Below are 263,301 nucleotides of genomic sequence, written 5' to 3' on the forward strand. Positions count from 1 at the left end.
CGGTGGATAGAGCGTCGGCCTGAGGACTGATGAATCCTGGGTTCAATTCCGGGCAAGGGCACATGTCTGGGTTGCAGGCTCCATCCCCAGTAGGGGGCGTGCAGGAGGCAGCCCATCAATGAATCTCTCTCATTATGGATATTTCTATCTCTCTCTCCCTCTCCCTTCTCTGAAATCAATAAAAATATATTGTAAAAAATTAAAAATAAAAATTGCAGAGAAGTATAAAGAAAAAAACCACCTGTAATGCCATTCCAAGAGATATTCATAAATATTTCGTGTCATTTAACATTTTTCTAAAACATGATTTTTAATGCCCACGAAAATAGTCCACCTTTCATCTATACTATAATTTGCCTGTAGTTGGACATTTTGAATATCTGTGTCGTGTCCCTCTTTGTGTGGTGCCCTTGTTGGTCGCTGCTCAGATGGGTATCCTTGCGTTTACCTCTGGGTATGTTCACTGGCTTCACTCGCAGAAATGGAACCCGGGACAGGAGGGAAGCCAGCGTCCCGCTCTGTCGGATGGGGACTAACAGTGCCCTCCCTGAGCTGCTGGGAAATGGTTGGGAAAATGAAATCAAATGACAGCCCTGCTTCTCAGGCTGCCCTGAGCCCCAGTGAAGCCTCGGCCAGGTTGGGTGTTAGCAGCAGTAGCAGGGGTGGTGGTCTGTTCAGGAACTCCGGGGGCCGCCTGCTCCCACCTGCTGGGAGTCCGGGTCCAGGCTGTGCCCCTGGTCTGGCGGGGGTGGCTCAGGGGTTGAGCATCCCCCTGTGAACCAGGAGGCCACGGCTCGATTCCGGTCAGGGCACACGCCCGGGTTTCGGGCTCCGTCCCCAGTGTGGGGCGTGCAGGAGGCAGCCCATCAGTGATTCTCATCATTGATGTTTCTTTCTCTCCCCCCTCTCCCTTCCTCTCTGAAATCAATACAAATATATTAAACCCCCAGAGACGTGGGTCCCTGACTGTGTCGCTGATCCCAGGGTCGGGGTGGGGGTGGGGGCAGGACAGACAGGGGGGCCCTGGGCTGTGTGGCCCTGGGGGCGCCCGGGGGAGGGGCCGACTGAGCAGCTGGCAGCAGAGGGAGGCGCTGGAGAGGGTCCCGGTCTCCCCTGGGTGGGCCCCTAACAGCGACCCCGTCCTCTCTCCGGATCTGCAGGGCGACGGGAGGCGGGGGCGGGGGGTCCCCGCTGCTCCCTCGAGGCCTTATCAGCGCCGGATCCGGCGGCGGCGCTAATGGAGCGGCGGCCGCGGGCGCCCTGTTTGCGGAGAGAGCGCCCGCCGCTCGGTACACAGACGGCACTTCGCTGCGCAAACACCGCCCGCCGCTCGCCGCGCCCCCGGCCCCTGGGGGGGGTTGGGGGGGGCGACAGTGACGGTCGCCGGCCAGAGCGGAGCGTGCGGGCTGAGGGGTGGGGGGTGTGGCGTGGGCGCGGGGGGCAACGAGCCCGTGGGTGTGGTCAGGTCGGGGGTGCGGGGTGTGGAGTGGGCGCAGTGGGCTCGGGGGGCAACGAGCCCGTGGGTGTGGTCAGGTCGGGGGTGCGGGGTGTGGAGTGGGCGCGGGGGGCGCGGGGGTGAACGAGCCCGTGGGTGTGGTCAGGTCGGGGGTGCGGGGTGTGGAGTGGGCGCGGGGGGCGCGGGGGTGAACGAGCCCGTGGGTGTGGTCAGGTCGGGGGTGCGGGGTGTGGAGTGGGGCGCGGGGGGCGCGGGGGGCCCGCGGGTGTGGTCAGGCCGGGAGCTGTGGCCATGCCCGCGCGGGGGTCAGAGGGGTCACGGGCAGCCTCTAGGTGCCTGGGGGTGAGAGTTCGGTGCCCGGGCTGTGGAGGGAGGGGGGCAGCGGGGGCACGAGTGGGGCCCGAGGGACCGTCCCTGTGGGGTGGCCCCTGGCACAGCCCTCCCAGTGCCCCCGCGGTGCCCCCTGCAGCCAGGCCCTGCTCCTCACAGGGCCCTCCCCGCTGCTCCCTAACAGACCGCACCCTGGTCCCCGGCAGGCAGCGAGGCCTCTGGTCCGGGGGAGGGGTCAGCGGACAGGAGCAGGCCCCAGAGGGGGGGCTCCCTCAGGCGGGGGCCCTGTCGGGAGAGCCGGGAAGGGAACCCCCTCACGGCCTCCTTCATCCAGGGCTGTCAGTTCTGCCCCCAAACTCCTCGTTGGCCCCCCCTGTTTTGCTGCCAGGTGCCTGCAGGCCTGCACCATGCTGCTGGAGGCGACGAACTTGGGGTCACCATCCTCATCAGAACAGGCTTCAGGCCCGGGTCCTCCAGTTGGGGGCACCCCACTATGTGCTGTAAGAGGTGAAAAGTCCTGGTGCGAGGGGTGTCAGGTGAGGCCCCAAGACCCCAGTTTCTGTGCATCTGGCCAGGGCCTTGGTCTCCCCGGGAGGCACCAGGAGGGTAGGAGTTGGGGTGTTTTTTGATGTCTCCTCTCTCCGCAGTCACCCTCACCCCCTCGTGATGGATGACACAGACTGTCACTACTAATGGCTTCTGTGGCGTCCTCAGAACTAATGAAGCTGCTGACAATTCAGTAAATGAGTCGGCACCACTTTATCCCTCTCCCCACCCCCAGCCCCTCCACCAGGGGCAGGGAGCAGGCCACAGGCTGCGGGGTGGCTCACCGGCTCTGGGGACATGCAATGGGGCGGCGGATGGAGCCTGTCACTGGAGCTGGGCAAGGGAGTGGGGGGAGAGACGGGGGAGGCACAGGGTGAAGGAGGAGAGGAAAATATGTAGAGAGGGAGTTGGTGAGAAAGGTGGAGAAAGGCGGGCAGAGATTGGGAGCGAGGGGAAGGGATACCTGGGGGTAGGGGGCGAAGTTAGGGCCCCCCTCTGCACCAGACCCTGGGTAGGAAGCCCCAGGCTGAGGAGACTACAGTTTGGATGGAGAGGGAGACAGATCTATCCATTATTTTCATTGTCAAAAGCAGCCTATGACACAAGCTTTATTGTTCCCCTTTTACAGTCAGGCTCAGAGAGGTCAGGCAACTTTCCCAAGGTCACACAGCTGAGAAAGGCACGTGAAATGCAAACCCAGAGCAGCGTGACTCCGGAATCCAGGCTCTTTCCCACTATCCCTGGTCCACGAATATGTGGAAAGGGAAGAACAGGTTACTCTGGGTTTATCTGATTTGCCCTGTTCATGGAATTACTTGGTTGGGGGTGGAGGTGCCACAGCCTCCTTGTGTCTGGACGATGGACTTCAAGAAGGCCTCTGGCAAAACCTCTCCTGATGTCCTGTGGACACAAGGTGATGTGTAGGGAAATGGCTCAATGGCTGGAAGGATTCCTAATTAGATGGGGCAGATTCTAATGATGGTCGATGGCAGAACCGAGCGAGCCTGCCAGTGCGAGGCAGTGACGGTGGACTGTGGGGCTGTCTTTGGTTCTGTTCTGTTAACATTTTTTTAATTACCCAAGTCACATATGTCTGCTGTAGAAATATACAAACTATAGGTCAGCAAAAAGGAAGAAAAGAACAGCCTAAATCTCACAAACAACACTCACTGAACCGTCTTTTCCACTTGCTGTAACTTTGAAATTTTCATAATAAAATGTTGGGGATAGATATCCCACCACAAAAGGTAAATCCACTGTTCACATTTACCTGCCCATCTCTTTAAAACATTTTTATTGAGGTGACATTGGTCAATAAAATTATATACTAGTAGGTCTCAAGTGTGCAATTCTATCTGCCAATCTCTTTATTGCAAATAATATCAATGAAAGGTAGCATTTTATTGGGCACTTACAATGAGCTGAGCACTTACAATGAGCTGGCAATGGTGCTGAGCATCTTACAGGCGTCATATCATTAAATCCTCATAACCCTTTGCAAGGACTTTTATGATCTACTTTTCACATGACACAGCTGAGGCTCAGAGATGAAGTAACTGGCTCCGGCCACAGACGCTGGGTGAGCGGCTAACGCCGAGTTTGAACCAGGATTTGTCTGACTCCAGAGCTGAACTCTGAGCAGCTATGGGATCCTGTGCTCCCTAAAGTGAGCCTAGACCTCCCCCCCGCCCCCCGAATCAGCCCCACCCACTCCACCCCTCCAGGGATGACCAGAACTTAAAGAGATGGGCAGGTAAATGTGAACAGTGGATTTACCTTTTGTGGTGGGATATCTATCCCCAACATTTTATTATGAAAATTTCAAAGTTACAGCAAGTGGAAAAGACGGTTCAGTGAGTGTTGTTTGTGAGATTTAGGCTGTTTTTTTCTTCCTTTCTTCACGCTGCTTCCCTGCTGCTTGGCTCACACCCTCTGGGGTCATGTCCCAGGATGTGACCTAGCAGAAGACATAGGTCCCAGTAAAGTTTGAGATTCTCTGTGGGAATCAATGCGAAAAAGTATCCTCAGGTGAGGATTAAATGAAAGAAGAAAAAGAAAAAAGAAAGCCGAACCACAGTATATACAGTATATCCCATTTTATGTTATTTTTAAAAAATATATGTTTATTGATTTTAAAGAGAAAGGGAGAGGGAGAGAGAGACAGAAACATCAGTGATGAGAGAGAATCATTGATTGGCTGCCTCCTGCACACCCCCTACTGTGGACCGAGCTTGCAACCCGGGCATGTGCCCTTGGCCAGAATTAAACCTGGGACCTTTCATGTCTCTCACAGGCCGACACTCTATCCACTGAGCCAAACTGGCTAGGGATGTACACTTGTCTGTATCCGGTGACCCCAGGGGTCTTGGGTGTTCCTTTCCTAGTCTCCGCCCTCACTCCATCCTCAACACTGCCCAATGGCCATCACCCTGTCCTGAAGGTGGGCAGGGGAGAGGGGCCACTGTCACTTTCATTTAGCCCACCTGCAGGTAAGCACTTGGTGCCTCCCGAAGCAGGGCTCCAGGACAAGTCCTAGGAACGTATGAAGATGAGGGAGAACCAACCATCACTGTTCCGGACATGGCCATACTGTTTAGAAATCACATCCGATTGTCACAACGTCCGGAGAGGACCCAGAAGATGAAATCTGTTGTTTGCAAAGGAGAGAGATGAAAGCTATAGGTTCAGTTGACATTGCGAAGTGCCTGTCATCTCTTAGGCAGTGACAAAGCTGTTTACAAAACTATAAATGGCCTCAGCACTTGAGTCAATCCCCAGATCCACCATCTGTCTGTGGGGGCTGGGGCCTGACCAGGACAGTGGCCAGAACAGGTCCCACCCGGCTATAGTCCTGTGGGAGCTCAGACCCTTCCAACTGCGGTTGGAGCCTAGCGCCCCCTGCTGGTACGCTGCCGCCTCTGCTGAACCCAGGACCAGAGAAAGGCAGGAGCTGGCGGAGACAGAACCATCTCCATATTTGCTTTGTGGAAAGTAAGTGGTCAGGTGAAGCACATTGTTCTTGTTGCCGGAAATCAGAATCGAGAGGAACAAGCAGAACCGATGGTTCCTGGCTACCTTGAGGAAAATCAAAGCTCAGTTCCTGTGGCATCACCTCCACTCCTCACTCCTCCTACCCCAAACTCCTCTCCTAACGCACACTTTCCATGTCTTGATCTGGGACAGCAGACATTCAGGGTGAGAGGTCCTTTGCTTCCTTCTCAGGCTCTGTCTGCCATTCAGGCAGGGCCAGCTGCTGCTCCTTGGCCTGGGGTGGGGAAGGGACACAGAGCAGGGGAGACTTGCAGGCCCCTGGGGCTGGGAATCTAGGCTGGACCTTGAGTTCTAGACAGCTGTGTGGTCTTGGACAAGTGTCTTCACCTCTGTGAGCCTCATGGTTCTCAGCCCAAAAGTGGGCAATTATAGCAAAACGTTGACAGCCCCACTTAGAAAAAGAGAGTCCGGGTTTTGGAGTTAGACTTTACTTCAAACCCTGAATCTACCACTGACCAGTTATGTCAGACGTAATGGCTCTGAGCGTTAGTTTCTGAATCTGTAAAATGGGTTGTTGTAGGGACTCAGTGAGCTGATTGAATTAGGAGCACTCTGGAAAATGCAAGGCTTTACAAATGATGCTGCTTTTTATCACTCAGCCCTCTGGAATGCAGCTCTGTGGTGGCTCCAGAAACTGACACCCCCAGTTCTCCTGAACCCAGGCACATCAGTTCTAATTTACATCCTACTCTCCAGCCAGAGAGTGGGTTTCTCCATACCCGGGCCCCCACTCCTTTTCATATTTCCTAGTTACCTGAGGCACCTCCCCCATTCCCACCTTGTTCTAAGAACAGACTGGGAAGGGAGTCCTGAGTCTCATCCTTTCCCCTGGTCTCAGAACCACAGCCTCAATCTTCTGCCCTGAAAGAATTCTTTTGATGCTTTGGGCTAATCCTTGGGAAGGGGTGCTGCCACCAGGACCTCATTCACCCTGAGGTCCCAGAACCCCGTCCTCCTTGGACCAAGCCTGCTCTTGGTGTCCAATGGCAGATGGGGGCCCACAGGAGACTCACTGTAGTTCCCTTCTACCCGTTACACTGCTAAGGCTGGCCCTCACAGCACTGCCCTGTCCCGCCCTGTCCCTGGCCCCAGTGAGCTGGCTGGCATTGCAGGTACCAGGGTGACCACGGGGAGGAGGGTGTGAGGGCTGGGGAGGGAAAGGGGTTGACAGAAGGCGGGGACTCTGGGGGCTGAGGACTATAAAGGGGCCAGGAGGAGAGCAGGGGACGCATCCAGCCGGAGGCAGGCACCTGCTTGGTCCAGGACTCGCTTGCTCAGGACTCAGCGTAAGTGGGCTCAGCCTGCCCCAAGGTCTGGGGGACTCCCTGGGTCTAGGGACTGGGATGGGGGCGAGAATTGATGGTTTGCAGGATGGGGGGCATCTGGAGGCCTGAGGTCCTGTGTGGGTCTGGCTCTGCATCTGGACAAACCTCGCACCCTGGAAGAGCAGTCCGTGACTGGATGCAAATGTGTGTGGGGAGTGGTTGGTGATGGCTGTGAACACAAATGTGTGAGTGCCTTTGAGCTTGTGAGTGATTGGGATCCGTGTGTGTGTGTGTGTGTGTGTGTGTGTGTGTGTGTTATGACCGTGACCTTCTGTATCTGCATGTCTCTCCCTGGTGGATGGGTAGTGGGGGTTCGGGAGGTAGTGAACCGCAGGAGCACACTCCTCCCAACCCCTTCCCTCCACCCCCAACCCCACATCTGCCTACTCAGAGCCCATCAGGCCCTGGACTTCATGCGTCCTGTGCCTCCTGCCCCCTGTCCCACCTTCTCTGCTCCCTTTTTCTACTTTGCTGAGGTCCTGGCTGAGCTCTGGCTGCTGCACTGCTACGGGAGGAGCTGTCTACACTTGCTGAGGCAGTGCCCTAGGCAGTGGGGTGTCAGGTCCCAGCGGCTCTTTGCTTCACCCTCTTGTCCCCAGGCTTGGAGAAGTAGGTGATGGGCGAGGGGCTGGGTGGGTTCTGCCTCCAATGCCCTCCACTCCTTGCTCCTCAGATGGCTGCTGCACACCGCTGCCTCTCCCTGCTGTTCCTGTCCACGTGTGTGGCTCTGTTGCTGCAGCCACCGCTGGGTGCCTCAGGGGACCCGCTGGAGCCAGTGTACCCAGGGGACAATGCCACACCAGAGCAGTTGGCCCAGTATGTGGCCGAGCTCCGCAGATACATCAACAGGGTGACCAGGCCCAGGTGTGTACAGAGGGAGGGGGAGTGGTCCCGGCTCCTGCCCCTTCCACGTTCTTGGGAAAGCAGAACCACTCTACTGGCCAGGCCTCGGCCCGTGTGCCCCTGGAGGATGGTACCCAAGGAAGGGCAGGAGGCAGGTGGGCTGGCACCTGGGCACAGTGCTGGCTAGCCCCAGCTGCCTCTCCCCTCCCAGATACGGGAAAAGAGATCAAGAAGAAACGCCGTGGAACTTCTTGGAGTGGGGAGCCCCCAACAAAGTTGCCCCCAGGTAGGTTTGGTTCCCCGCCCTGTGTGCCAGCTCCCTGGGGCTGAAATGGGGGTGGAGGTGAGTTGGGGGTTTGGGGGGAGAACAGGGGCCCAGGGCTTGCCTGAGGCCGCCTGAGGTCTGAGGACTGCCCACTCCCCCTGCCATGTGCGGGCCTCTCCCCACAGGGAGCGCAGCCAGATGGACGTGTAAGCCACCCCCGCCTCCTCCGCCTCCAAGGGCAGTGCCGGCCCAGGTCTCTCCTCCACACCCGTGGCTCTGGCCAAAGCTTGCTCCCCACTCCCACAGGCAAAATAAAGCAAATCAAAGACATTGCCTCTCTCGTGTGTCTCTGTGGACCCTGGTGCATCAGGAGTAGCCAAAGGCAGGAGAGAAAGGGGGCGGGGACGGAGGGGAAGGGAAAGAAGGGTGTTCGGAATGGACAGACCATCTATGGGGCCATCAGAGCCATTGAGCTCAGCTCCACTTCACGGAGGGGCAAGTGTGGCCCAGAGGGAGGCAGCGACTCCCCCAGGGTCACTCAGCGAGTCAGGGAAGTGGCGCTGGAGCCTGAATCTTCCATTTCAGCACCTATAGACTCTCCTGGTCATTGGCCCAATAACAGCCCAGTGCCCAAATGGACCCCCTCCCATTCTTCCCTATAGTTTAGTGTCCTTGGCATGGGGGCAGCGAGACAGCCCAGCCCAGAGGAATGACTGGAGCAAAGACAGCCACTGGCTGCAGGATGGCACCAGAGCTGCCCTCCTGTGGCCGGTCACTGTGCATGGTCCGCTGGAGCACGTAAGGGGTAGGAGGCTCAGCAGCAGCCTGGCCCACGAGGGGGACTGTGAAGGGGAGGGGTCTGGAGATGGTGTCAGGTGCAGATCGTGGGGAAAAGGAGCCTACTGTGTGCCAGGGCTACTGAACCTCACAGCACGTCTGCGAGGATGATCACTGTTATCCTCACCCTACAGAGGGGAAAGCAAGGCCGAGAGAAGTGCCGCAGTTTGTCCGAGGTCCTGCCCCAGATGGCATTCTAATAGAGGGTCTAGCTGACTCTAGCATCAGCGTTAGAGTCAGATGAGCCCGTGTTCAAACAGGAAATCTGCCACTTGCTGTCTGTGTGCTTTTGGGCAGGGATATAACCTCTCTGAGCCTCAGATTCTGCATCTGTAAAATGGACAGAATGACAGGGTTGTAGTGAGCATGACATGAAATGATGCAGGTGAAACATTAGCTGGGCCCTTGATCCGGGCCGGGAGGATGGACTGTGAGGCACACCCTGAGCTGGACAAACACACACACACACAGACACACACTCAGGAGGGTGGCACAGAGCCCTTGGTCAGCGCCCTAACCTCACTGACCTCTCCCATAGCTCCTTGCTCACCCTACTTCAGCCTCTCTTGGCAGTTCCTTTAAAATGCCAGTTCCTTTAAACCAGGGGTCCTCAAACTACGGCCCGCGGCCCACACGCAAATACACATTGGATGCTGGGAGACGGTAGACAAGCAGAACTGATGTTTCCTGGCTACCTTGAGGAAAATCAAAGCTTAGTTCCTGTGGCATCACCTCCACTCCTCACTCCTCCTACCCCAAACTCCTCTCCTAATGCACACTTTCCATGTCTTGATCTGGGACAGCAGACATTCAGGGGTGAGAGGTCCTTTGCTTCTTCTCAGGCTCTGCCTGCCATTCAGGCAGGGTCAGCTGCTGCTCCTTGGCCTGGGGTGGGGAAGGGACACAGAGCAGGGGAGACTTGCAGGCCCTGGGGTGGAGAATCTAGGCTGGAACTTGAGTCCTAGACAGCTGTGTGATTTTGGGCAAGTGTCTTCACCTCTGTGAGCCACATGGTTCTCAGCCCCCCAAAATGGGCAATTATTGCAAAACTAGTGGCCTGGTGCATGAAATTCATGCACATTGAAAAGGAATTAATTAGCAGAAATATTTTAATATTGCTATTTGCCCTTTCTCTATTATAAAAGTGTGAGAGATAAAAGGAAATGAGTACAATGTATATGAAAATAAAACATAATTTTATTAATAAAGAAGCAATAAAATGATATAACCACAACAAACTCATGATATAAAAACAACACTGATACAAATAATGACTGATAAAGTGATTAAACTTATTCTAATATCTCCCTGTATATCACATTCAGAGTAAAAACACTTTCAGAGTGCTTGACTAATTTCCCTTGGGACAAAGTATTTATAACTTTAACTTTAACATCACAGGCTCTTCGAACTTGAGAGAAAGCAACATATAATTGACCATGTGCGAAAACGGGTTCAGGTAGGAATATTCCTACTCTGTCTAGAGTTTGTCCTTGTGATTTATTAATAGTCATCGCAAATGCTGGCATCACAGGAAACTGTCGTCGAATTAATTTAAATGGGAGACCAGTGTCAGATGCGGACGAATCAGTTCTTGGAATCAGAACAACCTCTCCCTCTGCAGATCCAGTTAATACTTCAGCTTCGATAATGTTAGGTAGTAATCTTTTGATAATAAATCTGGTACCATTACAAAGACCCCATTTACTATTGAGATTTCTCAATAGCATGATGATTGCACCCACTTTCAATTTTAATTCATGACACAGCATTCCCAAAGGAGTAATACTATTAAGAAATTCGATGGGAAAATGTTCCTTTTCAGCATTATCTGTTGAGTCAATGGAATCATCACACAAATATGTGTGAAACTCTCCATCAAGTATATCCAAAATTTCTTCATTTAAGTTTTGAACATGCTCATTTTTTGGACAAAGAATTGCACGTTTAGATTTTTTTTTCAATATTATCTATAGATATACTATTTCCAAAGGTGGCTTCAATAATAGATCCGTTACAAATCATTTCATGGGAGATTTCAATAATATCCGTTCCTAAATGAAAACTGCTATCAAGTTTGCCATCCCCAAGTTTTACTAACCATTTACTATAAGCAGAATCCTCTGATCTCATATTTGTGTAAGAGACAACTTTCTGAAACATCCCCAAACCCTGCAGTACTTTAAACTCGTTTGTACTATGGCCGATCGCATAGCATGCGGTACAATACTGAGACGTTGTCGAAAATCCCCTCTGAGAAGGAGAACTTTCCCACCAAATGCAACATTCAAATTCATAATTTCTCTTAGTAATCTATCTATGGCGTTTATAGCATGACTGGATGCCATGGTGCTTTCATCAATAATAAGAAGTTGGGCCTTTTTAATGATTTTAGCAACTTTGCCCTTTATATCGAGTCTAGAAATTGAAGTTTCATTTAATGGAATTGGTAATTTATATTGGGAATGAAAGGTTCTTCCACCAAGAAGTAAATTTGCAGCAATTCCTAGACGCTGTGGGTAAAACAGTACCACCACGACCTCTAATATAATGTGTTAAAACTTTATACAGATATGTTTTTCCACTACCACCTGGACCATCCAAGAAAAAGCATTTGGGGTGTACAGTTTGATCTTCGATGGCTGAAGTTATAGTCTGAAATGCTGCCGACTGTTCATCATTCAGAGAATTTATCAAAACCTCTGCCCTTTGTTGCTCATACAATTGATCACATGTATTTGCATTCGTTAATAAAGGATAGTCCGGAAGTTTGAAATGTGAACATTTCATTCCATGCAATGTGAATACCTCCTGAATTTCGTGAAGGGCATGCGTTTCACAGTTTACACAGGCACCTTCTCTTCGGTGTAATTTCCAACAGAAATCTTCAATAAAATGAGATTTATTCTCATCCCATAATTTGTCTGCAGCAGAAGGATATCCAAACACACATATATATGCAAAAAGTTGCCATAGTTGTTTGGGCATATTAAGGATGATTGCATTGTCAATCGTATCTTTCCTGATAGTGTCATCAAGTAATAATCCCTGGTGTTTAGCAGTTTCACGAAATGTGTCATAAGTTAAACCTCCTACAGTTCGCAGAACCTCAAAACTTACCGCACCTTTTACATGCAGAAGCAAAAGTCTAAGGTAATATCGTTCTGGTTCTCTAAAGCTCACAGTGAACAGTCTACCTAATACTTTATTCCCACCCTTTCGGCGTTTTGTCCACAAAGAATTATTAAACACATAATGCTGTGGAATCTCCCAATAATAATAATTACATGCATCAGAGTCTTCTCTATTCAATAAGAACCAAGCCATCAAAGTTGAGTTATGCCTTTTAGCCCTATCTAAAACTTCAGCAAAATCATCTGCATGAAAATATAAATTCTGATCATTTGGCAAATGAATAGCTAATCTTGTGGTTGCATGAGATTGGTCATGCATTTGCATTCCAAAAAGTCTCCAAACAGCCTCAGGAGCGCTCACATACCTGGAGTCAATGAAGTCCTGTACTTCGTCATGATTGATAATATTTTTTTCAGAAATTTGAATATTTGCACAGCCGTGCCCTTATAGATGTATTTAAATAGATATTTGACACTTCCAATTGATGCACAGACTGCAACATTTATATGACAGTTATACTTGATGCACAAATACGGGTTATAAGGGACAATCCAAGTATTATCGACAATTTTATTTCCAATGGAAATGGTGCTACCAGATCTTCGTTTGTATTTGGGATGTCCATCAATATTTCCAATGGTCGCACTTTGAAATTCTTTTGGATATCCCTTTGAACATTTTCCATTTTCCATACATGGACTACTTGGATTTTGCATTCCACATGGTCCATGTACCATATTTGATTTTACAATTTGAAAAAGTCGAGGACACTGGTTGTCATCTGGAATTTCTGCCTTACCTATATGGTCAATGTCATCTTCTGAACGTAATTTGTTCTCCTTATCTAATATCAATAATATGTGAGCGTGAGGCAGTCTGCGTTTCTGAAATTCAATGACATGAATCTTAGCTATTACTTTGCCAAATAAATGGAATTTACATATATCATTTAAAAGAGCGTTCAGCTTAATATTAAAAACTCTGGCTACCAAGTCAGGTCTGTTTTCAACTTTTTTCTTTTTAAACATATTTTATTGATTTTTTTACAGAGAGGAAGGGAGAGGGATAGAGTTAGAAACATCGATGAAAGAGAAATATCTACCTGCTGCCTCCTGCACACCCCCTACTGGGGATGTGCCCGCAATCAAGGTACATGCCCTTGACCGGAATCCAACCTGGGACCCTTGAGTCTGCAGGCTGACGCTCTATCCACTGAGCCAAGCTGGTTAGGACTGTTTTCAACTTTTTGCCAGCGTTGTAAATTGTTTGTAATATCTGCCCATTTGGGGTTGCATGTCATGGTTATGAATAAATCGGGCTTGCCATACTTTGTTACAATTGCCATAGCATCCTGATATCGCTGCTGCATATTTCTGGGACTACCCTCAAAAGATGATGGAAGTATTATCATTTTACCAATCGGCACATTGTCATTTTCAGATCTAGATTTGAGATAATCCATCAAACCACTATCTTTTTCAACTTCAACTTAGATTGGTTTGCTTTAATGAAATTTATCCGATTGGCCTCCATTTTTGAATACGAATCCACAATAAACTGTTGAGTTATTTTTCCTGCATTTAAAATAGGATTGAACGTGTCCCTCACAGAGAGTTGAAATCCATAATACTGCATTTGGGTGACTCGTGTCCTTACATTTTATCTAGTATTATTGTTGACTACACTGTTGTCTCTGAGTCTTGATGCAATATCTGTTCCCCAGCCTTTTCACCATGTGGGAAAAGAATAGGACATGTCATTGCATCTAATGTAGGAAATAGGATATTGACTTGTTTCATTTTAGTAGCGTTTGGATTGTTAGGATCTGGTTTACAATGAATGAGCAAGTCCCTTTCAAAAGGAGGTTCTCCATCTTCGTTTCTGAATATGACAGCAACGTCGGTTACACGGGAAGAATTATATCTACCCGGATCACTGTTCCGATCGTATTTAATTGCCATTGTTACCTCTGTGGGAGCAATACCTTTTGCTGCTGCTTCAGATTGTGCTTCCTTTTCTACCTCATGTAGCATCTTGTTCGATTTTGTTAATTCATTGATTTCATGCATGAGGTTGTTGATGTTGATCATGAGTCTTTCTGAGCAGCCCTGGTTTTCTGGCATTGCTAATCTTTTACTTGTAGCTTCGGCTGTATCCAAAATATAGAGTTGAGCAAACTTCCGAGAAACACCATCTGAAGGGTGGAAAGTTGCATTACGGTGATAAACTTGTCCGTGTATTCTAAAACAGTATGGCCCATATCCTGATGGCCAGGCAATATTAGCACCCATGGAAGCAAAAGCAAAAGAACTATTTATGGATCGAATATTTTCCATAAAATTTTTGCTGTCAGAATCTTCGTTTGTCATTAATCTTTTTAAATATATGGGTAATCTGGAAAATGTATATCATTTGGACAGACTTTCCCTTTGCTACAACATCCAGTAAATTTCCCATCGAATTTTCATCCGAGATATTTAGGGATAGGCAAAATTCACATCTCACAGTCATTCCACCACAACTATGTTCGAGAATTGCATCCTCATGTACTCCATTTTCGCTGAGAAGGCAGTTCCTACAGGTATTGGTAGTACTTGTTTTGGTGACTTTTATTTTTTTTATTTTTTATTTTTATTTTTTTAATATATTTTTATTGATTAAGATATTACATATGTGTCCTTGTCCCCACGTTACCCTCTACCTCCCCCCCCCCCCCGCTCATGCCCTCACCCCCCCACCCCTGTTGTCCGTGTCCATTGGTTAGGCCTATATGCCTGCATGTAAGTCCTTTGGTTGATCTTTCCCCCTTACCCCCACTCTCCCCTACCCTCCCTCCAAAGCCCGACAGTCCAATCAATGCCTCTCCGTCTCTGGATCAGTCCTTGTTCATCAGTTTATGTTGTTCATTATATTCCACAAATGAGTGAGATCATGTGGTATTTATCCGCTCTCCAGTTCCATCCATGCTGTGGCAAATGGTAAGAGTTCCTTTTTCTTCTTCCTCTTCTTAAAGAATACCTTTCAGCATTTCATATAATGCTGGTTTGGTGGTGATGAACTCCTTTAGCTTTTTCTTATCCGTGAAGGTCTTTCTCTGACCTTCTATTCTGAATGATAGCTTTGCTGGATAAAGTAATCTTGGTTGCAGGTTCATGCTTTTCATCACTTTGAATATTTCTTGCCACTCCCTTCTGGCCTGCATGGTTTCTGTTGAGAAATCAGCTGACAATCGTATGGGTACTCCCTTGTAGGTAACTGACTGTCTTTCTCTTGCTGCTTTTAAGATTCTCTTTGTCTTTTGCTCTTGGCATTTTAATTATGATGTGTCTTGGTGTGGTCCTCTTTGGATTCCTCCTGTTTGGGGTTCTCTGCGCTTCCTGGACTTGGAAGTCTATTTCTTTCACCAGGTGGGGGAAGTTTTCTGTCATTATTTCTTCAAACAGGTTTTCAATATCTTGCCCTCTCTCTTCTTCTGGTACCCCTATAATTCTGATGTTGGTACGCTTGAAGTTGTCCCAGAGGCTCCTTACACTATCTTCATATTTTTGGAATCTCTTTTCTTTTTTCTTTTTCAGTTGGGTATTTTTTGTTTCTTTGTATTTCAAATCTTTGACTTGATTTTTGGGATCCTCTTGTCTGCTGTTGGATCTCCGTAGATTATTCTTTATTTCAGTCAGTGTATGCTTAATTTCTAGTTGGTCCTTTTTCATGTCCTCCATGGTCTCACTATACTTATTGAGGGACTCATTAAATTTATCGGCGGTTTCCATAAAATTCTTGAAAAACCTTATAAACGTGGCCTTGAACTCTATATCCAGTCGTTTGCTTTCCTCCATTTCTGCCATTTGTGACCTGTTTCTTTGTCTCCGCATTTTGGCTGCTTCCCTGTGTTGATAGAGTGGCTTTGTGTGCTAGGTGTCCTGTAGGGCCCAGTGGCTCAGCCTCCCCAGTTACCTGAGGTGGACACTCTTGGTGCACCCCCTCGTGGGCTTTGTGCACAGTCTTGTTGTAGCTATGCCTTGGTTGTTGTAGGATCACTGGGAGGAATTGACCTCCAGGGCAACTGGCAGCGAGAATCAGCTGCCCTGATGATGCTCAGCTGTGTAGCAATGCAAGCCGCTGTGGGGCCTTGGGCCTTCTCTTGGAAGCTCTGGGTCTATCCGGCCGGCTTCAGTTAGGTAATTACAGGTTGCAAATGGCCGGGGCATTCATATGCAAAAGCCTCTGCCGCAGCCTGGGCAGGGCGGGGTCTCAAGAAATCAAAGGGCGGAGAAAGCAGTGATGGCGGAGCCTCAGCCCCGCCCTAAGGAGTCTCGAGTCCCAGTGTCCCGGCAATGGCTGCAAGCACCTCTGAGGGAAAGCCGCTCTCAAGCTCGCCCGCTGCCAGACAGTCCAGTATCTCCCCGTATGAGTCCTGGGTCCCCAGAGACTTCCCGGAACCGGATTTCAGAGCCCTCGGGAGCTTGTGTCTCCCTCCGGATTCAAAAAGACAGCCGCGTCCTCAGGTGCCAGACCCTTTCCGCGCGCGAGCCCCCGTACCTCTGCACTCCACCTCCGCAGCTCCTCCCGCTCGCAGTGTGCTTTTCTTTCCTTCTAGTTGTAGAATTTACACTCAGCCAGCCCTCCTGTAGTTCTGGATGATGTCCACCTTGTGTTCTTGATGCATTTATCGATTGTTGTGGGAAGCAGCAATTTCCCGGTGTTTATCTATGCCGCCATCTTAGTTTCTGGTAGTACTTGTTGACTGTTCTCTAGACATAGTCTGTCATCGCCACCGCCTTCTTTCAACTTCAAACTTCTTTGTCTTTAGACATTTTCTGTCGAAGACGCCTCTGTTTTTCAGCTTCAGAGCGACGTTTTTCCAGTAGCTGCACTTCAGATACATTCTGTTGCAGACGCCGCCTTCTTTCAAGATCTGCACGTTGCTCTGCAGACATTTTCGGTCGATAACACCGGCACCTTTCGGCTGCAGAGCTACCTTGTATCAACCGTTTTTCTTTGGACATAGTCCTACCTGTCTACTGAAACGGTCTGAGATGCAGGTGAATGAGAGTCCTGCCTGTCAGGCCACTGAGAGCTGTGTGACAAACGGCTGATTCTGGATGATTCTGTGGGGGTGGGACTTCCTCCTCCCTGCTGTCAGTTTCCAAAACTGTCATGAGGAAGCTGGGATGACAGAGGAGCCACACTGTCCCATCCACCTGGGTCAAAGGCGGGAGGGCCGGTTGGAGGCGTGGCCGGTGGCCGATCGCTGAGGTTGTGCCCACCAGCCCCAGATTTCCCCGGAAGGGTGGTTGGGGCCCTGGCTGGTGGCGGATCGCCACGGTCCCGCCTGCCAGCCCTGGGTCGGGTCCCATACCGGACACCTGTCTCCCGGGTCACAGATAGCAGGCCCGAATTGTGGCAGGGCAGGTGTGATGGCGCTGTCCTGCCCTGCCTGCAGTATGCGAATCAGCCAGCATCTTTGTTGGCGGTTAACCGCCATCTTAGTTGGCAGTTAATTTGCATATCGCCCTGTTTAGCCAATGGGAAGCGTAGTGGAGGTACGGTTAATTTCAATCTTTGTCTTTTATTAGACAGGACGTTGACAGCCCCACTTAGAAAAAGAGAGTCCAGGTGTTGGAGTTAGACTTTACTTCAAACCCTGAATCTACCACTGACCAGTTATGTCAGACTTAATGGCTCTGAGCCTTAGTTTCTGAATCTGTAAAATGGGTTGTTGTAGGTGTTATAATGTACCCCACGAATCCCACAAAGGACACCCCAAGTCAAGAATTTGCATTAAGGAGTCATTTATTCAAATGACGGCCAATCTCGATGGCCCGAGTGACTACTGTACCGAGCTTATAAAGGTAAAAACCACATCCTGCTAGACGTTGGAATGTGGAGCTAACTTGCGAAAGCAGTTTGGACGGAAGCAGAATTGAGCAAAGTTAATAATCTCTAAAGGTCATCTACAATCTCAGTTCCTGGAGCCACTGAACCAATGGGAAGCAATCTTTGGTGGTTCTGGTCCTCAGGCACGGAAGATAACCTTTGTGATTTGGGCTGGCAACATAATGGGGTGATTTATGTGAGTTTCTAGGTCTCAGTCTGGAAACTGAGGTAACTACCCTATTGTTAAGGCAAGCAGGTATGTACAGAAGCCAAGATAGCAGGGTTAAACTTAAACAGCAGTTTTATACCAAAAAGATGGAGGTTACTGTTTCATAAGGACTCAGTGAGGTGATTAAACTGGGAGCACTCTGGAAAATGCAAGGCTTTACAAATGATGCTGCTTTTTATCACTCAGCCCTCTGGAATGCAGCTCTGTGGTGGCTCCAGAAACTGACACCCCCAGTTCTCCTGAACCCAGGCACATCAGTTCTAATTTGCATCCTACTCTCCAGCCAGAGAGTGGGTTTCTCCATACCCGGGCCCCCACTCCTTTTCATATTTCCTAGTTACCTGAGGCACCTCCCCCATTCCCACCTTGTTCTAAGAACAGACTGGGAAGAAAGTCCCGAGTCTCACCCCTCACCCCTAGTCTCAGAGCCCCAGCCTCAATCTTCTGCCCTGAAAGAATTCTTTTGATGCTTGGGGCTAATCCTTGGGAAGGGGTGCTGCCAACAGGACCTTTCATTCCTCCTGAGATCCCAGAACCCCGTCCTCCTTGGACCAAGCCTGCTCTTGGTGTCCAATGGCAGATGGGAGCCCACAGGAGACTCACTGTAGTTCCCTTCTACCCGTTACACTGCTAAGGCTGGCCCTCACAGCACTGCCCTGTCCCGCCCTGTCCCTGGCCCCAGTGAGCTGGCTGGCATTGCAGGTACCAGGGTGACCACGGGGAGGAGGGTGTGAGGGCTGGGGAGGGAGAGGGGTTGACAGAAGGCGGGGACTCTGGGGGCTGAGGACTATAAAGGGGCCAAGAGGAGAGCAGGGGACGCATCCAGCAGGAGGCAGGCACCTGCTTGGTCTAGGGCTTGCTTGCTCAGGACTCAGGGTAAGTGGGCTCAGTCTGCCCCAAGGTCTGGGGGACTCCCTGGGTCTAGGGCCTGGGATGGGGGGAAGAATTGATGGTTTGCAGGACGGGGGCGCCTCAGGAGGCCTGAGGTCCTGTGTGGATCTGCCTCTACATATGGACGAACCTCGCACCCTCGAAGAGCAATCTGTGACTGGATTGCAAATGTGTGTGGGGAGTGGTTGGTGGTGGCTGTGGACACAAATGTGTGAGTGCCTTTGAGCTTGTGAGTGATTGGGATCCGTGTGTGTGTGTGTGTGTGTGTGTGTGTGTGTGTGTGTGTTATGACCGTGATCTTCTGTATCTGCATGTCTCTCCCTGGTGGATGGGTAGTGGGGGTTCGGGAGGTAGTGAACCGCAGGAGCACACGTCCCCCCAACCCCTTCCCTCCAGCCCCAACCCCACATCTGCCTACTCAGAGCCCATCAGGCCTGGACTTCATGCGTCCTGTGCCTCCTGCCCCCTGTCCCACCTTCTCTGCTCCCTTTTTCTACTTTGCTGAGGTCCTGGCTGAGCTCTGGCTGCTGCACTGCTACGGAAGGAGCTGTCTACACTTGCTGAGGCAGTGCCCTAGGCGGTGGGGTGTCAGGTCCCAGCGGCTCTTTGCTTCGCCCTCTTGTCCCCAGGCTTGGAGAAGTAAGTGATGGGCGAGGGGTTGGGTGGGTTCTGCCTCCAATGCCCTCCACTCCTTGCTCCTCAGATGGCTGCTGCACGCCGCTGCCTCTCCCTGCTGTTCCTGTCCACGTGTGTGGCTCTGTTGCTGCAGCCGCCGCTGGGTGCCTCGGGGGACATACTAGAGCCAGACTACCCAGGGGACGACGCCACACCGGAGCAGTTGGCCCAGTATGCGGCCGAGCTCCGCAGATACATCAACAGGGTGACCAGGCTCAGGTGTGTACAGAGGGAGGGGGAGTGGTCCCGGCTCCTGCCCCTTCCACGTTCTTGGGAAAGCAGAACCACTCTACTGGCCAGGCCTCGGCCCGTGTGCCCCTGGAGGATGGTACCCAAGGAAGGGCAGGAGGCAGGTGGGCTGGCACCTGGGCACAGTGCTGGCTAGCCCCAGCTGCCTCTCCCCTCCCAGATACGGGAAAAGAGATCAAGAAGAAACGCCGTGGAACTTCTTGGAGTGGGGAGCCCCCAACAAAGTTGCCCCCAGGTAGGTTTGGTTCCCCGCCCTGTGTGCCAGCTCCCTGGGGCTGAAATGGGGGTGGAGGTGAGTTGGGGGTTTGGGGGGAGAACAGGGGCCCAGGGCTTGCCTGAGGCCGCCTGAGGTCTGAGGACTGCCCACTCCCCCTGCCATGTGCGGGCCTCTCCCCACAGGGAGCGCAGCCAGATGGACGTGTAAGCCACCCCCGCCTCCTCCGCCTCCAAGGGCAGTGCCGGCCCAGGTCTCTCCTCCACACCCGTGGCTCTGGCCAAAGCTTGCTCCCCACTCCCACAGGCAAAATAAAGCAAATCAAAGACATTGCCTCTCTCGTGTGTCTCTGTGGACCCTGGTGCATCAGGAGTAGCCAAAGGCAGGAGAGAAAGGGGGAGGGGACGGAGGGGAAGGGAAAGAAGGGTGTTCGGAATGGACAGACCATCTATGGGGCCATCAGAGCCATTGAGCTCAGCTCCACTTCACGGAGGGGCAAGTGTGGCCCAGAGGGAGGCAGCGACTCCCCCAGGGTCACTCAGCGAGTCAGGGAAGTGGCGCTGGAGCCTGAATCTTCCATTTCAGCACCTATAGGCTCTCCTGATCATTGGCCCAATAACAGCCCAGTGCCCAAATGGACCCCCTCCCATTCTTCCCTATAGTTTAGTGTCCTTGGCATGGGGGCAGCGAGACAGCCCAGCCCAGAGGAATGACTGGAGCAAAGACAGCCACTGGCTGCAGGATGGCACCAGAGCTGCCCTCCTGTGGCCGGTCACTGTGCATGGTCCGCTGGAGCACGTAAGGGGTAGGAGGCTCAGCAGCAGCCTGGCCCACGAGGGGGACTGTGAAGGGGAGGGGTCTGGAGATGGTGTCAGGTGCAGGTTGTGGGGAAAAGGAGCCTACTGTGTGCCAGGGCTACTGAACCTCACAGCACGTCTGCGAGGATGATCACTGTTATCCTCACCCTACAGAGGGGAAAGCAAGGCCGAGAGAAGTGCCGCAGTTTGTCCGAGGTCCTGCCCCAGATGGCATTCTAATAGAGGGTCTAGCTGACTCTAGCATCAGCGTTAGAGTCAAATGAGCTTGTGTTCAAACAGGAAATCTGCCACTTGCTGTCTGTGTGCTTTTGGGCAGGGATATAACCTCTCTGAGCCTCAGATTCTGCATCTGTAAAATGGACAGAATGACAGGGTTGTAGTGAGCATGACATGAAATGATGCAGGTGAAACATTAGCTGGGCCTTTGACCCAGGTAAACCGGAGCTTGCAAGGGGCAGACTTGCAATGTAGCCACTGGCCAACCGGCTGTTTCCATGAATAAGTGGAGATAACAAGCTCTTCATACGTGGAAAGAGTGGGGAGAGGCCCATGGGAGGGGCTCTGGAAGGCAGGCTTTGGGGGACTATAGGAAATATCCTTGAAGAACCAGAAATTTGGAAAGAACTTGTCCTGAGAGGTTGTGAACTCCTGGGTGCAGGAGCCATTCAGGAGGGGGGGAGGGGACGGGAGGGGAGGGAATGGGAGGAGGGCCATGGGGAATTCAGGTTCCATGGAGTGGGCTAACCTGTGGATTCCACACTGCAGGTCTGGGAGGGCCCAGAAGGAATCCTGCACCTGTTGTGTGTGTGTGTGTGTGTGTGTGTGTGTGTGTATGTGTGTGTGTGACTGGGCTTGTCTCTCCCCCTTTCCTGGGCTAGGAGCACCTGTGGATAAGGGAGAGTCATGGGGGTAGGGGTGGGAGGGAGAAGCGAGAGAATTAGAACTTTCCTGGTTCCTGGAATGGCTTCTCCTGCCCCCCTCACATTCTCAGCCTGCAGGGATGGGGGCCTGTGGGCTTGGTGGATGAGGGGACGCACCTTCCTGGGCTCAGCTCCTCACACTGACCCACAGCCATGACACCACATCATGTTTCCCCTCCAGTCTGGCTGTGTCTGGTGCGTGCAAAGGACCTGAAAGTGGAACCAGGCCCCAAGAGGCAAAGGGCTGGAGAGGAAGCAGCTGCCAGGCAAATGCATGTCTCAAGCTGATTCTTAACTTCAAGGGTGTGTCTGGGAGGAGGGCTGGTCCCAGCAGATCAGAATTTGGATTTGGATGATGGAGCCTGAAGACCTGACCCCAGAATGTTCTTTGCAGCTGAGAGGATGGGTTCTGAGTAGGGAGAGGTGTAGACACTTCCCAGCATCAAGAATTAGGCCCCTGCCCAGGACACACCTGTGAGTTGGATCTGCCCCTGCCCAGGCCTCTCTGATGGCCACCAGCTTCTGGAGGAGAGCCCCACTCTCTCACCAGCTTCCCAGGAACAGGCCTGGCTGGGCTCCCAGCCCTTCCCCTGCTCTGCTTGCTGCCAGCAGGCCTGGCAGGGTTCAGGAGGCAAAGGCAGGACCTTATGCTCTACACTAGTGGTTCTCAACATGTGGGTCGCGACCCCTTTGGGGGTCAAATGACCCTTTCACAGGGGTTGCCTAAGACCATCAGAAAACACATATATAATTACATATTGTTTTTGTGATTAATCACTTTGCTTTAATTATGTTCAATTTGTAACAATGAAATTGGGGGGCACCACAACATGAGGAACTGTATTAAAGGGTCGCGGCATTAGGAGGGTTGAGAACCACTGCTGGACACACTAAGGGGCTGCTGCTTGTCCGTGTACCATCACTGAGGTCCCGGGCCCGTCATGGAGATGGCGCCGCCCTGCTGTGTAGAAACTTGGGGTGGGGGCCTGGCTGAAGCCCCCCCTTTGAGCTTGCTGGAATGGGCCTCAGTCGCTCTGCTCTGCCTCTCCTGGCCGTGGGGTGTGTGTGAGGTGGATGGGCTGCAGGAGCCGGCAGGGAAGCCCCTAAAGCCAGGCCTTTTCCCAGCAGGAGCTCCAGGGTCCTCTCCCCCTTGCAGGACAGGAGGGTGCCTTCCTGTCCAGGGCTCACATTGGTCACCGAAGCAACAAACATTCCATTTCTCTTTATTGTTGTCACTGGGGGTGGGGTGGGAGGAGTTAGGGCCCCTTCATAAAAAATGTGAAGGAGATCGGTGGACCCGCGAGGAGACTTGAGTCGGGCATCTGGAGGGGAAAGCCCAGCCTGGAGAAGGAAGTCCCTGTGGCCCCGGTACCCCTGCTCCCCAGGTCTTCCTCTCGCTCCCGCCCAACCTGCCCCCAGTTCCGAGGCTCCTGACTGGTTGGTGCCGGCTGTGCCCGGCTCTCCTACCTGGGACCCTGGGAGCAGCTCGGTGGTCAGGGTTTCGTGGCGCCGCGCGGTGCGGGGTTAGTGGGATTCCGCGGGTTGGCGGGGTTCGCTGGAGGGAGGCTGGTGGCGTTTGCTGGTGGGGGTTTCCTGGCGTTCACTGGGGGGGCTTTTGTGCTGTTGTCGTCTTTCTTGGGGTGTTTAACATCCTTAGATTTCACGCTGGAAAACACGTCTTTGCAGAAGTCGTGGGGCTGCGACGCGCGGGGTGGGAGGGGTGGGGGCAGGTGGCGTCCGGCCCCTCCCCTCTCCCTCCCTCCCTCGGGCTCTCAGCCCGCTCACCTGCTGTTGAAGAGCTTCTCTATGTACTTGCCCACTTGGCCGAAGGTGCTCAGCCAATAGGCCGCCCGGGGCCCGCGGGGCGGCTGCGGCTGCGGCTGCGGCTGCGGCTCCTCCCCCAGCGCGCCCTCCGGCGGCTGCAGCAGCACCGCCAGGCACAGCAGGGCCAGGGCGCACGCGCAGCGCAGAGCCGGCGTCTGGAGGGGGCGGGGCAGACAGAGCCGCGGCGGTCACGTGAGCCCACCCCTCCGACACCGCGCGTTGGGGTGAGCTGGGCGCTCAGGTCCAGGGACGGGTCTGCGTGGGGTAAGGGGGATGGTGGGGGGAGGGTACACACGTTCACGAGCGCCCTTAGGGACATCCAGGTGCCCAGGCCCAATGGTGCCCCTAGACTTGCACAGTGACGCGCACAAAGTACCAGGGGAACCGGAGCCGGGAGGATGGACTGCGAGGCACGCCCTGAGATGGACACACAGACACACACACACACACACAGGGGCGCGCGCACCCCCCCCCCCACACACACACACACACGAGGGTGGCACAGAGCCGTTGGTCAGCGCCCTAACCTCACTGACCTCTCCCATAGCTCCTTGCTCACCCTACTTCAGCCTCTCCTGCCTTCTGGCAGTTCCTTTAAAATGCCAGTTCCTTTAAACTCTCCAGATTTCCTCATGGCCAATTGCCTTGCCTCCTTCGGGCATCAGCTCAAAATTCAGCTTCCAGAGGGTCCTACTCTGACACCCTTATTTTTAAAAAAATATATTTTATTGATTTTTTTACAGAGAGGAAGAGAGAGGGATAGAGAAATTAGAAACATTGATGAGAGAGAAACATCGATCAGCTGCCTCCTGCACACTCCCCACTGGGGATGTGCCTGCAACCAAGGTACATGCCCTTGACCAGCATCCATCCTGGGACCCTTCAGTCCTCAGGGCTACACTCCATCCGCTGAGCCAAACTGGTTAGGGCTGATACCTTTATTTTTTTTAAGTTTTTTTTTTTTTTTAATTTTATTTAGAGAGAGCGAGGAGGGGAGAGGGATATATAGAGAGAAACATTGATGAGAGAGGAACATCATCCATGGGCTGCCTACTGCTCACCCCCTACTGGGGATGGAGCCTGCAACCCTGGCATGTGCCCTGACTGGGAATCAGCGACCTCTTGGTTCCTGGGTCGATGCTCAACCACTGAGCCACATCAGCCGGGTAAGCCTGAACCCCTATTTTAAAAATTGCAACCTACTCATTCATCTTGCTCTACTTTCCCCTACCCCGCTCCGTTCACCTTCTAACTTACTATATTCTGTGCTTTACATTCTCTTTGTCCCTCCTAAATGCCCCCTAACCCCAACGCATGTAAGCACCATTATAGCTGGGCTCTTTGCTTGTTTTATTCACTGACGTATTACAAGAACCTAGAACAGTGCCAGACAGTAGTGCTAAATCATACACGTTAAATGAATAATTAATACAGTTACATATACCTCCATGCACACCCCCAGCCAAGCACAGAAAAGTTTGTGCCGGCACACACAGCAACTCACATATCATGATGCCCATAAACATGATACAACCTCCCCACCCCCTCCCTGGAGCCCCTGGGACAATTCTCTCTTGACCAGAAAATCCCCTCATCCCCACCACCCAGAGCAGGGACAGAAAACCTGGCAGCTGTCCTGGCCATGGGACTGGCAGAGGAGGCTGCCCTGGTCTCATTCCTTCATGCCCTGGGGAGGGGCATTTGGTGCCAGTGTCCATCCCCACAATTATGGAGAAGACAGCTGACAGGGCCCACCAGACATTACCATGGTGCTGAGCAGGTGCAGAGCAGCACAGCAAAGGGTCTCTGGCCAGGACGTCCGAGGCCCTTTATATTCCTTCAGGTCTATGTCCCTTTCCCTGTAAGGTCCCACCCCCAGCTTGACCTCCTTATCCTGCCCCTATGTTATAACCTGGGAGTTGGGAACAGGGAGACGGTGGGGGTGGAAGCACATGGACTGCTAGCTGTCCTGACCTGCACAGTCCCTGCCAGGGGCCCAGAGGTGTGGGTGGCAGAGGTGGAGGCACTGGAGAGTAGGGTAACTTTTGGCTTCAAGTCTACGGATACTAAGGAGGAACTGACACAGGTTAAGAGGGGGCTGTGCTTCTCCCAGGGGCCTTCTCTCAGCATTGGGAGGGCGGCTATGCTGAGAGACCAGACCTTCCCATCTAGCTTGATCCAGGGTGCCTCCTTTCCCTGTTGAGCTGCTGTGAGGCCTCAGCACCCTCATTCCTGGCCTCTAGGCCCGCTAGTATGGGGAGGGGGGGTGAAGATTTTCTTGGCCTGCCTCACACTTTCAGAGCCCCTGATGGTTGACCTGCAGAGCCTTCTAAAGGGTGGGGGGTCTTGCTGCTTTTCTGGGACAAGGTTATGAAATGGGGACTGCTACTTTTTCTTGCCCATCCCACCTGCAGAAGGGGCACAGTAGGAAGAGTAGGGTCTTCTGGGAAGGAATCCTGACTTCACCATTTTCTGACTGTGTGACCTTGACTAAGGGCCATTATATCCCTGAGCCTCTGTGTACTCATCTGTGAAATGGAGCCGATTGCGCCTGTAGCACGCGCTGTTGTGAGGACTGAGTCGATGATGTAGCTGAAGCCCTTGGGCAGCTCCTGGCGCCTCCTAGGTGATTAACGTGTGTGAGCTTCTCCACTATTGGGTGCACTCTTTCCCCCCATCTCTAGGGAAAGGAGTGAGAAACTCAACGTCAATGCCATTGAAGTTAATGGGATGGCTCCGTAGCCAAGTGGGACCATTACTGCATTTCCATGGAGCCAAGAATCTCCAGAAAAAGAAATGAGATTCCTATGATAAAATTCCACAGTATAAGGTGGAAGGAGAGATCTAGGGGCCAGTGTACCCCAAATCCCAACAAACAGGCTGAAATTTATTCCAGTTAGGCACGAGTCCAAGGCTGATGCCTGCGTTCCCGGAAGAGTTCAAATGATGTGCTCCTCTTGCAGCGCTGGCCGTGAGAACCCAAACTTCGGAGCTTGACATTTAAAGTCCTTAACAATTTGTCCTCAGCCACGGAAAACCACCCCAGAAACCTCTTAAGTCAACTTCATAGAAGTATAATTTACACACGATGAAAGCTGCCAATTTTAAGTATACAGTTGGATAAGTTTGACAAATAAGTACCCACCCCACAGTCAAGGTACGGAACAGCTCGCCCCAGCAAGTTCCCTCCTGCCCTTTTCCAGTTCAGCTGGCCCCAGGCAACTGCTGCTCTGATCTCTGTGGATCCCTTTAGAACTTCATATAAATAGCATCAAACAGTATGTTCTTTTTCTGCCTGACTTCTTTCACTCAGCACAATGCCTCTGACAGTTCTCTGTGTTCTTAGGCGTATCGGCCACTTGTGCCCTTTCGTTGCTGAGTTGTAGCGTTCCTTCGTGGGGACAGACACAATTTGTCACACCCCGGTTCTCCAGGTTTGTTCCCACCCATTCTCTTTAGCTGCATCTCCTGCTGTTGTTCCTCCCTCACTGGACCTGTCCGAGCCTCCACCTGTTTCACTCTGGTCTCCTGAGTAGCCCTGCACTTTCACAACCCCCAGCCTTTGCTCCTGCTGCCGCTTCTGTGTCGGATGGGCTGCTTCTGCGCCTCTGCCCGGCAAAATCCCACGGTTCTGGAAATTCCCCTTCTGTGAAGCCTCCCTGGTTCCCTCCCTGCCTGGCCCTGGGTTCCTGCGCCTCTTGTCAACTGCACCATATTTGATAACCAAGTTTCGGACAATGGAACCATCACCCGCAATGCTTCCTAGAGCCCATGCACTTGTGGCTTGCTCACTGATGTGAGCGTGGGGAGATGCCAAGAGAGAAAGGAATGCTGGGAAAGCACCTCCATCTACTACAGCTTTGGTCTGTTCTCTTGCCCCAGAAGCAATGTTAGTGAGGGCCCAAGCAGATTCAAACTGGGTGGGACTGCAACCAATTCTGTCCATGAAGGACACGACTTTTGTAGTCAACCCAGCCCAGGTTATGCTGCCTGTGGGTGGCTGTTTTCCCCTAGAAAGCAGTTTCCTGGTGGTTTGAGTAGTTCGGAGCTGGCTTTCCAAACGGTTGCTGTGGATGCCTTTGACAGTGTCCTCGGCAGACCAATTTCCCGTGCCCCGCGTGTTGTGGTTTGTCTGCAAGGGAGAGGTAGCATCGTCAGGAAAGGAGCTCACATTTTTCCTTTTCAGCATCTGGTCATCCTTCTTAGCTTTCCCAGCTCCACATTAACCTCTACGCGGTGCTACCTCCTTCTGTGCTCTTTCTCCGGGTTCTTGAGTCTGTTCAGGCGGGCATCTGGTGAATGAGCATTGTCATTGGTGGACATGGTTATGAGACTCAGGGAGAAAGCTACACAGCCGGCTCCGGCATCCCCAGGGGACAGTGCAGGGCACACCGGCTGTAGTTAGGCTGCTCTGAAGACGTCCACCGTGGATTACCCTGAAGATGGTGTTAAGGCCACCCTCCATTTAAAAAAAATATATATTTTATTGGTTTTTTACAGAGGAAAGGAGAGGGATAGAGAGTTAGAAACATCGATGAGAGAGAAACATTGATCAGCTGCCTCCTGCACACCCCCTTCTGGGGATGTGCCCGCAACCAAGGTACATGCCCTTGACCAGAATCGAACCTGGGACCCTTGAGTCTGCAGGCCGACGCTCTATCCACTAAGCCAAACCGGTTAGGGTGAGACCACCCTCAATTTTGACATAAATTGCAAGTTCGGGGGTTCCATAAGATTACCATTTGAGTTGATAATTTGCTAGAAGGACTCACAGAACACACTGCAAGCTGTTATGCTCATGATTATTGTTTGTTACAGCTAAACGATACGGCTTCAAGTCAGCCAGAGGGACGGGCACAGGTGGCAGAATCTGGGAAAGTTTCTAACATGAAGCTTCCAGTTGTCCTCTGCCATGGATTATGGATAGCACTGCTTTCCCAGCAACGATATGTAACAATATGCATGGTATTGCCACCCAGGGAAGCCCACCTGAACACTGGTGTTCGGAGTGTTTATGGGCTCCTCACGTGGGCATGGTTGACTGCCCGTATGGCTAATTTGTCTCCATCCAGCTCCTCCAGAGGTTGAGGTGATACCATGTGACCCCCCCAGTCCACATCACACTGTTAGACTACCTGGGGTGACCCAAGGTCCCCTAGCAAACAGAAACACTCCTGGTAGGTATGACATTCCACAGGCTTAGCGATCCTCAGAAGACAAGGGACATCTCTCTGGACAAGGTTAAGTTCTTTACGCCACACATTCCTTTATAGCTGAATATTCCAGTGTCTGGATATACCACATTTTATTTATTCATTCTTTAGTTGTTAGATGTTTGCATTGTTTCCACTTTTTGGCTATTATGAATACTGCTGTGGTCATTTGTGTACACGTTTTTGTGTGGACATAGGTTTTCATTTCTCTAGGAGTGGGATTTCTTGGGTCATATGATAGCTCTCTGTTTAACCTTCTGAGGACCTGCCGAACTGTTTCCCACAGGGGCTACTCCGTCTGCTCCCTGCACTCTTACGGAGCGAGGCCTCTCCTCAGCCGGACCAGAGCGAGAACCAGTTTTCTGACCCTCACTTTCTCTGGACAACAAAATGCCAATAATTTCCAGACCATCATTTCTTTCCCCATCCTCAACTGAAGATGATATTTTTTGCATTCTTATTTTTTAAAAAATACGTATTTATTGATTTCAGAGAGGAAGGGAGAGGGAGAGAGAGATAGAAACATCAATGTTGAGAGAGAATCATTGATTGGCTACCTCTTGCACATGCACACCCCCTACTGGGGATCAAGCCCACAACCCTGACTGGGAATCGAACCGTGATCTCCTAGTTCACAGGTGGACACTCAACCACTGAGCCACACCGGCCGGGCGGGGCCACCATTCTTGTAGGCCTCCTCTTTTCCCTTGTTCTGAGGGGCACATTCATCTCCCTCTGCTCTGGGTTCCCTCAGCTCTACCTGCTTCCCTGAGTGCCTTCCACGTCTACAGCTCCCTCGGGGTCCTCTCAGCAGTCCTCACCTGTGCAGCACACCTGCCCAGTCTAATACCTGAGGGCCACGGGCCACATCTCCTGCTGGTGACCCCTTACACACACCTTTTCCCAGCCCTGACTGTACATCGGCATCACTGGGAGCTTCCCAAACTACTGTCATGTGGCCCCGCCCCCAGAGTCTGCACCACGTGTTAACTGAGCACCCACTCGATGGCAGGCAGGCGCTGTGCCGGGTGCTGGAGTGACAGTGGTAGTGAGATACAGCCACTGTCCTCAACCTCACAGTAGTGGGAATGGGTATTTATTGAGTGGGATAATCAATATTTTAAGAAATGCCTACCAAGAGGCCACCTCTTGTAAATTCCTGTTGGGAAGAAGAGCTTTTTATCTCCTATATGAGCAGAGCAGGAAGTTGTTACCTTGATCGAGTTGGAAGGGAATTTAGTAACTGAGTCCCAATGCCCCAACCCCCCATTTTACGGATGAGAAAACCAAGGACAAATGACTAAGTTTTCTGTGCTGGAGGAGGAAGGTGGTGTCTGAGAGCCAGAGGCTCTTGTATTAGGGTATCCCTGCCAGCTGCTCTTGGGATGGCGGGAGAGGGCAAGGAGGGTGCTTTTGGGAGAGTTTTTTCATCTTTATCCTCTAGATTAGCAGTCTGATGTGGTACAAGGCAGGCTGGTGTGTGACTGGCTGGTGGTGATGATGGTGGTGGTGGTGGTGGTAGAGGGGGTGGAGGGGTTTCAGGCTGTCAGTAGGTTGTGAAAAGAACAAGAGGCCAGGACACTTGATTCTCCAGGGAGGGTTTGATTTGGTCCTGGAGGGGAGGCACAGCTACCTGTTGAGGCTGGGATTAAGGGGGGGAGGTGCATTTTTTCCTTTAGAAAAGTGGTTTCCAAAGTGGGATGCACCCAGAAAATCCTTTGGAGTGTAGAAGGAAAATATTGGAACTTCTATTTATAGTTTTAAATAATCAATTTAAAATTCTTTTTTGGTGTGTGAATTTTTAAAATACACATATTAGTTCAACAGCACAGATATAATACTAGAGGCCCAGTGCATGAAATTAGTGCACTCTGGGAGTAGGGGGGGGGGTGGTCCCACAGCCCAGCCTACACCCTCTATCGCAGTCTGGGAGCCTTCGGGGGATGTCCAACTGATGGCTTAGGCCCGCTTCCTGTGGGAAACGGGCCTAAGCTGGCAGACATCCTTAGCGCTGCCATGGAGGTGGGAGAGGCTCCCACCACCTCCGCTGAGCTCACCAGCCGTGTACAGGGCTTCTGGCTGAGCGGTGCTCCCTGTGAGAGTGCACTGATCACCAGGGGAGAGCTCCTGCATTGAGCATCTTTCCCCTGGTGGTCAGTGTGTGTCATAGCAACCAGTTGTTCCACTGTTGGGTTGATTTGCATGTAAGCCTTTTATTATATAGGACATAAACATAAAAACATATATGCATTGAGGGTTTCAAACTTCAAAAAAAAATTTTAATTTTTTACTGAGAAGTGCAGCCAATATAAAAGGTTACCAGAACAAGACTGCAGGGGTGGGGGAGAGGAGTCTGAGGGGGTGGGTGTAGAAAAGATAGACTCAGGATAGCTGTTGGCGGCCCCTGCTGGCCGTTACCAAAAGTGCAACATTACTCAGTACAGCTCCCGATCTACTGAAATTCAGAATACCCACCCTGAGTTTTATTCTTCTCTGTGCCCTGACTCCCAAAGCTCTGGGGAAGCAGAGACACTGCCTTCATCCTTGTAACCTCTGGGACGAGGCAGGGAGGAAGGCAGAGCTAATTACAGACCCCAGAGGGGGAGGACTCATCCCTCCACTTCCTTATCCCTACTCCACCCCACCCCCACCGGAGTGGCAGCCCCTAACTGCCATGCATTGTGGACCCCTCAAACCGGCTTTACTTCCCAGATACTCTATCCCCCACCAGTCGCACCCTCATTCCTTTGGGCCCAGCTTAGAACATTTACTGCACCTCTGTTATATCACTCAGTGATACCACCAGAAAGTGTTGGGTGTCTGACACCCTCCTCCGGTGGTGGTGGTGAGCTCTACCCAGACTGTGAGCTCCAAGAAACCAGGAGTCACTGAAACGGGCACTGAAGCTGCTATCTGACTCAGTATCCCTGAACAGGCACTTTGTCTGGAACAGAATAGGAGCATCTGCATCCAGAAATGCCGCCCCCTCCCCCCCCCCCGCCCCGCAACCTCACAGGGCTCCAAAAGTGCAACATGACTCAATACAGCTTTGATTCCGTGAGAATCAAACAACTTATAAGGTCCAGAACAGATGGGAGGGGCCAGCCTTTTACGCGAAGTCCTTAACAGAGAGATACTGTTGACTGGCTAATGGGGGAAGCGGCTAGTAAGAATAATGAGTTGGGCTCCCCCTTCCTAGGGGGCCAGAATCTGGACTCTCACTTGGACTTAGGGACCCTGAATGGAATTGAAGCTGGGGGTTGCTGTGTAGCAACAGTTACTTGATTGAGAAGTAATTAGTGTTTTGGAGGGATTCGGGACCCTTCCACTTCCCAACCAAATGCAAATGGCAGAGCGACTCCTTGCCCAGAGATTGTCAGGTGAGAGTGGAGGGTAGCCTTCGTAACGGGAAGGGAACTTCTTGAGTTGAATTAGGAGGATCTTCTGGCTTGAAGATAGGGGGAGAGTTAGAAGCAGTGTCTCCAGGGAGCCTCTTTGGTTTGAAACAGAAGCCTGCAGTCACTGGCTCTTTTCTCCTCCCTCAGTGAAGGCAGAGAGGGCTTTGGGTAGAGTGTGGTCTGGTGCTACGGCTTTTGCCTGTACACCTATACACTTGTGCCCTCTGAGTTTCCAGGGACCCAGGGACCAGTCAGTCTTCTGCTTCTGGGATGAATTCCCAAGTCAAACCCATTTCTGAGATTTCTAAGCAAGTTTTCAGGATAAGTTCCTTAGCAGCGCAGTAAGTATGTAAGAAGGATAACTCCTGCATATTCCAGAGGGCAAGTGGAGGGGATGGGGAGACACCCAGGCCAGGCCAGTGCCGAGGCTGGTCCCAAAGGCTCGATGCACTGAGCAAAGGGTGGGCAATGGGAGCTCCTAGCATTCCTAGGCCTTACAGTGTCTTCCACTAGAAGGTCTGGGGTGGAGCCAGAGGCTGGCGAAGGCGGGCAAGTAGGTTTAACCCTTTATTTACTTCTTGAGATGGGCCTCTGAGGAAGGGTAGCGAGTTACTAATTTCTGTATTCCGTAGACAGGGGTATGGACCAGGTCTCTGATCCAGGCTTAATATAGGATCCTGAATCCCTTCTCGAAGACCCCCCCCCCCCGCTTCTTTTTTGCAAATTGTTCCAGAGAGTGGGGCATCCAGGTATCCATCATTCGAGTCTTTAAAAACTGCCCCTGAGCCCGAGGCCCTGGTGGTGGGGGGTGGATCTCCTGCTCTTTGACGGCCTCCCTAAACTCCCCCTGTTCCCTTTCCCGATTGGAAAGGAGGATCACGAGGAAAAGCGAGGCGCGCTCGGAACTCGAACACGGATCTAAACTGCGGGAAACGGGCGGAGTGGTCGTTCATTCATCATCGCCCTTTTAAGGGATCTCTCGGCGACGGGGACCCTGGTGGCGCAGATCCCAGCTCGTGCTCCCCTGAGTGGGCAGGATGCGGGGCGTCGTGGGCTGTGCGACGTCTCTCCTACCGCCACCTCCCGGCCTGCCCACTAGCTGCTCGGAAAGACCGCTTTCCCCGGGGCTGCCCCGCGCCCCCTCCTTCCCCCTCCCGGCCCCGCCCCCTCCCGCAGAGGAGGCCCTGCCGCTTTAAGAGCCGGGGTAGCGACTGACAGCAATAAGCGCGCAGCGCCGGGCTGCGCTGGAGCCGCCGAGCTAGGGGCTCCCCCGCGCGCAGGTAGGCGACCCCCGACCCCGGGCCAGCACCCACCTCTGTGTCCTCCACATCCAGGCGCGGCACTTGGGGTCCTCTTCTCCGGGTGCAGTCTCCCCGGGCCCCGTCCCCCAGGCTCGCCTCCTCCCTCGCCACCTCCCGTCCCCCCTTCCTTCTCGGGTGCCCCCCAGAGACCAAACCCCACTGCCCATTGTCACTGGTCCCGGCCCCTGCGGCAAAGGCTCCAACGTGACCTCGGGCACAGAGCTGGCGAGCTGTGCGGGGGCCGGGGGCTGTGCGGGTTCGGGGGACCTCGGAGCCTGGCATTACGTAAGAACTGCGCTGCTAGCGCTTCCGGGGGTGCGGACGCGAGACAGAGGTTGCGGGGGTTTCCGCGTCTCCCCGGCCCCCCTTGGGAGGCTCACACCTCAATCTTCCCTGGGAGTAGGGTCTAGGGAAGGGGCGCGTTCCTGCTTCCTCCTCCCAGGTTGTGGGGGGCTTGGGTCGGGTCGGGGGCCAGGGTTAGAGCCTGGAGATTGGGGAGGCGATCGGTGTTCGGAACCAGGAGCCAGGGTCGGAGAGTTTGGTCACCTAAGGGGGGCGGAATGAGGACGGGGCTGGGGACAGCCATTCAATGACCTCATCCCTAGGTCTCCCGCGGGCGCGCGAGCAAAGAGCCTTCTTTGATGGCTCGAAACACGCCCCCCTGCCCCCAGGTCCTAGCGCCCCGCGGGTTAGGGCCGGCCCGGGGGGGGGGGGGGCGCTCCGGCTGTGGCTGCGCGCAGTCCGCCGGCCTCCAGCACCCCATCCCTCAGGCTGTCCACCCCCACCCCCCGCGACCTGTGGATATTCAAAGCGCCTTTGTCAGACCTTCTCCCCCACGCCTCTTTGTACGTGTGTCGATGGAGGGGTGGGTGTGAGGTTGGAGAAAACCTCCCCTTTCACCGCGGGCCCGCACCCCCAGCCCACTCCGGGTCAGGTGGGTAGCCTGGAGGTGGGGGTGAGAGGGCACCCGGGCCCTGGCTTTTGGAAGCCGCGGTGCGAGTTCCCAGATGCCCGGGCCCCGGGCCTTGGCCCCGAGCCAGCCCGGCTCGCCTGGCACTGCCGTTCTCCGTGGGCACGGCCGGACCCCGCCCTCTCGGGGACCGGGGTGGGGGTGGGCAAGGCGAGCCGCTGCCGTGGGAACCGACTCCTCGGGGAGAAAACGCAGGCAGCCGGGCCAGGCTTCTGGAGCCAGAATCCCCCTGCCTCTTCCCACCCTCCCGCCTCTACCCAAGGCGGACCACCGGAGTCCTCCGTCCGCACCCCTGTCCGGAGAGCAGCGCCAGCCGCCAGAAGGTGCCAGGCTCCCGGTCGTTCGGAAGAGAGCCCTTCCCGCTGCGCTCTAGGAACAGGGACAGCGGGGCCTGGCGCTGGGGGCGCCGGCCGGCACCGTGGATCCTGAGCATTTCTCCCAGTCTGATGCCAGCCTGACAGGAGGTGCCCTTCCTCTCCCCGAAAGCTGCCTTCTTCCACATCTTCAGGGGCAGATCCGGGAGGAAGGGGAGTCGTCCTGCCATCTTTGTAATTTCTGTTATCTGCGCCCAGGCTTGGGAGGGGAAGGGGAGAGGATATTATTAAAATCAGGGCGTGGTCTCTCTGGGAAGAATCCTTTCTTTGGGAGGGAGGTGAAGTTGTGGCTCCCCTACTCCCCGGGCCCAGCACACATTCAGGCCTAAAGTGGGCACTGCCAGGAACTTCCTCCACGCCCCACCCCTGCTGTGAGCCACTGCCTTTTTGTTGTCATGGCAACTGGGAATTAGCGTTTTCTTCAGCAGCACAGACCCAGGAAGGCAAAGGGAGGGAGGGTGATGGGTTGCCCCGCCTCAATCTCTTCCACCCCTTTCCCTGAAAAATGGGAGACCCAACGCCACCTTGGGGAGGTTCTGGAATGGGAACTAGGGCTGTAAACTCTACACCTGGTTCTGCCCAATGCCCCCTGCTCTCCTAGTCCCAACTCTGGGCTAGGAAGGGGAGAAGGGGGGAAGGGGAACCCAGAGAGGCCTTAGGGAGGTATGACATCATTTCTATCAGACAGACTGACAACATCTGTGGAGCATCTATCTACACTGGGCTAGGCCTAAGATCCAGAGGCAAAATAAAACAGATGTGGTTTTTGACTTCATGGAGCTTACTGTCTGGGGACACCCATCTTTCCTGCATTTGACTCAAATTCTGTATTCTTACCCAACCCCTCTAAAAAAAATAAATAAATAAAGACATCCAGGACAGCCTCCTGACTTGTGTGGCTTCAGTTGGTTGGAGCATGGTCCTGTATACCTAAAGGTTGCAGGTTCAATTCCCAGTCAGGGCACATACTAGGTTTTGGGTTCAGGGCTCTCTCTCTCTCCCTCCCCCTCTCTCTCCCCCTCTCTCTAAAATCAATAAACATGTCCTTGGGTGAGGATTTAAAAAAATAGAAAGGACAGATGGTGGGCATAAACGCTTAATTTTTTTGTTGAGTCATAAAGCCTGGATTTTCATTGTAGCTCTCTTTATTAGCTTTGTGACCTTGGGCAAATCAATTGATCTCTCTGATCCTCTGTCACCTCCTCCTCGAAGAACTGGGCACGAAATATCTGCTCTTCCTGCCTCCCAGGACTCTGGGACCATTCCGTTTACCTTGTTGGCTAATTGTGAGTGGGAGTTCCTTCCGGATTCCTTTCTCATCCTCCTTTTTCCCTCCTCTAGGAGAGGCATTTCGGAACCTTTGCCGACCTCACCATGCCGGTTGCCGCCACCAACTCTGAGACTGGTAAGAAAGGGAGAGGAAGTCAGTTAATATTAATGGTTCAGAGGGTGCCAGGCAGGGTGGGGAGCAGCTACCAGGCACTCCCACAGGTCCCTGTAGGAACACCACTATCTACCCAGCCATCCATTCAGGCAACTCCGTGGCCCTCCCACACCTGCCCCAGGGTAGCGCTGGAGACAGAGCTTAACACAGTTCCTTGGAGAGCAGGGGTATGAATGCTCCAAAGATAACGCACACTCACTATTGCTGGAGGACTATGGCATGGGACCTGGCTGGTGAGAAAGTGACCCCCTAGGAGCTGGGCCTTGGAGGATGGCTGAGGTAGAGGGACAACAGCAGCCCAGCCTGGGGATGAGAAGTCCATGATGCGGTGCCCACCAGATAGGTGGAGTAGACCAGCTAGAGATGTGTGTGTGTGTGTGTGTGTGTGTGTGTGTGTGTGTGTGTGTGCAGGGGCGTAGGAGGCTATGCAGGGAGGATGCCGGGTCAGGAAGCCTCAACTTGGTTCTGTAGGAGCTTTAAAGGGCAAGGGAATGGGCCACCCAGACAAGGTAGGAAGCCTCAGGAGCAAGCTGCTGCTTAGCCTCCCAGAGCCTGTTTTCTGTTCCGTAAAGAGGTTGATGGGATCCTCCAAGGCTATGTCAGAGAATGAGAGTTACCGTTAGGAACAGTCACTCACGATGCTATGCTCCAAATTATTACCTCATTAACCTGTAACCTTGAGTCATCCCTCCCTTTTGGGACCTAGGTTTCCCCATCTGTAAGATGAGGTGATGGGACAAGGTCATGGATCCTTTTGAGAACCTGATGACAGCCATGGGCTTCATTATAGACAAACTAGAGGCCCAGTGCACGAATTCATGCATGGGTGGGGTCTGACGGGCCACCCTAGTGGGGGCCCATCGGGCCAGGCCGGTGGGGGGAGGGGCTGCAGGCAGTTGGTGGCCAGCTCTGCCCCCATCAGCCCCCATCGGGGTGTTAGGGGCCGATAAGGGTGGGCTGGGAGGTCGGGGGGAGGCAATCAGGGCCTGAATCAAGCTGGTTGGCTGCCCAGTGGGTTTCATAGCCACTGGTTGTTCTGGTTGTTCTGGTTGTTCCGCTGTTCCAGTTGCTGGGCTTTAGGGCAGAAGCTACTCCTGGGCACGGAGGGCTGCCTGCAGGAAGGGCTAAGAGGCCTCTAAGTCCCGCATCACCTCTTCACAGAAGATGAAACAGGCTTCGGGAGGTGCAGCAGAGATCTTCTCTTCACAAAATCTGTATTCCACTCTGGGGTTCATGGCCGCTTTAGGGACCACCAGGCGAAGTTCCCTGTGCTAGAGGCTAAAGGCCCTGCAACTCTAACCTGCTCTGAGTTGTCTGTCTTTCTCGTGGCCTAGGTGCCTCCCTCCCAAGTAGCCCTTGCTGGAGGCCCTGCAGCTGCCTCTGCAAGATGTCCCAGGCTCCTAATGGTGTTAAAATGACTGTTGCTCTCCTCTGAGAAACTGAACCAGGAAAGTGAAGACTGTTGTGAGGGGCCAGAACCTAAACTGTGGCACCATTGTCCCCCAGGAAAGGCCTCTTCTTCCTGCCGTGGGGGGACTGCACCAATGTCCCCAGCTTCTGCAGCCTTGGAAGGCTCAGTGCCTCTACTTCCTGTCCAGCCTGCTGGGTCCCCTGGCCCCGCCCCTCCTACTCTGGCATGCTTGGGCCCCACTGTAAGCTGCTTATGGGTTAATTAAGCCCATCCCTGAGCCTGTGATTAAAGGCCTCTCAATCTGGGGCTGCCCAGTAAACCCATTAATAGTGCCTGGCAGGGGTGTAGAGGGAGGAGAAGGTTCACCAATTTAGCTCCCTTGCTGCAGGCCAGGTGATGGGGGCATCAGTGGGGTGAGGGGGGGTCAGGGCAGGGAGGGGAGCCCAGGGGTGTGGCTATAGGGCTTATTTCCTCTGAGGACTCCTGGGGCCCCTGCTTCCCTGGGCTGCTCCTGCCTTCCCAAACCGAAAGGACAGGAGTCAGCTGCTGCACCTCCCGAAGCCTGTTTCATCTTCTGTGAAGAGGTGATTCGGGACTTAGAGGCCTCTTAGCCCTTCCTGCAGGCAGCCCTCCATGCCCAGGAGTAGCTTCTGCCCTAAAAAATCTAACGGTGGGTTCTGCCCCTCCTCACTTGGTGGCCATTACACTTCCTCCAGGCCTGAGAGACAACTGTGCCCCAGCCTCTGAGGTCAGGTTTACCCTCCCACTTGCCTCTTCCTTTCGGGAGAGATCCCAGCCTTGGGCTCTGCAGAGAGTGAAGCTGGCAAGGTCCTTCTCCCACCCTTCCCCTTGGTCAAGATGGTCATTGTTATTTTGGAGGGGGCGTGGGATGGGTGTATTCCTCTCGCAGAGAGACCCCCAGCTCTACCTCTAGGAAGGTGGAGTGGCCCTTTCCCTGAGGGTTAGGGGAGGGCTGAGAGATATGTAGGTGATAGCATGGGCTGAGAGTGGAGAGAACTTGCCCCTGGAGTCTCCAGACTGGCAGCCTGGGCCTGTCTTTTCCTTTTACCTGATTCCTTTCTTTCTTTGACTCCAGAGGGGATGTAGGCTCAATTCAGATGGAGCTGTCCCTTTAAATCTTTCTTGCATCCCAGGGTTAACGTCCTGGTGTGTAAGCCCTCCTGTTGCCATGGCAACCAGGGGTGCAATGCAAGCTGGTGCCACTCCTCCGGGAATGGAGAGCTGGTGGCAGGAGCAGCACCTGGTGGCCTCATGGGTACAGGGTTTGAGAGTAATGGAGGCGCTGGGCTGGGGTAAATGCCAACTCTCTCCCTTCTACCGCCCTTGTCCCTGCTGCAAGAATGCTCCCTCACTTCTCCCTTCCACAATTCCAAGATGCCCGACTTGCCCACCAGGTAGTCACCTCTTATCCAAGGGGAGGAATTAATGGGAGATGGGGGACCCGGAGAAGCTACAGCTGAGATGTGGGGTCAGAAGGGCTTAAGGTACCCTTCCCAGGCACAGTGGTGCCACCTCTCATTCCCCTCCTTTTTCTCCCTGCCACCCCTCACCCCCAATGGCTGAGTTAGGCGGGGGCCTGAGTCGCTCTGGGGGGGGTGGGGGTGGGAGAGGCGCTTCCTTTGATTCGAAGGGGTTATTGTAAAGGAAACTGGGCCTGGAGAGGGGACACAGAGTAGAGGTCGGAGGGCACGGGGAGGAGGCGGCGTGGGTGTGTATTAGAGGACAGACCTTCAGAAGCGAGGGCGGGAACAAGGTGGGGCCAAGTCCCCACCCGCCTTGAGTGTCCTGCAGCCGGGCAGTGAGGGGAAGGTCTCTGAGCGCCGCCCCAGATCTGAAGGGGCAGCACCCCCGGCCCCTCTCTCAGCCCCCTCCTCCCCCCTCCCACGGGCTGGTACTGAACCGAGGGGGCTCCAGCCAGCCGGACTGGGACTCCCTTTCCCACCGCCCCCGCCTTTGACCAATCAGCAAGGCGGTCAGGGCGGCTGGACCTTTCTATTGGCTGATCCTGCAGAAGGCGCTCCCGGAGTCCCGCCTCCTCCAGCGCTGCCAGCCCCTGGCGGGGAAGGCGGCCCGAAGCCCGAGTGCAGGCTGCTCCTGGCGTCCGGGGCCGGGTGGGGGGCCGCTACGGCGGGCAGCCCAGGCAGCGGGGCCTCCTCGGGGGTTACATCCCGGGGATCCTCTGAGGAAGCCGACCTCCTAAGGAAAGGTAGGAAGGAGGGTGCGGAGGCCGCGGGGAAAGCTGGCTCCACAGGGTCTGTAGGCACCTGGAGAGGGTGTCCCAGGTACGGGCTTCCGGGAGGTTGAGGGTCCGGTGGCACAGCCCCTCCGGAGAGCGGGCCTAGGCAGAGGGCGCCAGCTCCCCTGGCTCCGTCCTTCCTCGGGGTTGGCAGGCTGGGCAGTCTGTGTGTGAGGACAGCTAAGGCGGGTGGACCCCGAGGTACCCTGCAGAGTGGGAAGGGTCCATGGCATCTTTCTGAGCCCCCGAGGGGTCTTACAGGTCTCTGACCAATGGCAAGCCCAGGCCTGGGCAGGAGGGGTCTGAAGGACAGACTAGGATGTTGTTTCTGGAAAAGGTGGGGTGAAGAGGGTGGGAGTCCAGGAGCCCCTGAACCATGTCTGCCAGCTCCAGTTTCAGTGCCTCCTCCTCCCCATTCCCATTCCTTCCTGGAGGAGGAGGCATTGGCAAGAGCAGTAAGGGGTGCCAGGGGCGGTCTCCACCCTTCCTCCTCCATGGCTTGGGGGCTGTTATGCAGATGTAGGTGTGGGTGGCAGGGTGGCAGGTTAATGATACCCCCTGCCCATCTCTGGCCCCCAGCTGGGCACACTCTGCTTCTCCTTTCCTCCCCCAGAACCTGCCACAGCTGGCAGCTCCCTCCTCTCCTGGGGTTGATGGCAACACCTGCCTCAGGTCTCAGCGATACCGCTGGGGCCCAGCATCAGGGGCCTCATGTCCTTGGTTATGTCCCTTCCCCGGCTGAGGGCTTGCGGATCCCGGGGACGACTTAGTCTGACTTCTGGCCTTGGGCGCCCACAGCCATTCCAGGCCTGTTTTCCCAGCTCCTGCCAATGTCCTGGGCCTCAGCTTTGGCTTCCTAGGATCTATATTAATTTCTGGATGATTATAGATCATTATCAAAGCTGAGGGGCTTATAGACACCATCTAATCCAACCCACCCGTTATATAGGAGGGAAAGATGGAGACCAGTGAGAAACAGTGAGTTATGCAAAATCACACTGAATTCGTGGCACGGCTTGCACTAGCTAACGTGTGGGCCCTGGCTTCCTGCATGGCTGCCTGTTGTCAGGAACATGACCCAGCACTGTCTCTCTCTCTCATTCCTGAGCCCTTCAGGGGCAGGTGGCTGAGTCCGGGGGCTCCAGCCCATTCAGAGTTGGAGTGAGGAGCCTGTGATTCCCTGGTGCAGGGCAGAACCTGGAACCTGACGCCTGCTGCCCTCTCCCCTCTCCTCCCACATCAGAGTCTACTTCCTCCTGCCTGGGGCCTCCCACCTGCCCAGGCTGGCATTACCTAGGGCCTGCAGAACAGGCCACGGCCACTCCCCGCGAGGGCCCTACCCCAGGCATTCCCGTGCCTGGCAGAGAGGGAGGTGCTGCTGGGGCGGGGCTGCCTTCTGTGGGGTGTGAGGTGGGGTGGTTGTGGTGTGTTTTGGTCTCTGGTGCCTAGCTGGCACCTGTGTGTCTCACCGCCTACCCCTTCCCCGCAGCCATGCAGCAAGTCCTGGACAACTTGGGATCCCTCCCCAATGCCACGGGGGCTGCAGAACTGGACCTGATCTTCCTGCGAGGCATTATGGAGAGTCCCATAGTAAGATCCCTGGCCAAGGTATAGTGCTCCAGGAGGCAGGTAGCAGGGCACTGTGTCTGGGGAGGCACAGCGGGGGATGGGGTGTTGGACATACAGGGCCCTGGGAATGGGGCATGTGGCACAAGAGACCCCTGGAGGGGGGTATACATGACCATCCATGCCCAAATGGTAGCTGGGGGACTGTAGGTCGGGGAGCGGTGCCAGGCCTGGCTGCTGAGTGCGGGGCACGCCCATGTGGAAGCTTGTGTGGTGTCTGCCGGCTTGTGGACTGTGATGGGAGGGGGAGAGCATGCCTGTGTGGGATCTCCAGAGTTCATCCTGCCTGTCCCTCTGTCATTGGGCATTTTGTGCAGACATTTTTACAAGGTCGCCTGCCATGCATCAGGCGGGTAAAAGACTCACTAAACGGGGGAGTTATTAAACAGTTGGTAACAGCAGTGATGGGGCAGATGCAGTTGGCATTTGGGAGCATAAAGGACAGTTGCCTAACTCAGGGGAGGCCTCCTGGAGGAAGGGCCACTTGAGCTGAGTCTTGATGAATGAGGAGGGAGGGGAGGGCATCCTGGGCCATGGGAAGAGCTGAAGCTGAAGCAAAGGTGAGAAGAGTCGGGAGTGAGTGTGCAGGGGACTGGCGTGAGGCTGGAGTTTCAGGTGTGAGATAGGGTGGGAGCTTCGGAGATGCTGGCAGGTGGTGGAGGGCACTGGGGGCTGGGCCCGGGTGCTTGGACATTGTCCTGTGATGTCCTGTGAGTCACATGGATGGAGTCTTCCATGGGCTTTAAGCAGGAGGGTGATGATGGAATATGGCCATTTTAGGAGCATCCCTCTGGCAGCCACATGGAGCTGGAGAGACTGAGGCGGGGGGTGGCTCTGAACCACACCTCTGGTAACAACAGGGCTTGAGGGACAGGAGGGTGAAGAAATATTTAGGAAGAAAATTGGCAGTACTTGGTGTTGGGGATGGAAGGTGAGGGGGGGAGGGTAGCAGGGCACCCTGGATTCTGCAGAGGAAAAGTGTGGGGCTGGTGCTGCCTTCAGCTGAGAGAAGCAGCGGGGATGAGGGGAGGGGCAGGTGAAGAAGGAGCCCCTCTTCCGAGGAGGAGGAGGAGGAGGAGGAGGAGGAGGTGGAGGAGGAGGAGGAGGAGGAGGAGGAGGAGGAGGAGGAGGAGGGAAGGCGAGAAAGGTGCCAATGCTGTGCTGGAGGCAAACTGGGCGTTGCATGGAATCATGTGTAATTGCTCAGATTTTCCAGTGGAGGTGGGGCAGTCATCTGCTGGGAATTCGGGATCGGGAGTTGAGCAGGAAAATAGGAGGAATTGGAAGTAAAGGTTCAACTAATCACTAAAGGGGAGGAGAGCGGGAACTCAGCAAAGCCAGGGAGCAGGATTGACTTGAGGTTGATGATGTCATAATCCTGAATTGCATAGCTTGCCTATATATGTATTTAGATGTAAATGCCCCTTTATATGTGTTTTTATTTTATTTTTTAACGTTTTTGTGTGCTTTTTTTCTTAATCCTCACTCAAGGATATTTTTTTCTATTGCTTTTTAAAGAGAGTGGAAGGCAGGGAGAGAAGGGTAGGGGAAGAGAGAGAGTGAGAGAGAGAGAGACATCAATGTGAGAGAGACTCATCAAATGGTTGCCTCCTGCATGTGCCCTGACCAGTGTATTTATTCATTGGTTTCCACACTGAAGGGCAGGGACGTTGTGGCCTATTTGCCTCTATTGAGGACAGTGCTGCATGAGGATGTGCATGTCCTCACACCCCTCTGCTTCTGCCTGTGAGAGTTCCTCTAGGGCGGGCCCTTGGCAATGGAATTGCTGATATGCACATTGTGAACCTTCCAAAGCTGATTTCAGATTTGGACTTATTAGACCACATCAGCTCTGGGTCATGTTAGCTATGGCTTTGACAGTGAGACTGCCAGTGACATAAGGAAAGTCACTCGGATTGACAGAAGCTCAGGGTTAGAAGGTCCTCTAGCCAGTCCCCTCCAAAGCATGACCCCCCCCCCCCCCCAGTCGCCTTCTTCTCTGGGGCTTTGTCTAACCTATTTGATGGGCTCTCCAATGATGGGCTTGCTGGCTGGCTGGCCCTGTCATCCACTTAATCAGTCAGTCACTCCATCATCCATCATCTACTCAACAAATACTATTGTGTGCTCACCATGTACCAGGGCTATGGCAATGAACTGTCAGCTTGTTCTTCTCCGGATGGAGCCCGAGTCTGTCATCTCCTCCTGGGACCTCACAGTGCAGCCTGACAGAGAGGTTGCCAACGGACTGTGTCAGGCTGTAAATAAACGCCCTTCTCCTGCAGGAGCTCAGGAAAATCCTTCCCATTTCTTCCGGTGTGACCCTTTGCGATGTAACTTTCCCACTTCTCGCATCAAAGAGCTGTCTCTACTCTCCAATCTGGGCTTGACCATGTGACTTGCTTTGGATAACGGGACCTACTTCTGACTCCTTGTTACCGATTTTAATGATTATGTATGTAGCAGTACATTTCTAATCTAATAGACAAAGTGCTTTTATCAAAGATCCAGCTGTAAAGGCTTGGTTCTCCCGACAAAGTGGCCCAGAAACCCATAGGAATGGAGTCGAGTGGAATTGCGTGCGGTAGCTATTAACCTTTTTATCTTACCCTTATGGAGCTGGGCTTGCCTCCTCTCTCTGGGGATGCAGACAGTGTGGGAGAGGCCAGGCTGGTTAGATCTGGGACCAGGGAGGGGCAAGGCCTGAGGGACAAACCCAGAGAAGTAAAGGCGCTGGAGGGAAGTCAAATCTGGCAGGAAGGTGATAAATCTAGGGGTCTGGCTGCAGACAGCAGGTGGCTGGCAGGTGGTTGGCATCTGGGAGGGCTGACATGGGTCCAGCAGCAGGTGTTTCAATGGCGGCCAAGGCTAAGGTGAAGAGTCCAATGTAGGCGACGCTCAGAAGTCCAGGCAAACGGTTACCAGTAGGGGCATCTGCCAGCTGGGAGGCCGCCACATGAGGTGCAGGAAAAAGAACACAGAGTTTGGAGTCGGAAGATTCACTGGTCGGCTGTGGCTTTAGGACACCTGACAGCCTCTCTGAGCTTCAGTTACTTGTTCTGAGAAGTGAGGATAATGATGCTGATCTGTCAGAGGCATGATGGGGTTAGATAGGGAGAGGTCATGGATGTGGAGATGCCTTTTTAAAAATATATATATTTTATTGATTTTTTACAGAGAGGAAGGGAGAGAGATAGGAGTTAGAAACATCGATGAGAGAGAAATATCGATCAGCTGCCTCCTGCACACTCCCCACTGGGTATGTGCCCGCAGCCAAGGTACATGTCCTTGACTGGAATCGAACCTGGGACCCTTAAGTCCCCAGGCCGACGTTCTATCCACTGAGCCAAACTGGTTAGGGCATGGAGGTGCTTTTTAAATCATAAAGAGTGTTACAATGTAGTCTTAGCCAGAGTTCACAGGAAGGACCCTACTCCTGTGGTCAGGCCAGGGTGAGAGAGATGGCAAAGCAAGACACAGCCCCAGAAGAATGAGGGTCCACAGGGGTCACTGACCAGCAGACATGACAAGCAGAGGCTACAGTGGTGAGGAGCCTAGTGTATCAGTTAACCTCTGCTGTGTAACAAACAATCCCAATGCATAGTGCCCTAAAACGATCGTGATTTATTTCTCATGGTTTTGTGGGTCAGTGGGGTGGCTTTTCTGGTATGGGCTTGCTGAATTGGGGCTGGGTGCTCTGGGATGGCCTCACATGCCTGCTGAGTCAGCTGGAAGGCTGTGGCATCTGGGATGGCAAGGTCTCTCATCCTCTGGGAGGTGGCGCCGGGTTCTTCATATGGTAGTCTCAGCCGCAAACGGGGACAAGCTCCAAATCCCAAGCACTTTCCAAGCTTCTGCTTGTATCACACTTGCTAATGTCCCATTGGCCAAAGCCAATCACATGGTCACATCCAGATTGAAGAGCGAGTGATGTTTCTGTCTGGCACACCAGTCTCTGGGACTTTCAGTTTTTGAACTACTTAATTATGACCCTAGGCGTCTTTTGGCAACATCAGAGAGGTTGGAGTGGGACCTCGGACGGAATAACTTTCAAAGAACTGGCAGTGTGGCATTCGCAGTTGGCTTATGGTTCTGGAGCAGGAGCTGGCACATCTGGGTTCAAGCACAGGCTCTATCATTAGTACTTGGTGGTAATGCTTTGGAAAGTCTCTCATCCAGTGTCAGTGGGAGGGCAGAGCAGCCCAAGCCCCATAAAGGGGAGTTGTCAGACCACATGTGTATTTACTGCTTGACCCAGCAGGCTTCTAGGTGTTTACATGGAAGAGCTTCTCCACAGCGTTAGAACAGCTATGCCAGCGTTATTCACTGCAGCTTTTTTTTGTTACTAGAGGCCTGGTGCATGACATTCATGCACACGGATGGGGAGTTCCCTTGGCCTGGCCTGTGCCCTCTCACAGTCCAGGACCCCTTGGAGGATGTCTGACTGCTGGCTTAGGCCTGCTCCCCCTGTGGGAGCGCCACTCAGCCAGAAGCCAGGCTCACTGCTCCTTAGTGCTGCCTCAGAGGCGGGAGAGGCTCCCACCAACACCGCGGTCCTTGCCAGCCGTGAGTTCAACTTCTGGCTGAGCGGTGCTCCCCCTGTGGGAGAGTGTCTGCCCCCGGTGGTCAGTGCGTGTCATAGCAACTGGTCATTCCATTCGGTCGATTTGCATATTAGCCTTTTATTATGTAGCAGTGATTGCCAACCTTTTGGACCTCACAGACCACCAGTGGTCCGTGGACCACCGGTTGGCGACCACTGTTATATAGAATAGTAAAACATTGGAACAACCTAAATACCCGGGGAGACTGATTGAATAAATTATGATACTCCAAACATACAATGAGTCAAGTGCAGTAATTAAATTAGTAATAATAATAATAATAATAATAATAATAATAAAGGAAAATCTCCATATTGTAGCATAGAGTGATTTCCAGGGCATATTAAGTTAAAAACCAAAACACAAACCAAACCTACTAAACAAACAAAAAACCCAAGAGGTCAAAGAGTGTATATAGTGTTCTCCCTTTTATGTAAGGGTCTAAAATCAGGATTTGGGGATGGGGAGATACCTGAGGGAAAATGGGGGGCACTGTTTGGTACCAGGGCTCTTGGGGAAGCATCAGGTCTCACCTGTTCCACCTTCACCCCCAGGCCCATGAGAGGCTGGAGGAGACGAAGCTGGAGGCTGTTCGGGACAACAACCTGGAGCTGGTGCAGGAGATCCTACGGGACCTGGCGCAGCTGGCCGAACAGAGCAGCACAGCCGCTGAGCTGGCCCGCATCCTTCAGGAGCCTCACTTTCAGGTTTCCTCCAGGCTGGGGTGCAACTGGGGCAGGCCATTGGGGGAGGGGCCGGCAGGAAGTTGGAGGTGGAATGGAAAGGGACTGCAGGGCACTGGCCCATGGTCCCTTCTCTTCCCACCACCTCCCCAGTCCCTCCTGGAGACGCACGACTCTGTTGCCTCAAAGACCTATGAGACACCACCCCCCAGTCCCGGCCTGGATCCCACGTTCAGCAACCAGCCGGTGCCTCCTGACGCTGTGCGCATGGTGGGCATCCGCAAGACCGCTGGAGAACATCTGGTGAGGGTGCTGGGCAGGGCCAGATGTGCAGTCCGGATGGGGGGATTGAGAGTAACTAGTAGTTAGGATCAGCTCTGCCCAGGGATCTGCCCATGCAGACCCAGGGGCTCGAAGACTGCGCATATGAGCTGCATACATACACGTGCCAGAACCCTCTTCGTTCTGCCCACTTTCCCGCCTTTAGTGTTCCCGTAAGTGAAGAATTTGGGCAGAGGATGGAAGAGGGGAAGTCTGTGAGGGCTATGTGGGGGGGTGGGATGGGAACAGGGGGTCCTGGAGATCCAAATGGGGGTACTGGAATCTTCCAATCTCCATTAGAGGATTCTGACGTGGAGCAGTGGGGCTCATCTTACCCTCTCTCCATCGCCCAGGGCGTGACATTCCGCGTGGAGGGTGGCGAGTTGGTGATCGCACGCATCCTGCACGGGGGGATGGTGGCTCAGCAAGGCCTGTTGCATGTGGGTGACATCATCAAAGAGGTGAATGGGCAGCCTGTGGGCAGCGATCCCCGTGCGCTGCAGGAGCTCCTGCGCAGCGCCAGCGGCAGCGTCATCCTCAAGATCCTGCCCAGCTACCAGGAGCCCCATCTGCCCCGCCAGGTGAATCCCTCCACCCAGGTCCCCATCCAGCACCAGGCCCGAGGGGTAGCTGAATCTCCCTATCAGGGTCACAGGCCTGGGGTGGTAGCAACTCTTCAACCAGCGTTGAAAAGCAAGCTAGCGGGCAGGATCTGCGGCTGGGGAGGCAAGTGGCCAGGACACCTGCAGGCATCTGCGTGTCGTGCACACACTCGCATTTGCCCTCGTCTTGGGCACCGTGTGCATGTGCAAGGGACATGTGTGCATTCAAGGCCTGTGGTACCCAAGTGTACCAGCGCGTGCCTGGTGTGCGGCTGCATGCGTGCCTGTGTGTCTGTGTGGGTGCGCAGCGTCGGATTGCCAGGTGTCCTGTACAGCGGCCTCTCTATTGGTGGATTGTGGAGGTCTGGCTGCTTTGCCCACTTCTATTGGCTCTCTAGCGTCTGCCAGAGCCCCTTCCTCCAAGGGGAGGAGGTGAGTGAATGGAGGGATCCTGCATTAGGTGATAGAGTCTCTATCCTTTACCAGGTGACCCTGCCTCCTCAGTAGGTGGGGCCAGGGCCCCAGGCCTGAGCACATTTCCCATCCTTCTGATTGAGTCCTTTTGTTCTAGATGCAAAGGGAGGCTGGTACCAGGGAGGCGGGCCAGGCAGGCCTGGGGGCATCATGCCTTTATTAAAGGGGCAGTACCAGGGCCTCTCTCATCTTTGTGAGGGAAGGGAGGAAGAGGGTGGACTGTATGACACCCCCCCTCTCCACGAGGGGTTGGGGATGGTGGGGTGGGAGATGGGAGAGGGCCCATCCCCTCAGCCTCCCCTGTTTCTTCCCTTGACCCTTCCCTGATCCCTGGTCCAGGTATTTGTGAAATGCCACTTTGACTATGACCCGGCCCGAGACAGCCTCATCCCCTGCAAGGAAGCAGGCCTGCGCTTCAACGCCGGGGACTTACTCCAGATTGTAAACCAGGATGATGCTAACTGGTGGCAGGTGAGCCTTGGGTGCCCCTGTTGTCTCTCTGGGTATGGTGTGGGGTCGGTCAGGGCTCAGGAGGTGTCCCCTCACTCAGAGCTTTGCCCATGTCTATTCTAGGCATGCCACGTGGAGGGAGGCAGTGCTGGGCTCATCCCCAGCCAGCTGCTGGAGGAGAAGCGCAAAGCCTTCGTTAAACGGGATCTGGAGCTGACGCCCAACTCAGGTATCGCCCCTGGTCCTCCTCTGGGATCTGACTGCACCCCAGCCTGGCCTCACTCACCCATCTCTCTATGGCCAGGGACCCTGTGCGGCAGCCTCTCGGGGAAAAAAAAGAAACGAATGATGTATTTGACCACCAAGAATGCAGGTGGGTGTTGTAGGCGCCTTCCCTCTGTCCTCCTTTGACATGGCACATCCCCTCTCTGCCCCCACCACTGACTTGTGCATATGCTCCCCTGGTTCTGATGCTGCCAGGCTTGTCCCTCGACCCTACCCAGCTTCTTCCTGCTGCCCCTGGCCCCTGAGAACCCTGCCCCACCCCTTTTCACCTGATGAACAGCCTGCTGAGCAGCGCCATCTCCCTGTGTCCAGAATTTGACCGCCATGAGCTGCTCATCTATGAGGAGGTGGCCCGCATGCCTCCTTTCCGCCGGAAAACCCTGGTGCTGATCGGGGCTCAGGGTGTGGGTCGGCGCAGCCTGAAGAACAAGCTCATCATGTGGGATCCAGACCGCTATGGCACCACGGTGCCCTGTGAGTGGGAGCTGGGCCTGCTGGGTGGGGGTCAGGAAGTGGGAATGCCCTGGAGGCCAGCACTGGGTCCACTGAATGGGCATATGCATGGGCACCACGTTAAGTAGCACTTTGGGTGTGAGGTGTGGGGCGAGCGCCCTCTATGGGCTGGTGGGGGAACTGCAGGCTGGGATTTTTGGGGAGCTGTCCCTTGAGCCTGTGGCCAGACGGGCTGACCTGTCCTTGCCTTTCCTTTTCTCACGTTTCACTTGCTAAAAGCCCAGCTGGGCACTGATGTGAGGCAGGGATCTGGCTGTGTGTGGCCTTACGAAAGACAGGGCTTCTTGGTGACAGAACCCGTTGGGGTGAAAGCTCCTGCTTCGTGGGGGCAAGAACCAGGTCAGCTTGGCCTTGCTTTATGGCTCCACATTGCCCTCTCTGGGCCGCAGCTCCCCCTCTGTGAGCACTGGGCCGGTTTCTCTCCATATGGATGTCTAAAGCCTGTGTGTGCCAATGGAGAGGGTGAGGGCACGGAGTGTGGGAAGGCAGCAGAACTGAGCATGTGAGGGCAGCATGCCCCCCCAGGGCTGTGGGATGCAAGTAGAACATGTGCATGTGTGTCTGCAGCAGTGCCCATTCGGCCCCTCCTTCCTTGTAGACACATCCAGGCGGCCCAAAGACTCAGAGCGGGAAGGCCAGGGTTACAGCTTTGTGTCCCGAGCGGAGATGGAGGCTGACATCCGTGCTGGGCGCTACCTGGAACATGGCGAATACGAGGGCAACCTGTATGGCACACGTATCGACTCCATCCGGGGTGTGGTCGCTGCCGGCAAGGTGTGCGTGCTGGATGTCAACCCCCAGGTACTGCTGGCCTGCTTTTCCCAGTCTGCCCAGTATCCCCACTGGGTCCTCTGATTCCCCCAGTGCTCCTCCCTATATTTCCAGGCACTTATCTCCCAAGCGCCCTCTCAGCTACTGCTAGGGACCAAGCCCCCTTAGACCCTCTCTCTCAGCCTCCAAGATCCCCAGCTCCTCTAGTCTCCTCCAGTTACCCCATTCCCAGCTACTTGCCAGCTGTTCACCTAGCATCCACCTCCAGGACGGATGTCCCATTCATTCCCATCTTCACCCCCATCACCCCACATGTACCTTTCTCTCCTGCAGGCGGTGAAGGTGCTGAGAACAGCGGAGTTTGTCCCTTACGTGGTGTTCATCGAGGCCCCTGATTATGACACCCTTCGGGCCATGAACCGGGCTGCACTGGAAAGTGGGGTGTCTACTAAGCAGCTCACGGTGAGGGGCTCTGAGGTGCGGTGGGAGGGGGCAGATCAGCGTTGATGAGGAGAAGGGGTGTTGAGGGAGGGGAGAGGCACCCACCCCAGGTATCAGTGAAGGAGGACTCGAAGTTCCCACCTATAGGTGTGGAAACAGAAGCCTGAGCAAGGAGGTGAAGTGCCTAGATTCCCGTAGCGTCAGGGACACAGCCAGCCAGGGGGCAGGAGCTTCTGCCAGGCTCACTGCTCGATCCACTCTGTGGGGACAGTGCTGACCACTGGGAGCCCAGAGGGCCAGTGGGGTATCTGTGGGCAGAGGCAGGGGGACTCTGGGCTATTTACAACTTGGGAAAGGCTGAAGGGAGGGAGGAAAACAGAGGCTGGAGGGATGCCTAGAGGGATGAGTTAGCCTTAGGGAGGTGGCAGTGCTGGGAGGAGAGGGTTCAAATCAGGTATTGCAGGACTCCAGGGCACCCCCCTCTTGGAGCAGCCTGTTCCTAGAGGTATAGGGTTTGCAGAGCTCCGTGCACAGGTGTCCCTCTGCTGGCCATACCTGGTACTGCCGCTCTCAGGGCCCTCGTGGCAGCATTGCCAAGGCCTTGGAGAGGCTGCTGGGGCGGGGCTGCCCTCTGCTGCATGCCACCCTGGCCACAAACACCGAGGACTGGTGCTGCTGGGACATGCTGGGCCAGCCCAGCGCTCCCATCTCCGCTTATTTAAGTCAGCGTTCAAGTCCCTTCTCACCCCTGCCTGACCAGCTTGGACTGGGTCTGGGGTAGGGGTTGCCCCTGGCGGGCACTGATGGGTTGCACCAGTACCAGGTCTGACACGTGCCTCTCGGGCTGCCTGATCAGACTGGAGGGAGCACTGTCTTTGGAGTCAGGCAGGCTCTGTGTAGCCCTGGCTGACGGTGTGAACTCATTGTACTTCAGTTCTCTCTGTTGTAAATGGGGAATAATGAGTCCTGCTTTGCAGAGCCGTAGTGAAAATTTGGTGAGTTGTTAAGATGTTAGTGCCAAATTTGGCTCTTACTAAGGGCTATTTCCTTCCTTCCTTTTACCTGTGTGTCTGTCCATGGTTGCAGGAGAGCGCCTTGGGACATGTAGGGAGGGGCTCCAAGCCAGGCAGTCTGTGCCCACCATGGTTGGCCTTGGGGGAGGGGACTAGGCGGGGCAGGCTGTAGATCCCTCTGATGATGGGGGTGAGTGGGGGACACTGACCGGCGGGAGGTCCCCTTGTGTTGGCAGGAGGCGGACCTGAGACGGACGGTGGAGGAGAGCAGCCGCATCCAGAGGGGCTACGGGCACTACTTTGACCTCAGCCTGGTCAACTGCAACCTGGAGAGGACCTTCCGCGAGCTCCAGGCCGCCATGGAGAAGCTGCGGACGGAGCCCCAGTGGGTGCCTGTCAGCTGGGTGTACTGAGCCTGCTTGACTGGACCTTGTCCCCTCTGGGTTGTGACCCAGAGACCTGAATCCATCCCTTTCCCAACCATGACCCTCAACCACAGTCCTGAGCTCCAGTCCCTGGGGCTCTGGCTCCCTGGGAAGCAGCTCCTCGCAGGTCCCGAGACTGGCTTCGGTGCAGAGGCACGCACTGCCAGGGAGGTGGGTGTTCGTGGGGTACCTCTGTGCCCAGGTGCTGCCCCCTCCTGATGCCCATTAGCCACCAGATGTTCCTCTTGAGGGCCACGCTGTGCCCAGGAGTGTGTCAGAGTCACCGCCCAAAGGCTCAGACCAGAGAAGAGAAGATGCTTTGAACCATGTGGTCAGTAGGTACACTGCCCCTGCCACCCCTCTCCAGTCACCTTCTCTCCTCTGGACTGGCCACCCCACCCTGTTCCCGAGCTCCTCCCACCTCTCACCCCTCTGTCCTAGGAGCAGGCCTTAGGCTTTTTCTATGTGGCCAGGGGAGTGCAAGGCCCCCTGGCAGCCAGGCAGGCCTGGCAGTGGGGCCAACCTGGTGCCATCCGGAAGGCTGCAGGAGCCAAAGCATGAGCCAGTTGTCACAGCCGGGAGCAGTGCAGCTCTCTGCTCCCGGGAACGAGGCAGAGTCCCGTGAATGGACCCTGCCCGGTATCTCCCTCACCCACAGCTTTTCACTGCCGAAGTCTCTCCACGGACTTCTCCAATGTGCCCGCAGGTCAGCTCTGCACCCTGCAGGGCCAGGCCGGCAGGGGGCAGCAGGCACAGCCCAGGCGAGGGGGGGGTTAGAGGCTGAGCCCTGTCCCCAGGAGCCTGCTACTACTGACCGAAGAGCTCCAAGCTCTCCATGGCCCATGGGGAGGACACGCCTGGGCTCCCTGTTCACAACCATTGTCCATGTGGTCTTTGCTCTGGCCAGGTCCACGTGGTCCACTAGTGTCAGGACTGATGGGGGGTGGGGGGGCTCAGGAAGGATGCGGAGGGAAGCTGTGAGCACTGTGCTCTGATAGGCTCCTCATTGCCCAGCGCCAGGGGGTGCCATCCATACTGTTTCTGTGCAGGTTACGTCCACATGCGACCCCCCTGGTCTGGGTTCTGCCACTGGCATGTGTGTGTCGGGCTTGGTTTTTGGAGAAGAGACACTTTGGAGGTCACTCTTTGGGTCCCCTTTTCAGGGTTTCCCAGCAGCTCCCCTGTCTTATGAGGCACTTATCCCAGATTCTAGAGCCTTGACCCGCCCAGATGTCTTCCTCCAGCTTTTATTGTCCCCTGACCCTAAATGCCACTCTCCTGTCCTTGGTGAGGGCAATTGTGTAAAATAGGAGACTCCCTTTTTTTTTTTTTTTTTTTTTTTTAGAGAAAGTGAGAGAGAGAGAGAGAGAGAGAGAGAGACATTGATTGGTTGTCTTCCCATGTGCCCCAACTGGTGAGTGAACCTGGAACCTGGGTGTGTGCCCTGACCGGGAATCGAACCCACAACCTTTTGGTGTACGGGTCGATGCTGCAGCCACCTGAGTCATACTAGCCAGGGTGAGAATCCCTTTTGAGAAAAGAATGCTGTCCTCAACTTCCCCAGGCATCTCATCCCTCATCCTTCTCTGTGATCCTTCCTGGGGTGAGCCTGTCCTTGCTAGGGGATCCCCTAGCCCAGTGATGGCGAACCTATGACACCCATGTCAGAGGTGACACGTGAACTCATTTTTTTGGTTGATTTTTCTTTGTTAAATGGCATTTAAATATATAAAATAAATATCAAAAATATAAGCCTTTGTTTTACTATGGTTGCAAATATCAAAAAATTTCTGTATGTGACATGGCACCAGAGTTAAGTTAGGGTTTTTCAAAATGCTGACACGCCAAGCTCAAAAGGTTCGCCATCACTGCCTCAGCCCCTGTGCCCCCCAGTCCTTCTGAATGTCAGTCATGTTCGCTGCAGCGTCAGCCCAAGCTGGCCCTGAACCACTGTGTGCCCATTTCCTAGGGAAGGGGAGGGAGAAGAAACAGAATATTTATTACAAAGTTAGAAATATATTTATTATATTAGGGATCTCATTGCATTTGCATAAGATATGCAAATGAGATGTCAGGGTCAAGTCTGCTCCCATCTCATTTGCATAGCTCCGCATCCACTATGCAGTCATCTTTATACTCCTCTTTTCCCTTTATTCAGCCTTCTTTTTATCCTTAATTCAACTCTTACATCACCCTCACCCTCAGCCCAAGGGGACTGGGAGTGGGAGGAAAATGGAGTGTCCTTTGCCAGGTCCCACCTCACCTGGTTAACCTCTGACCAAAAGATGGGGTCGGGTGGGGGGAGCTGGGCACATTGCTGGAGGGTTGGCAGGTGGCCCTTTAGGGTGAATCTCCAGTGTTGATGCTCTCTGGCACCTTCACCTCTAGTGATCCCCAGGGGGCAGGGCTGGGCCCCTCTCCTGTCCCCATCCCTCTCTGAACAGCGTGCTACCTCCCCTGCATAAGCCCCACTCCATGGAACAGGTGTGTGCACCCACGAGTTAGCTCTGACTCTGTCCTCCCTCCTCCCACTGTGGACGCTTGTATTTGAGGGGCCTCAAGATAATGAGGCCCCTGCCCCCCACAGTCTGAACCCATTTCCCCTTTCCCCTCCCCTCCCTCAGCCATCCAGTTCCTGAGCTTTCTGTCTGACTGGTTTTCTTTCTTTTCCGTTGATTAAATGTGAAAGCAAAGGCATCTGGGCTGTTTGTCTTTTTTTAATTTTTTTATTTAATTTTTTAATTGATTTCAGAGAGGGAGAGAGAGATAGAAACATCAATGATGAGAGAGAATCATGGATCGGCTGCCTCCTGCACCCCCCACACTGGGGATCGAGCCTGCAACCCGGGCATGTGCCCTTGGCCAGGATAGAACCTGAGACCCTTCAGTCTACAGGCCGATATTCTACCCACTGAGCCAAACCGGCTAGGGCAGCGGTTCTCAACCTGTGGGTCACACCCCTTTGGGGGTCGAACGACCCTTTCACAGGGGTCGCCTAAGACCATCGGAAAACACATATATAACTACATATTGTTTTTGTGATTAATCACTATGCTCTAATTATGTTCAATTTGTAACAATGAAATTGGGGGTCACCACAACATGTGGAACTATATTAAAGGGTCGTGGCATTAGGAAGGTTGAGAACCACTGGGCTAGGGCATGGGCTGTTTGTCTTTGGTTGGGGTCGGCAGATGGCTTCTGGAGAGGGCGAAAGCAGGGACCACGGCACAGATGGTTCTGGAACGGATTCTGAGTGACATGTCTTGTGTTCTGTGCTGTCTTCTGAAATTTCCAGTCCCGCCATTCCACACTCCCCCTCCCCCAAGATGCTCTTTCTACCACCTCCCCCTCCCCCAAGATGCTCTTTCTAAATGATTGCATCCAGTAGCCTGGGAGCGTTCTCAGGGCCAGGGAACTGGTACTCCATGGCTAATCCACTCAACATCACCTAGAACTGGCTCTGTGGTCTTCAGCAGGTCCCTCTACTTCTTTGGGCGTCAGCAAGCTTTTTTGGGGGAAGGGAGCAGGGTATAGATTGGTAAACCCATGTGGTCCCATCAAGATGGGCAGATCTGCTGCTTTTGCACCAGGCTTATGGGCCCCACTCAGGTCACTGTGGCACCCCTCCCAGCGGCCAAAGCTGGGTGCCTGCCATATTTTCAAAGTTTTGTTGGTGAAGAGCACCTCACTCTTACTTCACAGGTGCCCCAAAGCACCTCTGAGGGTATAAGGAGGGTACAATGCGGAAGTTCATGAGGAGGCCCCTACAGGGTCCTGCCAGCTGCTTCAGCTGGTTCACCCCCTGGTCCTTCAGAACATCCTGGGCCTGGTCCTGACCAGCAGTCCTGGCTGTTAGATAGACATGCGCAGAGCAAGGACGATAGGCCAGGTACAGAAACTCAGGGCAGAAAGCTCTGGAGGCCTGGCAAGGGGCAAAACGGACAAACAAAAACCTTGTCCCCAGGGTATCCTCTCCTCCCCTAGCATATCGCTGTCTATGGTTTAGACTCCTGACCGTTTTTTCCCGAAAGATAACGTCTAGGCCTCAGTTATAGTTCAGCTCCAGGCCCAGAAAAGCAGCAAAACTAGACAAGTGACACCGTGGCTGCCTCAGGACCAGCTGCCCTGACACCGGCTAATGACTTCCTGCCCTGACACCGACCAATCAGTGGAGACCATGACCTTGAAGGAGCACAGCTGGCAAGCTGATGAATATTCTTTGGAGACCCTCCCCAGGGAACTGGGACTCCATGACCTCCCTAAGATGGTTTCCAGGAGAGAGAGAGAGAGAGAGAGAGAGAGAGAGAGAAGGAAATACGCTCAGGACAAAGGACAGGGACATATCTCCTAACCTCTAAGGCAGCAGTCACCAACCTTTCGGACCTCACAGACCACCAGAGGTCTGCGGACCACCGGTTGGCGACCCCTGCTGTAAGGGACCGCATGACACTTACAACCGGGAGAGCAATGGGCAGCGGCAGCTCCTCCCAGGCTCACCCCCTGAGCCTGTCTCCAAGGCCCCCTTTTCGCTGACTTCTCAGTGAGCCAGAGCAGCCCTGCCTAGGCTCTCCTGTGGCTTCTTCTATGCCCTTCCTGGTTTCACTGTCCTATGTGTATTTTTGCTGCCATCATGGACCCAGTACCCTTTGGCTCAGTGCTGTGTAGCCCTTCCCTTTGGATATCTCCATCACCCCCACCCCCGTCCTCTTTTCCTTAAATTCATTTTTTCTTTATCCTCCATCTGAGAGGGCTTACTTAGCCTGCCCGGGCCTCACCAACTTTAACCTTTCACTGGCAATCATCAGCAGTTTTAGCTGAATACGTCTTGGTCTTTTTGTGAAACTTTTAGCAAATGACAAGCTACACATTACACAAACCTTATAAATTCCAGGGCTAGATCAAGGCAAAGTTATAAACGACATAAAAGATTACTCTAGGCTAGACTACGTCCTGGGCTCCATATGCCAGCTAGGTTAGGGGCAGCTCCTTTGGCCACACCCACAGGGACGGGGTTGGGGGGGGTGCGGGGGGAGGGGGCGGGGGGCAGAGGCTGTGAGAAATGCTGATGGTGAGGCCCTGTGGGAGCGAAGTTGGTGCTGCCATTTCAGGAAGCTGTGTTAAACAGCCACAAAGAAAACCTAACTTCCGTGGCTGAATGCCTTTTTTTTTTTTTTTTTCCTGAACAGGTTTTATCACACGGGGATGGGGCTCAGTCCTTCTTGGCTGCTGTCTTCCTCGTGGCTGCGAGGACAGCTCCTCTCTCTTCCTCTTGGCGTGGATGTGTGTCCCCAGCCTTTTCTTGACAAATTGCAGGGCCCCCTTGTGCATAGAGACCTGGAGCCGCTCTACGGCGCACTGCTCACGGGGTGTGGGGGGCAGAGCCGCACCCTCTGAGATCGTGTCCTGCAGGAATGGGGTGTGCGTGGTGAGGCGCGTGGTGGGGTGCTTGGTGAGGCGCCCGCGGTGGCCGCTCACGTTTTTGGTCACCTTGTGGCCCTTGTGGAGACCCACGACCACGGGGGAGCGAGAGCCATGACAGAGGCCCTGGGGTCAACGGTGGTGGATCCCCGCGGCCCCCCCCCCGGCCCAACTAACCTGCTGAACGCCTTTTTGAAAAGAAAGGGGGTATTGGGCCATATTGCAGCCAGAGAAGGGCCAGGCCCTGGGCATGAGGCCTGAGCCGCCAACAGCATGATTCGGGCGGGAAGGCAACCTGTCCCCCATCCTGGAGCCCACGAGTGTTTTTCTATATTTTGTTTTGGGGAAGAAAGATGCAGTTTGTTTGGACAGAATTTGCATTGGCTACAGAAGGGGGCTGAGATAAGGTGAAGCAGGGACAGTTCTGATAGGAGCACCTTCCGGGGAAGGAAGAAATCTTCGCTTCTTTTGATTGGTTTTGGGCAGCAGTTCAGAACGTTCGTTCGTTCATATGCAGGATGCCGGGATGCCCGGGGTCAGCTGGTCGGTGCCCGGAGGTTGACCCAAAGCTCCAAAAACATTCAGGAATGTCAGCAGTCTTTTGTCAGTCGGCCCGCAGCTATTAACTGGTTAATTAATTCACCACTACTAGTATAATAATTCGCTGGTTAACTATTCCTGTCTCTCTTGCTCACTCTCCTGCCGGCTGTAATTTAATTTGGAACATCTCAGCTTTGTTCTTTTGTCAGCTGTTTATCGATAGGTATTAGCAACTTCAAAAATATTTATGCCCTATGACCCGGCACTTTCACATACGCAAATCCTTCTTAAGGAAATCTCCAAGTGCAGATAAAGCCTTGCGCAAAGCACAGTGGAAAATGGTTATCTAGTGGAAGAGAACAATGAAATTAAAGTGCACTGACATGGCGAAATATGACACAGCTGATAAACACTTTATTTATGGAGAAATGCTTATCTGCAATAATAGCGAAGTGGGAAAAGCAGGATATGAAGTTGTATAGGCAACATGATTTGTAAAAGAACACCAGCAAATGATGCGGAGAAGAAAGACTGAAAGGAAACACCACGAAATGCAGTGATGAGGGTCTCTGGGCAGCAGTGAGAAGATGAATGACTTTTCTTCTTTTTCCCTCCAAGTTCTGTATACGGGGCAAGACTTCCCCTCTCCACCCCCTAGCCCCTGCCCCCAATTTCACTGTAAAAAAAAGAAGAAAGAAAAATAATAGTAGCTCAGGGGCCAGACTCAGGGTCACCTTGAGGTTCCCTGTAGGTTCCTGCCCTAAACCCTTCCTCTTCCCTTTTAGAGACCCACCTGACCAGTGGCTTCCTGCCCCTCACCCCAGCCCCTCACCAGCACCCACAGGCAATTAACTCTTTCTCGACCAGGAAGGAGCCATGCTTGTCTCCATCCTTCCTCCAAAGCCTGGAATGAATGCCTGGCTGGGTGGGGAGATCAGAGAGGCAACTCCCTGCCGCCCAGTGTGTACCTGCCCTGGGCTGACTCAGGCAGGAAAGCCTCCCGCTGGGTCATGGTTCGTGAGCAGAGCATCCCTATGGGGTGGGTGGAAGACCCCACATCCCAAACGTAAGTACTGAGCGTTCAGGGGGCCCAGGGTTCTCCACCTGAGATCACCAGGTACTTGTTAGAAATCCCAGGTCCTGGGCCCAGCCCCAGGGCCGGCTTGGAAGGATGGGATGGAGCCCAGGAATCACCTCTTTCAGCAGCTTCCTGAGGCCTGGGATGCCGTGGTTCACAGCTGCACGTGGAGAAATCAGAACTGGTCTAACGGGCAACAGGCCCGCTCCTCCCTCCAGCTTATGCAGGAGCGAGTGGTGCTGAGTCCAAGGATGGAGGGAAGGGAGGAGCCGGTGGGGTCTGCAGGGGGCGGAGGGAAGCCTGCTGCTGGGTCCAGGCCCAGGGGATTGCCTGCTCCAGGTACACACAGACCAGGTCTTCTGAGCCCTGCCTGGCCCTGGCGAGGGCCCGGGGATGTGACCGTGCTGGGGAGGTCCCATCCCCGCTGCAACTGCGGGGCCCCGCGGCAGGCTGGCACAGGCATCCAGGCCCGGCTGGGCAGGCAGGAGAGCCCGGGAGGCTGCAGAGGCCACGGCCCAAAGCTTATTGCAATTCGTGTAAATCCAGCCACTCCAGGTCATGGTTCGCGGCAGGCCTGGCCCGGAGGGCGTCCAGTGGCTAGACTGGGATGAACACGGAGGGTCTGAGCTCCTCCTCGGACATGTGAAGGGGAGGCCCTGGGTTCGCCTCACCCGCCGGGTCCTGGAAGGAGGCCTCCTCTTTCTTCAAAGTCTGCAAAGACAGCGGTGGGGTTGGAAGCAGAGCGCAGTTAGGGCTGGGGGTGGGGGGGGTGGGGTGGGGGAGGGATGGATCTGCGCCGCTTCTGGTCCACCCCAGAGCCTCTCCCACAGCTCCAGGCCTCTGTCCATCTGCGGGGTCACAGGAACTAGCAACCTCTCCCCAGAATCTCCAGGCTTTGACTCAGCCCTCCCAGCCCTCCCTCCCCAGCCCTCCCTCCACCCCCTGAGGGAGCCCAGGCCAGGCTCTGGCTTTAGATGCTGGAATCCTGCCAGCCCCCAGCTCTTTAAGCCAGTGGTCGCCAACCGGTGGTCCGTGAGGTCCGAAAGGTTGGGGGCCGCTCGTTTACGCTGTGATTCCCAACAAGCGAGTCAAGAATGTTCCGGATGGGAAAAGGAAATAAGGTCAAGAGCTCTGGCTCCGAGTGGAACGGCCGAGGCCTGTGGTTATGGGGGGTAGGTGGGTGCATGGGGGCGGGGGGCAGGGTTTGGGGAGCAATGCTAAGGAAAGAGCCTCTCCCCACCTGCCCGCACTGTCCGAGCGGGGCCAGGCCGGGCGGCTTTAGACCCCGAGGGCCGTGTCCACACCTGGCTTTGGCGCCGGATCTCCGGGATCTCCGTGTAGGGGCTGGCAGAGGGCTTGGGGCCGGCTCGAGGCCCAGGGGGTGCTGCGAGGCTGACCACAGCGTACTCCGGGGCCTGGCGATTCTGAAACAGAGACTTGGTCAGAACAGCCCGTTCTTGGCAGTAGGGGTGGTCTGTGGAGGCAAAGGCGGGAGGGGTGGGCAAGGGGAGAGCATGGGCTGTGAAGTCACAGTCCCTGCGTCCCGTTTCCTCTGTCGCAGTGGGACCTTGGGCAAGACACCTAACCTTCCCAAGACTCAGTTTCCCAAGCTGTAAAATGGGGATAAGAATTTTTCCCTCAGGGTCATAATGACTCTTCATGATAATGTTTTATCACTCAGCAATGGGGGACTCCTGCAACGATGAATTTGTTTTCATGATTGTTATTTCTAGCTTTGGCTGCAGGTTCTTTGTAATAGGCTCAGAGAGAGCAGACTCGGACATCTCAAAGATTCACCCAGTAACAAACAGCACGAGAAGAATTCTCCAGAGTTTGTAAGTCTGAGCAGCCCCTCCTGGATCAGATGAGGAAACCGAGGCCCGGGGAAGAGAGGTGGGCGGTCCAGAGGAGACGGGGACTCCCCAACACGTTCACATGGAGAGATGGGCAACTCACATAACCTCGCTAAGCCCCAGCCTTCCCCTCTGACAGGGCTGGAGTTGGGAAAGTGTGAGATGAGACCATCCAGAAAGCCGGAGCTCCTCTCTTTGGCTTCAGGGCCCATCAGGCCATGAGACTCCTGGCCAGGCACCTCAGGACAGCTGTGCCCCGGAGAGACTTGGCCAGGGGCCTCGGCCCACTCCAGCCTGTGCTCTGCCCAGCGGCTAGGACCCGGGAGCAGGAAGTGGAGGGGCCTGGCATCCCAACCTGAGGACCCAAGGATATTGTTTCCATCGATTCTCAGAGAGAGAGAGAGTGGAACAGAGGGGGAGAGACAGAGAACGAGAGAAACAGCAATGTGAGAGACACGTTGATTGCAAAACTGAGACCTTCAGTCCTCGGGCTGATGCTCTGAGCACTGAGGAGGAAAACCGCCAGGGCAAACCTCCAACCCGTCAACTCCACCTCCAGACTCCGCTCAAAACGACAGAAGCCAGAGAAAAGCAGAAGTTTTCGGCTGGTCCCATTCACAGGATCTGGCCTCCGACCCTCTTGGGAGACCTGTTCCATCCTCCTAACAAAGCCCCCCACCCCAGCTCCTCTGCTCATGGCCCAGTGCCCCTCCCACAGGTGCAGGGGCGGGGGCAGAGCGGGCAGCCTTCCCAGTGTGGGCTGGACAGCAGCAGAGCAGGGACGGGCCTGGGGCAGGCTCTCCCCACAGCAGGGGGGTCCTCTCTCCTCCCCAGCTCCTCTCAGGCATTGGGTGGGAGTGAGCCCCAGGAGGAATAGCCTGGAGGCCGGGCTCCGAAAGCGGCCAGTGGCAGCCCCTGTCCATCTCCTTGACCTTTCCCTCACTCCTGTCCACCACCTTTAGCCTTGTAGAGTTTCCTGAGACAACAACAGCTGCTTCCTAAGCCACGCCCAGTACCCCATTCCCGCCTCCGCCCCGGCCCCTCCCAAGAGGGATCAGGCCTGAGGCTTTTGTCTTTGCTGGCGCCAGGAAAGAAGGCGGAGTAGCCCCTTTCCTGCCCCCAAGTTTAGGGAATCAGAGTGGAGGCATCTCAGTAAACAGCCGAGGGAGGAGGGGGTGGGTGAGGCAGGTGGGGCTTCGGTTTCCTGAACCCGTGATTCCGCAGCCCTCTCCTTCCGTGGAAAGGGACGTTCTCTTTGCAGGGGTCAGGGAAGGGCCAGGGCAGGTTCCCCTCTCCAGGAAGATGGGCAAGTTACCCCCATTCCTTCTTCCCCTTGGCTCCCAGAGCACCACCTTCAGGCTGTGTCTCAGAGCCAAGAAAATGCTCAGAGAGAACAGTAGGGTGTTCTGAAAAGAGGAGAGATGGGAGACGAGAAATCTGGGTCCAGTTCTCTGTTTGGGCCGCCACTTGCTGTGTGACCTCGGGCAAGATGTTGCCCCTCTCTGGGCCTCAGTTTCCTCTCCTGCAAACGCAGACTGGAGCCTGCAGTTGTCATACTCTGGTGTGCCGTCAGAATCCACAGGGCCCCACCCCTCGAGGTTGCAGGTGGGAGAGGATATTTTTCTGACACCACCTGCCCACCAACCCCAGGAGTTCTGAAAGGGGGTGTGCACCCAACTTAGAGGAAGGCTGGACTAGATGATCTCGAAGGCCCGCTCTGGATCCAGTTCTGATCTTCTCTGATTAGAAAAGGGGGAGGAGAAGAGGGTGCTGGGCTTGGGGAAGAGCCCTGCCTGGCCCCGGGGGAGGAAGGAGGCTGTCAGCTCACAGCCTGAAGGGCTCGTCTTGGGGCTCAGAGATTCCCTGGAGGTGGGAAGTCATCCCTGCCTCGAGGTCAGCCATGGAGGACCAGGTAGATGTGGAGTCGGAGCCCTGCAGAGTCTGAGGGTCCGAGCTTGGCCTCTGTCTGCCTCCTGACTTACCAAGTGTGAGAGGTGGACCTTCTCATTCTGTGTCTCCGTGTCCAGTTGAACTGAAAGAGATCAGAAGGAGCACCTTGAGGCCAGGAGTAGCCAGGAGTAGCCTGCAGCTGCTCCCACAGAGGTGGACTGGCCTCCCTGCATCTTCGGGCAGGGGCTTCCTAGAGGGAGTTGGCAGGCAGGTTGGGCAGAAATGCCCCTTCTAGCTCAGCCCCTTGGCAATGAGTGGGCCTTTGGAGATCAGTACATGGACGTCTCCTCATGTGGGCCAGAGCCAGGCTGGGGAAGGGAAATTCTGTCTGCTAAAGCCATTGCTTCTTTTTTGAATCCTCACCCAAAGAGTGAGAATACTTTTTCCATTGATATTTAGAGAGAGTGGGAAGGATGGGGGAGGGGAAGAGAGAGACACATCAATGTGTTAGAGACCTCCTGCCCACACCACAACCGGGGGTGGGGCTTGAACTTGCAACCAAGGTATGTGCCCTTGACCAGGAATCGAATCAGAGACCCTTCGGTTCATGGGCCGACACTCGAACCACTGAGCAAACCAGCCAGGGCTAAAATCATTGCTTCTTAAACCTCAGCGTGCCTACAGGGCCCCAGGAAATGTTATCAAATGCAGATTCTAATTCAATAGACTGGCCTTGGGGCCTAAGAGTCTGCACTGCTACCAGGCGACCAGGAGAGGTCACGGCTGCTGGCTGGGGACCACGATTGGAGAGGCAAAATGCTAAGAGGTTCTGAGGTTGTGACCAGGAATGCTCCCACCTGTATGCTCCTCCCCGACTCCTCTGTGGGGATTTGGGGACATGGGCAGAGCTGACATTTCTTCCTGGGGCCGCACAGGGAGGAGCTGGGAGGCAAGCCCAGGATGTCCCCTTGGCCCGTGGCCATCTGCACAGAGACAACACTGCCAATTTGCAAAGTGCTTTCCCAAACACCTTCCTGTCTCCACGGCTTCCTAGCTATGCAAGCACAGGGCCTCAGCCTCTTTCCCTGTATAATGGGAGTACTTGCAATAAGCAGTTCCTAACTCCACAGTATTGAGGAGATTAAAGGAGATAAAAGCAACATAAGCTACACACCCATGCCTGGCACCTGGCAGCTTCTATTACTGCTGTTTCAGTTATTATCTGTGCTGTCCAACCCAGGAGCCACGGGCCACACATGGCCCCTGAGCGCTGGAAATGCGACTCCGAATTACACCGGGTTTCAAAGACTCAGTATGAAAAAATGAATGTAGAATATGTATCATTAACATTTTTATCTTGTTTCCATGCTGAAATGATCGTATTTTGGTTATAGCGTGTTAAATAAAGTATATGATTAAAATTAACTTCACTAGTTTATTGTTTTCATGTGACTATTAGAAGAATTGCACATTAGATATGTGGCTTGTGTAATATTTCTTCTGGACATGTACCTGTGACCTGAAGAAGCCGAGGCTCAGGAAAGTTAGATGAGTCCCCCCAGGTCTCACAGCTAAAAAGATGGAAGACCTGGGGTTTGAAGCCACGCCTCCACAGCAGCTGGGCACTCCAGACCCAGCGGGCCACAATGAATGTCACGCTCAAGTTCAAGTGCTGGGTCCAGCCTTCCCCCCTATAGTCAGTCCTCACACAGGAGCTGGACCGGCAGACACTGAACATGGATTCTCTGGGAAGACATGTTTGGCACCAGGGACCAAACATCTAGTCAGTCCCAAAGGACCCCAATCTCCACTGCCAGCCCCAGGAGACACATTCAGCTGGGTCTGTACTTGCCAGCAGTTACCCGGATGTCAGTAACTGTGTGTAATTACGTACAAACCCCCAAGAACAATAGGGAGGGAAGCGACTGATGACCTCGGATGGACGTGAGCAAGCCGAGAGCCCCGCTCTCACTCTCACTCCCCCATTTGAATTACCTTTTTCCGAATGCCGGTGGCCCTGTGGCAGCCTCAGAAAGGACTCGTGATGCCCGTATCTCAGACAGACACACTGCACCACAGGGCTTCTCTGGGGTGATGGTGGGAACGGCTGGTCTCAGTGAGGTCCCCGGCTGAAAGCCTCCCACCCACTCCCGTCTACCTGTGCTCACCTTCCTTCCTGCACCGGAGCACGCACCTGCCGATGACAGCCAGGCCTGCGGCCAGTAGGAGGGTCAGCAGCACTAGGACCGGCACCAGGATGTGGGTCTTTGAGTGGGACGCCCTGCAGAAGGCACCCAGGGGCTGTCACCAGCCAGCAGCACGCGGTGCACCCGACATTCCTATTCTGAGTCCCAGCCATGTCCCTTGTCTTTCCCAAGGAGATCAGAGGGCACCAGGGACCAAACACTAGTCAGTCCCAAAGGACCCCAGTCTCCACGGTCCACCCCAGGTGACACTTCAGCTGGGTCTGCACTTGCCAGCAGTTACCCGATGTCAGTAACTGCGTGCAACGACGCATGAACCCCCAAGAACAATCCTTCAGGCTTGGACTCCAGTTGGGTGGGAAAGATGTTTTTGTTCCCTATTTTCATGCTTGGCACTGGGCCCAATGCAAAGCGTACAGGCAAAAGCTACTGCACTGGTGTGGCTTCCCTGAGGCTGGGGCTGGGAGAGGGGTGGGCCCTTCACCTGGGGTGGGACTGCGAGTCCAGGGCAACAGGGCTGCTGGCCCCTGTAGGGCAGGTGGCTCACTGCTCAAGGGCCCTGCTGAGGGGGGGAGTGAGGGCTGAATCTGCCCTCACTGCCTCCAGCTGTGGCCGTGGCCAGAGGCTGTCTTCACCTGGAGGAAGGAATGTTAGGTTCTCCTTTGCTCACAGGCTCCTTCCGGGTTGGGGATGGCCTGCAAGGTGACCTTGGTCCCCTGGAGCTCACCTGGACTTGGGGTCTTCCGTAGAGGTGGAGTCCAGGTACGTGGAAGGCCGAGAGGTGCCTGCATGAGGAGAGGTGGCTCTGTGAAGGGGGGGCTCTTCGTTCGGAGAGGTCCCTGCGTACGGAGAGGTTCCTGTGTATAGAGAGGTTCCTGCGGGCTCGGGCGGGGACGTCCCTGCGAATGGAGAGGCCTCGGCCTCTGTCTTCCCCTGCTTGGTGACTGTCGGGTGGACACCAGGAGAAGCTACAAGTCCAAAAGCAATGCCTCAGCACCTTCCCTGGCCCCTGCATCCCATCCCCAGACCGCTGAGCCTTGACCCCTGACCCCTCCCGTCTCCTCCCCTCCCCGGGACCAGTTTCTCAGAACACCCCCAGGTAAAGGGCACCCCAGGAAGCAAACAGAGGCCTAGCTAAAGCCGTGCTGAGCAAGCCCCACACCTGTGCGCAGTCTCCAGCCTTTTTGTGCCCGCGGCCTGTTCTCTGTGGGGAGGCGCACACTCCACCCCCACCTCCAAGACCCAGTCTAGTGACCGCTCGGTAGATGCCTTCCTGCCCTCCCGCTACAGTCCTGGCCAATTGTCACCTCTGCTCTCACCTGAAAGTCCTCATGTCACCATCACTTGCCCACCCCCACCACCCAGGTCTCAATCGTCCTTGATCTCCTGCAGGGTGGCAGGGACAGGCCCAGAGGTCAGGCAAAAGGCCCAGCCTCTCCTGCTCACCCCTCAGACACCCTAGAACACAGGGAAGCTCTGGCCACAGGCTGTATCTGCTTCCTGGCTCTGCTGCTTCCTGTGTGACCTTGAGCCAATGGCCTAACCCTGCGGAGCCTCCCATTGCTCAGCTGACAATCCAGCTCCCAGGATGTGGGGCCGCATAGCACAGTGTCCGACACCAGGCCGGCACCACTGGTTGTTTCTCTACAAAGGGGCCGAAGAGGGGCAGAAACCCATGCACTCACTCGATGCTGGGGGCTGAGTTTGCCAAGCTTTGGCCTTGGGCTGGAGGCTTGTAGCAAGAGGCTGGAAGGAGGGGGTGGGGGAGGGAGGACAGCAGGGACCTAGAGGAGAGGAAAGGCTGGTCTCAGGGAGGCAGGGATCACTGCTCTGAGCCAGATTTCCTGCCTTGGGAGCAGCCGGCAGCTCCCCCCCCCGCTCCCCCCGCCCCCATCTCCACTCAGCCCATCGCCACCTTTCCCCCTCAGCCACTCAGGAGCCATGGATGGCCGATTCCAGCAGACTGCTGGCCTTCCGCTCCTGCAGGCCCTTGGCCTCCCACTTAGCGCAGACCTTGAGCTTCCCTTGTCCTCCACTGCCCACCGGCCTTTTCCAGGCTGCCCTTCACACCGATGCCAGCTTTGTCTCTAAAATATCTATGGGACCCCATCACTTTCTACTTTAGAGCAGTCAGGGACTCCCCATGGCCCATAAGCTGAAATTCAAACGTTTTCTCATGCCTTTCAAGGCCTTTTAAACTCAGGCTTCAACCCACTGTGCCAACTTCACCTCTTCCCCATCCCGTGGGCCAACCAGACAGTTACCCTCTAGTCCAACGGTTCTCAACCTGTGGGTTGCGACCCCTTTGGCAGTCGAACGACCCTTTCACAGGGGTCGCCTAAGACCATCCTGCATATCAGATATGTACATGACGATGCATAACAGTAGCAACATTGCAGTTATGAAGTAGCAACGAAAATAATTTTATGGTTGGGTCACAACATGAGGAACTGTATTTAAAGGGCCAGAAGGTTGAGAACCACTGCTCTAGTCCCATCTAAGCTAGCCGCCTGCCTGCTTCCATACCTTGGACTTGCTATCCTGTGTGCCCTGCCTTTCCTTCCCATCTCTACCTAACTCACCAAGCACAGGCTCAAAAGTCGGTGGGAGGAGCCAATCCTTTATTCTTCGTGTACCCACAGCACCCTGTGCATGGCGCCAGTGGAACTAATACTCCATTTGTGGCAATAACTCATTTATGGGGTCTCCCCATTAGCCTGGGCTCCCCAGTGGGCTGGGACTTCCCCAGGGCAAAATGCCCAGCACAGTAGGCAGAAACCTACCGGGGCCAAGCTCCCAGCAGCCACTGAGCTCCCTGCCTCCCCCCCGTCCATCAGGCGCCTCCTTTCTGACTTGTATGCCATCCTGGACTCTTCATTTCCCACCATTTTCTATTGTAATCTAAGGCAGTTTTTCTCCACATTTTCTGAGTAAATGATCAAATCTGCAGATAAAGAATATTTTTCTTTCCCTTCCCACTATGTGTCCTTCTCAGTCGTGTCCCATTTCATTGCCTGGGGCCTCCAGGTAATGATGAATAGTAGTGATGGTAGTGGGCATCTTGCCTTGCTCTGACCTTCCTAGAAATTCTTCTGACGCTCTGCCATACTCTGTGGTGTGCAGACACGCACGCTGGCTCGTGAGAGCTAAAACGTAGCTTTACGGGAATTTTGTGAGCTGGTTGTTAAACTGCTGGTGGCTGGAAATTGGCATCGCAGGGGCGTTTACACCACAGAAATGGGCAAGCACTACAAGCCGGAGTTTCCCCCGCCATTCGTTATGTACCTTCACCAGCCCACCACTGCCATTAGCTTTCCTTATTTTCAATACCCCAACCGCTGTCAGAGAGAGGCCTGCAGGGTCTGATACAGGAGGGTAGTACAATGAAAACAGTAGAGCTCAAACGTAGGATTAGAATAAAGACCCATGGATGAGGGGGCTTTGGCAGTGGGGATGGGCCTGGGTGGGATGGGTCCCAGCTCTGGGGCCAGGAGAGGGAAAGAGCAGATTCCAAAGCCAGAAATGACCTGCTTTTGACTCCTGGCTCCACCGCTTCCTGCCAGGAGACCCCGGGCAAATCGTTTGATCTCTCGGAGCCTCCGTCCCCTTATGTGACATGCGACATGCGATACAAAGACCTACCTCCCCCTACTGACCTGCAGCCTGGGCTGCCCACTCCCCTGGGCCCCCTCTGGCTGCTTCTCCTCCTCGGCTCAGCAGGTCCAGGTGGGGTTCCGGGCACTCAGAGAGGTGCTCATCCCCAGCCAGACCCCCATGGCTCCCGCCCCAGCCCCCTAATGTTTCTGAGCCCAACAAGCCCCTCTGAGGCTGGTTGCCAGGCAGCACACCTGTCCGTGGGGCTGCACGGTCTGGGAAGAGGAGGCGAGAAGGAAGAGCCGAGGGAGCTACACGAGCTGCGGCCCCTGTGGCCATGGCTTAGGTCAGCGGTTCTCAACCTGTGGGTCGCGGCCCCTTTGGCGGTCGAACGACCCTTTCACAGGGGTCGCCTAAGACCATCCTGCACATCAGATATTTACATGACGATTCACAACAGCAGCAACATGACAGTTATGAAGTAGCAACGAAAATAATTTTATGGTTGGGTCACAACATGAGGAACTGTATTAAAGGGCCAGAAGGTTGAGAACCACTGGCTTAGGTGATGTGTGGGGAGGGCCCAGGAGGCCGTGAAGATGGATCCGGCCTGAGGAATCCTCTGGACGCTCTCTGACTCCAGGGAGGGAGGGAGGCAATCTTTTTTATTGTTCCAGCCGTGGCAATCTCTCCCACATCTGGGCAGAGAGGAAGGGCACTGAGCCTGGCGTTGGACAGACCTGGGTTCGATGCTGCTCTGCCACCTTCTAGTGGCGTGACCTTGGGCAGCAAGAGTGAGAGGACATCTGAGGCTCAGGCGGCAACCTCTGTGCCCCAAACGCTGATGCGCTTTTGACCTGTGTGGTTTCACCGAGTCCCTGAGACACACTCCCATGAGGCATTGCACCCTCTGTGCTGGGGAACTGGGTCCACTACCGGCCCACCCTCCCCTTGCCCTCGGCATCTCCGGTCCTCCCGCCAGGGAAGGAGAGACGTTACTTACCTGGCAGGACGAGCAGAGAGACCAGGAAAGCCTCGTCAATGCCCAGGATGGTGATGCCGCACCAGTAGTCCCCCGAGTCCTGCTTCGTGAGATCCCTCAGGGTCACGTTGAGCGTGAGCTTCTGGGGGTTGTCTTGGATGGACACCCTGCCCTCTGTCCTCTCCTGGCCATCTTCTCGCGCGTAGATGATGCCCGAGCAGCGGGAGACGATGAGCCCGCCCTTCTTGCACCAGTATTTCTTGTGCTGCCGCAGCTTCTCCTCGTAGGTGCACTGCAGGGACACAGTGTCGCCTTCGAATCCTCTGACCGTCTTCGGCCCCATCAGAGCTTCATAACCTGAAACCACAGCAGGGACAGAGGTCAGAATTCCCCGCATTCAAGCACCAGGGTCAAGACCAGAGGTTGTTCTCAATCACCCCCTTCTGGGGGCAGCCCTGTTGGAGCTGGTACTCCCCACCCACCAGGGGACCTTGGGACTGGGCTGTTGAAATATAGATATTGCTATATAATTGTTTCCCTAAACCTGACACATTAAAGGGTTATGGGGAAGGGGAGCTCTACCCTCAGACAGGCTGGAGTTTGCATCCCAGCACTGCCACTTAGTAGCTGTGTGACCTTGGGGAAGTTGCTTGACCTCTCTGGGCCTCTGAGTTTTCTCATCGATAGGTAATGACAATATCTTTTTGTTGTTGACGTTGAAAAGAATTACTTTTATGGATAGACATAATAACCCAAGGGCAAACATTTATCTACAAAATCCCCTGTTTGTCGAGGTCCGTGCAAAAGCAGCCTCCTGGCCTGTCACCATGACCTGCTGCAGGTGGAGTCTGGAGAGGTGTGATCGCGGCCGAAACCCAGGGAATTCTGCAGCCTCTGGAGAGTCCCCCACAGCACAGGGCAGTGCCAAGTGAGGACTTGGTCATGGGGGTCCCTGACCTCCTGCTCAAATAGGATAAGGTATTTGGGTGGCTCCTCTCTTCATATGGACTTTTGGAGTCTGCCTGGGTGTCTAACAAGTGGTCATGTTAATAACTGGAGACTCAGATTTAAAGGCGGGTCTAAAACTAATAATCAATGAAAAGGCAGAATACAAAAGCATACATCCTGAATTATCTGTTTGTTTGTTTTTAAAGAAAAAATACTTTTAATACTCACACAGGCAGCCAATTAACATTGGTTAGCTCAGTCGGTGACATTTTCTTCTCCACAATGTGCACTATGTAATTTGTTCTTTTAAAATATTATTATTTTCTTTTCTTTCCTTTTTAAAAATATCTTTTATTGCCAGAACTGGTTTGGCTCGGTGGATAGAGCGTCGGCCTGAGGACTCAAGGGTCCCGGAATTGATTCCGGTCAAGGGCATGTACCTTGGTTGCGGACACATCCCCAGTGGGGGGCGTGCAGGAGGCAGCTGATCAATGTTTCTCTCTCATTGATGTTTCTGGCTCTCTATCCCTCTCCCTTCCTCTCTGTAAAAAATCAATAAAATATATTTTTAAAAAATCTTTTATTGATTTTTTTACAGAGAGGAAGGGAGAGGGATAGAGAGTTAGAAACATTGATCAGCTGCTTCCTGCACACCCTCTACTGGGGACGTGCCCGCAACCAAGGTACATGCCCCTGACCGGAATCGAACCTGGGACCCTTTAGTCTGCAGGCCGACGCTCTCTCCACTGAGCCAAACCGGTTACGGCTTATTTTATTTTTCTGCTGCAGTTTACATTCCATATTATTTTTATTAGCTTCATGTGTACAGCATGGTGGTGGGACAGCCATATACTTTACAAAGTGCTCCCCCTGCTAGTTTCAGTGCGCACCTGGCCCCAAGCATAGTTATTACGATATTATTGACTGTATTCCCTGTGCTGTCCTTACATCCCAGTGACTGTTTTGTAGCTGCCAATCTGTACGTCTGAATCCCTCCACCCTTTTCACCCAGTCTTCCCTCCCTCCTTCCTCTGGCAACCATCAGTCTGTTCTCTGCATCTATGAGTCTGTTTCAATTTTGTTTCTTTGTTTATTTTGTTCTTTAGATCCCACATATAAGTGAAATCAGACGGTGTTTGTCTTCCTCTGACTGACTGACTTCACTTAGCATAAGACCCTCTAGGCCCATCCATGCTGCCCCAGATGGTAAGACTTCGTTCTCGTTTAACGTAAGATGTAATCACATGTAAGACACACTACCATTTTACGTGCTACTAAGAAAAACATTGTCATTCGAACAACTGGCCTCACTTACAAAATGCATCCTGATTGTTGATGTTAGAAGGTTAAAAATAAAGCAGGTCTGTGAGTTGATGAAACGTGAAAGTTGCCTCTCAGGGTTGTTGTGAGTTTAGCAGCAGTTCAAGAAATATTTGCTGAGTTTAAGGTGGCAACGGTATGGGGGATGTCTGATCTGCCTCCAGGCTTGGCTCCGAGTGGGAGAGTGATGAGAGAGGCAAAGCTTCTCACAGCCACACAGACACGGAGAAGCTGGAGCCCCAAGCTGGGGACAGCACCCGGCTCTGGGTTCCAGAACCAGCAAGTGACGCCCTTTGAGGGCTGAGGAGGCTGAGGAGGACGGGGGTGGGGTGAAGCCTGGAAGGATCCGGCAGGGCTGGTCACAGCCACGCGCACAGAGGGAAAGGAAATGCCGGTTGGGGGGGGTCCTCTCTCTGCAGACTCACAGCCTCAGCCCCACATCCCTCCACTACGCCCTCTGCCCCATCTCACCTGGGAGCAGGAGGCAGCCCCACAGCAGGACCAGGGGCCCCATGGTGGGCACAGGACACGCAGGAGCACACGCGGGTGAACTGGGAGCGCCTCTTGGGAGCACATGAGCTTTAACTTCCTCCAGATGAGTGGGATCCAAACGAGGAAGGGAGGGGAGGGGCCGTGTGGGTCACCCCTGGGCACCCAGCCCAGGGATCCGCCTTCGCCATTCAATCTAATTACCTCCCTCCCCCCCGTTAGGCCCCCCCCTAAAATATTCCAGGACAGCACTTCTCCCAAACCCCTGTCCCTTCCGAGGAGTCTTAACCACACCCACAGCCATACACCTAAGGGGGTCTGTGTGTAAAATTCAGGGAGTCCATGAATTGGGATGAGAAAAAAAATTACATATTGACCTTCAAGTGATCTCTTTCCCTTCTGAGTGTTAGCAGGACCGGCGACTTTGCCACCAAGACAAGTCACAGACACTAGCACAGCACGTTGTCACCGATGACTCAAAATATCGTGGATGCTCCTCATGGCACGGAAAATCTTCAGTAATTAGGTTTGCCACTAGAGCTGGCTCTTGACAGCACTCATAGAGACAGATGCACATTTCCTCCTGTGTTACCCACATACACATTTTGATAACCACTTCAGTGTTGTTGGTTTTCTGCTAAGCATGTGTATTTTATATTTTTAAAAGACCATTATTCTGCTCGACAGTGTGGCTAAATGGTTGAGCATCGACCTATGAACCAGGAGGTCACGGTTCAATTCCCAGTAAGGGCACATGCCCTGGTTGCGGGCTGGATCCCCAGTCTGGGGCGTGCAGGAGGCAGCCCTATCAGTGATTCTCTCTCATCACTGGTGTTTCTATCTCTCTCTCCCTCTCCTTTCCTCTCTGAAAAAAAAAAGACCATTATTCTGAGAGGGGGCCAGAGAATAGGTCAATGGGAGAGGTTAGAGGACGCAGTACGGCTCTTGGCCACCAGGCGGCGGTGCAGGCAGGGGTCAGCGTCTGCAGGGCTGGGCTGAGAGGGTGCCATCTGCAGGCCGTGCTGCAAGGCTGGTCTTCCCATGCGCGCGCGCACGCAGAGCCGTCTTGGCATCCAAAAAGGTGAATTAGCGGTTTCCCACCGTAGATTTGAATCCTTCTGGAAAGGAACAAAATGCACACGGACACTAGAGGGAGCCCTGACACATCGTTTTCCAAAATCGGCCTGTCGGTGTGTTTTTTTGGATTGCAAAGTTCATGCAGCTTGTAAGCAAAATTTTACACAACACAGAAATGCTATAAAAAAAACAACAGAACAATGGGAATGTTTCCTGTAATTCCCCTTCTCTGTCAGAAAACCGCTGTTTACATTTGGGCATGTGTACATCCATACAGACAGCCAGAATTTTATCCACTTGTTGGGCTAATATTTGAAGTAATAATTCACTGATTCTGGGAGGGGTGTGTGTGTGTGTGTGTGTGTGTGTGTGTGTGCGCGATATTCTGGTGATGTGGGAGACAGGTTTTAATTTCTCTGTGATTGTGGGCACTGCTGGGCAGGACAGAGGTTCACATCAACGAAAACCCTGTAAGGATGAGCCCAGCCCAGGACCCCACTCCCATTACATGTATAGGCTGCAAAAGGTAACCGGTTTCTGCAGTTTTAAAAACACAGACGAAAATAATATTTATTCTAGCGTTTGATAGTATATCTCTGTTCTTTCACTGTTGTCTGTCCTATACAGAATAGTTTCTGACCTTCCTGCTTATCTCAAATCCTAACTATTTGTTATAGGCAGGGACGAGCATCTGACACTGTCACGTTTTCCAGCGTCTCAGGGCCTGTGCGTTGACACTTTGAAATGTTTTATTTGGTGACAAGTTGTTTTCCTTTTATTTGTTCCCTCTGTTACAGCTCAGGCATTGTATTGTGATTTTTTTTTAAAGTAAGTGTGAGAAGACATATTATTTATGATTGCATTTCCGGAGAGTAAAAGAAGTGTTACCAAAATGTGAATTTTCATGTAGAGGGGGTTGGGTCTAATGTGCATCATCCTTGCTCCCTTCATGTGTATGGCGAGGTCCTTCCCTCCGCAGCCCCACACCTAACCAGGAGCCAGGTTTGCGGACTCCGTTAGAAACAGATCCTCCAGGCCTAAAAGTATTGCAAGAGCCGGGGAGAAGGGCCTAGTGAGGGGTTAGTATGGGCCCTGCACCGGGTCCTACCCCGTGGGATGGATGGAGGGAGAGCAATGGGGTGGGCAAGATGTGTCCCCTGGTGGGTTTGGGGATCTGAGAGGAGAGAACACATGTGTCCTGCTTCTTACCCAGAATACTGGGAGGATATTAGTGGAAAAACTAGTCAAATACTAATAAAGTCTGGAGTTTAGTTACTAGTAATGTACCAAAGTGAATTTCTTGGTTGTGACAAATGTATCACGGTTACATAAGATGTTAACGTTAGGCGGAGCAGACAGAATGAAGGACCTTCGGGGGGGGGGGGCGTTCTGTACGTATAAAATTATTCCACAATGTAAAGTTTATTTTATTTATTTATTTATTTATTTATTTATTTATTTATTTATATATTATTGATTTTTCACAGAGAGGAAGGGAGAGGGACAGAGAGTTAGAAACATCGATGAGAGAGAAACACCGACCAGCTGCCTCCTGCACATCTCCCGTTGGGGATGTGCCTGCAACCAAGGTACATGCCCTCGACCAGAATCGAACCTGGGACCCCCCAGTCCGCAGGCCGACGCTCTATCCACTGAGCCAAACCGATTTGGCATTATTTATTTTTAAACATATATTTTTATTGATTTCAGAGAGGAAGGGAGAGGGAGAGAGAGAGAAGCATCAATGATGAGAGAATCATTGATCACCTGCCTCCTGCACGCCCCCTACTGGGGACCAAGCCCGCAACCCGGGCATTTGCCCTTGATCAGAATTGAACCTGGGGGACCCTTGAGTCCTCAGGCAGGCCAACGCTCTATCCACTGGCCAAACTGGCTAGGGTGTAAAGTTTTTGTTGTTGTTGTTGTTTTTCTAAAAAGCAGTGAACAGCCAACAAAAACATGAGTGATTGCCTGGCTGAGGCCTGCAAATAGGAACCCAGAAGGATGAGCTGAGCACGCAAGGTGCTTTGGGCCTGGGGAGCACCTGCTGGTTCAGGAGGAGCCACTGAGGGGATGTCGGAGTCTAGGGCTATCCTTACACACATTTAATCACCTTAGACCAGGACGCCAAAGGGCTGCACTTTGGGAGAAGGGTGAACTGCAAGTACCCAGGCCACCGTGGGTGCCTGCTCAGCTAGGTCATTAGGTGTCCCAGGAAACTTCAAGCTTTGAACTTGAATTAAAAAAATTGGTCCTGGTCTGGTAATACCCTCTCCCCCCCTGCCATCCCCAGGTACCTTAAAGATACCAGTGAAAATCCTTTCTGGAAGAAGATAGCATCAGCCTAAGCCTCAAATATTTGAAAACCTTTTTTCCCTCCAAATACAACCCAATCCTATGTATTAAAGGGCAAAATGCAAATCAACCAAACAGCAGAATGACTGGTTGCTATGATGTGCACTGACCACCAGGAGGCAGATGCTCAATGCAGGAGCTGCCCCCTGGTGGTCAGTGCGTTACCACAGGAGGAGCACCGCTCAGCCAGAAGCCGGGCTCATGGCTGGCGAGCGCAGCGGCGGTGGTGGGAGCCTCTCCCCCCTCCACGGCAGTGCTAAGGATGTCCAGGGAGTGGGCCTAAGCCATCAGTCGGACATCCCCTGCAGGCTCCCGGATTGCGAGAGGGTGCAGGCTGGGCTGAGGGACCCCACCGAGTGCACGAATTTCATGCACTGGGCCTCTAGTATACAATGAAAGAGAACCAGATATAGTCTGAGGAGACAAGACTCTTAAGCGAGAATGTACAAGAGAAGCAGACCTGTGGAGACTACAGAGATTGAAAGCAGCAGGCGTTGCCTTAACACAACCATTCTCACTGTGTTTAAGGAGGTAAAAGTCAAGCTTGAAATTGTTGACAGGGAATTGGAAAGTATAAAAAAATGAGCCAGCAGTTTTTAAAAAGAACAACATAAAATTCTAGGACTGAAAAATACAATCATTAGAATTAATAATTCAATAAATGAGTTTCAGGTGAGACACAGTTGAAATGATAATAGTGAACCAAAGAAATCATCCAGAATGAAGCAGAGAGAAATAAATGGAAGGAAAATAAAGAAGAGAGGGTAAGAGAAATGGGGAATAACATAAGAATGCCCAACATACATTTTATTGGAGACGAAAATGAAAGAAGATAGAGGATGTGGCACGAGCAGTAATCAAAGAAATAATTGCGAGAATGTTCCAAATGTGAAGAAATGCACCATGGGCCCTGGCCGGGTTGCGAGGTTGATTAGAGTGTTGTCGGATATGCCAAGGTTGCAGGTTTGATCTCTGGTCAGGGCATATACAAGAAGCACCCAATGAATGCATAAGTAAGTGGAACAACAAATCGATGTCTCTCTCTCTCTCTCTCTCTCTCATCAATTTTTTTTAAAAAGAAGCACACCATGTGTTTTTAATATGCACATGACTATAATATTTGGGGTGCTAAAGCCTGTGCCCAGGGCATGGGCCTCTCTTGCCTAGGTACAGTGTGGACACTTGATCTGTGACAAAGGTGGCACAGTAGAGTGGGGCGGGGAGAGGATGGGCTTTTCAGTAAGTATGTTAGAACACATGGAAAAAATGCGGGATGTGACCCCTGCCTCCCATTACCCACAAAAATCAATTCGAAGTGGATTCCAGAACTAAAGGAAAAAGGCAAAATGATAAAGCTTTCTGAAGATAATGTAGCATATGTTCATGGTCTCTGGGGTGGGGAAAGAGTTCTTAAACAAGACACCAAAAGCACAGACCACAGAGGCAAAGACTGATAAATTAGACTGTGTTAAAATTAAAAACAGTTCATCAAAAGATGCCATGAAGAGTGAAAAGACATACCCACAGAGTGGGAGGAAATATCAGTCACACAAATCACAGACAACATGAATCGATCATAAAAAAAAAAGATAATATTGAGTGAAAGAAGCCATGTGTACAAAAGACATCTTGTAAGATTCCATTTAGATGTCTGAAAGCAAACCAAAGGAAACAACGAAATGGTTTTGGATTGTGACATGTAGATGGCAAAACCAGAAAGCAGAAGTGATTACTAGGAGAGTCGGGGTAGTGGTTATCTCTGTGGGAGATGTGATCTGTGAGGGGCTTCTGGGGCTGGCAGAGTTTATCCTATATAATAAAAGGCTAATATGCAAACAACGGATCAACTGGTCACTATGACGCACACTGACCACCAGGGGGCAGATGCTCTACACAGGAGCTGCCCCCTGGTGGTCAGTGTGCTCCCACAGAGGGAGTGCTGCTCAGCCAGAAGCCGGGCTCATGGCTGGCGAGTGCAGCAGTGGTGGCGGGAGCCTCTCTCACCTCTGTGGCAGCGCTAAGGATGTCCACAGAGGCTCCCAAGGGAAGCGGGCCTAAGCCGTCAGTCAGACATCCCCCAAGGGCTCCCAGACTGAGAGAGGGTGCAGGCTGGGCTGAGGGACCCCCCCGCCCCCCGAGTGCACGAATTTCATGCACCGGGCCTCTAGTTTCTTCATAGGCATGGTGGCTACACGGGTGTTCATTAATTTGTGAAGTTGTCTTGTTGGTGCACTCTCCTGTGTGTCTAGTATTCTAGTTCATAAAGCTAAATGTTGGTTTTTGAGATAGAATAACAAAAACAACAAATAGGAAAAGTTACCAGAAATCCCTTCCCCCCCTCCCGCCCCCCAACCCAGTTACAGCCTCCCTGATTCTCACTGAGATGTAAATGGACTGAGCTGCCCTTTTTCCAGACCCTCCTGACTCACCCTCTTGAGGTGTGTCTGGGAGTGAGTCCATTTCTCACCTTGGAATTATTCCCTGCTCCCTCAGTGTCTGGGCTGAATGCCAAACCTGCAGATGCAGACCTGTAGCCTGAAGCAGATTCTTTCTGTCACCTCTTGGAGGATCATCGACTTCCTATCTTTTCCAGAGCGTGCCTCCTACACTCTCCTCTCCCTGTAGAGATGGACTCCAAGTCATTCATTCGTCGGGTGTTGAGTTCATCTTCCTGTTCCATCTGTGGCTGCCCTGGCCTGGCTGGGTGAGGGGACCCCTGCCTAGGCTTCTAGCCATCTTGGCCAGCTATGTCCTGAGCCACTTTCTCTGCCTTGGAGTGAAGCTTTCTCCCCAGCACTCCAGTTCTAAACCCTCATTCACCCAAACCTCTCTCTCTCTCTCTCTCTCTCTCTCTCTCTCTCTCTCTCTCCCTCTCTCTCTCTCTCTCTCTCTCTCCTTACTTTTCATTCTAACCTCCCTGCCCAAATGTTCCCTAGGCTAATGGACACGTACACATGAACCTTTTAGTGAATAATGATAAATCATCTTCCAGCAAATTTAATACCAATTATCACTCTTTCCAACCGTGTAAACATGTTTATTGCCTTACATCCTTGATAGCACTCATCATTTCTATTTTTAGTCAATACTTTTGAGTTGCTAGGTATACCATGTATCACCTGAGCCGCCTTCTTCTAGTATTTACGCTTGTTATTTCATTTTCTTGTCTGTTCATATTGGCCAACACACCCAGAGCCATGTTAAAGGACTCTGGTGATGGTAGGCACCTGGAGGTTTAATTATTGTATTCATAGCATTTAGGCTTGAAATGTCTTCTTGATCAACTGATCCTTTATCACTGTGGAATAGCCCCCCTTATCCCTGGAAATATTTCTTGCGGGGTTCCCCCCCAATTTCTTTAATAGATACATGACCATTCAGGTTATCTATTTCTTCTTGAATAACTTTGATAATTCTTGTTTTGTGGATCTGACACAAAAAAAGTATAATTTTGATTCATTCACACTGGACGGCTATCGTTGTGTTGGCTGCTGTGATTTTTTAAAATTTGATAATCTAAGGGAAAAGTGGTCAGTGCCCCTGATTAAATAATCAGGTATTGTATGTTGTAAAAATTCCGGTGGCACACCGGTGTGCCGTGGCACACTGGTTGAAAATCACTGTTCTAGAAGAGTTAAAGATACCTGTTCTTTAAATGTTTGGTAGAACTCTCCTGGGAGCAATTCTTTGACAATCTATTGAAATTGGCCTGTTACTATTTCTGTCCCTTCTTGGGTCCTTTTGCTAGTTTGTGTAAGAATAATAAGCTGGGTCCCTGGACCAGCCAAGTCAAGGTCTGTGAGTGCAGTGGCAGCATCAAGGTCACAACCCCCCAGGAACCTGACAGTGCGTATTTTTCATGTCTGCCTTCTATCGTGCAGTATAACACACCTGTCATTCGACCGTGTTGTAACATGGTAGAAATAATATTCAAATAGTAGTTTGGGTTTTTCCCCCCCCACTGATGAGTGAATATACATGCCAGTACAGATATACTACAATTTATTTATCCATTCACTTGTTGATGGACATCTGAATTGTTTTCTGGTTTTGGCTATCCTATATAATAAAAGGCTAACATGCAAATTATCCCCTCAGGGGTTCACCTGACTGGGAGTTAGACCGCTCGCTATGATGTTCGCTGACCACCAGGGGGCAGCGTTGAACAAAGGAAAGCTCTGGCCGGCAGCTAGAAGGCCCCAATCGGCCCTGATCGCTGGCCAGGCCTAGGGACTCTACCCATGCACGAGTTTCATGCACCAGGTCTCTAGTTATGAATAAAAATGCATTGATATTCTTGTGTAGGTATTGTGGACAGATGGTTTTATTTCTCTTAGATAACTACCTAGGAGTGGAATTGCTGGATTATAGGGTGGATGTATGGTGATACCTGCTCATGGTTTTAATGTGCATTTTCCTAATGACAAATTATATTGGGTAAGCATTTTCTCATATGCTTATTGGCTATTTATACATCATCTTTTGTGAGGTGTGTTCACATCTTTTGCCCATTATTTTGGTTATTATTATTATTGAGTTACAGAAGTTCTTTATCGAGTTACAAAGTCCTTTGTCAGGTATATCCGTTATGAATATTTCCTCTCAGTCTTTGGCTCACTTATTTATTTTCTTGATAGTGTTTTTTGATAAACAACAGTTTAAAATTTTGATGAAGTTCATTTATCAACTTTTTTAGGGTCTATGCTTTTTATGTCCTTTCTAAGAAATCTCTGACTACTGAAAAATTGAGAAAACAATCATCTGTATTTTTCTGGAAGGTTTATCAATTTAGTTTACGTTTAGTCCTTCTTAAATTGAATTTTGCATATGGTATGAAGCAGGGTTCCCACCCCCAACACCAGACACACCTGCATGTCTAGCTGTCCCAGCATCCTTTGCTGGTGCCCTTGTCAACACCCATTTGACCCTCTATCAGATGGCTCTTGATATGTATGTAACACTAAGCACCACAGGTAAACTGTCTCCTAGCATGTTTCTTTACTCAAAGTGAAGTCCTAAGACAGGGAGCATCACATCCCCTGGGAGCTTGTTAGAAATCCAGACTCCGGCCCTACACAACCCCTGGGCAACTTCCATCCGGGAAACCCTGGTGTAATGTTTGAGGGAGGAGGGAAAATGTCATGACCCACCTGCTCTGCCACTGACAACACTGACCACCGTCCCGTGCACTGCAGGCCCCTGGTGGGTGGGGGTGGGGGTGGGGAAAGTGGACCCATTTCCTCTCCTTCTCTGTCTTTGCTGCTGGGGGAGAGGCGAGGGTACGCACCCACTCCTTACCCTCTAATACCCCAACCACCTGCTCACTCACCGGGCAGCTCCTGCCCCCTCCTCGGTGCACAGCCGTCCGCCCTGAGCCTGTTTCCTCAGTTACGGAGCTGAGATAATGATGCTCTCTGCCTCAGGGGTCAGTGTGATGCGAGGGGATCTGAGGAGTGCGGGGGGCAGAGGGACAGCACAATAGAAGTCAGTGATCGTCATGCCATTCCCGAGCCTGTCCCCACAAAAGCGCCTGCACACAAGCCTCCCCCTCCGCCTGCACCGGAGCGGAGCTGAGCCTTGCGGTCTCCCAGCCCAACTTGTCCCCCCATGACTTCCCCGCGCCCCGGGCCGCGCCCCGACACGGCTTTCCCAGCGCCTTGCATTGTTACAGAGTTGTCCTCGCGTCTGACCCGCCCCCGCCCCCGCCTGGGAGCCCCTCAAGTCCGGGATCTGTCTCTGTCGTCTCCGGACCCCAGCCCCTGCACAGCGCCGGGCCCTTGGACGGGGCTCCACCGGTGTTTGCAGAATCCCAGGATACGCTAAGCCAGCGCCCACCGCAGTACGCCGGGTGTGTGTGGGCGGCGGGGGCAGAGGGACGCTGGCTGTGTGCCCGGGTTGTGGGGGGACACAGGCGGGGGGAGGGGGGGCCTCGGCAGAGGGCTCCTCGGGGCTCGGGTGGGAGGACCGTGGGGCGGGGGTAGGACGCAGGAGGCGAAGCCTGGGCCAGCAGAGGGCTGGCAGCGCCAGACGCGGCGGGCAGCCTCGCTCCTCCCCCTGCTCCTCCGGCGCCCTCTTCTCCTTCCTCCCCCTCCTCCCCCTCCTCCCCCTCCTCCCCCTCCTCCCCCTCCCCGCGCCTCGCCGCCCCCGCCTCGCCGGTCCTGGCAGGGAGGGGCCGGGAGGCGGAGCCAGCGGCGGCCCAGGCTCCCGGCCCGCGTGGCTCCGGGGCTGGAGCGGAGACTTTGGCGGCGCCCAGGTAGGAACCCGCCGGGAACACACGGGGGACCGGGCCGCGGGGAGGGCCCGGGCGGGGCGCGGAGGATGGGCCGAGACCGCCTCTGTGCCCACCGCAGCCTCGCGGCCCACAGAGCCCCCCGCTGGGGGCAGGGGGAGCGCAGTCCCCGCCCCACGGCTCCGGTCCCCCCTCCCGCACCCCCCACTCCCCTGGCGCCCCGCTCCTTCCCAGCCGCCGGGCATCCTGCGAGACCGCCCCCAGCGCCCCCCAGGTTCCGCTCTCCTCCGCTCAGCCTCGCTCCTTGTTTGTCCCACAGGTTCCTTCTGAAGGCGAGCTGGAGCCTGTGCCTGCCGCCGGGGGGAGAGGCGGGGTGCTGGGCTAGAAGGAGCCAGAGGGCAAGTCCGGCTTGGGGGGGCGGGGGGGGGCGGTGGCTGGAGGGCCGGGCACCATCCTTATGCATCTTAGTGTCCCCCGTGCAGTCGCGGAGGGGCTGGCCCGTGTTTCCGGAATGAATGAATCATTCCTCTCCTCGTCCCCTCCTGAAGGAGGACTTTTTGCGGTCCACGTGCTGCAGAGCAGTTGGGGGGCCTTCTGAGGCAGGGCCCCCCTGCGCTCTCATTGCTCCTCCTCTGTATGCTCTGTTCTCGGGGGAGGCTTCCTTCCGGTTGGGGCTGGGGGGATGGAGGGAAAGGAGGGAGCTTGTAGGCCCAGCCAGATAACTTGTTGAAGGTGTGACAGGCAAGGGACTTGGTTGAGCCTCACAGACGGTCACGGGAGAAGGGGGTGTTGTAGAGGAGAGCGCCCACGGTCAGCCAGGGGCCACGCGTTACTGAATTCCTCTACGCCTCTGTTTCTCCATCAGCAGAGTAATAGTATTAGTATTCGTTCCTCGGGGCCTTGTGCAGATTAAGACAAATGTCAGATGCGATCACCCAGCACCGCGCTGGGCACACTGCAGGGGCTCAGCAAACCGCAGTGTGCTCCCCGCTCTGCAAAAAGTGAGCAGGGTTGTTCGTTCCCGCCCCCTCTGTCCCCACATTGGCCACAGACAGACACAGTAGATGTGTCATCACTGTTTGTTGAATGAATATGCTTGATGGAGCTTCCCCCTCCTCCCCCTCTTCCTCCAGGATCCAGGCAGGCAGGGAGCTGACCAGCACAGACATGCCGGTGCTGTCCGAGGACTCCGGTGAGTGCCCGGCCCAGGCTTGGTCTCCACACCCCGAAGATAAGAAGGAGGGAAAGCAGGCTGCTGTCAGCTGGCTCTCAGGAATGTGAGCCTGGGAGGGCATGTTCACAGGACAGGCTGATGTGTGGTTTGAGGGCCCACTGGGGGTCTCCCTGGGGGTCTCCCTGGGGGTTTCCCTGGGGGTCTCCCTGGGGGTCTCCGTGGACACTTGTGTTTGCTGTACTCTGTTTTCCTTCACTCTGGCAGGCTTGCATGAAACCCTGGCGCTGCTGACCTCTCAACTCAGACCTGACTCCAACCACAAGGAAGAGATGGGCTTCCTGAAGGATGTGTTCAGTGAAAAGAGCCTCAGTTACTTAATGAAGGTAAAGCCCCCTTTCATCCCGTCTTGTGAGGGTTTCTGGAGGTCACCCTGGCCACCCCGCTGCCCCAGGGAGGCCCTCAGGAGCCCTGATGCAGGGCCTTCTCTTAGCTGCCCTGTGGGTGACCCAGTTTGCAGCCCGACAGCCGGGCGGCCGGTGGTGTCCAGGGTAAAGCTAGGCAGCTGGCTTGGGAGGCCCCAGCTGGAAATCGCTGTCTTCGCAGATTCACGAGAAGCTTCGCTATTACGAGAGGCAAAGTCCAACCCCTGTTCTGCACGGCGCCGTGGCCCTCGCCGAAGATGTAAGCCCCAAGTTTCCCCTTCTGGTGTCAGCCTCTCCCCACCCGTAGTGCTCTGTGTTCTTGCCTCATCACCATTGCTTAGCCAGGCGCCTGGGGAGCCCCAAGGTGAAGTGTCTCCTTCCCCCCTCCTTGTCCTCCTCCTCCCTCTCCTCCTCCTCCCTCTCCTCCTCCTTGTCCTCCCCCTCCCCCCTCCTTGTCCTCCTCCTCCCTCTCCTCCTCCTCCTCCCCCTCCCCTCCCCCCCTCCCCCTCCTCCTCCTCCTCCTCCTCTACCCTGGGCCTCCTAACAGGCGGGGAGGAACTCGTGAGCCTTGGACTGGGCTTGGGAACATGGTGACATGATGACGCCCACTTATTGTGTGTTCCCGAGAAAGTCTGCTTCCCCAGCTGTGAAATGAGAGCATTTGGATCAGATCGGCAGCTCCAAGCTGTTGAGGACGGGCAGTAGGAACAGGTCAAACAAGACTGGTGTCTGGAGAGGCCCAATGTGAAGGCCTGGGGGCAGGGACTCACCGTCAGTCCCCGCTTCCTGGCTCAGGCTTCTCGTTGTTTAAAGGAAGGCGTCCTAATTTCCTGTGGGCCTGTCCTCTGTGTTGCATGATTTGGGAAAGCTGTCCCTGTTGCTGACTAAGTTATCCAGCTCCTGGATAAACTCACGTAACCCCCGGAGATGGCCTGCTGGGGGGAGGCCGCAGCCTGTGGGCGCACCTCCCTCTCCTTTCTCCTCCGTGGGATGTGGTGGTGAGCAACATGGCAGGTTGCTAGGCTCCCAGGCACAGCCCTGCCTTCCCTACTAGCTCTGCAACCTTAACCAAGTCACTCAACCTCTCTGAGCCCCAATTTCCTCAATTATAAAAGAATGTAGTGATGAGGGCACAGATAATGGAGCCAGGTAAGCCCAGGTTCAAGTCCTGGCTGTGCCACTTCCGAGCTTTCTGACCTTGGGCAAGATATTTAATCCTTCATTTAATTCTCATCTGTAAAATGGCAAAACAATAGTGCCTGCAACATCTAGTTCATCGTGAGCACTGAGTGAGAAGGCCCACGTAGAGCAACTGACACCCGGGAAGGGCTTCATAAGTTAGTGCCCGTTAGGTTTACCCTGCGAAGCTGCTCAAGCTCTTCTGATCCCTGGTGTGAGTTCCCTGGGAGCATCAGTCCTGGGTGGCTGAGGGTCCCATGTGCCCCTGGGTGCTGTAGCAGCGGCTGGAGGGCTCTTGGGTCTGGGTCCAGGGAGCAGGGTTTTCCCTGGGGACTCCCAGCAGGCGTGAAGCACCCACAGCCACTGTCTCATTGCCCTACAGGTGATGGAGGAGCTGCAGGCCACCTCCGTGCACAGCGACGAGAGGGAGCTGCTCCAGCTGCTGTCCACTCCCCACCTCAGGGTAGTCATGTTGCCGTCCCTGTGTCTCCTGAGCATTCAGTCGTGAAACTGAGGAAAGGGGGCTCCTCAGTGAGGGATCCTAAGTACCAGTGTCGGGGGTGGTTGTCTGGCATGAAATCCGAGACACCCCCCCCCTCTGGGCCAGCCTTTCATTTCTCATGCTTTCCTGACAGGCCATGCTCATGGTGCATGATACGGTTGCTCAGAAGAATTTCGACCCTGTTCTCCCCCCTCTGCCTGACAATATTGATGAGGACTTTGATGAAGAATCAGTGAAGATTGTCCGCCTGGTAAAGAACAAGGAACCCCTGGTATGTGGCACCCCAGCCCCGCCCACTTTCCCTGTTCCACCCAGAAAACTGGGAAGGGACCCTCTTGAAGTCTTTGTAGTGAGTGACAGCAGCGTTGTCCAGGCCGTCACTAGTCCCTGCAACGCTTCTGTGCGCAGGGAACCCCTTTCTTTGGGTGGATACAGCCTCCTTCCACTGTGGCCAAGCTCCTTTGTGCAGTAAATAACCTGCACGACTGTACGGGGCAGCTCTGATCATCGTGCTCTGAACTGGCAAACCACGGTCCAAGGGCCAAAGCCAGATTTTGTCAATAAAGTTTTATTGGCACACAGCCATCCTGTTCCTTTCCGTATTGTCTACCGCTGCCTTTACATTGCAACGGCAGAGTTAAGTAGCTGCACAGGAGGCTATGCGGCCCCCGTGGCCTAAAACACTTACATTTGGCTCTTTACAAACCGGTTGCCAGGCCCTGCTCTGAATCCCGAGGAAGCCCAGGCAGCAGCTATTCTTCTCCCCAACTGACAGACGGTTATCATGCTGGTCCTGGTTCAGCACTGATTACTGGGCAAAGGGACAGGGTTGTTTATTAGAAGGAGGGAAGTAGGGAAGTCCAGAGAATTGAGTGCTTGCCCGGAAGAACACCGCTGCCGGCACTCTCTATAGCCAACTTTCACCAGGTGACCTCAGATGACCCCCTGCTGCAAACAGAGCGAGGTCTCTCCTCTGCCTCTGTTTCCCCTCTTTCCAAACGGAGCAGTCACCCACCAACTGGGCAGACACCTCGTGCACCCTTCTGTGTGCCAGGCACCCTGTTGGGTGCAGGCAGTTCAGAGATGATTAAGACCTGGGAGTTCACAGGAGGTGGTGACTGGGGGCTTCCTGGAAGGGGTGATGCCTGTGCTGAATTCCAACAAAAGTGAGCAGGAATTTTCTAGGAGGAAAAGGGAGAGGGCATTCCACAAAGTAGACTGCACGAGCAAAGCCACGGGAAGGTAAATGGCCTGGAATATTCAGGCCATCGGAGCTGCCTGGTGTGGACATAGAATGCCAACTTTGAGGTACGGAGCGACAGGGGTGAGGCCAGATCAGTGGCAGATCATAAAAGAACCTGCTTGTCCATGCAGAGTTACTTAGCTTGACCTTGAAGGTGGGGGGAGCCACGGAAAGGTTTTAAGGAAGAAATAGCATGGCCGGATGTGCAGTGCAGAAAGATCACACTGGCTACCCAGTGGAAAGCAATCTGGAGAGTGAGGCCCGAAGCAGAAAACCAATTTGAAGGTGGGGGCCAGACCCATGAGGTTCAGAAATGGGGCTTGACCTAGACCCGTGGGAATAGGGAAGAGAAATCCAAGAAATAGTTCAGAAACAAAATGGTTGTCACGTTGTGCCTGCCACTGTTTGGGCAGGAGTCTGGGGAGGCACCTGGGATAATGCCCAGGTGTCCTGCTTGGACGACTGTGTGGTGTTGGGGCCGTAATTCTGGGGAGGAAATAAGAAGGAGCTTAGGCCCCACTGAATTCAAGAGGCCTGTGCGACTGGAACGGGGGTGTCCAGGAGGTGGAAGGATTATGTGTCCAGAGATAACAGACTTGGCAGCCCCCAGCCTGCAGGAGGGGTTAAAATCACACCTGAGAAGTCAACACCTCCTGGGTGAAGAGTTTACAAAGTGAGACATGAAGAGGGCTGGGGCCAGGTCCCAACCCTGTGGTCAGCATTTCAAAGGCAGATAGAGGAGGGCTCAGCAAAGGAGATGACTTGTACTTGAGAAGAACTGGGAGAGAGGTGTCGCCAGGGCCCAGGCTGAGACCGAATTCCAGAGGGAGGGTGAGCGCCAGAGTCAGGCAGGAGGCTGATCGGAGGAGAGCAGGCTGAGGGCTGCAGCTGGCGGGCCATCAGGTGCTTTTGCTGTTGCATCTGAGCTTGCAGGGCTGAGTGACTCTGAGGGCAGGAAGCAGAGAGAGCAGATACACCCTGTTTCTTTAAGAAGCTTGTTCCAAAGGAATGGAGACTGGCTCCTGCTGGATGGGGCTGCAGGCTTTTTATGATGGGAGAGACGTGATAATATTTTCAGGTCCAGGAGAGAAGGGGCATTGAGGATGTAGGAGAGGGAGGGAGGGCAGAGGGACCAGCCTAGACAGGAGGAGCCCCTCCGCTAAGACAGGGAAGGAGGGAGGGGTGGACACATGCTGGGAAGCATGAAGGTCTAGGGGGCAAGAAGCCACAGGGTTCTCAGCTAATGGCCTCTCTTTCCAGCAGCATTTATCTTATGTACTTCAAATAGATGACACAAACAAAGTTAATAAGTGCACCAAAGTGTCTGCAGTTTCAGCCAGTGATAAATGGCTAGCATTTATTGAGCACTTACTGTGTGCTAAGTGCCCTGGATGTTTTACCTAATGTAATCCTTGCACAACCCCGTGAGTTAAATGTTCCCCCGCACCCCAGAGGAAATAGAATCAGAGAGGATAAGGGGCTTCCTTGCTAAGGCCGCATGCTTTTAGTAAATGCCAGCGTGGATTCAAACCCAGGGCTGTCCAACTCCGGAGCTCAGCTCTTGGCCTGACTGCCACCCTGCCCTGCCGCTCACTGTCCAGCCTGTGTGACGCAGGAAATTGAGGGCTTGTTAGACTTTTCTCATCCTAGATCACCTCTCTTCTGTGCTTCATGGACCAAGTCCTGGTCCCGAAGCCCTGGTTGGGGCATAATTGATTCCCTTCGGCAACAGAAGGCCCTGTGATTGGTTAGACGAGGCAGGATGAGAATTTGCTGGCACATACTCTCCTCATTATTAAATGTCTTTGCAAGAGGCAGTGGCTGTGATACGATAGAGAAAGCTCTGGATTCAGCATCACAAAAAGCTTTCCTCCGTCTCGGCTGGGTGACCTTGCGGATGCTTCCCTTCCCTGAGCCCCAGTTCCTCGTGTCTGTGTTACGGTGCTTTGTTTAAACTGTGAAGTGCTGTGCTACACCAATGGGAGATGTCAGTTTTATTGCATCCTCAGCATCGGAAAGGTCCCTTCTGACCTGCCTTCTGAGATGACAGAGGGAGGGATGGGGAGGCTCTGGGGGGTCCAGAGTGTTGGAATCGGAGGTTTGTGGGTGCTTCTGAAGAGCCTGCCTGCTCTGTCTCCCGTGCAGGGCGCCACCATCCGACGGGATGAGCACTCAGGGGCTGTCGTGGTGGCCAGGATCATGCGAGGGGGCGCAGCAGACCGGAGTGGTGAGTGGCATCAATGCCTACCTGGCCAAGGCGATGGCCTTCATCCCCCGGCCTTCCCCCTTTGGCCACGGGTCTCATCTTCCCCTCCTCTGTGGTCACCTGTTTGGGAGGTACTGGGAGTGGGGGAGTGGGGCTGGAATTCTCTTTCACCAGCCTGGTAGAAATTTGAATTGTTTGAAAAATCTCTCAGACATGGAGAGATGAGGGGATCAGGACTCATGCATGCAGCATGGGCTTGGTGGGTAATTTCTAACTGGGGGGCAGGGACACCCTTCCCCCCACCGAGTTGCACTATTGCGGAAGGGAGGGTGCTCATGTCCCAGATTTGTTTGGGTGGGAAAGAAGTTGCAAATCACGGTGTGGGGAAGAACTCCTGAGCCGGAGGCAAACCTCCTGGTGTGGGGAGCATTATCCCCACATCTGGGGATCATGGTGTGGAGGCTCCGAGACCAGAGCTTCTCAAACGTGAGCAAGCACACGACCCCCCTCTCCCCCTGGCCCCAGCATCTTGTTAAAAGGCGATTCTGATTCAGCAGGTCTTAGGTGGGCCCCAGATTCTGCACCCCGCCCGCCTCCTGGGTGCTGCTAACACTGCTGGGCCAGCGTCCGCTTTCAGTAGCAAATAGGGCCCAGTACCCGGAGAGGCTTGTCATGACAGCGGAGGCCAGGATGGTAAAGAGTTAATGCCATTTTTAAAGAAGCAGAGGTTACAGCAGAAAGAACACTGTCTTTCTACATCAAAATGACTGTGTTTGAACACTGGCTCCATTGCTGAGCAGTGTGGCCTGAGGCAAGCTGCATACTTTTTCTGGATCTCAGCTGCCAACTTGTAAACTGGAGGTTTCACCGGGTGGTCGTGAGGCTGTGATGCCGAGTGAGGCAGCCAGCACGCAGTCGGGACTCCGTTCGTCCCGGTCCCAGCGGTGTCCAGAGCTTCGGGCCCCTTTCCTGTGCTAACGGCCGCCCCTGTGTCTCCTAGGCCTGGTCCACGTTGGGGACGAGCTCCGGGAAGTGAACGGGATCACAGTCCTGCACAAGCGGCCCGACGAGATCAGCCAGATTCTGGTCCGTGCTGCACGTGTGCTGGGGGTTTGGTGTTGCTTTGGGGACCAAAGCCGGGGTGGATCTGGCTCAGTCTCCCTGTTTTCGTGGGAGGGCCGCAGGCAAAGTGGCCTTACAGTGCTCCTGGGTGCGGGTGGGGGACAGGAGGAGTTGAGCTTCCAGTCCAGCGGTTCTCAACCTGTGGGTCGCGACCCTTTGGGGGTCAAACAACCCTTTCACAGGGGTCGCCTAAGACCATCGGAAAACACATATATAATTGCATATTGTTTTTGTGATTAATCACTATGTTTTAATTATGTTCAATTTGCAACAATGAAAATACATCCTGCATGTCAGATATTTACATTACGATTCATAGCAGTAGAATTACAGTTATGAAGTAGCAACAAAAATAATTTTATGGTTGGGGGTCACCACAACATGAGGAACTGTACTAAAGGGTCACGGCATTAGGAAGGTTGAGAACCACTGCTCTAGTCCATCTGCCTCTTGAAGACCCTCTCTTCAGTCATTCCCCTGACCTCTAGCTCCCTTTCCTGAGGACCCTTCTGGGAGACCCCCTTCAAAAGGGTCCCCTCTTCTAAAGGACCAAGGAATATGGACTAAGAGGTTGAAGCACAGGGAGGACCCAAGCAAGGGATTTGGGATCAGACAGTCCTGGGTTTGAATCCTGCCTCCGCCACTTCCTAGTGGTGCAACCTTGGGCAAGTCACCCAGTCATTCTGAGTTTTGATTTCCTCTCCTGGAAAGCAAGGACAGGGATGGTTTCTCATCCCATGTGTGGTGATCATTCGGATGTAAACATCTGGAAAAGGATACAGCATTTCACATCTGTGCTGGGATGTAAACAGCCTCCAGAGTCCATTCTGGGAGTTCAGGTCAAAACTGAAATTGTAAAGAGCCCCAGTCATAGTTCTGTCCTCTGTATCCTCAGCATCCTCCCCCGCATGACACTTCTTGCTAACTTTTAAAAAAATAATTGATGTTTTTTTAAAATGTATTTTTATTGATTTCAGAGAGGCAGGGAGAGGGAAAGAGAGATAGAAACATCAATGATGAGAGAGAAGCATTGATCGGCTGCCTCCTGCCCACCCCACACTGGAGATTGAGCCTGCAACCCAGGCATGTGGCCTGACTGGGAATTGAACCCTGACCTCCTGGTTCATAGGTTGACGCTCAACCACTGTGTCACCCTGAGTGGGCAGCTAACTTCTTATGGTTTGGGGGCAGAAGCAGGCTGAGATGTGAAGGAAGAGAGAAGGCTGGCTCTTTAAGGCTGCAGGCAGCCCCTTCAGTCTTCCTGTCTTACAGCCCTTTCCCTGGTTCTGGGCACCGATCTGCTTGTGTTCCAGGGCGATGCAGGGCCAGGGAGACCAGTGAGAGGTTCTCTCATGGGCTGACAGCTTCTTCCTCCTGGGCCCCCCACGTGGGGGTGCAAGGTCTCTGTCAGGCAGAGGGAAGAGGAACCCCTGGGAAGACAGGAGTGGCCTGGGATTGGAGACCCCACTGGGGAAGATGGAAACGAAGAGGAAAGTACTGATTGGGAACCAGCCCCAAATGAGGCAGGAAAGAGGAAAAGGAAACTGGCCCAGGTTATTAAAAATAACCCAAGAGGAAGGAGAGAGGGCAGCCCTGGGGGGCACGAGAGGTCAGGAGGGATGCAGAGCTGGATTCAGTGTATGCATTGTCCTCGGGGTCTCATTTAAAATCTTATGCCCCTTTGTCTGAAATGCAGGTATTGGCTTTTGAGTTTTGCTTTGTTAGTTCAACCAGTGCCACCATAGAAGGGTGGGTCCCAGGGGAGGCAGTGAGTCTGACTTGCCTCTGAACGTGAGTTTTCAGACCTGGGAAGTGAGATGTGAACTCATGAAGGGCTAGACCTGGGTGATGATGAGCCTGTGCTCTCTCTCCTTTCAGGCTCAGTCCCAGGGATCCATCACCCTGAAAATCATCCCAGCCACCCAGGAGGAGGACCGCTTAAAGGAGAGCAAGGTATGGGGGGAGCTGGAGGGCCGGGGAGGGCTCCAGCCCAGCCTTTGAGACGGGCATTTGGGAAGAGATTGTACATCTGGTCCTTGGAACACGTGCTCAGTAGATTGCCATCCTGTCACAAAGTGATTCATTTATTTGTGCCCTGCCTGTCGGTAGACCAGATTCAACCTAGCTTACTAATACATTTTAATTGAAATAGAAAATTGGGGCCATAAAGAGGAGGAGAAGGTACCCAATGTGCTGGCTTTGGGACCAATTAAGTAACTGCCATTTATTTCGCCGTGTAGCCTACCTTTGTGGGGCACCTCCGCTGTGCCAGGTGCTCTGCCAGATGCTGGCGACAGGGTTGATTAGGAGCTTTGAGGCTTCCTAGTTCAGGGGGAGGCCAGGGAGCAAGCCTTTTATTGCCACGTGACAAATGCTATGGAAAGATTCTCTACGGGGTTACAGGTGCCGTGGAAGGTGTTGCACGGGAGGCACGAGAGAGTGAGGCTTGAAGAGGGTGAGATGAGTGGGTCCCTGGTGAAGAAGAGGTGGAAGGAAGTTCAGGCAGAGGGGTCTGCATAGACAGAAGCTCAAAGTAATGGAGAGGAGTATGTACTGGGGTGGGGTCTGGGAGTGAAGTGGGGGAGGTGGGTTAGGGCTGTCTAATGAATTACCTTAAGGCTTGTGTTTTTGTTTTGTGGTTTTTAAAAAATATTTTTATTGATTTCAGAGAGGAAGGGAAAGGGAGAGAGATAGAAACATCAATGTTGAGAGAGAATCATTGATCAGCTACCTCCTGCACACACCCTACTGGGGATCGAGCCCGCAACCCAGGCATGTGCCCTGACCCGGAATTGAACCGCGAACTCCTGGTTCATAGGTTGGCGCTCAACCGTCTGAACCATACCGGCCGGGCTGTGTGTTTTGTGTGTGTGTGTGTGTGTGTGTTTTAAGGGGAGTGATGCAACCATGTTTGTGTTTTAGAAAGCTCCCCAAGGTAGGCACATGGAGGAGGGTGGAGCAGGTGGAGACTGGAGGCAGGGAGACCTGGTTGCAGGCTGTTGTCAAAGCCCAGTGGAGAGGGGGCTGAGACCTGAGCTTAGGGTGGTGGTAGAGAGGACAGATGAGGGCATTCATTAATTTCAAAAACATTTGGATCTGAACTACCCTCGCAGCCAAGGCAGAAATAACATAATGAATTGCATGCTTTTCTTTTAAATATATTTTTATTGATATCAGATAGGATGGGAGAGGGAAAGAGAGAAATATCAATGAGAGAGAATCATTGATTGGCTACCTCCTGCACACCCCCTACTGGAGATCGAGCCCACAACCCAGGCATGTGCCCTTGACCGGAATCGAACCTGGGACCCTTCAGTCCGCAGGCCGACGCTCTATCCACTGAGCCACACCAGCTAGGGCAATTGCATGCTTTTCATCGGTGGAAGGAAGGGAGCATGCCAATGTTTCAAGAAAGCTGATTCCCAGCCCCACCTCCCAGTACTAAGTGCAAGAAAGAGGGTCATTCCAGCACCTGGCACAGAATAGATGTCAATAAATATCTTGATGAATAGGATTAACAATGGACATTGTGTTTGATGTCAGTTTTTTTTTGTTGTTTTTTAACAAATGAAGAAATAAGGTGTTTGTGGCTAGTTTCTTATTTGCACTCTTCCATTGCATCCCAGGGCAGCCATATATGGGCTCTCACCTGATGCAAGGTGGTTCTTTCTGGAATGAGTTAATGTGGTCTCCAGATGCAGCTGCTGAAGGTTTTCACTTGATACAGGGAGAGAACCTGGTTTTCCAGTCCCTTAGCTCATCCTTCCTAAGTATTTCTTCTTGAGCCAGAAGCTTGATCTGGGTTGTCCATTGAGGATTATACTCTTCTGAGTGTTTGGGACCCTGGTGACACCGGTGGCTTGATGAGGGTATCTGTCCTCGCAGTACCTGGCCAGAAGGTTCTTACTGTGGGCTACTAGCCGAATCCTTTCTGGAGGGCATAAAAGAATATGATTTGAATCTGTCTAAGGCAGTGATTTTCAACCAGTGTGCTGCCAGAATTTATTTATTTATTTCATTTTTTGCTGACAGAATTTTTACAACATGCAATACCTGACTATTTAGTCAGGGGCACTGACCTCTTCTCCCTTAGATTGTCAAATAAAAATATGACAACAGCCAACACAACAATAGCCATCCAGTGTGAATGAATCAAAATTATACCTATTTTGTTTTTCAGATTGGCCAAAAATAAAATATTTTTTGTGTGTGCCACAGAATTTTAGTACTTAGTTTATGTGTGCCCTGAGATGAAAAAGGTTGAGAATCACTGCCCTAAGGAAGCCCTCTGGCCTTTTTTTGGGGGGGGGGTCTATTTGCTGTTAAGTAATTGGGCCCAAATAGAAATAAATAAACCCATGCCACTGAATTATAGAAGAGAACCAGGAAGTGTGACAAAATGCTGTGTCTCCCCACCATCTTCTCTGGAGGGGGTGACTTCAAGGTAAAGGGGAGAGTTGGGGGTTAGCCAAACGTGTGACAGATGAGTCAGGATTGAACTGTAAAAAATGTGGGCGTCAAGTACCCACTGAGAAATGATGGTGAGGAGTCAGTAGCAGTAGTTTTATTGGGATTTGTGTTCTTACCAAACATCTAGATCACTTATTTAACAGATGGCTGCTGCCTTCATTAGGGGCAGTTAGCATATCAGAAATCACATTTGAATGACGGATTGTGCTTGCCTTTACTTTTTGTCCCCAGGACTAATTGTTCATTGTGTATGCTGAGCACAGCAGATCAGGTAATTAAGGAAACGTTTAGGTTGGAGAAAGATATTCAGACATGGGGCCCATCTGTTAATTTTCTGATTCTTGAGGGATTTCCTGACTCTAATATCCAAAATGGTTGAAGAACAATAAGAAAATATGTGCAGTATGTTTCTGATTAGCTAGCTATTCTCAAGGCTGCTTATGCCTTCTAACGGTGAACGGTAGTTGTCATTTGACTTTCAATGTGGCATAGACATGTCCATGTCTCCACGATGAAGGGTCGCCTCACCCAGCCCGTCCCGTGCAGGTGTTCATGCGGGCCCTCTTCCACTACAACCCGCGGGAGGACCGGGCCATTCCCTGCCAGGAGGCAGGCCTGCCCTTCCAGCGCAGGCAGGTCCTGGAGGTGGTGAGCCAGGATGACCCTACGTGGTGGCAGGCCAAGCGAGTGGGGGACACCAACCTTCGAGCCGGCCTTATTCCCTCCAAGCAGTTCCAGGAAAGGTGGGTCTGGGGGTGATGCAAGGGGGTGGTTCTGGAGTGGCAGAGGAATGGGTACATGGCAAACCCACGAATCTCTGCACCACAGCCAGAGGGACACACTGTGTGTTGTTCCCTGAGGTAAGTACCAATTGTACTTGTGTTTGTCCTTCTTGACCCATAACCAGTGGCGATGACTGTTTGAGATTTAAAGAAATGCAGTAGGTCCTCGGGTTACGTTGGAGATATGTTCCTATGGTGCGACATAACGCGATTTTCGCCGTAAGTCAGAACCCACCTACATAAGCACCTACGTCACTCACAGGGAGCACATACACAGCAGTAATGAAGTGAAACAGCAAAAAAAAAAAAAAATTTGAAAGAAAGATAACAATTCCTGACCTTTACTTGTGGTAAATAAATAATAAAAAACATAAAGCACTCATGTACATACGTCGAAATGACGGAACTTTTTTTTTTATAAATAAATGGAGATGGCGACGTAACCACGGAATGACATGACGTCGAATCCAACGTAACCCAAGGACTGTCTGTATATGGAAATCTCTGTTATTAATGTATATTGCATAATACATTCTTAGAGAAAGTTGACAAATAAACTATAAAAATATGGAAGAAGAGGACAAGGAAAAGAAAACTACCCAAAGTCTCACCACCATCTAAACTACATAATTATTTCCTTTTGTGCTTTTTACATGAGTGTTTTGAGATCTTGCTTTTTTTTTTTTTTTAACTATACATTTTGACGCCAGCATTTTCCACATATTGCCTATTAGTTATTGTGTGAGTGTAGTGGCTACGTACTAGTTCATCAGGAGCGACACCATTCATTCATAGGCAGCATGAATGGATTTGTTGTGAATGGAGCTGGCCTGTGCTGGGCATCCTGTGGGCTGCTGTGAACCCCTGTTTTCTGCCCTGGAGGAGCTTACAGTTTAGCTGGAAAGCTACCCCTTCTCCACCTTTCAATCTTCTCCTGTGTTTCACAGCTACAAGCCTGCAATTGTTATCTTGCACATAGACTATCCCTCACATTTCAAATTATTTTCCTAGGATAGATTTCCAGAAGTGTGAGTTCTGGGTCAGAGGGGCTGGCAGTTAAGACGGCATCGGCCTCGCCTGAGGTTTGAAGTCCTATAGACTTCGCTCATGCGTTTCAGTGGTCCCCAGCCAGGACGGCGGCGTCCCCTGAGAACCTGTGGGAAGTGCAGGTTCCTGGGCCCAGCCCCAGACCTGCTGGGTCGGAAGGTCCGAGGTGGGCTCTGCGCTCTTTGTTCTCACCGAGGTTCCAGGCGATTCTGAGGTGCTGCAGCTTGAGAACCAGCTCTCTTTCCTCAGGGGAGCCTCACACCCATCTGCATCTTTGGCTTCACAGGTCTTGGGGGCGGGGGGGGGGGGGGGGGAGGCTCTTTAGCTGCATTCAGATGTGGAAATCGAAACACCTCTGAGAGCCCTGGCGTTTTCTCAGTCGGAGGTGAGACCTTGGCAGCTGCCTCTCCACTGACAACCCGGCTGGATGATGTGTCTGGCTGAGGTCTCCGTTGGGAGAAGGGCGTTAAGTCAGGGTCACGTTCACCCTCAGCCTCTCCTGAGAGTCCTGCTATTTTCCAGCTTCCTCGGAATGGAGGCCAGGAGAGAGGAGAGGGGGCCTCCCTTTCTTGAGAATCGGCCGTAGGACAGTAACAACCAACTGCTGACCCGGGCACTGGGCTGGATCCCTGTGTGACCTTTAGGGCTGGGCAGGCGTCTTCCAGAGCAGGAGACTCCGTGTCTTTCCTGTGAACCAGTGCGTGTCCCTCTTCCCTGGAACTCGGTGCGATGCCGGAGGCCCTCAGGCTGCCAGGCTGTGCCCACCTGTAGGATCCAGCATCAGTTTCTCCAAGTTTTCTGTAAGACCCCCCTGACTGGTTCCGTGGCCAAGCTCATGGGCCTGTCCATCTCCTTGTCCATAGGCGCCTAAGCTACCGGAGAGCCACAGGCACCCTGCCGAGCCCCCAGAGCCTCAAGAAGCCCCCCTGTGAGTAGATTGGCAGGGATGGTACTTAAGGGAGGGGCCGGGGTTAGAACTTGGGGGCTTTGTGCCAAGAAGAAGCAGGCGCTGGGCAGGAGGCAGCACCAAGGGCCTTCTCTGACCTCCCAGCCTCCAGAGGAAGGAGGGAGTGGGGAGAGGGGTGAGGAGAGGAAATGGGGGTTAAGTTGGGGGGAGCTATTCCCTGGAGAGGAGCTCATGGATGACATTAGGGGGCAAATTATCACCTCTCCCAAAATTGTGTGCAAATGTGTGTGTGTGGTATGTCTGTGTGTGTGTCTGACTGTTGGTCTGTGTCTGGGAGAAGGTCCACAGCTTTCATTAGATGCCCAAGGGGCACACTGGCCCTGTCCATTTAGGAACCTCGGATTTGGGGAGACAGCTCTGGAGATCCTGTGCTTCTGTGTTAGGGATCAGATTTGGCAAATAAAAACCAAGATGTTCAATTAATTTTGAATTTCATATAAACAACAAGTCATTTCTTTGCATAAATACACGTGTCCCAAATACTGCATGGGCTATACGTCTACTAAATGCCGACTCCTTGTTTTTGTGAAATTCAAACTTAGCCCATTTAGCCCAGTGTTTTGTATTTTTTCTGCCAACTCCACTCCGCGTAGCACTTTACCTTTTAGAAAACACATCCACTGACCTTCTTCCTTGTAATCGTCACAACAGCCTGTGAAGCAGGGGGCTCAGAGCACCTCCTTTTCCAAGATGGAAAACAGAGGCCCCTGAGGCCAAGGGAGTGGGACGAGGGGGGCCTGTGATCAGGGGCCCAGGGAGGGCCTGGAGAGGAAGACGCTTGCCCGCTGCGGGCTCCTAGAGCAAGCTGCTCCCCTGGCTTGGCGGCTGCTGCCCACGCCCACTCCTCTACACCCTCTACACCCTCTACATGTGCTCTCCATCAAAGGGCTGCTGAATAAATTGGCCTTGAGGCTGCTTACGCCAGCGATGAGCTGGCTTTCTTTGAGCTGCTAATGAGACACACACAGGAAGACTAATTAGAGCAAGTCCTGGTTTAATAACGCAGCCCAGCTCGGATCACAGGTTTGCCGGAGGAGAGAGAGGGGGGACAGATGGAGGGCTCCTCAGGCACATGAGGCCATGGCTGTCTCGCGGCCGCAGGGCCTCCTGTTCCCCTCCGCTAACGCTGTTCCATCTGTCTTTTGTGCAAACCGCAGATGATCAGCCTTGTGACAAAGGTAGGCCTGGCATTTGTCCCCTGTGTGCATGGACAAGGCCCCTTTTCTGTGGAATGTTTCGGGCCGGAGGGGCTTGTTTCCCCCCCACCCCCAACTCTGGGGTGGCTGTGCCCTCCTGCTCTTTGCCCACCTCTCCCTGCTCTGCCAGCTGGTCCAGCCTGCTCCTTGAGGCTGCAGAGCTGGTGGGGACAGGGCTCCGCCTTCCTAGGACTCTGGCTGGGCTGATTGTAACTGGCTGGGTAGGAGGCACGAGACAGGAGCGGGGCAGGGCTAGTGAACCTTCCCTCCTTATTCACAGGGATCCTGACTCAGGGACTGGGATGGGGTCTGCTGGCCCAGAACCTGCTAGGGCCTGGAAAAGTTACTTGAGGAATTAGCATGGAGAACTGAGCTAAACAGAAGAACTTGTTTTTTTTTGGGGGGGGGGGGGCAGGACATGGGATTTCTCCTGAGCCCCCCGAAACATGATCCCAGAGGGCTCTTCCTGACCATCCAGGGGCCGGCACCTCTGGGCTTGGGTCTGTGCCCAGAATGGCTCACTGGACTCCTTCTCTGTTTGATTCGCAGAGACCTGTGACTGTGAGGGGTACCTCAAAGGGCATTATGTGGGTAAGTAGCAGAGAGATCCTGGGACAAATGTCTTCCCCCAACATCCTCTTCTGCGCCATGCACAGCCCACCACAGGCTCCCGGGGCAGGGAGAGGCAGAAGCAAAGCCATCTGAGTGCCCAGCTGGGGCCTGTGGGACCCACATTCCCCTCCATCTGTCAGCAGAGGAGGGACTGGCCTGCCCAGGCCTTGCCTGCCACCTCAACGTTCACCAGCTGCTGACAGCCGAGCCCTGACATGGACCCTCCATTAATACTGATTGTACTAGTCTTGTGATCTCAACTGCAGTTTATTCAGTGGTTACGCCACCACCGTACCATAAAGGAGCCTCTTACTAGTTTCCCAAGCACCTTCGCTTCTTGCATTTTGGTCAGTCTTTTGAGAGACCTGAGAGGCAGGCAAAGAGTTTTTTTAACTTTTGATTGGGAAGTAATTTCAAACTTACTGACAGGTTGTAAGAATTGTATAAAGAACTTCTGCACCCAGATTCACCAGCTGGTTTCTGCCACGTTTGCTGTATCATTTCCGTTTTCTACATATATGCATCTTGTCCTGAGTCGTGGGAGAGTTCGCCACAGACAGCTTGTCCCTTCACCCTTAAATACCTCGGCATGTGGTCCCTAAGGACAAGGACATTCTCTTATATAACCCAGGGCAATCATCACACTCTGGGAGTTTAACATGCACACAATTCTATTATATGCGTGTTTATATATAATACCGTTTATATTAAAATGTTGCTGACTGTCCCAACAACATCCTTTGCAGCGGTTCTCAACCTGTGGGTCGCGACCCCTTTGGCGGTCACACTACCCTTTCACAGGGGTCGCCTAAGACCATCCTGCATATCAGATATTTACATGACGATTCATAACAGTAGCAACATGACAGTTATGAAGTAGCAACGAAAATAACTTTATGGTTGGGTCACAACATGAGGAACTGTATTTAAAGGGCCAGAAGGTTGAGAGCCACTGCTTTAGAGCCTTTTCCCCTGACCCGGGACCCAATCCACACATTGCATTTGTAGATTTATATTTCCGTTTCACAAATAAGGAAAGTGAGGCTCGGAGAGGTGATGACCTACTCAAGGTCAGTCACATGCCAAGTAAAACAGGGACCTGGGACCCTACTTTTGGATGCCGGGTGGTCACCCTTTCACCATGTTACTGTGTGTCTTGATCAACCCCCTTCTGTATCAGGAGGAGGTTGGGAGAGGCCAGTGGGCCTCAGACCCACCTCCAGGTTAGGCCAGGTGGGAAGAGTCTTAAGTGGGAGGTGCTGGGACAAATGTCAGGTGTCCCCTGCCCTTCCCCGAAAGCTGGTCTTCGAAGGAGCTTCCGGCTGGGCCGCAGGGAGAGACTGGGAAGCCCGCAGGAAGGAAAGACGTCTGCAGGAACAGAGCCTCTGGAGCTGCTGACCTATGAGGAGGTGGCCAGGTACCAGCACCAACCCAGTAAGCGGCCCCGCCTGGTGGTTCTGATCGGTAGGTGATGCTGCCTCCCCAGGGTGTGGGCTGGTCTCCTCCCCGGAGGAGCGGGGAGGGAGCTCCGCAGGGTCTCTGGTCAGCCTTCCCTTCATTTCCCAGGGTCTCTGGGAGCCCGGCTGCACGAGCTGAAGCAGAAGGTGGTGGCAGAGAGCCCACAGCACTTCGGTGTTGCTGTTCCACGTAAGAGGGCTGGTGGGGGAGAGGGCGAGGAGAGGGCCCTACACGTGAATATTTCATGGGGCCTGACTCCCTGTATCCATCCTCATCCTTATTTGGGGTCTGAGGGACTGCCAAGCACCACCTGCTATGAGCAGATCATGGGACCTGGGCATGATGGGAATGGCCCACTCTGAGTGGTCCACTAGGACCCGCTGAGGCAGAAGCTGGAGGACAATAGAATTGTATGCATGTTAAACTCCCAGAACTGAATTGGCTTGGTTCCTGCCTGGGATGGGAGGTAAGTCTAGAGCACATTGCAGGCAAAGTAGCAACCTCAAGCGAACACCAAGGGGGCTCCCGCCTCCTTTTCCAAATGGCTCTGACTGCTGTGGCCCCTGCTGTCTGCTGGGTAAGAGAGCAGGGCGGGGAAGCCAGAGAGCCAGCGAGCAGCATTGCCTGGGCTCTCTCTTGTAGCTGGATTTGGCCCATCAGGGTGGCTCCTGAGTCTAGAGGCAGACAGGGATGCTGAAATCCAATAGGCAGATTGGATGTGATGAGAAAGAGGAGAATGAAGAGTGCCAGGACCTACACCAGGAGCTCTTCTGTGACTAACTTGGTCAGCCTTCCTAGTGCCCCTGAGACGAGGGATTATTATCATCCCATACTACAGAGGAAGACGCTGAGGCTCAGAGGGGTTAAGTAACTTGCCCAACATCACACTGTTGGTAAATAGTGGAGCCAAGATTCAAACCCAGGCAGCCTGCTCCAGTTGCATTTTTTTTTTAAAATACATTTTATTGATTTTTTACAGAGAGGAGGGGAAAGGGATAGAGAGTTAGAAACATCGATGAGAGAGAAACATCGATCAGCTGCCTCCTGCACACTTCCCACTGGGGATGTGCCCGCAACTAAGGTACATGCTCTTGACCGGAGTCGAACCTGGGATCTTTCAGTCTGCAGGCCGATGCTCTATCCACTGAGCCAAACCGGCCAGGGCTCCAGTCGCATTCTTAACCAGGCCGCATGACAGCCTGCCTCTCCCTGCCCTTTCCGTCCTGTGGGACTCTGTCCATCCCTTGGTCTCTGCAGGATACAGTGTTGGCACCTGGTGGCCGCCAAGGGGGGATGCTGTGGTGGTGGTGATGGGACTTTTTCAGAATGTTCTGAGGAAGGGCCGCTACAAAGCCCCTGGGCCTTGGGGCCCATAGCCCCGTCTGTGGGTTGTCAGAATTGTCTCACAGAGCCCAACCTGAAATGGCAGGGGTGGGGATGGGGATGGGGTGTGGGGTTGGGAGGCCATTCTGGCAACACATCGGTAATGGACCTGGTAGGTTTCAGGGAGCCACGGTCTTCCAGACTGATAGGATGGACCGAAACAGGACATGTGGAACTTGCTCACACATCGGTCCTTTGAAACCCTCAGACCCACCCCTTGGGGGAAGGGTACCTGGATGGTCAGGCCTACCTGCTTCCAGGTACCACACAGAAAGGTGACTCTCCCCCTGGCGTTTAGGAGCTGGGGAGTTAGTGAAGGCTTCCTAGAGGCAGTGACCTTTATGCTGGGTTTTGAAGAGTAAATAGGAGTTTTCCAGGCAGAGAAGAAAGGAAGAATTCTCTCTGCAGAGGGAACACGTGCAAGGGGTGAAGGTGTGACAGGCGGAGCCGTGTCGGGGGCTGGGGAAGCTGGTGTGGAGGATGTCGGGGAGATGAAGCTGAGTCGGAGGCTGGGCGGATCACGAGGGTCCCCTATGCTCATCTAAGGTCTTTAGACGTAATCAGTGGGTGAATAAACATTTAGAGCAAGGGAATGACATGGTCAGGAAAGCGACCCCAGCGGCTCTGCCAGAGGTTGGCCAAAGGCACCACATCTAGAATGCAGAGCATCTCCCTGGTGCCTCCCCCCTTTTCTCTTGGGATGCGCAGGAAACGCTGTGTGTTGCCTCATGTGTGCTCTTGTGCTGGGGCGGACCCGTTTCCCCCCAGGAGTGTGCATCTCAATTCTGTTAGGGAAATCCAGCAGAAACTCTATGTGCTATGAAATTGTGTGAGAAGCGACATCTCCTCCATAAAGGGACGGTCTGCGTGTCTCCTTTCTCTCAAAATGAGAAATACTTGAATCAAGGATTGAAAGCAGACAGTAAGGTTACCTATATTGGTGCCTCCTCTGCTCTCAAAAGCAATTAGGACGAGGGGCTCATGAAAGGTTAGGCCTGGGGATCTTCCCCGTGGTTCCTTGGAAGCCACAGCATCAAGGAGGCAGTTTGGCCGTGTGCTCAGGGCCCACACTTGGCAGGAGACAGAGTTCAGACCTTGGCTCTGCTACCTGCCGCCTCTGGGCCGGTGACATGGTGCTTCACCTCTCTGCATGTCTCTGTGTCCTTTCCTGCAAGATGGGAGGCCTCTTGCCTCCATCAGAGAGTGGGTGAACCAGCGGTCCGCCTGGAAAGGGCCCTGTGCCTGACACGGAGACGCTGGCTGGATGGAAGACGTTGCTTTATGTACAAAGCATCAGTGAACTCCGAATGAGGGCACAGGCTCCCTGCTGTTCGCACTCACTGTCATGTGACATCTCCTTGCGTAGCTTGCCTTGTTCTTTCTTTAAAAGATACCACCAGACCCCGGAAGAGCCATGAGAAGGAGGGGGTGGAGTATCACTTTGTCTCTAAGCAAGCATTCGAGGCCGGCATACATCACAACAGGTACGTCTGCTGGGTGGGCCAGCTGGCCCTCGGTGCGGGTGCGGGTCTTTGCATCTGCCTCATGTTCCACTTGACCCCCAGGAGGGCTTCCAGGGAAGGCGGAGGAGGGGAGAGAATCGTGGTGGAAGTCCGTTCATGTTTCTGTGCCAATTTGGGCGAGCTCGGGAACTGCGGGCCTTTTCCCCTTTGGTGTTTTAGGTTCCTGGAGCATGGGGAATATAAGGAAAATCTCTACGGGACCAGCCTGGATGCCATTCACGCTGTGATGGCCAAAAACAAAGTTTGTTTGGTGGACGTAGAGCCGGACGTGAGTTCCTGGGCCAGTTGGGCATGTTTTATTCATGGAATTTATAAACTAGAGGGTTGTACATTTTACAGCATATCTGACCTCAGTTTAAGGGAGTTTTATTAGTCTAGAGCAGGGGTCCTCAAACTACGGCCTGCGGGCCACATGCAAATACAAATATTGTATTTGTTCCCGTTTTGTTTTTTTACTTCAAAATAAGATATGTGCAGTGTGCATAGGAATTTGTTCATAGTTTTTTTTTAAACTATAGTCCGGCCCTCCAACGGTCTGAGGGACAGTGAACTGGCCCCCTGTTTAAAAAGTTTGAGGACCCCTGGCCTAGAGCACTGGATATTAAAATTTCTTGGGGTCACCCTTTGAGAAGCTAATGAAAGCTTTGCATCCCAAAATATGCACCTCTATACACCAAAACTGCATTAACATTGTAGGGAGTCATGGACCCCTTGGCAGCCAGAGACCCGGGATAGGACTCTGCATGGAGTAAGTCATGCAGTCGAGGGCGGCGCCGACTGGCCCGTTGCGATGGGACAGGAAATTAGATGTCAGTGCCCAGCTGGAGGCTGGGACTCAGCTCTTCGCACAGCAAACCTCTTCCTTGAACAGGACAAGTGAAGTCAGTGGCGTGGGAACCACCGAGGGAGGTGGTCGGGAGAACAGTTTGAAAGGGAAAAGGGGGAGACACGTCTCTGTGAAGCACTTCAAAAACCCTTTCAGTCTTGCACACCCTGCCTGCTGTGTACTCGACAGGGGCTGACCCATCTTTTTCACCTTGTCTTTGAGAAACACTTCTAAGCTTTGACCTCAACCTGGAGATTTTTTATTCCTCTATAGAAATAGCACTCTGGTTTGGATATAAGCTATAGGCTTTATTTTATAGAAGTTTGCTTGAAACAAATTCCAAAAAGCACATTATATATAAGGAAAACCCTCCCTCATTTGGAGTTACTGGGAGTTGGCAGTCAAAATTTCAGGATTTTATTTGGAAAGTGATTTTTATTGTTTTGGCTGCAAATTGTGCATATAGCAGTTTAATGCCAGTGTTTCCAGACAGAGGCCCTTAAGATACAATGCACTAATAGGACGTTTGTATATTGAAAACCTCCTAGAGTCTTCACAATTTGTTTCGAGTTCTTAGTCTCTTCATTTGCTTAGCAGACCTTTTCTTTGACTATCAGTAGGCGGTTTGGGCGATAGCACACATTCCGAATTGGCGTAGTCCAAGTTGATGACTAAATAGATACACAGTGAGTCCTGCTGGCTCACCCGTCAGGCCTGGGCAGGCAGAGAAGGGCATAAGGAGGTTAGTTCGAGCTCGTGGGGTCAGCGCCAAGAGAGATGACAACTCTGGGAGCAGAGGCTTCGGAACCTCCCATCTCAGCAAGTGGGCCTCCAGGCCGCCAGTTGAGCCCACAGTCAACGTGGAGAGTGAGGAAATGAGCAGAAGAGGAGAATGCCCAGCTGCAGTTCATTGTCATATGGCCATATAGTCGGAACCTTTACCATTGAGGTCCTGTGGTGAAGCACACCATTATGGAGCATTTGAAAATTATGTTTCACAGTAAAATATTTTCAAAGTATATAATACTCCTGAACTTGTCTTCACAGGCACTGAGACAACTGAGGACCTCAGAGTTCAAGCCCTATATTATATTTGTAAAGCCTGCAATTCAGGAAAAAAGGAAGATGCCACCCATGTCCCCAGCTTGTGAGGACATAGCAGCCCCTCTTGTAAGTTTAAAATTGGTCATTTCTTTCATGCTTTTTAAAAAATATGTTTTTATTGATTTTAGAGAAGAAGGGGGAGAGAGAGAGCTAAAACATCAATGATGAGAGAATCATTGATTGGCTGCCTCCTGCACGGCCCCTACTTGGGACCCATGCATGTGCCCTTGACCATAATCAAACCCGGGACCCTTCAGTCCACAGGCCAACACTCTATCCACTGAGCCAAACCATAGAAGGCTAAAATTGGTCATTTCTTTTCTAAAGGCCCAACAGGGCCTGTTACCTTATATATAAGGGTGCTTGTACCTCCTGCCAAAGGCCATCTTTCCATTTTGCCTATTGGTCAGAGTTCCTTGATCAGTGACCAGACGGCCCAGGTGGGGCAGCCGGAGCTGCCTCCCGGTTTAGATAGGGGCGGCTTTGTCTGGGTTCCACACCTGCCCTCCCTGAGAATAGGTACCTGAATGTCACAAACCACACAAATCTGTTGAACTAAGCCAGACCCAAGTAGTTTTAATTGACACTTTCATTAAAACCCAGTCCAGACCCAGTAAGCTAATCCAACATGGGGCAACAGGCAGCATGAGGGGAGCCTTGCCCACCTGCTGGCTGTTCAGGTCTGTGACTCTTGCTGAAGCTGCAGGTGGTTGGACGGTCCACCTTTGCAGGCCAGGAAAAGGATGCAGGGGATTTGTGGCTGCAAAACAAATATCACACATTTCACTCCATTAGAGATTTGAGTTCTTTCAAGATGCGAATATTCCTTAGGAAGATGGAGGTACTTATGGCAAAAATGTTCCTTCTGCCATTTCTCAAGTAGCTAAATGCTTCCAGGGTGAGCAGCGAGGGGCCTGGAGGAGGGGAAACTCCGGCAGCAACAGACTGACAGGCTACAGGATGTGTGTATAGAGGGAGGGAGAGGTGGGGTTGAAGATCCAGGGGCGGCACTGGGTTACTGTGGTGCGCCTTTGAGTACCAGAGGGGCCCTGCAAGATCCAGTATAGGACTGGGAAGCTTCTCCAAATTTCATCTAGCTTTTTCCCTCCTGGGGGAAGGAGGAGGAGGAATGATCTGAGTCTTCTCTTAGGTCTCAGCCGTCTTAGCAGGTAAGAACTGTTCCCTCGCCCTGTAGAACATAACTTCCGAAACTGCAGGCGCCCTCCCTGAAGCAGGAATCAGGTTTTGAATGGTGACAGAGAGAAGAGGAGGAGGGACTTTTTTGGAAGGCGGGTCTCTTTGGGGGAGGACAGCTCACCCCGCTCTATGGCAGCATCCAAACACTGAGCCCCTAAAAGCAGAGGAGAGAAGGCAACCCGGGACTGGAAAGAGATAGGAGGTGGGCGAATGCCGAAGAGAAATTTTGTTTTGCAATTTGACTTAGAGTGGATCTGCCCCTTTCTTCCCCAACCCAAACTCAAGGTAGTCAACTCTCTGCTTTAAATTCTATTTGTTAGAGGTTTCTTGAATGCAGAAGCAAACATTGTGTGAGTTTGGTAAGGCGGGATCATTGGCTATCTATACCTTAGTGTGAGGTGTCAGGAAAATAATCTGATTAAAGGAGGCAGGTACCCTAAGGAAATGGGGAATTTGGCCAGTGTTGTCCCAGCACTTTCTTAACTCTACTTTGTGTCTTGTGTTTGGCCCTGGTATAAGGAAATGAAAAGAAAAAATGAGTTCTACAGCATGAACTTAGGAGTCTTCAGAGGGCATTAGAGTTCCTTATTCGACTTCGTTCCCCTCCCTCCCCCACTGGTTTCAGAATTGCTTTTAAATATATATATATATACTTCAAAGAGGGAGGGAGAGAGAGATGGAAACATCAACGATGAGAGGGAATCGTTGATCGGCTGCCTCCTGCACACCCCACACTGGGGATCGAGCCCCCAACCCCAAGCATATGCCCTGACTGGGAATCAAACCACAAGCCCCTGGTTCATAGGTTGATGCTCAACCACGGAGCCATGCCGGCAGGGCCAGAAATGCTTCTTTATTGTTATTATTTATAGGTCTTTCCTGTAATTATTTAACCAAATTGCCATGCAACACAATAGTAGCACTTCTTTGGAAATACCATTGGACAGGAAATGTGATATTGACACAGATACAGAATCAGCATCCGCCCCCCCTGGCCCCCGCCAAGAACTTCATATCATGGCTTGCAGTTAACAGGTCCTGAGTAGATATTTTGTGAATGACTGATTGAACAGTGAATGATTTTGTCAACTGCCCATTCACTTTCTTGGAGGTTTGCTAGGATATTTTCATTCCACTCTGTTCTTTGTGTACACCGTTGGTTATTCATGGACCATCGTCATCAGTCATCACTTCACTCGGGACATTGCACCAAGACACAAGGTGTAGGTTTCCTGTTTGAGGGGAGAACCACCCTGTTGCTCCATAACTGCCCCTTTCCTTTGCAGGATGAGGAGCAGCGAGAGATGTCCGCCTCCGCCGCCTTCATAGACCAGCATTACGGGCACCTGGTGGACGCTGTGCTGGTGCGGGAGGATCTCCAGAGCGCGTACAGCCAGCTCAGAGCTCTCTTAGAGAGCCTGAGCAAGGACACTCACTGGGTCCCCATTAGTTGGGTCAGGTAACTATATCCTAGAACAGCCCCATTGGAGGGGACCTGGAAGACCACCTAGTCCAGCCATGTTACCATCAAGGAATCCCAGGTGTGGAGAGGGGCAGAATTTTCCATCAACCAGAAGAGCATATGTGGGCAGTCCCGTTCATTGGGTTTTATCTGTTGTTTTCCACTATAACTCCCTGGAGCAGAAACTGTGAGTTGAAAGGGGGCATAGCACACAAGAACACATTTCCTTCATTAAAGTGTCACAGGCAAGTTGACCCTGATTCTTTGTACCAGAGTTAAGTAGCCCCTGTCTCTTGGGGATGGGGGTGGCGGGTTTATACAGTGCCGATCTGCAGGGATGTAGGCTTTAGAAGTCGGGTGACGCCTCATGGATCCCGCTCTGTTGGAAGTTGAGTTGCTTTACCCAAGGGGATTTTTCCATGGAACTGAAGTCCCCCTGTCTCCAAGCATCACAATGTGAATTTTCACCTTGTTGAAGGCAAGTGCTTGCCGGGCACTGGAGAACTTGCTCCTCTGCCTTCTTAAGCAGTGGGCATACATGCACTTCTACGGAAGACGGAGGCACTGTGCTGACACAGGGAGGTGTTTTCAGGGACTACTGAGGAAGGCAAGGCTGCTTGTCCCCTTTCTAAATAGCCCAAGACTCCTACAACGGAGCCCTTGCTTTGTCTGATTGGTTCTGATCCATCCCTTGTCCCTCTCATTACTGACAGCGGTGCTGGTTCTTGCCTGTCCCTACCTTCAGATGCTAGGGCTTCCTGTCGGGCGAGATCATGGGAAACCAGATGATCCCTCTTGTCGAAACTGTGTCTGAGTCAGGATACATCAGTCCTGACTGTGAACATCAGATTATATAGACTCTGAGTGAGTGGCTAATGGTCTCTCTCTTGAGCAAAACTGCCATACAGGATTTGTGACATATCTTAGCTGCTCGGAGAATTTTATTTCTTATTAATAGCCAACGTATGTCTTTATTCTGTGCTGGGAGCTATGCTGTGGCCTTTAAGTACATTACTTTGACAAATACTCTAAGCCTATAACATAAGATTCTATCATCGCTGTCAAACAATAAGAATAATAAGGCTTAGGAAGTTTAAATAACACGTTCAAGCTCACACAGCTTTAAATAAATGGCAGCGCTGTAGTATTTGAGCCCAAGTCTCCCTAATACCAGAGATGGCCATTTGTCACTATGCTATACTTTCATTGTTTTTGTGGATCCATAATTGAGGCTACCTGTTAAATAATTGGCTTATAAGTGAGGAATGTGTTCACAGCTAGGATTTACAGTAACATGCAGTGTGGCTGTAGCTTCTCCTACTAAAAAGAGGCTCTTACACTTGTACATTTTCAAGCTCTTTTCCTCATGAGAAGAAAAGGCGGCCAGGTTAAGGGCGAAGCGCCATGGAGAAGGTTTGGAAATTTCCATTTTGCCTTGTTACCCAAGGACACATTTGCAACTTTCTATCTAGCTCACTAACCTGGTGGGTTCACCTGACAGGATCACATTCTTTATTTTATTTTTTTAAATATATTTTTATTGATTTCAGAGAGGAAAGGAGAGGGAGAGAGAGATAGAAACATCAATGATGAGAGAATCATTGGTCGGCTGCCTCTTGCACGCCCCACGCTGGGGATCGAGCCTGCATGTGCCCTGACCGGGAATCGAACCATGATCTCCTGGTGACTAGGTCGACACTCAACCACTGAGGCACGCCAGCCGGGCAGGATCACGTTCTTTAGACCTTTCTAGCAAAAGGATGAGGACCGCTTTGCACTTACAGAATATTGGATTCTTATCAAGTGAAATTAGTCTGGAGCTGTCTCACATAGAACCAGGGCAGGAGGCGCAGCTGCCCCATGGTGAGAATGACACATGCAAGGTTGTGTGTATTTCACAGGAGAGCCGTGATCTAAAGTCAGCTCCCAGGCAGAAAACAGGTCAAAATTACTCTGGAAAAGTCCCCTTGGGAGGCACGTTGGTGGAGATCCTCACCATCTCTTAGTAGGTGCCACCCAGATGCTTTTCCTCTGGAGGAGGAACACGGGGGTTGAGCACCGGGTGACTTTTTGTTGTTGTAATTTCATACTATTCCGCAGCCATTTTCTTCTTCTTAATATTTTTATATAATTATCAGAGGAAATGGTAATAATTCTCTTTATGTACATGATGAAGCAAAGCATTGAAACATGATGCCTGCTTTATTTCCCTATCGAAGTAGTTTTCCAGCTTTCCCCCCACCCCTAAGACAAGCTGTGCCTACAGCTGTTTGCTGTCTGTGAGAATAGAATGAATAGGGCCCCGGAGGCAGCGGTCCATTTATAAAGTGTTTCTCCTGTTTGTGAAAAGCAGAAGAGTGGTGTTGAAAAAATGCATCTGTTTACACATATATATTGGTGGAACGTGTGTGAATGCGACTCCAACTCCCATTCGAGCTATTAATTTATACTTTCTGAGCTCCTGGGCAAAAACTTCACACAAGTCCATCAGTCTGGGCCTCCACACCAATAAATCTCTTTATTACATACTCCTCAAGATGTATCCTTTTCCCCCCACCTTGGGCTTTCAACCTCAGATAAACTCTCTGCCTGTGTCTACAGCCAGAGAACTTGTGAGCTCTAGAGGATTATTCTAGGTCAGGGATGTTAAATGGGTGGGGCATATGTGCTGCAATCACCCATTCTTGCACTCATGGCAGACATTACTAATTGATCACAGCACTCTCCTGCTGAATCTAGGCACTGCTTTCCTATCTTTCCGGACACAATATCCAGTATCAATTGAGCGGAATTAGCCAGTGAGTCAATCCTGTTTGCCATCCATGATCCAGTGATTTGTAACCTCCTCTGCCACCCACTCCACTCCCTGCAGGAGATGGGTTTAGACAGTTACAACCACTTGTCCGTCACAGGTCGTGCTCAGCTATGTTAAACATTAGTTGATCATGTTTGTATGTACCATTGTAGTTTCAAATAATTATACATGTTTTAAGACATGTGGCCCATCAAAATTTTGCACCCACTTATCACATCATTTATGCCACCAAACACAGGATCATGAATCCAAAAAATGATAGCACTTGTCAATGTGTTTATTAACTAAAAACCAGCATATGTACAAAGCCCATTCTCGAATCATACAGTTCGGAACCAAGAGGCATGTTCTATCCGGTAGACTTATTATGGATCCATTTCTTACTCTGTCCTGCCTTTTGAGCCTCATTCTAATTTGGGGAAATTTCCTCTCTTATGAATTCTGGTGAGAAACAGAACCTGTGTCCAGAAGTGGGAAAGGTCAGTTACTCATTTTCTCAGCCTCCCTTGCAGCTAAGGAATGGACATATGATCTGAGTTACACCCATCAGAAATACCTCTACTGACTTGGAATTGGGAGCTCGTGACACAACATGGCAGAGACAATGGAGACTTTTCAGACACAGCAGTTGCCGGTCAGCAAGACTGAGTTCTAGTGGAGCAGGCCTGTAGCACCCACAGACCAGTTCTACAGCAAGATTTGGGGTGTTGTTCCTTGATGTGCAGCTTGAAGCTTGGTTCTGCAGTTTTTTTTAGCAAGTATTGTTAATTCATATTCTTTTAATAAATTATTTCACTACTTAAATCAGACCAAGTCAGTCTCTGTTGCTTGAAACTAAGAATTTTAATTGATGGAGGCTGCAGAGACAGAAGGGACAGAATCACAGGTTGGGGGGCATATTAACATACTTTGCATGCCATGTTTAAAACTATGGCTCATTCTGGAAGGAATGGCAAGTGACAGAAGGTGTCAAATTAGAAAGTGCTAGGGACATATTTTTGCATCACTAATACAGTTGTAAATCACAAGCTCCTGAATATGAGCAGTAACACACACAGACTGAGAAGTAGGACTGGTAGCTTGAAAATATGTAGCGAGGGGGAAGGGATGAAAGGAGGAGTGAAGTGAAGGATGGCCACCAGGCTTCTCACTGAATGTCTAGACTGGTGGTGGTTCCTCGAACAGAGATGAACTGGAACCAGTTCAATAAGGGATTTATATTTGGACATATGTCTTCTTTAAACTTGTCATGCTGAGATAACTGTAGATTTCCATGTGTGTGATAAGCAATACAGATAGATCCCGTGGACCCCTTACCCACTTTCCCACATGCAAAAACTATAACACAAACAGGATATTGACAGTGATATGGTCATGATACAGAATACTTTCACCCTTGATATATTGGACATCATCAAAATTAAAATACTTTGCTCTGTGAAAGACTCCATGAAGATGACAAAAAGACAAATTACAGACGGGGAGAAAATATTTTGCAAATCACATATCCAAATAAGGGCTTGTATCTAGAATATACAAAGAACTTTCAAAATTCAATATTTCAAAAAAGAACAATCCAATTAGAAAATTGGCAAAAGATACGCACAGACATTTCACCAAAGAGGACAGACAGATGGAGAATAAGCACATGAAAGATGTTTAACTTAATTAATTAGAGTTATGCAAGTTAAAACCACATGAGACGTCACTACACACACATTAGAATGACTAAAATAAAAATGGTGATAATATCAAATGCTGGTGAGGATGTGGAAAACTGGATCACTCCTCCATTGCTGGTGGAAATGTAAAATGGTATACTACTCTGGAAATTGTTTTGTAGTCCCTTTTTATTTATTTATTTACTTACTTATTTTATTATTTTTTAACTCTCACCTGAGGATATTTTTTCCATTGCTTTTTTCAGAGAGAGTGGAAGGGAGGGAAGAGAGAGAGAGAGGAAAATTTTGATGTGAGAGACACACATCAACTGGCTGCCTCCTGCACACCCATGCCCTGACCAGGTGGTGGGGTGTGAACCTACAACCCAGGTACATGTCCTTGACTGGGAATCGCACCTGCAACTAACTCTTCGGTGCATGGGACAACATTCTAACCACTTAGCAACACTGGCCAGGGCTGTAGTTCCTTTTTAAATGGACTAACATGCAACCCAGCGCTCTTGGATATTTATCCCAGAGATACCAAACTTATTTTCTTGCAGAAACATTGTGTACAAATGTCCATAATAGTTTTATTCATAACAGTAAAAAAACTAAAAACTACCCAATGTCCTTCAGTGGGTACATCCATATCATGGGATATTCATCAGCGATAAAAAGGAATGAACTAATGGTACACACAACTTGGATGAACCTCAAGGAAATTATATGGCGTGGAAAAAGCCAATCTCAAAAGAATGGATACACACTGCACGATCACTGATGTAACAGTCATCAGATAACATAATGATAGAGATGAAAAACAAATGAGTGATTGCCAGGGGTTAAGAATGGGAGGAAGAGGGCGGCTCAAAGACAGTAGAGTCTTTTCATAATGGGACAGTTAACTACCTTGAATGTGGTTGTCGTTACACAAAGGCACACATTCGATAACATTGCATAGAGCTGTACACACATACATGAGTGCATGTATGACTGGAGAACTGTGTACATGCTCTACGGATTGTACCAGTGCCCATGTCCTGGTTTGGTTGTACTGTTATTACACAAGAAGCTAACACTGGAGGGAGTTGAGTGACGGGTGCAGGAGGAGTCCTCCTGCCCCCCCCTCCACTCCTACCTCTGTACGTTTATCTGCAACTTCCTGTGAATCTAAATATTTTAAAATAAAGCAGTTTATTTATGATAAGAATATTATAGATTTACTGTCTCTCAAAATAAGCCAGGCTCAGCACCAACATGACCAGTCATAGAAGCCACTCAATGTGGTCTTGCCATATGGTTTAATATATTTTTGATATTTTCACGGTTGCTACTTCTTATAAATGAACACGGTACGTGGGAAGTCGACGAGCATTTTTTCCCGATTCTGCATATTCACAGGGAACTAACGGCATACGTTCTCTGTGTTGTCTGGACCCTAATTTCCTGGTGTGCTTCTGTTTTCCATTTTTTAAAAAAATATATATTTTATTGATTTTTTTACAGAGAAGAAGGGAGAGGGATAGAGAGTTAGAAACATTGATGAGAGAGCAACATCGATCAGCTGCCTCCTGCACACCCCCCACTGGGGATGTGCCTGCAACCAAGGTACCTGCCCTTGACCGGAATTGAACCTGGGACCCTTCAGTCTGCAGGCCGACGCTCTATCCACTGAGCCAAACCAGTTCGGCACTGTTTTCCATTTTGATGGAGCTGAACTTGTGGCTGGATCATCTCACCCCACCTTTTCTTCCCCCAGAATGGTGATGATGGTTTATGTCTTAAAAAGTTCTCTCTCATTAAAACTTCTTTTCATAGCCCCAAATAAAAAATGCTTGTTGCCTCTTTTCTTCCGCCTGCCCCATTCTGTCTCCATTTTGGGATGGGACTTAAAGCCATTGGGTACCTTAAATGTAACTTACTCATTTTGTGTTTCAAGCTTTATTGTAGCATCCCTAAGATTGAGCATGCAGCCATTTAGGAGTGTCTTGAGATTCCAAACAGCTAAGAAATCCTAGGGCCTTCTCTTGTGTCTGTTCTGTGGGGAGTAACCTTGTATTCGGGGAGAAGCGAGGGAGAGAGAAGTAGAGAAGCATCAATTATACAGAATTATTCTTTGGAAAGCCCGAGTGTCCATTTATCCCTCTCCCCGGGGTAGGGGTGGGGAGTGGGGGGCCAAACTTAGTCGTTACTAACAATGTTCAATCATACAAAATGCCAACACAACAATACTTTTGAATAGTGACAGAGACCTGTAATGTAACTTTGGCACAACATTAAAGCCACGAGACCTCCTGTTTATATCTGCTTGGAACAAATCACTTCCCCTTAGACATGTAAAGCCTCAAAGCTGATGACAAAAGACAGTCATTTCCTACTTAAATGGAGAGAAAGCAGAGACAGAGCTCGCAGGTCTCTGAATGGGTAACCAGCAGAGACTACAGAAGAGTAAATCCACCCTTTCACTGGGCCCCTCTACAGTTCTCGAGACTTTGGTATCAAGTGTTCGATATCACCATGTTCGACAGTAAAGAGCAGCCGGGTAAGACATACCTATCCAGCTTGGTAGAAAAGATACTTTGTTGTATTTTTGATATAACGTCTTGACTTCTTGAAGGGAAAAAAAAAAAAAAAATCAGAACGGTTATGTCAAAGCCAGGGCGCGGGTGCGAAAGTTGAAGTTTCCAAATTCAATATTTCAGAATTGCTTACAGAAAAAGCTTCCAGATTGAAGTCAGGGAGCGGAGGTTTTAAAAATACTGCCAATGCCGCCCCCTCCCCCTCCTTGAAGGGTTACGCCTAATAAAGCCTATTAACCCCGTGTTGGATGTATACCCTCCATTCTCTTCGCTTGGACATTCAGCCTTTCTGAATGAATTGAGGGATGAAGGAAGATGCTAACGGATATCTCTCTGGAACGTGCATGCTGGCTTTGCTGCCAGGGAGAGATCCTGGGCTCCTGGATGGTTTGTTCTAGGTGGTTTTTCTTTTACCAATTATTTTCTTTTACCGATCATTTCTCATGATCTTGCCCTCGGTGGTTAATGGGCCCTCCTGAGACTGACGCTGCTCTGAACACAGACAAACTGTGCACCCCCGGGAACCTCCCAGAGCCCCCACGTGCCTGCCAGTCCATCTCCGACGACCTGCGGTCATAGTTTGGTTTGCGGTCATCCAGCCTCTTCAGAATGCCCTGGTTTTCAATGGTGATTCTCACCAGGTTCCGGTTCCTCGTTTCTCTGTTTAAGCTGAAAAAACACAGGACCTTGGTGAAAAATGAAACTGTCCTCCTGGATGGGAAGGGGGGCCATGAAGCAAGCTGTCCCCGCTGAGCCCGGAGGCCCGCGTGCCTCCCGAACCAGGCTGCACCCTGGGAACTGGGCATAGCCTTGGCCGGCTTAGATCAGCGGTTCTCAGCCCCACGGCTCACAAAGATGCCAGGTGATTGGTCTCGGGTGCAGCTTGTAAAAAGTGGCATTTTGTAAAAGCCCTTAAGGAATCCTGTGAAACAAGGATTGAGAATGTCTGATTTCTAGGATAAGGGAAGGTCTTGCCTATAGATAAATCTCAAATGGCCGGTGACAAGTTTTGTTTCATCTCATTTCCCTCAGCTTTCAAGTCAATTTCAGATACACAATGACCCAGAAAGGCGCACGCGCACGCACACGCATACACACCACACACACACACACACACACACACTCTTCCTCTTACATACACTTTTGTAGCCCTGACCACATTGCATTGTTATTTACATGACTGTATCCCCTATCAGACCTGAGTTCTTTGAGATTAGGAAATATATATATCTTATCTGGTCTCTGGATCCCAGTGCTGAGCACACAGTAGCTCAGGAAATATTTGTGGAAATGATTCTTAAGAATGCTGTGTCACCAGAACCGGTTTGGCTCAGTAGATAGAGCGTCGGCCTGCGGACTCAAGGGTCCTGCGTTCGATTCCGGTCAAGGGCATGTACCTTTGTTGCAGGCACATCCCCAGTGGGGGCGTGCAGGAGGCAGCTGATCAATGTTTCTCTCTCATTGATGTTTCTGGCTCTCTATCCCTCTCCTTTCCTCTCTGTAAAAAATCAATAAAATATATTTAAAAAAACAACAACAAAAAAATGCTGTGTCGTAGTCCCAGCGATGGTCACCACTTCACACAAGGATGTAGTGCTTTCCCGTGACAAACTCTGAATGAGACTCTGAAATCAGTCTCTCAGCTGATACAAACGCTCTTTAATGCTGGGAACGTTCCCCATTTGGGGGAGTTTTCGTTCTCCTTCACATCATCTCTTTGGTTATTCCTCAAGATAACGTCCCCTCAGTATTCCTCCCCCTGGGGAGAAGCTTGCACTGACACTGAACAATGACACGAAGAGAAGCAACACTACCTTTTGGAGAAGTACTCATTCCAGCAATCCACCTTGGCAGGGCCGCGATGGGCATTCGCAATTTTCTGACACAGTTGCTTGTTTTCATGCTCGATTTTGTTGATTCTCTTTTGTTCACCCTGGTGAGAAAGCCCACCCCTGCATGAGGACGTCCTCGCGACATTGTGCCGAGCACACAAGTCTTGGCATGGCTCTCCTCTGGGATTGTGGGAAAGGGCAAACTGAGGCCCCCCGGGGGGACTGGGAGCAGAGCTGGAGAGACTGGGGGTGATGTGTGTGGGGAGGAGGAGCATTCTCGAGTCTTTTGGTTGGGTGGGTATTTAGAAGATTCTGGGGAACTGCACCTCTTTAGGACACAGATAAAACTCAGGAAGGCACATGTGCAGATGGCAAGAACACATACCTGTAGCTTGCCCAGCTTTAAAATGTGATGTGTGCGTGTCACTGGAGGTTTGGTATCGACAGCAGGTTTCACTGGAGGATAAAAGGGAGCAATTTTATATCATAGGCGACCTCTTCGCAGCCTCAGAAAAGCTCACATTCTAGACCAGTGATGGCGAACCTATGACCCCCGTGTCAGAGGTGACACGCGAACTCAGTTTTTTGGTTGATTTTTCTTTGTTAAATGGCATTTAAGTATATAAAATAAATATCAAAAATATAAGTCTTTGTTTTACTATGGTTGCAAATATCAAAAAATGTCTATATATGACACGGCACCAGAGTTAAGTTAGGGTTTTTCAAAATGCTGACACGCCGAGCTCAAAAGGTTCGCATCACTGTTCTAGACAATGACCCTGATTAATAAACATTACGATTTTGAATTCTGACCTTAATCCAGTTCAGGAGTTTTAGTTTAATTTCCCAAACTGACATCTTTGAAGAGTTTTGAGCAGGTCAGGATGGTAAGGGCTAGAATAAGTAACATTTATGGAGACATATGTCCTTTGAATTCCATGAAAGCGCTTCTTTCCCATCCTTTCCCAGTAGGACTAGCTTGTCTATCAAGGGCTGAAGTCCTATTCTCTTCCTATCCTACTTTGGCTTTAAAGTATTTAAATGAGCCTGGCCAGTGTGGCTCAGTGAGTTGGGTGTCGTCCCATGTACCTAGAGGTCACCTGTTTGATCCCTGGTTAGAGCACATGCCCAGCTTGCGAGCTCCATCCCCAGTGGGGGGTGTGCAGGAGGCAGCCAATCGATGTTTCTCTCTCTCTCTCCCTTTCCCTTCCTCTCTCTCTAGAAAAATCAATAAAAACATTTTTCAAAAAAAGAATTTAACCCTAACCGGTTTGGCTCAGTGGATAGAGGGTTGGCCTGCGGACTGAAGGGTCCCAGGTTGAATTACGGTCAAGGGCACATGCCTGGGTTGTATGCAGGAGGCAACCAATCAATGATTCTCTCTTATCATTGATATATCTATCTCCCTCTCCCTTCCTCTCTGAAATCAATAAAGAAAGAAAAAAGAATGAATTTTTTAAAAAGAATTTAAATGAACATATCTATCAAATGAACCCTGGTGGAAGATAAATTTTGTCACTGATGCTAATGTCCTTTTGACCCAACTCAGCAGATAAGGCCACATCACCTCAAAGCCATGTGCCGGTCTGATTTGCTGTCAGCATCTCTAAGGCAGACCCTTCCCGAACCCCTAATGGCAGTGTCCAACCCAAACTGCCCACATACCTATCTCTATCCTATTCTTGTGAGATATGTAATGACCGAAGTCCAGTTTCTTCCTGAAGTCTGTGCTCTGCCTGTGATTAGAGACAATTACAGGGTAGGCTAGATACTGCAGGGAATTATTCATCTTCTCCTCCTAGTCTCACTTCAGAAATGAGGCAGCCAGGCTTCTCTGTGAGGTACTTTGCTGTCCCTATGGTGGGTTGTCATAGTTACCCAGTTGTGACATCAGGGACAGGACCAAGGGAAGGAGGAGCAGTGGCAGAGCATGCCTAGTTGTCCCCAGGCTTCTCCTGTGAAAGCTGACCTAGGCCCAAGTCAAGATGAGGAGTGAGGACCTCAGAAGCATTTTCACCTGCCTTGAGTGCAGATGCTACCAGGTACGCTGTGGGGGGCAGGGGGTGCTGGCGGCGGGGAGGTGTGGGTGCTGGGGGCGGGTGGAAGTGGAGAAAGCCACCCTTGGTTACCTACCTTAGGCTATAAGCTAAGTAGTCTCCACAGCAATGGTTCCCCTACAAGTGTGAGACCACAAGCTTTTGGGGGAGATGATGATTCTCTGAAGGATAATCGGATCCAATTTCTTCACTTCGCTCAGTTTCAGAGGAAAGTGAAGTCCAGAGCAGCAGCCAAGTTGCTCCAGATCCCAGTTAGAGGCAGGGCTGGGCTCAGACCTGGGTGTCCCGAATCCCCGGGGCCACATTTGCTTTGTGGAGGGCGGGTGGGTGGGTGGGTGGGTCAGTGAATCTACCATTTTCATGGCAGTTGGGGAGGACAGAGGTTCTGTCTTTTGCTCCTATGAGATCTCAGTAAAGGATTATCTGACATTCCCTGGCTACAGCGGGCTGGCAGCTGCTCCACTGTGGATTCCCCTCCACTGAGGGTTCATCTCCACACCAGCACCGGGTGCGGCACCTCGGGGTGCTCCACACATTTGCTGATGGAGCGGGAGGACCAACCTCTATGCAGTGCTCAGTGTTAGTGCCGGGCTCTTTTCATAAGTGTCTTTACTCTTCCAATCAGCGCGAGGAGTTAGGAACTAGTATTATTATCCCTGTTTTTCTTTTTCTCAGCAAACAGGCTCCGGGAGATTAAATGATTCCCCAGAAGCAGAACGCCAAGGCTGGCTGCACAGAGCCCACGCCTTGATGTAGGCACCAGGCTGAGGCTCAATGAATGTTGACCGAAATGTGCCCCAGAATCGGGCTTCTGGAACTTGAAGCTCCGTAGGGCCTGTAAAAGGCACATTGTCACTCAGAGGGCCTGAGCTGGGCAGGGAGTCTCTCCCACAGGCTCCTGGGGGTGCCGACGCTGCTGGTGCGCAGTAGGAAGTCAGAGCGCACAAGCGGAACCCCGATAATCATAAAAAAATAAGCGACACTCGGGTGTACCCCGGTCCATAGGAACGTTTATTGTGCCTCGCATTTGATCTGATGGCGTTACTGCGCTTCCCAGTTGATGGTGATACCGGGTGGGAAAGGACCGCCTCCCCCGCCCCGCTCCGCCCAAACGCGGGAGTGGTGGCGCTTCCGCCCCTGGGGACGGGCCAGAGGGCTTCCTGAGGTTCGCTGGGTGCCGGGCGGCGCGCGTCCTTCCCGGCGGCGGATCGCGTGTGGCCGCCGGTGATCCGCGGCTTCCAGGGCCCGGCGGACCCGCCTCCGGGGCGGGGAGGGGCGGGGAAGGGCGGGCCCGGGCGCGGGAGCTCCCGCCCAGCTGACCAGGCCGCTCTCCCCTTGCTGGTTGCCGCCCCGGCGTGCAGGGCCCGGACGCCGCCATGTCGGGCCCGTTCGAGCTCTCGGTGCAAGATCTCAACGACCTGCTCTCGGACGGCAGCGGCTGCTACAGCCTCCCGAGCCAGCCCTGCAACGAGGTCACTCCCAGGGTCTACGTGGGCAACGCGTGAGTCGCCGCTCCGAGTCCCAGCCCCGCTGGGCCCTCCCCGGAGCGCATCGCCCACCCGGGAGCTGGGGAGGGGGCGTGGGCGACTGCGGGTTGGGGGAGACGGGGCGGGGTCGCCCCTTCCGAGCTGCAGCCGGGACTGAGCCGGGGCTGGGCATGGGCTGGGCGTGGGCTGGAGTCGCCGCCCACCCCCACGCGGGGGGCGGAGGGGCTGGTCCCCGCCCCGGCCCCGCGGGGTCCTTCCCTTCCGGGGACGCGTAGAGCCCCGGGGGCCGCTCGGCCAGCGCCACGTGCGGCCCGCAGCCGCCACCCGCTGGGCACTCGGCCTTGGGTGGGGTCGGGCTACCATGTTCACTAACAGGTGGCCTCGGTCGCCCGGCCGGACTCAGGCCGGCGAGTCATGTGACAGCTGCCTGGTTCTGCAGTGAGGTCACCGCGGATGTCTGCCTTCGCTGCCATGGCAACGGGCTGACGTCACAATCCGGGCGTGGAACATTTCCCGGTTGGGCAAGTCCAGATCTAGGAATCGAAATACCCCCAATGAGGGGGCATCCAGAGAGCTGGACCAGGGTTTCCTCGCTCCTTCTCCCACCTTCCAGCTAGGGTGTGATTTACATGGATTCTAGAATGATCCAGCGATAAACCCCATAAGGACCTGAGCCATCCCTTAGAAAAGGCTCTCCAGAAAATGCATTATTTATCACTTGCGAGTTCTTGAATTGATTTTCTCATTTTCTGCTAGCCAAGTTCCTAGTAAGAAATTCTCAGCAGCAGGAGAGAATCAGTGTTAACCATTGTGAGAGGGGCTGAAATAGCAGCCCAAGGTAACGGCCAGATTGCCCAGCCTGTACAGCGTTTGGAGGCTCCAGCTGGGCTTTCAGATGACCCTGAGGTTACCAGTGTCCTGAGAACCATGGGCCCGGGGGCTGCATTTTAGAAACCCAGAACTACTCCCCTTCTCTTGTTTTACACACACACACACACACACACACACAGAGTGGCAACCAAGCAAGTGGCTGAGGGAGTGTGAGGACAGCATCAGTGTCTTATGTCAGTATCTTCTGGGACCTGGACTAGGGCTTGATGCCAAGAACTGCCGCAGAAATGGGGGTCATCTTGGAGCTTGAAGGGGTCCATAAGGCAGGTCCCAGCCTCATTCATTGCATCATTCACTCACGATATGAGTACCTGTGTGTTAGGCAGTGTAGAGTGTTCGTTCATAGTAGTGATAGGAATGATAATGGTAAATTTATTGAATGTTGAATTAGTATTAGGGAAAGGAGATGGATGGTAGTGACTCTTCACAGTTATTTTAGTGTTTGTATTGAGCCACTGCTTTACCATCGCATAAAGTGCCAGGAGTAGGGATAGATCAAACAGAGCCCTAGGGTCACAGCCAAAGGCTTCAGTAATGGCCAAGTTCTGAGGAGGACCGCCTCTCAGCCACCCAAGCAGCAGGCGGCCTGGGCACCCTCGGAAACCTTGATCTCTCGGGCAGTTTGGCACGTTCAGTTGTCACCACTTCCCAACTGGAAACGGAGATTGTGAACGTCTCGTGGCAGCCAGAGTGGCTAGTGCTGCCGGCCACTGTAGAGAACACACTCCTTGCCCTCTAAGCAAATCTGACCTTGACTTAGCCAGGGGTGTGCCGGGCGCCTGGCAGAGAGGATTGACTGAGTCCCTAGTATCCCCCCACCCATCGGGAGCCCCTTAACAAAACCAGGGCTCCTGATCCGGGCTCAGAGGGCAGAGAGGAGCTGGGTGAGCCACGTTTTCCGGGTGACGGGATTTGCAATGATGTGGGCATGAAAGACAGTGAGGGGGAAGACAGAGCAGCTCAGCTGGTGTCAGGAGAAAGGAGGTCTCCCCCCAGCTCTGCTGCTCAGCAGCCCACGTGAGCACATGCGCACCGTCTGCTGTCCTGTCAGGCCGGAGTTTAAGCGCCCTCCTTTCTTCCTCACCGGGCTGACTCTGTGACAGGCAAACCAGACCCTGTCGGACAAGGCGTTTGGTAACATATGAAAGGCTGTTTGAATTGGGATGTTGTTGTGAGATGAAATAAAGGAGCCCTTTGACTATTCAGGTCACATGTGTTGTAACCCCTGTCAGTCCTGTTGGGGCCATTGCTCTCAAAGTGTTTACTCACCCAAGAACGCATCAGCAAGGCAGCTAGTGGCCTGTGGCAGGAAGGACTCCTCTGGGGGTGGGAGGAGGCTGCCATCCAAGGAAGGAGGCAGCCCGGGACATGCTGAGTTCATTCTTCTTCACGGATGTGCCACATATTCATTCAGCGGCTACTGGGTGCCAGGTACCATAGCAGGTGCTGGGCATACAGACCTGAAGCAGAGATGGTTCTTATGTCACAGAGCTCACTGCCTGGACATTAAACAAATGGGCACAGTCAAGTGTTAGAATAGGAGCACTGATTCAGTGTCTGTCTCTGTCTATAGAATAGAATAGACCTCATTTAGCATTCACAAATCCCAGGGGTCATCCCCATTTTACAGACAGGGAAACCGAGTCACAAAAAGGTTAAGTGACTTGCTCACTGTTGCCTGGCTGGTAAGTGGCAGAGCTGGCTGGATTCGGAGCCCATTCTTAGCCACTTGGCTATACCAGCACCACAGTATAGGGCGCTTGAGGCCAAATGGAAGGGAGGAAATCAAGAAATACTGGTACTGCAGAGAGTGGTGAAAAACGAGAGGGTGCATGTCCATAGAGAAGGGCATTCTAGGCAGAACAGCTCAGGCATGAACCCAGTCTATTTGGGGCAGCAACTGGTAATGAGATATCACTGGGGTGAAGGACGAGGGGCATCAGATGAGGAGAAGCTCTGGCAGGACCAGAGCACGGAGGGTTTCTTGCTTTGCCAAGAGGCTTAGCATCTTCTCCATCTTCCTCCCCCTGGGATTGCCAGTTGGTCCGTTAAGCATCCCCTGTCGATGTCCCCTGTCTAGGTCTGTGGCTCAAGACATCTCAAAGCTGCAGAAACTGGGCATCACCCACGTCCTGAATGCTGCCGAGGGCAGGTCCTTCATGCACGTCAACACCAATGCCAACTTCTACAAGGACTCTGGCATCACCTACCTGGGCATCAAAGCCAACGACACTCAGGAGTTCAACCTTAGCGTCTACTTTGAAAGGGCTGCAGACTTCATTGACCAGGCCTTGGCTCAAAACAATGGTAAGGAAGCCACCCCCCAGGAAACGATGGGAGGCAGCTTTTTTAATTTTTAATTTATCTGCATTGTTTGAAAGTATTACAGATGTCCCTTATTGTCCCCCCAAAGGGGGGCAGCTTTGGCTGGACTTTTTCTTGGCAAACCTGTTGTTTCCTGTCTCCTGTGATGAATGACTGAAAGCTTTAAGTCTGTCAAGTGGCCCCACGTGACACAAGATGTACAAACCTTTCACACAGTGGCAGCCTCAGGGTCCTCGTGTTTGATTTGACTTTGACGGAGGGTTCATTTCCAGCACTGACCCTCCCTCCCGCCCCAGTTCAAAGAGCTTCTGTAGTGAAGTTTCAGTTCCCAGGATAAGAAGTGCTGAGGTGCCGGAGCTCCAGGCTGGTTGATTCGGAAGCTCAACGGTGGCATCAAACTAAGTGCTTTCCCACTCTCTCTCCTGCCACCCTCAGTGTTGGGGACTCCCTAAGGGTCCCAAGGTGCTGCAGCTTTCTGGCTGCCACTTCCCAACAGGACAAAACACAGCAAAGGGTGCAGCAGCCATCACTTCCTCATGTTTCTCTCATTTTAAAAAAATGTTTTTTAAATTGATTTCAGAGAGGAAGGGAAAGGGAGAGGGAGAGAGAGAGATGGAAACATCAATGATGAGAGAGAATTATTGATCGGCTGCCTCCTGCACGCCCCTCACTGGGGATCGAGCCCACAACCTGGCCAGGTGCCCTGACCGGGAATTGAACCATGACCTCCTGGTTCACAGGTCGATCGATGCTCAGCCACTGAGCCACACCAGCCGGGCTTCTCTCATTTTTTAAGAGCAAATAAAACATTCCCCAGAAATCCTCCAGTGCGATTTCCCGCACATCTCACTGGCTAGAGTTGGGTGATACGAGCATCTGCCAAGGGGAAGGGGCAGCCATGAATGGCTGAGGCTGGGGATCAGCACACTGCAGCCCACACACCAAATCTTCAAGTCAGATTTTAAATGCCTCCTGCAGCTCCGAAACGTAAGGTAAGACTGAAGCAGACCTGCTGAGGCGCTGGCAGCCGGGCGAGGCACGCCCGAGAGAAACCCTAGAAGGCCAGGGCAGGTATCTGCTGAGTGGGCTGGGCCCCTTGCCCTTTGTGCTGTCAGCTGTTTCTCTCAGCAGCTGTCTTTGCCTTCCTGCTGCCTCCAGCCTCGTCCTTCCTCCCCGCCCCAAAACCACCCAGGGGAAGTGAGCCCCGTTGAGGTGTGACCGACCCTGTCCCCCTGATGCTAGCCTGCCTCTGCTACACGGATGCTTCTTGGGCCAGCAGCTTCCCCACTGAAATGATAGCCAGTGAACAGAGTCCTCTAGATGCTGGTTGTCTCATGGTCGGGGCCCAGGAGGGAAGTTTGGACGCCCGGGGAATCTGCCGACTTTACCATCAGGCCTTTCATGGTCGTCATGGTCCCGCATGTGTCACCCCCTCCACTCCAGCTGTTCCGAGCTCCTGTGTGGGTGAGAAGGAGGGTCCCAGTGAAGGGGATGGATGTTGCTCTTGTGTGTTGGTTAGGCACCCACTCGGGGAACTCCGACTTTGTTTCCTCTTTTCATACAACTAGGAACATACCCCGCCTTTTTGTGATCACCGGCCTTAGCTCACAGGGCCTAGGTCAGTGGTCAGCAAACTGTGGCTCGTGAGCCACATGCAGCTCTTTGGCCCCTTGAGTGTGGCTCTTCCACAAAATACTACATGCGGGCGCGCATGTACAGTGCGATTGAAACTTCGTGGCCCAGGCGCAGAAGTCGGTATTTTGTGGAAGAGCCACACTCAAGGGGCCAAAGAGCCGCATGTGGCTCACGAGCCGCAGTTTGCCGAGCCGCAGTTTGCCGCCCACTGGCCTAGGTCATCAGTCTGGAAAGTTCTCCCTGCCTCTCCTGACGCTGTCCTCTGGCAAACCCTACTGCGAGCTGTAGCGCTGGCCTATGTCCTCTCCTCCATGACACCTGCCCTCAGGCTGGGTCCACTGTGTGGCTTCTCTGTCTCCGCGGCGCCTGATGTAGCGTTGGGCACATGGCAGGGACACTAAGTGATGACTGAATAAGTGACTGGAATGAATCCCGTGGGCTGTAATGCCAGCTGTCAATGCTTCTGAGATTGGCCAAGTGGGTCAACAGAAACTCACTGTCCTCCCACAGTGTGCAGGGCTCAGGGGAGTCAGGGGCCCATCACTTTGGAGAGTTAGGGAGATGGCCAGGGGTGCTCAGGAGGGAACAGTCACTTGCAGCCCGAATGATCAAGGGAGGCTTCCCTGAGGAGGCGGCGTCTGGGGGGCCTGGAAGGATGGGCTTTGAACCCTCCTTGGCCCTGTGAGCCCTGGCTGTGCTGAGTGTTCCAGGTGGTGAGGCAGCTGTTCTGCAACTGGTCCCGTGACCAGGGCTGGGGCAGGGAAAGCCCCACTCTGAGGACTTAGGGTCCGCTGGCCGGAGAGAGGATGGGCAGGAAAGTGGAGGACTCCCCCTCCTGCTTTGGGAGGCAGTGGGAAAATGCCTGTGTTTTGGGGACAGGGTTCTAGGAATAGAAGAGGGAGAGGAGGAGATAACCATGCCAGGTGGGGGCCAGATGCTGCAAGGCCGTGTGGGCCATTTGGGGCGCCATGAAATGGTATGTTTGATTTTTTTCTCTTGGTTTGTTTTTGCATTTGCGAGTTGGGTTCCTTTTATTTTTAAACTGCTTTGTTGAGGTATAACTGACATTGAATAAACTACGCGTAGTGTAATTTGGCAAGTTTTGACAGGTGTATACACTTGTGAAACCATCACCACAACCAAGATAGTGAGCATATCCATCACCCCCCAAATTTTCCTCTCTTTGTGACCTCTCCCTTCCGCCCTCTGTTCCCTCCATTCCTGAGCAACCACTGATCTGCTTTCTATCACCAGACCCCGGTACATTCAGTAGATTTTTATATAAATGGAATCACACAGCATGCATGCCTTTTTGGTCTGGCCTCCTTCACTCAGCATAAGTACTTCATGTTTCATCCATGTTGTTGCACGGTCAATAGCCCATCCTTTTTAATGCTGAGGACTATTTGGTCATATAGATGTAGCACAATTTGTTTATCCGTTCACCTGTTGATGGACATTTGGGTTGTTTCCATGTTTTGCTTTGGACTGAAATACAAGATTCATATGGAGAAGAGGTCATGTCACAAGTATGTAAATCAGGGCACTGCACACACCCATGTACCAACCCCCGGATCAAGAGGTAATAACACAACCAGCACCCCAGAAAGTCTATAACGTGTCCCGTCTTAAATCCCTCTGCTCCTAACTCTTTACCACTGTCTAGTCTTCTAACAGCACACACCAGTCAGGCTGCTGTCCTAATCTGTGGCATCATACACATTCTATTGGTGTGTTTCATCCACGTGGTTTCTGATAACTTAAGCATGTCTAACATGTGGCCCGCCGGCCGCGAGTTTGACATGCTTGGGAGATTGTACATTCTTGTTCTTTATATATATATATATATATATATATATATTATTGATTTTTCACAGAGAGGAAGGGAGAGAGATAGAGAGTTAGAAACATCGATCAGCTGCCTCCTGCACATCTCCCACTGGGGATATGCCCGCAACCCAGGCACATGCCCTTGGCCGGAATCGAACCCGGGACCCTTCAGTCCGCAGGCCGACGCTCCATCTACTGAGCCAAACCGGCTTTGGCACATTCTTGTTCTTTATCCATTCTGCCATTGATGAGCCTTTGGGAGTCCCCACACTGGGACTATTGTGAATGAGCGTTCTGGTGCATGTCTTTCGGTGAATGTGGGTGTGCGCATTCCTGCTGGGCATGGATCTGGGGCGGAATTGCTGGGCCATAGGGGCTGCATGGGTTCCGCTGGAGTAGATATGGCTTCTCAGTTTCCCAAAGTGATGTGCCAACTTGCACCCCCCTCCCCAGCCACATGTCAGAGTCCTGGCTGCTCCGCATCCTCACGGACGCTTCGTGTTTTCTGTCTTCTTCATTTTAGCTATTCTGGTGGGCACAGAATGGCCTCGCCTTGTACTTGTCATGTGCATCTGCTGGGAGAATTTTGAGTCATGGTGTGATTGGATGGCCCCAGCTCACCGTGTCACCCCCTTTCTTACAGGCCGTGTGCTGGTCCACTGCCGTGAAGGTTATAGCCGCTCCCCAACTCTAGTGATCGCATACCTCATGATGCGTCAGAAGATGGATGTCAAGTCTGCCCTGAGCATCGTGAGACAGAACCGTGAGATCGGCCCCAATGACGGTTTCCTGGCCCAACTCTGCCAGCTCAATGACAGACTAGTCAAGGAGGGGAAGTTGAAACTCTAGGGCACCCCCACTGCCTCCTCTCCAGAGGTTGGACAGGGGGAGCCCTGGCTGAGGTGTCCGTAGCTGCCACGTTTAGGAAACACAATGTACCCTGCTCCCAGCATCACCAGGCACTTGCCCACAAATCTGTCCCAACACCGCCCTGGGCCTCTTTCCCCCTGGGGAACATATAAAGAAGCTTGCTGAGGGACAGTCTTGCTCCCTGGTGTGTCCTGTGCCTGCAATTTATGGTGTCCTCTCCCTGACGTGGGGTCGCGGAGGGGGAAGACCTGCGACATGCATGCTTCTGGAGGAGCCAGGGCAGGTCTGTGGAAGTGTGAGGCCTGCAACGCTCACAGGGGCCCTCCTGGCCTCCCCGACTCCTTACGCCTGGGTCCTGTCCTGAGTGGGGACTGTAGCACCTCGAGCCTTGTAAAGGAACTATGCAAACTCGGGCCCCCCTCGCCCCCGTGTCTGTCTCCCCCGGGCTCCTTGCAGCCGCCCATCCCCTGCTTGCAGGCAGAGGCACTCCGTGAAGTCTGAAGCTGGCGTGGGTGAAATTCCCGCGAAGAGACCACATTTGAATTGCTCCCTTCGGATTAAAGATGCCTAGATAGACAAAGAGGCCCTCAGGCGGGCAAACGATTCCCCCCGGAGGTCTCTCCCGAATCAGCAGTTTCTAAAATGCGAACCCTTGGGAGGCTTGAGGTCCGAATCCACGGGGATATTTCCCTGGGCCTGCTCTCAGTCACTTGGCTTGTTAGAAGAGCGATGCCTTGGGCCATGGTTTATTTTTCTTTTTTAGAAAACAGGGTGTTGAAGTCCAGCCTATTTAAAAACCCCACCATTTGGAGAATTACAAGGATTTTGTCCTGAATTATAGTGTTGGCCAGCCCAAGCCACTCGTGCTAGCTGCTTTTTGTCTCGGTTGCTATTCTAAGAACAGGAGGAGGAAGTTGGCCAATTACAGTTTGTGTGTGTGTGTATGGGGGGGTGTGTGTGCGCGGGGGGTGGGGGGGGTGGTGGTCTCAGAAACACAGCCAAAGGACAGGCGAGCACGGAGATGAACGGTCCCAGGCTCACACCCTGCCCACGTACAGGTCGTTCTTATGGCTCTCTGGTGCCAGAAAAGACACTGGCCCTTCGGAGCAAAAATGACTCAGCCAGGCAGAAATGAAGCATGACGGGGCGTCCAAATGGAGCCTTTATCGGTGGTAGAGCAAGCAAGCAAACAAACAACAAGAAACAACTTTTTTTTAGGAATGCACTAGCTTACACATGTGTGCGCACGTTTGTCAGAATATAAGATTTTATTTTCAACAGTCTTGTTAGAACTTTGCATGATTGTCGTCATGGAAAGTGACACAGTGCTGTATACAGGTTCCCTAACAGCCATGCCCCCAACACCTAGCACATAGGTGTCTGTTAGAAGTCTGTGGAATTAAACGTGTGTTTTTTTTTTGAGCACCAAATATATGTAGGGCATTGTTCTGGTGGGTGTACCAAGCTCCCAGAATCCTGAATTTGTGGTAGGATCACTTGCAAAGATTTGCAAAGGAGTCTTGCCTGAAATGAAATATCAGGGACTTTTGTTGAATATTCAAAGTTGTTTTAAGTTTAAATCCAGGCGGTGTTACCACGTGGAGGTGTGGAATGTGCCTTTCTCAGTCGACCAGGAGCTTTCCGCCAGGACAAGGAGAAGCAGGCGTGCCTTTGGAACTCACTCGCAGGTGGCAAGGTCTCTATCTCGGCAGGGGCAGCGCTGCGCAGCCTGGGCTGCACTTTTCTCTGTGGCCACAGCAGCCCTGATATGCTGGCTGCCCAGAGAGAGCCACCCAAGTGAAATGGCCATCCTCTAAACTCTGTACCTCAGTTTTCAGATAACCCTCCCCCTTAATCCAGCTTGATCCTCACAATAACCCTAGCTGGTGGATCGTCATGTATTGTTACCTTAAAAGAAAAAGGAGCTGGGGTTCTGGGGTTCAGGGTGATTAAGGACATGACCCCCTACATTGCCCAGTTTAAGGCAGAATTGATGCAATATTTCAGGTTTGCTGCTTCCTGAAGCTGAATTCTTTCTCTCCTACGACACTCCTCAAGAAATGAGCTCCCCTACCCCACCCCCCACCCCCACCATGTCCAGGTGTGCTGCACCTGCCCTTGACCCAGCCCATGTGTGCAAGGGCCAGTTAGCTTTGTGGACAGAGAACGATTCAAGCTGTGGTGCCAAGGGAGGTCTAGTGAAGGTTGAGACAAAGTTGGCACAAAGCCATCCGTAGTCCAGGAACAGGAAGTAAAAGACTGGGTTCGAATGTGTGACTCTTCTAGGAAACACGTAGCATCCCTAAGCCAGAGCTTTCTGCCCCACTTCTGGAAGAGGCTCCGGATATGGGGCCCAGGCAGTGGTCACCCCACAGGACAGCCACAGCGACTTAGGAGCTCTTGAAGGCCTGTGCATGGGGGCCTGAGGGAAAAAAGTCAGTGGGAGAATTATTGCCTTTACTTTGGGACTACTTTTTGCTGATAACTGGGATTTCTTGACAGTCTGTAGGCTCAGAATCCCCATATTTACTTCACAAGATTTAGCTCCTAGTTCTTTGAGTAAAGTAACATCAAATTCTAGCGTGTAAGAGTCAACATGCGCCCAGCGCTGAGGAGAAGCTGTTCCTGGGCAGCTTTACCCCTGGGAAGTGATGGACTAGGAACTGAGGGTGCCCTCCCTCCCTCCCTGACATGATCCCTTTCTTCGACTAGCAGACCCCCAAATTAGAGCACCAGGCGTCTCCTCTGCCTAAAGCAGTACACGTGCCACAGGCTGGTCTGTTTCCCTGCCACTCTGGATTACCTGGAGAGCATAAATCAGCATCTACAAACAAGGGGACTCTGACACGAGGGTTCTCTAAGAATCCCCACTTGGAATTGACCACCACTGAAAGTTAGAGGGTGTGTCAAAATGGTGACCGCCAGGTGGCGCTGCGTTCCACCCGTGGTGAGGGATGATTTGAAAATGAATGTTGGTGCCTTCTGTGTCACAAGTTAATGTTAAGATGCTAATGTTTTAATCAGAATAAGCACTGATCTTATAATAAAGATATAAGCTTTTCTCGCAGGAGATTTCCTGTTATAAAACCGGTGTCAAGTATCACTGAAGAGCCAACGATGATGGTCCTTCCAAGTCAAGATTTTATTCTGATTGGGTTAGAGGCCGAGGCCGTCTCCGGCGGAGAGAGCAGATTGGCTGGAAGCTTACCTTCCCTCCTGTCAGCTTTCAGGGTAACCTGATTGTGAAAGTAACAAATTTTCTGGACAGAAAAGGGGGAAGGTATTAAATGGTTTGTTTTTTAAAATAAGTTTAATGTCTGTTATATCACAAATCAGTGTTAAAATACTAATACTGTAACCAAAATAAATGTCTTATATTACCAAGAAATGGTCTCTTTTCGGTCCTTATCACAGTTGGTTGCTTTTATGCTTACCTTTTATGTTTGCTTTTTCTAACTTTTAAAAAGAATCATCTAAAAATTGGCCTTCCTGAGCTAGTGATATGTTCCATGCTGATTATATTTAGACAAGTAGATATTTGCTGAACACCCTTCCAGTACCAGAAATGTCCTGTGTTAGCAAGTCTTTTTATTTATTTCATTTTAAAAATTCAGATTTATTGAGGTATAATAGACTGGAATATTCCTGAGTGCAAAGGCCCACCCCTAATGAGGGAGGTAAGATTTATGGTTCTAAGAAGTAGGGGTGGGGGTGACAGTCTCAAGGTGGCCTCACGTGAAGATGACTGGGTGGCATTTTGGGATTTGTTATCCTGCAAATGGACAGTCCCAAAACATATCCCTGACCCCAGATGCTTTAAATCCCACCATTAGCACGGTCTCCCCTACCATAAGCACTGCCTTTTTCCCTCTGAATAAACAAACTCAGAGTTGGGTGCCTTTAGGCCCAAAGTCTGGACAGCAAAAGAGCCTCTCTGGTCTTTGCTTAGAGGCACTTAGGCGAACTCATTATTTGTCAGACCGCTGGGGCAACATAACCTTTATATTTTTACACAAACTCTTAAGGCAGAGCACTAAGATGTAAAACGGGTAAAGTGTTTTTTTTAAGTATAATTTTTAAAACATTTTAAGTAATACATAGTAATCAATTCAAACAATACAAAAGGCTTATAATGAAAAGTGAACCTCCTACCCCAAACCTTCAATCCCTCTCCTCGGAGGAAGCCACTATTAGGTATATCCTAGAAAAATCATTCTTTACAATTATCTCAAAATTAAAAGATTAATTTGAAAAATTATGTTGTATAGGATGTTCATAGCACCTGTACCAAGAATAGGGGAACATGGGATGTAACCTAAACTACCCACAACAGAAGTCAGCTAAAGCCCTAGGGGTTTGCCGCCCGCAGCATTGTCTAGCTCTGAACGACAAGCTTGTGGCCTGCGTAAATATAAAGTTGAATTGATGTTAAGCAAAAAAGCAGATGGTGCCCTGGCCAGTGTGGCTCAGTTGGTTGGAGCATTGTCCCATATGTTGAAAAGTTGCAGGTTCGATCCCCAGCAGGGCACACATGGAAGGCAACCAATCGATGTTCTCTCTCACATTGATGTTCCTCTCTCTCTCTCTCCCTCCTGCCCTCCCTCCCAATCTCTATAAAAATAAATGGAAAGAATATCCTCGGTGAGGATTTAAAACAAACAGCAGATGGCATCATAGCCGGGTTGTCTCTGAGCCAATCTGTGGAAATCATGGCTCTACGCTGGCAGAGAATACGTCAAAAGTTTGGGGATAATTTAGAGATTCAAGTCCACTGGATTCTTCTCTCTCTCTCTCTCCCTCTCTCTCTCTCTCTCTCTCTCTCACATTAGATTCAAATAAAATAATGAAATAAATAAAATCCTGACCTTCGCCATCCTCCAGTAGCTGGCTTCTCCTTCCACCTCCGGCAGGTGGCAGAAGTGTTCCAAGGACGGTCCCCACGTCTCCGTTTCATGCGATGGGCCTGCCGCCTCCAACAGCGGGTGGGGCTCCGGCATCAATCCCGCCAGCTCAGGGTCTCCGGGCATCAGAATGGCCCTCTCCCAAGTCCAGGACAAGAAGGCAGTGTCCGGCCACAGTAGGGTTAACGGCTCACATTCCAGAGCAAGGGAAGCTGGAGGGTCAGAGACAGGGGAGGGGGCACGGAGGACCAGCTTCTCACAACACACGGGCTCTGTTGGGAGAGATAGATCACCCCCAACAATGGCCACAGCTGTTTTCGTCTGCCCCGAAGGAAAGACGAAGGAAGCAGGTATCAGAGAGGGCCCTTCCTGCAGGGGCTTCTGTCTGGCTTGTAAAACTGTCAGAGCAGCTGCATTCATGTGTTGAGTGATGGATGATGGAAAGGAGGAGGGACCGGTGGCCGCAGATGGACACGGCGACTTACAAGTCGAGGCAGGTGGCAGAGGCCGTGCAGATGCTCTGCAGGTGGGGCAGGCTGATTCACGGCCCAGTGAAAATACCAAGGGGACCGGAGCCACAGCCCTCTTCCCGGCCTCCTGGGGGGGGGGGGGGGGGCGGGAGCGGCTGCCGCCTCAATCCATCTGCAATGAAAGCTTCCGCTGGCGCTTTCTTTTCCTGCACCTCAGGTGTGAACCTCCTTCCCCGCCTCTGCCCCTCCCAGGCCCTCGTTCTGCTCCAGGGCTGCGGCTGGCCGGGCCTGGGAGGGCTTCATGGAGTGCGCCCCGTGGTAGGCACCCGTGAGATCTCCCAGAGAGGACTCAAAGCTGGTTTTGAAACATGTAATGGGCTGGGAGACAAGGAAGGAAAAATGTCAACACTAAAAATGTTGGCCTTGGCTTTTGCTAAGAAAAGGGATTTTGTGTTCTCCACTCCTGCCCACAGCCTGGCTGGGGAAATGACTGCCTTCGGGACGTCAGCCTGCAAGCCACAGGGAGTGTCCGGGCCCAGAAGTGCCTGTCACCATGTGAAGCATGGTAGCAACCATGCTTGGGTAAAAATGGCTGTTTAGTATTTTAACCCTGCTGACTTGGCTTCTGTCATTACTTGCTTGCTAAAGTAATAGAAAAGTTATTTTGATTTTCTGAACTTATATAAGTTATCCCATTCGATTGAATACTCCATTGACTGTGGCATGAAAACCCCCATTGATAGTGATCTTACTGGTCTTTCGAAACACATTCCTCTGCACCTGGAGACCGTGACAGCACAATGGCTCTAAATGGCCTCAGTGGCTCCAGATAATGTGTTTCCGTTGACTCAGGGGTCCCAGGACACTCACTGTGGCCTGAGAAATGGGACTGTCTGGGCTCAGCCCTCTGGAGGACTCAGAACTGCAGTTTCCTTTGTTAAGCTGGTGCCAAGTTTGTTTTGAGAAAGCCCAGGGGGGGCCCAGGGAAGTCGAGGTGAAGAGCTGGGGCTCAAGTTGATAAGTAAAAACCACCGCCGCCTGCACAGACGAGGTGCCCCCCTCTCTCTGAGTCACCGGGAGCACCGGCAGCAATTTGGGAGTTTGCTGCACTTGAGGAGAAGTCTTTGGAGAGGGCTTGCTCTGAGCACACCCTGTTCCCTCCCCCTGGGCTGAGGGAAGCATGGGGCCAGCCCTGCCCCAGCCTGTCATTGGCTGGCACGAGGCAGAGGGGGCTTTAAAAAGGCAAACGTGCCTGGGCTGGGGACTGGAGCCCGTGCTACTGGAAGGCCAGGTGCCCTCCTCCAGCTGGCACCATGCAGCTCTCTCTTGCCCTGTGTCTCGTCTGCCTGCTGGTGCACGCAGCCTTCCGCATGGTGGAGGCCCAGGGGTGGCCGGCCTTCAAGAATGATGCCACGGAAATCATCCCAGAGCTGGGCGAGTACCCCGAGCCTCCGCCAGAGCCGGAGAGCAACAAGACCATGAACCGGGCCGAGAACGGAGGGAGGCCTCCCCACCACCCCTTTGAGACCAAAGGTACGGGGTGGCAGAGAGCGCTTGTGGCACAGGGCTCCTCTGAGGGGAGGGTTCTCTTTGGGATGTTTGAAGGCTGGGGTGGGGTGGACCCTCAGGTGCTGCTGGCAATGGGTGGAGGGACAGTCTTGCCTAGAGGCAGGGAAGGATAGCATGCCAATGGAGCCCTGGAATCCAGTGCAGGGACTTGAGGCTGGCAGGGGGCTGGCAGAAAGCCTGGGGCAGGATGGAGGTGGGCAGGCTGGGTAAGGAGAAGGTTTAAGGAACCCCTTCCTGAAGTTCAGGAGTCAGTCCAGCTGCCAGCATCACTGGGGACAGGACAAGGCAAGGGAGTCTCACACCTATAAGCTCTTGCTGGAGGCCAGGTGCTCTCTGTGGGCTGTGCATGTGCTATAGCCCAGGATCGTCCACATGGGAGCCCCATGAGGTGAACTCCCAGCGTGAAGGTGAAGAAATAGAGGTTCCAGAAGTTAAGTAGTCTGGTAGTGAGTAGAAGGACTGAGATTTGGACCCAGTTTGATCCAATTCCAAAACAGCCCTGGTGGGGGATGATGGGTGGGGTCGTGGGGATCAAAAGCCAGAGCAAATCCCCCCAGAGTAGTGGGAAAGGGATGACAGAGAGGCACCTCGTCAGCTCCCCCTGCGCATGGTCGGCCTCGTGAGCTGGCCCTTGAACGGGAGTGTAGGCACCGTTTCAGCCTCTAGTGTGGGTGGCTGCTGGGCCCAGGCCCTGGAGGGGAGGCAGCAGCAGCATCCTCCGTGCAGGGAGCAGACACAGGTGTTTACTGAGCCCAGCATCCGTCCTGTGTCCCCACCTCAGACCCAGCCTTGCCCATTCCTGGGGAGGGAGCCTGACCCTAGCGAAAAGTCAGTGGCCCCGGTGGAGGGTACACCTGGGCTCCTGGTCAGGTCTGCACAGAGAAGCCTGGGGGGCGGGGCCACTGTGCACAGCTGGCAGGAACGGCTGGGGGCGGGGCTGGCTGATCCTTCAGAGTGAGGGCCTCACTGCCCTCAGGCCATTGCCCAGGTGGGAGAGGAGCCCACTTCCCAGGCTCCTGCATCCCACCCGTCCCTGCCTCACAACCACTGGGCTGCAAGGGGACCCAGGAATGAGGTGTCCACTTCCCTGGGCTCCCGCGAGAGGCCACAAGCCCCCAAGGGAGCCACTTGTCCAAAACAAAGTCACCCTCTGCAGAGGAAGGACCTGACCTTGGGGCACTATTCTTGGAAAGCCCCAAAGCCTCCTTCCCTGGGCAAATAAGCCACCCCCACCCCCCCACACACACACCCCTGCAGCCTGGAAGCAGGACGAGGGAGTCAAGCCAACCCAGAAACCAGGAGGCCGGCCACAGGAGGAAGGCAAGCCCACATGCCCCTGCTGCGCGTGCTCTCCGTGCCTGGGGGTGGCTGCCTGGCCTTCTCTGCCCCCATCTCTGGTTGTGGTCTTAGGACTATTTTTCATCCCTTGGTGTCACATGGAATGGTCCCCATGAGACCCTTGGGGTGGACAGGTGCTCACAGGAGGACCAGCTATTTAAAAAGCTCCCACCATTTAAGCCCACGGTAGGAGACATCATCAAGGTGACTTCAGGGGACCAGGTCAGGCCTCAGAGGACAATCTCCCCCCCACCCAGAAAGCAAGCCTGTGCCGCTGTCAGGTGTCCATTCAAATGGCACAAACGAGAGGTGTGCCCAGCAGGGTACCTGGTACCCAACAGGTACTTCAGTGTTTGTGGGACCTGAACCTGTAGGTTTTCCGTCAGAGCTGGGTCCCTCTCTGGTAGGGAAGTAACTGTAGTAAAAAGCACCCCCTTGCCCCCCCCCCTGCCCCGCCCAGCTTGGGCACACGGCTTCCACCCACGTGGGAGCCAAGTGGTGCTGGGCCCCAGGGAAGTGGAGCCAGGAGATCCAGTTCTGCCTTTTGGGCCAGCGCTTTTCCCTCTCTGGGCTTCAGTGCTGTCCGTGAAAAGGAGGGGGTTGGACATGCTGCCTTTGGCTCCTTTCAAGTCTAATGACTTCTCCTCCTCTCCACCTCCCTTCCATCCCTCTCCTCCTCCGCAGCTGCCCTGATTTATTACCTTCAATTAACCCCTACTCCTCGCCATCACCTCAGGCCCCTCCCAAGTGTCTGGAAAAGGAATTTGGGAGAAGCCAGAGGCATGCAAATTGTGCGGCTAGTATCAGCCTTGCCACGGTCAGGGGCCCTGTGGCATAGGTGTGACTTAATATAACAAAGAGGCCCCCCTCGGAGAGAAATAATAACACATCACAGCCAGCCAACACTTCCAGCTCTTACTGCGTGCTTGGTGGTGTCCCCTGCATTATATATGTAACGGATTAACTCACTGAATCCTCAGATAGCAAGCACAGAGAGGTGAAGTCGTTTCCCCAAGATCACACAGTGATGGAGCTGGTATTTGAACTGCAGCAAAGAAAAAAAGAAAGAAAGAAATTGGCTCCAAAGTTTTAGGGGAAATCTTTCCACCAGCCGGGCCCTTCCCATAATAGATGTCCAGGGGCAAAAGCGTCTGGAGGGAGGCAGGTTTGGGAAAGGCGAGGTGGTGTGGAGGGAGCTGGCCAGACGGGGAGGCGTGGTCGGGCCCGGCCTCCGCCCTCACTCGCGCCTCTCTCCGCAGACGTGTCCGAATACAGCTGCCACGAGCTGCACTTCACCCGCTACGTGACCGACGGGCCCTGCCGCAGCGCCAAGCCGGTCACCGAGCTGGTGTGCTCCGGCCAGTGCGGCCCGGCGCGCCTGCTGCCCAACGCGATCAGCCGGGGCAAGTGGTGGCGGCCGAACGGGCCCGACTTCCGCTGCATCCCCGACCGCTACCGCGCGCAGCGGGTGCAGCTGCTGTGTCCCGGCGGCGCGGCGCCCCGCGCGCGCAAGGTGCGCCTGGTGGCCTCGTGCAAGTGCAAGCGCCTCACCCGCTCCCACAACCAGTCGGAGCTCAAGGACTTCGGGCCGGAGGCCGCGCGGCCGCAGAAGGGCCGGAAGCTGCGGCCCCGCGCCCGGGGCGCCAAAGCCAACCAGGCGGAGCTGGAGAACGCCTATTAGAGCCAGCCGCCCGCCGCGCCTCCCCAGCGGGCGCCCCGGAACCAGGCGCCCCAGGCGCCCCAGGCTTCTGCCCTCTGCGCGCGGTCTGATTGTTTGTATTTCATTTTAAATGCCTGCAACCCAGGGCAGGGGGCTCAGACCTGTCTGGCTGCGCAGGCAGTAGCTAGGCCCGGTGGATTCCGGCTGCCAGCAAAGCCCCACACTCCCCGCCCTCCGAGGGGGTCCCTCAGGGCAGGCGAGGGAGCTGAGAGTCACGGACACTGAGCCATGCAACCCCGCCCACCGGGGCCACCTACCTTGGCATGTCCCACTTCCGAGCAGGCAGAAGAGGAAGCCCTGGGGTTTAGGGAGCGGAGGGGAGTGAGAGAAGTCTGGGGACTGGTTATGAAAGGTCAATAAGATCCCCCGCGTCTGCCCATCAGACAACACAGCGCCATGCCGTGCCAAGAGCATAGGACTTGGGTTCTTAGATAGGGTTCTAGTCCTGGTTCTGCCACTCCCTTTCTGGGTGACCTTGGGCTACACTCTTCTTTTTCTGAACCTTGACTTCCTCTTTGTAAAATGCAGGTGCGGTTGGGATTAGGATCTCAAGGAATCTACTGCCATATGATTCCAGGGACTTGGGTGGCTTTCAGATGAGCAGGAAGAGAGAGGTTGGCTTGAATCCCTGCCTGGTCATGTCCAGAACCCCGAGTTGTAATTTTCTGACCTGACAGCCAAAGATGAAAAACTAGCAGGGAAAAGAAGGGCCCGTTTCTGGCTGCCAAACTCCTGAAAGATGCTGATCTGTCTCCCAGCCCTGCCTCCCCAGGTGGTTGGCTGCCTCCGCCTTCCATCGCAAAGGGTGCAGAAACGCCATCCACTGGGGTAGAGGAGGAGGTCCCCAGGGTGCCGGGAGGGACAGAAATCACCCTCCAATTCCCAGAGAGCAGCACCCTCCCCCCATGGCCATCTTTTAAAGTCACCTTCTGTAAAGAAGCTCAAGGTCCCAGGACACTGGGCTTGCAGGCCCAAAGGAGTAGCCCCTGCCCTTTCAACGACCAGCAAATCCCTTCTGAGTCCCCTCCTCCTGCCTACCACTCACAGACACATTTTTGTCTAGAAAATTGCTTTTTTACTGCTGTTTCATGGGATGGCATATCTTACATTAAAATAATATTATTGGGGGGAAATGACAAGTGCTGTACATACGCTGAGAAATCACTAAGCCAATAGCTGCCATTCAAAAATCTTTTTGAAAATCATTTTCAGACACCTCTTACTTTCTGTGTAGTTTGTAATTGTTAATTTTTATTTTTTTTTTAAACAGAAGCACATGCCATGTGAAAGCCTGCTGGGTTGGTCATTTTTTGCTATCTTTCATGTGGGATTTGTCCACAGGAATGAAAGTTGTGGTTTTTAAAAAGAGTTAAGTTACATATTTATTTTCTCACTTAAGTTATTTATGCAAAAGTTTTTCTTGTAGAGGATGACAATGTTAATATTGCTTTATGAAATACCAGTCTGTTCTTTCAGAGTCCAGAGGCATTGTTAATAAAGACAATGAGTCGTTATGGAGAGGATGTGTGGTCTCAATTTGTCAACCACACACAGTCATTTCTGTCAAAGTTAACATCCTCTCGGCGCTGGGACACCTTTGGCTGCGCTATGGTGGCCCTGGTGGCAATTACCTTCCTTTGAAAAGTCATGTTCCGCCCTTCCTTTCCAAACCTAGACCTCATTCCTTCACTCCGCCATTGTAATAACCTCAGTCCCGTCTCCCTCAAGCAGCCTGCCCTTCACATTGTTCCAAAAACACTGCTCTCATCCTGTCACAGCCTTGCTCAAAATTCCTTAACAGCTCCTCCTTCCCAGGGACAAGTTCAGGCTTCTCAGTCTGGCATATAAGGCTTGGCCTGCTTGTGTCCCATCCCCCACTCCACCAAGCTTCCTTAATGACTCCAAGTGCCACATGCTGTATTGATGATCCCTACCGCCTTAGCTTGCCACCTGCCCACACCCCCAACAACTCCTGCTTTTTCTATTGGGTTCATGTTCCTTGTCGTCTCTTCCCTGAACCTCCCAGAGATGTTTCAGTCCCCACTGATCCTTCTCTCCTCAGATGTCCGGCCCCTTTTGTCCACGCCTCTGATTCTATGTCTTTCATTTGACCTTCATTCATGGACCACCTGCCTCATCTGGCCACGCCCTGCTTAGTACTTGGATGGACACAAAGCCATGTTCCATTCAGGACCAGCTCACTGGGAGCTCACCCAAGCTTTTCCCCAAACAGGAATTTCATGCCTCTCTAGTAAATATATCAGCAGGGACAACGTCTTGCTCTTCTCTCATAGTGCTGATGCTAGCTGAGACTCAGAAAGTACTGTTCAGTTGCCATTAGGAGGGTCAATCAATTGCAAAGCTTTAAATCAAGTCCAGCCCATCTAGGGGTAACCCCACCCTAAGAGCCCACCTTACCCCCCAAAGTAAGCTGAGGTCTGCCCTGGTGACCTACCATTTTAACTCCCAATGAACCCTCCCAAATCCATTATCATCATCAACAAGTCTATGGTAAGCGTCATTGTGTGCTTCTGCCTCCAGGCTCCAGGAGGCCACAGTGAGACCCTGCAGAGGATCTATACTCTGTGAGGGGTGCCCCAGAGCCGGGAACACAAGAGCAGGTAGGAAATGGGTACATTATCCAGCTCCCAGAGGCAATGTGGTCCAATGGCTGAAACACGGGCTCTGGAGTCACGTTTGTGTTTGAATCTGAGGAAACTGAGGCACCAAAGGGTTAAATGTTTTGCTGGATATGAACTCAGTTCCCTGCCCTGACACTCATTCAAGCTGCTCAGAGCCTGGTGGGCACGTGGGCAAATGATCAGGTCACACTGTTGTGTACAAAGTGTTATGGTACCAAAGACGGGAGTACTTGGCTCTGTGGTGGGGACAAGGGATAACGTTTAGGGAAAGGTTCCCAGAGGTGGGTGCTGCTTAGAAGCTCACCGGGTGGAGAAGGGAGCACAGACATTCTAGGCGGAGACACAGCCCAAGCAAAGGCCCTGGGGCTGAAGATGTGTGGCTGCTTCTGGTGGACAAGACTCAATCCACCATTTCTCAGCACGGACCGAGTCCTCCCTGTGTGCCAGGTAGTGCGGGGGACCAGGAATGCCAAGCAATGCCTCACAACAGATACACCTAGGGTCTGCTTTCTGGGACCTGCAGATCCAGGAGGGATCAGCCCAGGCTACAATCCCATTACCACGAGGGGGGAAAAAACCTCAAAGGCTAAATTGTAGGTCAGGCTAGGAGTTATTTATGGAAAGTTATATTCTACCTACATGGGGTCTATGAGCCTGGCGCCTTTCAGAAACGGAGCAGACTTTGACAGGCTCAGCTGGGAGGGCGGGGTTCTGGAGAGCAGGGACTCTGGTCTGTCGCTGCCCACCAATACCCAGTCTACAGCAGGCGCCTCACATGCATTGTGGTTGCATAGCTGTTGTTCAATCCATTTAGGATCTCTTCTCTCTCGATTAGGCAGATGGAATGGAATAGGATCTATGGATGAAGGTGGAAGGCGGGGGGGTGGAGGCAGGGGGGTGTCTGACCTCTATGAAAGAAGGCTGTTTGCCTGTATCAGCTTCTACCGGGTCTCTGAGGATAAGACGCAGCTCCCACCCTCAAGCAATTTATCATGTTGCTGGGAGACAAGTGGAAAAGGAGGGCACCAGGTGCCGCTGTGGACTGGATGGTCATTTGCCACAGGCGTGCTGAAGATCGAGGGGGTGAGAGAAGGGGCAGCGAAGAAAAGGAGCAAGGGGATCCCGCGCCAGGGGTGGGGCAGTGCCGGCACGGGACCTGGCACGCCGCACTCGCTCTCTATTCGGCTTTATTACACAAGGAAGCAGCAGAAGCCAGAAAGGAGAGGAGGAGGGTTGGGGGCAGAGTTGGAGACTGTCGGTCAGGGCTGGAGAGAGGAAGCATAGAGTGAAAAGGAGGGAGGGGCTGAGTCCCATCATGGTGGCATTGACTCCCATGGGAAAGAGGAGAAGCTGGGCCATGGGAGCTGAAAGGGGCCTCGAATGACGGACTGCTTTTCTTACAACCTTTCTCCCCTGAGATTCCCCATTTCCCTACCATCATCTGGGGTGCACCCAGAGGGCCAGAGCTGGCAGGGGGCAGCTGCAGGTGGGAGGGAGGTGCCCGTGAGGGAGAGCAGGAACGGAAGATGGAGGAGAGAGGGCCAGCGACAAGCCTCATTTTCCTGACAACTTCCTGCTTCAGGTGGAGGCAGGAAGGACGGGGGCAGGAGAGGAAGTAGGAGGAAAGAGAGGATGGACATGGGAGGAAGAGAAGGGTAAGCAGTCATCATTCCACTAACACTGAGTGCCAGCTGCATGCCAGGCTCCACCCGAGGCTCCAGGAGCGTGGTTGTGGTTGTGGAGTCCCGTGCAGCTCATGGTCTGTGCCAGAGGGAGACGCATGTCAGACAGATAAAGAAATGCAGAGCCCAGGAATGCAAAGTTGTGTAAAGCAAAATAAAGCTGGTGAGCAGATAGAGAGCCAGGCCAGGCCTCTCTGAGGAGGTGGCATTTAAGCTGAGACCTGCATGCAGTGAGGAGGGAGCTGCTCGGGACTGGGGGGTGGGGGGGGGGGGTGCACATGCCAGGAGGTGGAACAGCAAGTGCAAAGGCCCTGAAAGTATGTGGGGGGCGGGGGAGGGGAGGGACACCACTAATTGCCTTGGGTGTCTTTCAGGCATCTTCATGCCAAGGCTGCTAACCCCTAATCTGGAAGCCAGCATGGTAATTATAATTATAGTGGGGAGGTGTGTGGGGTGTGTGTGGGGGTGTGTGTATGTGTGTGTAAGAGACAGAGTGTCTTTTTATTCTCCTGGCTCTATGTGTTAAAGACCATGTGGTTCCCAGAGGATAATAATTTACATATTAATAATAAGCAGCTATGCACAGCTTGATTCTTTTTTTTTTTTAAGTTTCTTATTGATTTTTAGAGAGAGAGAGAAACATCATCACATTGGCTGCCTCCTGCACACCCCCTGCTCGGGATGGAGCCCGCAGCCTGGGTTCCTGGGTCGATGCTCAACTGCCGAGCCACACTGGCCGGGCCTCACCTTCATTCTTAAAGCGCATGATAGGTTTGCTTGAGTAAGGCTGTGTGCATTGGACAGATGCATTTCTCCTAGGACACACATACATTATGAAATTTGTATATAATTGCAGAAAAGTCCACAGCTCTCCTTTGCTGGATGCCCACAGTATCTACTGCAAACTGTCTTCTAGAAGACTTGCTTTCACTCTGTTCTTTGGCTTTGCACATGCAGTCACACGTGTGTGCATGCGTGTGTGTGTGTACACACACACCATCTTGACTCTGAATATAGATGCCAAGCATCCCCCAGCACTCTACAAGCCTCCTGTTTCTGCCCCTTGGTTAGCAGGTGTCTAAGAATGGTACTGGCATCCGGGGCCCGTGAACGATGCTGAGACCTAGAAGTCAAGCCAGATGGAAGCGGTGGCCAGTTCTGGACAAGACAGAGCTGCAAGTCCTCCAGGGACACGAGACAAGAGGTCAGGACTGCAGCTCAGGTGGGGCGTTTTCTGTCTGTTTTACCCTCTGGGCCGCCCACGCTCTGCTCCATCCAGGAGGAGCTTCGCAGGTTCCTTCTCGCAGTCTCTCCCTCCCGTCCTCTACCGCACTACCAGATGGACCTTTCTCTGTTTAAAAAAATTTTTAATGCAGGAAATGGAATGTTCTAGCATGTTTGCTTAATTATTTCTTTTCTATATAAAACATTATAGATCGCCCTAACCAGTTTGGCTCAGTGGATAGAGCATCGGCCTGCGGACTCAAGGGTCCGGGTTCGATTCCGGGCAAGGGCATGTACCTGGGTTGCGGGCACATCCCCAGTGGGGAGTGTGCAGGAGGCAGCTGATGGATGTTTCTCTCTCATCGATGTTTCTGGCTCTCTATCCCTCTCCCTTCCTCTCTGTAAAAAATCAATAAAATATATTTTTAAAAAAACACAAAACATTATAGATAAAATGCTCTTTGCATTTCTTCCCTTCCCCATGCCTTTCCCTCCCTATTCAGAGGCAGCCACCCATGTTTCCATGCTTTTCTACACATGTATTATTTATAACCAGACACAAGCATGTGTGATTTTAAACTTACATGCACTCTCTCATACGATACATATTCTGATACTTCTCTTTTCTTACTCAAAAGTATGCCTCTAAGAGCTAGCGAGGTTGGGTTATTTTTAACTATTGGACCCTATTGTGTTTTATCTCCTTACTTATATAACCGTTTTTCTGCTGGTAGATATTTAGTTCGTTTCCAGTGTGTTCACTATCACAAGCAATGCTATAAGGAAGATGCCTGTATTGCCTCTTAATATGACATATGGTAGAGTCTCTTCAAGACAGAAAGGAGTGAATGTTCTCGTACAGAAATCTGATCATGTCACTTCCCTGCTCAAAATTCCTCCATGGCTCCCTATTACCTAAAGAATAAACTCTAAACTCTTTTGTTTATAAGGATATAATCTGGTTTCTGCCAACCTGTTCAGGCATACATTGACCAGTGGCCTCTTTAGCATTTTATTTCCTCTCTCTCTCTCTCTCTCTCTCTCTCTCTCTCTCTCTATATATATATATATATATATATATATATATATATATATATTATTGATTTTTTACAGAGAGGAAGAGAGAGAGAGAGTTAGAAACATCGATGAGAGAGAAACATCGATCAGCTGCCTCCTGCACATCCCCCACTGGGGAAATGCCCGCAACCCAGGTACATGCCCTTGACCGGAATCGAACCTGGGACCTTTCAGTCCGCAGGCTGACGCTCTATCCACTGAGCCAAACCGGTTTCGGCAGCATTTTATTCTTTATAATATTGTATTTCCTTTAATTTCCAAAGAGTCTGGGTAGTTCCACGTCTCTGTGCTTTTGTGCATTCCATTTCATCTGCCTGGGACGCGCTCCTCCTACTTCTCTGCTCTGGAAATTCCTCTTCATCTTCAAGTCTCCCTTCAAACCTTGCCCCTTCCGTGGAAGCAGACCACTGTGCCCTGTGCGTACTGTGTTACAGGAGCTGCCAATTTGCCTCCGTTCCCTCTGGACTGTGAGTCTATTGAGGGCAAGGCCCCAGCATTTGCACATCTGTAACCCCAGTGCTTTTGCACAGCCTCAGCCAGAGCCAGTGCTTAATAACTATTTGCTCAATTAATGGATGCTGGGCCAGTGGGAAGTGATTTGAGCTGCAGGAATGAGAAGTCCAGCTTCTTTCTAGCTGGGCAGCAGGTGTTTTCAGCGGAGACATTTTCAAAAGCATTTCTTTCATTCAAGTCCCTCCGTAGCTTTGCAACGGTGTTGCAGGGGGAAAGGGCCCCTCCCAAGAAAGCAAGTCCAAGGTTGTTTACCCAGAACATTGTCAAGCGCCCAAATTACAGATACCTCTATCACTTGGCCACCAATTTGGTGTTGCGGTGTTAGGTTATTTCTATGTCTGAAGAAAACAGCTCGGCTCTGACTAAAGAAATAAATGATATCATTTTTCATTCAGGCAACCAGATTCCTTGGTACAAAGGGCTCCCTGGGGAGGAGCGCGGGACAGCGTGGCTCCTCTGAGGCTATTTACATCTGTCAGCTCCTCTAATCTCGTGCCTTCCTTCCTCTGCCCGTTTCCTTCCCCTGCTCAGAGGCCCTCTGGAGCCCCATTCTCGCAGGGAGGGTGGTGGGGCCACCGGCAGCCTCACGTATGCGCTGGAGGTATGTGGGGGTGAGGTTTTGGCCCAGCGCATGGTTTTTTTTCTCTTCTCCTTTTTCTTAGAAACCAGCCTCAATTTAAGATAATGACTCTCCTCGTTCGCCAATGATCCCTATTTGTAGGGCCTTATTTTCCCCTGGATAATTTGCCCAAGAGAAGTTGAATCTAAAAGGGAACATTTTCTAAAAATGTTGCTGGACAGTTTGCAGGGCACCGAGAGGCACCTTCTGGGTCACCTGCTCCATGAGAGCCTGGGTGCCCTCTTCTCAAAGCAGAGCTGGAGATGGCAACAGACGCCGGCCAGCCTTTTATGCACAGACGCAGTCAGGACGGCTCTTCACAACGTCATAGACACCTGGGGTAACAGGGACCCCGAGGAATCATTTGGTCTTGACTTGGCCAAAATATCTCAGTTTCTGCACGGTCAGCCCTCACCTCCTCTCCAGCCTGGTCTCCCATCCGCATCCCCCACCCCCACCCTGGCTCTGGCTCCCCCGTCACCCACGCGGCCTCCCTTTTAGTTCCTCGAAAGCACGGGCTCCTCACTCATAGCAATGCTGTTCCCGCTGCCTGGCATGCTCTTCCAATCTCAGCTCCAATGTCACTTCTTCAGAGGCTCCCCACGACCACCCCATCTGAGATAGGATCCTGCTGTTCTCTTCCCCAACCCTTGTCAGGATTTGTCCCTTTGTATTGGTGTCATGTCATGAGTTCTATTAGTCAGGGACTGAGCTGGCCCCCCCTGCCCCCCCCCCATGTGCCCAGTGGGGAGACCATGGAGTGTGGCTCACGGCAGGTGCTCGGCAAATGTTTGCCGAGTGAGTGCCCCCACAAGAGCACCGACCACGCCCTCTACTACCGCTGTCGACACACCCATTGTAGGTGTCCCTCAAATACCAGATGCCAAACACTTTAGAATTTTGGTCGCCCCACAGCCCTCCTCCTGGAGAGAGAGAAAGAGACCCCGGACCTGGAAAAAGAGTGTGAGCTCTAATTCTTTGTTTCTTTATGCACAAGCTGCGTTCCTGCCCTCCGTCACTTTATGCGCCTGTTTTCCAGCAGCCACGCCTTCATTCGAGACTTCGTTTTATAAACAGCACTGTTCACAGAATCCACTGCATGTCCTCCTGCTCTTTTTGGCTGCCTGTGGAGACCAACCAGACACTTTGAAGTCAGTAGGGGGCCCATTCACACCGCTGCTTCTGCTCAATTGGCTGTGGGGTGCCCCCAACTCCCACAGGGGCTCCAGCCAGAAACCTGGAACCCCCCACGATTTGTCCTGCTCCCCATCCCCTGCATCCAACCTACCAAACATCACCTAAGTGGTTTCTACCTTCTTTAATCTGCCTGATGTCTCTCGAGTCCATTCATTTCTCCCCAGTGCTAGCCCCAGGTCCAACCACTCTCTCCCCTGTCCTGGCCTTTAAGGTTCTTCTGGCCTCTGGACTCACCTCCAACATTTGAGTTTATCCTGCTCTTCAAAATGGACTCAGCTAAAGACCAGATTGATCAGGGTTTGGCCAGGGAAGCAGTGTATATGGGAATAAGGGTATATTATAGGCATTACATGTAGCCAGATGTGGGAGGAGCTGGGGAAATGACATTCTAAAAGGGGATTTGATGGTCAGAGGAAGTGTCATTAACCAATCTTGCCAAGGGCACAAGTTGGAACGTGTAGAGACATTTGAGATGCCAAGTGTGTCCAGCTGCCCAAAGGGCCACGAGGGGGCTCATGGAGAGGTCCGTGGGGAACCACTGCTCAGCAAGGACAGCAGTGACAAACCCAGATGGAAAAGGGGGTCTGGAAAGCTGTTATTCCCAGATTAATCAAGCTGACATACACAAACCAGCATAGGGACCTGGCCCACTCATTTCTCCAGCCTCCTCTCCTCCCTGCTACCTGAGGTCCATAAAGTTATATCTTCTGTATGATAACATAGCATTTTCCAGGCTGCTGCAGAGTCTTCATAATCATTATTCCTCACTAGAGGCCCTGTGCACAGATTCGTGCACTTGTGGGGTCCCTCTGCCTGGCTTGAGGGGATTAGGCCAAAACCGGCTCTCCAACATCCCCCTAGGGGTCCTGGATTGCCAGAGGGTGCAGGCCAGGCTGAGGGACCCCCACCAGTGCATGATTGGGGCTGGGGAGGGACCACGGGAGGGCTCCAGGGCACGTCTGGCCCTTCTTGCCCAATCCCATTTGGCCAGAATCAAGCAGCAAGCTAACCTACCAGTCGAAGTGTCTGCCCGCTGGTGGTCAGTGTACATCATAGTGACTGGTCGGACAGTTGAATGGTCAATCAGACACTTAGCATATTAAGCTTTTATATATATAGATGGCTGCCTGGGCCATTGAGATGATGGGTCATGATTTCCTTAAGCGTTGTCTGTTGTCTTCTGACACCCGCTTAGAGTGCTATAATGTTGTATTGTACCCTGCGAATCACACAAGGACGTCTCAAGAAGTCGAATTAAGGAGCCACATTTATTTCAAAGCCGGGACTATGAGGGGGCAATATGCTCTCCAAATCTTGTAGTGCCCTCTTGGCCGAAACATCAGACTTATACAGGCCAATATCACAAAGGTATTGATTACATTTCGAGGTTTGGAATGAGGAACCTGGTTTGCAAAAAGCAGTTTGTTACAGAAGCTTAGATTGAGCAAGTTAGTTCCAAAGATTAATTATAGTTTCGGGTCTTGGGACCACTGAGTCAACGGAAACACATTGTCTGGAGCCACTGAGGCCATTTAGAGTCATTGTGCTGTCATGGTCTCCAGGTGCAGAGGAATGTGTTTCGAAAGACCAGTAAGATCACTATCAATGGGGGTTTTCAAACCACAATCAATGGAGTATTCAATCGAATGAGATAACTTATATAAGTTCAGAAAATCAAAATAACTTCTCTATTATTTTAGCAAGCAAATAATGACAGAAGCCAAGTCAGTGGGGCTAAAATATTAAACAGCCTTTTTTACCCAAGCATGGCTGCTACCATGCTTCACTATGTCCTATGCTCCAGGAGCCCAGCCCTGTCAGCCCCTTTCTCCTGCCTTTCCTCATCCCCACTGGAGATGGAGTCTTTGACCATCATAAATCACTAGAATGATACCCTGGGAACCACCCTAACCAGAGAGGATTATGTCAGGGGTGCTGGGGGGAATGCAGGGAAGGTAGTCGTACCCACTTTGGGCACAAGGGTCACAAGGAACAACCCAGATTTGCTGGCTCCTGACCAAAGGGGATGAAGCTGGTTTTCTAAGACAAGACTGTTAGAAAAGGAAGAAGGAGAGGAGGGAGACCAAGGCACAGTGGTTAGGCATCATGAGACTGCTCTCTGGAAGGCAACCCAACTGAAAGCGTAGGCATCTCCTGCATCCTGACTGGTGCTTGCTGGTGTCGGACTGAGCCTGTACCCACTTTTGGACATTGAACTTCTTTGCCCAGATAGATTTAGGATTTATTTCTTTTAGGATTTTTTTTTTTTCCCCGCAGAAGGGGGCCGTTTCTGTATTTTGCTCAATTGCCTTTCAGAAGATAAGTACCACGTTACAATCCCATGGCCCACACAGGCTGAGAGAAGGTCCTGTTTCTGGTGCCTATTAATATGCAATAGATAAATGTTTAATAGCAAGCAGACCAGAAAATCTGTGGGGCTCCGGTGCCGTTGCTGGAGAAACATCTAGACTTTTAATCCCTGGGGGCCACTTCGGATACATTTGCACAAGATTTAAGGGTCATTACTAGATGTTGCCAAACCGAATCAATAAATGGAAATGGCCAAGGCTGTCTTTGGATCTTAGAGCAGGGCAAATGGAGGTGATTCTCGAAAATCCCACAAGGCTGAGATAGACATCGCGGGGTTTAAATGCCCCCCCCCCCCCCGCCCCCCATCAGAAGGCTGCTGCGGCCACTGCTCTCTCCCACTGATGGCCCTGGGTGGGAGGAACTGAGAGTCCCATCAGGACGGGATGAAACACGAGAGAAGTAATAGATCAAAGAAACTAAGGTGGAGGCAAGAGCAACAGCTCGCTATTGGCCAAGCTGCTAGAACATTGGAGGTTGCCAGGTGCCGGGATGGGGTTGCCAGAGTTTGGCCTGGGGCCAATCCAGCCCTCGGCCTTTAAAAAACACACAAACAAACAAAACAGCCTGTGAGCTAAGAATGGTTTTACAGATGAACACTTGCAATCAATCTGATGAATCCAGTGAAGTGAAATGTCATCCAAAAATTCCACTCTCAGTAGCAGACAAGAAATCACCCCAAATATTGTGATTATATTTAACGTTTTGTCAATAACCACTTTGTGAGAATTCGTTTACTCTTTTGCCACATAAGTACCTACATACCAATCTCCAATGTGCTTCTTGGCCCCTAAAGCCCCAAATATTTACCATGTGACTCAACCCTTTATCTATCTGACTCTTCACAGGAGCAGTTCACTGCCCCGGCTCTAGGGCAGTGCTTCTCAAATTTTGCTGATCGTAGATCATCCCCTGGAGAGCTGTTAAAATGCAGATTCCTGGACCCCCACCCCAGAGAGTCTGATTCAGTAGGCCAAGGGTAAAGCCAAAGACTTTTTAACAAACTCCCTGGTGAGAAGAGTGCGGCCCATCTGGAAGCCACACTCTAAGCAACAAGGCTCTAGCGGAAATGCCTTAGGAATCAGAGAAGAATGCAACCCTGAAAGTGAAGTTCTAGCAAGTACTGTCACAGCTCTACAACTTCACTCAGAGAGGTGTTCTTGTGACTTGTTTTGAACCAAGGACAGCATATTCTTTGTGCATCTCAAAGAGTGTTTAAAATTAGTCTTTAAAAGCGTCTACAAACCCATACATGTCTGGTCAATCGGTTTAAATTTTTTTTTTTAATTTTAGTAAAATACAAATAAAATAAAATGTACCATCTTAATAATGTTTAAATGTAGCGTTCAATGGCAATAAGTACATTCACATTGTTGTGCAGCCACAATTGCCATCCATCTCCAAAACTCCTTTTATCTTGCAAAACGGAAACTCTACACCTATTAAAAAAATAACTCCCCATTTCTCTAAGCCCCTGGCAACCACCATCCTAAAGCAAGAAAAAAGGCTGCTGTTTCCTTGAGTGCAAATAAATGTTTTCACTAGCATCTCTCAACTTTTTTTCTCACCAAAGTCAGCGAGACAAGAGTTCATGAGAAGAAACAGCTGCAAACAATTAAGACCTGACACTTCAGTAACTCACAGACAGCACAAGGGGCTCTAGGGACCAGTGACAGCCCTGGACAGTCTGTTTAGACTGGTTGACTTATCAAGAAATAAATGATGCCAGAAATAATCAAATACCGCGTGGACAAAAATTTATAGCACCTCTTGTGTTTGTGGTCGGAATGACCGCGGATGTGGTGAAGTCAGAATGTGTATCGGCAGCCACAAAATAGATTTGGGTTTTTGTCTTGCAAAATCCATCTGAACTTCATGGCTCCACTCGCTGGACCCAGAGATTAAGTCATCACCCAGGGTAGGGTTTTGGTTAAGGCTGAATGAGACCCAGTGAGAGGGAGCACGCAGCTTACAGGGATGCTTAAGAAATGTTGAAATACCACTGGCCAGTGTTTAGCTGTTGCTGGGAAGAAGCAAGCTGGAGAGCTCAGGAAGGCTAAGAAAAGGGACTCCAGGCTCCCCAAGGGGCAGCTGTACCCTGACCTTGCTGCCATACCCTTTGTGCTTTGAAGAGAGGGCTTGGGCTAGGTGTGCATGCAAGCCTCTCACATGCATTTCAGTGTCTGAGAGGGTGCACCGGGAAGAAACAATGGACCTTCTGCTCCCCGGAGTGAGCATTTTCTGCAGCTCCTTGGCTGGCCAACCCCATATACAGGGAATGGAATCGAATGGGCCATGTGGCACCAAGGGCCTGACCGCTCCTCCTGGGCCTCCTCTGGGACCAAAGCGCCCACCACGACCTCGGCCTCTATGGCCCCTCCTGGTGCCCTATATCCTGAACAATGGAAGCCACACCAAGGGCCCCTCTCTAATGGGGATTCTGTCATAAATGTTTACCAGTTAGTAATGTGGATTTTCAAATAAATATTGACTGGTTAATAATGCGGCTCCCTCTTCCTGGCTTGCAGATGGCCACCTGCTTGATGAGACAGGAATTTGGGGGATAAAATAGGACAGGTTTAGGACTTCAGAAATTTTGGGAATTAAGGGGACCGTGGAGGAAGCACAGGGCTGCAGAGCAGCAGAAGGTATATTTCTATAGAATAGGGAAGCTGAAAAGCTGCAACAGGTACATTTTTATAGAAGGAGGGCGCTGGGAACAGCAAAAGGTCTATATTTACAAAATAAAGAGAAGGAAGCCCTTCATCCAGAAGGAGAAGGAGAAAGCCCAAAAGAAATAGGAAAACAATACAAAAGGAGGGTGGAGAACTTCACGTGTCCCTTGTGAGCTTTGATTGACCTTTGACCATAAAAGTTACTGTAGTGTCGAAACCGGTTTGGCTCAGGGGATAGAGCGTCGGTCTGTGGACTGAAAAGTCCCAGGTTCGATTCCGGTCAAGGGCATGTACCTGGGTTGCGGGCACATCCCCAGTAGATGTGCAGGAGGCAGCTGATCGATGTTTCTAACTCTCTATCTCTCTCCCGTCCTCTCTGTAAAAATCAATAAAATATGTTTTTTAAAAAAAAGTTACTGTAGTAACCAATTTACAAGAATAGTGACCAATCAGAGGTGATATCAAGGCACCAGGATCATGGGAACCCCCAAATGATAGCCCTTTGGTCAGAAGTTCAGGTGACCTGAGGACCCCTCAAAATTGTGGCTGGTAAACCTTATTTTAAATATTATTTTAAAAATCCGCACTAGTAACCGGTAAATATTTATGAAAAAATCCGCATTATTAGCCGGTATGACTATTAGCAGGTGCACCGTTTAATAATACGGATTTTTTCATAATATGTGCCGGTTAATAATGTGGATATTTTCAATGAAATATATACTGGTATATGTAAAAATATTCACTTTAATCCTCCCCTAACAAATATCTTACTTAAAGACACAGCCCAGAGACTGATTTATTTCTACTCTACGTTGAAGAACATCATGACACCAGGTCCTGGGAGCCGTGTGGAAGCCCCACTCTTTTCATCCTGGGAGAAGACTGCTTCTCCCCCTTTCCACTCTGAGGCATCTTCTCCCTGGTTCCTCGTCTATTTCCAGCCACTGTTCAAAGCCAAGTGCAAAATCTTTCTTAACAGTTCCTTCTCCTCCGGCCGGTTTGGCTTGGTGGTTGAGCATCGACCCATGAACCAGGAGTTCACGGTTAGATTCCCGGTCAAGGCACATGACTGGGTTGCAGGCTCATCCCAGTTTGAGGCAGCCAAGCAATGATTTTCTGTCATCATTGATGTTTCTCTTTCTCCTCCTTCCTTCCTCTCCCTCAAATCAATAAAAAAAAAAAATGCATTTTTTTAAAAAGTTCCTTCTCTTCCTTTTATTAGTTCCTGTAACCAATTATGATAAATTTGATGGCTTAAAAAAACACGAATCTATTCCCTTACAAGGATGGAGAACCCCAGCAAGCTGCCCATTCCACACTCCACTGCAAGGACAGCACTTGCCACGGGGCCGGGAGTGAAAGCGAGAATGTCCAGCGAGGCTGAGGCCTTCTTCAGGGCCCACCGTGGATCGCCTTGTCCCAAGAACAGGGCTTAGGGCAGGAGACGGAGGGGAGGCTGTAGACCATCTTCTATCTGGCCAATGGTGTTGATCCTCCTGGAGGCCCGATTCTTCGGAGAACCTGATGAAAGTCCGCTGGTTGTTTCTCACAGGCGGGGCGCAGGTACAGGCAGCCGGGCCCTACGGCCATCTCCAGAAAGAAGGGAGGAAGCTGTAGCCCCCAGAGGGACTAAGGCCCAGCATGTCCTTCTCATTGGCAAAAGGAAAAACCAGAAAGAAGTCCAACTGTCCACGCTCCAGGCCATGAACAGGAGAGCTTGGTATAAGCACAGCCCCGGTGCTGAGCCCCCTCAGCTGGTGTCGGGGAGCTCCCGGGGCCCTAGGATGTGCAAAGACCCTGAGCCTGCTATTGAATGAATGGGAAGATTCTCCTCCCCTCCCTCGGAGCTATTCCAGCCTTTCCAGAGCCCACCCAGAACGTAAAGAAGCACCCCATGGGGATGGTGAGTCTCCAGAACCAAAATAAACGTAAATAATATCCCAGAAAATAGTAAGCTGTGTACTTAGGAACTGGAATGTATGAGGGAGGGCTTTCCCTTCCTCTATTACAGCTTTCGCGGAAGGGAAACAAATAATAAAGCTCCCCCAGGCTAAAGTTAGAGTCGACATATAGTTTACACCAGAAAATATACAGTTAGGTGTCCGTTTGGAATGCATGCACTTCCAGTGTGAAATCCTCTGAGAGACCACAGGCTCCTTAAAGCCAAAGCCAAGAGCAGGGGACATCTCTGTGTGGTCCGAGGGCTCGGGAAGGGAGGGAAGGAGAATTTATTGAATGTTTACCATCTACCTGGCACAAAGCCCACCCCGGCTTACAACGACCTGACAACACTGTGACATGGATTTTATTAGCCTCATTTTAGGCGGGTGGGAGTGGGGGAGGATGGACTGAGGTTTGAAATGGACAAGTAACTTATCCAATATCATGGATGGAGGGGAACCATTAGCTTGATGCCAACTTAAGCAATGGTGTCTTTGCCTAATCACATGTTTGCATCTCTTAGTGTACTATTTGTCCCTCTTCTTTTGAGTCCTCTAAGGAGTTCATCCAAGTTCATTTTTTAAAATGGTTTCCTGATTATTAAAGTTGCTGGGTGTGGCTGCTAGTGAATGGCAGAGCTGGCACTCACGGCCAGCCCATCTGAGTTCCCTGCCCATGACCTTGAGTTCAATGGGAGGAGGAAGACAGGCTTGCCCCTGGGGTCTGAGGCGGAGGCTGGAGGGCCACACTGGACCCTTCCATCTGCCTGGGGACAGCGGCTAGTTCAGGAGGAGGACTCCAGTGATGTATAAGTCTCAGGCTCCTGGCCTGATGCCGCCAGTCACACGTGCTCTGTGGAACTGAGTAGTCCTTTCTGCTCTCTTGACCTCCATTCCCATGTGACATTCAGAGCATAAACTGCTGCAAGATCAACAGGATTCCCTCCTCTGCGTTTCCTTGTTGCTGGTGACTGTCTGTGTGGTTTGGAGGATCCATGGCTCACAGCAGAGACAATGGTCAAAAGCGGGTGAGGGCACCTGCAGAGCCCACCCAACCAGTTTGGGAAATAACCAGAACTGTCCCTCAGGAACCCTGAGTGGGTGGTAGCCCTGCTCTGTCCTGGCATCTGGGGGCAGTGAGGGCCTCGCTGGGCCCTGGGGTAATGAGGATCAGCTGGTTTTCCCACAGCCCCAAGGAGGCTCTGGTAGTGCGGGGCAAGGTGAGGATAACGTCACCCTGGAGGCCCCGCGTTCAGGGTGAGGAGAATGCGGAGTGTGCGGCTCGATGGCCATAGGGAAAAGGGACGGGGGTTTAGCAGCCCCCAGTGAGGTGGGGTGACCATGCCAAAGGGCTGGGGAGACAATACCCATGGCTTAGTGCCCCTGTCCCCCGGCTCCCCCTCCCATGCCACGGAAGGCCGTGGAACTAAGGAGCTGCCCTGCGGAGGGAGATGAGGAAATCGAGAAGATTGAATTTAAATCTGAAATTTTTAGTTCATCTGAAACTGGTTACGTTTTCTGTTGGTAGGCAGAATGGGGGGCCCAGAGAGAGACAGAGGGAGATTAAGTTGCCTTTGGTTCAGAAACCCCACATTGTAACTAATCCATTTCTTCTTTCGGTCCAGTCAGGGGCTGGCTGCGATCCCAGCCCTTTCCAGCCGTGGCATCCCGCTGTGGGCTGTCCCGGGCTTCCTGACCTCGTCGCTGCCACTGCTGCTGCTACAACTCAAGAGACCGCCTGAACACACAGATCCCAGTGGGGCTCCGCTGGGCCCGGCCACGGACTGTGGTTTGCCCCCGAACAATGTCAATAGATACTATTAAGAAACCGCTGTGTGCAGGCTCTGGGCTGGGCACTGTGCTTGGTTCCAGGGACAGCCAGTTGAATAAGACACTGGCTTCCTCCTCAGCACATGGACAGGCTTGTGGCAACAAACAATTAGAAGCCACTGGTTCTAGCACTTCAGTTGGGAATCGCTCCTGATTGCTGCCTTTAAGAATTGGCATCAACACATCTCCTGCTGATCACTGAACACCTACTGTGTGCCAGGCCCTGTTCAGGTGCTGGGGGTAAATCTGTGAACAAACACTGTGAGTACAAATAAAGGGGCCTTGAAGGTCTGTTTTGATCTCTCTGCCCATCTTGATCCCGGGGGAGTGGTTATTGGTGCTTCAAGCTGAACAAGCCAAAGGGTAAATTTAATTATAAGGCATTTCCCACCCCTGAGTTCCCATCCCCTTTTGATCCCCAGTCAAGGCCAACTTCAAAAATCCCTTGGTAACCAGCTGGGAGCTTGCAGGCCCCAGACAGCCCTTCAGCAGCCTGTGGGAATGTCCCAAGAGGAACTTTTTTTTTTTGTCAAAAGAATGACAGGAGTTTAATTACTGTGTGGCCCATATTGGTGATTTCCATTTGACAGAGCGGAGCCCAGACAGTTCCTAGGAAGCCCCGTTGTGTGAGGCTGTGGCCACTGGGCCCTGCCCCAGCCAGGGCAGGAGAGAGCCTGGGGCCTGCACCCTGGGTGGGGGCAGCAGAAATGCTTTGAATGTCTCGTCCGCATGTGGCCTTGGGTCTTACCACTGTCTACTGGGGGCAGTTTAATGAATAACGTCCACTGCTTGTCATTTATCATTAGCAAAACAGGAGGGGCCAGGGTAAGGGCAGCCAAGAGGGCAGGGGAGGCGCTCTCGAAACAAGGTACATTCGTAAATTAAAGTTTTCCCCTTCAGTCTCCCGGGGTGGCCGCTGTCAGGCAGCCCCACGAGTTTCCCTCTTGTTCGGAGGCCCGTCTCGACCTTCTGCCAGGCTTTGCAGCAGCTCGTCAAAGGTTCATCAATGATTGCATTTTCCCTGTCAAATGGCAGTGAAGGGCTGGGTTGGGGGGTACGAACGGGAAGAAGGGAGAGTGGGATGGGTCCTGGGGATTGGTTCCCGTTGGGGCTGAAGCTAGAACTCCAGGGTGGATCCTTCTGAGGTTGGATAGTGCTTGGCCTCAACGTATGTGACAAAGTGGAAATTTTTACATTAAAATCTGTGTTTCTGGCTTTTCTTCAAAAAGCAAGATGTGGCAAAAGCCAAGTCCTCTTTTCCAGCTCGGCAACATGCAGCTGGTGGCAGGCTCAGGCAGGAGGGCGGCCACGTGAGGCTGTGGCGGCTATGCCCTGCACAAAGACACCTGGCAGATGGGGCAAATGGAGGCTGAACCCAGACCCGGCAGTCGGCCCTGCAGATGCCCTGTGGGCAGGATGTGGGCCTTCTAGTTCGTCATCGCCTCCAACAATCCCCGCTCCTTACTCCCGCCTGCCCCCTTCACTTATCCAGCATTACCTGCCTGAGTTTTGACTCCCAGCATATTCAGGACACGGCTCCGTGTCCTCTGTGTGAGAACTTCTCCTCATCCTTCAAGGCTGAGCTCAACTCAAGCACTCACTCAGCTCTAACGTCCTCCAGGCACCTTCCTGGGCTTCCCATGGGAGCGGGGCTCCCTCCTCCGTGTTTTCTCAACAGCCCACGCGCACACGGCTCTTGGGGCGCTCGGCACACCCCTGCGCTCTCATTTCTTAGCAGGTCCTTGTTCCCCATAGACATCGATCCCCTTAAAGACACCCGACTCATTGCTGCTTTCCCTGACACAGAGCACGTGATCACTCAAAGCTGAATGGATGGCTTTATGATCAACGTTACATCAGGAAAGGGAAGCTGCCTCAAGAAGCTGCCAAAATTCCCAAGCCACAAATGTCAAGAAGAGGTAAAAGATTTTAGCTTTGGGGTTTTGAAATGACATTGGATGCCCAGTTCCCCTCTCTTGGATGCTCTAAAGGGCATTTGAAATATATATATATAAAATCTCAAATCCTTTGCCCCAAGATTACTGAGGTATGATTGACATGTAACATGTCAGTTTAAGGTATACAATGTGATGATTCGATACCTCATATAATTACCATTTGTGTGTGTGTGTGGTGAGAACACTTAAGATTATTCTCTCAGCAACTTTCAAGTATACAATACAGTGTTGTTAACTACAGTCCCCGTGCTGCACATTAAACCCCCAGAATTTACTTATCTTATAACTGAAAATTTGTAGCCTTTGACCAACATCTCCCCATTCTCCCCAACTCCCTGCCCCAGGAAACCACCATTCTACCCTCTATTTCTATGAGTTTGACTTTTTTTAGACTCCATATAGGAGAGATCATACAGTATTTGTCTTTGTCTGACTTATTTCCCTTGGCATAATGCTCTCGAGGTCCATCCATGCTGTTGCAGATGGCAGGATTTCTTTCCTCTTCGTTGCTGAGTAATATTCCACGGTGTATACACACACCACGTTTTCTGTATCCATTCCTCTGGCAATGGACATTGGTTCCCATGAACTGGCTAGAGTGAGTAGTTCTGCAATGAAGAAAGGATATCTCTTAGATTGTCATTTCATTTCCTTCAGATATATATCCAGAAGTGGGGTTGCTGAATTATATGGCAGTTCTATTTCTAATTTTTTTTTTGAGGAACCTCCATTCTGTTTTCCTTAGTAGCTGCACCAATTTACAATCCCCCCAACAGTGCACATGGCTTCCCTTCTCGCTGCCTCCTTGCCAGCACTTGTTCTCGCTTGCCTTTTTGAAAAGCACTTGGAGCCACGTTGACCTGGCGGTTTCCTCTGACCAGACAGCTGAGTGTCTGGGATTTTTCACGTTTTGCTTCTAAGGAGGGGAAAGAGAGCGTGGCTTTGGAAGCTTCTGCTCTCCACGGACTCGTGTCCCACTTCATTGGCCAGAGCAAGACACATGGCCACGTCTGAGCGAGCGAGGCCAGTGGGTGAGGAAAGTCGCATCCTTTTCCAGAGAGACCTGTGTAGCACTGGCATTCAAGCAAGTTAATTACAGGATGGGAGAGGTACCATAGACTTCTGCACAGTGCCAGGGAGGGAACGGGGCTGACCCTGCCTGGAAAGCAGGGAAAGCTTCACGGAGGAGGTGGCATGTGAGTTGGGTCTTGAAGAATGTGTAAGAGCTCCCCAGGCAGGGAAAACAGGACACATTTAGGCGGAGTGAAAAGGTAAATGGCAAGGCATAAAAGGCGAGAGGAGGGAGGGGCTAACTCTGGGCCAGGAAGTGGGACGCTTTGGATATCAGGCTAGGAACTCGGGGCTTTTCTCTAAGAGCGAGGGAGAGGGTTAGAAGCACAGAGGCTTCTGAGCAAGGAGATACAATTTTGAACCCTGGAGATGGCTGGGTGTTGGTATGTTTTCATCCTAAGTGCAGAGTAGCAGCCAAATAAAAAGGGGTCCTAAATCAGGGTTCTCCCTGGAAGAGGCAAGGTTTTCTGCCCTGGAGCGCATATAGGAAAGATTTGGCGGGGGGCGGGGGGCGGGGGGGGGGGGATTCCTGATGCCCGGACTGGGCGCAGCTCGCAGGCACCTGCGCACAGCGGGGCAGCAGGGACAGCGGTCCTGGCGGGGCTCAGCCCCTCGGACCGCCCGACCCTGCCACCCCCTTCGCAGGGAGCGAGGCCCCTCCCCAGCCTCCGGGCCTGGCGTGGCGGATATTTGTCTGTGATACGATTGTAATTTGGGCCCCTTTTGGCCGCAGTCAATTGTCCTGTTTGCACAGCGCCAGGCTGAAATAGCCCAGCGCGCGCGCTCCAGGAAATGAGCTCACGGCCGGCCTGGCGGCCACGGAGAGCGCACGGCAGCCGCCCCGGCGCCCCGCCGGCCCCGTGCGGGCGGAGCGGCTATTTTCTCATTTGACCGACTTAAATGGGTAATTTGAATTAGGATCGTGAAACAGGGCCCCAAAGGGCTCTGTCTGCCACCGAAAGCTCACAGCAAAGCGGCAGGCGCCGCAATGGGGGACTTGGGAGGCCGTGGCATCTTCTTTTGGGGGCCGGGGCGGTGGAGAACCAAGGCTCGGTCTGAGGTGCGCTTCTTGGGCCACCTCCCAAGAGGCAATAAAGACCGCAGAACCCGCGGTGACAAATTAGGATTTCACAAAAAAAAAAACACACACACCGATTTCTCAACAGGCCCCTCCAGCCAGGGGCGAGAACGTGCGAAGCGCGGTTCCACCCACCTTCCCAGCCCCTGCGTGCGGCTCAGCGTCTATTTTAATTTCCCCAGCGCTGGCGGCTCCTCACCCCTCCGCAGACACAGACTTGTCCGCCTTGTAATGATCGTGGCATGTGTACAACTCTGTGCTCCCTTTTCCACGGGCTTTTCATTTCTAAACACTGCCTCTTGTTACACAGTTTCCAGTTGGCCGTTGTGCTCGTGGCGGAGGACTCCTTGGGATGCATGCGCGCCATCGGTCCTAGGACCATCCCCCTATGTTGGCCCAAGGAGCGGTCTCCAGTTTTTCCCATCATAAATAACAGCGCAGTAAATGTCTCTGTGGATATAGAATTGTTCTCTCTTCCGGATGAATTATTTCCTTGCGATTAATTCCCAGGAGGAAGATTATTGGGCCAAAGGCTATGAACATTTTTATGTCACTTGGTATTACTGCCAAATTGCTTTCCAAAAAGGTTGTGTCTGATAATTTACAGTTTTCAAAGGAAGAGCTAACCAAATGTGTACACTGCGCTCTCCTATCCACACACAAAGACCATGACCTTGGGGATCAGGACAGGGGGTGCCTATGGGCAGCTCCAGGTGGGGGTGGAGGTACCAGTGAAAAGTGACTGGGAGGGGTGGGTGCTGGGAGAGCCCCCCCCACCTGCCCCCCAGAGTCAGTACTTCCTGGAAGGGCAGGCTTCCTGGGTTTTGGACTCCTTCTCCTGCCCTTTCTGTCCTCTGTCAGGAGTTCAGACCTGTCACTCCCAAGCCCCCACCGTACTGTCCACCCCTCAGAGTCCCTTTTGCCAGGGCCACCTTCTGTCCACGTCCCCATGGCACAGCCGTGGGAGGAAGACTTGGGAGCATACACGAGACTCTGCGAAGGACTCCTGAGTCCCCGGGACAGCGCTGATGTGGCCAATCGACCCAGAACTTCATCTCATATAAAGTTGGGGCCCGCATTCCCTGAGGGGCTACAGAGGAGCAGAAGTCAAGGCTGCCTTCCCTTAGCCCCGCTGTGCCCTTCAAGTGCTTTCTTCCTACGGTGTTGCCAGGAAAATAACACAACGGTCCGTGATGTCAGCCGGGTGATGCCAGAACGAGGGTGGGGAAAAGACATCAGCAAATGGAATGGTTGGGGCATGGACAGCAGGCGTTTTGCCTTTAGTTGCATCTCCCCTGGATCCAACACGGACAGCTAGGGGCTGAGGTAGGTGAGACCTCTCGGAATGGCTGCCAGGGTGGCAGGTGTGAAAACAAGCTTCGGCCACGCACAGCATGGCCGGGGCAGTGAGAGCAAACCCCGTAAGGGCCAGAGGAAGGAGCCATTTGCCCCGGCTGGGGAGCTGGGAAGCTTCTTTGATGAAGGGAATTTGGGTCCAGCTTTCAAGAACGGGTAGGATTGTAAAACCTTGATGGGGAGGCATCATTCCAGGTGAAGAAACAGCAGAAGCCAAGGGATGGAGGGAGGTAAGGGGTGGGGGAAGGGCTTCCACACATCAAAACAACCTCTGGCCATCTGACAACCTCTAACACTCTTCAGTGTCATGACGACAAGCCTCCTCCACCCCCAGCTCAACCTGACAGCCAAGTGGAAGGTCAGAGAGAAGCTCTCCACGGCTGATCAGCTGGTCCTGTGAGTTGGGTGAGCGTAGCTGCCCCTCCATCCTGAGGCTTTCCCACTCCAGCTGGCCCCCCAGAGCCAGACATCTGCACAAGACGCACAGCAGAGCCGTGGGTGCTGGTGTCTGGTCCTGCCCTGGGCAAGTCCAACTTGGGGCTGGAGGGAGGGAGCTATTTTCTAGGAGAGGCGTGGATTTAAGTCCCAACTCTGCTCCCTACTGGCTGTGTGCGCTTAGGCAAAGGGCTAGCAGCCCTGACCCTTGGTTTCCTGGTCTATATAATGGGAATAGTAATAACTGCCCAGCATCCATTCCCCCGACTGGCCCTCACCACTATTGGACTGTCTTGAGGGACAGGAAATCCAGGTGCCTGCCCTTTGGGAAGTCCCTCTTCCTCCCGCGCCCCATTGTAGAGCCAGGGGCTCGAGAACACAACCAGGGTCTTGATGGGCAGAAATGGTGAGGCGATCAGACTTTGTTCGTTTCACTGGGGCATCTGGGACAACGTGATAAGCAGTTCAATTTTCTGAGTTTCTGAGTTGTTCCAAGTCTCTTCCCCAGCCTTCCTCTCCATTCTGGAGTGCCCCTCGCCCTTCCAGTAGATTCCCAGCTTGCTTAATTAGCCGGAGTCGAAGTTTAAGGCTTGCCGCCAAACAATCCTCCCAATTCAGCTCCTGTCCGATTCACAGGGTGGTCGTAGGGATGAAAGATGAGTGCATGGGATGGGCATGTTGCAAGGATGCCGGAGAGGGCTGTCGACACCATTATTATTCTCAGTTCATCTTCACAATAACCCGGGCGTGAGGCAGGTGGCATGCCCACTTGTAAAATGAGGCAGCAGAGGCTCAAAGAAATCAAGGGACCCTCCTGAGTCTCTTTTCTAAATGGCAGAGCAGGGACTCAATCCCAGATAGGTGTGATCGCCATGTCCCCGAGCCATGCACTGCCCAGGGCTCCTTCTGTGCTGGGGCGCCTCGCCAAAGCATCGCCCCTCAGCTGGAACCACGCTGCCTTCCACACTGCCTTCTGAAGCTCAGGTATTGGCCGGGCAAAGCGAGGCAGGATCCAAGAACAGTGTTCTGGAGTGTGTGTGCGTGAGGGGGAGGGGAGCATCCAGGCTCTCCACGTGAGCACCCTGCAGCCCAGGGCTTGTCCCTGCTGTCTCAGGTAAAACTTTGGAAACCTCAACCCCTAATTACCGCCTGGCACAGGGCACCCAGTGGTTTCCGGGTGGCTTGTATTGACTCGCGCAGTCTTCCTAGGACATGGGTCTGGGCTAAATTTAAGCACCGTCACAGACAATTTCACAGTTTTCGGTGGGGGGGTAATTTAATGGTAAACCATAATTACCGATACAACTGATACCTTAATTCCCAAAACAATCTGTGGGGGTGTGTGGAATTCAAATCAGTCCAATTAGAATCCCATCTTCTCATAATAAAATACAGCGTAATTGCTAATTGCCCCCCTGGCTCACAATATTTTAAGGCAGAAAGTTGAGTTTGTTTTTTAATATGGCTTTTATTTTCAAGTGTTTGTTTTCCATTTTGGACCATTGCCCGCGAGAGGGAAAAGGTTCAGGTCTCTGCACTCAGGGCTCCCGGGGGTCCTCAGAGCTTCTCCCCTTGGCAAGAGCCAGAGGCCTAGGAGAGGCCAGCTGTGCACGGGGCTCCACTCACGTCTGTGGCCCAGCTCTCAGCCAGACCGGGAGAAGCTCTGAGGATATAAGTCCCTTGAGTTTTAGGGGACTTTGGAGTTGACAAAGCATTCTTGTTGTTGTTGTCATTCCTCACCCGAGGATATTTTTCCATTAAGTTTTAGGGAGAGTGGAAGAGAGAGGGAAAGACAGAGAGAAACATTAATGTGAGAGAGACACATCAACTGGCTGCCTTCCACATTTGCCCCGACCAGGGCCCAGCCAGGGAGGGGCCTGCAACCATGGTACGTGCCCCAGACTGGAATCGAACCCAGGACCCTTCGGCCCACAGTCTGAAGCTCTATCTGCTGAGCCAAACCGGCCAGGGCTTACCAAAGCATTCTGATGAGCATCGGAGTGAGGCATGCAGAGGCTGAAAGCCAAACCATAGGATGTGGGGCAAGTTATTTAACTGCCATCTGGCTCAGTATTCTAATCTGTAAAATGGGTATGATGATTGTCCTTCCACATGGGGTTATGAAGATTGGTGCAGTGCCTGGCACATGTAAACACTCCAGCAATGGTAGCTGTGTTATATCATAAATTTATTTCATTTGTACTTTACAACATACTGAGAAATACATATGAACACTGTATGTGCCAGGCATGGCTTTAGGGGCTGGTTCAAGGTGCTGGGGATAAAACAGTGAACATATCAGACCAAGACCCTGCCTTTGTGTAACTTCCATTCTCATGGGGAACAGATGATGCTACACAAGTGAAGATATAAAATAATCTCACCCTTCGAGCGTGATGGGCTGTGGTTCACGTGGTGCGGTCAGGGAAGACCTCCCTGAGGAGGGGCACTAGGTGGTCAGGCAGTGAATGCCACGCAGGAGACACGAGGACCCGAGGGGCTGTGATCGCAGCTCTCCACCTGGAAGCTGCCCTCAGGATCACTGGAGGTCGCAGGGGAGGAGGAAGTGCTCAGGCAGTGGAGTCGGAGAGACCTGACTTCCGATCTGGCCCCGGGGCCACCTTGCTGTGAGGCCTGGCCAACTGCTTCCCGTCTCTCAGGCAGCATCCCCTGTAAAATGAGAACAGGAGCGAGTGTCGCAGGGTCCTTGGCAAGGGTTGTACGGGATCGTGCATCTCAAGAACTGAGCCCTCAAGCAGTCCCAGGTCTGGCCCCTACTGAAACTGAGACCCAGAGGGAGGATGGACGTGCCCAAGGTCACACGGCCAGTTGTGGCAGAGAGGAGGCAGGTTTGGGTCCAGTGTTCTCCTCACCCTTCCTGACAGCCAGGAGGGAGCTTCTCCAGGGGCCAGGCACAGGGTGTCTGCAGGACAGTCGCTGACAGGCAGCAGGCCAGAGAGGAAGTCGCAAAGAAGGGAGGATGAGTGTCAGACAAAGGCACTCCCGAGGTGGTGAGCCATCTTGATTGCGAATTCAGGCTTCTGGTTATTTTTAGCTGTTGGGCATGGTGGAGACGCAGGGAAGAGGAGAACCGTTCCAGGGACTGGGGGAGGCTGGAGGGATGGCCAGGACTGGCCTGGGATGGAGACCTATTGCCCCAGGACAACCCCCTTTGGCTGAGAAGCCCTCTGGCATTCCCAGACGGCTCTCCCCTCCCCGTTTGACAAATCCCACTTCCCAGCTGAGATCCAAGGGGCCTTCAAGATTAAAAACCTGGTCACCCACTGGTTATGGGGCAAATGGCTCCTATTACAAGAGGGCTCCAGGGGCCTGGGAACTCAGCAAGGGGTGGGCAGGCGCCTGCTGACACCATCTTATCCAAGTCCAGGGCCATTCACTGCCCACATGGAGGTGGGGGTCTGGGGGCCCACCTGCACGCCCTACACCTCACAGTAATTACCACTCCTTGGCTGGCCACTGTCCAGACCACCCCACGGATGGGAACCGGGGTCCCAGGCTGAACAGAGCTTGGCTTGCTGCTCAGGAGCGCCCCTTCCCACGGCTGGGGCCTTGGGGAGGGGGCTTGGGGGATGGATTCAGACTTCCAGCAGCCTGTGGGAGAAGCAGCAAAATTCAAAGACAAGAGTCCCTAGACACGGGGCAAGTCCCATGTCACTAGACTGGCAGGGCTGTTGGGGTTTCATTCACATTTTTAGCTATCGGACCCCTTCTGCTCCCATGCCCTCAGAGACCTTCTGGATATAATTTTTGACTCCTGGGTCCCCTAACTCATGACTTCTGTGATGGCAGAGGCAACTGATACACCAAACAAGCACAAATCCTGGTATCACCCAAACGCAACTTTACTTTTGTCTCCCACCTGCCTTTAAATATTCTCCGGTGAAAGTCATCTCCCCCGTTTCTGAATGAAAACTCCCACAGGCCCATGGCTTTCTGTGCACTCTTATGGACGAGAGAGTCCTGACGTCACTTTAAGTCACAAACACCATCCGTTCAGACACTGGGATTTCTGGAGTCTGTGCAATACCGATGTGGCAAGAAGAGTCCCTTCGAGTAACAATAAGTAAAATAAGACAACCTCTACATTTGTATCGTGACACAATTCTCATTTACTCACTCTGCAAACTCTGGCTGAGGGTCCGTCCATGGCTGATGCCGGCTGGGAGAGCTCCACAGATACACAGTCCTGTCTGGAAGTGCGCAGGCCCACGCTCAGCCATGGATCTCACAAGGAACAGAACCTCAGTGAACCCTGGGTAAGAAGAAACCCATTCCTGTCTCTGTTTAGGTAACAATCAGCAAGCATGGTGCTCTACAGCCTAGAGAACACGTCTAAAGACCATATCTCATTTAACTTTCAGCCGTACCCATTCTACTGATGGGGAAACTGAGCCCAAGAGAGGTTAACTAACGTGCCGGACGACGCCCAGCGAATGGCAAAGGTTAGGATCCAATCAACGTCTTCTAGCCCCAACTTTGGAGATCTCTCTGTTTCACCACCAGCCGCGGGTGCACTTAGGGCCATGATGTGACCCTCTTTTGTGGTCTTTGTGTGAACAGAGCGAGGCGGGGAATTTGTACTCTGAGAAATAACCAGGGAGGAAGGGCAGACAGGCTAAATCCTTCACCACTGTCAGCTTTAGAAATCTGCTAGGCTCAGACCAGGGAAGCTGCAAAGCAAACGGCAGCTTTTAACTCCAAAAATTTGAGAAACGATGTAAGTCCTCAAGTGCTAGGATATTATTGGTGAGAGGAAGAACTTCAGGAAAAATTAAGACTTGGCATTACCAGGAGTCAAAACACTATTTGGAATGAATAGCACAATGGCTGCCAGCAGCTCCTGGCTCACATTCATTCTCCCAACTACCCCAACATTAGAGATTTTCTTTTCCCAAGAATTCAGGAAGAAAATCCCAGAATAGAGCCTCATTGGCTCTGGCGGGTCCTGCTTGTCCTCCCTGAACCAATCACTGAATAGCTGGAGCGTTCAGTGACCTGATTGGCCAGTCCTAGGTCACATGATTGGTTTTATGTGAGGCAAACTGGAGTCAGCACCCCTGAACTACATGCATTGCAGTTAGGGAAAGGACTATTACCAGAAGGGGGAATGGGGAAATGGTAAATTGGAGAGGCACGAAGGCTTTGTACAGATTAAGGATTGCTACTTTACAGATTGGCAGCGGGAGCTAATGGATGCTTTTATCCAGGGAAAAATGGTCCAAATTTTCAGGGAGGGGTTCAGGGAGGTGAATCAGGCAGCAGTGAAACTGTTGCTTTTTGTGATTTTTAATCATTAGATGCCAATTAAACATACATTAAATGTATTACTTAGCAATATGGCATAATGATTAAGAGAGTAAAACCTGATTTTGTCTTACTTACCAGTGGTTTTGAGGAAGTTGCTTAACTTCTCTATGACTCCGTTTCCTCATCTGCAAAATGGGTATAATAATAATAATAATAATAATAATAATAACAATAATAACTGTTCCCCGTTTTTTATGTGCAGATTAAATGAATTTATACACACAAGGCACTTCAAGCAGGGGGAGCCCAAATATCTGCTTCAGTTCCCAGGACTCGGGACACCTCAGGTCCTGGGGGAGCCTCCAGCTCTGGCTGCACAGACCTGACCAGCTGGCCGGGCAGCAGCCGCCAGCCTGAGCAGTGACCCAGTTGCCCGCTGTCCTCTGCAGCCTCTCTTGGCTGACAAACAGGAAAGTGGCAGGGCTGCCTGGGTGCCCATGCCACCCCCACAGCCCTGTGTCTGGCCCCAACCCTCGTCTCTACTCGAGGCTGCGGTGAACTTGGATGGTGCTACTCTCAGAGCAAGCCACAGCCCGTCACAAATTGCCCTGTGGTGAGTCGCGAGCACATTTATAATTGATGAAATCAGGGGTGAGAGCGCATGGCTGAGGTGTTTAGTAAACAAAACCCTGGCTCTTGAGAAGGGCAGGGATGCTTGAGAGAAAACACAGGGACAGGAAAGGGGGGGAGGCGCAGCACACCTCAGAGAGCTTAAAAGGCCCCACCTGTCAGCTTTTGCTTGCGTTAGTAACCTATTTTGAACATTTTCAGTCCTACAGAAATCTGCAAGATTACAAACTGCCAAACTGCCATATAGCTATCACCTAGCCACATTTGCTTTAGTTCTTCCTCACTATGCATATGGACATCTAATATAATAATATCCACATTATGATTTTTACTCTTTTCTTTTTGTCAAACCACTTGAGAGTAAGTGGCAAAGATCATGACCATCCCCCCAAATATTTCAAGGAAAAACTATTTCAAGAACATCCTTTTATATTTCTTCAGGAGAATAATCAACATCAGGAAATTGAATATCAACTGAGTACTATGATCTAATATATAGTGCAGTTCATTTTCAAATCCCACCGGCTGTCTAATATTATTCGTTGTAACGTGTGTGTGTGTGTGTGTGTGTGTGTGTGTGTGTGTTTTCAATCCATCCTGACAAACTCTTCAATAGTCAGGGTCTCAGGGAGTTGGCTCCTGTGTCCCCCCCCCCCCCCCCCCCCCGCACTGCTGGCCAGTTCACCACAGTCAGGTGAGAGGGATGAAGCTGTAGTCAGAGAACAAGGCCAAGTGGATGACAAGTGGGGCCAGACTTAAGAGCTTCCTAAGCTTGGGGAGCCCTGGATGGGGGGGACACACAGTTTTTCAAAGGTACTGGGAGCCCAAGGGAGACAGGAAGCCCACACCTCCTGTTACAGCATCCAATCCCTGGGCCCAGATAGGTGGGGGCAGGAGAGCTGTGTTAGGGAAGATGGAGAAACAACCAGTCTTTTAGGCACAGACACTGGGAGGAGAAAGACAAACTTGTCAACTGAATGTTAAGTGGCTAATTTGTATTTTCACTTAACAAGTGTTTATTGCACCCCTACTGGGAACAGAGAACTATTCTAGGTGCTGGAGATAAAGCTGGATACAGCCCAATACCAGTCTCATGGTGCTTATGTGCTATTGGGGGCTATGATAGTTTGGATTGTTGTTATGACAATAGTCACTCCTCTACCCACCCCAGCCGCCCCCACCCACACGGTCACACACCTGTTGTGGGGGTAGGTGTGTAAGTCCCCAGTCCCCACTCCGCTGACATTCGACTTGGTCATGATGCTTCCTCGGCCAGTGGAATGTTCGAGGCGTGTCATGAGCATCCTTAAATGTGCTGTGATGTTCAGCTTGGCTTTTAAGTTCCTGCCATTCTCTCTGAGAAAGACATGCCCTGGAACCACTGGTCCAAGGAGAAGGAAGAAAGACTTGGAGCAGACCTGCACCTGGGCCACAGCCTCCAGGCACAGTGCTCCTCCCCCACAGGCTCAGCAATGAGAAGAGTAAGTGCTCGTTGTTTTAAGCCCCTGAGTATGATCTGTTACGCAGCACCATTTCAGCAATAGCTGACTAAGGTGGGCAGAGATGGAATAAAAACAAGCCAAGTAGTAGACAAATGATACCAGGTGGTGATAGGAACAGGCAGACAAGAGGTGGAGAAGGGGGAGAGAGTGGCGAGTGCTATTGTGACAGAGCAGCCAGGAAAGGCTGTCTGATAAGGGAGCAGAGATCGGGAGGAAGTGGGGGGGACTGAGTCATGTGGTTATCTAGGGTAGGGAATTTGAGGCAGAGGACACAGGACGTGCAAAGGTCCCGGGGCAGGAATCAGCTTCGTGTAGGAGCAGGGCTGTGTGCCTGGAGCAGAAGGAGCCAGCGGCGGGCAGGGTGGGGGCGACGGGAGATGGCTTAGGAAGGGGGCTGGGGACAGGTCCTGCGGGAAGGGTGTAGAATTTTATTCACATCATCTAGTATAACTTGCTTCTAGCTGTCGGCTAGAAGAGCCAGAGAAATGTGAAAACGCAGAGTTGGGGTGGGTGGTCACAGGTCAGGACCCGCTCCCCCAACCCTGGGTTTGGGATCTGTGAGGACAGAGCGAGCCACAGTCAAGCCCAGGTCCTCAGGCCTTTTGCCAGCCCTCATTCTCCTGCTTTTCCTGGAGGCTCCCCCTCCCTGATCTCTGGCTCTTCCTGCCCTTACGCCCCTCCTACCTCTCCATTCCTCAGCCCCTGCCTGAGGTGGCTGGTCTTCCCCACGGGATGAAGGAACCTTCCTGGGCTGGCCCTGAAGAGCTTCTCCAATTGGGTCTCAGTTTACCTTTGCTCCCAAATTCACCCTCCCCTGTAGCCTATTGGGACTCCCCATTCCCCTACCCTGCCCCCAAGCACACTTTGCATCCTTTGCCTTACCTTGTGATCAGCAGGTTTTTCTTAGGCCCTACTATGTGCAAGGCACTGTCTGTGGTGCTAAGGAGCAGGGGGCACCCAGCAGGCCATGTCTTCATGGAGCCTACAGTCCCTGGAGCCCCCTAGGGTGCCTCTCCTTCTCCCCCCCCCCCCCCCGCCCCACTTCTCCTTCCTGCCCCTCCCTCCAGGCTGGGCCACTCAGGGCCTCAGCCACCAATGCCTCCCCTGCCACTGGGCTGTCAGGCACACACGTATATCATGCCTTGTGTCTGATTGTTCTTTTAGATGTTTTCTTTTTTTAAAATTGTACAACTGTGTGCATCCTTTCCTTAAAAAAAAAATAGTGTCTTCAGCTGCTGGCCTTCACGCCCCCTTCCTAGCAGAGGACAGCCTTGACTTCCCCGGCTGCCCTTCTCTGGCAGATGGGCCCGCTCCAGGGACCCACAGCAATCCGGTGTGAGCTGTGCTGCAAACAACCGAATCAAAGCCTTTTCTGGGCCCGGGAAGAGCTTTCCAGGGGTGGGGAAGAGAGAAGCGGGAACGTAGAGAACTGAGTTCTTGCTGGAAATTGGGGGCCCCAAGGAGGGAGCCTCCAAGTCTGGGAAGCCCAAGAGAGCATGTTAACATGCAAGCCCTGAAAAGCCACCAGGAAACCATACTGACGGACTGCATAACCCCCAGCCTCTCGGAGCGGCTGTTTTCCCGCGAGAACAGACATCACCACACTTTGTAGGGAGCAGCGAGTGCCACAAAAACCCCTTGTGGACGGTGACATTAGCACAGATGGAGGGCGCGCTGCTTTCCTGGGCGGGGGCCTGGTCTGCGTGCCACATACCTTGAGGCCCGGAGCCCCTCGAGGACAAGGGTCACATTTATCCATATTTCTTCTCCGTGGGCAAGTAGGAACACAGCACATTTATTATGCACCTGCTGTGGGTCTCCCACGTATGACTAGAAGGAACCTCAGAGCTCAGGCCCACCCTTTCCAGTGATGGCGAACCTATGACACGTGAACTCATTTTTTTAGTTGATTTTTCTTTGTTAAATGGCACTTAAATATATAAAATAAATATCAAAAATATAAGTCTTTGTTTTACTATGGTTGCAAATATCAAAAAATGTCTATATGTGACACGGCACCAGAGTTAAGTTAGGGTTTTTCAAAATGCTGACACGCCGAGCTCAAAAGGTTCGCCATCACTGCGGGGTCTATACAGATGGGAAAGTCAAGGCTTGCAGAAGTGACTTGACTCCCTCAGGTCGTGACGGGGCCAGCACTCAGACCCGAGGAGTGAGTGAGCGAGGGAATGAACGAAGTGAAATGGGGCGGCGGTCAACGTGAACAAGAGCTGATCTCTGATGAGACTTAACCTTGACTCTGCCCGTTGGCCAGGTCAGTACTGCTGTCTCTCTTGACGTGCAGGGCATGGAGGGCCCAGGTGTGGGCATGTGCCGGCAGCCTTTGCCTGTAGGCTGCCCGGCTTTGCCACCCTGCTCCAGGAGCGCCAGCTTCTCCCCAGAGCACAGGACACCACTCCCGGCTACCCTGGCCCAATTTCTTACTCTGCAGTGGCAGCGTCCCAGCACCGCTATAAATAGTGTCTCTCCTGGGCTCCAGACGGCCAGTTGGCAAACACTGTAATTTGCTGAAAAGTTTGGAATGTATCTAAAAATGAAGAAGGCAAACGAGACCAGCCTTGAGGGGGTGCGACCAGCGTATCCATTTCAGAGGAGGCCCAAGCCGCTGCCCTGCTCCCCGCCAATGTCTTTACGAGGGCACTGCAGGCCAGGTCTCAGCGAGAGGGGACAAATGTGAGTCTAGGAAGTAAATATTATCATTTCCACCGACAGAGGCCACCTCCTGTATTGGCCTCACCCCTGACCTTCCTGACCCAGAGGAAGAGGGGCGGCCACTGCTTAACCCTTCCTTGGACTGTGCTAGCTGCATCGAAGAGGACCTGGTGAGCACATAAGGATTGCGAGAGCCAGAAGGAAGCCCCCCAAATAATTTCATCTGATCTCCTCCCCCACCCCGCCCCCCTCAGTTTGCAAATGAAGTGATTAGACAAAAGCCAAACAGGACGTTGCTTCAGAACTAGATTTAGGTCAAGGTGCTTGGGCTCCCAGGTTAGTGCCACCCAAGTCTCGGGCTCCCAGCCTCCTGTGGGGGGTCACCTCTCAGAGGGAGGGGGGCAGGGTCCCGAGCTGACAACGGAGAAGGCACTGAGTCTTTCTGACGTTCTGGTCTGATAGGCACTGCACTCCTGGGAGGCACAGCCATTGTTCTCCTCGTGGCCCCAGCAGGTAGATGCATCCTCACCCTTGAGCCAGGGAAAGGCTCAAGTGGAACTCACTGCTCTGCCCCACGCCAGGGCCAGAGCTCACCCATTAAAAAGCCTCCTCATTATTCTCTGTGCTAGCTTCAGGGGGTGGGTTTTTCTCTAAAGCAAGAACCAGAGCATTGAAAATAGTGGTGGACTGGGGATCAGGAATGTCGAGATGGACCCCCAGATCCAGCCCTGTCTCACCACATGACCTCGAGCAAGTCATTTCCCTGCAAAGAGCCTCATTTCATCCGTATATAAAACTATTATGACAACGAAAGCTTCCATTTATACAGGACACCACCACGTGCTGTCTATATTCGTTCTCTTTGTCCTCATAACAACCATATGTGCAGATGTATTCTTACCCAGTTTTACAGGTGAAGAAATTGAGGCAGAGAGAGTAGATAAGTCCAAGACCACATCGTATTTTTTTTTAAGCTTGAAAGCCATTGCATTCGATGTTCTGAAGTTTCTTTCAGCCTTAATGATTCTGCTCCGGGTGGCTCCAAACACAGCAGGAGCTAGTGATGGCTCAGTTGGTAGCTCCTGCTCTTGTCTGCCAAGCGGCGTTGTTTGCGGCAGAGGTCGGCAGGGAGCAGGGACAATGCACATCCATGGAGAGGCTGTCCATCAGGAAGGAGCCAGGACGCCCTGGGCTTGGCCGGTCCGCTGTGGCCGTATTTCTCTCTGCGGAAGGCGTCTGCCTCCCTGTGGGCTCACCGGCCGGGAATTGTGGCTGAAAAGCGACATCTGGTGGCCAATTGTAGAACTGAACCTCAGCAGAATTTTCGTTTTCTCTGCAGCTCTAGAGGCTCATGAAGAATGGGTAGAAACGTTATGTTGTAAATATTATAGATGTCGATGGCCATTAAATTATCTGCAGAGTTTTTAAAATGCACAGGCACAAGGGCCTCACCCCAAACCCAGTAATCCAGAACTCAAGGAGAAGGAGGGGAGAATCTGATTTTTTAGGCCCAGGCGATGCTGTTGCAGCCTGGCTGAGAACCCCAAGTAGACGGCTTTTAGGGGTACCTGTGCTGATCAGAAGAACTCAGTTGTAGCACCTCCAACTGGTCTTTCACTTCTGTCTGAGCTACCGGAACTTTCTAGGCAGCCGACAAAACAAAATCCATTAGGCGTTATTTAAAAAAAAATCTAGCTGCACCTTAAATTTTATTTGTGCTTTATTAGGAAATAAAATGGCAGCTGATAGAAAAAAACTTTATATGGAAATGGAATTGGTCATTTTAGATCAATGTCAATGAAACTGAGTCCATGGGTAGAGGATGCAGACGTCTTTTTTCTCTCTCTCCTTCGCTCTCTTTAATGCAGTGGCTCTCAAGTGAGGTGATTTTGCCTCCCAGGGGGCACTTGGCAATATCTGCAGACATTTTTGGCTGTCACACCAGGGGGTGCTGACAGTTAGCAAGCAGAGGATGTTCAACAGGGTTATTGTTCAACATCCTCCAATGCACAGGGCAGACCCCCGGAAAGAGAATGATTCAGTCCAAAATGTCAGTATTGCTGCAGCTCAGAGCCCCGCTTTAATGCGCACAGGGGCTCCTACCTTTGGGCCCTGAGGACCGGGACTCTGCCTCCTTCAGCCTCCCCACCAGGCCCTGGCAGGGGCAGGTTCTCCGTCCACACTGAATGACGAGAGTGCAGGGAGAGGTACTCAGAGGGGAAATACTGAACGTGGACACATTTGAAAGCCACCTTAACCTGCACACAGTTCTGGGTGCACTTCTACACGACAGACTTCCTGCAGCTGAAAAATCTCATTCTCCAGCTGGGCGGGGCCCCTCTAGATCAAATACCAGCTGGGGGGCGGGGGAGAGCGGAGTGACAGGAGAGTTCGGACCCGGGACATACAGATTAAATCTCAGGTCTTCCAAGCTGTGCAACCCTGGGCAAGTCACACAGCCTCTCTGGGTCTTAGTCTTCCTCTGTACAGTGAGGCTGACACACCTCCTCCCAGGTCGCTGTGAGGGTTACATGGCATCGAGTGCCTAAAACGCTTAGCCTGGAGCCCGGCCCCGTATGCGCTGGTGAAATGTTAGCTATTAGCGGTGTTCCTGCTCTTCATGCCTGGATGTGGTTGTGTGTGGCTGCTGCACTGCCAGACAGGCTGTCACCCACATTGTATGTGAACATGAGCCACAAGGAAGCATAGCTGACAAACGCAGCAGACACAGGCAGAGGCCGCTAGGCCCCCTGACTCAGGAGCTCGGTGGGCGGGGCCTGGGAAGGTACAACGGCCATGAACTCCCAGGTAAGTTGGGGCCATCTGGCTTTAATAGGAAGGCTTTGGAGGCACGCTGCCTGGGTTCAACTCCAGGTTCTGCTACTTACTGGCTGGGCGTTCTCGGGCAAGTTACTCAACCTCTCTGGGCCTCGGTTTCCCCACCTGTTCAGGACCTGCCCGGCACTGTTCTGGGAGTCAGTGGGAGTCAGCAAATGGCAGCTCCTCCCTTCTTTTCTCTGGCGCTGGAATCGGTGATTTTTTTACCTTCATCTTCCATACAAGGCCTGTCTCCTGGTCCCAGCATTTCCCTCTGATTCATCTTTTTTTCTCAGCCCCTGCTGTGCTGAGGTCACCCACTGGCCACCCCCCAGACTTCCCCAACCCTCCTACCCCCGCCTCGGTGAGTCCTTCAAGCAGCAGCAACAACAGGACCCACATGGTGGTTTACAGTTTTGAAAGCATTTTTCCTAATCGATTCTTCCCAATCATCCTGAATCATCATCAGGATGTCCCTTACCCGAATCAGCCTCGAGGAATGTTCCTGGTTTCACTGTTGTTGCCATGGTTGTGGTCCACAGCCTTTGACTCCGAACTGCTCCTCTTCTGAGCTACTTGCACACCTAAGGCCACCAGAGGTCAAGCTCAGTGATCCTTCCCATCGGAAACACGTCTCTGTGCCCCCCTCCTCGGGCTTCCCCCTTTGGCCAGCTCCCCCCCCCCTCCCTGCCCCCGCTACACACACACACACACACACACACACACACACACACACACACACACACACGGTGCCCAGGTGCCAGCAGGGGGAAGCGGTAAAGTTTCAAGATTTCATTTGTAATTCTTTGCAGATGAAATGTCAGAAATATTGGAAAGACGGAATCATAAATCTGATCCTAATATAGCACAGAGCTTATTAATGAGGAATAACTCACCGGGGCGAACCTCCCTGGAGTGCTCCGCTGGGGCCCACAGAGAGCATGGCATATTTATGTGCAAGTGGATCGTGTCTTTTACTTTCTCAGATTTATGGCCAAGGCGGATTTGTTAGGGCAGTAGCCTTAACATCAACCAATTATATTTTTTTCTAGTGAAAATTAATCTATTCTATAGAAATCTCCTAAGCATTTATTGGATTAGGACCACATCCAAATGTAGAAAATTACACACACACACACACCCTGCCTAAAATATTCAGCGTGAAGGGGCTGGAGGGGCCCACCCTCCCTGCACAGGTGGGGAAACCAAGGCCCAGAAAGGAGACAGCCTTACCATCACCGGAATTGCTATGGCTGGTGTGAGACAAGAACACCCCAAAGATGTCCATGCCCTCACCCCTGCTTGCCCTGTGTGAATACGGTACCTCCCATGGCAAAGGGGCTTTCCAGGTGGGATTAGTGAAGGAGATTGTCCTGGATGGGCCGGATGATCAAAAGCAGTGGTTCTCAACCTTGGCTGCACATTAGAATCACCTGGGAATCTTTTTAAAATCCCGATTTCTGGGCCTCACCCTCCGGAAATTCTGTTTCTCTGTTATAGGGTGGGGCCACAACATTAGTAGCAAAGAAACAGAATTTCCGGAGGACGAGGCCCAGAAATCAGGATTTTAAAAAGATCCCCAGGTGATTCTAATGTGCAGCCAAAGTTGAGAACCACTGATCAAAAGGGTCCTGAAAGGAGAGAGGGAGGGAGGCAGGAGGGTCGGGGAGGGAGAACTGAGGGCAGAGCAGAGGCCAGAATGATGGGGCCACAAGCCAAGGCCGAGTGAACTCCAGAAGCTGGGAAAAGCGAGGAGACACCTCTCCCTTCGAGCTCCAGCGGGAGGGCCGCCGGCTGACCCCTGGCTTGGGGGCTGCTTTCCTGCGGAACTGGAAGACGTTTGTGTCGCTTGAAGACACGAACCTTGTGGTCTGTTGCAGCAGCAGGAGGCAACTCACCTGGGGTTAGAGCGGAGCTTTGTCACAGCACACGGCACTGGCAGTGCCTGCAAACGGGGGTAGAGGGACCCTACCCCCCAAGGTTAGCCCAGGCCACCCCGGCATCTAGGGGTGTGTCCTGTCCCGAGGCCACGGGCCATCGCCTCTGCCTGCTCCTCCCTCGTTGGGCTTTCGTGCTGGCTGCAGGGGGTCCTCTTCCATGTTCTCGGTCCCTCCTCTGCAGCCTGACCCACCTCGGTCTTGGGAGACGCAGTGACTCCCCTGCCAGGGTTAGCACCACACTTCTCCTCTCCCGCCCGCTCCTCTCAAGGGCTTTTCTGACCTCTGAGAAGCTCAGGAAACGGTGACCTTGGCCGGGGCATTTTCCCTGCAGCCTCTCCTGCTCTCAGCCACCATCCCCAACAGCCTGCGGAGCCAAAGAGCAGGCCTTCCCTGCTCTGTGCCACTTGCCACCCCACTGGTTCCACTGGGAGAGTCCTTTGACCTCTCCAGCCCCCAGTGTCTCCTCCATAAAGTGGGGGCTCTGATATGCACGTGACGGGAAGTATGAGGACTGACATAAATACAGAGAGCACAGAGCAGAGGCTGTGGGTGCCCTGACCATGTCCCCTGGGGCCATCAGCCTGGCCCATCAGCCTGGGGCCCGGACCTGAATGAATGCCCCCTCCCTCCCCGCAGCCCACCAGTGGCGGAGTGGAGTTGGTGTGTCAGTACCCAGCTCCCCCCTCCTGCAGGCAGGATCACTCCGAGCTGTGGCTCCCACACCGGACCCCGAGTCCCCCAGGGAGATTAAGCCACAGTCACCCACAGAGTAACTTGCTTAATAGCAGCGCCCTTTGCAAACCGCCTTCCTGCCTCACGTCCCCCCTCTCCTGGAGTTCACGGTGAGCACCTCTCAGAGGAGCAACTTGCCCTTGAACCCTTGTGGCAGGTCGGCTTCTGAGGACCCCGGGCTAAGGTGAGCCCAGCACACGGTCTGGCAGCCAGGACGTGAGTCCTCTTTGGCTCAAGTGAGGAGATGGGTTAGGCCAGTCCAGGCGAAGTCACCACCGGGCCCTGCGCAGTGCTATGGCCTGGAGGGGAGTGCGCAGTCGCTGCTGCCGGGTCCGGCCGGATGGGCCCACCGGCTGGAAGAAGGCCACGGTGGTGCCCGGGAAGCCAGCTCACCCTTTCCTTCCCTACATTCCCAACTCCAACAAACGCATCTCCTCCGGGGCCAAATCCCTCACATCTATCGTCTCTAGCCCCATCTCCTTCCCTAGTCCCCCCAACAAAGCAAACACCCCTAGAGACACCGCTCACCTAAATCCTGAAGCTGCCTGGGCTCCTGCCACGTGAATTCCAGCCCCCCAGGGGCACCGAAGTCACCTCCCGGAGAAACCCCTATGATTTCATCTTCTATTTAATCTTTATATCTCCTCATACTTTTTAGAACTTCAAATAATTCCTCATTTGTAGTAACTAGGAAGCCATAAATCGCCCCTTTATGTCTGAGGAAAATCAATTGTTATTTGACACTTTACCTTAATATTCCTGACTTCCTTCAACTGTAATAAAGCTTCCATCTGCCTTTTATTTTACAGGCAATTAGTCAGTCACCTTTTAAAAATTTCTCCACATTTTCTATCAGATGAATGCCAGGATCGAAGGGGGAGAGCTGTTTTATGGGATTGAACTCACTGAGTAGAAGGGGTTTATCTGTCGCCTTCACGGTGCCCATACTCATTACTGGGTTTTATTGATTCCAGGGCTGTTTAACCCTTAGCAATAATGCAGGTGTCACCTGCCCTCGGCACTCGGAGCGGGTGGGGGTGCTGGGAGGGGCCGGGACCTGCCTACTCAGTTCTGAGCTCTGGGCCAAGCTGAGAAGGTCGAGAAAAGAGTTCCAACCCTTTGAAATGTGATCACTCCAGGCCCAACCCCACTCTCAGGGCTAAAGCACAGCCCAGACTTTCCTAAAAAGAACGTTTGGGTATTTTTTCCCCCTCGAATTACCTAGGGCCAGTGGTCGGCAAACTCATTAGCCGACAGAGCCCAATATCAACAGTACAACGATTGAAATTTCTTTTGAGAGCCTAATTTTTTAAACTTAAACTATATAGGTAGGTACACTGGTATTAACTCAATTAGGGTTCTCCTACGGCTTAGGAAGAGCCACCCTCAAGGGGCCAAAGAGCCGCATGTGGCTCTCGAGCCACAGTTTGCCAACCACGGCCCTAGGGGAATGGAACACTGTGGCCCCTCCCACACGGGTCAAAAGAAAGAGGGCTGTCCCTGGGGGCCCTGACCCGACACGGCCCGGCTCTGCCTCTTTGAGCCCTGGGACCTGGGCAGGCAAGTGAAGGAGTCTCTGAGGCTGTTTCCCCAGCTGCAAAGTGGGGAGAAGAATCTCCTCCCTGCCCCCCTCACAGGGCTGCTGGGGCTGCCCCCGGGCCCCCTTTGTGAGAAATGCTGGGAAGACCATCTTAAGAAAATCCTTGAGGAACTTACAGGAACTATGGGGCAGGAATCGTAGTCCACAAGCTCCAGAATGACACCTTCCTTGGCTTTCTGAATGCATCCGCATCTGTCCTGCCCTCCATTCCACAGCTGGCGGAGCTTTGGCCCCGGCCTGCCCCCAGCAGTTCTCCAGCAGCCTCCCCCTCATCCACAGCACCCCCTCCTACAGGCCCCCGCTGACTCCAAAGCCCGGGGGCCTTTCTTGGTCCAGAGAGCAGGGCTGGAAGCTTCAGAGGAGTGAGCAAGGGAGGAGCGTCCAGTAGCTGAGGACAGAGCCCTAGGTGAGTGTAGATTCGGTGGCAAAAACCTCCCAGTAGATCAGCGGTTCTCAACCTGTGGGTCGCCACCCCTTTGGCGGTTGAACGGCCCTTTCACAGGGGTCGCCTAAGACCATCCTGCCTATCAGATATTCACATTACAATTCATAACAGTAGAAAAATTACAGTTATGAGGTAGCAACGAAAATAATTTTATGGTTGGGTCACAACATGAGGAACTGTATTTAAAGGGCCAGAAGGTTGAGAACCACTGCAGTAGATACTCAAGGAAGCAAATACAACGAATGTTCTTGGCAGGATCTGAGTGGCAGGTGTATGGTGTTCACTCTAAAATTCTTTCAACATTACTATGTGCTTGAACTTTTTCATTAAAATGTTGCAGGGGGAGCCCAGCCAGCGTGGCTCAGTGGTTGAGCGTCGACCTATGAACCAGGAGGTCATGGTTCAATTCCAGGTCAGAGCACATGGCCAGGCTGTGAGCTCGATCCCCAACATGGGGTGTGCAGGAGGCAGCTGATCAATGATTCTCTCTCATCACTGATGTTTCTATCTCTCTCTTTCCCTCTCTGAAATCAATAAAAATATATTTTAAAAATAAATAAATAAAATAAAATGTTGGAGGGGGGAGGGGAAGCTCAGCCTGGGGCAAATCTCCCAGGTGGAGGGCCTGCCTGTGACGGGAGAAGGAAGGCAGGGGGCCTTCTGCGTGTAGGCCCAGAGGGATCTGCGTGTAGGCACCGCCGTACTATGTGAGGGCTCAGTGCAAAATGGAAATGCAGGGTCCCTTCTTCATGCATTATTAAGACGGCAACAGCAGACAGCAGAGCATTAAACTAAGTGCAGGCCTTCTAAGGCAGAGCCCTTATGCCTACACAGGGCGCCCACTCACGAAGCCAGCCGGCTGCTTGGATGAGAGGTCTGTTTTGACCAACCCCTTCCCACCCATCTCTTCATGTCTGCTCTTTAAAAAACAAACAAAAAACAAAAAAACAATACTCTGCCCTGGTTGGGTGCTCCGTTGGTTGAAGCATCATCCCATACTCCAAAAGGTTGCAGATTCGATTCCCAGTCAGGGCACATACCTAGGTTGCAGCAACCAATCAATGTTTCTATTGCACATTGATGTCTTTCTCTCTCTAAAAATCAGTGGGGCAAAAAACACGTATCCTCCAGTGAGGATTAAAAAAGAAAAGCCATACTCTGAACCTGGCATCTGATACAAGTGAACAATAATTGGTATGTGGGCGGACTGGGCCTTTTCTAATAATAATGAGCTAATTCATGCTCAGGTAGCCCTGGCCATGAGCGAGGGACTGATTCGGCACTTGACATTGCATTAACTCACTTAATCCTCCCAACAATCCTATGAGGTAGGACTATTATTACTCCCACTTCAGAGATGAGAAAACTAAGTCCAAGACCAGGTAAGTCTTGCCTAAGTTCTCAAGCTGATAAGTGGTAGAGACAGGCTTGGTCCCAGGCAGTCTGGGTCCAGAGTCGGGCTTTTAACACTGCTGCCTCTCTGCAAAGATGGCCAAGAAAAGCCTGCCCGGGGCAGCCACTGGCTGGAAGCTTTGCTTGTCCCAGGAGGGCAACCTTCTAGGCATTTCTAGCCCAGAGCTTTTCAACTATGGTGTCAACACACACCATCCTGAAGTATGTCATAGTTATCATGTTACTAGTTTTAAAGAAGCAGAAGCTGTGAATAATTGAACTTAAAAAAAAAATTAGGGCAGATTTAAGTCGTGTCACTCCCACTCATTTGCCTTGCGATTGGCTTTCCTGGCTGCAGGAGAAGGGGCTGTAGGAACAACCAGGGCCAGCGCCCTGCTCGGTCCCAAAGTAGATTCCTGGGGGAGTGGGACAGCAATGAACATCGTCACAAGGTGTGGCAGGGCAGGAGAAGCAAGAACCTGCAGCTCTAACTTCATTAATATTTTTAAAAAGCGATGCTTTGTGTGTCATGGGCTCCCTCTAGCAATACAGCTGCCCCAAGGACACCACTGACACCTGGTGGCCAGGAGTGGAATTGCAAGCCTAGTGTCTGAGGGACCAGACAGGGTCTCCCCCTATCTGCTGGCCTGGGAGAGGAGCTACACTCCCAAGAGAATAATCCCATCTTCCCTAATTCCAAATCCCTCAGTCCCCCAAACACTAACTACCTCTTTAAACCCCATCTCCCTTTCCTAGGTCCTCAAACACAAAGCTGTTCGCACTCTTCAGGCACCTGGCCTCTAAATCTTGAAGCCACCTTGCCAAAGGGTCCTACGTCCAGTCATAGCAGGAAGCAGGAGATCAGCTGTGTTGGGGCGAGTCAGGAAGGTCCCCTGGGACGAGGAGGCCCTTGAGGATGGGTAGGAATTGTCCAAGGAGACAGCAGAGGAAAGAGGGGACAGAACTCACACCACGCTTCATAAGCAAAGGACACACACAGGCATGTTGTACCAGGAGGCCCTCTGGACTCACTATCTCACTTCACCCTCACAAACAGCTTGCCAGGGAGCTGTTATTGCTCACGTTTTAAAATACGGAAATTATGATTCAGGAAAGTAAATGTATCCGCCCAAACTGGCCAGACAGGCCCGCGGCAGGGCCAATTTGTCTGATGTGGAGGGTTTGAGCTGATACGGGTCAGGAAGAGCTCGAGATCACCCCGGAAAGGCAAGGACAGTGCAGGGTAGCTTTCAGGTGCCCTCACAGTGCCTGGCACTAGGGCCTGCCCCGTCCCCAGAGGCACTGCCAGGACGGATGAGGGTCCCACCAAGGCGGCTGGCACTGGCTGGACTCTGCCTCCATAGGCTACAGAGAGGGCCGCAGAGACAGATTTACGACGGCCGTGGCCTTCATGACTTAATGGTCAGGAGGTGAGCTATTTCAGCTCATCATACAGTTTTGTCTAGAAATAGCTGCAGACCTTCACTCCAGGATGGCTTTCAGTCATGCGAGGCTGACCCGTGTATCTCCTAAATCATATTAATACGCAGGGCAGCGGGCCTGTGCTTCCTTCCTTCCTTCCTTCCCCCTGCGGCGCCTCTCGCCATCCGCCACCCGCTTTCTTCTCTAAGGCAGAGGGACGCAGGGGAGGGGCAGGACGGCCACTTGAGTATGGCCCCATCTGCCCACCCAGACAGCTAGGCAGTGTCAAGGAGCAGCAAATTGGCTTGGCCTTGCCCCCCCCCCCCCAAGAATTAACGTAAGTACCTTCCCTCCCTCTCTCCCCCTCCTTTCATGTCTTCTTCCCTCTCCCCCTGCCCACTCTCTCAGCGGGCCCTCCTCACCCTCCAGGACTTCCCTGGGATGGGACTCCTTGCTGAGCCGTTCACATGAAGGCATGACCCCTTCCTCCCAGGGGACTCGGTCCTTGAACAAGACCCTCCAGGACACCTGTGGCCCCTCAGCCCTCCTCCCAGGAAAATGCGGGAACTCCTCTCACACCTGCCTCGGTGTCCAGGGCTTGCTTAGGGCTCGAGGAGTCCAGGTGACAGACGGAGGCAGAGCAAGGGTCCCATTCTGGGTGCAGACTGGATATAGACTGGGTGGTCCAATGGCTGTGTTTGAGCACAGACCGTGGGATGGTCTCGGCGTGGACACTGGCTGGTGCTGACTCCAGCAGTGCCCTCACTGGTTCTTCTCACCATCCACTTGCCATCTCCTCCTGATTCGCAGAGGGGCCCTGAGAACCACTTCCCCAGATCTGTCCTTAAACCCAGGACCCCACCAGCACCCCCTTTGCTGACTCCTCCCCTCATCTCCCCTGGGGTCCCACCCCACACCCTCTGGGCCCTCCACTAAAAGTTCCTTCCGTTTTCTTTCACAGCATAGCTTGCTGGTCTGTTAGAAGCTAAAGCCAGATTATTGGTGGCAACAGCTGCCCTTCTCTAAGCGCTGGGAGGCCGTCGTCAAACCCTCCCTTCTAGGGCCATGCCCTCCCCTCACTCTAACCCCCCAGAATGAGCAGAAAATAGAAGAGAGAAATGGAAAACAGGCCGGTGTCCACACTAAAATAGAGGACTCCTGACAGCCCCCGAGGGCCCACCACCTCGGATGTATTGTTAACACGCAGCCGCCTTGCACCAACGTTTGGTTATCGTTGTACCTTCATCAGGAGCCGTCTCAGACCTCGTCTCCCTCACAGCCAACATGTGAGATGGGCGTTATTGTCGGGTGCTTCCCATATGTTCTCCTATGTAATCCTCACACCGACCCTGAAAGGCGAGCACTATTCTTCTCACTTCACAGGTGGGGCTCTGAGATCATGCAGCTGAAAAGTACGGAGGTGGGTCGTCCCTCCGGCGGGGCGGGTAGGTGACTTCTGGGGTGTCTGCGCAGAGGCACGGCGGGGCTGCAGTGCAGGACTCTGCCAGCAGAGGGCGCTCCGAGGCCGCGGGGCCCGGGAGTCGATGGACTCCGCCTGATTCAGGAAAGGCTTTCAGGGCCCGTAGCCTGGACCATCCGAACCGAACCGCGGCTCCTTTCTCAGAGGCTGCCCTGGAGCCAAAATCTGTGGGCAGGTGGGGCCAAACAGTGCTAGGCCGCTGCAGATAACCGGAGGTGCTTTTCCGGGGCCTACGTTGTGGGTTCTGGTCCCAGTCGGTCGCTGAATGGCTGTTTCTCAGTGCCTGTTTCCCCATCGGTGAAATTGCAGGGTTAGTATGCCCTGACCCCTGAACCCCTGAAGGCGGGGGGGGAGGGGGTCGAGGAGGGTAGTCCTCTGGCATTTCAGGGAACCCAACGGAAGGGGCATATCCACCCTCTAGAAAGCTGCCCAGAGTAACTGCCAAGGGCTGACCACCCTGCAGACACGGGGTCTCTGATCCAAAGCTAAGAAATGTCCCTGATGATCAATATGAGAGAAGAAATTAAACGCAGGAATACGAAGCTTCTTTGGTAAGTAAGAACATCAAATCTCAGAGTTCGGGGTTGGGGTTGGTGGCCAGCAGAGGTGGGGGTCCCGTCCAGCTCTCCCAGCCCTGCCTGCCTTTCATCCCCTCTTTCTTGTCTCTCCCCTAAGGAGAAATTGTCAGGAGTCTCCTCAGCCTGGCTGTTCCTTGTCCTCCCCACTGCCAACGCCATCAAACCGAATGACCGGAAACAGGGCTTTGCTCTAAGAGGAAGTAAATGGAGCTGGAGGGTGGGGTCCCAGAGGTGCCCTCTCCCATAGCCTGGACCCTGGCCCAGACTGTCCCCACTTCTGACTGCCCTGTCCCCTGTCCTCCGTGCAGCCACGCCAGGCTCACACCTTCCAGTCCTCCAAGATGACTTCTCTGACCACTCCAGCCCCAAATGACCGTCCGGGCTGCGAATGCCTGTGGGTGCCACGCTGTTTAGCACTAACATCTTGTGCTGTCTTGTCGGCTTTGCTGTTGTTTCATATGAATATGTCTCGTCCCTGAAATCAGACTGTGTGACAGACAGAGAGAGTTTATCCCTGCGTATTGCCAGGGGTTCGGGGCAGTGCTGAGCCCATGGCAGTTCCTCCATGGAGAACACCCAGAGCTGCCTTAATGTCCGCTTTGGAACAAGATGGGGTAACAATGTACAGTGGCCTGCCCTGTGTACCCCTCCTCGCACCCCGCTACATTTCTGACTACATTTCTGAGCACACTCCACCACCTCATTCACTCTGTCCCAGCCTCTTTGTATTCCTTGAGCTCTCCAGGTACTTCTGTGCCTCTAGGCATTTGCACATGCTGCTGTGCTCTTGGCCTGGACTGTACTCCTGGATTTCAACACCTTCACTCCCTCCCTCATTGTCCATTAGGTCCCTGCTCTTTCAGCTTATCAGAGTGGCCATCCCTGCTAACCCTACATAAGACAACACAAGCCCCCACCCACACTGCCTCTGCTTGTTTCATCTCGGCACTTAGCACCCTGACGCATTCTTGTTTGTGTGTGTATTGCTCCTTTGCCCTCCCAAGAAGGTAAGTTCCATGAGGGCGGGAACTTGGTCTGTTTTGTTCATTCTAAAACTTAGGGCAGCAGGGACTCAATCAATATTGTTGGCTGTTGTTAACAGCAGATGGTGGGACAGTACCCAGTCTGCTGGCTTTCACATATCTTCCATTTAAAACCCAGAAAATGGAAGCTGAGGCAGGCATAAGCCAGGAGCTGTGTTGGAGGGGAAGCGTTCAGTAACTTGAAGATAGCTCTCTTTCCAGCCTCCATGTCTGCACGCAGCTGTGGGGCCACAGGAGTCATGGGGTTTTGATACCCCACCCCTGCCCCTGCCCCTTCTAGGGTCAGAAGTGAATCCTCACATTCTAGAAAAGGGAGAAGCTTAGGCCTGGGTTCATAGCAGAATTGCTGCAGTTCTGGTATTAGCCACCAGATGGCGCCCCAGGCGCCGCCGTCTCCTTCCTCTGAGTACTGCTAAAAGGTTTCCGCTTTAAACCCTTGGACCGGTGTTTCTTACTCTTCCTCTCCGTGCAGGTGAAAGCTCCTCCAGAGACTATGAGGCAGGGCCCGTTGGTCAGGGCATGACATGCGTGAAGGTCCAAGACCTGGGGCATTAACTGGGGGCCCAAACTGGGAGCTGTGGCGTGGGTAAAGCCGACAGAGATGAATGCAGCTGCTGTTTGAAAAGAGAACCCCACATTCAGCTCTCAAAACTAACAGGAGGCCCTGACCGGTGTGGCTCAGTGGATAGAGCATCGGCCTGCGGACTGAAGGGTCCCAGGTTCGATTCCGGTCAAGGGCATGTGCCTTGGTTGCGGGCACATCCCCAGTGGGGGGGGCGTGCAGGAGGCAGCTGGTCGATGTTTCTCTCTCATCGATGTTTCTAACTCTCTATCCCTCTCCCTTCCTCTCAATAAAAATATATTTTTTAAAAAAACTAACAGGAGGCTGAGGACATGCCTCAGTGTGTGTGTGTATGAGAGAGAGAGAGAGAGAGAGAGAGAGAGAGAGAGAGAGAGAGAGAGAGAGAGCAGATAGCCCGTCCATAAGGGTCTCAGAGCTCATCTCTCTGTCCCACTGTCTGAGGGTTTGGACTGACAAAACTGCACTCACAACACCTGGTGAGGGCGAACATTCGCACCTGCAGAGGGAGAGGGATGTGGGGGCGCCTCTGTCCGGATGCGCCTCCTGGCGTGTCTCGGGAGAACCTGGAGTGACCATTGGTGGCCGTGCTGTGCATGTGCCTGCCCCGCTCTGGTATTTCTGCCCAGATGACAGGGGCTCTGCCATGAGGGTGAGCAGGTCCGCACACCAGCACCTCTGAGAGCGTCTGTCATGGACGCACACGTGGTGCCGGTGTGCTGAGCCTCTATTTGATTGTGTGTGACGTGTGGCCTGCGTGTATGGGCTCTACATAGGGACGCTCAGGGCCCAGGCAGGAGGCGTGCATATGTGTACGTGTGCTTGTGAGTGGTGTACCCCTTGTGATCTCCCTCTCCCGGGGCTCAGGCAAGGCCAGCTTGCTCTCTGCCTCCCGGATATTTTACGTCTCTATCAACCAGCGTCCTTCCAGGCTGCTGCTCTCTCGTTTTACATTGCACCTGCCTTTCTCCCGGGCCTAGCATGCCTTAGGGGAGGTTGTTTATGTCTTCAATTAAAAGAAGAAAGGCCCTGGGAGCCTGAACACTTGAAATTACTATGTAGTAAAACGCTCCAGCATTCATGAAACCAGAAACCTCACCATGATGCCCCAGCTACCCCCAGCCCCGATTCCTCAGGGGTCACCCCTCTCCTGAGGCTGGGGGAGGTCTGTGGCCAGAGAGACCCTGTGTATCTGTTTGTATGTGTGAGCTTGTATTAAACGTCACATCCCAGAGGTCTTTTCTGCCTCAGTGAGGTTACAGGAAAGTCTAGAAATCAGAAAGCCCAGATCCCAGCACCCTCTCCCTGGCTGCGTGACCTGGACAAGGCCCCTTGCCCTGCTGGGCCTCACACTTTCCTCCCTGGAAAGATGAAGCTGGTGCACTCTGTGACTGGAAGCGCCTCCCTGCTCCGGCCTGTGTGATCTGAGGCCCTGTGTGAAGCAGAACCTTCTACAGTGAGTCTAGGAGTCGGTGTCAGCCCCCCTCGGCAGAAGGCGAAGGTTGGCAGGACCCCTCCTGGGACAGTGCTTTCTCCACAACGCCGCCCTGACACGGACAAAGGCCCAGAGAGCTGTGCTGAACACGGACACGTGCTCACCACCGAGTGCGGCGATCAGCTCCCAGAACACCCCAAACCGCCAGGAAGGAATTGATGAGAGCTTGTCTCGCAGCCCTGCACAGTAATTATTGGTGTTCATAATGATGCCCCGAGGCATTACACATCCCTGACATGCCTTCGGAATCATCAAAGGAAGATTAAACCATGCCTTGTATAATTGCTCTTTGAAATACCTCCTATTTTATTCTCTTGCTTGGAAAATTGATAACCTATGGATTTTCAATTAACTTTAAGTTACAAAGAATACTCCGTTTACCCAAGTATTCTCCGTTCTCTTTTAGGGGTTTATTACCCATCTCAGGCTGTCTCCCTGAGGATGACAGAATTCGGAGGTGGAAAAATTATAGATCTGCCATTGGAGGGCCAGGCTCCAACCCTTCCTAAGACTGCTCTGCAAGTCAACTAGCCTCTCCCAGCCTCCATGTCCTCGCCTGTAAAAAAAAATGGATTAATGCCAGCCTCACTCCCTCAGGGTCATTGCCAGGAGCAAGTAGGTTTTGGGTGTGTTTGCAGATGTCCTGTCTGTGCAAATGAGACCTGTTTGGGAAGCACTTGAGAACAGCTTGGTGAGACCCCGGGCTTAGCCAGCAAAGCTGCCGACTTGGGCAAGGAGCACAGGACAGGTATCCTGGACCCATGGTTTTCCCAGTAACAACTTGTGCAGCCTGGGGCCAGTCACTAGGCCACTGTGGGCCTCCGTTTTGTCATCTGTAAAATGGGAGCATGCTGACTTGGAGGAGACCAGGGATTGCAAACTGCCAGTCTGAGAACCGAATTGTGCCCATACGCATCTTTTAATTGAGCAGCAGTGTTTTCAATTCCTTACCAACATTTAAAAATTGAGAGATCACCTATAAAAATCCGGAGTCATGGCTCTTTTTTAAAACGAGGAAGATCTGGTAAAACTAGGCCCATATTCTTGCAAGGTGAAATTGGCCAGTGCCAAGTAGCCGCTGGGGCCCCTCTCTCTTTTATTACACTCCTGTGTCTCCCTCCCAGCTGGCTTCCCCAGCTTGTGTGTACTGGCCTGGCCCCATGTGGGGTCATGACCTCTAACGGAGTGATCTCGAAGGCTTCAGGCCTTGACACATCACAGCTCCCCCAGGGATGCTGGCCTACATCCTAAAGGAGAGAGAGAGCCACCTAGGGCCTGCCCAGGGCCACCCTTCCCACCTGGACTCTGGCTGGGGAAGGGCACATTCCTTGAGCAGCTTCCAAGCCGATGCAGAGCAAAGCCCTGCGGAGGGGACCGCCTCCCCCAGACCTCGCAGCCAGAGCCAGGAACTCACAGCTGTGGTTACCCGCGCGCTGATTTCTGTTTTAAAAAATACTGCTGGGTAAACAGTGAGGGAAACCCGAGCTGTTCCCACACCACATAAATCCCCAGTTTGCTGTCCTATCTGGTTAGCTGGTTTCCCCCCAAAGAATGGCACTGCTGCCTGGCGAGCAAGGGCTGCAAACGTGCGCCCTGGAAAGCCAAGGCCGGGAGTCTCCCAGGCTGGCGTGCTGCCCCCGCCCCGGTGGCCTCCCTCCTTCTCTCTTTCAGCGCTTCCTGCCCAGGGGCACTCACCTTTGTTCTCACTTTTTCCACCTGTACGCCCTTCCTCCTTTCTTCCTCCTCCCTTCTGCTTTGTCTCACGCAAGAGGCTTCCAGGGGAGACCTTTCTGGGGGGACCCTGGGCTCCTCCTGCAACCAGCAAGCCCACAGCCAGAGGCAAACCTACCCAACGACCACACCTGCCCCTGGGATGCCTCCTTTGGAGTTTCCTGCCAGGGTCTTCCTCAAAGTGCAAATCTGGCTGGAAGGTGAGGCTGAGCCTTCTTCCCCTCGAAGATGACTTTTGCCTTAGATCAGGGTTTCCAGATTTGGAGGGTGGGATGGAGGGTGGAAAAGACACCCAGTTAAATTTGAATGTCAGATCAACAACAAGTAGCTTGTTAGTGTAAAGATGTCCCCAATATTGCACGGGACATACCCTGGGCACCCTGGATTTTGTCCGCTGCCCTAACTTAGAGCCTTTCCTTGAGCTCCACGTGCCTCTCACTGCGCAGGCGCGGGAGCCCTGGCGAGGGCCTGCTCCCGGAGCACCTCCCGGGTGTCTGCAGCCGTCTGTACAGCAAGCCTCTACTTCTCAGGTTAGACAACCAAGGTCACGTGACTTCCAAGGCCAAGTTTCCAACGCAGGACCCTCTGCCCACAATCAGATGGCCAGCACTAAAGTTTAATAAATATAGACATGAACAAAAGAATTCATTGAGGAAGCTGTCGCTATTAACTCTGTTTTCTGGGGCTTAGCGAAAGAACCCATCCTTGGTTCCCTAGAATGGAATGTCTGGCCCCCCTTTGGGGCATCTGGGACAGACGTGAGGACTGTAGCCTGTGGTTTGCTCCACTCTGCCCTGTCACCCTGTTATTTGAGCCTCACGAAGTCCCTTAGGGCAGTAGTGACCCCACTTCCTCAAAGCCTTCTGAGGAGCAAAGGGCGTACAACATTCCAGATCAATGCCAGGCCTGGTGGTAAACATCCCCGTCCAGTGTGATTTCTGCCATATTCAGAGCTTGTCCGTCTCCTGGCCGGTCCCCCAACGTGTTGCTCAGTAACAGGTGTCTTGTCCGGTTCACATGTTCAACCATGTGAGTGAACTCTAATGGCTTCATCTTGCCCCTCTTCGGTGGTATATACATCTTCACAGGGCCTTCTGGAGTTGTCCTTACGATGAAACTCTCCGGTATCAGCAGCAGCAGCAGCAGCTAGCTAGTACCACCAAAAACTCTGTAACAGTCTATGGCAAAGCTTTTCTAAGGCTCACCTCACTCACCTCTTTTAAACTGCATGGGGAAAGAAGAAAAAGCATACCCCCATTTTATAGATGAGAAAACCGAGTCTCGAGTGATAAAGTGACTTGCTGAAAGCCGTTAAGCTTATTAATGACAGAGCTGGGATTAGAACCTCTGCTCTCCTGGTCCCAAGGCCACGCTATTGACCTTCTGTTACGTTGCCATAGGAGAAGGTATTTGGAGGCGAGGGTGAGCCCTCCTCATCCTTCACTGAGACGTGGCATGCCCTGGGGTCCCGCGGAGTAAGGAAAGGAAAGGCATCATCATCCCCCACGCGCCATCCTTTACAGCCAGCAGCTCTTCGCAGCAGCGGGTCATGTAGCCACAGGACAGCCGCCCGAGCTGGTGTTTTGCCAGTGAGAAAACTGAGGCTCAGAAAGTGGGTGTGGTTTGCCCGAGGCCACGCAGCTGAGGAAAGGCAAGGCCACACCTTCCACCCGAGTGTTCTGCCTGTGGCCCCGGCTCTCCCTCAGCCACCCTGCAGCTCCAGGCCCCGGCGGGTGGGGTGGCCGAGCGTGGAAGTGGGTCCGTGGTGCCAAGGACACGCACAATGAGGGAAATTCCACAAGTTCTTTGGGATAGCTCAGGTGTGGCCAAGTCAACTGCCCACTTCAGGGCTCCTGGGGGACCCTCCTCCTAGCACGCGCTTTTTCTCTTCCTCCCCCTGCCCCCCCCAACAACAACAACCAGAAACAGGGGCCCCTCCCTTCCTGAAGCCCTGCTCCCCTTGGCCGCCGGGCTCACAAACAGCCACGTCTATTCATCTCTGTCTCTGGGACCTGCAGGGCCGTGACGGGGAAATGCTGACTTTGAGGAGGTTAAAGGTGCTGGTGCCGGGCCTTCATCTAACAAATGGGTTGCCGAGAGGGAGGAACTGTTGTTGTTTTTTCCTGGCCTCAGAAGAGGGGCCTGTCAGGAAGATGTAGAGGCCAGTGGGCCCCCAGCTGTGCCCTGTGGGGTGTCTGACAGACGCCAGCAGCTGCTCAGGTCGCGGGGGTGCCAGGGTCCTGCACAGAGCACCCCTGCCGGGCCCCCTCCCCGCTGACCTCTCCGCCCACCCCACCGTGACCCAGGGCCCACCCCTTCCAGGGGCAAAGGGCCAGGCTGCGGGGCCTCCCTGGGCCAGATGAGGAGGCCAGAGCAGGAATCCAGTTACAGCCTGCGGGGCCAGGCCCCAGGGAGGTTTTCCTAGGGAAGCCGACAGCCCGCTCTTCCTCCCAGCCTCCTGTGGATTCCTTCTAGAGCAGTGGTTCTCAACCTTCCTAAGGCCACGACCCTTTAATACGGTTCCTCATGTTGTGGCGACCCCCAACCATACAATTATTTTCGTGGCTACGTCATAACTGTAATTTTGCTACTGTTATGAATCGTCATGTAAATATCTGATGTGCAGGATGTATTTTCATTGTTTCAAATTGAACATAATGAAAGCATAGTGATTAATCACAAAAACAATATGTAATTATACATGTGTTTTCCGAAGGTCGTAGGCGACCCCTGTGAAAGGGTCGTTCAACCCCCAAAAGGGTCGAGACCCACAGGTTGAGAACCGCTGTTCTAGAGCCTCACAGCCCAGGGCCCTCGAGGGACCTTACAAGGGTGTTTCTGTAGAATTTTCCCCCGTGCTCCCCAGTCCCACAGTCTCCGTTCAGATCATCAAGTTAGGGAAAATGAGATAGGCTGGGAAGGGAGCTGAGTTTACCTCTTACCTACTTCGCCATTCACAGAAGTGATGGATTTAAAATTTTCAAATGTCTGTGGGATAGGCATTCTGATGCAGTGGGGCCAGGCTGCCTGGGTTTGGATTCTAGGTCCTTCGCTTCCCAGCTGTGTGACCTTGTGCAGGTTACACAGTCTCTCTGTGCTTTAGAGTCCTTTTCGGAAAAATGGAACTGAGGAGGAAAGCACTTGCCTCAGAGGGCTTTGGTGGGGACCCAGTGGGGGGAATATGTGTGAGGTTCTAAGATCAGCGGGTGAATGTCAGCTATCAGTGGATGAATCGACTGTCATCCCAGATGAGGAAGCGGAAGGTCAGAGAGGTAAGGCGACTTGTCCCAGGGCACACAGCCAGAGAGTGTCCGACCCAGGATTTGAACTCATCCCTGTTTAAGCCCAAAGTCCACACACCTGCGGGCAGCTCTCGGTTCTGCCATCTCCCAGCTGTGTGATTCTGAGCAGCCCCCGTTGTCTGTCTGAGCCTCATCTTCCTCATTTGTGAAATGCAGGACACAGTTCTTCCTTTACCCTAATGGGAGAGCGGTGAGGTTCAGAGGAGAAATGTGAGTCCAGGACAAAGCGGAGAAATGAGGCTGGTTGTGGCTACCACCCCGTCTCCTCTGCTGGCCCCCAACCCCCTGGCCGCCCATTCCAGAAGTCGCAGTGCCTATTTCACGAAGAGCGTGTGTGCAGCCTCCAGGCCTCCTTCGGAACCAGTGGCCCATGTCAGCCCGGATCCAGCGACTCTGGGCTGCGGGAGAGGAGCTCTGTCCTACGGTCCTGGAATTACGTTAACCCTCCACAGAGACCAGCAGGCCACGGTGATGAAGTGGACTGACTGACCGGCTGAAATGGCAATTGGCCCTCCTGGGGTCGGCACCCGCCAGGAAGACCATGTGACGGTTGGCCAAAGAGACCTCCTTTGGGAACGAGACTACCCCCAATTCCTATTTCCATGCCCCAGAGTTCACAGCAGACTTGGCCTCTGGGGCTGGGGAGGGGGACGCAGGTGGGTGAAGGTCAGGGAGCCAAGAGCAGGTGCCGGAGGCCTGGAGAAACTTCAAGGGCTTTATCTAAGAGCCTCTTTTTTTTTTTTATTTTTTTTTTTTGCCGAGGAGAAAAATGACTTGAACCCCCTCTAGAGAAGTGTGGCTAATTGGCATTAAGTTGAGGGTTAACGAGAGGAAGGAAGAATCTGATTTTTTTTTTTTTTTTAAGTTACTGAGAAAGTGAGAATGTCACTTTGGACAGAGAGAAATCAGTTTTTCCTGGAGTATGTCTTTCTTTATACCACAGACCCTAGTGGGCCGCTGAGACTTGCAAAAAAAAAGATTCCTCTTAATCCACCTTCCTTTTTGCAAGCAGCGGTGGAAGGGCCTTTAAATCAAATGCAATCAGCAAACTTGTCTCTTGCGCTTATTCCCTGCTTCACTCCCTGGAATTTGGCACTTGACGGATTCTGGATCTGACTTAAGGCTTTTTCCAAATCCAAGACTTGGGGAATTTTGTTAACAGTGTAATAAAATAACTTCATAGTGTTACAGGAGGCACATTAAAGAAGTGGTGTGGGTGAGCTGCTCTCTCTCCTTAAAAAAAAAAAATACAGACAATGTTTCTTTAAAAGTCTCCATCTGCAAATCCCATTAGATGTGCATATAAGGTTTCTGATGATTAATAGTTGCCTGCTCGGGTTTTGGTTGGAGGGGACTGTGTGGGTGCGGGTTAACCCCTCCCTCTCCTCTCTCACATTTCACTTCAGAAATTTGTCACTCTCTCCCCACCGCAGCATTTAAAAGTGTGTCTCCGCAGCCCGGTCCAGCCCTCTGCAGGCATTTGCCGAGGGCTCCGGGCGAGCACTCCATCAGCGGGCGCGTCTGGGCTGGGACAGTGAAAATGTTTAGTGTCCTCGGCGACAAACACACGCACAGGGGATCCCGCTAGGCAGGCTGGTGCGTCCGGGGGCAGGAAGCCAGGAGTGAAGTCGGACATAAGTGTGTGCACACACATACGCACGTGTGTGGACTTAAGAGACTTGAGTTTTGGGTTTTGTTTTGGTTCCTGGGGTGAACTTTCTGTTGAACATTTTGCCCTGCTATTTAATTTTTAATTTTTTTTTTTTTGCATTTAAAAAAAAAATTGAATATAAAAAGGGTAAGAATCGAACCTTTGAAAGACTGAGGCGCGCTGCAGACAGCAGATGGATCCCGTGGCCAGCAGCTGCATGCGGAGCCCCCACCCCCCGGCCCCCGTCTGGGGCTGTCTTCGAAATCCCCACTCTGAAGGCAGTGGGGCCTCGGGGCTACCCCACTACCCGCCAACCCCGTTCTCCTTCCACCAGAAACCAGACTTCCCGGCGACAGCAACAGCAGCGTACCCCGACTTCTCGGCCTCCTGCCTGGCGGCCACCCCGCACAGCCTGCCCCAGGAGGAGCGGGTCTTCACTGAGCAGCACCCCGCCTTCCCACAGCCCCCCGACTGGCACTTCCCTGTCTCAGAGGCCCGGCGTAGGCTCAACCCGGGCCCAACGGGGGGCTCCAGGGAGATGGGGGCCAGCAGCCCAGGTCTGGTGGATGCCACGGGAGGCCCAGGAGAGGACTATGAGGTCCTTGGGAGCACTGCCAATGAGACGGAGAAGAAGTCAACCAGACGGAAAAAGGAGAGTTCAGGTAGGTGGCTGGAGAGCAGCTGGCCCTGCTCTTACTGTGTGACCTTGGGGAGGTTTCTTGCCTTTTCTGAGCCTAACTGCCCTGACGGTGAATTGCAAACAAGTCTATCTAACCTACTCAAAGGCAGGAAGGAGTTACCTTTGGGGTTTCTTCTACTCAGAGCTCTAGGGTTCTCTGGCGATGGGGATATCTGTGACCCCAGTACTCGTGGGCCCCAAGAAGGATGTGCCAGCCAGAGAATGAAACAGGATCCACAAAGATCTGGAGGACATGTGGGAGGGAGCCTCCGTGTCAGCCGGCAAGGGCTAGAGGGGGGCTTTCCTGACCCCAGGCTGCCTCTGGGTCATGCTTCTTCTCCCTGCCAGGCCCCCAACAGCTCCAAATGGCCCCAGAGCCACAGTGTGCTCACCATGGGAATCAGCTGAGACGGAAGCTGGGGTGGGGGGTGGGGGGTGGGGAGTGGGGGTTTAGAACCAAGGCCAGAACCCTGGCTGTCAAGCAAAGCCAGGACCCAGTGTCTCCAGGAGCCTAGAGACAGAGAAGCAGGACTAGGGCTGGGATGGGAGAGGCAAGGGGTGAGGGGAGATGGAGTGCTGAGAGCTGGAGCAGACAGCCCGCAAGGGATCACCTTGCCTAGGTGGGCCGTGCCCAGGCCAAGGGGGCAGTTCAGCACCCTAAGGTCTGGGTGACCCTCAGCGAAGGCCCTCTGGAGGGATCGCCGGCCGTGGGAGAGGCAGGGAGGCAGGCAGCCAAGGGCAAGCACTGGACTTCAGAATGCAGGTGAAGCCCAGCTCGGCGCTGGAAGCCAGAGGCCAGAGCACGGAGCTGGTCCTCTTGTTAAGATCCCAGCTTAATCCCATCTCCTCCCCGAGGTAGGGACCTGTTTCCTCATCTCCCCATGGGCCCTCCTAGCTTCCCTCACTGCCTGCTCACCTTTTGTCTGGGTCCCTCACCCCACCTTGCCCAGAAGAAGGCAGTACCCATGCCTCCTGCCCCCGCTGCCCACTTACAGCCACCCTTAAGGCAACATCTATCTATCTGAACCCATAGAGGACCTTCTCATGAGCTAACCAGGGGCAGGTAGGAAATGAGAGGGCCAGCCAATCAATGACAACATTCTGTGCTTTGCTTTACAAAGCACTTTGGATATAGCACGGATTTCCTGGGCATTGCTTTTTGCCAAGCCCCGACCCCGGCCCTGGGGATGCAGAGATGAATAAGATGGTCTCAACCTGCACCCCCCCCCCCCCCCCCCCACACACACACACAAAGCTCAAACTGAGAGGGAGGAGAGGCCTACAGATGCCTGTCTGACAGCGATGTGCTGCAACCGGGAAGTTCAAGGTACAGCAGGCAACACACATTAGCTCTTTTGAGTCCCACCAGTTTCGAGGTAAGCCCAGCAGGTCTTATCAGTAGATTCTAAATGTGTGGAAAAGGAGATGCGTAAAGTTTAAGGGGGTTGGGGGGGGCTCTGCTAGAATGGAGTCTAAACAGAGTGAGCCACTCATTTCAATTTGCCCAGGACTATTCTGACTTTGGTGTTGGAAGTCTGTGTCCTAAGAAACCTCTCAAACCGGAGCAATTGGTCACCCTAGAATTCAGCTCAAACCCCGAATTTCAGACCCCAAATCTCACAACCTTCAGTCGATGTCAAGCACAAGCCTCATTTTGAAATATGAGGATTTTCAAACACGCTTGAAGAAGCCCCTCAACGCGTTCACAAAGGAGGATAACGATCACAGCCTTCCTGGCTGCTCAACAGAAGGGCCCTTTAAATTTCCAACCGCTTAAGCCCTGAACCGTTCCTAGCCCCGGCCGGAGATTTGCCGAGAATGGGACACTTTGTGCTTCTCCTCTCCAAGGAGCTCTCAGTGACTTGGCTCGGAGCCTGATTGAAGAGCTCTCCCCTCCATGGCGCCGGCCACCCTCTCTCCGCCGCATCCAGCCACTTTCCAGGGAACTGGGAGCCAAGGCTTGGGAAGGCACGGGCAAGGCCATGGGCTGGGCTTAGGAAAAACCATTCCGTGTTTCAGCAAGACCCAAATACGCGTCTTCCCTTTTGGCCAGTGGCCCATGGCAGTGAGTTAGGGAGTAAGGTCGTGTGCCCAGCGGCTGACCACCCCACGAGGGCATGGACACCCTCCACTGAGTTTCCTGCCCTCTTCATAGGGGCAGCCTCGGGGCAGGGGAGGTTCCCATCCAGGAGGGGCCCTGGGCTCTCCCGCGGGGTCCCCTCAGAAGCAGCAGCAACGGCAGCAGTCACATGAGGTCTGCAGAGCACAGCAAGCGGACCTTCATTCATTCTCTGGGGTTCCAGGCCCACCCTCCTGTTCAGCGTGGAAATCTTTATCACCCAGCTAGTTGCTTTAAGTCTTCCTTTGGAATTTAGCCGGAGGGGAAGGAGGCAGGAAAGATCAGCTTTGTAAGAGCATAAAGAAAGGGGAGAGTGGTGGGCAAGGCTCACCACCCACTCTCAGAATCCGCTCACAAGGGACGAGCCCACAAAGTACCCCCTCGCCATCCCACCAATCCTGAGTCACTGGTTGGATTCTTACTTAAAAGTTTGATATTTTATTCAGCGTAGATTTTTTTGCATTGATTTTTATTTTTAAAAACATTGCATTAAAATATTATTTCTCTTGATTTACTGAGGTTTTAGGCGCCCCTTGCATTTTGTACTCAAAGCGAGCGCCTTAAACACCTCCCCTTCGCCCCTGCTAAGCCATCTCTGGAAGGTTAACCAGCGGTGATCAGAAATGTGTTTTCTGTAGTGCTTCACAGTTCGGCAGAGTCAGTGTGAGCACCACCACTTTTGCCTGCATGACTTGGGGAAATTCTTAACTTCTTGGAGCCTCAGTTTCCCCAGCTCTAAAATGAAACTAGAACAATAGCACCTTCCATCGAGAGAGGCGGTGAAGGTAAAATACGATGATCCACGAGATTAACACTGTGCCTGGCCCATGAGTTCAATACATGGCAGCTATGAATGGTATGAGGCCCCTATTTCCAGAACCAGCCTTCTGTCAAATCTCCCTATTATTCTCGGGGTCAATGGAATTGAAAGTTTCAAATACACCGTCTCAGAAATTCCTGAGTCTGGGGTATATGACATGGGAACCTCTTACAATCATTGTTGGTCCTAAGAAACCAATTGTTATCAATTAGGAGCTTGGAGCTCAGAGATCTGCTGGAGAGGGTGGGGGGCCCAGCGGGGTGCGGGGAGCGGTGGGGGGAGTGTGCCTGGTCAATGCCTCCCCTACTGGCTGGGGGAGAAACCTCCGGGAACAGAAAGTTACTGTAAGTCTGTTTCAAAAGGAACATTCTCTGCTCTCCCCTCTCCTTCCTCTGCCAGCCGCAACTGCTCCCACTGGAAGTGGGCTGATTTGCTCAAGTAAATGATCATGAAAGCGGGGTCCCTGGCCCCCCACTCGGAGACCTTCGGTTGGTTCACCGCACAAGACTGATTTAGAAGACCACTGTGAGGTTCTCTCACCCCAGCCACTCCCAGCCCCGGGCCAGTGGGTGTTGAGACCCCTGCTGGCAGGGACAGCTGCGAGGCCGCGTTGTTTGCCCCCAATCTGTCATGGCTACTGTGGTTGTCTTTAATTTATGGGGATGAGGGATTTCTCGGTGATTTCCTGCCGGGGTTCAAGGGAAGGTCGCGCGTGATGGGCCTGGCGGCAGGTGAATCTGATCGCCCAAGAGGAGGCCCCTGGGCTTGGGTTCAGCATTGCTGGCTGGGCTCTCACGGACTCATTCTGCCTTCATCATTCTCGCTTTGTTCCATCCTCCCTGGGCTCCGACACATGTGCCGACCAGGGACTCGGCCCTCCCCATCTCTCCCCTGCAAGACCTGATCTCTGCCTGCCCCTGCCCAACCACGTGAACTCTCATTTCGCTTGAAGTTTAAAACCCTCCACAAATTGGCTCCTTTGGCCCTTTTCTCCACCTGCTCCCCTTACAGGCCACCTCCACCTCCACTGACCTTGCCACAAGCCACACCGGTCCACTTGCCTTGCAGATACACTCGGCTTTTTTCTCCTCGACCCAATTTGCTGGAAACCTTCCCCCCCCCCCACTCTGCTGCCCATTGCTGTCCTACTTATTTTAACATCCAGCTTGAAAACCATCCCCTTCAAGAATTCTTTCTTTCTTTCTTTTTTTTTAAATCGATGACTCCACTTGTACATAACATCATGTCAATGAAAACTATAGTTAAGGAGTTTCACACTGCAGTATCCACTACAATTTTAACCACATACGCGCTCTCCTGAGAGTCTTATCCTGAGACATTTTGTATTTGAAATCTCCTTGGCTTTGCTTTCTATTATGGTCAAAAATGCATAAAATTTACCATCATAGCCATTTGTAAGTGTATGGTACAATAGTGTCAATTATATGTACCTTGTTGTGCAACAATCTCTAGAACTTTCTCATCTTATAAAACTGAAACTCTATGTCCATTGAATGACAACTTCCTTTTCCCTTGCCCCAGGCCTGGCAACCAGCATTCTACTTTCTGTTCCTAAGAGCTTGATTACTTTAGATGCCTCATATAAGTGGAATCATGCTGTATTTGTCTGTTTGTGACTGGTTTATTTTATTTAGCATAACGTCCTTGGGTTCATTCATATTGTAGCATTTTAACAGGATTTCCTTCTTTTTTAAGGCTGAATAATATTTCATTGTATGTATACACTTTTTTTTTTTTACCCATCTATCTGTTGATGGACAGACACTTGGGTCGCTTCCACCTCTTGGTGCCTCTGTTGAAAATCACTTGCTCATATATGTGAGGGTTTACTTCTGGACATCTATTCTGTTCTATCGGTCTTATACGGCTGTCTTTATTCTAGTGCCATGCTGTTTTGATTACTGTAGCTTTGCAATGTATTTTTAAATCATAAATTGTGAGACCTCCAGCTTTTCTTTCTCAAGATTGTTTTGTCTATTCGAGGTCCTTTGAGATTCCATATGAATTTTAGGATGATTTTTTTCTATTTTGCCCGCCCCCCCACCCCAAAAAAAGCCATTTGGATTTTTATAAGGATTGCATTGAATCTGTAAATCACTTTCGATTATATGGACATTTTTATCATATTAAGTCTCCCAATCTATAAACATAGGATATCTTTCCATTTATTTGTCTTTTTGAATTTCTTTCAGCAATGATTTATGGTTTTAAGTGTACAAATTTTTGCCTCCTCAGTCAAGTTTATTCCTAAGTATTTTATTCTATTGGATGCTTTTGTAAATGTAAATTGTGTTCTTCATTTTCTTTTCAGATTGTTCATTGCTAGTGTATATAAATGCAACTAATTTCTGGTGTTGATTTTGTATCCTACAACTTTCTTGAATTGGTTTATTAGTTTTAAGAGATTTTTTGTGTGGAAACTTTAGGATTTTCCACAAGATTATGTCATCTGCAAACAGAGATTATTTTACTTCTTCTTTTTCTATTTGGATGCCTTTTATTTCTTTTTCTTACCTGAGTGCTCTGGCTAGGACTTCCAATATTACGTTGAATTGACGTGGTGATATTGGGCATCTTTGTCTTGTTCCTGGTCTTAAAGAAAAAGCTTTCTGTTTTTCACCATTGAGTATGATGTTAGTTATAAAGTTTTCACATAAGGCCTTTATTATGTTGAGACAATTTCCTTCCATTTCTAGTTTGTTGAGCATCCTTTCTAGACCTCCCTCCCCACATACACAGAGCAAGCCTTGCTTATGCTTCCATTTTAGCATCAAACCACAGTTGGCCTTGCACCCACAAGTTTAGCTGCGTATGGGTGACTTTCTCCCTGGAATTGAGGTGTCTGGAGGGCCAGAATGATACCTGATTCACCTGTGAAGCCTCCCTAGAATCTACTGAAACATTTGCACACAAGAGGAGCTCACCCATTGTCTGGCCAGTAGCCTCTATTGCAGCCTTGCAGTCATTCATTCATTTTCCCACCTTCTCTCTGAGCTTGGCTCCACCACCCGGCCTGAGGGGTTCCACCATATGTGATGCGCTTCTGTAAAATGCATCAGAATTTTACAGTCTCACTCATGGAAAAGTGTGCAGAGCCAGACTGCAATCATAAGATTAGCCCCGGGTCAGGGCGAGTGCTGGGGCCAGAAAGACAGACAAGCAGCCACAGGCAGGCTGGGCTGACTCTGCAGGAATCCCCTCGGGGTCCTGGGGTCAGCTCCCAAGTACCAGGGCCACCATGGGAGCAAGTGGAACTGCTCTGATTGAGCAATAAAGTGAACCCACCGTGGCAGAGCATTGGCGGGGGGAGGGGGAGGCTGCCACAGCTAGGCTGCTAGAGGGCCCAGACAGTCAAGAGAAAAGGGCACCTTTTTCTAATGTACAGGGAGGTCCCCTACGGGCTGGCATCAGCCTTGCCTTTGCTGTCCCTCCTCAGGGGTAAGCACTGGCTGTGGGAGTTTAGGGGGTGTCCTAGTCTGCTCAGGCTGCCATAACGAAATACTATAGACTGGGTGGCTTAAGCAGAAGACATTTATCTTCTTAGAGTTCTGAAAGCTGGGAGTTATAGGTCAAGGTGTCGGCAGGTTTGATTTCTCCTGAGGCTTCTTGCCTTGGCTTGCAAATGGCCACCTTCTTGCCATATCCTCACGCGGTCTTTCCTCTGTACATGGGCATCCCTGGTGTCTGTCTATGTTTCTTAATCAACAGCTACTCTTATAAAGACACCAGTCAGATTGCATAGGGCCCACCCTACCGGCCTCATTTTTAACTAAATCCCCCCTTTAAAGGCCTTCTCCCTAAATACAGTCACATTCTGGGGATTAGGACTTCAAAAATAGGAATTGGGGAGGAGGGTCACCACTCAGCCCATAAACAGGGGGTACAGGGACAAGGGCAGGGTTCTAAGCACTGGCACAAACGTTCCTGTTAAAACCCTGTTAATGAAAGCAGCATCTCAGAGCACGGCCTCAGAGCTTTCCTAGCCCAGCATCCCAACTGCCTTTCCACTCAGAGCAGAGCCCTGCTTTCTCATCTGACACCAACAGAGAGAGATTTTTAAAAGTAGAGACGGCTCTGGCCCGGTGGCTCAGTTGGTGGGGGAATTGTCTTGTGCACCAAAAAGGTTGCAGGTTTGATTCCTGGATTGGGCACATATCCAGCTTGCAGGTTCCATCGCCGGTTGGGGCGCATAAGGGAGGCAACTGATCAATGTTTCACTCTCACATCTCTCTCTCTCACATCTCTCTCTCTCTCTCTCTCTCTCTCTCTCTCTCTCTCTCTCTCTCTTTCTCAAATCAATAAACATATCCTCAGGTAAAGATTTAAAAACAAGTGGAGCCCTAACCGGTTTGGCTCAGTGGATAGAGAGTCGGCCTGTGGACTGAAGGGTCCCAGGTTCGATTCCGGTCAGGGGCATGTACCTTGGTTGCGGGCACATCCCCAGTGGGAGATGTGCAGGAGGCAGCTGATCGATGTTTCTCTCTCATCGATGTTTCTAACTCTCTATCCCTCTCCCTTCCTCTCTGTAAAAAATCAATAAAATATATTTTTAAAAAAAACAGTGGAGATAGTTTTAGGAAAGAGTCTCTAAAGAAGGGGGCTGTTTGACAGAGGAATAAGGAAAGGAGGTGACAACAAAATATCTTTTCAAAGGCTTCCCCGATCCAGGCTGCCCATGTTCACATGTCAGCGAGGCAGTGACCCAGGCTCAGACAGAGCCTTTGCAGCCTGCCACCAGCCGGGCCTTCCTGTCTCTGTAGGTTCACTGGACCAGGGTCACTGCAGTGCTGGACAGGGTGTAGTTTCAGGGGGGCACAGCAGCTACACCCCTCTCATCCCAACTCCAACCCTGGGCCTGGGCCTGCTCAGGCCCCTCCCAGATACATTCTGGAAGTTCTGGAAAAAGTCAGTTTCCACTGAGGCAGCAGGATACTGACCAGCTTCTAAGATGTAAGGGCCCAAAAAGCCCACGGGCCATAAGAAGGTCAGTTGAGGGACCACCTCAGCCCTGCCTACTGCCCTGCCAGGCTGGGGGCTCGAGATCACATCCCACTCACTTGTCTCTGTGGCTTGAAGAAATCAGGCACCTGGGCCCAGGGAGGTGGGATGATCCCAGAGGCAGAACAGCCCTTTCTTTTTTTCTTTTTCTTTTTAATCCTCACCAAAAATATGGTTGTTATTGTCACTGATGAGAGAGAGAAAGAAAGGGAGAGAGAGAGAGAGAGAGAGAGAGAGAGAGAGAGAGAGAGAGAGAGAGAAAGGGAGAGGGAAAGAGAGAAACATCGTTTTATTGTCTCTCATACGTGCCCCGGTCAGGGATGCCACCCAGTAACCCGGGTGTGTGCGCTAACTGGGAATTGAATCCGAGGCCCTTCGATGCACGGGATGGTGCTCTAACCACTGAACACACAGGCGAGGTCCAGAGCAGCCCTTTCTTTCTGGGGGGCAGGACCCCTGCAGGACCCCTGCAGACCCCCAGAGCCAGTCCCTTTCCCCAAGCCCTATCTACTCACTGAATCGGGCTTCCCTGGCCTCTGGCCAGCATTCCTCCCCACCCCCACCCTAGCCTTTTATATTTCATGTTTTTCCCTGTTTTCCTTAAACACAGTGCTGGAGGTATAGTGTGAGCAGTGGGGCCTGGGTCCTGAAGCCCACACTTCCTTTGGTGACAGCTAAGGACGACATCTGGAACTTATAAACACCAACAAAGCCCAGTGCTGCCCATGCCTCCCCCAGCCCATCTTGGAGGCTTGCTGCTGCTCCCACCTCTCATTTCCACTGCCTCCCTTCCTCCTCACGTCTCTGCTCCCCTCTTCCTGGGCCCCACACCCCAACTCATCACCCCACTCATTTCACTCTCCATCACCATCGTCCACCCTCACTGCTCACCCCACCTAGGACTCTCAGCAAAGACTACTGAGCACCAGGCATTTTCATTCCAGAAGAATCTGCTTCTCTCCCAGAAAACATGCCCTGAATTCCCCAGACCCACTGCTGGGTTCAACAAAGAGGCTGGGAGCGCTGCCCATGCCTCCTCGGGCACCTACATTAAGTTCGGCAGGGCCCAGTGAGGAAGGCCGGCCAGTCCCAGGAAGCCAGGGAGGTTCCAGAAGCCAACTGGCCTTGGGGGACTCCCTCCAGGTCTTGTCTATTTTAAGGGGCTTTGGCCCCTCCTTCTGAAGTTGAAAGTATCAAAACTAACAAGGATGTCAAAGGTGTGCTTTGTGAAGGAAGCCAGACGCCGTTTTCAGAGGGCTTGCCAGGGCCTCACCTACTGACATCATGCCCCGAATATCCCTCCCTGAGGAGTCCGAGTGAGACAGACCTGGACCCAGGCCCAGACACTGTCCCCGGAGTGAGTACAGTCTCCTGCTCATCCTCCTCCCCAGGGCAGTGTGACATGGTGGCCATAGCCCGGGACTGGTCCCAGGGACTTTTGGCAAGCCACTTAGTCTCTGGGTTTTACCTTCCTCATCTCTTCAATGGATAGTACGCACCTTACCTATCTCACAGAATAATTCAGAGGAGCCAACCGGAAGCAACCTAATATGTGGCAATAGCTTCCTATCAAGAAATGATGGGTCCTAGGCCCAATTCTGCCACTAACTTGCTGTGTGTCTTTAGGAAAGTCTCTTACCTACTCTGAGCTCAGCTGTAAAATGAAAAGGCAACATTAGATCATCACTAGGTCCCCTTGCAGCTCTATTATTCCATGATTCCGCAGTATATACGAAAGCCCAAAAGAAGTTTATCTCTGGCGGGGAATACATTCTTGTCAACTGCAAATTGTTATTCGAATACATGGCATGTGGCTTTCTATCTGGTCTTGGATAGAAATTTATGTAAAATGGCTGTGAGAGTTGGAGATACAGAACTCCAGAAAGGCATGTTCCCCAGAGTCTGTCTGGACTTCCTTGTAGCTCCGATAAAGCTGTCTGCTGACTTGAGGAAGGTCTGCCAAAAGTGACAGCAATTTATGAAATAATTTAGTTTGGGTGGTGTTAACGCTCATGGTGGAAACCGCAATCACACACACATCCTGTTGGCATTTCTCTGGGCACTGCCGACTGTTCCATCATGGCCCTGCTCACTCAGAGGGCTGTGCAGGGGCTGGAGCAGCCCGCTGAGCACCAGCCTCCTCCCTCTGCCGTCCTGGAAGAGGCACCGCTGCCCCCGAGAGAGAAGCAGGACCAAGGGGACCGATGTATGATTCTGACCCATGCTAGTTACTGCGCCTGGCTTCCTGGCCCCCTGGAAGACTGACACATTAGTGGCTAGTAGTGGCCAGAGGCACAGATCCAAGCAGAGACATAGAAAAGTAGTAGAGAAGGGAAAATAGTTACAAGGCCTCACTGAAAAGGCGTCCCTATCACAGCTCTGGAGCCGCATCTTCTAACCTCCCCCTTGAGTCATCACTCCAACAGCACCTCCAAGAGAACCTCCTCTGATGGTCCTTTCAGAGACTCAGCAGTGCGCCCAGTACTGTGCCGAGTGGTAGACACGCCTTGTCCATCTCATTTGACCTTCTCAGCGGCCTCTGGTCACAGTGGATGTAGGTAACTATGCTCATTTTGCAAATGAGGAAACTGAAGCTCAGAGAACTTAAGAGACTTGCCCAAGGTCAAAGAGCTCCTTCTTGGGCCCAAAGAAGGCCCAGGCTCTCCAAGGGGTCCGCAGACACCGCTGCCAACACTCAGCTTGGGGTGATGAGCTTTACATGTCGGGGGGAGGGGAGGGAGAAATAGCCCTGGGCTGAGGAATAGATCTTGGGGCTGAGGAACTTGGGAAGTCTGGGGTAGGGTTTGGGGGTAGGAGTGCGGGAGTGGACCTGGGGCAGAACGTAGGGCAAGAACCCAGATCTGACTGAAGGAAGGAACTAGAGGCCAAGATAAGAATATTTGAAACTGGAAGGGGTTCAAGTCCAAGGCCAGGGGGGTCTCAACAGAAGAGGGAGTAGGGAGAGGAGAAGAGGATGTCGTATTGAGCAAGGACACTGACACCAGCTCCCCAAGGGAAAGAAGAGCCAGCCGGACTCTGTACTTCCACACATGGGGAAACTGAGGAGGAGAGGGAGGATGGCTTTCCGACAACAGTGCACTCTCGTGATCAAACCGTCTTGGGGGTGATGTGCAATCGGCCTGTGCGTGTGCGCTGGCAGCATGAACGGCCCCTGGCCAGAGATGGCCTGAAAGTGCTCATCATTTTTCTTTGTCTTTCTTTTTTTCCTCTCTCTTCTCTCTATCTTGTTGAAATGTTGGAGAACAAAGAGAGCCATAATTTCCACTTCAGTTTTCATAGCTAGTTTCCCATACCTCTGGCCCTTTTGTCATTCCTACCAGAGAGGAAAGTTCTTCCCCCTCAGGGAGCTGATGAGGGACAAGTGTCCGCCCAGCGCCAGTACCCTACCTTCTCTAGTAGCGGGTGCCCAAGCTTCACACGGGGGCTCAGACACTACGTTCTCAGGCTTCTTTGTCCTATTTCCTCTTCTTTCCCATCCTGAGGCCCAGCCCCTAAGTCGGGTAACAGAGACGGGAGAGGAGAGTGAGTAGGGAGTGGCTTGGCTTGGCTGGCAGTGGTCAGCTGCCCACATAACCAGGCTAAGACCAACTCAAAGGGGCCCTCTCCCTACCTCCCCTTGATGTCAGGAGGATAGGGACAGGACGGTGCGGGTGGGTTAGGGGATTGTTTTCTGAGATCCCGTGGGGCACCTGTATACACATAAGCAGGCCTGGGAGGAGGGGTAATGGGTGTGGGCAGCAACCCGGGATGAGGCCCCTGGGAGCCCTGGGAGACCAGCAGAGCTGCCATGGTGCAGCGAAAGGAAAGACAGAGAACCTGATGCCAGGATTGGTGGCCTCAGCACCAGTCAGGCGGATCTGGGTTCGAATCTTCGTCCTGCCACCTAAAAGCTGCCCAGAACACTGGACAGGGTCTGGGGCCATCTGAGGCTGCTTCCTCCTCTCTACTGAGACCTGCCTCCTATGTGCCTGGGACAGTAGCCCGCGAGAAAAGACAGTTCCATCCCTGGGGAGCGAGAGAGAGCAATTAGTCAAATCATCACAGATCCAGGTGACAGGGCCTCCTCCGGAGGGTGACGTGTGGGGAGGATTAAAGCAGGGCTGCGTGGAAGGTCGTGGAAGCCTTGCAGAAATGCCAGCAGATATCATCCCCCTCAGGTGGCATCTCGTGGAGTTGAAAAATTGGGAGTAAACCTCATATTTTCCCGGTGCTTTAAAGTTTTAAAAGCATCTCCCACACATTGGCTCGTCCGACCTTCCCAGTAACCCTGGCAGGTGGGCGCTTTATTGCCCCGATTTCTGGATGAAGTGACTCAGGCCCAGAGAGGCTGAGTGGCTCCCTCAGAGGCGCCAGCAAGGAAATCAGGGTTTTGCACCGCCCGGTGGTAAAGGGAAGGGCTGGAGATCACGGAGCCCAGGACCGGAGCAGGTGGAAGTGAGGCTGGGCATGTGCCCCGGGGGCCGTCCCTGCACTGCGTGCCCGCCCGCCCTCCCTCCCGGGCCAAGGCCGAGGGCTCCTGGGGGACCGGCCGCGGCTGCACCTCCTTCCCCTCCAGCCCACGCTCCGGCTTCCGGAGGGGTCTGGGCCGGCCTCCTCCGCCCCGAGCCAGGGGCCGCCAGACGGACATCCCGGGCGGAGAGCGCCCGCCCGCAGGCCGCCCACCCGGATCCCGCGCCAGGATCCCCAGCGCTTGGGCATCGGGACATCGGGGAACCCTGGGGCGGCCCCTCCTCCGCCTTCTCGGGACGCCGGCAGCGCCCACTTGTCTTCCTGCCCCAGGGCGCAGGGTGAGGGTGGCGGCGCCCAAATCTCTTTACCCGGCGCCTCCCCGCGCCCCGGGGGCCGCCACGCCCGGCTCCCCGCCGAGTAACGAGGGGGCGGAGGACAAGGATCCTGACACACAGGGGACTGAAGGGAACCAGCAAGCGGGGTTGACGGGTCTCTACGTCCCCACCTCTGCGGGGGGCGGGGGGTGCCGCTTGGCCCGGGGAGTGGGCGGCCTCCACCGCCGGTCAGTTCACACTCAGCCTCTGAGAGCAGATGATCTTCCCCACAACACGCACAGCCGGGTGGGGGTGCGGCCTTGAAGGGGCAGGGGGTTGGGGTGCAGCTTTCAGCAAAGCACCGACTGTGAGGCACGGCCTGTCTGTAAAACCAGGACAAGGAAGTGAGACTTCCCAACCTCGGAGCCTGCAGGAAGGGTGGTTCCCGCGCCCCGCACCAGCCACGCGGCCCCCATTGTCGGCTCCCGGTGCAGATGTGTGCTCTCCTTCCTGCCCCTCCACCCGCCTCCGCTAAACGCGAAGGGAGGGCCCCTCTTACCCTGCTCGGAGGCAGCAGCAGACAGTCCCTTCATTCGTTCAGTACTTGGCAGTTTGTAAACCTTCCTACATACATTTCATTTGGACAGAATATGAGTCAAGCTGCCTGGGCCCGATGGCCGCCTCCGCCATTCACTGGCTGATTGTACTTGGATGCACTCGGGTCAGCTGGCTTCACTTCTCCGTGCTCAGCTTCCTGGTCTATAAAATAGGGCTAATACCAGAACTCATCTAGGGGGTTATTGTGAGGATGAAGTGACTGGTGCACGTACCGTGCTTGGTCCCTGCACCCTGTTAACAGTTATGGCTGAGTGAGCCTCCTTCATAGATGAACCTTCCAGACTCCTCCAGGTGTCAAAGAGCAAAAGAAGCTTAAAGCAACACTTTTTGACTGACAGGTGCACACAGCGCCCCTAAAGATCTTGCTAAAATGTAGATTCTGATTCAGTACATGGGGGTGAGCTCTGTCTGAGATCCTGCAAGTCTGACCAGCTCCCTGCTGATACTGCCACCAGAACACCCTTTTAGCAAGATCTCAGGGCCAGGGCAGTGGTTTGTAAACTTGACCGTGAGTCAGGATCACCTGGAGGGCTTGTTAAAACGGATCTCTGGGCTCCACTCCCAGAGCCTCTCATTCAGTGGGTCTGGGGTGAGTGAGGCCCCAGGACCTGCATTTCTAACAGTTGATGTTGCTGAGGACGGAGAACCTGTTTTAGAGCACCTTGCCCACGACTAATGCCAAGCTGGGGGTGAGCTGGGTGGCAGAGGTCATTGAACAGCCAAAGGCAGCTTCTTGTGCTTTGGGAAGAAAACCGTGGGGGTGAGGGAGCTGGCATCTAAAGTTGGGAGCCAAAAAAGTTCCCATTTCTCAGGGGGTTAAGATACTCGCAGGAAAGATAAAGGGACAACGTGGGTTCTTTCTCAGCATCCTTTCAGAATAAGAGAGACAGGAAAAGGCTGCCCGGCTGTGACCAAAGAAAGGGAACCGAAGTCCTTGAGGTTTACGTCTCCCTGTTTGGGGCCCTCTCTCCCCAGACAACCAGGAGAACCGAGGCAAACCGGAGGGCGGCAGCAAGGCCCGCAAGGAGAGGACGGCCTTCACCAAGGAGCAGCTGCGGGAGCTGGAGGCCGAGTTTGCTCACCACAACTACCTGACGCGGCTCCGGAGATACGAGATCGCCGTGAACCTGGATCTCTCCGAGAGGCAGGTGGGAGCTCTGGGGACGTGGCTCCTCTTCTGGGCAGCCCTCCTCTCCTTGGCTCTCTCACCCCCTCCCTTCCCACCACCCCTCCCTGAATCTCCACATCTTCTCCCTCTGCCCAGGCCAATGGACCTCAACTGTGGCTGGAACCTGGGAATCACCTGGGGAGATTTTAATAACACCGATGGGACTGGTTTTATGGGACTGGAACAGAGTTCAGGCACCAGAGTTTTTAAAGGTCCCCCAGGGTGATGCTCACGTGCATCCAGCATTGGAGCCCCTGATCTGGTTATTCTCAACCTGGAGTGCGATTGGAATCACCTAGGACTAGGTGCTTGTTTAAAGAATGTGGATCTGGGAGCTCTAGAGAGTGACTTTGCAATAATAATGAGGGGGCCTGGGATCTGCATTGCTAATAAGTTCTGCAGGTGGTTCCGGTATGGGGCTGGTTCCTGGGCACACACTGAGAAGAACTTCCTAGCCCTTTGTTTGGGCTTTCCCTTAGAGCATTCCACCCACACCCATGCTCTGACGTAGAGTAAAGTATACTAATAATAATAATGATAATAACAATAGTATTTGATAGCGCTCTGCCAGAGTCCTGGATTTAGAATCAGAAGACTTAGATTCAAATCCTGCCTCTACCACTTCCTAGCCCTGTGACCCTTGGGACATGTCTCCCACCCCTTCTGGGTCTCCGTCTGTAAAACAGGTCATCACCCCACTCTTGATGAAGCTGCGATGAGAAAATGTGCAAAGCAGAGTTACTAAGCTTTGCAAATGTGCCTAAAGATGAGGCTGGTCAACCTTTGCTCCCAGGCCCTTGGGTCACAGAAGCTAGAGGGAGGGGGTAGTAGCATAGGAGGGGTGGGGCATGGGAGAGGGGGTGGAGCCAATGACGAGTGACTTGTAGAAACTGTCCTAGGACTTTTTTTTAATCTGGAGACACAAGGTGGGCCTCTGAGCAGATCGGAGTGTCCTCCCTTTGGTCTCTGTTCCTGGAGCCTCTGGAGGAGTGAGGAGGGACAAGCAGTGTTTAGAGCTGGGGTCCCGGGAGCTGCCTCCTGGCCAGCGGGAGCATCAGCTGGGGAGGTGCTTGTCTTGACCCGGCTCCTTTGCTTCCTCTCTCAGGTCAAAGTGTGGTTCCAGAACCGAAGGATGAAGTGGAAGCGTGTGAAGGGGGGGCAGCCCATCTCCCCTCATGGGCAGGACCCCGAGGATGGGGACTCTGCAGCGTCTCCAAGTTCAGAGTGAGATTCTCCGTGGAGAATAAAAGACTGAGGACAGAGCCCCTACCCAGCTCCCCCAGCCCAATCCCACTGTCACCTTCTTCCACCTACCCCAGGGCAGCCTTTCCACATCTTGCAGTGACCCTTGGATATGAAGCTGCCTAGTGTTCCCGGGAGCCTTGAAGTTTTCCAGAAAGTTCTGTCCAGCATTGCTGCCTTAGCTACCCCTTTCCCAGGGCCTTTTCTTCCCACAATTTTTGTGACTCATTCAGCGGCCAGGTCAGACCTGAGTGAATCCGGGGAGCAACTCCGGGGACACTGCTTCTCGGGGTCCCTTGGCTGCTGCCACACCTTCCCCTACCACCTCCTCCCACATCGGCCAGGCCTCCTCCAGGTCTGAACACTGCCTGGCCTGCTGGGAGAGGAGCCTTGGGACCAGCTGGTGACTCATGAAAGCTAATGCTTCCCAAGAAAGGAAATGACTGAGACAGACAGACACACACACACCCCGAGACCACCTTTCCTTTCTGGGCTCTATAGCTGAGCCTTTGGAGGCCCTGAGTTGTCCCAAAACCCCTGGGAAAATCAGTGTGAGGAGGGTTGAGGACAGAAACTCAGCTGCTGCAAATCAGAAACCATCCCTGTCTCCGAATGTGTTGGCTGTTAGGTGGGCAAGTGTATTAGCACTGGCTGGAAGAAGACAGCGGGGAAAACTTCCTGGTATACATCTCTGCGGTCCTGTACAGGCCCGTTCACACTGGCTTAACTTGTGGCGGCGGGGGGGTGGGGGGGGGGTGCGGGGGGATGAGAATGGACCCCAGGACACCACCTGCTTTTTCAAAATTAATTCAGAAATACAGCTGGGGCTGTTGAGCAGCGTCCAGAGCAATGGAGCAGGTATTCCTTTTAAATCCACAACTTCTGGATTGAAAAACTATCCAGATGCTCGCATTATTGAACTGAGGGCTGCAAAGTGTCCCCTGTGTTCTCGGGCTGCTGGGCAAGGGGCTGGAAATGTTGAACCCGGGAGAGCAAGGTTCCCCAGCTGCAGTGTCCTGTGCTTTCACAAGATTAACTGCAAATGGGGACAACAAAGCAACCCCCCTTTCTCCACGGGATGCATTTGAGCCCCTCCGCTGTGTTCCACACAAATGCTACTTTTATGGGAGGAGCTGCTAAGTTTATGGGTGTGGACTGCCCATGTCCTCTGGGGTGACAGTCCAGGACTGATGGCCGAACAGCCTGGGACAACTGAAGCTTTGGAGAAGGACCCCCTGCCTGCCCCAGCGCTCCATCTCCCATACCAGCTGCTGTCGCAGAGGGAGGTCAGCAAGAGTTTGGATCTCTTGTATGTATATTTAATCATTCACTTGTAAAAAAAAACCCCACCTCCCCTCCCAAAAGGACGACTGTGGTGGGAAATGATTGCCAAATGAGATGGCTGGTTAGAGCATGCGTAATTTCTTTCTAAATCATACTTCATCTATTTTCTTAAGATTACATCAAGGTAACTGTGCGAGGTCAATTCACTTAGTAAGAAAACGCTTGGAAAAATAAAATCAATAAAAGAGCAAAGCACCCACACCTTTTTCCTTGCGGAGCTAAGAATCACAGCTCTGTGTGCAATCCTCTGGTGCGCCTGTGATGATGGACCAATGTGTAAAAGCAACAAAAAGGGGGAGCAGTCATCTAGAACAAGGTAGCCCCCTTTAGGTTCTTCAGAATGGGGGCAGGGGTGCAAATGTAATTGTTGCCTAAAAAAAAATCTTTCTTCCCATACAAACTGCATTGTCTTATTTCCCATTGTAAAACGTTAGCTTTCAGCTTCCTTATCCTCTGGCTTATTGAATAGTCAAAGTTCTGTATACAAAAGATGAACTCCTTTGTTAATAAAGAAAACTTGACCATAAACTAACCATCCCTAATTTTTAAAATCAAAGTTTGGAGGTTTTGTTTTTCAGGGTAAAACAATATACATCAATAGTAATAAAAATAACACAAGAAAAAAAATGTCCCTAATTCTATGTCTTTTTAGTTAAAAAAATATTTGTCTCACTGAGATGTCAACGATGGACATAATAGGACTGGCTCGAGAGGGGAGGGAGGGAGGGATCCAGGAGAGGAGACCTGGCCAGTTATTGGCTTTGAGGCCATGGGCAGTGACCAGAAATGACATCATCAGGAGCTGGCAGAGGAAAGCAGACCCACCAAAATCAAGGTGCCACAGAGAAGGTCCAGGTCCAAAACTAAGCAAAATAGACCCCTTCAAGGACTCTAACACTCCCTCCTAGCTTCAATCCAGTAGCTTCAGAGAACATTGGCCTCTCTCAGTTTCCCTCATCTTTCCAGAATATTCCTTCTATGTCTCCAGGTAGACCCCTTTCTCAATGCTGTTGACCTCCTGCTGGTTCTCCTTCTGTCCACTGCCTTCCCCCTCCTCAAGCTCTCCCCAGATGATCCCATCTACCTACATTTTTCTATTGCGGTAAAATATACAAAACATAAAATTTCAACCATTGTTCAAGTACAGGTCTGTGTCATTAAGTACTTTCACATTGTTGTGCAACCATGGACAACAACTTTCCTCTCCCGAACTTTTTCATCTTCCCAAACAAATTCTGTGCCCCTTAAATATAACCCCCCTTCCCTCCTCCTTTCCATCTACCTACATCCATACAGTGTTTACTCCGTGCTGGGCACTGTTCTAAGAGGTGGCACTGGTATTCCTGTCTTACAGACGAGATAACTAGGGCAGAGCCAAGGTGACTAAACCCCCAGGTTTTATAGCTTATTAGTGGCTGTGGTAGAGCATATGATGGGACCCAATTAGTTTCCTCCTTCTCCACTAGGGGAATACAGCCCCCTGGCCATTGCCAGAGGCTGTACCTCCGAGGGGAGGAAGGTACTTCTCTGCCTCACTGAATCCAGGCTTGTTCCTGTGACCTGCTTTGGCCAATAGGAAGCGAGCAGAAGCGCCGGCAGAAGTTTTAGAGCCATCCTGTGTCTCTGCCCTTGCTCTTTTCCCTCTGAATGTGGCTGAGAGGAATTCCACCAATAGCCTGGGCTGCAGAACCCACGACCTTCATACATGTCAGTGAGGATATAAAAGTCTGTTGTTGTAAGCCACTGGGATTTGGGGGTCATTTGTCACCGCTGCGCCACCTCATGAAAACTGACTGCTGCAGTGATGACATTGGGATTTGAATCTTGGCATTCTGGCATCTGGCCAACACTTCCCTATACCCCATCTGGGAGCTTCAGGTTTCATATTCCTCTGCCTACTTCCCTTTGCTACCTGGATGGCTACAGGCACCTCGAACTTAAAATATCTGAAGGGGGAGTCTCCATTCCCCTGATGAGGCTGGCTCCTTGGCCTGCATTCTGAATCCTGTATTGTAGTTGGCAACACAACAACCTACCCATTCACTCGTACTAGAACCCTGGGACGCATCCTTGATGTTCACCTCTTGGCTTTGCAGAATCAATCAATTACCTGGTCCTGCTCACTTCACTTCCTATATAGATCATTCTCATACCCACTGCGTTCTTGATCTTTGCACCACCATGGCCTTTGTTCAGACTGCCAACATCTTTCAAAGTTGTGGCTCCTCAAAGTCCATCCCCTAGAGCAGGGGTGGGGAATGTCTGGCCTGAGGGCTGTATAAGCCCCAAGAAATCATTTGGTCTGGCCCTGCCAAGGCATTAGGGGTGAGTTAATTAAATGTTTGACCAAATATAGCAGGCTAATTTTTAAGTTGATAATGTTGTATGGCCTGAGAATCTTACCAAATAATAGACAAACATCTAAATTAACTGACCCTCTGCTACGCTCACCAGCCAATCAGGAGAGTATGCAAATTAACCCAACAAAGATGGCGGTTAATTTGCATACATAGGGGCGAAGTGGCAGAGCAAAGACTGAAGGCTCCATGCAGAGCCGCAAAGACTGAAGGCCCCATCCGGAGCTGTGAAGACTGAAGGCTCCAGCCGGAGCGAAGGCCTGGGTCCTGGGTGCCAGAGGAAAACCGGTGCCGGCAGCCAGGGGAAGGGAAGACCTATTGCACGAATCTCTTCATGCAACAGGCCTCTAGTGGTGTTATAAATATCCAAATGGCCCCTGGCAGAAAAAAGGTTCCCTACCCCTGCCCTAGAGCAATCACATGCACGCACACACACAGACACACACAAACATATACAAATCCATGTCACCCCTGATTTAAAACCTACCAATGGCTTCCTATCACCTACAAAATAAAGTTTTAAACCCCTACGCAGGCCTCCAGGGTCCCCATGCTCTGCCCACTACCTACCTTGACCCACCACCCCTACCACAAACTCCATTCCCCAGCAATGCCAAGCCCCCTGCCTTTCCATGAGCACACGCCAAGTGGTTTCTCCCCTATATTTGGCTCATTCTCCTCTGTTTGGACTCCCAGACCAAGGACTTTGGCATTTTAGGAGCAACTAAAGGGACAATTCGAAAGGAACACAGAGGAAGTTTCAATGTGTCAATAAGGCTCAACTAATTTTCAATAATAGGCAATGCCTGACATCAGTCAGCACCATTAGCCAATTTCTAAAATCAATAGAAAAAAATCTCTTTTGATATGAGAATTTAGTTTCCCCAATAAACAGAATTTAAAAATCCATTGAGGGGAGTCTGATGGCGAAATTAAAGGTGCACGCACACATCAATCAAGTGTTTTCTGGTTCTTTTGAACATTTGCGGATATTAGTGATGACCTAACTCGTCTCTCACCATCGGCCAGTTTAATCCCTTACAACGAATCCCTTACAACTACCAATGCATCATCCCTGAGCTCCTCCCACTCTTCAGTGTTGCCGTTTGATTGACCGGCGCTGGCTGAACAGTAGCAGCCGGAACCAGCTGCTTCTCTAGTTGGTGAAAATCCTCTGCTTTTCCTGGGGTGCACATCTGTACCAGGGAAGCAAGGCCACCCCACTGGTGACTCCCTGATGTGAACCAGTGACTATGACCGGAAATGGTGGCTCAGTAGGAATCCAAACCACCAAGAATTCCCAGACAGTAACTTGTCAGTAATGGGTTTCTCCATCCTTGAGAGAGCATCAAGGACGAATGACTGTGTGGCTGCCCTTTGGAGAGAGGCAGAGAGAAGAAAGAGATGAAGCAAGCAGGGGATCCATTTCTAAATGAAAGGGCCTTAGGGCGGCGGGGGGAGGGAGAGTGATGCCCAGGGCTTCAGAAATCTACCCACCTGCCTGGGCCAGGCCCTGCAGTGGTAGCATATTTTTCTACAGTTCTTGTGTTCAAAGAGAACCAGTGTCAGGTAGAGATCCACTCTTTCCTATCTGGACCCCCAAAGCGCCACAGTCCCAGTAACCAGGAGAGCTCATGGTGGGCGGCTTTCTTTCTTCCATTGAGTGGAAATGTTTTCCATTAAGAGTTATATAACCTCCAGCCAGGCAGAGGGGCCTGTGCCAACTAATCTCTCACAACTACCAGTGCAGCAATTGTCAATTGCCTCCTCTCTCGGCCACACCGCACTGGGCTCTCACCATGTGCCTTCTCTCAGTGGTTGCCTTCTCAGTCCCATTTGCTGCAAACCATCAATAGACACCTTCAGAAATACCTCAAACCCATGCCCTTCTCTAATGCCACCATCATCCCTGGCCACTACTGTCTTTTTATCTCTGTCTTTCCACCTTGTGTGTGTTCCTTTATGGCCCTTCCCACAATTTGCAATTCTTCTATTTGCTGTTTGCTTATTCATTTGTGGTCTGCTTTGTAAGCTGGAGGGAAGAAAAGGAAATGTGCGTCTCTGATCATTTTATTCCCAGCTGCTAGCATGATAGCTGCACATAATAAATGCTCAATAGATAGTTATGGCATGGATGGATGGATGGATGGATGGATGTTGGATGGATGGATCGATGGATGGATTGATGTTGAATGGATGGATGGATGAATGGATGGATTGATGTTGAATAGATGCATCGATGGATGGATGGATGGACTGATGTTGAATGGATGGATGGATAGATGGATGGATGGATAGAAGGACAGATGGATGGATGGATGGATGGATGGATGGATGGATTGATCGATAGATAAGGGACTTGTTAAATTAGTGGTATTGCCGGCTTCTCAGGTCACAGTGCCCATTGCAGGCCACATGGATCACACAGGGCCTTTGCCCCTGCCAAGGGGCTGCTATGGCCCAGAAGCTGGTTAGACTAGCTCAGTGGTCGGCAAACTCATTAGTCAACAGAGCCAAATATCAACAGTACGATTGAAATTTCTTTTGAGAGCCAAATTTTTTAAACTTAAACTATATAGGTAGGTACATTGTTATTAACTTAATTAGGGTACTCCTAAGGCTTAGGAAGAGCCACACTCAAGGGGCCAAAGAGCCGCATGTGGCTCGTGAGCCGCAGTTTGCCGACCACTGGACTAGCTGGCTTGAAGCCAGACAGGTCTTTAGAGCCCACCAGGTCTGGCAAGCCATGTTCTTGCCCCAAAAGGGGGCCCTGGACACTTACCCTGGTAGCCCAAGGGAACTATCTCTGATTCTGGCCACAGGACTAAGATTATCTGACATTCGCTCCCCCACTCTGAGGCCTGAGCGCTGTCTGAAGTCTGAATGAACCTCTTCCCTTTGACCTGCAGTTGCAAAGAAACAGCATTCAGGGCCCGCCTGACCTGATAAGGGGCTTGTGAGCAGCTTATGCGAGTCTCTGAGGGTGATGCTTAATAGCTGGAAGGTGACATCAGGGTCGGGACTAATATCCGATTGAACAGAAGGAGACATGACCTAACTCGTCTCTCACCATGGGCCTGGCTGCAAGAGCTTCTCATTCTTTATTAATTTTCTAACCGGGGCGGCTGGCTCAGGACTCCAGCCTGTCCCCAGAGCTGGGGCCCGCGGCTGGGCTCAGCTCCAGCGTTATTGGGAAGGGAGCAGGCTCAGCTGGGCCCGAGAGCCCCCGTGAAGGGTGGCCACCATCGAGACTGTGCTGATTATGGCCAGAGCCCGTCAGTCGGGTTTCTTCACCATCCAGCTGATTCCCCAGCTTTGAGAAAATCCAGTAGGGCAAACGCAAGGTTTCTAAAGAATTCCTCACGGTACAGAGGAGAACGTGCTGCAGCCTTTCATCAGCCAGCAGGCTTCCCCGGGCCTGCAAAGGGTGGTTTTATTTGTGTTTAAAAAATGATTTAAAACCAGTTTCCCAAGAGCACAAATCCTGTCTAAAGCACCCAGCACACCTGGCTAGGGCTGAACGTCTGTGTCTGAGCTGAACGCTGCCTGGTGGGACCATGGTCTCTTCAGGTTGTTTTCTTTTAATACACTCTTCACAGCCAGAAGAGAAATCCCTTCCTCCTTATCACCTTCCCGCCCCCAGCTCCAGCACACACACACACACACACACACACACACACACACACACACACACACATTTCAGGGACTGGCGGACTGAGGTTCTGACCCAGGCTCTACCACAAACTGGCTGTGTGGCTTTTGTCAAGTCAATTAATTTCTCTGAGCCTAGTTTTCTTATCCCAGTGGCCTGCAGAAGTTGTGGTGCTTGAAAACAATAGTTGAAAAATGCTTCTAAAAAGTAGAGATTGTATTTATTCATAGCTGATGGGTGCTTAGATTTATTTATTTATTCATTCATTCATTCCACAAAAATATTTCTTGAGTGCCAACTATGCGTTAAGTTCTGGGCATGGTGAGTGGAGACGGAGCCAGCCCCCCAGGACAATGGGGTCAGATCTGCAGAGTGCCTAGCACAGTACCTGGCTCAGAGTGGACCCTCAGTAGGGTGAGATATATTCTCTCTCTCTCTCTCTCTCTCTCTCTCTCTCTCTCTCTCTCTCTCTCTCTCTCTCCATGTTCTAGACAGTTTTCTTCTCTTTCCACAGGGAGTCTGCAACCCAGTGACAAGAAAAACACAGAGCAAGGAGGAGGAGACCTAGGTTTCAATATCTGCTCCCTTACTCATTTGCTGTGTGACTTTAAGCAGACCACTTACCCACTCTGGGCCAGTTTCTTGGTGTACAAAAACAAAGCATTCTAACACCTTCCTCTACCTTGATTACAAAAGATAAGCAGACACTGTGGGCAAAATGTGCTCAAAGCACCAAACTGTCCAGATAAGAAGCACTGCTAGAAGCAGTAGGGGTAGTGATGAAGATCAGGGTCTGGGGGGATGCTAGACTCAGATTTGCTTCTAATGTGCTGACCCAGAGCAGAACTCCCATCTGCTCCCACGCTGTGGCCACACGCAGCAGCTTTAAGCACACCTGTGATAGCAATTCAGCTGTTAAAAGCACCCTGCTCCCACCCCAACACCCCCCCTCCATGGGACCTTGACCCAGGATACCTGGGGAGGAGCAGCCTCTTAGAGGGGTCCCTGAGTCGGAGCCAGAAAGTGGCTGCCCAGGACACTGCTGGACAGCATTCTCCCAGGAAGTCTTACAGTGGTTCTCAACCCACAGTCCTCTCTCGCCAGCCCTTCTCCCTTCATTCTCTCTCCCCTCCGCACTACCCCTGCACCCCACGTCCCCTCCCCAACCTGTGAGAACCCTAAAGCAGGGAAAACCAGGCACAGTTGCCTCTTCCCAGCGGCTGCCCTAAAGGCTGCCTGGCCCGCCAGCAAGTTCCCCACAGAGGGCGAAGCCAAGGGCTGCGGCCATATTTCTTCTGGGAGAGGGCGAGGAGGCCCAGTTCCCTCAAATGCCTCTTCATCCTCAGCCTCTACGTGCTAAATGTTTTCCTCGCCCACCCCTCCCCTTTCCAGAGCTTTGGGGACCTGAGAGGATTGTTGGGAAGATGGGGGTTGCTGGGGCAGCCGAGGTCTGCAACACTGGGGGACCCTCGGCCAGGCCTAGACTCTTTAAGCTCAAGAATTTGTGGCCCTTCTGGGGGTTGTGGTGCAGGATGCACCTTCAGCCCCCAAATCCCCTCTGTGCGTCCCGGACGGATCTCTGTGGAGCAGATGCCAGGGTGGGGAGGAGGATACAATGCCCCTCTTTGTTGGGGGGATCGGGCCGGCAGTCGGGGAGGAAGTTAGACAGCGCTCCTGACAGCAGGCTCTGTCTGGGGTGTCTGTGAAATATGGGCCAGAGGGGCTCCTTCCTGAGACCAGTTCACGGCTGCCCGTCCCCCCACCCCCGCTTTGGGCAGAGAGGACACTGCCTATTTGGAGGGAAGTGATATATGACACCCAGCTTCCTTCCTTCCTCCCCAGGCGCTTAAGGCAGCTCCTGGTCGCTCCTGGGAGGTGACGATGTACCTGCATGTTTGTCTACATGTGTGCATGGGTATGTGGATCATATACGTGCATGTCCACGTGGTTGCATGAGTGTGTGTTTGCTGTGTGTGTATGTGTGAGTGTCTTCACTCCATGGCCAGGGAGAGCATTCAAAATGCTGCCTCCAAAATAGTGGCCAGGATGGCTCCCTCTTCTCTCATGCCTGCCTTTGCTCAAACCCAGATGAAGGCCTGAGGCCCTCGAGCCTAAACAAACTTCTTTAGGGAATTATGCCGTGAGGGAAGGGGAGGCGGCTGACGGAGCCCCAGCCTCTGGTTTCATCTTCCAAGTAGCCACCTCACGTGGAGGAACTGCTCTCCAGAGGAGCTCAGCTCCCGCCTCACGGAGGCTCCGGGGAGGTTCCTAATCCATCCGAGGCCTCAGAGCCTCCAGTGGCCCTGGAGCCATTTGTCTTTCAGGGAGGAAATGGGAGGATATTCCCACCCACCTCCTTTGTGGCCATTCAGGCCTGCACATCTGGGCCACAGCTGGCTGCTGAGCTGCCCTGACGAGCCTGTTCTCTCTAAATGACAAGAAGACAGAGAGTTGTCAGCAAAAAGCACCCCAACTCCTCAGCCAGCCGGGAGCCATAAAAGATGGGACTTGGTTTCCCCATCTGTAAACTAGAGCCAAGATCAAGGGCAGCCCTGCCTTCTGAAAGGTCTATTGGGAGAATTAAAGAATAACATAGCCCAGGCGGTGTGGTTCAGTGGTTGAGCATCGACCAGGAGGTCACGGTTCGATTCCTGGTCAGGGCACATACTGGGTTGCAGGCTCGATCCCCAATGGGGGGCGGGGGGGAGGGTGTACAGGAGGCAGCTGATCAATTAGTCTCTCTCATTGTTGATGTTTCTATCTCTCTCCCCCTCTTCCTTCCTCTCTGACATCAATTTTTTAAAGTAAATAAATAAATAATAGTAATCTAAAGTGTGGACATATTCAGTAAACTCTAAAGGGCTGCCCAGAGGTTGGTGACTAGTATACATCCAACAAATGCCTGCCAGGCGTGTGCTACAGGTGACACTGGGATGGGCGCTGTGAGAGAGTAAGAAAAAAGCGATTTATTACCTCAAAGCCGGTGAAGTCTTTTCACTGTTGCTGCCGTTGACCTGGGTGGGGATCTTATGCCCGTTATGCAGATGAGGACACCGAAGTTCTGAGAGCTGGAGGGACTCGCCCAAGGCCCCACATCTACTCTGTGTTGGACATTATGGCCCCTTTTGTTGTGCATGGCGTCATGTGGGCTGTCGTGCAAAACTTCTTTGCTCTCTCGAGGCTGGTCAGCCAAGCTGGGCACGACCTGAGATGGGGCAGGGAATTGGTGTGAAGTGACAGGCAGAAAGCCTTGGATGTGAGTTATTATCGCATCCAAACCAGTTTCTGAGCCTCGAGCACTTCCCTTCCTCTTCCCCCGTCTGCCAAAGGGTTCGGTCTTGGGAGCACGATTCCATGCACTGTCCGCTCTGCCAATCTGCCTCCCCTGTCCTCAGGGAACCTGGAGCCTCATCCAGGGAGAACCCAGATGGCTGAGTGGCAGGACGGCTTTACAAGTTACAAGATTCAGTGGAAAGAATCTGGCCTTTAGAGTCAAGCCGATCTGGTCTGAACCCCGGCTCCACCTCTTCCTAGTGTGGGAGCTTGGCCAAGCCGGAGTTTCTGAGCCTCAGTTTCCTCGTCCGCAATGGGACTCATCCATCGTGCTGAGCTGTCACGAAGATTAAATACGCTCACATGTATGAAAGAGGCCAGCCCAGGGCGTGGGCCTCATCGGGCTCAGGGAGAGCGGGTTGCCTTGCTCTTCCCCAGGGAAGACGTGACCTATGAGATACAAGACTAGTGAGTCCCGGGGAGGAGCCGGGGGAGACCGCATTGGCTCTGCAACCACAGAGACGGAGCAAAGGACTGAAGCTTTGGCCAGACGAGCCTGGACAAGACGGCGGAGAAGGCTTCTGAGGCATCAGCAAACACCACCCTGGGCAGAGTTGACAGGGTCTTAGAGACCATTTCATCCAGCTCCTCCGACCCATGAAGGAACTGAGGCCCAGAGAGAGGGGACGAGTTCAGGACCAGACAAGGCATTCATTCCTGACAGATGCCTGACTCCTTCCAGGGCTCAGTTCACCCCCCAGGAGGCCTGGGTGGGGCCCGGGAAGGCCAGGGGCCTGGGGAGAGAAGCTGCTCCCATCAGTGGGAGGTCAGAAGAAGGGCAGGAAGGAGGGCTGGACCAGAAACAGCAGCCAAATCCTGGGTCCCCACCCTTCTGCCCCGGGTCTGATGTCCTCTCAACAGGTCAGATCTGCCAGCGGAAGCCGGCTGGCCACCGCATAGGTCCCTCTCTGTCTAGACTGCTCACTGGCCCATGTCGCCAAGAAATTTGACTCAAGGGGGTACGGGGCAGTCAGGATGGCCCTGGAGGTCCCCGACAGCTCCGGAAGTCTGCACACAGAGTCTCTAGAAGACTGAGAGGTGTTGTCTCTGCAGAAAAGCCGACGGACATTTCCGTGTGACGGTGACACAAACCATTCCTTCCCCCATAATCACCCTTGCTGCAGCCCTGGCTCCGGGCAGACAGTCTGCCGTGCACGGGCTTTCTTTTCAAATCCCTCTTGCTTTTTTTATATCCCTGTGAGCGCCTGAACGCCCAGGCAGAGGAAAGCGCGCAAATCTGTCCTTGAGTGTGCTGCTGGTGATGTGATGGCCCAGACGGGACCCTCCGAGCTCTGCGGCAGAAACAAACCCCCAGCTGATGTAATTTAAAGGAATAACCTCCCAATTTTCTCATCTCCCTTTGCTGGATACACCTTATCAAATGACAAGAGAAGCCAATGTTTGGCTAAATGGTTCAGAGGTTAATACTCAACAGATGGGAGATATTTTTGCCTTTCCCCCCTCCTTCCAGGAGATCTGGTTTGCTCCTCTTGCTGAGGGGACCCAGGGGTATTCTTCCCCATCATGCCCTTTGAGGGAGCCCCATTTCCCCCCACAATTGCACAAGGGACCCCGAGGGACGGTCTGGATGACTCTGTTCAATGTGGTGCCCCTGGCCACATGTATTTGAAATGTGGCTCGTCCAAACAGAGGTGTGCATGTGAACAACACACCAATTCAAAGACTAGGTAAGAAAAAGAATGCTTACTATCTCGTTAAAATGTGTTTTCTTGATTACACATTGAAATTATATTTTAGATATATTGTGTTCCGTAAAATATATTGTTAAAATTAATTCCACCGGTTTAGTTTTATTTATTTATTTTTTTAGTGTAACTACTAAAAAATTTAGAATTACATGTGACTCTACTTTTATTGGTCAGAGAGAGTAGAGTACATGCCTCAGGGCTATCCCCCCGTAAACTCCAATCCTGAGCTCTGTTTCTAAAAATAGTAATAAATCTAATAATGATCATGTTAAAACGTACACTATGATAACTATAGCTCACGCTGCTGTGTGGCATATTTGAAAGTTGGTGCTGGAGCAAATCAAACCTGCAGCATTGCTGGAAGCAAAAATGACAGTACTGGCACTGTCTTACTTTGGGCACATCACGAGAAGGCAGGGCTCCTTGGGTCGGGGGTGGGATAATGCTGGGGGAAATGGAAGGCAGCAGGAAGAGAGGAAGACCAAACATGAGCTGAATTGACTCCATAAAAGAAGCCGCAGGCATGAGCCTACAGGTGCTCAGTAGGACTGTTGAGGACAGGACATGGTGGACTTCGCTCATTCATAGGGTTGCCAGAAGTCAGAGCCAGCTCAATGGCATGTAACACATGAGAGAGAGAGAGAGAGAGAGAGAGAGAGAGAGAGAGAGAGAGAGAGAGAGAGAGAGAAGACCCTAAAAGTTCTCATCACAAGGAAAAAACATATTTCTTTCTTTCCTTTTTTGTATCTATGTGAAATGATGGACACTAACTCAACTTATTATAGTAATCACTCCACAATGTGTGGAAGTCAAGTTATTTGCCTGTGTACCCTGAGCTTACACCGTGCTGCGTGAAGAGCTTTGCTCAATGGTGACTTGGAATGACCTCCTATATGTGCTCCCGCCTCCGCTCCCAGCCACTGGCAAGGTTTAAAAGCATTGCCCAAGCTACACCCTCAAGCTGTTAAAAGGTGGGAAGAAAATGTTTTGCGGGTAAGTATGTTTATAAAATGCTGCCTAGCAAATCCTTTCCTGGATTCCATATACGCTGCACATCAGCTTATTAAAGACCTTCAGAAGTCCTATGCCACCAGCTCTTCAGAGTGCGAGAGGAAACTGGGACTGCTTCTCTGACTTTCCGTCTGCCTTAGCTGGGCACTCACCCGTCTCCCCAGAGGCTCCCCAGGCCCCCACTGCCACCATTCCCAAAATGTGAGCAATGACAGTCTGATAGGTTCTCAGTGACTAAGTTACTGTTGTTGCTTGTTGTTTCCTCTCCCGGTCTCCTTGTTCTTATGGGTTTTAGCTTTTTTTTTAAAAATCTGTTGTTTCTTTGGGATTTTGGTTTGGGAAGAAGCAAAAGTTGATGTGTGTGCATTCGTCTGTCACCCATAAATGGAAGAAAAGTGGGGTCATGTCAGGCAGCAGGAAGGGCTGGGAGGAGGTAAATGAGAGACCGAGGGACTGGGAGTACATTGCTTGCCTCTCTGCCCTACAGCACATGGAATAGGAGCAGGGCTGATTGGCCAAGAACTTTGCTAGGCCCTGGGAAAGCAACAGGTAAAAATATGGAAAAGCGTCTTAGTGGGTGAGAAATAAGAGGCTGATTTTTTTACAGTAGTACGTCTGTGATCGAGATACGCACAAAGGACTGTAGGAGCCCCTGTGAGAAGTGGTGGTGCAGCCACAGAGGAAGAGAAAGGATGTGGGGCTTCCTGTTGGGGTGAAGTGAAGGACAGCACCCCAAGGAGTGCAGGGTGGCTGGATAGAGCAGTGTCAAGCAGACACTGTGACAACCGTGGATGGAGAGGAGGCAAGGAAAGGACGAGAGGGCCCTGAGCACCACACGGGAGCTTTGGCTTTATCCTGTGGGTGATGCAGAGCTCACGTGGGCAGCTGAGTGGAGGATGGGCCCACGCAGACAGCGCTGGCGTCCGGGAGACCACTTAGGCAATCACTGTGAATCTCTGCAAAGTCCCGTGAGAAATGAGGAGGCCTGCACTCAGGCAGCAAGCATATTCATGGTGGAGCATTGGGGACGCAGTCAAGGAGGTGAAATCAGTGGGCGGAAAGATGTGGGCTGGGGCGAAGAGATGAGGAGGGTGGCCTCATGGAAGTCTCCCAGGTTTCCAGCTCTTGTTGGCTGCCGGGGGAGAGGATGGGTTATCCCTACTGGCTCCCCCCCCCCTCCCGCCCAAAGCCCAGACCATGAAAAGAGTGCTGGCTCCTCTCCCTGAACCACCTACCCTCCTCCAACTGTTTTCCTAGAGTCCCTTGGGGAAGAGAGAGAAGGAGATGAAATCATGGAACAAAGGGGATTAGAGCCGCATTTCTTCCCTTCTCTACAATGGAAAACTCTAAGTTTGTTAGGAGAGGGGAGCTTTAGGGGGGCAGAGGGGGCTTGGTGAGGTTACGGGTTTGAAATAAGAGCTGTCTGGAACCACCAATCTGACAGGCGACAAGGTTCTCATATTTCTTTCTTCTAAGTAGACACTCTTCTTGGTTGACCTGTTTAGAGCCTCCTCTGCTGGGGTGAGTCTGTCCTATTATATTCCCAGCCTACAAGTGCCCCCTTCCACCTGGCTGACCACTGGCCTGGGCACCCACCAAGGAGCAAGTCGTCACCTCCTAAAGGCGAAGGGGCTCCCCACAGCAGGAAGGGGGTCCAGGGAGTAGGACAAGCCAAACAAGGGGTCGGAGGGTTTGATTTCATGTCCAAGTTCTGCCACTTCCCACTTATGCCGACTCAGGCAAGTGTCTTCAACTCCCTGGGCCTCAGAATCTTCATCTGTGAGTGAAAATGATCAGACCCAGCTCATGGGATCACTGGGATGACCAGACAAGATCATGTCAGGTGGGGGATAAGAGGGGCTTGGAAACCAGGCCCACTCCTACCAGTTGTGGGGCCTTGGGCAAGAATGGAGGTTCACCTGCAGGTGTCTAAACATTTAAGAACTAAAAATCAAGTTTAACTCTTAATTGTGTTTTTCCTTCCAACCTTGACAGGTAACCTATAATAACAACCTGGAAGGCCAGGTCTGAATTCAGAGTTCCTGGACGCTTTGTTGGGAAGCCGGCCTCTGGCCCTCAAGCCCACAGCACATTCCCTCTTCTCTTCCCACCGGCAGCTTCATTCTGCATAGAAGGGCTTCAGTGCAGACACATGAGGATAGTCCAGCCTAGCAGCACGCACGCAAGCACACACACACACACACACACACACACACACACTCGCTTCAGTGCTGCTAAGCATCTCCCTTCCCACATCCCTGGAAGACTCACAGGCTTGTAATTTATTGTCTGAAAACAGAGAATCTGTAGGGCCTTAGATAAGTGCATGGCCAAGAACCTGGAGAGGGAAAAAATGCACCAAGCACGATGAAAAGTGGGAAAGGACATTTGGAGAGACATGGTGATGCCCACCTGGACAGGAGATGCAGGCCCAAGGCTAGACTCAAAGCTGTCCTATCCCATTTCCCATACCTGGTGGGACAGCACACCCAGGTCCTGGTGAGCCGGGAGTAGAGAGGAAGAGGTCGCAGGGAGCAATGCAGAGGGGACTGGAGTCTGAACTAAGATCAAGAATCAGGCTTGCACCCGGCCAGCATGGCTCAGTGGTTGAGCATCTACCTATGAACCAGGAGGTGACTCCCAGTCAGGGCACATGTCCGGTTGTGGGCTCAGTCCACAGTAGGAAGCCTGCAGGAGCAGCTGATCAATGGTTCTCTCTCATCATTGATGTTTCTATCTCTCTCTCCCCCTCTCTCTTCCTCTCTGAAATCAATAAAAATATTAAAAATATATATATATTTAAAAAACAAAAAGAATCGGGCTCCTAGGGTGGTGAGCATTTGAGGAAAAAGAATGTGGGCTCCACGATCCCAGACCTATGACCAGCTCTACTAATCCCAGCTGCCACCTGTCTGAGCTCAGGCAAAGTCCCTTCCCTCGCTGAGCCTCAACTTACTCACCTGTAAAATGGGGATAATGGTGTTTTTCTCACAGAATAGTTGTAATGACTTAATTAGATAAAATTCGAGATATGCTTAGCGCTGTGCCCAGAATGGAGAAAAGGATCAATAAATGTTAACCAGGCAATTGTTACTATGATCATGGTGGCTGGAAAATGTCAGTCAAATGCTAGTTAAACTTGTATGACCTTTTCCCATTTATGTATCTCTCTCTCCCTCTCCCTTCCTCTCTGAAATCAATTAAAAAAATTTTTTTTTAAAAATTGAAAGAGATACACAGATGAAGAAACCCAGCTGAGAACAGAGTGGTGCCCCCAGTGGCCTGGGGTCATACAGCCTGCTGCTGGTAGTGGAGGCAGAGGTGGGATTTGAACCCAGGACTCCCGATGCCTGGACTATTCTGCTGGTAACACCCTCGTAGGGGCCTGGAGCCCCTAAGGGTGGGAATCACTGCAAAGGGTGGGAATGGCTGCAGCCCATTTGGCGGGGACTCTCCCATTTGCCCTGCCTTTTGGCAGGGGTCTGCAAGGCCGCATTAAGCGTTCTTTTCTGAGTTGTTTGTGGGCTGGAGAAGACTGGAAACTGTAAGGAATGAAGGTACCTGGCTCCCCGAGGACAATTTCAGAGCCCATCTCCTCACCTTGTTTATTTGTAAAATGGGAACACAGACACAACGGGTGTATGTTTTACATTAAACCAAATAGGAACTTGTGGCGTTTCTGTCTGCACTTGAGACATGTTTATACTGCTGGGTCCATTATGAATCTGTTTAATATCCTCTGAATTCTCTGAGTCCTTCCATCTCTGCAGCCAGGAAGTGGGTAATGTGCGCATAGGGAAGAAATTTCCAGGCGTTTAGACCTTTAGGTAAATGAGGACTCTTTTTTTTTTTTTTTTTTTAGGGAGAAAAGCCTGTTGCAGGAAAATTAAATTCTTCCTGTTCAAAATAGTTTTTCCAATGATCGTTTCCTTGTAGGAAATTGCTTAGGTCCTAGAGAGATGCCAAGGAAGCCACCAGCTACGGGAGCCTGTGGCCCGCACTGGTCAAAGCAGGGTCCCTTTGCCCTGGGGAGCCTGGGTGGGGGCATGGAGGGGAGTGACCCTCAGGGCTGAGAAAGACTTCAGGGATCTCAAGGTCACCGGAGGGCTGGCTTGCCGCCTGCTGGGGGCTCCTGGGAAGCCGGATTGGGAACAGGCTTCCCATAGGACTGCTGGCAGGAACAGCTCTCTTCTTGCTGGCAGAACAGAGAGGTATTATTTTAGGGAGAAAAATGAGATTCCTGTTATTGCTTATTCCTCCTGCAGAAATGCTGGTGTGTCCCTGCCAGGGCCAAGATGAGGCGAGTCAGCGCCAACAGAGGAGTGAGCTCATCACATGTGGGGATGTGAGGTGTTCCCAGCAAGGCGCAGTGTGGAAAAACGCTCCAGGCTTGGAATCCCAAATCCCTTGTCAAAGCAAAACCCTTTGACCCTCCCATCACCTCCCGCCTCCATCAGCTAGGTCGTCTGTCACCTTCCTTCTCCATCATCCCGCTCCTCCCTCATCTGAGTCCATTCCCATTTGATCTTTCTATCTTCTTGCCTCTCTGACCAAATACTGCTCCTCGACACCCTTGCGTGTCTGTGTGTCTTCTTGTTTAGAGGCTGCGTGAAGGGGAGAGCCTAGGCTTTGGGGACTGAGAAGCCCCCGTTCAAATCCTAGCCCCACCACTTCCTGGCTGTGTGGTGTTGGACAAGAGCCTTCACCTCTCTGGGCTCCGCTGTGTCGTCTGTTATCATATTACCTTACGGCTGGATAAGAAAGCAAATGGGGAAGTACCCAGGGCACAGTAGATGCTCATTTAGTATTTCCTTCCTGCCTTCCTTCCTGTGGAAGCAAAGGATGCTGTAGAATGAAGCAGCTGTAAGACTGTGGGATTTACAAATGTCAAATTCCCACCGGACTCTGGGAAATATGGGGTCACAGATAATTTGCTGTGCTCATCGCCAGAGTCCTGGCATGGCCTAGGGCGGACACACGTCACTCTGAGCTGAACCTGGAATTAAGGAGAAGGGTTCCAGGGAACTAGAGGAAACTTCCCTGGTCTTGGACAAAAGAGAAATGGTGTGGCCAGGAGCCCAGGCCGGAGAGGCAGGAAACAAGATGCTACTAGCTGGACAGGAGCAGTCAGAGAGTTGGGGAGCAAGAGACTCCATAAAGTGGCCACAAACTTGTACCAGTTGGAACTTCTGAAAGGTGAGGTGAGGAATGAGTGGGAGGACACAGAGCTCTGACTGGCATTTTGGCTGCCTGCCGCAGGCGAGGGCCTGAGACACACCCTCAGGCCAACTCTGATTTTCCGTCTCTGAGTCACGAAGAGGGTGTTATGAACAATGGGCCCCTGGAAGCTTCCTATGGAAGAGCCAAATCCCTTTGTTTCTACGATCAGTATGTACATTTTGCAACCTTTGTAATTTTATCACTTTCTGGAATTCTCTTTTGAAATTTCACATCCTCTCAATTTCCAGCCCTGCGGGCAAAAACCCCAGTCAGCCTGGCCTGGCCGTGGCTGTGATGGGGCGAGGTATCTCTGTGATAGAAACAGAGCAGGTCTGTGCTTAGCTTCCTGGATTTTACTTCTCCTTTGACTTTGGAGTTCATGAAATATTTTTTTTAAAGCTCCAATGCTGTCTCAGTTTTGCTAAGGAAAATTAAGATAAGGGATTTGGGTCCAAACTTTGGTGAATGAAGGACAAAGGATGGGCCAGAGGAGTTAGAGTGGGGAGAGGGGGGAGGGGGGACAATGGGACCACTAGCGAATGACCTTGTCTGGGTTAAGATACAAGCTAAGGTGCTGCAACAAACGAAAAGTACAGCTCTCCTTCACTTCCTTTTGCTCCCAGCCCCCACCCACAGCCCTCCTCGCCATCCAGAAACTTGAGGCCTGGTCCAGAGTGAGTGCTAGACCCCAGGAAGTGTTACAGGAACAGCTGTGAATCAGTTACTGAACTTTCATAACAACCACCAATACGTACTGAGCATTTAGTAGATGCTACAGCTCACCAGAAAGACACCATCTCCTGGGGATGAGACTCAGCAGACAAGTGGTAATAATAATCAGACCCGCCCTCACTGGTTTGGCTCAGCGGATAGAGCATCGACCTGCAGACTGAAGGGTCCTGGGTTCAATTCCAGTCAAGGGCACATGTCTGGGTGGCAGGCTTGATCCCTAGTAGGGGGCGTGCAGGAGGCAGCCAATCAGTGATTCTCTCTCATCATTGATGTTTCTATCTCTCCTTCTCCCTTCCTCTCTGAAATCAATAAAAATATATGGGGGAAAAACTTACTCAAAAAAATAATTATTATTATAATAATCAGACCCAATCTAAAAGCACATCTGTGACTCTGGGCAAATCCCCATTCTGAGCCTCAATGTCCTCATCTTCTTTCAAATAACATCCATCTCCCAGGGTTTGGGAAAGATTTGATGGGAGCACATATGTAGCATGTCTGGTCCAGTGCCCGGCACAAAATAAGACGGCAATCAATAAAAGGCATCCGTAGCTCACCTAACTTGTGTGAGGCAAGTGGTTAACCCAGAGGGAGGGTGCGGGGCTGTAGTAGGTACATAGTTGAAAGAGCTCAGGCTTAAGGCCCAGCTCTGCCTCCTGCTCATTGTGTGAACCTGAGCTGCCTGCAGCGGGTGACCCACAGCTGCACATTCTAGCGGAGGCCCACGTGCCAGCAATGACCTCATCAGGAAGGATGGGTTCTCAGCAGCCAGGCCAGGACGGGTGGCAGTAGCAGGACTTCTTATCTCTTGGGATTGCTACCTCATCCTGAGGGGGAGGAAAACTGATACAAACGCAGAGGGCAGGCTTGCCCAGTCGTCCTTTGAGAACAGTCCAGAAAACTCCCAGGGGGCGTATGTATTCCATCTCAGAGGCGTTAGAGGATACCAGTATTAGGTCTGGGGCCTCAGCTTTGGAATCTGCTGCCTGGGAGGAAGTGCACGAATGAGTGTGGAGAAAGAACGTAAATGCTGGAGAAAGAGGTAGGCAGGGTCCAAGGTGGACGCCCTCCAGTAGATGGGTTTCAGCGGACCCCAAATTTCCCCAATTGTATGCAATAGTTCGTGTGTATATCCAGATGTCAGCTAAGACACCCGGTCCTTTGAGTTCTAATAATATCAGCCCACCCCTTCCAGCCCCTCCCGGGATTTGGGGATCACAGGAATGACTTTCCTCATTATCATGGGCTCTACTGTCTTCTAAACTGGTTCAGTTTGAGGATCACCTCACCCCCCTGTAGGTACTACTCTTATGCTCTGGACTGACCCAGACACAGACATCAGCCCCTCTCTGTGGCTTCAATACACACATGTGAGATCACTCATACCATGATCAAGTCATATTGCAGACTGGGCTAAAGGTTCGAGGACCAGGAAGGTAGGCATTCACTTTGTTTTGATGTTGTTGTATTGGTGTGTTTGTTTTTTATCTGCCCAGTAGTGTCCATTTCACCATTTGGTAAAAAGAGAGAATTGCCTTTACCCAGTTCCATGTTTCTGGAAGTATTGCCATGTACAATATTCCAGCCCACCAGCCACTGGGCCATTGACCCAGGCCTGGCTCAATCCATTGAGGTACCCCATCCCAGCACCCAGAGACTGGGTGACGGAGCTGATGTGAGGTAGGCCTGGGGCTTGTGGGGACATCTTCCCAACTCTGCAGAAGAGGCCTCTCTCCAAGAAAGAGAATGGAGCAAAGACCAAAAAAAACAAAAAACAAAAACTGAGTCAAGAGAGACAGGGAACAAGGACGGAGGTGTCCTTTGAGTCCCTGGACCCACTTGAGCCCATGTGAGAACTGCCACACTGTGAATAGTGTCCCCGAGTTCTGTAACTCAGCGGGACCATGACTCCACTGTCAATTTCCCAACTAAGCGAGCCAAGGTAGTTCCTTTTTCCTTTTTTTTTCTTAAAGAACTTGAGTTGAGGTTTAATCACTTGCTACCAAAAGACTGAATACAGACAGGGTTGCCATCTACTCTACCTTGCTGGTCCTCAAGCCCTCAGCCACGTTTGCAACATGGTCTTTTTGGTATTGAAGCTTTGGGGAGGTTGACTCGCACGCCTGAGTCAACCCAGAGCAGAATGAGGGCAGGACCTGCCGGGTGATGAAATGATGGCCAAACTGAGCCTGTTTCTGGTGCAGAGCAAGTTAGTCCTTCCTTTGTTCTGCTCCCACCTTTCAGCCCCCAACCTGGGACCTGTAGCCCCATCAGGTAATTTTCCCAAACAAAGGCATTTTCTTTCCCCAAAGAAATCAGATGCTAAAATAGTTACATTTTTACAATGTGTGTGTGTGTGTGTGTGTGTGTATGTGTGTATTATGTGTATTTTTCTGGAGAGAGGATTTGCTTGTTTTCGTCTACTTCTCAAAGAGTTCCATGACTCAGAAAACAGGATAGAAAAAATGGTGATGGGATGGGGGAAGGGGAGATTGAAGGGTCCTTATACATTTGAGGGAGGAGCACCCTGCCAGATGAAAGCTGGACTCAGACCCTACAAGCAGCTCACACACTATTCCAGCCAGAAGTGTCCTGAGGGGATTTCAAACATTTTCAGCCTTGGCACCCTGTGTTCATACCAAATCTTATAGGAAAACAGACTAAAGGAGGCAGGGAAGGCGATGAGGGGGAGGGGAAGACTTAACACGTGAAGACCCCAAGGTAAAAGCCTTAAAAGCCTCCTCAATGTAGCCCGATGGTGTGGCTCAGTGGTTGAGCATCGATCTATGAACCAGGAGGTCACAGTTCAATTCCTGGTCAGGGCACATGCCCAGGTTGAGGGCTTGATCCCCAGTAAGGAGTCTGCAGGAGGCAGCCAATCGATAATGCTCTCTCATCATTGATGTTTCTATCTCCCCCTCTCCCTTCCTCTCTGAAATCAATAAAGATATATTTAAAAGAAAAAAAAGACCCCTTAATGTACACTTTGCAAAATCCCCCCTCCCCATCCAACCTAAACAACTAACTTCACAGATGGGGAAACTGAGGCCCACAAAGAAGTGAGTTACTCAAGCTGTCCAACTAGTTGTGATATCATCAGGACTCGCATGTAAGATCCCGGGCTGCAGTGGCCAGATCTGTGCTCTTCCCTCTGCCTGGGGAAAATGTGAAAACCATACTTTCTGCCCCCAAACCTCAGAGTACTCAGTCCCTTCCACAGCCCACACACAGGGGCCTGGCTCTCGTCCTGTAAAACGCCCCCCACTCTAGCCCGGTGGCTCTCTTGGCCTTGCTGGGCCAGACACGGGGGATCTCCTCCATCCAGGAGCGAGCTGTGCAGGAGGGGCGCCTCGCTCAGCTGGCAGCGCAGTCCCGGCTGCAAGTCATCTATCAGGGCCCAAGGAGAAGCCAGTGTCAACCTAGGGCTCAGGGCCGAGTCCCAAGACATCTCACTTTACAAGGATGGAATTTCACAACTTGTGTATTTTAATTAAATTTTTATTTTTATGGAATTTTAGTTAAAGTTCCCCCAGTCCTGCAGCTCACTCACTGTTATTAGAAACCATGACCAGATGAGGGGAAGAAAAAACAAAAGAAAAGCTGTCCAAGCAGCGAAAATGAGGCCACTTGTTAGAAACTATCTGACCACAGTGTACACTTGAAACCCACTCTCAAGCCTTCAGATGCTGATTCCACCCCCACGACTTCACAGATCAGATTTTAAGTCTGTGGCTTATTGCTTTCTGAGCCTCCTGGGGCTTATAGGATTATTCTGGATTTAATCCTTTAATAATTTTTCCTCCCTCCTGTCTGAGGCCTGGTTTTCCAGCTGAAATCAGCCTGGGTGAAACAGCCTGCTTCCAGCCTAGATGGACTCCCCTCTCTGACTACTGTCCAGTGTTACTGTAAGAAAATGAAGGGGGCCAGGGCTTGTGGAACGCTGACCACTTCGGACATTTACAAAGAGAAAGAAAGCTTCAGGGCCCTGTTCCGAAGCTCTGGTGGGGAGGGGCAGGCAGCCATGCCAAGGCCTGTGCCTAAAGCCCAGCAGAATAGTTATCTTCTTTATTCCTTACAATGGCCTTGGAAGGAGGGCTATTGTTATTATCCCCATTTTACAGAACAAAAAACTGAGACTCAGTGACAACAAATAGCTTAAGTTGACCCTTAAGGTGGTAAGAAGCAGACCAGGCTTCCAGCTCTCCCACTAGACTCAGGAGTTCCTGCTCTCTGGGCCACACCAGCCCCTGGGCACTGTTCCCCTCCACCCCAACCTGTTATCCCTTTCAGCTGAGTATGTGGCCAGACAGGGACACCCTGGCATCGAGACTGGGGGAGGAAACCCCTTGCTCAATCAAGCAGCCCTGGTAATTAAAGTGTGAGAGGTGCCCCAAGCCGATCCCCCTCACCAACATACACTCCAAGATGAGCAGGTGCGACACAGTTAAAAGCACCCTGACTGAGTGCCCACGACAAACCGGGCCGGAGAAGAGAGGTAGAGGAATGAATGAGACTTCCGGGGCAGGAACCAAACTCATGGGAACTAACGTAACAGGCCATGATGTTGCTGCCATATAGGAGCCCAGTGAGACTCTGACCTACACAGAGGTGAACCCATTTGGACTTGGCCTTGAATGGATTATTTGGATATTGACCAGCAAAGATGGAACAAGGGAAGTGCTAAGAGAGCACTTCCCTAGTTCCTCCATGAACAAAGGTATGGAGGTCTGAAAGAAATGGTGTTTTTAAAAAACAGTGGTTGAGCTTCAACCCTAGGAACCAGGAGGTCACGGTTCGATTCCCGGTTAGGGCAGATGCCTGGGTTGCAGGCTCGATCCCCAGTGCGGGGCATGCAGGAGGCAGCTGATCAATGATTCTCTCTCCTCATTGATGTTTCTATCTCTCTCTCCCTCTTCCTTTCTCTCTGAAAGCAATAAAAATATATATTTAAATAAATAGCTATAGAAAATACAGTTCTGCATGTGGAAGGGGAGGGGCAGCTATAGAGATGACTGACATAGGAGGGTCCTCATGGTGTAGGGCAGGGGGTGAGATCCTGCCTGACTGTGTGGCTGGGATTGTGACCTGGTTCAGTGGAAGGGACTGGGTCCCCAATATCCTTTCATCGTCTGGCATTCAGAGGTCTCAGAAGGAGAACATCACGCTGAAACCCTCACTCCTCTTTTCTATTCTGGCATCTCTGGCTGGCAGCGGAATCATGGTCCTCCTGTGTCAGGCTTTCTGGGAGACGTCCAGGGAGAGAGGCTTGCACCCATTCACCTTGACTGGGGTGATCCCCACACATGACCCTGAGGACCCCAATAACCAGCCCTCCTATCCAGCAGCCCCTCTCTGGAAGATAACGGCCAGGTTCAGGGCAGGCTCTGCCCCCACTCCTCTCAATTGAGCTCCGCAACCAGCAAGTCAGTTCTCTATCCACGGTTCATTCAATCAACAAGCCTCCAGTGGAGGCTTCACTGCACCACGTGCCATGCACTGCACTAAGCATTGAGCTACGGAGATGAAAGACAGTCCCAGCCCTCTCCGTCGAAGGAAAGGACAATAAACAGGTGGTTGCAACTCAACAGGGTAAGTTCTATCAGTAGAGATGGTCATAAGTGAGTATACCAGCATCAGCAAATCCAGGGAGCTCGTTAGAAATACAAATTTAGCCCTAGCTGGTTTGGCTCAGTGGATAGAGCCTCGGCTTGCGGACTCAGGGGTCCTGGGTTTGATTCTAGTCAAGGGCACATGCCGGGATTCGGGTTTGGTCCCCAGTGGGGGGCATGCAGGAGGCAGCCAATCAATGACTCTCCCTCATCATTGATGTTTCTGTCTCTCTCTCCCTCTCCCTTCCTCTCTGAAATTAAATAAAAATATATTTTTTAAAAAAATACAAATTTACAGGTCCTGCTCCAGACCCATTGGTTGGGAAACTGGGGGGAGGGGAGGGCCTATCAACCTGTGTTATAACAAGTCCCCCAGGTCATCCCGATGCAGGCTATTGTTTGAGACTCAATGGGCTATAGGAATACTGTACAGAACAGAGTAGTTCTTAACCCTGAATGGATGATGGAGAAGCTTTCCTGGAGGAAGAAACTCCTGAGGCGAATTTTCAAGAACAAAGAGCCCCAGGAAGCGGTAGAGAGCCCTCCAGGTGGGTGAAGCTGTGTGCACAAGAGCTCAGAGGAGGAGGGGCTCTGGGTATTTTCAAAGAACTACAGGGGTGGAGGGGTGGCAGCCCAGTAAGCTAGAGGCGCTGGGAAAAGAGATAGAAAAAAATAAAAGATTTCAGAATTCCTAATAGAAGGAAACTAAGAAAGAGAGTCGAGGTGCACGGTGGACCCCATGCAGTAAACAGCCCGGCCAGAGCAGCCACGCGGGACAGATGACTCCAAGGGCCTGGAAGCCCCCCACCTCGTCCCTGAAACCCCTATGGTTAACCCAAGCGGCATGACCTCATGTGTTATGGCTGCACAGGCACGGGGGAGGCCAAATCCGGTGTTTGTATTGAAATTAATTGGGGGCTTCGCAGATGATGAAGGCTTTGAGGAATGCACGGGCCGAGATGTGATCCCGTGCACAATGGTGTCGCTTACGACCACTGCGGGCCCCCAGCGGCTCACATCTGCACGTCCACAGCCCTTCTCGATGAAATCAGAATCACAGACAGATAGGAATATTTTAAAACTCAAAGCAGATATCTCCCAGGGACCGGTCGACGGGGAGGGCTTGGGTGAGCACCCCAGAGCTATTTTTAGCCCAGGAAATGGAGCCCCCATTTTACCAGGGCAGCCACTTGTCAATCAGGAAAATCCCACTGCTCACCCCCAGCCCTGATTTATGGTGATTCAGAGGGGAGATGCTGCCAGGAACAGGGCTGGGGCCAGGAAAATTTCATCTGTCTGGAATCCGACAGGAAAAAAGAGGCCTGGAAATTTCAGAGGAAGCCGGGATCTGTGCCGGTTACAGCGCCTCTGTTTGTGTTCACTCAGCTGGCTCCTGTTAGCGAGTTAAGGGTCCGCTGAGGAAAAGCATCGGGCCAGGTTTTTCCATCACTCCAGAACCTTGAGCTTGATCCCCAGGCAGCGGCTGCTCTTGCGACCTCTGACCCCAAACAACAGGAGCCTTCACCAGGTTTCCCTTGGCCTCCAGCCCTGGGCCGCAGCTTTAAATCAACATCTCTGTCTTTTTCTCTTCTCTTACTTAAAAAAAAAAAAAAAAAGATAGCAAAGTGATTCTATCTTTGTTGTTATTTGTTTAATCAGATCTTAGCACGCTCAAAAAGCAGGGTTCACTGTGAACACTAATTAATTCTATTTAGTTTTAATTTCCACCCTGGAGTGCCCCAGCTCTCCCAAAGTGCCTTTTCACTGTCCTCCCTGGTGCTTGGGCGCCAGGAACCCCTCACTTCCCAACCTGATGCGATGAGCTCCACAATGAAGCCAGGGACTGGGGCTCTGTTCAAAATCTTGCTGTGCACCCTAACCGGCTTGGCTCAGTGGATAGAGCGCCGGCCTGTGGACTGAAGGGTCCCAGATTTGATTCCGGTCAAGGGCATGTACCTTGGTTGCGGGCACATCCCCAGTAGGAGGTGTGCAGGAGGCAGCTGAATCGATGTTTCTCTCTCATCGATGTTTCTAACTCCCTATTCCTCACCCTCTCCCTTCCTCTCTGTAAAAAAATCAATAAAATATATATATATTTTTTTAATATATTTTATTGATTTTTCACAGAGAGGAAGGGAGAGAGATAGTCAGAAACATCGATGAGAGAGAAACATCGATCAGCTGCCTCCTGCACACCTCCTACTGGGGATGTGCCCGCAACCCAGGTACATGCCCTTGACCGGAATCGAACCTGGGACCTTTCAGTCCGCAGGCCGAGGCTCTATCCACTGAGTCAAACCGGTCTTGGCTAAAATATATATTTTTTTAAAAATCTTGCTGTGTGACAAAGTCTAAGGGGCAAACAAGATCATGTCTTTTCTGTTCATGCATTCATTCACTCAGAGCCTATTCTATGCCAGTCCCCATACTGGAGGGGTGGGGATGGGGCGGAGGGGTGGATGTTAAACAGGCATGACCCACCCCGGGGCCACCGCCCTGTAAATAACTACAGTGAGAGGAACAAGCGGGGTGACCACGGTTCGCAGGGGAGGTGCAGCACGAGAAGCCCCTTGGGCTGATTCAGGAGGTAGATAACAGGGGACAAGGCATCCACAGGTGTGTGCAAAGACCAAGAAGGGGGACGGACACACACCCACATCCTGAGGCGTCTGGTGTGCCTGGAGCATAGACAGGATCCCAGGGCTGGGCTGGCCCAGGAGGGGCTTTGTTAGAACCAGGTTGATGGAGACTCAGATATGGTGCCCCGCCTGCCAGCTCTGTGGCACGGAGGGTTCAGCAAAGGAACGCTGGCCTCTGCCAGCACTTCTGTCTGGGAGAAAGCTGCCCCTCCAATTCTCACCCTGATGCCAGGCAAGGCAGTTCCTCCCCGGATGTCCCAGGTCTCTCTGTTTAGAACTGTGGTCGGCAAACTGCGGCTCGAGAGCCACATGCGGCTCTTTGGCCCCTTGAGTGTGGCTCTTCCACAAAATACCACGTTCTGGCGCGCACGTACAGTGCTATTGAAACTTCGTGGCCCGTGCACAGAAGTCGGTATTTTGTGGAAGAGCTGGTATTTGGTGGAAGAGCCACACTCAAGGAGCCAAAGATCCGCATATGGCTCCCGAGCCGCAGTTTGCCAAGCACTGGTAGAATGTTGGGACCTACATCGGGAGTGCTGGAGAGTTTATAGCCCCGAGGTCAGATGGGCATTTTGTGCAGGTGACTCTGGCGGCACTGTGGAAGCTGGGGTGCAAAGGGATGAGGCTAGAGGCAAGGGGGCCAATCAGAGGAGAAGACAGGGGCTGACATGGCAGGGCAGTGGGCATGGAAGGGAGGGCAGAGTTTAGAAGACGCTTAGAATACCAATCCTGTTACCCTCGGTGGCAGGCCGATGAGAGCTGTTCGGCAAAGAAATACTAATGGGCGAGGGGAGACCTAACTTCTGGAAGAACCCAGAGCAAAACCTCATGCCACAGTCTCTGAAGGAGAGAAAGTGGCCAGGCCGGCAGCTACTTCGGACAGGCTGCTTGAGACTGTGGTCCACCAGGGGTCAGTGGAAGTGAGCCCCAGGGGCCGGGCACGGACCTCCAGCTGCCCATCTTGGAACCCAGGGTTTCCAGGACACTGGGGGGAAGCCCTGAGGCATCAGTGAGGGGCTTGCCTGGGGCACAAAACTTAAGGGGAGTCCCCAAAACTCAGCAATCAAGATAGATGATATATTTTTATTGTTGACAATATGGCATCGCCCCCCACCCCCACCCAACAGATAGATAATATTTTAATGCAGTATTTTAAGTCAAAATTATTGCAAACATTCACAACAAACAAAATCCAAAAACTTCAGAAAAGACAAGATTTAACCCTCATTATTCAATGCCCTGCCTCATCCTCCTCACCTTAATCCCAGCCTTGGTTCCAATAAAACTTTATTTTATAAAGCAGACAGCTAGCCTGGGGACTGTCGTTTACTGATTTTTTTAACACTGTGTTAAATTTTATTTTTCTTGATGACTGTGTTTTTTGGCAGCATGTCACTCCCCTCGCTCTAGACCTGGGCCTGCCCCAGAGGGCCCCTTCCTGGAACACAAACCCCAATGAAAAGACCTCTTGCCTGCAGAGAACATGCTACGTGAGTTTGGCTTAAGAGCACTCTGAACCTACATGTGTTGAGAGCTCCCTGTGGTCAGCAACTCTGAACCAAGGGGCCCCAGAGATCCTGGTACCCTGTCGCTTGGAAAACCTGATGGTACCTTGCGCCTGTGAAGAGTTGTGCAAGCTCTCTAAGCTCAGCTGCCCCATCTGTAAAATGAAGAGAAGAATGTTCGTGTGTTGTTTTTCATTTCAAAGAAATCTAAGTCAGCCCAAACCCAGAACTTTCCCACACCGAATGCACCTACCCTATGAGCCCATATCATGTGCTGGGCACTGCCTTGGGGAGATGGAGATAAACAACACATAAACGATGTATTCCTGACCCCTGGCCACCACTGCAGTTTACACCCACAGATGAAAAAGAGCTAGATCCAAACACAGGCCAACATCATTCCGCGGCTGTTTGTTCATTCATTTATTCCTTCAGTAATCGACAACCACTGGGTACTGTAGGTGTCAGATGCTGCCAGGCATTGGGTGAATCAGACATGCCCTTGGCCTCAAGACCCTTATAACCTAGTAGAGTCAGACAGACAGAAAAATAACTGCCTTATGAAGTGACGTGTGCTCTTTAGAGATAAAGAAATATGGGAATCAGAGAAGACAATGCTTTAGGTGGCGGTGAGGGGAGGTTTTACGGAGCAGGATCTTGAATTCTTTTTTTTTTTTTTTTTTTTTAATATATTTTTATTGATTTTTTACAGAGAGGAAGGGAGAGAGATAGAGAGTCAGAAACATCGATGAGAGAGAAACATCGATCAGCCGCCTCCTGCACATCCCCCACCGGGGATGTGCCCGCAACCCAGGCACATGCCCCTGACCGGAATCGAACCCGGGACCCCTCAGTCCGCAGGCCGACGCTCCATCCACTGAGCCAAACCGGTTTCGGCTTGAATTCTTTACAAATAGAGTTGTGCCGTACAGATGGACTAGCATTCTTCGGACAACATTCTTGTCTTAGTCTGTCTGCTGTAACAAAACCACCATAGACTAGGTAGGTGACTTATAAACAACAGAAATTTACATCTCACGGTTCTGGAGGCTGGGAAGGGCAAGATCAAGGTGTCAGCAGATTTGCTGTCTGGTGAGGACCCACTTACTGGTTCATAAGTGGCTGCCTTTGACCAAGTCCTTTATGGCAGAAGGGGCAAGGGAGCTCTTTGGGGGCTATTTCAAAGGATACTAATCCCATCATGAGGGCAGTGCCCTCGTGACCTTATCACCTCCCAAAGGCCCCACTTAAACACCATCAAACGGGAGATTGGGATTTCAACATGAATTTTGGGGAGACACAAATATTTAGCCCACAGCAGACTTGTATGTGCTAAGGCCGAGCATGAAGGAAGGCAACATGATTAGAAACGAGGAGAGGCATGGATGGCCAGGCAAGGGAAGCAGTGATGGGAGAAGGAGGCGGTAAGATAAACTTGGCATAGACCAAGAAAAGCCCTTTATGCTGAGATAAAAAATTATTTTATTCTGTTGGCAGTGGGAAGCCATTGGAAGTTTTCAGGCAGAAAATGGCATTTTCTGTCTGTTTTTAGAAAGAGAACGCTGGCAGCCATGGAGAGGAGGGATTAAAGCTGGAAGTACCTAGAAATAGAAACGTCAGTGGGGGTATTTTGCAATGATCCAAGGGAGAAATGGTAAAGACCTGACCAAGACTGTGTGGAGAGGATGGAGAGCAGGAATGGAGTTAAAGAGATTTCTGGTAAGAAGCTATATGACTTGGTGACTAGGTGTCTGGGACCCAGGGACCCAAAATACCTCCACTATTTAAGCCAGCACTTTCCCCAAAGGCTGGCATGAGGGATGGGCACACAAGCACCCCAAAGCCCAACTAGCACAATACACCTGTATCCTCTCTAAACCAGCTGACATGGTCTGAATCAGAGGGACGACTGGGGTGGGGAATGATGAGGTTTCAAATCACCATTCAAGGGTTTTTTAAGACAGCGACCACCTACTAGCTTTAGGGACCTCTGGTTATCCCATTCAGACCAGGAAGTGGATCTGCAGTCGATCATTATGGAGGGAAAGGGGGTGAATGCCCATGCTCCCTACGTACATCATGTCTCCTCCACCCAGAGATGAGAGGAGTTGCCTCCTTAATGCAGTGGTGTCTTAGGATGCCCAGTGCTCTCCTGCCTGCTGACTTGGTGCTGGCCTTCTGCAGGCCTCTGCCTTCTAATAGTGAGAGGCCTTGGGAGAGCTGGGGTAGAAGCCTGAGGGTGTGTCATGAACCTCTGACCTCAGGCCCACCCAGCAGGGTGTACCGTCCCCAGCAGGGTGTGAAGGTCACTTAGGTTCCATGCATCCTAGCCACCTCCTCCTCCCTCTCCTCCCCCCTCTACCCAGCCCATGACCAAAACAGTCAGCCTGAGAGGGCTCTCCCAGACGTCACTGGCTAGCCTTTCAAACGTGGGAAGAATTCCAAAGCCAAATTCCAAATACCTTACCTCCCACCGTCTCCCACAGCCCCACCAGCTTGTCCACCTCTCCCAGCACAAGGAGCTAGAAACCTGAAGCGCAGAAAATGACATCAGCGGACCTTGATCAGAGACCTGCGCACCAGGAGGGGAGCTGCTCGGTGGAGGGGGCCAAAGAGCAGGGACCTTAACTGACCCAGCGCTCCGCCGGCATTCTGGCTTCGTTCCCTCCCGGCCCTGGAGCCCCCAAGGCCTCCGCTGCACAGGAAGATCGTGTCTTCCCTAAAGCAGGCAGAACGCTCACCTCTGCTATTAACAGAACATCCGGTGACATTTTAATTGAAAATTAACTCTAATGACTCCGCCAGCTGACCAGAAACACAAGCAAAACCAAGACCTACTGTGATGCTGCAAATAGACACACACATGGTGACAGATGGCATGAGGGAGCGAGACAAAGGCTGAGGACAAATAACCAGGGGACCCAGGAAACGCTCCTGCTCTCAGCTCAAGCATCATGTCTCTGCCTCGCAAGAGACCCCCTTAACGCACTCACATCCATCCTTTCCCACCGGCCCCTCTGCCGTCCCCAGCCCTACCCGGGCCCAGTGATCACTGTTCCTTGTTCAGATCAGACTGCTGTCAGCAGTGTTTGTGTGTTTCTTCAATAGGAGGCTGAAGTTTACTTAGCATATACACGGGTCGTGTCTGACATTTGAGAAAATGCTATTTGCATAAAACACTGTAGATTAAAGATACATAGAATTGCCCTGGCCAGTGTTGCTCACTAGTTAGAGCTTTGGCCCATGCACCAAAGGGTCTCAGGTTCAATTCTTGGGCAAGAGCATGGACTGGGTTGTGGGATTCATTCTCCACCCTCGGTAGGGGCGTATTCAGGAAGCAACTAGTCACTGTCTCTCTCACATTGATGTTCCTCTCTCTCTCTCTCTCTCTCTAGCTCTAGCTCTAGCTCTCTCTCTCTTCTCCTTTCTTCCCTCCTTCCCTTCCACTCTCTGAAAATCAATGGAAAAGATACCCTTGGGTGAGGATCAACAACACAAATACATAGAATTTGTGTTTTAATACAATAATAGGGTCCCAGGATTCAAATAAGGAAGTTTGATTTCAAGTCTGCATTACAGAGTGCCTTGCTCAGCTACAAAGAACTATCGTGGAGGTAACTGCTCATATATTTCTCAAGTCAAATATTCATGAATCTCACACACGGGGCTCTGCCTCTGTAGAAGGTAAATGTCTTCAGCACGTGGGCCAATTTCTGAGTCTTCCATTTCAGATTCCTCACCAGTTTCCTGCTCAGAATCAAATTTCTCACTATCGGGTGGTTCAAAGTTACCAGGTTCTCCTTGCAATCTCTCTATGACCTGCCATATGTTGTACGTGTTGTGCTGCTCCTGCCAATTCTTTATGCTCCTTTTTCAGGCGGGCAGTTTCACTGTCCTTTCGTTCAATTTCTTTTTAAAAAAAAATATATTTCTTTATTGGTTTCAGAGAAGAAGGGAGGAGAGAGAGATAGAAACATCAGTGATGAGAGAGAATCATTGATCGGCTGCCTCCTGCACGCCCCCTACTGGGGATTGAGCCCGCAACCCAGGCAGGTGCCTTTGACTGGACTCGAACCCAGGACCCTTCAGTCTGCAGGCCAACACGCTATCCACTGAGCCACACCAGCCAGGCTCAGTCAGCAGATTTTAATGTTGTGAATCCAGAGGGTGACCCGAGACTGCCCTTCGCTCCGCACAGGCACGCAGCAGGGTACAGAAGAGCCTGAGGAGCCACAAGAAACAAACATGGTGACATTCGTTTACTGGAATATTTGGCAGGAGGAACCTTTGTTCTCACATAAAATCAACCCAGATAGATTAGGAGGGAGAAAGTGACACGTGCGCACATTTTAAAATAAAACACCATTCTTCAAATCATGCGGGCCAACTACAATGTGGTACCCAGGATTAGATCCTGGGACAGAAAAAGACATGCATGGAAAAACTGGTGGCATACAAGCAGACTGGAGGCTAATGATCAGTAAGGCACAATGTTAATTCCGCAATTTTGACTAAATTACGTTGGTTATACAAGATGTTGACACGAGAGAAAACTGGGTAAAGGGTATACAGGAACTTTTACTACCCTTGCAACTTTTCTATAAATATAAAATTATTCCAAAATAAAAAGTTTATTTTTAAAAAGTCATGTGGTTACTCTGGTTTTTCTCCTTCTACTTCCCCACCACCACCACCATTCCCAGCAGCACAAGTTCCCATCGCCCCACCAGAATGGCAACCGCTAGAAGCCCACAAGGATGGGCTGGGACCAGCGGCAGGATGTGTGGTCATGGGCAGGTCTGAGCCAGCTCCAACACCAGGGACTCAGCCTGCAGAACCACAGGCAGACCAGAGCCCCGGAATTCCAGACCATTCCAGATCTCCAGGTCATTTGTTCATTTCCTAAGTGTTTATCACAGCATGTGCCAAGCACGGAGCTAGGCTGCTGAGAGAACAGGAATGAGGAGGAAGAGGACTGTGGGTACAAAGATGAGTAAGGCCCAGAGAAACACACAGTCGCCCCCCTTAAGGAAGCAGTGAGGTAACCAGATGTGCTTCCCACACAGTCACAACAGCCGGCTGTGACTGGAAGGCAGGGGTAGGCACAAAGCCTGCTGGGGTGATCAGGGAAGGCTTCACGGAGGCGGCAATATAAGCTCCTGCAACTGTAGCCCAGGTGCTTCCCAGTGACCCAAAGACAGCCACGCCCGAGCCTCTGGCTCAGGCAGCTGGAAAGAGGAGCCAAGACATAGGGTGTTGCTCTGAAAATATCAAGTGCTGTAATCATCATAAAATCATCATCATCATCATCATCATCATCACCACCATCAGACTCTGATGGCCCAGTGGGAGGTCCAGGCCCTGAAGCGGCCCCCAGTGAGGAGAGAACAGGCAAGGAGGAGGCCATCCCTACAGCCAGCGGGGCCACTTTGGGACGCAGGGGCATGTTGACACAGCTGGGAAGAAAGCCCTCCTCTGCCTCATTAATCACCTCTGCACAGGAGCTCTGAGGGAGGGGCACCCCAGGGGCCCTGGACTGGTTCTCACAGGGGCTCCTGGGGGGTGAGGGGACAGGGGGCCTGGCCTCAAGCCCAGAACCAGGGGGAGGTTTGAAGAGGCCAGGATGGCATGGAGTGAGGCTGCCAGGCCCCAGGGACCCCCAGGCCAGGGGATTTCCCAGCCAGGATGTTTGTCTGAAGAGCAGCAATCTTCCTGCCCGGAGGCTAAAGCCACTTCCAGCCTTTGGCTGGTAACCCCCTCACAGGCAGGTCCCAGGAGAGGCTTTTTTTCCCTTCTCATTTGGCCAAACCAATGTCAGCTGCTTGCCATGCGGTTCCTGACCCTGCGTGGGGGGGTTGCTTGTGTGTGTGTGTGTGTGTGTGTGTGTGTGTGTGTGTGAGAGAGAGAGAGAGAGAGAGAGAGAGAGAGAGAGAGAGAGAGATCCGAAGACATCAAGGATCACCAGCCTTTGCTGAGAACAGAGAGAAGATCCATTCGGACAAGAGAACTGCTCTGAACACAAACGGAGAAGATGGGGAACCTGCAGAATTGTCTCTTCATCCCGTGTTTATTATTCATTCCACAAACACCTACTGAGCACCTACTCTGTGCCTGGCCCTGTCTGGGTGCCTGGGAGACAGCAAAGAGCAGAGAGAGGAGGAGGCCCTGTTTTCTGCAGCTCACCTTCTAAAGGGAGGAGCCGAGAGCAGAAAGCAGGGTGCTCCCGAGAGTGGTCAGGAAGGCCAATGCCCTGCGTGCAGACCCAGGGTCTGGAAGAGCTCTCCCTGGGTCTCCTCTTCCTCTTTCCGGCCTCACAGAGGCCCCTCCCCAGTCTGAACCTGGAGGCCTGAGGCTGGACCGGCAGCTGGAGGACATGAGACCTGAGTTACCTGGACTCCCCCGTGGCCTCCGCCTGCTCAGAAGGGGAAATAAGGCAGTTTTATCCCGTCCAGTTCAATCTGAAACCCTCTAGACTAGCAGATGGACCAAGGGGAGCCAAAGGTTGTGTACCCACTGCCTCTCTTTCTCCCACTCCTTTCTCTTCCCTCAGACATCTTTTCATTCTTTCTCCTCCTTCCTTCCTTCTCCCCTCCTCATGCCTCATCCCCTGTTCTCTCTCCCCCTCCACCTCCCCTTCTTCCTGTCTCACATTTTCCTGCCCAGGAATCTAGACCCCAGACAGTACCTAGGAAGTCTGCGGGCTTGCCTAATAGAACCATAATAGTCCTCGGGGAGGCGTGATAATGACATCCTCCTTAAATAAAAGGACTTAATGGAGATTTCCCAAATTTGAAAACCACATTTCCACTAGCAACCTATTCAGCAAGTGCCTGCTCTGGAAAGGCGCTGGTGGGAAGCTACAGCAGCGGGGAGGGGGGAGAGGGAGGGAGAGGGGAGAAAGAGTGTGCAAAGAGCGTTCTGCTCAGGGATTTCAGTGGCAGGACAAAGTGCCTGGTCCGAGGACACAAATCCTAAAAGGTGGGCTATCTCCATCCTCCCCACCCTACTGGGCCAGCCCAGAAAGGGCAGAAGCTCCGAATCTGGAAGCCCTCCGTGACCTCGGAGTTACTTCCCTCTCTGAGCCTCTCCCAGTATCACCCAGTGAGGGTCGGGCCATTACCTAGTTCCTAACATGAAGCAGAAGCCAAAACAACTACAGGCCAGAGCCTTAAACAAACACAGCTAGACCGGGCCCTTCTAAACCAGAGCTAGTCCACCCATTCACCCTGGATTTAAGAACACACCAGACCGTTGCGGGGAGGAAAGGGGAGAAATGTCTTTCTCATCGCCGCTCTCACTAGGATGCAAATTAATACTAAGTGAGGCGCGGAATATGGAATTAAGATCTCGGGAGATCTGGGATCCCTAAATGTACTTGAGGTGATCGGGTAAACCTTTTGGGGGCTCCTGAAAACAACCAAGGACTCTCAAGCCCACCTACTTTTCCCACCCGCAACCCTGAGCGGAAGAATAACAGGAAAGAGCCGGATGAGAAAGGTACGTTGAATGAATGAACCTGGTCAGGAGTCCTAGATGGACTACGAACCCAGCCCTGCCACTGATTTGCTCTGTGATCTTGGGGGAAACGCTTCCCCTCTCTGGGCCTCCATTTCCTGGGGTATGGAATCATGGCATTAGGTAATCTCTAAGAGCATTCCCCTTCTAAAAATAATTTAAACTGGAAGTAAAATTCTTCTGACTTTGGGCCGCTCGGCAGCGCATGGGAGGTGGTGTGTTTGCCAACACCGCCACCTTGTGGCAGAAATACACAACTCCCGGCTGAGGCCCGGAGTTCTCGCCCTTGAGGTCAAAGCCGCCAAGGTGGGAAGGGTCCTTTCAACCCACCCATCACACCCTCGTCCCACCTGGGAGACCATTCCTGGCATTCTTACCAGCAGTGGCTCCGTTTGGAAAAACCCTTCTCTTCACTCTGTATCACAGGACACTCTTTGTTGCAAATATGATCCTGACTTGGGAGAGGAAAGAAACTGCCATTTCCAAGCTCCTACTATGTGTCAGTTACCGCAGTAAATATGTTACACGCACATTGTCTTGCTTGATCCTGAAAACAACGCTGAGAAGAAGATATAATTGGCCTTCGTTTTACAGAAAAAGAGTCTGGGGCTCAGAGAGGTGATGTGGATTACCCAAAGTCACACAGCTAGGAAGAGAGTACCCCAAAACTCAGAGAAAGCTCAATGGACTCCAAAACTCCTTTCAACGTTAACACTTTCCAAAACTCAGGCTACCATCTCAGGAATGAGTAGTTGATTTTTCTCAGCTATTTCAGGCCTCATTTTCACAGGCCTCGTAAGCTCTTAAGTTGGCAGGGGGATGGTAGGGGAGGGTGTTGTGTGGAGGGGGGGGTCACTGAGTTGAAGAAGAAGGGAAAGAGGTCTCTGAGGAACAGCTCTGCCCTGCTCCAGGGATGGGAGCAGATGGACCCTCCCCAGGCTTGGGGTTCACCAGGCAGAATTGGGGCACATCAGAAGTTTTCAGAATGTTCTCTGAAATGCCGAAGAGAAATCTCCAGATCCTAAAGACGTTTTTGATTATGAACCCATAATTCAGAGAAACCAGGTACTGGACTCATGTGTTTGTGTATGCTTGTCAATTTATTCTGTTACCACTAGTGGGAACTGCCCCCTCCCAGAGGCCATGACCAACCTGCAGTGGCAAATGAAGACAGAGGCCTCCCCAGTCCTCAGATACTCAGGAAAAGGGACTCTCTTCCTGGTTACTTCCTTTGCCTTGGGAACAGGACAAGCCCAGCTCTATATTTCCACAGAGTTGCTGATCAGTTCACCCCTCAAACACATTAGAACATCTCTGCCCCCCAGAAAATGTAACCACCGCCACCCCAGAATGACTGACACCCCACCGCACTGTGGACATCATCAGGAGAGACTGCAAGGTATTGTCTGTAATCGTCTCATCCAGGAATCTTATCCTATTCTTGTGGGCTTTTAGATTCTTGGAGCATAGACACCCACTCATGGACCCTGGCAATGTCCCAAATAAACCAAGACATGCCAATATCTCTGCTGATTCTGGGTGGCATAAATACTATGGCTCCCTGGCTCTACCCCTCCCTCCCCAAAAAAGACTATAAAACTCAAAGGTTAAACAATAACAATAATAACAACATATAAAAGATCCATGTAATCACTGGACATGGAGTTAACCAGCAAAGGCAAGTGAGAGGAGCAGAGCAGAGCCAAGGTCTTCCCCTGCAGTCCTCTGCCCCAGGCCAGTTTATGTCTAGCTCGCCCCAGTTCTACATAAGCACACCCCCTTTAAACTTTAACACGTTCACATTCATTCATGTTGCATCAGCACATCCAAATGTCCAGGGAGGTGCCCTCTCTAAGGCCAGCACCCCAGACAGCCTCAGGCCCGCTGATCATCCAGCAGGAAACACACACACACACACACACACACACCAAAGGACCAGGCTTGAAAAGGGAAGCAGCACAGAGCTCAGCAAAACATGGGCCCCTGGGTACTGTGTGGGGAGACCGAGGCCAAGCAAAGCCACCGTAGCTGCAGCCTCTGCTGCTCTCTGAGTTGGGGCTGAGGCAACTCCGGCCTTGAGAGGGTTAAAAGCCCACTCTCACTCCATGGCTCCGTTCCAAAGGGTCTCCGTTAACACCAGAGGTCTCCTGATATCTCACTCACTTTAATAGATTTTTCCCATTGACGTCTCAGTTTATTGACTATCATTTCCTTTTCTACAGGGGAGCTATTTTCTGGGTCACTGATCCAACCAACTTAAAAGGGGTTGCATTGATTAGGTTTTATTGGTGGTGACTTGCACAGAGATGGGCTGACTTGCTCCTACCTGCTAACAGCCCCTTTGTTTCCCCCGCCCAGCCCCCACCCATTCTGTTGACTTATGGGAGGGACACAGTTGGAGCACTTGGGTGGTGGGCTTGATGGAGTGATGGGGGACTTCTGGCTGCATTGCCTCCAGCCTTGGAGTAAAGACCATTAAAACACACGCGCAGAGGAATTCACGTGAGCGGAATGTAGGTAAAAACAGAAGCTAATCCAGAAAGTCGCCCGCTCACTTACTGAGCATTTACTAAGCACCTACTGTGTGGGACGATCATGATAACGCCTTAGTAACACCTACAGCTTGCAAAATTCTTTTGAATTTATTATCTCGATGTTCACAACTCAGAGCCATAAGTTGGGTGATTATCATCCCTACTTCAAGGAGAAAGGGCTGGAGACCAACAGGACCTGCCCTAAGTCATACAGCTAGCTAGTGGCAAACTCAAAATGTTAACTGTTGGCCGTCTGACTCCAGAGTCTCCATCCTCTGTGGAGAGCCCAAGGGGCTACCAAGAGGTATAAGACCAAGTTAATATATAATATGAAGTGAGTATATGATTATTTATGCATGTGCAGTGCATGTGCCACTAACAGACAAAGAGGGGAGCAGAGTAGGAGCAGAACCAGAAAGGCTTCAGGAACCATCTCATTCAATACCCCCCACCCCATCTTACAGGTAAGAACACGTGAGTCCCAGGGATATCAAGTAACATGCCCTATTCATACAATGACTTATTTCATTCTCTCATTCTCTCATTCATTCATTCATTTTTTGGTGCCAGGTGCTTGTATGTGTTCTCACTAGAGCAAGCATCTCGGAGCGCAGAGGAATGCTAGCTGTTGCCTGTGGGAACGCTCAGCCATGCAGAGATAGCATCTGTGCAGGCAGCCTGTGATCCTTCTCTGCTCTGGGTCACTGATCTAACCCTTTTCCCCCGCAGGCCTTCCCTCCCCAGCCTGTGATCACAGACAGAGCAGCCCATCTCTGCCAGGACCCCAACGCCCCAAGTCCCCTGACTTGGTCTTGGTCCCATATCAGAATGCCCCCCGCCCCGGTTCCACATTCACCCTCATCTTGTGCTGTTTCACTCGGGGAGACCTTGTCTGAAAGAACGGCACTGCTACCCAGAGCCCTTCTGAAGGCAAAGTGCAAAACAAGAATTGGATTTCACACAGCAGCCGCGAGTTAGGGATGAGGAGCGTGTGTTTCATGGGTGAATAGTTTCATGGTGACTTTCGCACATCAGGGGAGGCCTGGTGAGGGGCTGTGTACACGTCTGTGCATCTGTGCTTGAGGCCTGTGGAGTTCATCCTGTCTTTCCCCCTGCTTGTGGGCTCATTCATTCATTCATTCATTCAGAAAGCGTTCATACGCCCCGCATCCCCTCTGTGGCAAGCACTGCACTGGGATCCGGTGACTCAGAGATGAACAAGGCACATTCTCCCCAGGAGGAACTTGCGGCCGAATGTGGGAGAAAGGCCCATGTGCAAAGAATTACAGCGGCGTGTGGTGAGCACCCAGTCGAGATATTTGCAAGGGAGAGGAGCCGGGAAAGCGCCTCGTAAAACACAACGTCTGAGCGGAGTCAAGGACAAAGAAGGGTTCACCAGCCCGGCCAAGGGTGAGGGAGGATGTAGCAGGAAGTAGAGAGAAACATGCAGGGCATGGTGTGCTCTCGGAACTAGCAAAGTCAAGTTCAAGGGAGGGACAGAGCGATAGGCAGGGGTGCATCTCGGGACGAGGGGAGCTCTGTGGGCAGGGGGTCCAAGAGGGTGACATTGGGTGGAAAACAGGAATGTCCTTTCTCAGTTCTGGCCAGCAAGATCAGCTCTTTTCACAGAGAGGCTGGGAAGACAGACACTTATCCTCTTGGTCCAAGTGGCAAACTCCTTCCAGTGGAGGAAAGTTATCTTTGAGCTCCAGCTAAACTCACTCTATTTCAACCCTTCTCTCTCTCTTTCTCTCTCTCTCTCTCTCTCTCTCTCTCTCTCTCTCTCTCTCTCTCTCTCTCTCTCTCTCCCCCCCCCCCCTTCAGGCTCCTATAATGCAGAATCTGTGTTTTGCTCCCTGTGAACAAGAGAATTAAATCATCTGATTTAAATAAATTAAATAAATGCCTTCTCCAAGGCAGGAAGCTTGGCACATTGCGGAGAGAATTCCTGCAAACCCTCCAGAAACAAATAGATGACCTGAGATCCACCCAAATGAGCAGCGGCTAAGAGCCTTGGTCAGTTACCAGAACCCATTTTCTCGGCATAAATCTGCAGCGATCAAGGGCCGTGCATTTCAAAACACATAAAAGCCCTTCACCGAGGAGCAGCAGCGTGTGCCAGACGCTCGCGCCAGAAATGAGCCCCCGCACCTGCGTGTGTGCCACATGCTGCACCCGTGTGTACACATGGGCCCTTGTTAGGCCCCCAATCTCAACTCCAAAGGGGGGGGGGAGCTTCTGGGCCCGTGTAAGGTGGTGCTCACACTCACACACTCACACACTCACACACACACCAACACCTCACACTGACACCAACACAACCATACTCACTTGTTCACACACATCTCACACATCACACATATATCATACATACATACGCACTCACACCCATGCATAGGTACACACACCACATCTCACTTACAAATGCAATCATACCCATGCACCGGTATACACATTCACACACACATACACACACATAACACATATACTCAACATACACTCACTCATACACAATCACAACCACTTGTACATACACACACCTCACACCGCACATACACTCACTCACAGATATATCCATTCACACATACACAAACATCTCACACGCGCACTCACACTCACACTCACACACACACACTCATGCACTCACAAAGATAATCACAACCACTTGCACATACACAAACATCTCACACCACGCAGACAGCCATACACACACTCACAAACATAAGCACACCCACTCACACATGTTCACAGAGACACACACATACACTCTCACACAGACACTCACACGTTTTCTGTGCTCCAGGGAAGCGAGACCAGCACCTTCTCTGTTAAGGTGGAGGATGTGTATGGGCCCGTGAACTTTTGGTCTCGTGTGCACAGCTTTTGCAGCCTTGTTCTCGGCCGCCCAGCAGAGCAAAGGGCTTGGTTGATGTCAGCCTTGCCCTCCTGTTCCCGCAACTAGACTCACCAAGAGCTCATTGTTTCGCCCAAGTGCCCTTCAGCTATTTTACGTCCAGTTTATTGAAGTAGAACATCTGCACAGAAACGTGCCCAGATTGTAAGTGCAGGTTTGATGCCTTTTCACAAAGGTCATTCTCAGATCAAGAGGCAGAACATTTCCTGAGCTCCAGAGGCCCCCACGTGCCTCCTTCCTGGGGTAACCACGCCCTGGGCCTCTCACTGCATAGATTAGCTTTGCCTGGTTTGGAACTTTATATCAGTGCAATCGGAAGTTCACTTTGACGCCTCATAGCAACACCCACATCAAGAACTTCATACCACTGACACTGCAAGACAAGAGGAGACTGGGGACGCGAGCGGAGCAGCAGGATGAGGGAGGGCTTTGAAGCGTGAGGCGCGCCCTACAGACGCAAGGGGTTCTCTGGCCCATCAGGCCCCGCTAGCCGCCCCGAGAGAAGCCAGACTTGCTGCAAGATGTGAGCCCTGGGGAGGGGGGCGTGAGATACAACCTAACTCTCCTCATTTGGGGCGTTTTTCAAAGTGGGTTGAAACCACCACACTGCACACAGATTCAGGAGATCTGGGTCGGAGTCTCAGCTCTGCCACTAACCCCCTGGAGGCCTGGGTAAGCCATTTTGCATCTCTGAACCTCTGCTTTCTCACCTGTACGGTGGGCGTGAGAGTAAAAATATTGTTAAGCTTTCTTGAGCACTTACTATGAGCTGAGCACTGCTCCAACTCACTTGATCCTCTAGCCCGGGGTCAGCAGTCTATGGCCCTCGGACCAATCCATTCTCTCCCCCTCCCCACCCCCCGTTGTGTATGCCCTGCAAGCTAAAAGTCACTCCTATTTTTTAATGGTTTGGTGGGAAAATAATGTTTTGTGACAATGATGATATTCAAATTTCAGTGTTCAGGAATAAAGTTTTATTGGAACACAGCCATGCACATTCATTTACATCATGACTATTTCCAGAGAAGTTGTGACAAAGACCTTACGGGCCGCACAGTTGAAAATATTTATGAACTGGCTCTTTATGTTAAAAGTTCGCTGACTCCCACCCTAAACCACCCTCACCGTGGGCACTCTCTTTACCATCCCCCTGTAACAGGCAAGAAAGCCCAGATCCAGAGAGGGTAAGAAGACTGCCAGGGGGACCCAGGAGGGGTGGGAGGTCTGGGTGAAGTGTAGGTGGCAGCTCCAGTCTACCCACTGCACATGAGGCTCCCTGAGAAAGTAGGCATGATGGCTTGGCAAACTGTGGAAAAAGAAAGAAACTTGAGCCCAGCCGGCATGGCTCAGTGGTTGAGCAAATATATATATTTGAGGCCCGGTGCACAACATTCATGCACGGGGGGGGGGGGGGGCCTTTAGCCCGGCTTGAGCCCTCTCACAGTCCGGACCCCTTGGGGGATGTCCGACTGCCGGCTTAGGGAGCAGGCCTAACCCAGCAGGCAGACATCCCTGGAGGGGTCCTTAGAGCTGCCGCCAAGGCGGGAGAGGCTCCTGCCACCACCCCTGTGCTTGCCAGCCATGAGCCCAGCTTTTGGCTGAGCAGCATACTGACCACCAGGGGGCAGCTCCTGCGCTGAGCATCTGCCCCCTGGTGGTCAGTGCACCTCATAGCAACTAGTTGTTCTGCCAGTTTTATATATATATATATATCTTTTATATATATATATCTTTATATATATATCTTTATATATATATATCTTTATATATATATCTTTTATATATATACCTTTATATATATATATATATCTTTTTATATATATATATATATATATATATATATATATATATATATATATATCTTGAGGTAGATCCCTCCTTTGCCTCCTGGCAGGCATCAGTGATGGAGTCTACACTCACCTGAGATCAAAATACCCCAACACCCCACACAAAGTACATCCAGCCCAAAGACCTCCTGATGAATTAACTAGTGATTTTCTACAAACTTCTCAGAGGCAGAGGGTTGAGTTAGCCAATACTCTTTGTGGCCTGTTATCATAATTAGTCTTTGCAGGGCCCTGCTCTTGGTTTTCACCCATTCATTCATCCATTCTCTTGTATCCCCCTGGCCTATGTCCATACGATAGCGTCTTTCTGTTTGCTGAATTCTTGCAGAAGGGTGGTTATTTCATATGCATGCGGTCTGTCTTTTATTTACATAAATGGTATTGTGTCACATCTCCTTGTCTTCTACTTTTTCCCCCCTTGGCCACATTTTTCACCCTGTACTCTCCTATTGAGGTATAACACGCATGCAATGAACTGTGTAAATGCAGTGGTCTTAACTATAAACTCTCTTTTTTTCTCTCTGTGTACACCTGGGTAATCACCACCTAGATCCAACCATAACACATTTCCAGCACCCAGAAAAGTTCCCCTGGGCCTCTTCCCAGTCAGCAAACTCTCCCTTCCCCTTTCCGCTGTCAGCGGCACCATTCCAGCTTCTGTCACCACCCATTAGTTCAGCTTGTTCTTGAACTTCATCTAAATGAAATCTTACAGGGGCCCTCTTTCATGTCTTGCTGCTCTCATTCAACTTGTCTGAGAGATTCCTGCATGTGGTGTGGACAGCAGTAGTTTGCTTTGCTTTTCTTTTTTTTTTTCTTTTATTTTTACTGCTGTGACGCACTCAGCTTTTAAGAGCTAGCCACAGTACACCTGAAACTAACACAAAATAATACTGAATGTAAACTGTAACTGAAAGAAATTTTAATTTAATAATAATAATCTAGAAAAAATATCTGGCCACGTGGCTCTGTGTACACCCAGTCCTCTGCTCCTTGCTGCTGCTCAGGGGGGCATATCCACCCCATTTTACCTTTCCGCTCTCCCAGGAGGGTCACTTAAGCTGCCTTGGGGATCACCCTCATCCCTGTCCCCTTATGGAGCTGTGCGAACATTTCTCTGGGATGGACACCTAGGAGCGGAATTGCTGGGGCACAGGGTCTGGGCATCTGAAACTGACAATTCTACCAAAGCAGAAGGAACGTGGAGAAGAGCCGCTCAGTGGATCCTTTCCTGGTCCCATTCCCCCCTCCCCCCTCCTCCGCCTCCCCCTCCCCCTCCAGGAAAGCCTTGCCGCTCCTCCTCCGCGTCCTCCTGCAGGACCCAGCTAAGCACCTCGCTTCCTGAGAGTCACTACCTCGGCGGCAGCCCGCTCCATCCTGCTGCATTATAACAAGACGATAATCAATGAACTGCTAACTCTATTGCAATAAAGGAGCGAGCCCAACCTTATATAATTCTTTTTAATTGTTTTCTCACATTACAAGGGTTTCTCTTTTTTTTTTTTCCTAAACTTATTCCACCATAAGTTATGTCGTTTAATTTTCTCAAAGTGCTAATAATTTAATTGCTTCCTTCCTGCGCACAAAGTGCCTGCACCGTCCTCCCTCCCCGGCGTGGAGATTATAAAACGGGGTTGGCAGGAATACCTAAGAGGGGAGTCCTTTGGCGGCAGGATTTGATGGGAAGCAGCTTTCTCAGAAGTCAGTGTGTGGGGCTGGGAACCTGGCAGAGGACTTCAAAGGGCCGCTGGGGCCCAGCCAAGCCTGCCCACTGCAGGGGTTGTGATAATCACAGGGGAGGGGAGGAGGGAAGGGCCTGAGATCAGAGGGGCAGGATAAGGGTAGGGAACATCCAACACCCAGTGCAGTCCCTGCCCTGAAAGGCTCTCGGGGAAGTGGGGGGTCCCTCCGCAGGGGGAGGCACTTAGGAAGTTCCTGACACCCAGGACTCTGAGGTGCTGACTGCGCCCGCCCGGGGCAGGGTGAGGAGGTGACATCTGATAACAAGAACTCGCATTTATTGAACCTGTACTGACAGCCTGACTGTGCTGCCCTGTGGCATCTCATTGCATCGTCACCCCCAACTCTCTGAGGCAGGTCCTGTTATCACTGCCGTTTTACAGATGAGGAAACAGAGGCAAAGAGAGGTTAACTTGTTCAAGTCCCCATGGCTTGCTGGTGGCAGAGCAAGAGTCAGCCCCCGGAGCCTCTGTAACGGCTCTGCCATCTCTCTGGGTTGAATCATGGCACCACGTCTTATGTGGCAAGAGGTGGGGAGGTAGAAGCCTGGAGACGTGGTCAGGGATGAGCTACTGTTGAAGATTCCAAGCTCGTGCCCTCCCTCCTCGCCTCCTTCTGCCCAAGGTCTGATGTGTCAGGACTGCTTTAACCCCACCCCCACCCCCTCACACACACCCTTCCCACACCCCATGGCTCCCCATTGTCTGTGGGATACAATCCAAGCTCCTTAATATGGTCTCCGAAATGTCAACACTCCCAGGCCCCACCCTCAATACCCAAACTCACCACTCTGGGCCGCGGACTTCCTCTGGGGCCCCTTCACCGTTGCAAATGCTGCTCCTTCGACCTGGGAATTCTTTTCCTTCCCCACGAATGAAATCTCACTCATCCTCACAAGGGCCCCTGATCAAATGCCTCCTCCCCACTTCCCCAAGTGGAGCCCCCTCTCTCAACGCCCCCAGCACACTCAGAGCGCACCTCTCACAGAGGGAGACCTGCTCGATTGAGCTTACTCAGCTGTGTGGCTTTGGGTAAGTTACTTAACTTCTCTGAGCCCCACATGTGTGTGATGTGGAATGAGTAACACGTGTAAAACATTTAGCCTGGCACATGGTAAGTGCTGAAAGACTTGCTGTTATTTCTGGCTGTCGTTGACTAGGTATTCCCATCTCCTGGTGCAGAATGAAATGGATAAAATAACTAATGAATGCATTGCCTTCCATCTTCTAGCCCCAATCAAAAATGCTCCTGTTTGTCCAAGTTTGAGACCCCCAGATGGAGCCCCTGTTTTCCGTTTCCATTAGCCTGGTATTTTCTCCGGAAGATGGGGCTCCAAGGGGTCCACATAACACCCGTCCCACCTGCACTGCACCCAGGAAGCAGGCAGCAGAGGGCATCCTGAACCAGCAGCCACCAGGCATGAAGCCTTGGCCAGATGTCCTGCCTCCAGGTGGGGAGAACACAGAGCTTCGTCATCAGAAGTTCCTCTCCTTTTCACTTTCCTTCTCTGGCTCTTGTTCCCCATCTCTATGATCTGGAACCAGGTGTCTTCCGTTGGGACTCTCTACCTCCTTGCCCTGCTCCTCGGGCTGGGGGTGTCCGGGACAGGCCTCCTATCTCCTGTTCTCATTCTATGGAGTCCACGCAGACAATGGAAAACACACTGGACAATCAGAGCAGTTCATTGTCCAACTACCATTCCCGGCTGTGTGACCTCGGGCAAGTCACTTAACCTCTCTGAGCCCCAGGTTGTACCATGATTTTGTAGAGACAGGTGAGACTCAGCCATGTAAAGCCTCGAAGAGATTTTCTGATTGGTCTGCTTCCCTGTGGCAGCTGCCTGCCCTGGGAGAGGGGAGAGGCAATAGGGCAGGGACCTCGGGATGCCTGACCCTGAGATCTGGAGGGGGCTGGTAGAGGGATGGGAAACAGAGCCACCACCGTTACCCTGGCCACGGAAAGGTAAGCGATGTGGAGGGCATGAGCGGAAACCGTTCCACCAGGGAGACCCCTGGGACAAGGCACCATGAGTGTGGCTCAGGGCTGCCATGTTTCCCCCTTCAAATGCCGTTGTTGGAATTGGGTTTGAGCGCAAAGCACCACAAGTTCCCCAGAACTATCTGAGCAGAGAAAGTATTTTATCCTTTGCAACTCCTGGAGGGGGCCAAGGGGTAGACCCCAAGTCACCAAGGCCCCCTCCCTCCTCCGCCCCAGGGAGCACACAGCCCCGTCAGTGTTTCTGGAGTTTCCATCCTGGGCAGAATGAACTTCCGTCTCCTACCCCCACCCCAGCCCCAAACAAAAATGCTCCTGTTTGTCCAAGTTTGAGACCCCAGATGGAGCAAAAATAGGGCCGGACACCTGAACGGTGGGTGTCAGGGGTCCAGCACAGAAGGACCTCCAGGAACAGCCACTGCTGAGCAGGGCAAGGAGCTCAGACCCTCTTGAAGCTGGGCCTGGGGACACCCCCTCCAGGAGTGGCTCCCCACCCTCGTGTTGAGATGTACCTCCCCCAGGATGCCTTTGGTGCCTTAAATTTGTGTTGTGAAATGCGTTGTTATTGTTACGCCATTACCCGGCCACTCCCCACCCACCTCCCTGACTAGACAGGAAGCCTCTGGCAGGCAGAGGCCTGTTTCATACCTCAGCACCCACTCCACTCCCCCAGCACCCACTCCACTTCTCCCTTCATTCACAAGTATTTACTGAGCACTGAGGTAGGTGCCAGGGACCCTGGTTAGCTGCCGGGGGCTCATTTTTGGAGGTGTCTGCTGCTAAATCTTTCACTGGGCCCCCAACTTCAGTCTTCCAGGTTCCTGAAGGTGAAAGTTCCGCCACTCCACCCTAGAAAGGGGCCCTGGGTCCGGCCTGAGGAGAAGCCACATCTGCGTGCTCACAAAGTTCCCTCTTCCTTCCCTCCCTCCCATGGTGTGACAGCCCCGCCCCGTGGAAAGCTACAGTGTGCGCAGGCCTGGGCCCACTAGAGCCTCCCTTTCTCTCCCATTGGCCTGAAATTTCTCACTCAGCTTTGTGGACAGTACGCATAGGCGTCAGGCCTGTGGCCGCAGAGCCCAGATTCCAAAGAGAAAATTCCAAGGCAAATTTCTCGGGGGTTTTGGCCTCCCCACAACTCCCTTTCGTGACACCCTGGCGTCTTCACCTAGTCTTCGGTCCTGACATTCTGACGTTCCCTGAACCTGGAACACCCGCCCCACAACCTCATACCGAAGTCCCACCCACCTCTGTGCCGGCTCCATTGCCACCTCCTCTGAGAAGTCTTCTCTGATCCTCCCAGCGAGGAAGGTCTCTCTCCCCTTTGAACACCCAAGTTCAGGCTGTGGGTAGGACTTTGGCTTCTCGAACCAGACAAACCAGGGTTCATAGGCTGGCTCAGCCCCTTCCCCACTGGGTGACCTCAGGCAAGCTCCCTCTCCTCCCTGAGCCTGTGTGCTCCCCTCTATAGTAAGAGGGTAACAGCAGTACCTCTCTAACCTCCCACCGTGGTTTTGAGAGGGTCGATGTTCCCCACAACCCCCTTTCATGATACCCTGGAGTCTGCACCTACCTTCACAACCCCAAGGCCAGATGGTGGGCTCCTCTGGCCAAGGGTAGCGGCCAGACTCATTTCGGAGGGACCTCAAGAACAAGCTTTTGCACAGAGTAGATTTTGGAAAACCCTTACTGAGACTGAATTGAAGCTTGGGGTTGCAGCAGAAGTTGACAAAGAAGATTTCTGATGGAAACTGGACCAAGCAGATTGGGTTGTCCCCTCTATGCTATCCAGCTTCCCAGCCCCAGAAAGACATTCCCACGGAGTGCCCAGCAGTCTTGGGCACAACCTTAGAGTCTCTTAGAGGGGACTCCTCATTCTGAAAACAATTACTGTAGCCTTCTGACTTCTTGGCAATGACCATTGTAACCTGTGTGTGTGTGTATATATATATATATACACACATAAGGACCCACAATCCTCCTTCCCTTGACAGCCACCTCCTGCCTTTTAACTAGAATCCCTACTTCTCTGCCAAAGGTGAGCCCCTTTGCCCCTAGAAGCTTAGATATACCAACAGCCACTGCATACGAGGCCCTGGGGACCTCAAAGCCATCTCCCATAGAATCCAAGCAAGCCTGGCCACCACCACCCAGTATAGGAGAGGCCACTGCCGCTAAGCTAGCACACCAGAGCCGTGGCTAAGCAGTCCTGAGGCTTCCCTACGGTAGCAACATGCAGGACTGGCTGAGCAGAGCTCCCCCCACCCACAGGGACCTGCTTTCTCCTCACCCTGGCAACCATGCCTGACTCATCTCTCTGAGAGGAGTTCTCAGGTTCCTGGGACTCAGCCCCTCCCCCCATGGGTGCCTTTGATCCTGTAGTCAGCCCAGCACAGCCCAGGAGACCTGACCCCCCCCATCCAAACTTCAGCCCCACACCCCGAGAGCAGGAGAGGCAGTGAAGTGAGGATGTGCGAGGAGGGGATGGCCACAGAGACCTGCACGTGTGTGCACATACATACACACAGAGAGATTGAAAGGAGGCTCATTCCACCCGGCTGGTGTGGCTCAGTGGTTGAGCACTGACCCATACACCAAGAGGTCATCAGTTCTATTCCTGGTCAGGGCACATGCCAGGTTTTCAAGCTTGATCCCCAGTAGGAGACATGCAGGAGACGGCCGATCAATGTTTCTCTCTCATCAATGTTTCTATCTCTCCCTCTCCCTTTCTCTCTAAAATCAATAAAAACGTATTTTAAAAATAATAAATAAAGGAGGCTCATTCCTGTTAACTCAGCATTGACAACAGACTATCTCCAGTCCCCTCACTGGGACAAGGTAACTGAAATGAAGAACCAAGGTAGATCTTAGCCCTGGCCGGGTAGCTCAGTTGGTTAGAGCTAGAACATTGTCCCAATAAGCCAAGGTTTGGGATTCGATCCCTGGTCAGGGCACATACAAGAATCAACTAATGAATGCATAAATAAGTGGAACAATAAGTTGAAGTTTCTCTCTCTCTCTTTCTCTCTTCCTTCCTCTCTCTAATATCAATTTTAGAAAAAAGAACCAAGCTAGATCTTATGATCCCCATTGCACAGATGAGTAAACTGAGGCTCAGGGCAATTAACTGACTCGTTCAGATCACAAAGTTATTCAGAGGCACAAGCGGGATTTGTACCTAGGCCTGTCTAACTCACAACCCATGCCAGGTAACCCCGGTCAGACTAAGATTGTGCTCAGACCTCCACCAACGTAGAGGCACCATTTAAAAAAAAGCACAAACAAACTTTGGTATTGATCATCAGGAGGAAAATTTGTCTGGACTGCCTCTAATTTATTCTATGGTTTATATTATCTTTATTTTTAAGGTGAGGGAATGGACACAACCATCCTAACAGTACACAGAACAACTTCTAGACGTTCCAGTCCAGCTGCATAAATTGCTTCTTGGCCTCTACGGTATGTTCTCGGGTTGAGCCAGGCTCTGTCAGGATGGAGTTTCTTTGGCTCTTGATATGTTCATGCCCCAGTGCTCACAATTCCGCATCATTTGTGGAAACAAAGGAGAAGGGATTGGCCTGTGTGTGAGGTCTATGCTTGTTGTATATGTGTATATGGTCTATGTCACCAAGAGCTAGGCTGCCTCTAGGAAGTTAAAAATTATAGGAGAGATCAGTCTATGATGTCTGGATTTTATACCATGTGGCTGTCAGTGCTGCTCAAGACATTCACCTTTCTCAAATAAAGAAACATTTCACAACATTTACACCCTTGTTTGAAGCAAAAGCAACATAAAATGTGAATTCAATCGCTTTTGTTTTCAATGCTGCAGACATAGCTGGGAAAAGAAAAACAAAGGTCTGATTACTACCTCGTAATAAGGCAGAGAGAAAAATAGAGAACTAAATAGCATTTAAAAATCTCACCAAATGAGATCTATGCAGAATAAGAATCCAGCCTGGGAAGCCACGCAGGGTCAGAGGGAGGGAGCTGGGTAAAGAAGAGATTGGGTACCAACACGGGAGGTGGCGGAAAGGACTCCAGAGGCCAAGCCCCTCCCAACATGAGTTTGCAGTGGGGGCTGGGGGCAAAGGGGGAGATATTTAAAGAGCGAGGAGCAGAGCCAAGTTAATCCTGCCCTTGAGAGACACCAGTAAGTTTAAGTAGGGAAGAATCTCCCCTTCACACAACACTGGAACTTCCGGGGCCCCTTCCCCAGCCTGAGACTCAGTTTCTTTGTCTATAAAATGAAGGGTTTGGCCCAGGAAGATCTCCAGGTGGCTCACAGCTCTAATATTCTCTGATTTGATGGCTGCAGCCTTCTGCAAACGTGCATAAAATAGATTAGTTTTAGCAGTAGTAAAAACAAAACTGAAAATCAGATTTATCATTTTAATTAAATATACTTTACATTCTCAATTTCTAGGGAGCAAAATGCTCCGCCGCCACCCCCACCACCCCCATCAGTTTTCCCTTTGTGGGAGACATTCACGTCTGATGTGCAATTTAAGAAAATGCCGAACCACCCCCTAAGAAGGCGCACAATTAACAAGACCTGAACAGGTACCTCTTAACAGGAAAGTGGGACTTGTAGACGGAAAAAAAAAGAACATAAAAAGGAAATGTCAGGGAGGGGAGGGTCAGGTGGGGTCAGGACATCTGAGGGCTGGGGATCCCGCGGGTCAGAACATGTGCTTCCCTCTCTACTTGGCTCTCAGAAGTGGCTGCCCCTGGATCTGGGCGGAGCCCTGGAAAAGGAATTTGAGGTAGTTTGGTCCCATCTCCTACTCCCCGGCCCCTGGGTGACACAAGGCCAACTGCTCTCTGAACTTTAGAGTGCTCCTCTATAAAATGGAACTAAAAATACCACCGTGGAGGAATGCTGGGAAAATATGAGATAACATTATGTGCAGAGGCTCAGGAAGACAATCAAGTGTAAAGCAGGGTGCAAACACCATCCTCTGGAAATTACAATTGGGATCCAGCAGGCCTGGTCCGCCTCTGGTCAGGTATTGTGTCTTCTCAGCATGGGTCCCCCCAAGTCCGTCCTCTCTGCCACTCTCTTCTCCACCTGGGTGCTAGGTCCCCAGGGAGTGAAAAGAAAGTGCTTTCACCCGGGAGAAGCGTCATTTCCTGGGCCCCGGGCTCCCTGGCCCCAGATCGTAAATTAACACCTGTGGCTGTAAATTACCAGCTAAATCTGGGCTGGGGTCGGCTGCAAGATAGATGAGCATCAACGGGAGAAATAAATCTACAGCAGCAGCTCCCCAGGGGAAGCCCTGAGCCTCGGGAGCAGTCAGGGCTGGGTGGGGGGAGGGGGCAGACAGGGACAAAAGAGGAGAAAGAGTTTCTGTT

At 52.0% G+C, this 263,301-nt stretch overlaps 9 protein-coding genes and 1 pseudogene across 25 annotated transcripts; 7 read left to right on the plus strand and 3 right to left on the minus strand.

The window, feature by feature from the left end:
• The first annotated feature begins 7,381 nt into the window (after positions 1–7,381).
• LOC118672452 (pancreatic prohormone-like) lies at positions 7,382–7,914 on the plus strand. Its single transcript, XM_036342129.1, has 2 exons — positions 7,382–7,572; positions 7,763–7,914. Exons 1-2 carry the CDS (start codon positions 7,382–7,384, stop codon positions 7,839–7,841), a joined length of 270 nt encoding a protein of 89 aa, XP_036198022.1. The 3' UTR covers positions 7,842–7,914.
• An 11,426-nt stretch (positions 7,915–19,340) lies between these two features.
• LOC118672370 (pancreatic prohormone-like) lies at positions 19,341–20,021 on the plus strand. The gene is made up of 2 exons (XM_036342016.1): positions 19,341–19,679; positions 19,870–20,021. The coding sequence occupies exons 1-2, from the start codon at positions 19,432–19,434 to the stop codon at positions 19,946–19,948; spliced, it is 327 nt and encodes a 108-aa protein (XP_036197909.1). The 5' UTR covers positions 19,341–19,431; the 3' UTR covers positions 19,949–20,021.
• A 2,423-nt stretch (positions 20,022–22,444) lies between these two features.
• On the minus strand, positions 22,445–33,679 carry LOC118671418 (annotated as a pseudogene).
• Positions 33,284–53,814, plus strand: MPP2 (membrane palmitoylated protein 2). Of its 11 annotated transcripts, XM_036340934.1 has the most exons (13): positions 33,314–33,376; positions 34,630–34,831; positions 36,083–36,146; positions 41,343–41,461; positions 46,638–47,069; positions 47,441–47,668; positions 48,503–48,634; positions 48,737–48,842; positions 48,918–48,986; positions 49,211–49,372; positions 50,010–50,212; positions 50,516–50,644; positions 51,873–52,049. In XM_036340934.1, the coding sequence occupies exons 3-13, from the start codon at positions 36,116–36,118 to the stop codon at positions 52,047–52,049; spliced, it is 1,788 nt and encodes a 595-aa protein (XP_036196827.1). In that variant the 5' UTR covers positions 33,314–33,376; positions 34,630–34,831; positions 36,083–36,115. The 11 variants fall into 11 exon arrangements, with proteins under 11 accessions (XP_036196826.1, XP_036196830.1, XP_036196829.1 ...); XM_036340933.1 differs by lacking the exon at positions 34,630–34,831 and having other exon boundaries at positions 33,284–33,376; XM_036340937.1 differs by lacking the exon at positions 34,630–34,831 and having other exon boundaries at positions 33,285–33,376; positions 41,343–41,443; positions 46,638–46,790; ... (1 more) ...; positions 48,737–48,986; positions 51,873–53,814.
• A 4,602-nt stretch (positions 53,815–58,416) lies between these two features.
• CD300LG (CD300 molecule like family member g) lies at positions 58,417–72,482 on the minus strand. 4 transcript variants are annotated; one of them, XM_036342040.1, is made up of 8 exons: positions 72,363–72,482; positions 69,645–69,980; positions 66,733–66,831; positions 65,775–65,832; positions 65,012–65,124; positions 62,936–62,985; positions 60,405–60,524; positions 58,417–59,811 (listed from the first exon to the last, which is right to left on the minus strand). In XM_036342040.1, the coding sequence occupies exons 1-8, from the start codon at positions 72,403–72,405 to the stop codon at positions 59,698–59,700; spliced, it is 933 nt and encodes a 310-aa protein (XP_036197933.1). In that variant the 5' UTR covers positions 72,406–72,482; the 3' UTR covers positions 58,417–59,697. The 4 variants fall into 4 exon arrangements, with proteins under 4 accessions (XP_036197933.1, XP_036197930.1, XP_036197934.1 ...); XM_036342037.1 differs by having other exon boundaries at positions 65,775–66,015; XM_036342041.1 differs by lacking the exon at positions 66,733–66,831 and having other exon boundaries at positions 65,775–65,904.
• A 9,492-nt stretch (positions 72,483–81,974) lies between these two features.
• On the plus strand, positions 81,975–112,534 carry MPP3 (membrane palmitoylated protein 3). 2 transcript variants are annotated; one of them, XM_036341873.1, is made up of 20 exons: positions 81,975–82,065; positions 82,361–82,439; positions 83,175–83,233; positions 83,480–83,598; positions 83,819–83,896; positions 85,199–85,279; positions 85,452–85,589; positions 88,707–88,788; positions 89,768–89,853; positions 91,768–91,842; positions 94,906–95,102; positions 97,052–97,116; positions 98,313–98,333; positions 98,901–98,942; positions 100,263–100,427; positions 100,530–100,610; positions 103,195–103,288; positions 103,487–103,595; positions 105,201–105,323; positions 107,741–107,917. In XM_036341873.1, the coding sequence occupies exons 3-20, from the start codon at positions 83,209–83,211 to the stop codon at positions 107,915–107,917; spliced, it is 1,758 nt and encodes a 585-aa protein (XP_036197766.1). In that variant the 5' UTR covers positions 81,975–82,065; positions 82,361–82,439; positions 83,175–83,208. The 2 variants fall into 2 exon arrangements, with proteins under 2 accessions (XP_036197766.1, XP_036197765.1); XM_036341872.1 differs by lacking the exons at positions 81,975–82,065; positions 82,361–82,439 and adding an exon at positions 82,498–83,042 and having other exon boundaries at positions 107,741–112,534.
• A 1,816-nt stretch (positions 112,535–114,350) lies between these two features.
• CFAP97D1 (CFAP97 domain containing 1) lies at positions 114,351–118,595 on the minus strand. 2 transcript variants are annotated; one of them, XM_036339037.1, is made up of 5 exons: positions 118,472–118,595; positions 117,192–117,262; positions 116,786–116,907; positions 114,949–115,002; positions 114,351–114,447 (listed from the first exon to the last, which is right to left on the minus strand). In XM_036339037.1, the coding sequence occupies exons 1-5, from the start codon at positions 118,593–118,595 to the stop codon at positions 114,351–114,353; spliced, it is 468 nt and encodes a 155-aa protein (XP_036194930.1). The 2 variants fall into 2 exon arrangements, with proteins under 2 accessions (XP_036194930.1, XP_036194929.1); XM_036339036.1 differs by lacking the exon at positions 114,351–114,447 and adding an exon at positions 115,520–115,643 and having other exon boundaries at positions 114,922–115,005; positions 116,789–116,907.
• Positions 118,596–120,020: 1,425 nt separating this feature from the next.
• Positions 120,021–131,289, plus strand: DUSP3 (dual specificity phosphatase 3). The gene is made up of 3 exons (XM_036340195.1): positions 120,021–120,364; positions 123,322–123,548; positions 127,675–131,289. The coding sequence occupies exons 1-3, from the start codon at positions 120,240–120,242 to the stop codon at positions 127,878–127,880; spliced, it is 558 nt and encodes a 185-aa protein (XP_036196088.1). The 5' UTR covers positions 120,021–120,239; the 3' UTR covers positions 127,881–131,289.
• Positions 131,290–134,554: 3,265 nt separating this feature from the next.
• SOST (sclerostin) lies at positions 134,555–139,396 on the plus strand. The gene is made up of 2 exons (XM_036341020.1): positions 134,555–134,805; positions 137,439–139,396. Exons 1-2 carry the CDS (start codon positions 134,586–134,588, stop codon positions 137,858–137,860), a joined length of 642 nt encoding a protein of 213 aa, XP_036196913.1. The 5' UTR covers positions 134,555–134,585; the 3' UTR covers positions 137,861–139,396.
• Positions 139,397–193,517: 54,121 nt separating this feature from the next.
• On the plus strand, positions 193,518–211,022 carry MEOX1 (mesenchyme homeobox 1). Of its 2 annotated transcripts, XM_036342199.1 has the most exons (3): positions 193,518–194,506; positions 208,859–209,031; positions 210,157–210,421. In XM_036342199.1, exons 1-3 carry the CDS (start codon positions 194,038–194,040, stop codon positions 210,277–210,279), a joined length of 765 nt encoding a protein of 254 aa, XP_036198092.1. In that variant the 5' UTR covers positions 193,518–194,037; the 3' UTR covers positions 210,280–210,421. The 2 variants fall into 2 exon arrangements, with proteins under 2 accessions (XP_036198092.1, XP_036198093.1); XM_036342200.1 differs by lacking the exon at positions 208,859–209,031 and having other exon boundaries at positions 210,157–211,022.
• The last annotated feature ends 52,279 nt before the right edge of the window (positions 211,023–263,301 follow it).

The sequence above is a fragment of the Myotis myotis genome, unplaced genomic scaffold, assembly GCF_014108235.1.
Source record: "Myotis myotis isolate mMyoMyo1 unplaced genomic scaffold, mMyoMyo1.p scaffold_m19_p_17, whole genome shotgun sequence".
NCBI lineage: Eukaryota > Metazoa > Chordata > Mammalia > Chiroptera > Vespertilionidae > Myotis > Myotis myotis.

Bases quoted from the DNA above. Each gene is read 5' to 3' on its own strand.
- LOC118672452 (XM_036342129.1), top strand. From the start codon at position 7,382: ATGGCTGCTGCACACCGCTGCCTCTCCCTGCTGTTCCTGTCCACGTGT. The intron at 7,573-7,762 runs GTGTGTACAGAG...CTCCCCTCCCAG, and splicing joins AACAGGGTGACCAGGCCCAG to ATACGGGAAAAGAGATCAAG.
- LOC118672370 (XM_036342016.1), top strand. From the start codon at position 19,432: ATGGGCGAGGGGTTGGGTGGGTTCTGCCTCCAATGCCCTCCACTCCTT. The intron at 19,680-19,869 runs GTGTGTACAGAG...CTCCCCTCCCAG, and splicing joins AACAGGGTGACCAGGCTCAG to ATACGGGAAAAGAGATCAAG.
- MPP2 (XM_036340933.1), top strand. From the start codon at position 36,116: ATGCCGGTTGCCGCCACCAACTCTGAGACTG. The intron at 48,635-48,736 runs GTGAGCCTTGGG...TGTCTATTCTAG, and splicing joins ATGATGCTAACTGGTGGCAG to GCATGCCACGTGGAGGGAGG. The intron at 50,645-51,872 runs GTGAGGGGCTCT...TTGTGTTGGCAG, and splicing joins TGTCTACTAAGCAGCTCACG to GAGGCGGACCTGAGACGGAC.
- CD300LG (XM_036342037.1), bottom strand. From the start codon at position 72,405: ATGGGGCCCCTGGTCCTGCTGTGGGGCTGCCTCCTGCTCCCAG. The intron at 69,981-72,362 runs GTGAGATGGGGC...CTGTGGTTTCAG, and splicing joins GGGCTGCCTCCTGCTCCCAG to GTTATGAAGCTCTGATGGGG. The intron at 62,986-65,011 runs GTGAGCACAGGT...GATCTCTTTCAG, and splicing joins GCTCCGGTGCAGGAAGGAAG to TTCAACTGGACACGGAGACA.
- MPP3 (XM_036341872.1), top strand. From the start codon at position 82,960: ATGTCAGATGCGATCACCCAGCACCGCGCTGGGCACACTGCAGGGGCT. The intron at 83,043-83,174 runs GTGAGCAGGGTT...CTCTTCCTCCAG, and splicing joins TGCTCCCCGCTCTGCAAAAA to GATCCAGGCAGGCAGGGAGC. The intron at 89,854-91,767 runs GTCCGTGCTGCA...CTCTCCTTTCAG, and splicing joins ACGAGATCAGCCAGATTCTG to GCTCAGTCCCAGGGATCCAT.
- CFAP97D1 (XM_036339036.1), bottom strand. From the start codon at position 118,595: ATGAATAATTCCCTGCAGTATCTAGCCTACCCTGTAATTGTCTCTAAT. The intron at 117,263-118,471 runs GTATGTGGGCAG...TTTATCCTCCAG, and splicing joins CAAGAATAGGATAGAGATAG to TGAAACCTGCTGTCGATACC. The intron at 115,644-116,788 runs GTAGTGTTGCTT...GTGTTTTTTCAG, and splicing joins AATGAGTACTTCTCCAAAAG to CTTAAACAGAGAAACGAGGA.
- DUSP3 (XM_036340195.1), top strand. From the start codon at position 120,240: ATGTCGGGCCCGTTCGAGCTCTCGGTGCAAGATCTCAACGACCTGCTC. The intron at 120,365-123,321 runs GTGAGTCGCCGC...TCCCCTGTCTAG, and splicing joins AGGGTCTACGTGGGCAACGC to GTCTGTGGCTCAAGACATCT. The intron at 123,549-127,674 runs GTAAGGAAGCCA...CCTTTCTTACAG, and splicing joins GGCCTTGGCTCAAAACAATG to GCCGTGTGCTGGTCCACTGC.
- SOST (XM_036341020.1), top strand. From the start codon at position 134,586: ATGCAGCTCTCTCTTGCCCTGTGTCTCGTCTGCCTGCTGGTGCACGCA. The intron at 134,806-137,438 runs GTACGGGGTGGC...CTCTCTCCGCAG, and splicing joins CCACCCCTTTGAGACCAAAG to ACGTGTCCGAATACAGCTGC.
- MEOX1 (XM_036342199.1), top strand. From the start codon at position 194,038: ATGGATCCCGTGGCCAGCAGCTGCATGCGGAGCCCCCACCCCCCGGCC. The intron at 194,507-208,858 runs GTAGGTGGCTGG...CTCTCTCCCCAG, and splicing joins ACGGAAAAAGGAGAGTTCAG to ACAACCAGGAGAACCGAGGC. The intron at 209,032-210,156 runs GTGGGAGCTCTG...TTCCTCTCTCAG, and splicing joins TGGATCTCTCCGAGAGGCAG to GTCAAAGTGTGGTTCCAGAA.